Source organism: Natrix helvetica (assembly GCF_964273705.1).
Source record: "Natrix helvetica genome assembly, chromosome: 1".
Lineage (NCBI taxonomy): Eukaryota > Metazoa > Chordata > Lepidosauria > Squamata > Natricidae > Natrix > Natrix helvetica.
The window spans coordinates 88,870,767-89,115,892 of NC_138548.1; the positions used below are offsets into that span (position 1 = coordinate 88,870,767).

Sequence of the window (245,126 nt, forward strand, 5' to 3'; positions counted from 1 at the left end):
TTCCTTCAATTGCTTCATTCTCCAGACGGCTTTAGCGAGGCGCGAGGCGCAGAAACGCGAGGCGCCCTCCGAGCTAGCTCCCCGGTGCCTTGGGCGCGCGAGAGACCTCCCGCCGGCCGCCGCCGCTGCAGGAGCTCCCCGCGATGCCGCCCCTCCGGCAGGACCCCTCTGTGGGGTGTCCTGTGCCCCCCAAGGAGTGGGGAAGCCCACCGGAGAGCCGGAGCGGGCAAAGAGCTGCCCGTCGCCGCTGCCGCCGGAACCGGAACTCCACACTGTGATAGATTCTTAACAGCTGATGTGGCAACACATTTGTCAGGATGCTTTACCTTGCAATCCTAAATTAAGAAGACCCATCAACAAGACCTAATGACCACACAAAGCCCTTATAAACAGAAAAACAGATACTGACATCCGCTAAACTCCGTTGAAGATGTTACCTAATCTGGTAACGAAACATTTGGAAACCAACTCACAAGCTTGGAAAATGAACCTTTACCCTCATCCTATACCCAAGCTACAGATATTCACCATTATTGTAGTATGGGTCTCCAAAAATGCATTATCAGAAATTGAAAAATCTAAACCTGGTTATTTCTGACAGAACTCTGTTTACTTTTTATCATCATGTATGCACTGCAACCCTATCTCTTTCTCTTATCCATACACCTGTGGTCCTCAAAAGGTGATGCATCGAGGAAAAGAATGAAGACTTTGCTTCATCCATTTTGGACTGTAATAAAAAAGCAAATACTGTATATGATTATAAACTATATTGAATATTAAGAGAGAATTGAGGCAGATATTTTATGAGAATTTTATTGTAGAATGAGCATTATAAAAGTGTTCCATTAATTTTTGTTTCAAAAGTCTGCTGTTGAGATCCTGAAGCAACAAAAGAAACATTTAGTCTAAGAACAAATAAATTTGCACTTAACATAATCCATCAGGTATTGTAACAATTCTTAAGGGTGCCATATGAATGCAGATTTTATGTTAAAACATTCATATGTAATGTATATTTATTTTAAATTGCTTTAATTATTAATATTTATTTAATAAGGATTTAATTTATTTATAGTACTAATGTCAGTATTACCAATAAAAGAAAGAAAACATATTTTCTTTCAAAGAATAAATCTGAGATTTGTTACAAGAATACAAATCAGGCAAAAATAAACACAAAATTGTTACATTATTTCAGACATGCTATTTCATAATTATTTATCATCACAGATTCAGCATGTTATCTATATTGTTTTTCTTAAAGGGTCTTCAAATTGAAATGCTTTTGTATTTGCAGCTAACAGCTTAGAACTTAAAACCATTGTATATAAAGTTTTCATAGCATAGGTAAGTTTCACATTTAAACATAATTCTCCCTCAAGTACTTTATAATAGTTTTATAATGTACTATGTGGAGATTTGCTGTTAAACAGATTTACATTCACTTATAGTTCTTAAAAACTGTTTTTTTAATTTTTAATACCCATTTGAAAAGGATTTGTCATACTACCAATAAAAGATATCAATCCCATGAATGTGCGTTCTTTTGCTAAAGAAATGAAAGAGCAATGCAAAGAATAAAACATGTTAATAAGCAAAATTAGATACAAAGTTATTATTCTTGTACATTTCAGACATATCAAAGATATCCTCAGGATAGTTTCCAAATTAATAATCTATATAGTTAATTCAATTTGTTGTTAAAATAGAATTATACTTGGTTATATATTTCTGTTAATAGCAGAGGAGGCAGGAGGCAAAGCTTTTCATATCTCATTTTCCAGTTGGACGGATTTCAAATGAAGATTTCCAATACGATCACATGCCATTCACAGTTGAGATTTCTCCTTTCCAGTGAATGAAGTTTGTGTATAAGTATGAATTTGATCCTAGAAACGACAATTAAAAATAGAAATAACTTCTGTTAATATACAATTCACAACTAAGTTTAGTTCTACGCATGCTTCTTTTAAGTACATTTTAGAGAAATGAATAATGAAATACTAACATATTCCTTTCTTTATTGCTCATTGGTACTTTCTTTGCTAACTACCTGTACTATCACACAGCCATAGGGATTGTGACAGCTACTGATTTTTATGTGAATTATGTTTTGCATTTTTTTTACCATTTTCTGATAAAAACTGAAAAAAATGCCCATTGAATAAGCTGAATTCAGACTTATGACTACGTGATTCATTAAACAAACCATAACTCGTTTAATAACCATCATAAAAAGTCATAAAATCAAATCCTGTCATGTGGAGACTCAACATATGATCACAATGATTTTTGACCAAATTTCTGAGCTCCATTGTAGTCATAAGTAGAAGACTCCTTGTAGTAACATATTTGTTGTTTGTTTTCAACTTTGTTCTTCAAGATCCTCTCACTCCTCCTTTGAGGCAGCCATTTATGCCATCTATGCTTTGATCCATTTTCAATTGCTTAATCTTATCCACTTAATCTTAATCTATTTACTTTCAACATTAATCTAAATTGATAATGTTTCCTTACCTTTCTTTGCCCTTTAGCATTATGTTTATCCAGATAGGCTTGAATGCCTGCACCATAATCAGGATGAACATCCATAAAGTTTTTTACCTGGATTGAAAAAGGAAGCTTAGGTTATTTGTCTCTTTTTCTTATATCTGTTCTTATAAGGACAAGTCAATTGCTTTTGGCACAGACTGCTGAAATTTCAGCACATCTGGACTAGAGTTATTTCAACTAATAGCAGAAGTACCATTTTTCAATTTATCACATATAACTGGTCAATTAATCAGGCTATAACTGACAAAAAAGCTAAATATTATTTTTACACGAAAACATTTACCTTTCCATGTTACATTTAACCAAGTACATGCTAAACATAATTAAATCTAACTTTAAAGGGCTATATATCATAAAGAGTTTACTTTTCTACCCAAAGTGAGATATATTCAACACTGAACTTGAACTGGACTGCAAACTAAACACTTTGTATTTTCAGAAGTTTTCAAATGTAAAATATTGAAAAGGCTGCAAAAAATAATTGTGAAAAGAATTAGAAACAGAAACTTAATTATGCTCAATTATGCACCTTAAGAAAACCTCAGAATTGCAATCCAAAGCAATTACTGCTAAAGCTAATTAATTCCAACTAAAAAAGTGAAAGTTCACTGATCAAGGATCTTTACACAGTTTGATATCGCCAAGCATAAGCTCACTACCACAAATCTTTCTAGGAAAAGAAACTGACAAATCAGAGTCAGTCTCTGTGCTATACATTGTTTGACTGCCCTATCACATAAGACGACTTAAGTAGAAAAAGCATGCTGAATTGCATAGAAATCAATATGGATTTTTCAGCAACATGCTTTAAATTGTGAGCAGCTTAATCAGCGTCTCCAAGCTGTGGGCCAAGGTGTACTACTGGACCGTGGCCTCTTGGCCACTAGGACACATGAGTGGCTGGTCAGTGTGTGCTCATGAGCATGCACACACCCCTCACTCACAATAGCATTGCCGCAAGCGTTGTGCAGGTGCCAATGTTGCCATGAATATCACATGGGCATCATGTGAGGACTCGCAGCCACGTTTGCGCATGTTCATACGCACGTAAAGGTACCTGCCCTTCCCCCTCTCCAAGTATCCAACCCAGAAACATTGGGGAACTCTGCTCCAGAACACATATCCATTATAGTAAAAGAAACATTCAAAAGAAAACAAACACAGCAACCATCTATGTTTTAAGAAATATGATATTGCAGAGAATGCATACATACATAATCCATAACTCTAACCTTAGAAAAGATTTGTAGAAGTATATTTATATAAAAATAAGTTATGTGTAGTTACCCAATACATTTAAATGTATGTATATATTCTGACTGATAACACACACAAATACATATGAAGACATACATTTATATTTATTCATATTTATGATATTTATAGATATTATTACAAAGAGAAGGCATAAGACAAGGAACAATGCAGAAGCATGTTAGTTCCTGAATGTGATAGATTATTAGAACATTGTGGTCAGAGAAAAATAATATGGATTAATTTCTTTATTTTGAACCACTCAAATAATGCTTTGACTTTGAACCACTTCATACCTCTGTAAGAACCTGAAACTATAGTTGAAAGCCTTTGTTTAGCTAATGAATTTTATATTTCCATCTCTTTCAAAACATTGTGATTGGAATAACATATAATAATCTGAAGATAAAGATGACTTTGACCTGAGTGTGGAGTTGTTAACTACTGAATATACTAATATGCCATGCTGTTTATAGAAAGGTTCTTTGTAAGAACTACCAAAATATATTCTTTAAAAATCCTTATGTGTAAGATTTTGATCCAACAATTAGAATATTGACCATTTACTCATTTATCAATCACATTTGTATAGCTGTCCATCTCACATAACAATTCTAGGAGGCCAACATAATAAAATAGTATAAGTACATGAGGAAAAAAACAATTACAATGTTTTTTTGTAATGGTTCTACAACCAGATTAAATTAAAAAGATGAAAAATAAAAAGTAAAAAAGCAAGCAAGAGCATGCATTCCGATTAAATATTATACAATCATCTAAAAGGCTCTCATTCTATGCCTAGGTCAGTTGACAAAAACATGTTTTAAGGGCTCCCCATCAATCCAGTAGTTTTGGGACCAACCTTACTTTGGAAAGATTAATATTCCATAGAGCAAGACCCATCAATCCCATTTTAAATTATAATTACTCTGGACTATATAATTCTGTTCTGTTTAACTTTTATGGCAAGATGGAGCACAGCTCTAACCAAATCACACGATAGAGGTTTTCTGTTAGGTCTTCCACTATATAATTGATATTTTTCATATAATTTTATCATCACATTGTAAAGAAGTACCTTCCATTCTTAATTTATGTTGCTTTAAACAGATATATATTCTCATATCATATATATCATACAACTGAGGATAATTATGCAGTTTTTTTTTATCATTTAATGTTATCACAGCAAATAGAGCTTACTTAAAGCCCATGCTGTATATTAACTTATATGGTAGGGTTGTAGAGCAATTCAGATTCAAAAGGCAGCATATGATTTGGAGGGCATGTAGGTCTGCACAAAACACCTTGAAACCAAAAGTCTTTATCCAGAATTGTATGCCATCAGATGTGTAAGACCAAGAAAAGTCACAGCTGCTTTATAACAGATGATATATATGTACCTCTGCATGCGCCAAAGCCCATGTTGACCCTTAAACCAGAATCTCTGTACAGCTTAAGATGTATCATGTTATTACTTACAGCTTTCTTCTGGATGAAAATCTGAGCATCCTTAAGATGGTTGGCAATGTTCTCACAAAGCCTCATGCGCTCTTCCTCATTCAGTACTTTGACAAAGAAGTCCCGTACCTTTCAATAAATAGTGAAAGCAATCGTTATACATATACCTTCTGCAGACCTAATAGAAATCTTCTACAATTCCAATTTCATGAACAGTATCAATCTCAGTTATTAAATAAATGAGAATAAACTGGTGGCTATTTATGATTATCATGGAATTGTCTCTGAAGTTTAGAATGTGAAAAGTTCTGCCTTCTTTATAGGATTGTTATTTCATCTCACATTCATGTGACTGTGATTTGTGTACAGTTTGCTGGTTTCTGGTGAAAAACACCCATTTGAAAAAAAATGCGAGTTCATTCAACAACTGTAGAATCATTTACTGTCCATTGATTTGCTTGATGCCACAGAAATGTTATAAAAACAGGCCCACTGATGAAAGTGCTTCAATTTACAATGATAATCCCAGTCCCAATTATGTTGATAAATCAAGGATTATCTCTAAATATTTTTTTTTTATAAAAGAGAGGGGAGATATTGAAAGATCAGCAGTATAGAGAATTGGCACCTTATAATAATTTTGACTAAACCAGGAAAATAATGCGCTGACTCCAAGAGACTGAATAATCTCACTTTTATACCTGGCTCCACTTGTGGAGAAAATCGAGTAACAAAAGTTGAGAGCAAACAGGAAATCAAAGCTTAATTACCTTAGGACAGAATTATATCAAGCAAGTGCTCTCAAACCTTTGTTTTAAATTAGGTATTTGGAAGACATACAAGGAGAATGTTGATAATAAATTTACCTTGCTTAAAAAGAGAGAGAAAAAGAATTTACAGAGACATTTCATTTCTAAAATAAAATAACAGGGCATTTTTAATTTATTTACTTGAGAGACGTTATCCTCAACTGAGCTATTAAAGCGTTGTACATCGCCTGAGGTAGTTGAACGGCTCTCCTTCAAAGCGGGTTGTTCCTCAGGGCCAGTAAAGCTATTTGGGTAATAGTTTGGGGCACCACCTAAGGGGAAAAAATTTACAATATATTAGGAGACAGACAGAAGCAGCAAAGAATGCAAGAGTGTCAGCTGTGAAAGTGCATCACTATGTCTCATAGCCAAAAATTTGTTTTACCGTGTTTCCCTGAAAATACGACAGGGTCTTATTTTCTTTTTACTTACAAAATATGGCCTTGGGCTTATTATAGGGGAAGGCTTATTGTTTTGGCTTGCCTGGTGGCTGCTCCCTTGCGAACTGGTTCCTGAAGAGCCAGGCACAGCCTCAAGGGAGTGGGCAGAGCGCCACGTGGCTTGGCGCCTTAGGGATACCCCCTAGGTTAGTGAATGGTCTCTGCCTGGCTGGAGAGGGGGTTTGCCGGGCGGTTGCTCATGAGTGTGGTCACCTCATGGCTGCTTTGCCCCTGAGGCTGTGCTGGCTCTTCGGGAGCCAGTTCGCATGGGAGCAGCCGCCCGGCAACTCCCCCCCTCCGGCGAGGCAGAACACCACTCCCCAACCTAGCGGTATCCCGAAAGCACCAATGTGAGCGACTTTCTCTCCCCCTGCCTCCTGAGGCTTGGCGCCTTCAGGATACCGCTATGTCGGTGAGCGGTGCTCTGCCTGGCCAAAGGGGGGTGGTTGTCCAGGGGCTTTATTTTCAGGGGTGGGCTTATATTTTTGCCCACGCGAAAAATGTGGCAAGGCTTTAGTTTCAGGACAGGTCGTATTTTCGGGAAACACGGTAGCAAGCTAATGGCATTTCTACAATGCCTGAATTTCTTCATATTAAGTCTATTCATAGCTGGTTCCAATTCCCAAAACAAACAACTGTTTAGGGACTGTTATTATTGTTAATAATGTTAAGAAAAAAAGCTTGAAAGCAAAATTACTTTGTGAGTTTGGCTGCTAGGCATATTTAATGAGTCTTCGCACACCATCCAGATCTAAACATTTGTACACATCCATATTAAAAATAAGGAAGAAATTAATATAAAATAAAAATGAAGAAATAGTTGATTAAATTGTAGTGTCAATGTAAATGAAAGAAAAAGCACCTGCAAGGTTAGTTTAAATTGCAGCCACAGCCTAGCTCCCAAATGTTATTTTCAGATTTACCCTGGTTATCATTTATGCACATAAACCCATCTCTCTGGTAGTGGGCCACTGTAGCTCGATATGGACAATTTACAGGAATTTGCAGGTAGTTCGGTCCCAGGCGGTGTCGGTGGGTATCCGGATATGAGAAAAGACGACCCTGGAAAAATATATTACGGGGTAAAAGTGAGGAAGCAGACAGCTTTTCCCTAGGTTTTATTCATACTGCTTTTCAGTGCTTTCTGCACTGCCTATGTCATCACTGCATTTGTTTAAAGAGAGAGACTATTGCTTATCCTATCCTACATGAGGGAGAACATGGTCCAGAAGCAAACCTTGAGAATCAGATCAAAGGCATCTCTTCAAAATAGCAGAAAGAGACAACACAATAACAAGGATGTTTTTGATTCTTTCATCAATACCCCTCCAACTCTTTTTTTAAGTACTTTATAACCTGACAAGCCCAGAGACCCTGAGACTGAAGCAGTGAAAGAGTCACCTCTGGTCACTTAAGTCCAGCTTTCATAGGATACTTTCAATGGTTTCACATATTAATCATATACATACATGCATATATACATACATTGAAACAGTGTAATTAAACCCCCCAAAAAATCTTATGAACCCTGGCAGCGCAGTGGTTAGAATGCAGTATTGCAAGCGAACTACACCCCGTCTGAAGTTCAATCCTGACAGGCTCAAGTCTTCCATCCTTCCAAAGACAGTAAAAGAAGGACCCAGTCTGTTGGGGGCAATAGGCTGACTCTGTAAACCACTCAGTGTGTGTTCTAAAGCACTATGGGGGCAGTATATAAGTGTGATTGCTAGTGCTATCTACACTTTTCATTAATTAAATATACCTAGAATGAGAGTCTTCTGATCAAGCTACTTCCTTGTGTCAACCTCTGCCAGAGCTTAAGATGCAAATAACGAATGGTATTCTTTTTACCAATTGTTTTAATATTCAGAGGTGGGAACAAAAAACCCCAACACACCAAAAAATTGAAAAGCGTGGGACAAAGAAAAAATTCTAATACCAAACAGATTGAGGTTAACATGTTTTCATTATTGCAAAAGTTATCTGATTGAGAGGCTGGGTTGCCTAGTCCCACAATGCAATGAATAGGGGAGGAAAATCTATTCTGGTTACCTGTAACATTTTATCAGGGCTAGGTTCAATTCCTGGAGGCATGTTGCTTGGGTCAAAGGCCAATTGTTCCACTTCAGCAAAATAATTGACCGGATTTCGGTTTAAGACAATTTTTCCCACAGGAATGAGAGGATAATCTTTGTGAGGCCAAACCTGGAAAATTTAACAGGGATATTTTATTTTACTACATTCAGCTAGGGCTTGCAAGATACACTGTACGCTGGAGAAAAGGTCACAAAAATATACTCACCTTTGTTACATCAAAAGGATTAAATGGAAACTTCTCAGCTTGTTCAAATGTCATAACTTGAATATAGAAAGTCCAAGAGGGGAAGTTTCCATTAGCAATTGCATTGTAAAGATCACGCAGGCCATAATCTGGGTCTTCAGAAGCCAGTCTTTCTGCGTCTTTGACAGGCATGTTTTTAATTCCTTGATCAGTCTAAAATATTAAAAAGCAATCAAAATGTGAATTAGTAACTTGTTATCTAGAATTATTAATGTAGAAACAGTTAATCTTATTCTTAACCCTAACCCAGTAATCTGCATTAAAAAAAGACCAGTTTAAAAATCTACTGTAAGAGAATGTTTTTATAAAGCTGCTATACTAGAAACAAAGCTAGGTCCAAAGATATATCGTGAAATTGCATGTAGAAAAGACATTTTTATGGAGGGAAGGAGTAAAATTTTCCATATACAAAGGTAGCCATAAGCCTGTTGCTAAAAATAATATAGAAACCGATATGAATGCAAGTGGCTTTGCCTAGCAATTAAAAGCATGGCCAATACAGATTGAAAGAAGAAAGATACATGGAATCATAAGGCACAGTCAGGGATAGACTTTTCATAGCTCAACATTGAGCAGGAAATGGTAACAATAGACCGTAATTACCTTTGCATGAAATTTGCAGTATACTGCATTTCCGTAAGCATTGACTAGCTTAAAAGTATGTGACCCATAGCCATTCATGTGACGGTGCCCATCTGGAATGCCACGATCACTGAACAGGAATGATACCTACATGAGACAAAACAATGTACCAAGCCATCTTTAATGAGAGCAAAGCGCATGCGAAGTGAACCAGTACCAGTTTGCATAGGAATCCACTCCTCTACTGTTCCTTTGGTAAATTATTGTAGGAAAAAGAGCAGCACAATAAATAAGTAATACAGCACAATTTCTTTGAACGTCTCTGAACTGAGTTAAACTTAAAACTCAGGAATTAATCAAAGAAAAGTGTTATTAATATTTCCCCAATTTTATTTTCCAGCCCAGAAATAAATGAATTGGAATTGGCTGTGTGAAGCTTACGTTGCGAGCATTGGTAACAAATTGTCATAATTAAACATTTTTTCAGTATAACCATAACCACCTAATGGTAACACAGACTTTGCAAAACTTACCAGGGGGAAATTTAGCAGTTTCTTTTACATTTAAGCAAACTTTGAAAACAATCTAATTTTTTGAAAGGCTCTTTCAAAATAAGTCTTAAGCTGGTCTAGCACGATTTTGAAAAAAAAATCCTTTTAGCTGCTCTTTTGTATGTTCTGGCATTTTTTATTGCTTTTGTTTTTTGAAAATACAAGGTATCAACAGATAAAAAAAATATCTGTTCTGCCCATTTGATTTATGGCTTTTATACATACTGTACAAACATTTCTAGCTCCGTATTTTACTGGCAAAGACAACATGAATTTCAAACAATTCTAGGCATTTCCCTATTTTTCTTCCCTTCCCTTCATGTTTGCAAGAGCGGATCTTGAACAAGAAAGGGGGTAAAGGAACTTTAACTATTTTGGCTTTTATATAAAAAAATATCTGAGAAAATAAAGATGCCATAGAAACTCAACCCAATTTTCTTCTTTCTTGACAAGTTTTTTCTATAATAAGATATGTAATTTTATGTAGCAGCCTAACAATAATCAAGTTTTTAATTTATATCTTTGATCTTTGCCATCTCTTCTGAACTAAAGATGAAGGACACAGGGTCTAAAAGAAACAGACTAAAAGTAACTAAAAGGAGGTAAAATCTTACCTGGTGCAAAGATTCAGGGCGAAGACTCCAGAAGTCCCATACCATGTCTGCATCTTTCAGATGTGTCTGTGGATTCCTCTTTTGACTATGGACAAAAGATGGAAACTAAGAGTACAAAAACAAAGGATTAAAATGTTATACATTTGCATTAGAGTTAAATCTTCCTGCACGGGTTCTGAGCTTGCTTTAAAAATATGCATTTATGAATCAAAAACAATGTTTGAATTTATTGTGCTAACTACTAAATTATCAAGATGAAAATAAAATGAACAAAACCTACTGAATTTTATTAAGAGTGTAATAATGAACACTGGCACATTGCTTCTGCTTCCTTACTTCTACTTTCAGATACTCATTTTACTAGAACTCTTGTAAATATATAATTGAAAATGAACATCGAAATTCAGATGCTTGGCAACTGACCCATATTTTTGTTCGTTGCAGTGTCCCCTGGTCATATTTGCGAATTTCTGGCAAGCAAGGTCAGTGGGGAAGCCAGATTTACTTAACACCGTGTTACTAACTAAATTATTGCAGTGATTCACTTAACAACTATGGCAAGAGTGGCCGCAAAATGGGTCAAAACTCACTTAACTGTTTCATTTAGCAACATAGATTTTGAGCTCAATTGTGGTTGTTGGTCCAGGTCTACCACTATTGCCATGCATTTCCCCCCACTTTAACTTGCCTATTCAAGATAGCCAAATTAGAACCTTTGCATCCCTTTCCCTTGCAACATGTGGAACTTCCTATCACCATTATTACTACAAATCTACAAAGTAATTTTGAGACAGAAAATATCCAAACCTTATAAATTTCATTCTAAAATAAAGATTTCTTTCCCACCTCAAACTGGAAACAAATCAAACTAGCTTAGTCTCACCAATGACCACAACAAATCTTTTTATAAGATTTATGCCCACTGTAATAGAAAACTATAGGTGTTTACAATATGCCATCAAACAGCTATATGTGTCCAGAAGGAACTATAATGGCAGATTCCAAAACAATGGCCACATTTAATATGCTCCAACGCCTTTGACAGAAACCTGATTAAGAGCAATCTGTTCCAATTTACCAGAATTGCATCTCTAATGAAGAAGATGGGAGTGTTGTTTCCTACAAGATCCCAATTTCCATCTTCACCGTAGAATTTCATTGCAAAGCCTCGGGGATCACGCACTGTGTCAGCTGAGCCTGCTTCTCCAGCTAAATAAAAAATAAAAGAACGAAAATTCCCATGATTAAATCCTATGCACCTAGTCTAATGCCTTGGCCAACTTTGTCTTATGTATTTACTTACTTTGGAATCCATAATCTGTATGGTTGACATTTAAAAGATAAATACAGAAACAGAATTGCACAGCAGTAATTTAAATTTCAGGGGGTAGCAGGTGGTTTGGATGAGATGACTTAGAGAAATAGAAAAACTAATGACAATTATCTTTTAAATTTAAATAATGTGCTGAATTATTTTTGGTGCCAATTGTGGTCATAAGTCAAGGGCTACCCATATGTCATTACTCTTTTTCAAATGCACGCAGCGATAAACATGCCTATGTTTCTGCTATTCATAAAACATGTTCAAGAATACCCAGCTATTAATCCTAATATTCTACTAAAAATTCGGAAAATATAAGGAATCAACATTTCATATTAAAGGTGTAACACATTTATTAAATGACTTACTGTCCAGTGTCAATTAAAAACAGCACATAAAAATCCATTGAAATAGATTAAAATATTGAATTGATATAAAACCCTTTTAGGTATAAAATAAATAAATAAGATCCTTACCAACAGTTGAAAATCGAATAGCCATTGGAGTTCTTTTGCCTATGTGCTCAAATACCTTTGCTTTGCAGAATTTGGTGATATCATGAGTCACTTCAAAAAAGCCAAATGCTCCTGAAAAAATTAAAAGGGGTTAGTTTATTACAATTTTAAAAAGATTGTTCCAAAGTTCATAAATTTGCAAAGAATAGTTATGGTAGGTGAAGCAGAAGATAATGTTTTCATTATTATCAGGCGTTTATACATTTTATGCTATTTTTAAAAAAAATGCTGATAGTTACTATAAATATAACGGCTCTTTTTAATAAAAATTTGATTCAACACAGGATTCTGCTAACAAAAAGGAGGGCATCAACTTTGAACAGCGAATGGACAACATATAAATTGAATCAATCGATCAACTTTCATTGATTTTTTCCTTCAGACCGACCGACCAACTGACCTTTATTGTAATTTTTTACTGTGGGCACACTGGCACACATTAAAAATGGAATTATGTAGCCTGGTCTCAAAAGTGTACTCATACATAACACACACGCACCTATACCCATTCACATACATACATATATCACTGTCCATCTTGAATACATAACAGAAAGAGGAAGCTTGAGGGTTCAAAGGTTGATACTATACGGAAAGAAACTGTGACAGAATCTGGATGTTCTGCTTCAGATACCAATAAGTTGTGAAGAGGATGTGTAGTCTCCCAGATAATACTGCGGACCTTGGTCAAGGATCTCTTATATGCTATGTCCTGGATAGACGGAAGTGAAGTGCCAATCATCTTTCTCTGCTATCCTCACCAGTTTCTACACTGCCTTCTTGTTCGAAGCAGTAATGCTTCCAAACCAGACTGTAACGCAATATGACAGGATGCTCTCAATCATTCCTCTACAGAAAGTGGTAAGGACAGAGGAAGGAAGTTGAACTTTTCTCATGCGACATACAAAATGCAGGCACTGTGCCCTGTGCCCACTTCGCCAGTGTCTCGCTGTTGAATGACCAAGCCAGCCTACTTGTTAGCTGCACACCCAGAAACTTGATGTGCTAACCACCTTCACAGGTGAATCATTAATACTCAGAAGTGTGTGACTGTGCCTACCTTTTCTAAACTCGACAACTATCTTTTTAGTTTTTCCAACATTTAAAATAAGACTATTTTTATTCTCTATATCCAATATGGACTGATAATCATATAGTAGTTTAACATTACCACTCTGCTTTCTTGTCCCTATTCTTAAAAAGTCATTCAATCCGGGTGGCTCATGTTTTACCAAAACTCCAACACCTCTGAGAGCTGAAATAACCAGTCAAGCAAGGTTCACACTTATATCAAGCAGATCAATTATTTGATTCTGGGCCATTACACACAAATTGACTTTTCAGATTGAGTAATGGTATTTTCTGAATATTTCTACATGTAGCTTATCATTCTTTATTAGAATTGTACATAGAAAAGGTGCATTAAATGTAAGAAAAGAAGCTAAATTAAACATTAAAACATGATAGTGAAACCATGACTAGATCAATAAGAAGCTCTGAATGGTAAAAGTGTTTCTGGAGTAATAAATGCAAGTAATTTTTCTCTAGAGAATACTTATTTCTGGATGTTCATTTAAAAATTCTGAGAAAAATGTTATAATTAGAAGTTGACAAGTAAATTATATTTATAAGTACTTGGTAAACATAACACAAGCAAGGATTAATAATACAATACAATAGTAGAGTTGGAAGGGACCTTGGAGGTCTTCTAGTCCAACCCCCTGCCTAGGCAGGAAACCCTATACCGTTCCAGACAAATGACTATCCAACATCTTCTTAAAGACTTCCAGTGTTGGGGCATTCACAACTTCTGGAGGCAAGCTGTTCCACTGATTAATTGTTCTAACTGTCAGGAAGTTTCTCCTCAGTTCTAAGTTGCTTCTCTCCTTGAATAGTTTCCACCCATTGCTTCTTGTTCTGTCCTCAGGTGCCTTGGAGAATAGCTTGACTCCCTCTTCTTTGTGGCAAGCCCTGAGATATTGGAACACTGCTATCATGTCTCCCCTAGTCCTTCTTTCTCTTAAGCTAGACATACCTAGTTCCTGCAACCGTTCTTCATATGTTTTAGTCTCCAGTCCCCTAATCATCTTTGTTGCTCTTCTCTGCACTCTTTCTAGAGTCTCCACATCTTTTTTACATCGTGGCGACCAGAACTGAATGCAGTATTCCAAGTGTGGTCTTACCAAGGCATTATAAAGTGGTATTAACACTTCACGTGATCTTGATTCTATCTCTCTGTTGATGCAGCCTAGAACTGTGTTGGCTTTTTTGGCAGCTGCTGCACACTTTGAGTAGACTATATTTAGAAAAGAATGCACTATTATAGAAGACTGAAAAAATATTTAAAAAACTCTTTCTCAAATCTAAAAAGAATGTTAATCTGATTCTAATATTTCCTGGTAATTTCTGTTTACAAATCTAAGAGGCATGCAAAAGAATAATTAAGCACAATTTTAAACCTTCAGTTTTATAAAGAAAAAAGTGTTATTTACTTGTATCAATTAGTTAAATAATTTCAGCAATAAAATTATTTAGTAATTAAAAACAAGACAAAACATAACTTCAAATGTCCCACAAGTGGATAGATTACAGATAATTCAAGCTCCTAATAAAGAAAATCAGTAGCAGAAATTCATGTTGCTATTAATGACTATCTATCATTGGCTACCCCAGAATATTGTATCGGCATCACAGAATAAAAAAAGAATCCTGAATGGAATGATTAATACATACAAAATGCAGTTTTAATATTGTCAATCACAAAAATGTACCTACATTCTATAAGGCAGGGGTCCCTAACTTCCGGGCTGCGGCCTGTTTGAAATAGGGTCACGTGAGTGATGGGCAAGCATGCATGCGCAAATCTCCACTTGCATGAGCGGTAGCCCCTTATACTCACACACAAAACTCACTCGCATGAACGGGGGGCACTGAAGTGGAGGACGCTTGTGTTCGTGCACAAATAGAGCTTCATGCAAAAGTTCTCTCCATTCACGCATGAGCTCAAGCACCCTCCATTCACGCAAGTGGAGCTTCATGCATAAGCGTAAGTGCCTGCTCTCACAAAACTGGAGCTTCATGTATAGAGCAAGTAGAGGGCATATGTGCCGACTGTTCACACCAATGGAGCTTTGCGCATGTGTTGGGAACCGCTGCTGTAAGAGACACTGTAACATTACCCCATTAACAAGGCTAAAAAAAAGACACAATGCAAATTCAAAGACTAACCGGCTCCTTTGGCATGGACAACTCTCTCAGGAATCCTTTCTCGGTCAAAGTGTGCCATCTCATCCGTGAAAACCACATCCTGAACCAGGAGTGGGCCTCTTGGACCAACGGTCAGGACATTCAGCTTGTCTCCCACTGGGATTCCGGCTCCTGTGGTTAAGGAATCAGCTCCCTAGGTTCAAAACAAGAATCACAGTTATAGCAACAAAAGCATTCACAACTTTTTAAAGGTAACTTGAAAACAATCCGAGATTACTTTGACAGTCATCTGATGAAATTTGCTTCCTAAAGCTACAGGAAAATGTTTATCTTAGATTTTATTATTTCATAATATGAATAAACAGATTAGCTATGCATCCAATAAAACCCCAAATAACACCACACCAAAGGAAGAAAAGTGCGACATTTAAAAATATTCTCCTGGTTACATAAATTTCCAGATTGAAATATTAAAAAGTAAGGCAAATTGTTATTAGGGCTAGCTCTGAAAGGAAGACAAGACCATATTTATTTATTTGTTTAATAAATGTACAGGCCATCTATCTTAAATACATGACTCAGGGTGGCTTACAATTAAAACAGAAGAAAAAACAATACAAACAACCAGAATTAAAAATAGTAAAAAAAAAATAACCCAAATCAGCGGACAACATTCATACAATGGCTCACTCAAGCCATTTAGCAGACAAGCCATTTCAGGGTTCAGCCTCAATAGCAAACCCAGGATTAGTGCTTTGAAACAGCCTGAAAAGTGTAATTCCAAGAGGAGATGATGCTCTCAAAGACAGGTACAACAGCAAAAAGAATCTATTCTTTAAATGAAGATATGATGACACCAGAGTGGTGGGTCCTGTCCCCCTGTCTCCCACCCCCCAATAGTTTCTCTGAGTCAGCAAATGAATATAACCACAATTCTTAGAATGTCAACTCTTTTCAAAGATGTTTTATAATAAAGGACTTCATTTCAAGGGTATTATATTTCTATGTCACAAGATTTAGGAAACTACATTTCCTACATATACAACCTTTGTAATGTTTGGTGTTGTGGCCCAGCAGGAGCCATTGGAGCTGCAACCAGACTCCAACAGTGAGGGGCCTTCTGAGTCGGCTCTGGAAGATGTGGAGGACCCTGGACAGGGTTCCGACTCTGAGCAGGGATCAGAGAGGCTGGTAGGCCACCAGGAGGCGCCTGAGACGTGGAGCAGTGGTAAAAGCCAAAGGGAGTGCACTCCTGACGTCATGCCTTGGAGCAGTGGGAAGGAGACAAGGGAGTTGGTTTTGGACGCTCGGCAACAGAGGGCTGATAGATGTAGAGAACAACTACGCAGATATAGAAGATAAATTGGACCCAGGTGGTTGTAATTAGGCTCCTCTCAAGATAGTATTTAAAGAGGGACTTTCCTGGAGGCTGGTTGCAGAGTTCAACTTATCTACTAACACTGGACAAGCGTTATCGTGCCTGTATCTTATCTTGGAAGTCTGGATTGCTGCCAAGATCTAGTCAGTGTGTTAATTTACTGTGAATAAATTGTCTAGCAGTATTCCTGTCTTGGAGTGCTTTGGGGTACAAAGAGGGGGGTCAGAACAGTTTGGTATCTGTTTTCAGAGAGTAACAGTACTTCAGATCCAACAGTGGAATCTTGCTCTATCATTGGCAGCCCCATAGTGGAACCGCATAGATTCTTGCTTGCATAGGTGCTTGGAGGCTCAGGAATATATGTGCTAATATAAACTTAAGGAAGTTTAAAGGACATGGCAATAAGGCAATGTTAAGAGGGTTGCATCTTGTTGCCATCTCTGTAATGTTTCCTGAAGTCAAGTACTTTCTTGAGTAACTTTTCCTGCTTTGGAGGAAAAGTATTGCACATGTACATTCAAAAGACCTCTGAATTAGCTAGAACACAATTGATAGAGCACCACGTGACTTGAGACATGCAAGCAAAATAATAATAATATTCAGTACATGTATGCAAAAAAAATATTCAGTAGGATCAGAATGGAATTTTCCTAATCTTTTCACATGCTTTGAAAAAAAGTCTTTGCAATTTTTAAAGATGTTTGTGAAACATTCAAATAGCTGAAAGTTTATTTATAGGACCAGAGAGTGGTTTAACATTATCACTTCTGTTACATGCAATAACATGATAAATGAAGGTATGTCAAGCAATAGGTATACAGAGAATCACTACGGGTTGCGTGGATTATATGCACTGTATATATCCAGTGGCATGTTTCAGGATGTTTCATCAGTAGCTCTCATAAAACAAGAAATATTCCCACACTTCCAAACTCTTGACAAATTTTATGATTCTGCTATATTGGCAAATAAGCCATTAAATTATCTTCTCAGATGGTCACATAAATTATATTTTTGAATGTGCTCCTTTTATTTCACTTGATTGAAGACACAATTTCAACCTACGCTTCACCCTTGCCTTAAAGAAACATAATTTGGGAATTGCAAACGGGATTTCTGAACTTGGTTTCATATCTTGGAAAATTCACACACCCTTCATAATTCATGATTGACTAGGGTTACATTTAGCAAGTGCTGATTATCTAGGTAATCAAATCATCCAGTTGTTAAACGGGATAGTCCAATGCATCCCACTCAAAAATGAAGATAAGAAAGATAAGAAAGGGATTATGTAGAATGAAATTCCATAGGAATTACTAACAAACTGGAACCTACTTTTTCACCCGAGTAAATTAATTTAAACTTTTATCCTCTTTAGAAACAACATGGATAAAGCATTCTGGGTAAATTTTAAAGAAGAAACTACAGTAATATTTGTTAATGTAATTTTTTAATGGAGGGCACAGAGAGAGAAAAAGTTGAAGTGATAAATATTTTTCTTTAGTAACAGCAATCTTAGGATTTGTTGGCGTCAATAAAATAACTGCACAAAAAGATTTCCGGATTCCATTAACAAGTTATTCAATGTTACTATTTCAGTTGGAGATTAAAAAAAATTGTGGAAGGAATACATAGCAAAGCAAAGATGATGTTCGAACAAGTTTATGCTACTGTTCTTTTGCTCCTTGTCCATTGACAAAAATCAATCAGGAGATAACTTACCAATTTCATCATCCTGTAATACCTTTCAAATGTTGCGGTCCAGGTAATAGAGTACACTGTGCTATTCAATAACATGTGTGAATTGTTTTGAAGCATCCACACTGCTTTCTAGACCCAACGGAAAGTGATGGATCTGACTACTAAAGCTCAACTGTTTGCATCCTAATTGTCCTAAGGCACTGATAATTCTTTAATGAGACTCATGTGAGTAATACAGGTTTATCCTCCTTATATAATTGGGGATTTTTTTTTCTCTCTAAGGATTTTGAACTGTAGGAAGGAGAAAAGCAGTGCAAACCAATGTATTAACATCGCCTTGTGTTGTGTCATTAAATTCACACTTTGTTTAGATGTCATCATGGAACAGTGTAATCTTTTTCTGGGGCAGCTTGTTCTTATTCTCAGCATTTGTACAGTTCAGTAACAAATGTTTTTAAACTTTTCTCAGGATTATTTGACTAGCATTTACTGTGGGAAAGTTGATCAGAATTTGGTCACAATTTACCGAGAAATATTATGTTGTGGTTATATAAAAAAGTAGTATTTCTCAGATTTCTTGACTTCTTTTGTATTTTCCCAAATACATAGTTTTCTGCAGTCACTTTTCTTCCATTTTACAATATTAGGATAACACTGGCTCTTTCTTCAAACTTCAGGCACTTCTACTCTCAAAGATTACAGTCAGTGGCACTGAGATGACAACCTGCAACTTTAGCAATTTACTATCTATTCACCAAAACTCCTGAGCACAGACTGCTAGAAGCAAGGGAAAAAGAGAAGTTCAATGTAAGCAGAATTCTTGTTACAGATAACCATGTGAAAAAGCTGCTGAAATCTTGAAATCAGATTACACTAAGTCCCTCAACATCTATTTTGGCAGAAAAATAAATGTTTCTCTGAGATTTAAAATTGAGCAAAATCATGGGAATCTATCCATAATCTTTATAAGAACAACTCTTAAAAATAGTTTTGTAATAAAAGTTTCTAACCAAGATTGTAGATTTACTGCACTCAAGAGTTCTGAGGAAAAGACGTTTTCCAATATAGTTCACTTCTGTGAAACATTCAAAACATCGAGAGCTTGATTATAGGACCAAGTGAGAAAATTCTCCAATGCCCAAGAAGGTGGATGATATATTTCATACTGTAGCGATGTGGCAAATTAAGGTGTGTCAAGCAAAATGTGCAAGAGAATCACTATGTATTAATGTATATTCTAGTTGCATGCTTCAGGGAAGTTTCATCACAAGACCTCAAAACAAAAAATATTCCCACACACTTCCAAAACTCTTGATAAATTGTCTTTTATTTAATTCTGTGCTGCATGCATGGATAAGAAAACCATTAAATCCAAGCCTTCAGGGCCACATGCAATGCCAGAAATCTTTAATTAATAATCCTATTATTAAATTGTAATTTAAACTGTAAAAAATTGGTGAAAATAACTATAGCATATAAATTGCTGGAGAGTCCTAAAATTAACCACTTGATTGTAGTAGTAGTTAGTAGTAATTTGATTTGTTATGTGCTTATAAGAAAAGGCAGTACGCTTATAGAATAAAACAACAAATCTAACTAAGTCAGTTTTGTCCACACCTTATTTACTAACTTTGCAATAATGCATTTGTGCAATGCATTTAACCAAGTCTAGGTTTCAGAACAGGAATATTCCCACACTGCTTGATAAATGTTTTATATTTCATTTTTCTACTGCAAGGATCTGCAATGAAATCATCATCCTAGAAGGACACACAATTGTTAACTTAACAGTAACCACAAAAACAAAAAGGCAGTAAAATAATAACATTATTCTTCATCTTGGATATGTTGTAGATATTAGCAATGGGTTTCTTAATTGTTTGGTTTACTTATGCAAAAGTTGAAAAAAGTATTTAGAGAGGAAACTATGGATAAAGAATGTGTGTGTGTTCGTTTATTAAGCCAGGATTTGATTTAGGGAACATGGCCAATGTAATTCACAAGTTGCAAAAAGTTTGGGATGGTATACAGATGAATTATATTTTTTAATTATATCAACCCACATTTTTGTACCAGTATTCTAGTAAGTTTTTAAAAGCTCTGTGCTGTGGGCAATAAGCCACATCTGCGCACATCAAGTTCTTATTTTACCATATTTGTAACTTCTTTAGCTATTTAGTTACAATTTCTTCCATATGCAATGGAATCTCATAACTAAATTAAACAGGGGTGGCTACTACTGGGTGCAGGAGTACACAATTGGTTGGTTGGCTAATCCAGGAATGGTGTGCTTATGTCTTTCATAATGCAATACAGAACAAGCCCAGCTAGGCCAAGTTGGCAGGCTTTGGAGGGAAGGCACAGTATAGAGTGCAAATTCTTGGGATCTTGTGCTCCATAACTGGGCTTGAGAGAAAAAGTGGCAGGAATGAGAGCCATCTTCTCTACCATTAACGTTGCTTATGGGAAGCCAGCAGAAAAGGCTGCAAATGGTGACATAACTGCCAGATGCTGCAACCATCATAAGTGTAAGCTGGTTTCCCCATGTCCCGATCACAATCATGTGACTGCAGGAATGTTGGGATGGCCAGGACTTTGAGGATTGATCATAAATGCCATTTGTGCAACACCACTGAGTGGTTTTTAACTAAAAAACATGTTTATATTTGAAGACAAACTGGTACCATTAAGTCTCTGTATCTCTTCTTTATCTCCTCTAATAGGCAGAACTGTTCCCATACGCCAAGTTTACCATTGTTTTTTTCTGGGTATTTCAATATATTTCTACCTAATTAGCAAATTCTGGACAATTAATCTATTTCAGATTCCCACTGTCGTCACATTAGACTTATGAGACATGCGTTCTGTGATGGTCATGCCTGACCTGTGAATTGTTTTAACCTTCTTTTGTAAGCCACCTAGAGTTACTCTAGTGATTGAGGTGGCATACAATGTCATTATTGTTCAGTATTTAATTAAGTCTATAATTTAAATAGAAAATGAGAAGTAGTAATTGATCTGTTTTAAAATATTTTACATCAAGTACAATATTGTTGGTAAAATAAATTTTAATGTGTTTCATTTTAGAACGTATAAATTAGAAAATCTGAGTTTTAAAATAAAAAAAGATTGAAAATAATAAAATAACATGCATCCTGATTAAGGTAACCTTCAAAAATTTGAATAGGGGACAGTAATTATTCAGCTGCAGCAGCATATCTATGGCAGGCTTTCTTCATCTATATCACCCTCTTATGAATGCTTAGCAACTGGTTCATATTTATGCTGCGTTCCAAGTTGATGTGATCACCTTCTGTGACCTTCTGACAAGCAAAATCAAAGGGGAAGCAAGATTTACTTAACCAGGTTGCTAAATTATCAACTTCAATGATACACTTAATAACTGTGGCAAGAAAGGTCATAAAAAGGGGCAAAACTCACTTAACAAATGTCTCACTTAACAACAGAAATTTTGGGCTACCTGCACTCTAACTGCTAGGATTTTCCCTGGTGTTTCAAAAGGATTTGTGGAAGATTTTTTTGGATAAGACAGATTTCAAAAAAACTGAGACAAATTGCTGAGTTTCCTCTTTTAGTAGAAGCAAGCAGGTGAAGAGTGCTAGTTACAATAATGCATTTCATCTCAACATGTAAATTCAGTTTCAAAATGAACTTATTTAATAAGTTCTACGGGCTAAAGCAATTACTGTTACTTTTACTAGATGGAAGCAACACTTGAAATAAATTTGAATCTTTCCTGAATAATACTGTAGGACTTTCTAGGCTGTATCTAATTATTTTTATCTGATTTAGAAGGATAACTTTGACAGTCTGGCTATCCTCTGAAATTCTACTTTTTAAACATACTCCAGATCTACTTTGCAGGTTGCAGGCTAGGAAGGGAGCGAAGGAGAGAACAGCAAAGGAAACTTAGACATACTGAAGATCAATCATGTAATGCTACACACAGCCATCTTTCATACAGTTAAGTTAGAATTATAAAAAATATTAAATAATGTTTAAGCTGAAGAATCATGTGCTTGCTATCCAGGTTGAAACTGTTAATTATGTATCAAGGTTCCTTTGAAAGATGCTGAAGGGAATATAACTTTCAATTTAGTAAACAAATGCATTCAAATGATTAGGCAAAGATAAAGGTTCCCCTCGCACATATGTGCTAGTCGTTCCTGACTCTAGGGGGAGGTGCTTATCTCTGTTTCAAAGCCTAAGAGCCAGCACTGTCCGAAGACGTCTCTGTGGTCATGTGGCCGGCATGACTAAACACTGAAGGTGCACAGAATGCTGTTACTTTCCCACCAAAGGTGGTTCCTATTTTTCTACTTGCAATTTTACATGCTTTCAAACTGCTAGATTGGCAGTTCAAATGATTAAATCAACCTTAATGCTTTTCATTCTATTACATAAATTTCATTCTATTATTAGAATCAAAATAGCCTAAAATAAACAATTAGTATCTCATTATTTAATAAGTTATTTTCTGCTTAATAAAAGGGGGAAAAATAAAACAGAACAATAAAAACAGTTAACAGATACAGTTGGTTATCATCTTGAGTATTCCCTAGCTATATTTATGATTGCAATTTATTGCATTAAAACAATAATTATAATATAATTATAATTACTAATTGCATTCATATTTTTAGCAATTCTCAAAAATATGATGCGAAGGACCACAAATAAACTGATATTCTAATAATTCAAAATTTAAAAATATATTTCAAGTCAGAATGAAACATATTAATTTGATATTTCCAATCAATTTAGAAAGTGAAGGGTAAAGTATAAGATAGATCCAGACAGTGCCATAAATCATATTATTAACCATAATTGTGGAATAAGATGAGTTCAGATAACACACTACACAATAAATCTTGAATTATAATCTGAGATGGCTGGTTCACAATGCTAAATTACAAACCAGCTCTATTATGTCTTAGCTCAAAACGTGAACCCATCCATATCTGTTTTGAAAGCTGACAAAGGTGAGTAATGAAAGAGAAACTGTGAGTAGGAGAATAGCAAGCATTCAAGCCTGTGTAGATCTTTTCTGATAACTGAAATAATGATCTGATTTGAATTACTAACTAGTCTTAGTAAACTGTCAACAGTTCTGCAAAAGTATACCAGTTCTTTAAATTCTTTCAATCCAACAGATACCAGTGGTCAAGTTAAGTATAAATTTATCTCAGTTGAAGATAATCTTCAAAAAGCTTTAGTGTGGATGGATTTTACCAGGAGCTTCTCCTTTTAAGGTGGTACATATTGCATATCATATTTGACAGAATATGATAGATGCTGAAAAAGTATTTTCCTTCCTTTTACTGTCACAAAATAGAGTAAGTCATTAAGCCAGGACAGCATGAGTACCACTGATAATGTAACTACTGTTATCAGGGTAAAATCCAGTTCTTCAAATATAGACATTAGCTATTTTAGATTAATTTCCAAGTAAAGTACAAAGTGCCACTTTTTTCCAGAGTTCTCCCAACACTCCACAATCTTTAACTACTTGATATTTTTAGCTGAATTAAGTACCCAAATAACAAACTGCTTAGCTATGGTACAAAAAATAGGCATGCAAATAAAACAAACAAAATGTTAAAAAGTTATGTTTATGCAGTTACTCACCAAGCACATTAAAGTATATTCAAGTAACCAAAAATATCTTTACATTCTCAAATCATGTCACAACTTTTGAGCACCCCTAATGTTTGGAAATTTAAATTTCCAATAATTTCAAATAAAGTTCAAAAATTTGACGCGCCCTAATGTAGAATAACGCAATCAGGTCACATTTTGGACATATTACATCCATTATACCTAGGAGAAATTATTTCTGAAACTATTCCTTATAGCCAATCTACTCTCCTTCCGGAGACCGAAGTACACCTCCTGCAGTTTCCTCTTCCCAGCTATTAACCGCACATCTCCAATCCGGTTTTTTTTCCGGCTATCCGTTCATGCATAAAAAGCACAAGAAAGTTTCCCTACTCCAGTAACAATATACTGTATTACATTACGCTATTCCAGATTTATGTCCTCGGCCCCTTCCCCGGATGCGCTGCCCCACAGATTTCCCCGGGCGCGCCAGAAACATAGACTCTGCAGGGAACTGGGAGAAAGAGGGGGGGGGAGTGTCGGTACCTGCGAGCCCCGCTGCTCTTGCCAGCGCTTCAGCTGCTCTTTAGCGTAATCTCGATTGCCGGCCATTTTGGGAGACTCGGAGACCCCGACCCTTAAAGAGAGACGGGACGCTGTAGGCTGGGGAAGCGCTTATGTCAAAGATCTTTATTGCGAAAAAAGAGAGCGACTCTCTAATATTGCAATGTTCCAATCACTACGGCTGCCACCCAGCTGCAACCGCCTAATAAACCCAGCTGGTGAAAGTTCAACGCCCCCGCCCCTACGGTCCCGCCCCTTCCTTTCTTCATTGGTTAAGGGTCCCCCATCATAAAGCTCTTTCTCTGATGCTTATTGGGTGGAAGAGTGAGTCGGATAACAAGATATTCTTTTCTGCTTGCAAAATAACACTGGGAGAATGGCCAGTTGGCCAGCTTGTGGCCTGAGAAACAGTCGGAAGGGACGGAAAAGGAAGGGCTGCAAAGAGAGCAATGTGATGAGGCCACGGAATTATTATTTAAATTTAGAAGCTAAAATGAGCATGGTAGCGTCCCTGAACTTGATGCTTGCCTGTTTTGCTGAAACTACAGTTTTCAGTATTTGCACCCAACATACAGTATTTGTTCCCCATCTTGGTGGAATGCAATCTTCACTGCCCAGAGTACTGAAATGTATCCATCCATCCTCTATCATCTCTCCACCATCTATCTTCCTTTATTTTCCATTTCTTTTCCACCCTTCCCACCCAAACCCCATTGAGAGGAATGGTAAGAAGAAGTTATGATTTTCTGATCCAAATATGCTTGCAAAAGAAGTTTCCTTCAGTCTGCTTCTGGGATATTCTATCCCTCTCTTTCAGCAATGTAGGGATGACCTCATCTTTGCTGTGCTGTCCACAGAAGGTAAGCTATAGAAGCACAATTATTGACAACTCACTCTCTACAAATATATACTCTGCCACTTGTTCCATGAACTAGGTGTAAGATGTGAAGAATGGAAGGTGTTATATAGCATTGTAGGAAGTTATCACCCAGCCCTCTCCCAGAAAAATGAAATATCCTAGGAAATATTGAAAAGGCAGAATATTATATTTCCCTGGATGTGAAAAGGAAGAAATACTTTTAAATTGAGAATAGCTCCCTGTAGCTTCCTGCCTCCACCCACTTTGTCAATGGGCCATTAAGAAGGCCAAGCCAGTCCCTTTACATAATAAAGAGTTCTCCCCTTCATCTCCAGGGGGATGGGAATGAAGGCATGATAATATTGGCACTTTACTCAACTGACCATCTGAGAACTCTGAGAATTCAACCAAACCTGGACTCAGCCTAGAGAGTTGCCCCTGCATGGGCCCATGTGAGTCTGACAACAGATCAGAATACATTTCTTACACAGGAACAGGAAACAGAGAGGTGGGAGTGAACAGGTTATAAAATGCCTAGCAAGCCCCTCCATCGGGCCTTCTCTTCTTCTCCACCAACATTGAAGCATGTGATCACCTTTTCTGTTCAGGACTCAGGCCATGTGGTCCTGTCCACCATTAAAACCATCTTTCCAAGCAGCCTCCATGTCTCCAGTGTCTTTTTCCCCACTTGGAGCCGAAACCAGAAGGACATTTCTTTCATCAGCATTATTAGGAAACTAAGCAAGGAATTCCATTCCTCCTCCCAAAGCTCCTATATCTTTCCAGGAGAAGGAGGAGGAGGAGGAGGTTGTGCTACAGATTTCAGTGCTTTCTGGATCCTCTTCAGGATACACCAAGCCCTAGAAACCATATCCCTGGTTTTGGGGAAGAGTATCAGGCAAAGCAGGCTTGACTACTGTAGGAATTTGTAGAAGAAGCAATAATGGCAGGACCATTAAATGCATGGCCTTCCGCTGATAGTATGCAGTCAGTTCCCGAGGAGGAGGCAGCTGAAAGTAAGATAGCACAGGCTGATCTATCTAGGTATTACTAAATCTCCCACAGACTAAAAGGAGAGCATGGCTCCATACCCAGACAGAGCAGGCCAAGAGATTGCTGTATTCCTACTCCTACACTGGGGTGCCAACACAGGCCAACTCTTTAATAGGTGATAGTATTATTCATATACTAATAGCAATTTGCAGTTAGAACACTGGTCTCTTTGCCTGGGAAAAAGTCATTTATTTCCAGCACAAGATCTGCAATAGCTGTAAGCCAGCTACTACCTTACTGTTTTGCAGTAAGCAAATTGATTTTTGTTCTGGGCTGCCATCATTTTAATTCTGTCTTAAATCTGTAAACTCCCCAGAATGTCAGCTCAACTCAAATGACTTTTTTCTTTTCATTATTTGATTTGGATTCCACTTTATCTTATTGTTTATAAACAACTCAAGGTGGTAAATATACCTAATATTATTATAATTCAGAACTGTGCAGAAAATTATATTCCCTGTGACACTCTATGAGTCCCTTCTGGGAGAGGGGGCGGTCTAGAAGCACATAAAAATAAATAAATAAATAAATAAATATGGCACTCTATTTTCCCCACAACCACCCTGTGAGGTGGGTTGGGCTGAGCAAGTAGAGTCATCCAACCAGCTTTCAGGCCTAAGATAGGACTAGAAATCATTGTCTGCTAGTTCCTAAGCCACTACCTTACCCACTAGTTCAAACTGGCTTTACTTTGATTTTTTTTAGAAAAATACACAAATAGAAAATAGAAAACAAATTTAAAATCCAAAAACATAAAGCACAAATGTGTAAACATTTCTTATCTAAAATCAGAACAATGTCAAAGAAATTGCAGTTGTCATTCTTTATATTACTTTAAATGATTAAAATCATGATTAAGGTTTAAGCAAGGATAAATATCAAACCATGGCAAACACAGTACAATTCACCACATAAAATTATAAAATAGATTGAGTCAAAACTGAGAATCAGTTCTTTAAAAAAGATCACATGAAACTGAAATATGAACATTTTACATAAATGAATCAGTGTTGGATGGGTGGGGTAGAATTGGGTGGGGTAGCAATGAAGGCCTTGGAAGAGAGATTCAGATGTCCTAAACATGTTTTACCAACACAATTCAGAACTGTGCAGAAAATTATATTCCCTGTGACGCTCTATGGCAATGAAAGCTGAATTCTGAAGAAGCAGGATAGAAATAGCACTGATGCTCTTAAATTCTGCGTGTTGGAAAAGATTCCTTGGATTGCCTTGGGCAGCCAGTAAACAGACCATACAAGAAACCAATCCAGAGGTTTAGCTCAAAGCACAATTGACTGGACTGCCCTTATCATATTTTGAATAAATTATGCAAAGACCCAGCTCCCTTGAGCAGTCTATAATGCTGGAAAAGCTGGAAGGAAAGACAAGATAATGAACAGGAGTTAGGGGAATGGATTGAATTACAGTAGTTACGATACATCCTTGGAAGACCTGAAGGGCCAGTTTGCACAAAGATAATCTCAGAGAAGATCCATTTATGAGATTGGTAACAGTTGACACAGATTTGATGGCACGCAATCAACCAATCAAATATTAGTGCACATCTATCATTTCCTTTTGTCTCACGCTGAAATGTTTTCTGTTGCAAATATTTCATAAAAAACGTCCTGTAGTCCGCATCAGAGATTTACATACCACTGCATCCCTATTTGAAGATGCCAGAGATTGACCAGGAATGTTTTTCATACAAAGCAAATGCACTACTATTGAGGCAAAGTTTTTTTTAATCTAGTTATACAACCATCTCTTTCATAAGATTATAATTATAAACAGACTCACTATGCTAATAGAAAATGTAGATATACTTGTACCTGACACTTACATTGACCTTTAATAAGCTTGCTTATATCTACCATTTCTTGGGTTGAATGAAAAGGTACAACTTTTACTTTTCATTTATTATTTTAATAGCATTGAGAGCCCATTACATTTGCTATTATGCTTGCAAATCTCATAAACTGAGATTGAGTTAGAGAAGTCTTGTTACACCAAGTCTCTAAATATACTCACCCAAAGAGAGAACGGGAGGTGAGATTGGTTAGTATTTTGATGTGTCACTATCAGTAAGATAGACTGGGAAATCTTGAAAGCAATTACAAATTTTTACTGAATTGTTATCAAGGAAACTACAGGGATTATATCCATGGAGTCATCAGAACGTGCGCTTCACTCAAGTCCTGGATTTACTGTTTGTAGAATTATATTAGATAAAATAACTAGGAGTTCATGTATTTCAGCGCAAAGTGCTTAATTCTTAAATAAAAATAAAAATGGTGGTAAATAAGAAATCTTGAAAGAGAGTCTTTTTCTGGAATATCTAGTATTTCAGGAAGAAATCTCTATGATTATTATCCTAAAATAAAGTTCAATCATTAATAAACTTCTGCAACTTTTCTGTTTAGTTGCTTATTTTCCTGATGCTAGGATTGAGTCATAAAAGTCTTTGTTCCTCCCTATTTTGAGTTGATCAGACTACATCCACAATATGCTATGATAACATGAGAATGCTCTAGTTTGGGTGTGCCAATTCACAATGAGAAAGCAAACCTACAACTATACTCCACACGTGTCTTCTCAAATTGCCTGAAGTCAGGGTGAAGTAACAAAGTTTACTGCAAGTCATTCTAGGTGAATCCATGCCAACTCTCTTGCTATCTGTCACAAATATCTGTTTTTCAATAACAGGTTGCCTCTGATTACAGCAGTTTCATTTTATGGCATGTCTCGTGCTAGGCGTGTGGTTTGTTTTTTTTACTTCTGCCTCATTATCTTTTAAACCCAAAACACATTCACAACTGACTCAGAATGCAGTCTGTATGAAGGAGATTTTAAAAAACACTATCCTCAAGACTTGATAGTAAATAGTACTAGCACAGAGGGCTTCTCAATACATTCAGTTTCCTTAATTGACCTCGCAGTCACAAAGTGGAATGGTTGTTTCGTATTCAACGTTCATCACCATCTTCATCATTCAGGCATACATTTTTCTCATGAATGAAGGCAAGTGTGTGTGTCCCGGGATAATGTTGCAGGATCCAATATGGATAGGTCACCGGGACAAGAGGTTTTGTCTTCCGAATTTTCAGACTAGTGCTGGAGCCTCTAGCAGAGTGTGTGCTTTTCTGTGTGTGATATTTATTTTAAGTCAGGGGTGTCCAAACTTGGCAACTTTAAGACTTGTGGACTTCAACTCCCAGAATTCCCCAGCCAGCCATGCTGGCTGGGGAATTCTGGGAGTTGAAGTCCACAAGTCTTAAAGTTGCCAAGTTTGGACACCCCTGTTCTAAGTGGTTTTTTAGATGTTGATTGGGGTATGTTGATGGCTGGCTTTTAAATCATTAGCTGTCATTTGCTTGTGCTGCCCAGCCTCACCTTCTAAGAACTTGATAGGCTGGTGGTAAATCAGAACTCCTGTTGACTGAGGAGGGGCCTGTTTCCCAGGCTTCGATCACTTCCCTGTTTATGCGCCTGCTCGTCCAACAATCTTAGTAGCTAAAAAGTTGAATATGTGTCCTTGTTCACTGCAGTGTGAGGCTACCAATGAGTTTGGATCTCCTTATCTGACCATTTGCTTGTGTTTTTACAATCTGATGGTTAGCTTCCTCTCCTTATGTGCTATAAAGTCCCAAGGGGATTCGGTAGATGACATTAAAAGTATCTCCCACATCCAAGTGGTCTTTGTAATGCATAATTTGGCCTCATATGATAGCCTCTGGGCGGTGTGTAATGCTCACTTGCAATTCTCGGAAGCTGTGTTCTACAACTTCTTAAATGTTTTTGATGCATGGCATACAAGACCTCTGTCTTGTACCTTGTTTCTTCCTTTTTCTCTCAACTGTGTAGCACTGACATCTTATGACGAACGATTGTGGGTATCCATTCTGCTTGAATTGTTCATGTAGGTACCTGCTCTCCAGCTATTTGACTTGCTGGATACTATAGTGGGTTCTCACATGCCATATAGTGTTCTGATGCAACTTTTTTGTGGTCTTGCAATAAACGGTGGTTTCTAGGCTTCCACTCTTGTCTATTAACAAGTATATCTAAAAATGGCAATTGCCTAGCTGCTTCTTCCTCCATTGTGAACTGTATGTCAGGGAAGATAGAGTTCAGAATGGTATGGAAGTTTTTAAGTGCATTTCTCTTGATGATGACAGATATGTCATTCACGTAGTGGCACCAGAATTTAAGGGTATAGTTCTGAAATGCAGTGTTCTACTTCATGCAGGACTGTTTCTGCAATGGCTCCTGATATTGGGGATTCCATGGATATCCCTTTTATTTGTTCATGCATTTTGCTTTTAAATGTGAAGAAGGCGCGTTGACAGTATTGAAGTAGCTTCATGTGTCCTGGTTAGGTTGTTCTGATCTGTGTTGTACTCTTTTTCTAGTTTTCTATCTATTACATCATATGCCAAGTGGATGGATGTAAATAGGGACACTACATCAAAGGAGATCATGATCTCACCAGGAGCAACATTTAAACATTGTAGTTTTGTCAGAAATTGTGTGGGTGATGTGACTGTGCTGTTTGAGAATTGGGTCAGAAAGTTTAAGCATTGTGACAGCCATTAGGCAGGTTTTACGTAGGGGCTTCTCGTAGCACTACAATAGGTCTGAGGGGGGGACTCCAATTTTGTGTATCTTGGGGAATAGATAGAATCTCGCTGGGGCCGCATCTGTTCCTCTCATTTTTCACCACTCCTTTTCTGTTATGCAGTTGTTTTGTTTGAATTGGCTGAGATAAGCATTCAGTTGGCTGACATTTTTCTCATCTGCATTCCCAATCCACATAATCAAAATTGTCTGTACTTGCTTCTAAGCTTAACAAAGTTTTGGATTTCACTTTAATAAATTTTTTACCTATAATAATCCTATAGGGAAAAAAAAAGACTTCCTCTGCAGGTAGAATGTGATGAGTAACAGAAGAAAGCAAATTAGAGAAAAATATTTCACCTATTTATTCAGCATCTTCAAACTTTTTCAGTTACATGAGTATACATGTCATACACGTGACAGAAATTATGAAAGACTGCCTTTTTATGCTTGTGAAAGTTTGTAAGTGTGAAAAAGCACTTAGAATAAGCAAGCTTACTGTAAAGCAAACTGCAAATAAATGAAATACATGGTCTGTAAAATCTATTAATATTCCTTCAGCAATCTCTAAACAAGCACATGAGCTTATTAACTCATTGATTTCTGAAGTCTAGTCAGAATAAACCAGGGATGAGCATCCCCTTTGTGCCAAGAGACACATTTGGAATTTTCACAGCAGTTGTCTGTGCTTTCACAAAATGGCTGTCATAGTTGGCATGACAATTTATTTCTTTTAATTAAGGCAATCTAAAATAAAATAGTCAGACAGGGCAATTTTAGAGACATAGACGCAATCATATTCATACTGATTCAGCACAATTCTGCCAATCTCTAAACTACATATGCAGGCCGGCTTAATAAGTGATACGTCAGTAGTATGGGTTCAGGAGATGATAATTCCAAGGGAACAACTCAACCTAAAAATGAGGAAGAAGGAAAAGGATAAACATAAAATGTTGGTATTTGTAATCACTAAAAATGAGGTGCGGTAGTGCAGTATACATCTGGGACAGTACTTTTTTGAGACCATTATGTTTGAGATGAAAAATTTGCAAATTTTGAAAAGTTAAAAATAAACTTTTTGAAAACTTTCAGATTCTGAGATGCCAGGTTCCAAACAAGAAAGATGCACTGGGGTTTTTCTAAGCAATTTCCTGTATTGTTCCTTGCCTATGAACAGAAATCTTATCAAATTAAACTATTTACTCCGTTAAACATATACTCTGTGTCAGGGTTCCAAGTAACACCCCCAACAAAATAAGACTCGGAGGTTTGAGTTTCCTCAAAGTTCCATTTTATTAGCGATATATTGGCACATCTGGAAAAACCCGAATCTGAATGTCTTCAGGTTTTCTCCACCCAAAGGAACGTTCAAGTCCCTGCCCAGCACCTACATGCCCATCGCCAGATCCAATCAGGCACTGTCTGAAATTGAAGATACCTCCCAGTCACATGGCAGCTGTAGGGCAAGGTGGCCTTGACTTTCTGAGAAAGAATGTTATTTTGACTATGTATCACCCACACTCTATAATCCCACTCCCATTTTCCCACAATAGAAAATGTGGCAGGCCTCAAGTCCCAAAGGTAAAAGACAGCTTCCAGGTCTGACACTCTGAGAATTTCTAGGAAGGGCTGTTTTGACTTCCTTCCTCCCAGATAATCTAAACTTCGCTTACTTTTTCTCCTTTGGATTACACCCTCTCCCTCCTGGGAATCCAGACAACATTCCACCACAAAAGGGATTTGGAATAAAAGTTTGAAATTAATTGTAAATGTCCTTCCTGTGAGAAACTGGTTGTCTGAGTTCTTTGTGAGAATAAATATGATAGGATAGGACTTTGCAATGTGGGCAATAGAGGGAAATTTTAAAAAACCCAAAGATTACAAATAAAGAGAAGAATATTTAAACTCCACATGTTAACAAGGAATGGAGAAAAATACTGTAACAATAGATGTTCTGAAGAACATTTTTGAGCAATAGACTCAGAAATTAAGAATGTCTGATACAATAGATAGATAGTGTGTTTATGATGTCACAGAAGAAGAATAAGCTATACCGGATAAGATTGAAATTGAATTGCATGTGGATTTAAATACGACAAGTTACAAGAAGGATATGGAACATGATATATATTGGTTACACCAGTGGTTCCCAAAGTGGGTGGTACCGCCCCTCTGGGGGGCGGTGGGATGACTTAGGGGGGGCACTAAGAGGCAATGGGGGTGGCAGGGGGGCGCTAAGTGGCAAGGGGGGCGGCAGAGGGGCGCTAAGAGGCAAGGGACTAGATCACTAGATGAACTATAAGGTCCCTTCGAAGTCTGTCATGAGTTGTAGGGTAGGAGGCAGGCAGCTGCCCGAGGCCACAGCTCTTATCACCAAGAAGTGGACAATGCCCCCCAAGCCCTGTCCCTCCCTTTCCCACCCGCTCGCCTGAAGCGGCGGGTGCCGGGCTGGATGGCCAGCTGCGGCCCTTCCCCACGCAGTTCTGTCCCGCAGATGCTGCCCGTGTCAGCCATCCTGCTTCCTCGCCCGATTTGTCTTTCTCTTCATTCACTCCATAATAAGCAGAGGATTGGAACATGCAGCTAATGCAGAGGGTCACGAAGCCCCCCGCCCCTTCCGTCTCCTAGGCGACAAGTGCCACCCGCCAATCCTGCCTGCTGAAATTTCCCGATCTAAGGGGGAGAGGACTCAGGTGAGGAAGCAACGGGAGGCCAGGGAGACGCTGCTGCTTCCTGCAGACTCGGACTTAGCCAGGGGACGATGGGGGCCTAGATGGGTGACTGCTCCGAGCATCCGGGGCAGACTCGCTGCTGGGGCAGCGATCTCCTGTGTCTCTCTAGCATTTCACAGGGAAATGCTGGTTCTAGGCACCTGGAGGAATGCCGGGTGTACCCGCCCAAACACATACTCCCCGGGGACTGGAGAAAAACGCTAGGGATGTATTTCTGAAACCCATCTAATGCCCCTACCCCTCTCCTCCAAGCTCACTGGGAGGCAGCCAGCACTTACGGTCACAACCGAGGATAAAATTTTTGTTGTTGAGTGAAAAATTTGTTAAGTGAATTTTACAACCTTTTGTGCCACAGTTACAGTGAATCTCTGCAGTTGTTAAGTGAGTCACATGGTTGTTAAACGAATCTGGCTTCCCCATTGTCTTCGCTTGTCAGAAGTCACAAAAATGGATCACATGACCCTCGAAACCTTCGTAAAATGAGCCAGTTGACAAGCATCCCAATTTTGATCACGTGACCCCAGGGATGGTGCAATGGTTTTAAGTGTGAAAAACGGTCATAAGTCACATTTTTCAATTGTAATTTTGAACATTTACTAAATCAAGATGCTGAGCTTGTCGATCGAAAGGTTGGCAGTCTGGCGGTTCGAATCCCTAGCGCCGTGTAATGGAGTGAGCTCCTGTTACTTGTCCCAGCTTTTGCCAACCTAGCAGCTCGAAAGCACATAAACAATCCAAGTAGAAAAATAGGGACCACCTTTGGTGGGAAGGTAACAGGGTTCCATGCACTTTGGAAGATTTTGGAAGAAGTGCAAAGAAGAGCAACTAAGATGTTTAAAGGCCTGAAGACTAAAAATAGGAAAAACAGTTGCAAGAATTGGGAATGGCCAGTCTAGAGAAAAGTATTGGGGGGGGGGGACACCTGATAGCAGTCTTCCATTATTTGAGGGGCTGCCACAGAGAAGAGGGAGTCAACCTGTTCTCCAAAGCAGAATAAGAAACAATGGGTGGAAACTAATCAAGGAGAGAAGCAACCTAGAACTAAGGAGAAACTTCCTAATGGTGAGGACAATTAATCAGTGGAACAGAAGTTGCCTCCAGAGGTTGTGGGTGCTCCATCACTGGAGGCTTTCAAGAAGAGACCAGACAGCCTGAAATTGTCTGAAATTGTATAGAATTGCTCCTGGTTGAGCGGGGTTGGACTAGAAGGTCCTCCAAGGTCTCTTCCAGCTCTATTCTGATTGAGTAATTGAGGTCTCTGGCTGCTGCTATGCTGCTCCTTCCCTTCCTAGAATCTTGATCGTTTGCTGCTTCATACAGAAGTTCATTGGCTATCAAAAGGCAACTGTGTGAGACGCTTTTACAATCTTTTGACACGGTTGTGGAGTTTTTTGAAGACAAGAATGCTTTGCTCAGTGGTGAACTCAAAGAGATCAGGCATGGCATTGCTTATTTATCAGAACTATTTGCAAAGTTCAATGAAGTGAAATTGCAGTTGCAAGGAAATGAGGTCAATCTTATTAAGGCCAAATCTGTCATCTCTACGTTTATTTCAAAGTTAACTCTATTCAAGCGCAATATAAGCTGTTGCAAGCTATAACAATTTCCGAGCTTGTCTGAGCTAGAAGAGAAAGGTAGGATACAAAATGATGATCTTCAAGTTTTTTGTGACCATTTGGACATGCTGCATAAAGATATGTCTGAGCGATATCAGGATCTTCTTTTGATGGAAATTCCAGATTGGGTGATAAATCCATTTTCAGATACTGAGGAAGATGGGATAGTGGAGGAACATCTCATAGAGCTGCAAAATGATATTGAGCTGAAGCCAAAGTTTAAGAAATCATACTAAGAGTTTTGGTTACAGAAAGAAAATTCTGATCGCTATCCTGCACTATGGAGAGTGGTTAAGAAGCTCCTTGTTGCATTTCCAACATCATATTTGGTGGAATGTGGCTTCAGGGTGGTCATCCAACTTCTGTCCAAGCAAAGAAATCGACTCCAGATTACTGAACGTGGAGATTTAAGACTCCTGCTAAGTGTCTTAAAACCAGACATTGGGAAACTGGTATCACTTCATCAAGCCCATCCATCATATTAAGAATTTACTGAACAGTGAAGTAGTTACTAAATTTTACTGAGTTTACTAAGTTACTAGTTACTAAGGTTCTTGATAAATGACTATCAGACTTTGAAAACCTGGTATCACTGGATCATGTTCAACAATTTTGTTGAATTAACATTAACTAAAAAGGTTTTTAAATTGGATTTTGAATAAATGTGCAATTAATTGTTACAGCTTTGAATTTTACTGTTACTATCTTCCTTCCATCATGCAAACCGCCCAGTCATATGACCCTCCCCAGCCACGCCCATCAAGCCATGCCCACAGAACCGGTAGTAAAAAAATCTGAATTCCACCACTGGGTGGGGGACACTGAGGATCAGTTTGTAGCACCAAGGGGGCGGTGGACTGAAAAAAATTGGGAACTACTGGGTTACACAAATAAAACCAGTTGATGTCTTCATATTTAAAGGAGTCATACAAGTATCAAACTAGAAGAGTGATTTGGATAAGTTTTTCTATGTACAAAAGAGATTTATTAAAGTCTTGAAGAATTCTCTGAAAAGGGACAAAAATAACAGAAATACAAGTTTTGGATATTATTTGAAAGGATTAAAAACCAAGATTGTTAAAAATAAAAAGAAGGAATATTGTCAGCCCTCTGGGTAAACAGGAAATTAGTTGAACTAATTCTACTTTATTGCAAGGCTACATTAACAGAATTTTGCAAGTGTGAAAGTACAAACTTCCTGCTACTGGTTTCAACAGTCAGGTCAATTAGGAGGGTTTTTTCCCTTTTTTGTCTCTCTGACTTTTAAGCCTTCAGGGACTTCTGCCTTGATTGTTTCCTAGACAGTATCTCTTCCTCTCTGTCATCCACACTTTCCTTTACAAATATCGAGTTTGTTTATTTCATCGTGGTTAAAATAAATATGTAGTAATTTCTGAACTTTTGCTAATAAAAAACAAATTATGAGGTTTTTGGATTGTATTTTTAGTTAACAGGTGAGATATGGAATTAAGAGTTAATTTGTTATATTTTAAGAGTTGGTGATAAATTACTAAAATTGTTTATACTTATGATGTGGGAAAATTACTTTTTTGATAAACTTTTCTTTTTATTTCTTTTCTACACTTTTTATTCTTACTTTTTTGTACTTTGTATTAGTTTTTATATCTTCTAATTGTAATTTTCAATAAAATTACAAAAAAATGAAGCTCTGAGAGGAATGCACTAACATGAAAATAAGAACTTAGCACAGTGTATGTGTCCAACTGCTTTCTTTTAAACCATTACAGGTTTAAGACTGGTATTATAGTCAGTCTATTATGAATGAAATGACATGGAAATACAAGCTACAAAAATATTGGAAATCATGGCTTCAAATACATAAAACCACATTAATTCTTCCAGGAGTTATCAGCATATGGAAAATGCCACCTTGAATGAATTGTAGACTGAAGCCAATAGTACATTATGGGGGAAGGCCAAACCTTGCTACACTATGAATGACATACTCTCTCTTGCATTATCTACTTAATATACACAAAATTATTTCCCACTTATGACTTTAGCAGATGCTCAAATAATTAGATCTACCTAATGCTTTCTGATTTAGAAGTCAAGCCAATTGAGCTAGCCTTTGCAGCAGGAGGAGAAAAAGAAAATATGTTTCAGTTGAAAACTTCACTGCTTGTTTGAAAGTCAGTGACAATCAGGGACGTGCGGTCATTGGAGGCAGGGGAGGCAGAGCCTCACCTCTCATCATGAAATAATAATATATAATAATAATATCCACAAGGGAGTTTCATATATATAAGAGGAAGAGGAGGGTGGAGGAGGAGCGCGCGCGGGGCGGTGCCAGCTGGGCAACCGGCGGAGGCAGGAGGGTTCTTGGAAGCGCCAATAACCTTCCTGCCTCCACTGTACTTTGCGCGCTCCTCACGACTGCAATAGGCATCCAGAAGTGGCAGGGGCTTGATGACGTCGCCGCAGCTGCCATGCGCAGACGGACGGAGGTAGCGAGAGTGGCGCCGAGGCAGTCTGGCGGACGAGCAACCGAGGATCAGGCTGCCTGATCCTCCATCGCTCGCTCGCTCGCTCTTTCGCCCACCCGGACCCCTCAGCGCCACTCTGGTTACCTCCGTCCGGCCGCGCCCAGCAGTGACGTCAGCGACGTCATCAAGACAAAGTGGCTTAGAGGCAAAGTGCTTTTCAGTGCTTTCTGTGCGTCTGGCGTTTAGGTAGATAGCCGGATGTCCTAAATGGCAGACGCACAGAAAAGCAGCTGCTGTTGGGGATCGCGGAACGCGAGCCGGCGAAGCGCGCTCAGGAAGGCGGGGAATGGGATCACAATCCCATTCCCCGCCTTCCTGAGCGCACTCCACCGGCGAAGCACTCCGCGATCCTTTTCTGTGCGTCTGCCGTTTAGGTAGATAGCCGGATGTCCTAAACGCCAGACACACAGAAAAGCAGCTGCTGTTGGGGATCACGGAACGCGAGCTGGCGAAGCGCGCTCAGGAAGGCGGGGAAGGGGATCATGTGTGCTTGAGGCTGAGGCAGCCTCAGGCTCCAGCACACGTGGTCCCATTCCCTGCCTTCCTGATGACATCACCAGCCTCACCAGCCGTAAACCTCACCGCACGTCACTGGTGACAATCTACATTATCTGGGGAACATGAGAATGGTGGACCCTTTTTTGTTTTGGTATATAGAAAGAAATAATGAGGAATGCTATAAAAATAAGTAAGGGAAACAAAACTACACACAAACACATATTCCAGAGCAGAGAGCAAGCATCCAATCAATTCAACATTAAAAAACCTGACTGGCACTTTTTTTCTGTATCCCATGCTTAATAACTCCAACCTTCTTAAAATCCAAACTTTTGGTATATAATTCAAAATAACATTCACAATATTAAACCATATTATTTTTCTCAAACTAGGTTAACAAACTTACAGGTTTACAGGTAGCCTATAACTTACAGGTTACAAACTAGACCAGATCATAGGAACAAGTGGCACTACATCTAAAAGCTAATCATCTTCCACCTGGGAGTCGATTTGGCCTAAGTTCCTATTTGTAACAAACCAGAAATAGTAATTCATTTTTAAAGAACTTATTGGATACTATATTTTCACAAGGACACTATTACATTCAAACATTAGCCTATAGTGCTAAGAGGAAGACAGGGGAAATGGTATCTTCTGTATAATTTGCTACTAAATATTTGTAAATGTAGAATATAATGTGCCTTTCTTGTGTATTAAATGCCATCTGCTGGACAAATTAAATTATTCGCTGAATTCAGCAATATTTGCAAGAAATAAATACATTATAACAGATACTTAAGAGCTGATTTGGGAACCTATTTGTCAGAATGTTTCACTTTGCATTCCTGAACTAAGGTTGAACTCAATGGCTAAAGAGCTTCTTCTCAATCTAGACCACCTTTGAAAATGAGTTACCTAACTTCTAACATTATTTTACAATTTTATCTGAACATTCATGTTGTTTGAATAGGTCATTTGACATTGGATTCATTATTTTATTAGCAATAACGTAAAACAGCTCATTTTCACCACTGGAATTAGGTTTTGTAGACTAAATATTTTTTAACAGCTGTAAAAGTAGTTTGACCAATGGGATAGGACCGGGATGGCACACCTATGGCATGCGTGCCACAGGTGGCACCAGAGCCATTTGTCAGGGCATGTGAGGCATTGCCCTGTCAGCTGGCCAGCACGCATACACATGCTGGCAGATGAGTTCAGCTTTTTTAAAAGCCATTTTTCACCCTTCCCAGGCTCCAGAGGCTTTATATGAGCCTGGGGAGGGCAAAAACAGCGCCCCACCCCCCAGAGGCTTCAGGAGCTTCCCTGAAGCCAGTACAAAAAACTGGTCCTATGGGCAAACCGTAACTTGAGGAACGGACTTCTGGTTGGCTCATAGGGCCATTTTTAGTCCACCAGAGCCTTCAGGGACCTTCAGGAGGCTTCCCTGAAGGCTCCAGAGGACAAAAAAACGTCCCAATGGACAAACCGGAGTCACTTCTGGTTTGCTCGTAAGGCTGTTTTTAGTCCTCCGGAGCCTTCAGGGAAGCCTCCAGAAGGTCCCTGAAGCATCCCCCCGAAGGCCCTCCGGAGGCTTCAGGAGCTTCCCTTAAGCCTTCGGAGGACAAAAAAACGGCCCTATGGGCAAACCGGAAGTTCAGGAACGGACTTCTGGTTCGCTCTTAGGGTCGTTTTTTGTCCTCCAGGACATTCAGGGAAGCCTCCAGAAGGCCCCTGAATGCTCCGGAGGGCTTAAACCAGCCTTGTGGGCAAACCGGAAGTCCGTTCCTGAACTTCTGGTTTGCCCATAGGGCCGTTTTTTTGCGCTCCGAAGGCTTCAGGGAAGCTCCTGAAGCCTCCGGAGGGCCTCCAGGGGGCAGGGGAGGCTGTTTTCACTCTCCCAGGCTCCTATAAAGCCTCTGGGGAGGGCGAAAAAAGCATGCAAAAATGGGGGGAAGCGACTGCCATGCGTGCATGTGTGCTGGGGGGGTGTCGTGCATTGCATTATGGGTATGGCACACCTGCGCACGATCCCTTGCGCTCCCCCGCTTATGGCACGCGAGCCAAAAAAGGTTCGCCATTGCTGGGTTAGGACGAACATATATTTACTTTATGGTAAACATAATTTGAGTTAAATCCCTTTTTTAAAGTATGTCAACACTTGATAATGAAAATGTTGATTTTATGAGAAGTAACATAATAATCAGGAGAAAATATCCATTTGAACCTCTCTTTACATAAATCATTCTTGCCTGTGATCCATATAAAAGTATGATTGGCTATTAACAATGAAAAGAAGTATAGCTTTCTATAGAAAATATGGAATTCATGTATAATTAATAGAAATAAACATGTGTTAGAGCTAAACTTTCTATTTTGCTCATATTCCTAAGACTTGTTTCAGCATTTTATCCTGTAGATATCACAAAGTATTCTCTTTAAGATATGTCATTTATTTTTTAAATAATTTTTGGTCATAGTCTATCCATAGAGGCAGAGGACACTGATGGTATTGTAAGTTCTAGTTTCTGTCCCTATTCTTCAAAAAACCTCTTGGAATATTTCAAATTTTATGCCATTTTTTGTCATTTTGCCCCAATGCTGGCCCAAAACAAAAGACAAATTTGTCTCCCCCGCCCCTCTTTTTCTCTCTCTTTATGCCTGGAATCTTTAATGGCCTCTAATGTGCAGTCATAATCATAAAGTCTTCAATTTAAGTTAGACTATCAGTTTGGTTCCCAGAAGGTGCTATTTATTGATATAAATATTTCCAAAAACTTACAGCAAAAGTCTTAATGAGCAAAATTGATCTCATCCCTTAATTTGTTTACGAATTTTTTCTATTAAAATCTTATTTAACTTTTGTCACTAATTCTTTAAGTTCTTAAACTTATACGGCTAGTTAAATTTTCTTTGTATCCAGAATGAAAGTAAAGTCTCAGGCAGCTTCGAAAACTTGCCATTTTGAAGATCTCTGTTAGCTGAAGATAGTTAAAAAGATAATTTCTTAAAGGGACTAGAAAGTCACATTAGCGAATACAGCATCTTTATGAAAAACTGCTATCCAGCAGTCTCCTCATGAGAAGCAGTCATCCAAAGTACAAGTAGGTGATCTTCCATTCTTCTCTTATCTGTAGAGGTTCCATGTGATTGCTCTGTTTAACAGTCCTTGAGACTCAGCAGTGGTGATGTCCAGTGGCAGGTTGCCTTTTTTTAGTACCAGTGTGTATGCGCGTGACGTCCAGGCATGTGGGTGGAGCCTCCTGCCGCTACCACCACCTTTGGTGATGTCTCTGCCCATTCAGAGATCTACTAGTTTGCTATTCCTCACCCAGAAATCTCAAGGTATTTAAACACTTTTATCTTTTTCAATTGCCAAATGTGGATCCTTGTGTCCTTAGCAAATTCCAATATTTTTGTCTTTTCCTAATATATTGTTAATTTATCATCCATGCAATGTGTGGCAATTGATCTTAGTGCATGTTTTAAGTTACCGTATTTTTTGGAGTATAAGACGCACCTTTTTCCTCAAAAAAGAGGCTGAAAATCTGGGTGCGTCTTATATACTGAATACAGAATTTTTTGCCTCCCGAAGCCCCGCTCCCTTCACCAAAATGGCCATGCGTAGTTTTTGGAGGCTTTCAGAGAGCTTCTAGGGTCTGGGGAGGGCAGAAATGAGCAAAAACTGTTTTTTGCCCACATCCCCCCCCCCCCCGCCCTCAGCAGCACTCTATGAGCCTCCATAAGGCTATGCATGTAATTTTTTTGACACAAAACGGGCCTTTTTTGCTCATTTTTATCCCCCCCCCAGGAGAACTCTGCATGCCCCCCTAAGGCTATTCATGCCTTTAAAAAAATGGGCCCATTTTTGCGAAAAACAGGCCATTTTTGGGAGGTTTGCAGAGTGCAAAAACTTTTTTCTTTCTTTTCAGAAAGAACCTACCTACCTACCCTCTCTCACTACCTATCTACCTACCTACTCTCTCTCTCTCCCTACTCTGTCTCTCCCTACTCTGTCTCTCCCTACCTATCTACTGTATTTCTCTCTCTCTCTCTCCCCCTCTATCTACCTACGTACCTACCTACTTTCTATCTCTCTCTCTACTTATCTACTGTATTTCTCTCTCTCTATCCCTCTACCTACCAATCTACCTACACACACACACACTCTCTCTCTACCCATCTATTGTATTTCTCTCTGTGTATCTCTCTCTATCCCTCTACCTACCAACCTACCTACTCTCTCTCTCTCTACCTATCTACTGTATTTCTCTCTCTGTATCTCTTTCTATTTCTATTTCTCTCTCTCTCCCTTTATCTACCTACCTAACTACTCTCACTCTCTCCCTACCTACCGTGTTTCCCCCAAAATAAGATAGGGTCTTATTTTCTTTTGACTCCCCCCAAATGTTGCTCGGGCCTTATTATCGGGGGGGGTATTGGTTTGGAGTGGCTGGATGGCTGCTTTCATGAGCAGCCGCCCAGCAACCCCCCTTTCCAGCTGGACAGAACACCACTCACCGACCCAGTAATATCCCAAAGGCGCTAAGCCATGTGGTGCTCTGCCCGGCTGGAAAGGGAGGTTGCGCAAGTGCCTGTTCCGCCCCAGCTCGCATGCCTCCCAGCCTCACCATACCCTGGCCCAGCTCTCTCTGCAGGGCCAGGACACCGCCGCGCTGCCACCACCGAGCTCCAAGCATAACCGGCTTCCAAACTCCAGAGATCCGCTGCCGCTCTGGGACTACGCTCTATGGTTGTGGGCTGGCTGCTGGAAGACTCTCTGTCCCACCACGACAAGGCTTTAGTTTCAGGACAGGTCATATTTTCAGGGAAACACGGTACCTACTGTATTTCTCTCTCTTTCTCTCCCTCTCTATTCCTCTATCTACCTACCTACTTTTTAAAAAAATTGCCTCTTCAAAACCTTGGTGCGTCTTATACTCGGTAATTGGAGTCTTGAATAGAAGGATTGTATCATTCACAAAGTGTAGAATTGGAAAATGTCTATGCGCTAGCCTTGGAAAAAAATCAAGAGTGTTCTGACAGGCCACCAGGGAATTTAAGCTTTATATATATTGAATAATGATGGGGACAGAATGCAGCCCTTTTCGACTCTTCAAAAAGGGAATTATGAGAATTTTGTGAGATGACTTTGTGTATTATGAAGTAAACCAAATCTTTACAGGGGTTTTCCTACAATTTATATACCGGCAGTAATAACTGTTTACGTATTGTGGATTTAATTAGTTTGTTTCATAGTTTAGATATTGAGTCAAATGCATTTTTAAATTCAATAAAAGCTGACTATAGTGCTGAGTTAGGTTTATCTGTACTTTATACAGAAGTTCTAAAATTACGAAGGCAATTAGGACCAGAATTCCCATCACTAAGCAATACGTTTGTAAAGCACAGCATCACATGACAGCATTGGTGAGAACAGAGGGCAAGATTGGGATTTCTGGGTTATTGCAAATAATTTTAGGAATCATTCCCTTGTGCTTTTCTTTGCTTGAGTTGGTTAATCAGGTGTTTGATTCCTGTGCATGATGCTGGGAGCCACGATGGAAGCATATCAGCTTTCAATTTGAATTGATAGGAGCAAGGCTCCCTTTGTCCATATAAAGAATGAAAGTATACGGTGTTGTGTACTGGCGAGCCCGGCCAGCAGAGGGCGTTCAGAGAAGCGCCTCTGATTGGTCTAGGCGCGCCTGCCGGCTGGCTGGACAAATACCCAAATCCTATTGGTTCACCGTCTGACAGCTGCATGTATAAATAGCTGTCAGACGGCTTCTGTTGTGCTTGTTCCTGTCAGTTCTGTTTGAGTTAATAAACGTGTTCCTTGCACTCAGCTGTCTCCGTCTCCTCAGTACAAGCTTCAACACTGGCGACGAGGACGGGCGACACGGATCCTCAGGTCGTGCCTCCAATGGCCACTAACTCGGTTTTCTCGCCTTTTCGGCCAGAGGCTGAGGCATGGGACGCGTTTTTGGAACGCTTCGAATGCTTCCTCATCGCCCATTACCTCACAAGCCTTTCCCTCGAACGCAAACGGGGAATCTTCCTCAAGTATTGCGGCCCAGAAATGTTCGCCACTGCGAGGGCTCTTTCTTCACCGATACCTCAACCCCAAACATCGTCTGGAATGATAAATGATGAGCTAGTAAGGTGACTTGTTAGCTGTAATATTATAAGGTGCCAAAATTGTGAGGTGGTCCAGCCTGAACTGCAGCTCTCAAGTGTTGCCAGAGCGTCTGGGTTGCTTCCCTTTTTGTTCTTATGGAGTAACTGTTTGCATTGCCTTTTCTGTGGAAATAAATCATTAGTAGCATACAGCAAAACGGGCTTCTTATCAGTTGTTGAAAAGTGTTATCAAAGCTTTCTTAGCTCTGAGGCAATCTGAGTCAAAGCAATTTTATGAACAGAAAACCTGATTTCTATGTTTTAGGGAGAAACTGACGTAAGGTCTGGTTGTAATGACTGTGTTGAGTTGGAATAATCGTTTGAAATGGGCTCACCTGCTGTTAGTAATAATTTTGTCTTGAATTCACAGAGCTTGGACAGGTCAGTTTTTGCCTGAAGCAAACAATCCTGCAGAAGCTTGGATGTCTGGTCATAAAGGCCTTTATAGTTACAGTCTGAAGCCCATGGCATTCTCCATGCAGTTTCATAATACCACTGTTATATATCACTGGCAGCTCTCTCCCATCACTAATGCAATGATGTAAACAACCATTACATCTTCAAAGGGACCCCTTCAAAGTCAGACTCCCCACAATTCATAAATAGCCTCCCCATCCTTTTCTCTCCCACTATTATCAAGTGAAATGAAGAATCTCTGACTTCCAGACTCACAGGAAGGATTCCAAGACTGATGACCAAAGATGCTAATAATATCGAGGCTTTACTCCACTTATTTGTATTTTGATTCAGGTCACCTACTAGGACAGTCAAGATAGTTTGCATCTTATGTCCAGATTTCCAACCAATTGAATATGATCTAAAAAATGAACTTTCTCTACAACTGAATTCAGTTGGATGACATTCTTCCTCAAAAGAGGTGGTTTAAAGTTGGGCACAATAGCACTTACTTATATACCGCTTTACAGTGCTTTACCACCCTCTCTAAGCGGTTTACAGAGTCAGCAAATTGCTCCCAAACAATTTGGGTCCTCATTTTACCCACCTTGGAAGGATGGAAGGCTGAGTCAACCTTGAGCTGGTGAGATTTGAACTGCCAAGATGAAGGCAGCCAGGCAGCCAGCAGAAGTAGCTTGCAGTACTGCACTCTAACCACTGCACCACCGTGGCTCATAGTTATCAATAATTACTGGTTTCAGGGAAAATCTCTTCAGGACGGGGACACCACCACTTCTTCAAAGCACTAGGCCTACCTGCTTTACAAAGACAGGCATCAATAATCCCCAAAATCTAGCCCTTATATTTTTTTGACTTCCCAGTTGATGCTTGGGTTCCAGTGGCCAAACCTCTCAGAGATATTACCCTATTCACTTCCCTGAAGTCCATAAGTTGGAAGGAATTAATTCTAGCAAACATCACAAGATGCCAGCCCAGTCACCTTCTCTGAGCCAATACATGTAGAGTCAGAGCAAATTTGAGCTATTTTATTTGCAAAATTTTGTCCCAAGATCTCAACCTGTCCCTTGGTAAAATCTTCCTATTTCCCCCATCTCAATAGGAGGTGTGTCACTATAACAGTAGAGACATCATGTGACAATAAGCCTGTTTTGATGCCCTTACTGCCATGATATAAGCATCAACGTGAGGGTTACCCCTTTCTAATCCAATTTACTTCTAATATTTTTCAGTGGCTTTTAGGAATCTCCTTTGTTACTTCATCTCCAGGAGTTCCTCAGGTTTTCAGTTAACCAAGGAGCACTCCCACCTCTAGAAGTAGCATATATCTTAATTGATCCTTCTGTCCTGCACAGTCCTTTGGTAGCAAGGAGTTTCAGGGGAAGAATGTGGCATGGCAAGATTTTTGGCTCCCAATACTAGACCACTTATCAATGCTTGGAACTGAATATTAGATCTGAAGTAGATCCCTGCATGTATCAGGTCAAAGAATATTGTAAAGTCATAAACCACTAAATTCTTCTATAGCTATCTTTTAAGGCATGAGGGTTGCAATCCCTCAGCACTTAAAGCCAGCACTACCCACCCCAGGATAAATTTCACAAGCTGAGGTCGAGATTTGCTATACAGCAAGGTGGACACTATACCTGCAAGATTCGCAGATTGTCCTGTTGACCCAATGACCCAAGCAGACATTCACAGTCCATCATCTTTAGAATACTTCCATCTTCTATGATAGTAGCATTGTCCTCTGAACTTCTAGACGAAACTGGCTCTTTTTAACCCAACTTTCTTCTCTCTTTCCCCTTTCTCCTCCCCACCCCCCAGAAGCTGGGATTTTCCATGGCTGGGTATCCCACTGGCTTGATACCCAATGCGAGCATAAATGCTCTGTGAAATTGGCCACCATAACCATCCTATTTAGGAACTCCAAGACCGAGCCCAGGGTGGTCCATGACTGAGAAAAGTGTCTCTAGCAACATGAAAGGCTCCACCTTGCTGCATCAGCCTCTGATCTTGGTCTGTTCAACAAACCATTGTAATAGGCGAAGCAGAGACACCATGGAATGTTAGAAGCTTGGGGAAATCTCACTTCTAATCCATGTGCACTATGACATCCATCATTCTGCTCTTAAATTCTTCAAATGGGGCAGCTTTGGAAGCAGACATGGAGAGCAGGAAAAACAACAAAGGCAAGCTTCAGTTAATTCTGTCCTCCATTCCTTCAAACCATTTCTTCTACCTCACTGAGTGCCACCTTTATTTTCAATCAAAATGGCGGTAGACAGGAATCCTCCTCCTCCAGCACTCACTATAATATTTTAATTGCCCGGGGTAATTATTTTCTGTTTTGATTACTGAAGATAGCCTGTTTGTCATCAGCAAAGCCCTGCTGCCATATTTTTCCTCTAGTGAAGAAGCTACTGTGATGGAATTTCCCTATTGATTGACAGCATTTATATTTGGAATCTTATTTTGAGTCTTCTAGTGACAGTCAGAAAGAAAATGACAAAGCAACAGGATTAAGGCATTGCAGTCACAGTCCTGAACTGATGCATTCCATTACCCTGTATGTTTTTAAACAAGCAAATGAGAAATGACCAGAAAATAGATTAGATCGTATAGCACTTGTTGATCTCATCGTAGAACTTTAAATAATGGATGGACAACATAAGATTTTACATTAGCTTGCCTTTCTATACGTGCAAGAATTACATTAAATGGTGCCTATTAGAAGGAGAAACTGCTTGCGGAATGGTTTTCCATCTGTAACTCTGTAAATCTGTTTTGAGTAGTTGGGAAGCATACAACTTTAATGATAAAATGTTTTTCTGAGGAAGAAAGGGGTAGCCTACCATTCATATTAGCAAGTCTCACCCCAGAAAGCATCCTTTCTTACAAAATTCTCATCTCTAAAGGTGAAAGTATTTGTAGAAGATTCTACATGAAGTTCTCAGTAGTTAGATTCAAAGCTGAGAACAATCCAGGAATAAAACCTTTTCAAAAAATTTCTTAACCAAACTAGAGCTATACTACTTGACTTCCACAAATCTGGACAACTACTAGAAGGCAGCAAATGGGATATTTTCTGCATCTTTTCGAGAGATTTTTGCAGACCAGTTACAGAAGCCCTCATACACCAACTAGCATAGGTATTCCTTGTTCAATGACCACGATTGAGCAACTCTGTTGCTTAGCAACAGAGTTATTAAGTGAGACATTACATGACCACAACAGGTTTACAATTTCACTTGTATCATGGTCATTAAGCCACTCATCCACAGCCATTAAAGAAGACAACACCTGACTGCAGCTTATGATTTTACTGTTGATTTCTCCATTGACCTTGCTTGTCAGAAGTTGGCTAAAAATCAAGTAAATTGCGATAACATGACCAAGGGATGCTGCAACTATTTGGTCTGAACTGTCCAAATCTCAATCATGTGACCAAGGGGATGCTACAACAATTGTAAGTACAAGGACCAGGCATAAAGTTATCTTTCCAGCAACCTCTTATCTTTAAACAGTTATTAAACAGGGCAGTCATTAAGGGAAGGCTACATTTTCATTATATACTGAAGATTCTTTAGCATCTTCAAACATGGGTAAAAGACTTCTTTATCTGAACAAGACTTGACCATTTCACTGACTGATTGACTTTGAGAAACCAAATGTAAATGTGAGCAAGTTGCCAAGCATTCACCCAGGGAAGGCAGCAAAGTACTTTATGGATGTGGACATCATGATTGCAATCTGTCATTAAACATCCAGTCATTAAGTTGAGGCCTACCTGTACAATAGATTAAAATATATATATGCAGTGTTGAGTTCACAGATCCAGGAAAGCCAAGTTTTTAAAGTATAGTTTGTTGCATTGTCATCAGTGGTCCTGCTTATTTACAAGATCTGAATATCTATCCAGCGGTTCAAAGATTCCAGTCTTACCACAAGATGGCACTGTTACATAAATAATGATTGCGGCAAGTTATTTAAAAAAAAGTGCCTACAGAGAGGTCCAGTGCTTTCTTTTTAAATAGCCTACATACAGAAAGAATCAAAGAAACCAGATATTTTTATTTCATATCTAGTTCACCATTCAAGGTCAAAAATGTACATACTCCCATATAAAGGCCTTTGTCAGGTTTCAGCGTGCCATCTTAACTAAACAGACTTAAAGGGAGGGGAGGGGTCACCATCAAGACCTTGTTGACTTCTAGTAGCTGCCCAGACTAGTTCAGCAACTGGCCCTAGGTCCCACAGCTGACTTTGTGCCTGATGTGGGACTAGAACTCTCCTGCAGCACCTAGCCAATTTTGGCTGAACTCTGAACTTAAGCAATAAAAAGATCTGGGAGAGTACCAAAAGTCCCAGTAATGGGAGTAAGAGTAGAAATTGAAACACCTATGTGGAAAAAGTAAAGGCAATCCTCATCTGTACTACTGTTAAAGACAGACAAGCCTCTGTAGTAACTAAATAAGCCTGCAGTTTGACTAGTGCTGCAGATATACTTAAATAAGCCTGCATATGCCTAGACACACCCACGTAATGATTTCAACTTGAAGAAGACTTAACCTGCAAGCCTTCACTTGTAAAAGTTTATGCAATCTGATGGGGGACAAAAGCATTTTGAATGAGGTTTCTTTTTTGCACTGTAGATTGTAAATTCAATACAATCCTGTTAAGTCCTCAAAAGAATTATTTAAATCTCATAAAATAACAAAGTGTTCCTAAGTAGGGCTTTACTGCTAACTCTTGAATAATAAGAATAATAATCTTATTATTCTATTACAAGTGGGAAATGAAATTTTAAATGACCAGTCCATGGTAAAAAAATCTTTAAAACTCAGGACTCAGTGTAGGCGGAATTCATTGGGTGGTTTCATTTTGTCCTGCAGTTTTGCATATTGAATCTTGTTTAAAAATAAGCCATAGTTTAGCATGTATGAACCTGTACAGTAATTAATTCCCCCTTTTTTGGTTAAACATTAAATAGGTGTGTCTAGACATACACATATCTATTTAAATATATCTACAGCACAAGTCAGACCAACTGCAGCTTTATTTGCTAGAACTGGAAATCTTGGTTTCTGCGGGTCAACTTCACAAAAGGCTATAAAAGTTTCCCACTAACATAACTTTTTCAAAGACAGTTTCTAACCTATCTCTTTATTTTTGCAGTTTCACAACCAGAAAAGAAACCTTTGCAGAATTTTGTTAAATGTAACTTCCTTAGCCTCCTCAAATCTTCTATTTGAGATTAGTTTATTTATTTCTTCTCAATGTTGTTTCTTCAAAAGAAAAGAGGACAAGCTATAAATTATCTGCCTTAATTTAAATTGGCATAATTTCAGAGTACTGTTATTACACTGTAATTAATTCCTTTTTCCAAATTAAAAGTCAAAAGAATGTCTGCAGAGGAGTCTAACGGAGTCCATAAGCACTATTATGTTTATTGGGTCTTTCTACACTCAGAAAACTTGGAAGAAAAGAAAATGTACAAAGCTAGCTCTACAATCAGCACACAATACAAAACAGACTGGGATAACTGACTTAATGCTACATTTTCCCACCTACATCTGGAAAACTGAACTATTGCTCTCTTCAGTCTCTCCCATTGCCAGATCTTTTGTTGTTTGGAAAATAAATAATAATCATGTTTTCCTATTTATCACATCATCACAGTCATTTTGAAATGAAACGAGTGTCAAATAAAGTTAATAATAAATTTCTAGGCCCTTCATTAAAATATGTGAACAGAAAATGATGATTCCATAAGAAAAACCTTACTTGAAAGCACTTTGCCTGGTGTCACTTCAGAACAAAATTGCAAGAACACCATGTCTAAGCTTCTGGGAAAAATAGTTCGATAATATCTGGCAGACCATAAATTCCCATGCCTTATTTTATGGCCAATAACGTAAGATATTGTAACATTTGTAAAAACTCCTTTCCTTTCTTTGTCCCTTTATAATGTACTCTTTCCAAACTATGAGGGTATTACAAGATTGTTGAAGGCTTAAACATTTGTAGGATCCTCTGTAATGCAATTATAAAATCTATATTGATCGGCAGGTATCATTTTGTTTTATTTTCTTACCAATCTCATTTACACACGGGGAAAGGAATAGCAAAGCTCTCAACAGTTTTCACCTTCATTATGTGAGAATATACGCAGAGGAATATATTCTTTGCAGAGGAGGCAGACAGACAAGTGTTGTGAAATCGTTTTGAAAAATGCATTAATAATTTCCATTCAAAATATGCATTTTAAGCAGTACAGACTTTATAATGGGAGATATTCCAAAAACACAATGTAAGATTTGTTGGACCCTTATAAAACACACACAGGGGAACCCCTTTTTGGGGTGTGTGTGTTGCTGCTTAGTAAATCCCCATTAAAAGTTTGCACAAGCCAGTAGATGCCATCTGCAGCCCCTTCCTGGGAAGCAAGTCCTGGGAAGCTGGCGGGAAAGTTAGACGTGCATCTGCAAAAGGCCAGAGATCACACTTAGGAAATCTCAAGCCTCCCTCGGTGTGGTTACCTTTTCTTCTCTGGATCGGCTCATGGTGCCCACGCGGCTTTGTTTCCACCAAAATCCCTCGCAATGGCTCCTGTCTTCTGTCACCTCTGCTCGCCCAGCTTGCCCCTCCCTCTCGCGACTTCTGACTTGTTTTTCAGGCCCGCCCTGCCCCGCCCCGCCCCCTTCCTGGTTCCGCCCACCCAGCCCGCCCTGAAGAATACGTACGGTTTGGAGGTTGCCCACAGCTCGCATTTCAGCGGATGGCCCCGCCCCCCGGGTTCTCCAAGAGCTCCTGATTGGCGGGCATGCCGTCGGGTCATTTGCATGTCGCCTCCGGATCGGTGAGCCAGAGGAGAGCAGCGAAGAGAGAAGTTCGCGCAAAGCTTCTGCAAAGTGTCTCTCGGGGGGCGCGGAGGGGGGAAGAAACACCGGCAGGCAGCAGCCGTTCTGGGTCGCTTTGGGTTTCCTTTCCTCTCTCTCCCCTTCTGGTTGAGTCCAGAATTGATTCTGGATCGTTGCTGGGGGAAAAGGCTTGTTCGCATCCCGCCGCCGCTCCAATTAGGCGGTAGGTAAGCATTGCCTCCTCAGAGCTCAGCCGGATCCTCCGCATCTTCTGCAGCTGGCCCAAGATTTTCCACCCCGTCTCCTTCCAAGGCGGAGAAGAAATGATCTCACTCGGCCCGTGGAATGGACACAGCTGGAACGCGTGAAAACCTGAAGGCACCGCGGGACTCGCATCCCGGAGCCTAAGCCCCGCGAGCGTCCTCGGTCGCCTTTGCGAGCCGCGCGGGACTCGGCAGCGGCGGCGGCGGTGCCTCGGAGGAGGCGAGTTTTCCCTTATGGCTGGGCTATACAGCTCGCCTTTGAAGACCCTGGAAGATCTAACCTTGGACTCCGGGTATGGGGCTGGGGACTCCTGCAGGTCCCTCAGCCTCTCGTCCTGCAAGTCCAACAGCCAAGCCTTGGCCTCGTCTCAACCCCGGGGCAACTGGTGGTACTACTCGGGCTCCATGAACAGCCGCAACAACAGCTGGGACACCGTCAACACCGTCCTGCCGGAGGATCCCGAAGTCGCCGATATCTTCGCCAAATGCGCCAAGCTGCCCGACCTGGAGGAATTCCCTTGGAGCGAGGAAGACGTGGAGACGATCCTGCGAAAGGGGAAGGCGGCGACCCAGGGGCGAGTCTTCAGCCCAGAAGCCGCGAGGAGGCTGTCGATGCTCCTCCGGAGGCCGCTGATCCGGATCTCCCGGGAGGCGCAACGCCTGAGCGTGATGCACGCCAAGTGCACCCGCTTCGAGATCCAGAGCGCCATCAAGCTGATCCAGAGTTGGTCCCTGGCGGAGAGTTGCGTCCTGGCCACCGTCAAGGCTCTTTCGCTGTACAGCATGAGCGCCGGGGACGGCTTGAGGAAAGGCAAATCGGCCCGCTGTGGCCTCACCTTCTCCGTCGGGCGCTTCTTTAGGTGGATGGTAGACACTCGGATCTCGGTTCGGATCCACGAGTACGCGGCCATCGCTCTGGCCTCTTGCATGGAGAACCTGGTGGAGGAGATCAAGGGCCGGGTCCTGGCCAGCCAAAACCCAGACGGAGACGAGGCGGGAAGCGAGGTCTCCTCCGAGGTCCTGGAGGCGGTGATCAACAACGACGCGGAGCTTTGGGGCGTCCTGCAGCCTTACGAGCATCTCATCTGCGGGAAGAACGCCAACGGTAAGGAGCGGTAGTCGGACAAGAACGGGGGGAGGGGGGGATAGGAATTTGCTGCAGATTTAGCATACCACTTGGGGAAGTTTCTTGGTGGTATATGTTTCAGAGGAACTGCACTTCTTGATGGGGATGCTAAAATAGTGTGCAAAAGATGCAAATGGGGGAGGGGGAAACAAAATAATATTGTTCTAAGTGATCTGCTTTGTGTTGAACTTAAAAAAAATAACAAACTACCAACAGAAGAGAAGATTGGTACTTCAAAGTTGAACGGTGAAGTTCAGTACTGATGATGTTACCTAGTTGGGTAATGAAATGTCTGCAAGACGTTCAGAGAGCCTCAAAGACCCCCCCCCCCCAGTGATGATTTCAAAGGTTTAAAAAAGTACCAGTTACAGTGAAATTGCAATATCCTACACAAATGCACTTAAAAGTTTAGTAGCACTTTCTTTAGAAGTTTGGGAAGTAATTCTGATGAATTTAGACAGAACTGCAGTCTATTAAACCATTCAAACTGTGGTGACATCCAAACTGTACTATGTAGAGTATTTAAGTCTTTGAAGACTTAAATATTCTACATGTAGACTCCATGTGCTTTGCATTTGCTGAGCAGAATCCCAAAAACGGAATGAGATGTGCTAATTAATGGAGAGTGAAAATAAAATAAGACCAGGTCAACTAAGGAAAGTAAATACTATGTAGCATCAGTCAGTTCAAACAGTGCATGTAATTAATTAATGTTGCTAATTACACAGGTAGTCCTTCACGTATGACCACAATTGGGAATAGAACCTCTGTTGCTAAGTGAGGCAGTTGTTAAGTGAGCTGCCACCTATTTTTATTATCTTTCTTGCCAAGGTTGTTAAATGAATCGTTGTTGTTGTTAAGTGAATTACATGGTTATTAAGTGAATTGAATTTTCTTGTTGGAAGACGGGTGGGAAGGTCACAAATGCCCATCTCATGACCACAGAATGCTGCAACCATCGTAACTACGTGCCTATGGCCAAGCACCTTAACGTTGATCGCATAACTATAGTGACACTGTGATAATCATAGGTTTGAGGATCAGCTATTTGCCAATTCTTTTCAGTGCTGTTGCAATTGTGAGCGGTCACTAAACAAATGGTTGTAAGTTGAGGACTACCAGTACATCATAGGTTATTATTGAAATAATGAGGATGATATTACGGAAGCTTCTTTTAACAGTAAGTTGCAAAGTGGGGGGGGGGGGAGGGAGGTTTGAATTCTTCACACTTCATATTAATCCTTCTTCCTTTTTCAGCCAAGATGGGTCAGGCATTTTTCACCACATGCCAAAAAAGAGCTTTGTTCAAGGTTACTCGTGGGAAAGTCCTGTTGAACAAATAATGGGACTTAAGCTGGTCAGGGCTAATTCATTCTTTTGATTTGGGAAGATTTGCTTTCTTTAGAAACACAAGATTTTCTGAACAAGTTTCCTTTTCAGTTCCATGTACAGAACCCAGAGGACAGGCAGCTGTGTCTTACTTCATTACAGCAATTGGACAGCATCTTCTATTATCTTTGAAAGCTAGTTTAAAGGTTCTGATACAATGGCGTCCTCTTTAATCTCTCATCACTTCCTGGCTCTGAAGATTCTCATAGCCCAATTCTTTACAGAGGGATCTATCGGAAACAACAACATTTTTCCTTTATTTTTAAACTGAATACTCAACCTACAATCCAAAGTGGTTTAGGACAGGTATAGGTTGTCATCTCATGTACATTCTCTATGTACTAAATCTTAAACAGAAGTAATCTTAGCTGGATAAAAGCCTAAATATATAGTTATGGAGATGGAGATTCCTCTCATCCCTGCTCAGAATATAATAGCAATTTTCTGAGTGTCTTTTCCTCATATTTATTTCTTTATGTCATTGCATGTATTAGATCTGCCCACTCTACAAGATTCTGATTGGCTGTATATTGGCTAATGCGGCTGGTAGATAAGGTGTAGCTGGCTGAACTTTATGGGCCTCACCATATCATGTCTCTGACTCACAGGCAATCTTTCAACTCACCCATCCCTATGTTACATTCTGTCTAAGTTCCTGGGAGTATAAGGAAGAAATGTTCCTGGAAAAATGTGAAAATCAAACAGTACTGTCTGGTTTCACCTTGATATCACTAGTGCTGTACTGCATCAGTTTCACTAAGAGTGCTAATACGTTATACCAATTACAGTTGTTTTGTTTTGATTACACAAGTTGATAAGTAACTTTAAAGCAGGAAATGACTAAAGGGCTTCCATTTAAAGGCTGTGTTGTCATCAGCATATGGCAGCATATATTGGCTGTGAGAAAAATCCCAGCCGGTTGACAATTCCCATTCACAAAATAATAGTGCTACAGACTGAATTTAGCCCAGTCAGCTTCTGCCCTTCACTACCAAAAGAATGGCAGATTCCTCCTGGATCAGACAAGTGTCTATTAGTCTTACAGTGATAATCAAATGCCTATAGCAGGGGTGTCCAAACTTGGGAACTTTAAGACTTGTGGACTTCAACTCCCAGAATTCCCCAGCCAGCCATGCTGGCTGGGGAATTCTGGGAGTTGAAGTCCACAAGTCTTAAAGTTCCCAAGTTTGGACACCCCTGGCCTATGGAAAGCACAAATACACAAATCTTTCTGTTTTCCTTCTGCCTTTCCATCTTTACTTCGAACAAGTTTGCATCCCTTTTTAAAAATTCTTGTTTAGCTAGGAAATCTCCTTTTTGCTCTAACAGCTTTCTTGATGCCATTTTAGCCACGCTGGATATAATTTGACTTTATTTTACCTGCAGTACACATTCTAGTTGAGTTTCTGTTATTCTGGTTTTGAATATCCACTAACTATTATTGAAAGATTCCATCTTTTGACTTTCCCCATCAACTTTAGTAATTTGTTTCACTTCTAAGCTGTATGTTTTGAAGTTAGAAGTGACAGTCCTAGATTTGACAATCTGCCTCTGATAAATTAAGCTTGACAGCAAAGCTATTACCAAGTGATTTAAATGCTCCCTATACAGAGGGAATTGCAATGGAAAGCAAAGCTCAAAAGGCAGCTGAGAGAAGGGAAAAGACTGGATTAGGAAAGAAAAGATGGGTTGTGGTTATTCTCTCACCGGGGCTGTGTAAGGAAAGAGAATTCCAAAAGCAACCCTTGCCGGTCTTTTGCAAGTTGCAACAGTTTAAGAGAAGTTAATTTTTCTTTCTGACTATTCAAAAGCAAAAGCAGATGTCAGGAATTATGCAAAAGTAAGCTTCCCCATTAAAAAAAAATGTTTTTAAAAGTTACTTTTTGTCTTATTTCTAGCGAAACAGCTTTATTTTATGAGGTTGCACATTTTTATCATTGATTTCTTTAATGCAGGAAGATGTATTAAAATAAGAGGTGGGTTGATTTTTGTCTAATCCTAGCCACAATCGAATCATTAGTTTTATTGGGGGTTGTACAAATTCATTTTAAGTGGTCACTGATCACAACAGTTGAGAACTCTCACTTTAATCTGCTTCCATTACATTCCAATCTGGATGGAATGCAGCATTTTCACCCTCATTCTCTACAAATGTTTGGTCCTGAATTGGAAACTCCGCAACTCTTAGGTTTTTCTTCCTGAGGTCAGCTTATGCTAGCTAAAAGTCTGTAGAGATTCTCAAATCATCCAGGTCATGGTTGTTCCAAAAGTGCTTTTTCAGGAGGTAACTGGACTTCCTTGTTGTTTTTTCTTTTGAAGATATTTCACTTCTCATCCAAGAAGCTTTTTCAGCTCTGACACTATTCCCCACTATCCTGTCAGAGCTGAAGAAGCTTCTTGGATGAGAAGAGAAACTCTTCAAAGGAAAACAAAACAAAACAAGAAAATCCAGTTGCCTCCTGAAAAAGCCCCTTTGGGATTTATGCTGGCTACTTTTCAAAATTAAACTCTACTATCTATTGGAAATGTATCATCTTTAATATTTTTATTACCCAAACAAACTTTTATATCACCCCTTTCTTTTTACAGTCCACTTTATTAGGAATACAGTCAGTAAATAAACAGAAGTATTATTATCCCATTGCTACAAGGTGCTGTAGGTACATAGCTCAAAATATCTAGAATGTCTGTCTAATCAAGATGCTGATTTAGAAAATAGCCAGAGAAAAAGATTTCTTTTTAAATGAGCAAAGTGAATGGACAGAGGCTTGTATTATATGAAAATGTAAGGAGATATGAAAAGAAATATTTATAAGGATTCAAAATGTGAGCTAACTGTGTTACAATCATGAATTGGATACAAAGCTTTGATTTGCCCTGCAAAGGTTGGGTTTCATTTCACAGTGGTATATGCTTTTTTAGATCATTCTATCAAATATATTTATTTATATATAAATCCCGACTTCCTGTGCCCGCATGTGCATTCAATTTAGTTTTAGGAATGTATTTATTGTGTTAACAAGGAACATGGAATGCAAGACATGGAGTCCATGGAGTGCACTTGATTAGTTGCACTTTGCAAAATGAAACTGAGCAAGTGTTACTTTAATTGGAAGAAATGAAGCTTGATTTTCAGTATAAATTAATTTATTCTTTCGGCGATAAGGTAGCAACAATACTGGATGGTTAAGTAGATTCAATTTCTCATAGCAAGAATAAGATTTTTTTTTTCAAAAAATACATATTCTGCACTTTCAATTTGAAGATTAAAGACTCAGATGTTTCTTAGATGCTCAGTCATTTCATCCAAGCCAGATATTATCATCTGCTACCTATATCCGCTAGTGTGTGATAGTGATTCGTGCTGATAGTTTATCTTAGAAGAAGAGGTCTCTGAAACCTGGTTCAGAGTGACTGGTTCTAAGAAAATTTGTAGAAGTTACCTGTTGCTCCTTTTATTAGTTCCAGATCTTCTGAAGAGAAATATTTTGGATCTTGGGTGACAACATTAGCCAGAAAGATACTCTATCCCAGTGAAAGCTTAACTTTTTCTTGTCGCATGTGCGTGCCTACACCCATAATGCGATGCATATGTGACACACCCATCCGTGCACCCCGCCCCCTGCGCATGTGCATGTGACCTCCCTGCAGCCTCCTGAGACCAAAAACGGGCTGTGTGTGTGTGCCATACACCCCCGTGGCCCATTTTCGGACTAGCAATCCTCCCTGAACACTCCTGGAACCAAAAACGGGACACCGGGGGCACGCTGCACACTTCCCCCCGTATACTCACTCGCCCCAGCCCTATTTTTTTAATGGAGGCACCTTTCAATAAAAGTTACTATAGATTGGGGGGGAGGGGATAGATTGTTGTTTGTAAAAGGAAGCAGTGGCTTTTGCATGGTTTCTCAAGATTTTCAAAATGTAAATTATGTGTAAGTGGAAAAATACTGAGTTATTATTTTAGAAAATATAACTTGCTTTTGGATGTTGTAGAGATATCTATTCTTTAGGTGAAAAAAGGAGAGTGCTGACTCGTCATTTTTCTAAGTTGTATACTTTGCACTAATTGTCACTGCTTAGAATCCCTGGGGAAATCTTCAATAATTAATACAAGCCTTCTGCTTCTCTAAAGTCTCTCCAGTAAATATCGTAAAATAAATCCTGGCTGTTAATGTAGCTTTACTCCTTACTTTAAAGGCTAAAAACAGGCCTAAAAGTTGCCAGAAGAGCAACTGCATTTATTACCTTTGGTGAGGATTACATTGATATCCTAAAGTTGCTTTAGCCATGATTCAATTTAGGTATGACTTCACAAGGTAGGTGGTCATCTCTCATATCAGCCATTCTTTCCTACCTCCCAGAGTGAGAAATAATAATGTTGATTTATCTTGCCCAAAGTTGCCAGAAAATCGTGATGTGAAGCACTTAAAACGTTCAATAGCATTTAATGGTATCTAGCTTTAGGTGAACTTCCTAAAATAAAATTTGAGAATCTAAAATCTGGATCAATGAGGTTTTTTTTTTAGGATAATAAATTTTGATGTTAAGATGCATGCTCAGAAGATTGGAACCAAACACTTACGTCTTTATCAATTGTCCTTAAGCTAAACAAATGCCTGAATGGTTTGAGGAATTAATGGAATCAGTAAAGATAATACAGTCCAAACATGAGTCCGTAACAGAAATACTTACACACTCTTTGCTGTATTGCGAATACTTTAAAAACTCCAGTTGTGCTTTATTCCTAAGTATGGCATGAATACAGATGTGTGTGTTGAGTTTTGGGTAATACAGAAATCATTTGCAACTTTTTGGGAACATTTTTTAATCTCTCAATCTAGTTTATAGCCCTGGCTGGGACCTCCTAGTGATGATTTCTCATTGCCTTTCTTACTATTCTCAAGATCAGTGAAGCATTGCTGGAAGAAGCATAAGAAGCATATTTTTATAGAAGTATATAATAATTAATTAATGGATTAGGCAAACAAGTGATAAGTAAAGAGAATTCATGATCATCGCCTTTAGTAGATTACCTCTGGTTGTTTGAATGCAGAAATACTACTGCAAAAAGAATTTGTTTCCATATGTTCTATATAATGCAAGTTCTGGTTACATAATTATTTCAAGAGTGCTGCATAAAGAGATGCTGCATTCCAGACTGTGGAATGTTGGATTTGACATTCTACCTAACAGCTACTTGTTGAGTGTATAAGATGCTGAATATTTATGAATAGTTTACATCTTACAAGAGAGGCCCTATTTCTGTAAAGACCACAGGAGATGTCACGTATTGTTTAAATTAATCATTTCCATATTCTTTTTGTTGAAAAAAATGGTTGACTGTATTTAAACTCTTTATAAAAGAAGCTGTGAACAATTGGTAAAAGTGTACATGTTAATTTCATAATTCTAATTTATTAGAAAAAAGATGCCCTATAGAGGACATTGAAATCTTTTTGGGGAAGCTTGGAATGTTTTGAATGGAGACGTAGGCAAAAAATTCAGTGCTCAATATTGGATGAATAAATCAATCTACAAAATATGCTAGAGTTTTGAAAACCTGATTTGGCACAGTAACTAAGGCAAACAATGTTCAATGTTCACTAACTTTTGTGTTTATGAGAATCTGTTAAGTATGATTGTACCATTACATATTACAAAGCTTTGAAAGAAAATGTTACATGGAGAAGTTTGTAGGTCTGGGTCGACATCACAGAAACAAAGACAGCATTATTTACCCATTAAATGTATGATGGTTCCTAACTGAGTCCCTATAACTTGGTCTCTTAAGCAGCTGATGAATTGGTACCATCTGATAAATAATACAATAACTTTATTACACTAAAATATCAGTTTTATCAGTTGCAGAGGTGGGTAGTTTTAAAGGGTTATAATACATCAACGTGTTTTGTACTTTCTGTATGTATTTTGATATGAGGGATATAGATGCTTTAAAAAAAAACTACTGGAAGGGACTTGAAAACGGCAGTTATTTTAACTAGAAAATAATGGCTACACTGGAATCAAGCTCTAGCATCAGTACCTGTTTGATTTTATTGATGCTGACATTTTTAAGAAGTAACATCTATATAAAAAAAGATGAAAACTGGATAATGCATGAGAATAAGTAAGTATTTAGTGGGTGTGGCCAAGAGAGTGGTGATAGCAGCCACATCAGCACGATCAGTTCTTCCCTTTTTCTCTCTATGTGTGTGCTGCACATTATTTATTTATTTAATCTCTAGCATATTTTACATGGATTAGCAATATATTCTTAATATATTCTTAAAGACTTCCAGTCTTTAAGAAGATGTTGGATAACCATTTGTCTGAAACGGTATAGGGTTTCCTGTCTAGGCAAGGGGTTGGACCAGAAGACCTCCAAGGTCCCTTCCAACTCTGCTATTGTATTACTTCTATATATTAACATTTCACCCAGATTAGTAAACACAGTAAAATATAAATATTAAAAAGATTTAGGTTCAAATACCAATGTCTAGGCCACATAACCATTGAAGTGCAGCATTGTTTATATTTAAAGAAAAAATTGAATGTTCATCACAGAGCTTTGATCACACCAAAGCTGGGTGTGGTCACATCTTAATTTTTGTTTTAACCATAAACTGTCAATACTCCTGAAAGTATTCTGAATTGTAGATTGGAAGAAGGTAACTGGAGTTTTAATGTTTATTTAAAATCCCATCTATTCATTGTAGTGATTTAATAAAAGCATCTGAGCTATGAATGTGGCATATATTCACCAAACATCATGCTTCAGGGAGGATTCAAGGTTTATTTGATTATGTGCCCACTTGTATTTATTTTCCTTCTCTCCTTCATTAGCAATGACTATATTACAGCTTTGTTATATTCTTAGTGTATGGTTTATGACTTCAATGACAACTCGGAAAAGCTGTGTGTTTCATTATCATTAAAATCTATGTTCTAATTCTTTGGTGAGATGCACGTCCTGAACAGCAGAATTACCTTGTAATGGGGTGTTCTGTATTCCAAAGACAGTACCACTCTAAACAGTTGAACTGGAGTAGCCAAAGTGTTTGGAGAGTAGCTCATTAATTTTAATAAGCTATTATCTTCATTGCTGTGTTTTGTGGAATGACGTCTGCATAAGAAAATAGCTGCAAATCTGATAAAGGAAACCGGCAGGCTGCAAGAACATTGACCATCTACCATTCCATTTGACTGAATATCAACATTACAGTATTATAAAACAACTCAAAAAGTTGAACCAGAAGATTCAGTTGTGCATAGTGGCTGGCAATAAAATGAATCATGCTTCTAGTTCTTTTGTTTGTGGGAGTGTCTACATATATGATTCAAACTAATACGCCTGGAGGATTCCTCCCCCGTGAAATTGAGGACTTTCCCGATTAATTATTTACCATAAATGCCATAGGCAACCGTCATAAACACAACTGACTAGATTCCCACACAAGCTAATATTTCAGTGGCAACTATGGTGTCAGCATAACTTTACATAGCCAGTCTGCCAAAACTGATTACAATTTCAGTTGCTCCTTTGCTGAGGTATGGTAGAAAAATACCAAGAGAACATAATGAAAACATAATGCTTTTTTTAAAAAAGTCCATTTTCACATTTACTGGACTGTCTTCAAATTTAAAACAAATCTAATGTGAGAAGCATAAATTGTATTCACATTTATATAAATGGTTTAAATCCTTGTCTCTAGCTGTTATAACAAAATTAACTGTTTTTACAAGACAACAGAATCTAGCAAGATATCCAGTGCATCACTTGGAATTGTGTTTGCATTCTAATCACTGACGTCAAACCAGGCTTACTTTCTCTGATGCAATGAGGAGTTTTCACCAATAGTCCATCACTGTAGTCTTTTTTAATACACACACTTGGCAAAATGCTAGAAAATATGCAGTAGTTATTCATTTACTTGCAACAATTGTTTACATTTCCAATAACTATATAGCAGCCTGCCATTGACAATGTTTTTTTTTGCTTATACACAGATTTTCATATATAATATTCAAAAGGACATTCTCCATTCTTGAAGAATGGCAGATAACTCAGTATATGGATCAGTTTGTCCTTAAATGCCTATGGCTCTATGCTATCAGCAATAAAAACTATACAGTATGTCTTTCTAATTCCAATTTAACTGAAATGGAATTGAAAATCAAGCAACAATTCCTTCAAACTGTCTTCCATGCATTTGATTTTCCACAGTTAATCTTTTGAGCAATGACCTAGTCTGTATGTATGTGTGCCAGTGTGAGTGTGTATGCATGTGTATTAAATATTAAATGTGGATCAGAAGTGAAGAGATAATCATATTCTCTATGTTCTTGTTGTACGTCATATAGCATTCAAATAGAAATACTATTATAAATAGTATTAAATTAAGTTTAACTAAACTGTAAACTAACCAATATATAGCTAATACATCAAGGAAAAGAAGATAACATAGTTCAGTAGACTTTTAATTTAATTTCTGGCACAAAAAGTGAAATAAGCATTGATAGACATGGAATTAATCTCCAAATTGGATTTTTTCACCATTTGTTACTTGGACTAGGTACATAATAGCTTGACTTTGAATGCTATTATAGTGACACCAAGATCCAGGCTCATATTCTCCTTCTACTGCTTTCCCCACTACAGTATGGCAAGATAGTACTACAATGACTTATTTGTAAATTAGATCTGCCTGATTATACAAGGAAAAAATAGTTTTCTATGAGGATATAGAATGTTTCTGAACTTTGAATGTCTGGCCTGGCAGATGAGAACAGAAATGTGTCAGGGATTCTTCCCATCCCCCACTCCCCACCAAATTTGTCTATTTGTACTTTTCCCTGTGGACCTTCACATCCCTAAATTGTACCTCAGAATGGATAATTTAAAGTGGGGCATTTTCATTCAAATGGTGTATTCTTAAAAGAATGGAGGATGGAGGAACAAGCAAATCGAGGGCACACTGATGATAATCTGCCTGTGTGAAGTTTGGCACAGAAGCTAAGAGGTCTTTTTGTCTAGATTTAAACACTGAACTGAGAACTGAGTGATTCCTTGGAAAGAGAACCTTTTCTAAAATAAAACAGGCATAAGAATTAAACACTTTTCAAGTAAAACAGACGTAGGATTTGAAGTATACAGCTAAGAAATGTGTTACACTATTTCCATAATTTCATTTTTTTTAATACTGGTAGGAGGAAAGATGTGAATCCACACTGAGGAATAGATTTAGACTTTTGCTACAGATTGTTTTCCCTTTCAAAAATATACCCTCTAAATCTATTATACCAGGAGGCAGTCTAATATATGGCCTACTAGCGTTTTTCCTTCCCTAGTCACAGCCACTTTTGGAGATGGTTTTCATAAAAAAAGAAAAAAAAGAAAATATTAAGGAAAAGGAGTTGCACCCTCCCCTTCTTCCTTCTCCTGTGCGATAAATATAGTCCGGATTGGTGGTCTTTGCAATTATTACTTTTTTAATGCTAACTGTATAGCCTTGTGTTATCTTGAAATGTAGGATTGGCCCAAAAATTTTTGCTGTTTGAAATGAAGGCTAACGGGGACATTTTGGGTGCATCCTATCCCCTGTTTATAAGGTAATCTAAATCTTCTGGAATCTAAAATCCTTTTACTTAATAGTACAGGTGAAACTTGAAAAATTAGAATATCGTGCAAAAGTTCATTTATTTCAGTAATGCAACCTAAAAGGTGAAACTAATATATGAGATAGACTCATTACATGCAAAGCAAGATAGTTCAAGCCGTGATTTGTCATAATTGTGATGATTATGGCTTACAGCTCATGAAAACCCCAAATCCACAAACTCAGAAAATTAGAATATTGTGAAAGGTGCAATATTCTAGGCTCTAAGTGTCCCACTCTAATCAGCTAATTAAGCCATAACACCTGCAAAGGGTTCCTGAGACTTTAAATGGTCTCTCAGTCTGGTTCAGTAGGAATCACAATCATGGGAAAGATTGCTGACCTGACAGTTGTGCAGAAAACCATCATTGACACTCTCCATAAGGAGGGAAAGCCTCAAAAGGTAATTGCAAAAGAAGTTGGATGTTCCCAAAGTGCTGTATCAAAGCACATTAATAGAAAGTTATGTGGAAGGGAAAAGTGTGGAAGAAAAAGGTGCACAAGCAACAGGGATGACCGCAGCCTGGAGAGGATTGTCAGTAAAAGGCCATTCAAAAGTGTTGGGGACTTTCACAACGAGTGGACTGAGGCTGGAGTTAGTGCATCAAGAGCCACCACACACAGACGGATCCTGGACATGGGCTTCAAATGTCGTGTTCCTCTTGTCAAGCCGCTCTTGAACAACAAACAATGTCAGAAGCGTCTTACTTGGGCTAAAGAAAAACAGACCTGGTCTTTTGCTCAGTGGTCCAAAGTCCTCTTTTCTGATGAGAGCAACTTTTGCATATCATTTGGAAACCAAGGACCCAGAGTATGGAGGAAGAATGGAGAGGCACACACTACAAGATGCTTGAAGTCCAGTGTGAAGTTTCCACAGTCTGTGTTGATTTGGGGAGCCATGTCATCTGCTGGTGTTGGTCCAGTGTGCTTCAAGTCCAGGGTCAACGAAGCCATCTACCAGGAGATTTTGGAGCATCTATGGGGGATGCTGACTTCATTTTCCAGCAGGACTTGGCACCTGCTCACACTGCCAAAAGCACCAAAACCTGGTTCAATGACCGTGGGATTACTGTGCTTGATTGGCCAGCAAACTCGCCTGACCTGAACCCCATAGAGAATCTATAGGGCATTGCCAAGAGAAAGATGAGAGACATGAGACCGAACAATGCAGAAGAGCTGAAGGCCTCTATTGAAACATCCTGGTCTTCCATAACACCTCAGCAGTGCCACAGGTTGATGGCTTCCATGCCACGCCGCATTGAGGTAATAATTGCTGCAAAAGGGCCCAAACCAAGTACTGAGTACATATGCATGCTTATACTTTTCAGAGGTCATATTGTTCTGTGAACAATCCTTGTTTTATTGATTGCATGTAATATTCTAATTTTTTGAGATTGTGGATTTGGGGTTTTCATGAGTTGTAAGCCATAATCATCACAATTATCACACATCACAGCTTGAACTATCTTGCTTTGCATGTAATGAGTCTATCTCATATATTAGTTTCACCTTTTAAGTTGCATTACTGAAATAAATGAACTTTTGCATGATATTCTAATTTTTTGAGTTTCACCTGTATGTTTGTGGTTGACTGACATCACTTTAATATTAAGTTCATACAGTTTTCTGAAATCAGTACTGTATGAAAATACCATGAGCCTCTACCATTATGGAGTGGAAGCTAAATAAACCCAATTCACCCATACAGCCACACATGTAAGAGGAAACAGAAGAAAGTGTAACTGGGTATATTTCCTCAAGGATGTTTCTTATTAGCGTCCATTGGCAAAAAAAAGGAAAGAAAAATAAAATGATATTGAAAGAGTTAACATGCCAGAACAATGCCTGTATCTATGCTGGAACTCTTTGCTGAACTCAAAATCCTGTTTTTAAGTTTTATGCCTAATAATTAAGAAAACTGCCCTGTTCTCCCAGTAGACAGGTAGGAATATTTTCTTCTTAGGAAATATATACATGACTAAGTACTTTTGACAGTCAGCATTATGGAATGACTTAAACCTGGAATAACTCACTGGGCTCCATAACTCACTGGGATTTCCTATACAAGAGTTGGGTTTATACTATCTGCTTCCAACATTGAACTTAATATTCTGGATGCAAAATAAACAACTAATGCTTATAGGCCCAATGTCTATTTTTATTTCATTAATAAAACATGAAAACATTCTGATCCATTACAATATGAGGTTTCTGATAATCCCATTTTAATTCAACTACTTCTTTTATTTGCCTGATTAAAAATAAGTTTGTATAAATTTGTGTATCAGTACTGCTTGACCAAATTGTAGAATTTCAGCAGTGTATTCAGTAATAAGGATCCACGAGAATTTTGTTTGAAATATATTTTCCATATAAAAATTAAATTTTAGGTATGATGAAAAGAACATTGAGGGAAGCAGAACTGATTGTGTAGCTCTTAAATTCTGGATTTGATTTCCCCGTGCGTTCAACCAAGTTCCTGGCCAATTCTTTATCTATAACAGTTATATGGCAGGCTGGTAGAAATACTTAAGGGAATAGAGGCATTTACTGAATTTGATCAAAAGAAAGTTTTTTAAAAAATTTATCAGAATTGACAAATTTCTTCACATAAACTTCTTAAGAATTTGAAAAATCAAATCTAGAAGAAAGATTTGATGGCATTTTCTTCTATCCTTACCCATACAATATTTTGAAAGGACTGGTATCATCAGTAGTATCCCCAGTGCTAAGTAATGTATATTGCAAAATTAGTAGGGTGTGCCTCTGTTTACCCTTGCATCATAAGAAATCCTAGATTATAGTAAAGTCAGAACTGTGTGAATTCTGGTACGTCACATTGCACTGTAATCCTGTAATCCACTAATGATAGGGTGGTTGGCCTGCTGGTGTTGCTCAAAATTGTGAAGTACTCTATTTATGTGCTTTTAAAAAAAACATTAGCCCATAATTTGTCTTGCATAGATTTGCCTATCCAGATTTAAAACCAAGGATAAAACAGAGAAGTGGTTCCTCTATAAAGAAGGTTAGAAAGTCATGTTATTTTGGCATCTATACAAATGCCATTATACTTGCTTCCTAGTAAGGCATATGTTAACAATAATTCTATTAGCATGCATACAAAGCCATTATTTCAGTACTGTATCAGATTCAGAGAAGCCAATTCACTGGTGAGTTAATGTTCAGTGAGTTTAGCAACATCTGATTCACATGGTTAATTCAAATATATTAGATGTGCAGATGGTTTAATTAGATACCCAGGAGCAGCCAATATCATAACGGACAGTGCTCAGCCCTGAGGTCTTAAATTCAAATTATAACAAGGGCCACAGGAGGTTTTGTTCATTAGTCTGAGGGTTGCAACCCTGAAACCTTTATATATATTGATACAACATTAAGTCAAAAGAGAGGAGAATTGTGATATGCAACTTTATTGCAAAATAAAAGTACATGCAGTCCTTACAACAGTTCATTTATTGACCATTCAAAGTTACAATGGCACTTAAAAATGTGACATGCCCATTTTTCACTTATGACTGTTGCAGTACCCCCATGGTTACATGATCACAATTTGGATGCTTGGCAACTGATTCATATTTATGATGGTTGCAGTGTCCCAGGGTCATGTAATTCCCCTTTTCTAACCTTCTGAGGAACAAAGTCAATGGGGAAGCCAAATTCATTTAACCATGTTACTGATTTAACCACTGCAATGTTTCACTTAACAAGGGTGGCAAGAAAGGTTGTAAAATGGAGCAAAACTCACAACAGCTGTCTTGCTTAGCAACAGAAATGTTGGGCTCAATTGTGGTCGTAAGTCAAGGACTACCTGTATTTTCTTGGCTTTCTACTTTGGCCACAACAAAGCATTTGGGTTAGTATTGCCATTGGAGTTGGGCAAGAAATGGAGCACCCTTATGTGGAGAGCGGCTAAGAGGACCAAAAGGTTTTTGCTCTGTACAAGAGATCTTGAGAACAACACTGCAATGCAAAAGGGTTGAAATCCCAGGCAGAGGCACCTTCCCCCTCCCCCTTTCTCTGCAATAGGTTTGCAGAACAGTCCCACCTCCCCCAATACTTGACCTCTTCTCCACCTGAAGGATGCAGAGAGAGGGACAAAGGAGCAAGGTCATCGCCACTGACATCTTCTCGCTACAGCTTTGGCAGGTCAAGGGGCTACTGCATCTCTAGCCAGCCCCCACATTTAAAAAAATAGGATAGAAGACAAAAACAAAGAGCACAATAATTATTTTTACTTGAATGATGGCTGTATTGTGGCCTCTGACATCACTTTGTGGCACTTCCAGGGCATCTTTTGATTGCATGGCTGAAATTCAGCAGCCAGGTTTTCTTTCTGATTTCCGGAGATACATTTTGCTGTCTTTGGTTACTTAAAGCTTGTATAAAGAATTGATTTTGATGATCATTGCGTTTTTATTTGAGCCTTAATGAAAATATTGGCAATTACCAACGTTGGTGCACTATTATCACTGTTATGCAAAATATAGTGCTGTATTATATTAAGTAAATTAAAAGGAGCCTGTTTAAAAATTTTGACATTGTCCCCACTCCTCTTCCCTGTGGTTGGATCGTGATCCTTTAGAATCCCCTACTTTTTAAGCACATGCATATACAGTAATTTAAATACCTGTTGTTTTTACTTAGTGGTGCTTATCTGAAGTTATTATTGCAATGCATGATTTATAACTCCAGTAAAAGACCTTTTCAGATAATTAATTCCAGCAAGTGACATGCCGGGGCTACCCAGAGTGCTAACTTACATCCTCCCTTTCAGAGTCGTGTCTTTCAACTTTTCTTCATTGCTCAAAAGGTCAAAGCCGCCTTAAGGCAAACAACCTCTTCTGAATTAAGATAGATTGACTTTCTTAGCAGAAAGCTAACACTTGAGGCGCAGCCAAGTCTCCGCAATGGGCTTGTTGTGGAAGAAGATGCTAAACTGGCAATTTTAGGGAATTGGGCTGGCACCATCTACAAAGCAGAAGCAATTTCCCTCAGTTGCTATGGGTAGCAGACTCAGAAAATCATGGCAGGATGGAAAAAGAACTCAAATATACTGAAATAGTAGAAGAGCTCCAGTTAAAGAAGTTGAGAGAACAGCCTTACCAATGCTACTAATCAAGCAATGCCAAAGGAAACTGACTTGTTCCAGGTCTCTTCATATTTACATTTCTATTTTCAAAATCTGAATATGTTTCTCAGTGAAAGTAGTTACACAATGTTTACTGTGTGTGATGTTTGCACTGATCTTCCTTTACTGAGGCACAATTCCTTTGTTGCTACATAATTTCAGATCTTTGTCATTAAGAACATTTGGATGCTTGGAAAAATGAATGAAGAAACCAGTCTATTATCTTTTAGGATTTTTTTTGCTTTTAGTGCCATTTTAGATCCATGCACATCCAGGGACTAGTTTTCTCTTTGCTCACAACACACAATGCCGTATAGTATGAAAAGATAGAAAGAAGGTTGGGCAGTCTTGGTGTAAGCTAAAAGCTTTCCAGCCAGTGAAGAGGGACAAGGGAGTTGCTGCAAGTGCATAATAGGTGTTTCCAAAAACCTAATGATAGGAAATGAAAATCCAAATCAGGAGGAATGGAGTTTCTGTTGTTTTTACAATGCACAGAAAGTTTTGAGGCTATATAGCAACCTGGACTATCTCGATCATAACTGGGATATGGTGGGTATTGTTTTTTGTTTTTTTAATTTTCTGTGCTGTGTTTTTACTGCTTGTAAGGCCATCTAGAGTCGCAATCAGTGAATAGGCATCCATATAAATTTCCATAAATAAATAAGTAAAATGTATATGCCGCCCACCTCACTATCCATCCGTGCAGCTCACAATACAATAAAAACATAAACATAAAAACATTCATGAGAATTAGATAAAGCTAAACGCGCAAACAGTACTGAGATGGTATCTTCTCTATTGCTCTACCATTTCCAGCATAATGCCCCACTGAGGCCCCACGCCAACAGTGCAAAGGTTTTAAGTCCTTCTGGAAGGCCAAAATGGTGGGGGCAGCTCTCACACTTCTAGAAGCAAAATTTCCAAACAGCCGTGGCAGAAAAGACTCATTTAGACCCCATCAGCGAAATTCCTTGACTGACAGGGTCTGCAACATATCCTTTCCACCAGAGCGAGTGGGTCTTAGTATCTGAATCATACTGAACATGCTCTGTTAAATTGGTACTTGTGCCAAAATAGTGACATTCATTGGCTTGGCAACAACCCAGCCCTGAAATGGAGGCTGGGCCTGATGAAGGATGGCAATGGTAAGCTGGGCTTTTGCAGCATCATAGGGGACATGAAAGGAATTATGGAGATGTTAGCTTAATACAGTACTCGAGGTTTCCATCTGAGTTTTGCCCTTTAATACTGAAACTTTGATCCTGGATCAAAGGATCCAGTAAAATGCAACTTTCAGTTTTGCTTGTTCATTTTCACCTAATACTTGGGGCTGGGGTTTTTTTTTCTTTCAGCCCTAGGAAGTGGTCCATGGCAAGCCACTTCCGAAAAGATTGCCAAGAAAAATGCAGGGTTGGCCATGGAGTTACCAGGAGTCAAGACTCATTCAAAGGCAGAATGGATTGGGGTTCCTTCTGAATTGCAGTAAATAAGATTGTTCCCCCTGCCGTCAAGTTAGAAACAGTAATGCTTAAGGCAGGAAACTGAGCTTTTCTTTTTCCTAAAAAAAATTTGAATTCATTGTTCTATAGTTATACAACGGCAACCTCCATGGACAAATATACTGGAGTTAATCCCGCTCCCCCCAAGCAGAACAGCTGTCAGTACTCAGCATTTGGAAGGGTATAATCAATGTAAATGTCCTTGTTTTTTTGTTTTTTGTTTTTTTTGCAGAGTAGTTGTGGAGAAAAAGGGACAGGATAGAGCTTGTCTTTGCTGCTTTAAAGATAGAAGTCTGGAAATATATCACGTGTTAGTGTGACTTCATGATTTATGAGACTTGAACAAGACATCATTAAACTTGTTTTAAAAATTTCATAGTTCCTTGATTTTTTCTTCTTCTTCTGGACATAGGAGAACTAAAGTTTCCAATTAATTTGCTGACTTCCTACAGGGATATTGAGAACTCCTTCTTTCACAGTGCTTCCTGATTTTAGTTTAAAATCTGTTGGCATGTAGTCTGTAAATCCAGAAATGTTGGGAGTTGTCAGGGTAAAAGCTAAAGAACAGGGGCTCCTTGGATTCAAAGATTGTGGAGTTTTGTGCAAGCAATTGCAAAGTCACTAGGCTTAGCCAAAACTGTAATTAATAATTCTCTTATAGGGGGCCTAATGACACGCTAGAGATGGAATTTTAGGGAGGGGAGGGCTTTTATTTTCACCAGCAAGATTGCTCTCCTATTATTTATTTTGAGAGTAATTTAAAGGAATAGGACTTGTTTCTGTATAAGCATAAATAGAAGGGGCTGTCTGCTAAAACCAAAATGATATTATCAGATAGTCCCAGTGGTGGGCTGCTGAATGGTCACGCAGGTTTGGGCAAACCCTTAGCTTTGATCGCTGGCTGGGCCCACCCACCTGCCCTTGTGCTAAGCTATTCATTTATAACTAACTTTCTGGCTGGTTCCCTCTGCCCAGCTGAGTTTTGTGCCATCCCTGCTTTATTCACCAGAACTGCCTGAGTTGATTACTTGCTTCTTTAAAGCTCCATTTCATCCCCAAAAGAATGTGTACACTCACAACCAGCAAACCGCTTGTGAATGTAAGTGCAGCCCACCTCTGGATAGTCCTCATTTGAACAATAATTTGGACCAGTAACTCAGTGATTGTGTTTATAATTTTACACAGAACAATGCATACCAAATGACTCTAATGGCAAACAGATGATTAAGAGAGAGGAGACATTGCAAAGACAAATGTGGGCATTTGTCACAAAGTCACTTTCTCAGCACAGTCATAACTGCAGATGGTTGCTGTTTGAGGTAGTCGCTAAGCAAGGACTACTGGTAAACCGATATAATTGTTTAGTGACACTTCTAGAGATGAGACTTGAGAGAAATATTCCAAAACACATCTTTAAAAAATAAAATTAATGATCATTTTTAAAATTACTATTTACATTTACATTTAATCATAGACCTTTCTCTTGTAAACAAACTAAACTCCTGGACTAATCCGAACATCTCTGCCTTTGTAAATTCTTGCAACAACAACAAAAGGTTTGTGCCAAAATACAATGTTTTAACAACTGTTTTGTTACTTTGATAAACCTGAAAAACCTTTGGGTGCAATTTGCCACAGATCCTGCCCTCTCTAAAGTATGCCTTTAATAAAGAACAAAATAGAAGAACTATTTTCTTTATACATAATTCTGTGCAATATTTCTTTAGGATTACCGCAGACAGAACTGCAGTTGATTTCTTAAAATATTATTATTTCCCTTGAAGCAAGGGAAACAGTTTTATTCACTGCTTGATAAAACTATTATTGTTTTAGATCCAAAATTGTAACTATAAACATTTCTGTGTGATGCTGCTCTCAATATAATTAGAAAGCATTCCAGATCCAAGACCATATCTGTATGACGGACACCTCTGGCTGAATAAAACTGGTGATTCAGAGGATCTGTCCAGTTCAAGAAATTACATGCCATTTGGCGTGAACATGAGAAGCAAGATTGGGCCAAATCACATTTGCTTGGTGAGCTCATATTTGTCCCGTGGCAGGAAACATGCCTCATATTTTCCATTTTAAATGCAATGTATCTCTGGCAATTATTTGTGTGTAAGCACAAATATAAACATATTGGGGGTAATACTATAACTACATTGCTGAACAAAAATGTGCTGGGAAATTTGAATTTATTCAGCCACTACCTAACAAGTGAAACTTTTGGAGTGGGCAGTTGGCTCTGTTTAAATTAAACTGTGGGATATTTTTTGTTGTCCTTTTGATGTACTTTTCATAAATAACAGTGAATTACTTAGATGCTTCTTTTACAGAAAACAGGAAGGTCCTTCATTTAATAGCCCACATATTCACTCACTAATATAGAAATATAATGCAGCTCTTACTTGAGTCATTGCCAGAAAGTTTAAGTCGCTTTGGGAAGATGGGCAGCATATAAGTTTGGTAAACAAATAAATATTTAATTGGTCCCAGTTATTTATACAATTCAACCAGAATTAAATGATCAGGATAATGCATTTGTTTGTCTTTACATTAGAAATATTATTTAGTTGTGCTCTGCAAAAGAGCAGCTTATCAGATCCAACAGTGAAATTCAAGAACAAGCACAAAGTATCACACGTCATTGCAACTGACTATCACAGGATCTGATGCTTCAGATTAACAGATCAGACTGAAGAAAGAAACACATATTATAACCCTATCTGTGCCTATTCAAAAGTCATTTCCATTGAATTCCACGATCAGACTCAGAAGAAAAGAGAATAAATTTACAGGAGTGCATCAGATCCATTAGTGTATATATTTAGAAAGGTGGGATAAAAATCTAATAAATAAAGTCTGAATCTATTCAGTGGGATTCACTGAGGAAGGTAGGAATAAATCACTCGGGATGCTCCCCAGGAGTAAAATGGATAAGCAGCTACATAAATTTCAATAAATAGCATAGAATTGCATTTCATTTTTTAAAAAAGATAGTCACAGGGTGAATCAAATGGAACAATTCTGCAATGGCATCCAGGACAGATTTTGGACAATTTCCCAAATTAGCTTCCTTAAATGAACTTGCTAATTATTCCCTTTAACATGAATGAGAATATATCAGTTTGCTCTGGACAGAACACGATGACTTCAAATCCCTTGTCATTTGTTGACCTAGAAAGAACTTAAGGCAGCTGCTCTATTTGCTAAAAAATTCCACTCAGGGGAAAGAAGAATATAGGTAGCTTTCAACTTACTACTGCAATTGAGGCCAAAATTTTCGTTGCCAAGCAAGACAGTTATTAAGTGAGTTTTGCCCCATTTTAGGACCTTTCTTGCCACAGTTGTTAAGTGAAATCACTGCAGCTGTTAAGTTAGTGTCACAGTTGTTAAGTGAATCTGGCTTCTCCATTAAGTGAAGATCGTAAAAGATAGTCACATCACCTGGACCACTGCAATTGTCATAAACATGAGCCAATTGCCAACTGGCTGAATTTTGATCACATGGTTATGGGGATATGGCAATGGTTATAAGTTGAAAAATGGTCCCAAGTCCCTTTTTTAAAAGCTCCATTGTAACTTCAAACGGTCACTAAACAAATGGTTATAAGGACTACCTATGGAAGATGCTTTTTTAAGCAAATGGACATTTCTGAATCTGTTCTGAGGGGAATCTGAGGGGAATCTTTAGAAATCTAGTCAGTTTAGGCTAGGTTTTCTTTTTCTGTTTTTAGCATGTATTATTTTCTACTGTATGATTTATTATATCTACTATTATTATATTTATTATTTGTTGTAAGGTAGCTATATGGTCTACCGGTGCGCAATTGTAAGACTGGTTTAATTTATAAGTTCTGTTTAACGTTGTGATCTCTTGAGAGTCTTCTACAATTGCAACAGAATATGCATTACAGAAAGAGAAAGAGAAAACAACAGAGAGAAACACACACACACACAAACACACACAGAGAGAAATCTGGTCAATTCTTACATTATTAATATATCATCTTTTCCAGGAAATTTATTGTCAAGCTTTTAAAGCACAGAAAAATATATAAATAAAAGAGGTGTAAGGGGTGACAAAAATGAAAGGGAGTTGCACAAACTAGTTCTTCTCTTCCCTGCTTTTTCTGCAAGCCTCAGTATGAAACTATTTGGTAGCTTATTGTTAATATGATCCATATTACACAGAAAGGAATCCAGCCACCCTAGTTTTATTGAGTCAAATGCTTCCAGAGGAATTCCAGTACATTAATGAAGCAAGCATATTTTTCACAGGAATTAAAAAGAGTGCCATAGTGGCACTCACTCCAATGAACGCTAATAAAATTATTTGTAAGGACTGAATAAATTTACATAGTAAGCAAGGCTATGCTTTCTTCTTAAAAAGCTAGCAAGGCACAAAAGTTTGAGAAGTGTCATTTCAAATACCATATGGTTATGCTTTCAGAATGTGGGATTAAAATTGAATTGTGGAATGGTGCCTTAATTCAGGTTCTAAAGAATGATGGTAATACCACATTTTTAAGCAGGTGCCGCTCTGCTACTCTGAAATATATGCAACAGAGGTGGGTTCCTACTGGTTCGGCCTGGTTTGGCTGAACCAATAGTGATATGCCAGCCTGGGTTACAGAACCGGCAGTGACCCAGGTTGGCCATGCCTCTGAACTGGTTCCCTGGTTGCTGTAGTCGCCGCCACCATCTTGTTCAATTTTTATTGAACTGTGCATGTGCATACAGCACACATCCAATGCGTGCACAGACAGCACACACACAAACAAACCGGCAGTAGTGCCAGCTAGAACCCACCCCTGATATGCATGGAGGGGCTGAACAGGTATAACACAGAATGATGATTTAAATGTATTTTCATTCTGCTTTGCATTTAAGCATTATTTCCTAAACAACAATGAAATGCAATCAGTAACGAAATATAAATATTATATCCTCACCACCATCACTAACCACCCAAGCTCTCCATGGCTTTCTGAAGTAGCTTGAAATTCAGCTGAGTAATCACTTTCCTGTCAAACAGAAAACTCATGCCTTATTAGGTTCCCTCAATCAACACAGATCTCTCAACTACAGATATGCTTTATTTTGAATGGAAGTGACTCTCCAAGTATAGGCAAAAACATTTGTGAGAAGTAAGATCAATGCCTGAGATAAGCCTAGAATTCCCACAATTTGCCTGCTTCCTACCCAGGTGTTCATAGGTAGCTTGCTGAATGCACAAAAGACAATCTACCACAGGAAACTCATACAGTCTATCTCTGAAATCTGTACATTGCTTAGTTGCCATGGCAGAAAACTGCGCTTTTGATCTCACATACCTTTCCTAATTCTCCCAGCTGAATTCCTGTACATTGAATGAGTTGTTCCTTGCAAGATTTCTATGCATGCCTTCATTTAAGGCGGTGTCAGTTTTTCCCTAGCTGGGCAGGCATACACTAAAACATGTCAGGCTTTGCTTGTTTTGGCTACTGAAAAGTCCCTGGCTTACAAGCTGGTCTTGGCTTCGCAATTATTTTTGCCCTCTATAAAACTTACTTGGCTATATGTAACACAGGAATAGGAATCCTTTGTATTAAACCCATAGATGCGAAACTCCCAACTTCCTCAGTCCATTTACACATAACACTGTGCAAGTGATAGAAAACATGATTCCTTGCTGCTATTTGATTTACTTTCAGTTGACTCAGCTGAAAAGAAATGTAATACTCATTTCCATGTTGGGATCGATTAATTAAGAATACATGAAAGTCTGAAAGACTGTTGTCATTAGATTCAAAGATGACCTAGAATAGAGCTGCAAGTTAAAAATAGTAGCTTTTTTTTAAAAAAATGCCCTTGACATCAGGATAGAGAAGCTACTTCATGCCCAATTGTTCAACTTAAAAGGCTCTTTAAAAGTGATGCCTTTGGATGAGATATCATAAGCACAATAGAAGAAGATGACTTTGCCCTGAAATGTCCACATAATGTCTTTTGAGACAAAATCTTGATTTATATTTAGATTTTTGAATCCAGTGATGGCATTGATTAACCAAGAGAACATTCAATGCTGGTATTTTTCTTAAAAGAAATGAAGACTCATACAAATAACACCATGTTGATGAATTCAGACTGGATGAACTATGAATGGCATTACACATAGCTGCTAAATGAAAACCCAGTAGAAGTCATGGACTTCAGTAGATGAAGCAACACTAAGGGTTTTATATCCTGCTTGTGGAAACAGAAGATGCTGAACTGGATGAATTCTTTATATTCTATGGGTCCTTGTTATATTACATTCTTAAGATCAGCACTTTCAAACATATTTATGTGTTTGTCTGTTTCTGCCTTCAAGTTAGCACAAATGATGTCTTACACTGCAACAGTTTTTGAAATAAGGTGCCTAAAATCTGCTAATTTTAAGAATGTGTAGAAAAAATCTAGGACAGATTACTCCAGTGGAATTGATCAGTTTTACTTGCTAAATTATGATTGTTGCAGCATCCCCACAGACCCATGATTGTAATTTCTGACATTTCCTACCAGCTTCCCAACAAACAAAGTCAATGGGGAAGAGGGCAGGAAGTCAGAAATCTTGATCATGGGATCATGAGAACTATATTTCTCTTGCTAGACACTTTTCTTCTTTAATTTTCAAATCAAAGTGATAGCAACACCATTCAGGAAAATTTAATGTTCATTCTGAACATATCAATCAAAATGTATGAATAACCAAGAGATCTGCCTGGTATATAGTTTGCAGGACCCAGAAAACATTCTGAGATGTTTCAAAATACACAGGCACACAAATAGTATCCCCCCTTTGTGTAGTTAAAGTCAGCACATATTTTGTGAGGCTCATTCATTTACTTTGGAAGTTGATTCCATCTGCACAACTACTTTGATGCTGGAGAAAATAGGTTTTAGATGGTATATAAAGCTATCAAGAACGATAAAATGAAAAACACAAGGCACTGGTCTCATGAGCTTCCAAGCAGGAACATCTGTATTCAATTTTCAAGGCTTATAGAGCTCTTTATTATCTGTGCCATTTTTTCATTATCATAGTTATCATCATCATTACTATGGTACCAGTAGTAGTAGTGTCCCTTAATAATCTCATTTGCAATCCAATGTTAGGCATCTTTTTTACAGAAGTTGCGCTATTCAAAATTTCTTGGTAATTAGTGCCTTAGTTACTTTAGATAAGTATACTCTGCTTTAACTATCTTATTGGATAAAGGAGGCTTCAAGTGTAATAATACTTAATTTACTTCAAAATGCAGTAAGTTAAGATTTTTTCATTTAGCTGCTTTCCTAGTAAGGAAGTAAGATCCTTGACAACTGCCTCCAAAACTTGTTTTGTTTGCATCACGGATTGTAATTCTCCATGGTTTTCTGCTTTAAAATGATAGTATTAAACTCTGCTGTTTTGTTAATTCAGTGTAACATTTAAGGAAACTGTTTATATAGATGCCTTAAGAGAAACGGCATTAACCCTGTTTAGGAATTCATTATAGGGCAAACAATCCAATAAGCTGCTTAAGTGCAACTGAAAGAACAAAACATAGGTGAAATCCTGGATTTGTCTAAGCACAAATATCTACTGCACAACTTTAAAAGCTGGTAATGGTAACTTTATGCACATGGGATTAGGCATTAATTCCCCTTCCTTCTTAGCTAAAATAATTGTAAGACTAAACTGGGTATATTTATATAGCGAAATTCAGGAACCTGGTCTTGATGGCTTTAATCATAGCCCATACTATGTGGTAAATTAGGAGTTCTTTTCTATGTCTCTGTTTTGATTTAAACATTAGACTATGCTAGTAATTGAGGTTTTGAAAGACATTTGTCATTAGCTTAGTAACATTAACACGTGGATGTCCCACGGGAGACACATTCATGTGCTCCAGCTAATATTTCAAACCCAATTAAAGGCACATCACGCAGTACACAATTTCCATTGGAAAGCACCTTTGTGCAGGAATTAACATGCAATCTATATGGAATTCATCTGATTTACTGGCCCCTGCACATATATTTTATTCACTGCTAGAATTCACAATGTAATCATTGGAATTTATAGCCAACAGCAACGTAAGAGAACAGGCACACAGAGCCAACTCCATAGATACAATTACTTTTTCTGCTTCCTTGAAGAGTTTTTGTAAATTTATGTAAATTTCCTTATCTGCAGAATGATTTTAAGTCTACATCTACATCTACATTTAAGTCTACATCTATTCAGGAAGCAAATCCAGCATCATTAAAACATAACCAAACTGAATACAACTAAAATGCATCAGTCCATCCCACAATAATTCATAATCTACCCCAGTGGTAGTATAAACATAAAACCTATTTTTGATTTTGTGTCAATAACTGTTATGATTACCCTTGAATTCTGAAGAAATGAACAAAAGGACACCCGCCAAATGGAGGACATATAACATGTCAATGTTTGGGGAGAACATTCACTTGGGAAACAATGTGCCCTCCTTGTGTTCAGTAAAAATTATTCCAAAAGAAGTATATAGGATTGGAGCTTTAATTACAAATCAGATTTAGCTGCAGTATAGGGTTCATAATGATTTTCTTCAAGAAGTCATCTCTGTGTAACCAAAATTCATATTTCAAAGGAGCCCAGTAATATCAGTGGAAAACATATATGTGCCATATGTTTGGTGAAGAAGGGAACAGCAAGTAAATATCTGCCTTTCTTGGTGGCCAATTATGCATGCCAGTTCCATAGGGTGGAAATGAAGGTGTCTGCCTCATGGACTATGACAACTCATCTTTAAATGATATGGACTGAGCATTTTTGCTGATCTAACTGGCTTAAAATGGACAAATGAAGGGAAATGGTTTCTAAACATAACTGAGGAATGAAGCTTTGATTTCACCATCTTTCTCTAAAAACTGATTTTGTTGGAGTACCAACTGGAAAAAAGGGAAGAGTCAAGAAACGAAGTTGTTAATAATGTTGTAGACATTATTTTTCTGGGCCGTGATATAAATATATGTGTTAAGCACAAGACTTTGTATTGATGAAAATCTTATTGCTGAAACTCAAAATGGTCTAATTATTCTAAAACCTATCTTTTCTAATTTCAAAGTATAGGAGCAGTATTTTGTTTGTGTGGCTTTATTTTAGTGTAATAAAATCAGCAGCCCAATTGTCTTTGAGCATAAAACCTGCCCTGAATTCAATTTCTTCTTCTTTTTTTGGTAATTATTATTATTATTGCTTTTTTTATAATGAAAGAAAATTAGACCTTGGAAGGAAAAAAAAACCTGCTGGGCACAATCCCTTGTTTATTTTTATTTTTAAATTTCTGTTTGCGTGCCTTCTCAATGGAGGTAGCTTTAGTCACAATATTTATATCTACAGTCAAACACAAATAATTTACCTAACATATTCCTGACTTATGAAGCCACTCAATTCAGCCCTACTTAAACTTTTGAAAGACGGGGTGCAACTCTCATGGATTACTTTTCGCACGTAAGTGAGGCTTTCATGGTATTTGATTACAAGTCACCATGAGAGTCATTACCTCAGCCATTTTCGTTCGGTTCACCACGGATCCATTCCAGCCACAATTTCTGTGTAACCCTTCCTGTGACAAACAGTTGATCAACACAGCAAAGCCATTTCTTTCTGACGGTAAACCAAGGTGGCTTCCTGTATTGGAAATGATCTCTCCCTCGGTAATGATAGCATATCTCCTTTGGTTTGGGTGGCATTCTCAGATTTCTCTGACTAATACATAGCAAAACATTACCACTCCACCCTTTTCTGTTTTCTTTCCTGTTATATATAATGCAATTAAATTGTTTTATTGTTTTAAAGGATCACTAAAGCTTTCTCAACATACCATCAGAGTGAAAATATATATATGAGCAGATGCATATTGTTTGTTGAATTTTAAAGCAATTCAGCATTAGATTTTAAGCCCAGTCCAGTGCAAGGTATAGCATCTATCCAAGTCCCTGAATGATTTGAGACTTCAGCTGTTAAAGAGCAGTGTAAATATTAATGCAACATCCCTGCAGAGAAACTAGTGTACTCTATGTGAAACAATTAGGCAAAGATAACTTATAATTCTGTATTCAACTAGAAATGAGGGGGAAAGCTGTGTTAGTCTATATGACAATAAGATGTAAAGTCTGGTAGTACTTTTAAAGGTAACAGATACACAGGGAGTATTGGGGCATACGTTTTTGTGACCAGCAGCTCAATTAATCAGGTGCATAGAACGGCTTTTTATTAGAGGACCTTAATACAGAGAATTAAAAGAGGTGGGTTGGAGAAGGGAGAAGAAAATACAAGTAGATAGTTTATGGGTTTATACAATAGGATTAGGGGTGTCAAATTGGTGACCCAAGGGCCGGATACATCACGCACAGGCCATGCACAAGCCAGCTCCACAAAGGGGAAAAAACATTGCCAAACATCATATGAAGGCAACGTGATGCTGTGAGTTTGATACCCGTGCAGTAGGTGAGATTGAGAAGAAAATCTCATAAATGAGGATTACCTTCTTGGTTAATGGGCAAAGAACCCATTGTCTCTGTATGGCCTTTTGCAATGCATTGGGATTGTCTAATGAACTATTGTTCAGTTATCTCTCTGTGCAAAGGAATAAATGAACACGGACAGGCCTCGGAAACCCAAACAGTGACAAGACAAGCGTTTCAACTTCCCAAGACCTTCCATTCCTAACCTCAAAGAAGCAATTGTGGAATATAAACTTTGCCACCACAAAGCAACCACGATCCAAGGAGACAATCAAGCTACAATAAGTTAGGATTTTCCAATCCATTCATACATTTTTATAATTTGGAAAACTACACTCAATCCTTGCTCACGCATGTAAAATGTGTCTCCCAGTCTCTGCTATCTTTGAGATAGCAGGCCTTGGAGGTGAGACCATAGTTATATATATAGACCAGGGACGTGCGGTCAGGGGAGGCAGGGGAGGCAGAGCCTCACCACTGTCAATCATGAAAAGGAAAAAAAATGTAAACGGGGAAAAGGCGAGTGCCGAAGTGAGGTTAGCTAGCTCACCGTGAATGACTGCCTCTTTAAAAAAGCCTCTAAAGCTCTGAGCTCTGCCGCTGACTAAAACGCTTCCTTTCGCCCGTGGAAGAGCTCATGCAGGCGAAAGGAAGCGTTTTTAGTCCGTGGGATGCGTGCAAGAGGAGGAGAGAATGCCTGAATATTCTCTCCTCTCGCACGCACCCCGCGGAATAAAACGCTTCCTTTCACCCGCATGAGCTCTTCCATGGGCGAAAGGAAGTGTTTTTAGTCCGTGGGGTGCGTGCAAGAGGAGGAGAGAATGCCTGAATATTCTCTCCTCTCGCACGCACCCCGCGGAATAAAACGCTTCCTTTCGCCCGCATGAGCTCTTCCATGGGCGAAAGGAAGTGTTTTTAGTCCGTGGGGTGCGTGCAAGAGGAGGAGAGAATGCCTGAATATTCTCTCCTCTCGCACGCACCCCGCGGAATAAAACGCTTCCTTTCGCCCGCATGAGCTCTTCCATGGGCGAAAGGAAGCGTTTTTAGTCCGTGGGGTGCATGCAAGAGGAGGAGAGAATGCCTGAATATTCTCTCCTCTCGCACGCACCCCGCGGAATAAAACGCTTCCTTTCGCCCGCATGAGCTCTTCCATGGGCGAAAGGAAGCGTTTTTAGTCCGTGGGATGCGTGCAAGAGGAGGAGAGAATGCCTGAATATTCTCTCCTCTCGCACGCACCCCGCGGAATAAAACGCTTCTTTCGCCCGCATGAGCTCTTCCATGGGCGAAAGGAAGCGTTTTTAGTCCGTGGGGTGCGTGCAAGAGGAGGAGAGAATGCCTGAATATTCTCTCCTCTCGCACGCACCCCGCGGAATAAAACGCTTCCTTTCGCCCGCATGAGCTCTTCCATGGGCGAAAGGAAGCGTTTTTAGTCCGTGGGGTGCGTGCAAGAGGAGGAGAGAATGCCTGAATATTCTCTCCTCTCGCACGCACCCCGCGGAATAAAACGCTTCCTTTCGCCCGCATGAGCTCTTCCATGGGCGAAAGGAAGCGTTTTTAGTCCGTGGGGTGCGTGCAAGAGGAGGAGAGAATGCCTGAATATTCTCTCCTCTCGCACGCACCCCGCGGAATAAAACGCTTCCTTTCGCCCGCATGAGCTCTTCCATGGGCGAAAGGAAGCGTTTTTAGTCCGTGGGGTGCGTGCAAGAGGAGGAGAGAATGCCTGAATATTCTCTCCTCTCGCACGCACCCCGTGGAATAAAACGCTTCCTTTCGCCCGCATGAGCTCTTCCATGGGCGAAAGGAAGCGTTTTTAGTCCGTGGGATGCGTGCAAGAGGAGGAGAGAATGCCTGAATATTCTCTCCTCTCGCACGCACCCCGCGGAAAAAAACGCTTCCTTTCGCCCGCATGAGCTCTTCCATGGAGGCAGCGTGAGCGGGTGGGGGAAGCAACGAAAGAGGCAGCGTGATCGGGTGGGGGAAGCAACGAAAGAGGCAGCGAGAGCGGGCACGGGAAAGCAAGGAAAGAGGCAGCGTGAGCAAGTGGGGGAAGCAACGAAAGAGGCAGCGTGATCGGGTGGGGGAAGCAACGAAAGAGGCAGCAAGAGGCAGCGAGAGCGGGCACGGGAAAGCAAGGAAAGAGGCAGCGTGAGCGGGTGGGGGAAGCAACGAAAGAGGCAGCGTGATCGGGTGGGGGAAGCAACGAAAGAGGCAGCGAGAGCGGGCACGGGAAAGCAAGGAAAGAGGCAGCGTGAGCAAGTGGGGGAAGCAACGAAAGAGGCAGCGAGAGGCAGCGAGAGCGGGCACGGGAAAGCAAGGAAAGAGGCAGCGTGAGTGGGTGGGGGAAGCAACGAAAGAGGCAGCGTGATCGGGTGGGGGAAGCAACGAAAGAGGCAGCGAGAGGCAGCGAGAGCGGGCAAGGGAAAGCAACGAAAGAGGCAGCGTGAGCGGGTGGGGGAAGCAACGAAAGAGGCAGCGTGATCGGGTGGGGGAAGCAACGAAAGAGGCAGCGAGAGCGGGCACGGGAAAGCAAGGAAAGAGGCAGCGTGAGCGGGTGGGGGAAGCAACAAAAGAGGCAGCGTGATCGGGTGGGGGAAGCAACGAAAGAGGCAGCGAGAGCGGGCACGGGAAAGCAAGGAAAGAGGCAGCGTGAGCAAGTGGGGGAAGCAACGAAAGAGGCAGCGAGAGGCAGCGAGAGCGGGCACGGGAAAGCAAGGAAAGAGGCAGCGTGAGCGGGTGGGGGAAGCAACGAAAGAGGCAGTGTGATCGGGTGGGGGAAGCAACGAAAGAGGCAGCGAGAGGCAGCGAGAATGGGCACGGGAAAGCAACGAAAGAGGCAGCGTGAGCAGGTGGGGGAAGCAACAAAAGAGGCAGCGAGAGGCAGCGAGAGCGGGCACGGGAAAGCAAGGAAAGAGGCAGCGTGAGCAAGTGGGGGAAGCAACGAAAGAGGCAGCGAGAGGCAGCGAGAGCGGGCACGGGAAAGCAAGGAAAGAGGCAGCGTGAGCGGGTGGGGGAAGCAACGAAAGAGGCAGCGTGATCGGGTGGGGGAAGCAACGAAAGAGGCAGCGAGAGGCAGCGAGAGCGGGCACGGGAAAGCAAGGAAAGAGGCAGCGTGAGCGGGTGGGGGAAGCAACGAAAGAGGCAGCGAGAGGCAGCGAGAGCGGGCACGGGAAAGCAAGGAAAGAGGCAGCGTGAGCGGGTGGGGGAAGCAACGAAAGAGGCAGCGTGATCGGGTGGGGGAAGCAACGAAAGAGGCAGCGAGAGCGGGCACAGGAAAGAAATGAAAGAGGCAGCGTGAGCGGGTGGGGGAAGCAACGAAAGAGGCAGCGAGAGTGGGCACGGGAAAGCAACGAAAGAGGCAGCGAGGGCGGGTGGGAAAGCAACGAAAGGGAGGGCGGGTGGGAAAGCAAGGAAAGAGGCAGCGAGAGCGGGCACGGGAAAGCAAGGAAAGAGGCAGCGAGAGCGGGCGGTGGCTGCAGGCGGCAAGGCTTGAGTGGGGTGAAAGCGCAGCCCCTTTCGTTGCTTTCCCATTCACCCCGCTCAAGACTTGCCCAAGAGAGCTGGGGATCGGGCTTTGGGTTGGTAGGAGACCTTGAAGGAGGGGGGGGAGGGACTGGGGCCGGTGGAGGAAGCAATGCTACAGTGCACTCTGCGGTCCCCTTAATGTTCACTCAGGAAGGCGGGGAATGGGACCACGTGAGCAGGAGGCTGAGGCTCCGCCTTCCTGATGACATCACCAGCCTCACCAGCCATAACCCTCACCGCACGTCACTGATATAGACAATGACCCTGAAAAAGATTCTCACAAGCAATGAGAAACAATAAAACAATGATATTAACATGGAGATTAGATTCTGCAAAAATCCCAGATATCTACTTTCCCCCCGCATTAACAAAGCGCATCACAGTCTCTAATAACTTCACACATAGTTTAGAGGTGCCTTTATATGCTCGTCCTCTGATGTGATATATAGCATCATCTATCAGGAACGCCCCCGGATTCTATGTAGGACAAATGGGACAAACTTTAAACAAAAGAATTAAGTTTGACATCAGGACTCAAAACAAGGACAAACTAATATCAGAGCACGTTAACTTCCCAGGACTCTCAATTACAGATTTCAAGGTAGCTGTTTTAGAACAATGAAATTATCCCAGCATTGTAGAGCAAGAGGCAGGATAACTCACGTATATCAGAGTTTCATGCTATCTCAGAAGGTCTTAACACAATGGTATTTTAACACATTACAATTGCTAATTGAAGAGATACTTGTAATCTGTCTTTGCACAAAACTACCCTATCTTCTCCTCTGACCACATCTCCTATTTAAATCCTATATCAGTTTAACCCCGGGGTCAGCAACCCACGGCTCTGGAGCCGCATGTGGCTCTTTCATCCCTCTGCTGTGGCTCCCTGTCATCCGTCCGCGTCACAATTTTGAAAGGAGATTCCAGTTTGGGGGGGAAGCACAGCACATCAGGAGGAGACTCTATGGCAAGGAGCATATTTTCTGGTCAGCTCCACAATTGATAGTGCTTTTGGTAAGGACTGGTAGAGGCAAAAGGACGGCACGCTAGGAGGAGACTCTATGGTGGGGGAACCGGCTCCAGAATTTAACTTCCGGGGGCTTCCGGTTAGGACCTTTGTGGCTCTTTGAGTGTTTAAGGTTGCTGGCCCCTGGTTTAACCACTCCGTGGATCTTTTGAAGTGAACTACAGCTCACAAAAGCTTATGACTTTAAATAAATTGAGATAGTCACAAAAGGTGCTGTCCAATTTGTCTGATTTTGGTTGCCATAGACAAACAAGACTGGCCTCCTACAATCTATACCTGTTGTGTAAACCCATTAACTTATCACTTTGTTCCCTTACTCCCTTTAATTATTTGTATTTAAAGTCTACTAGACAACTTGTTACCCATTGGGTCATCATTGCAGAAATATTCCTTACCTAAACAGAGAAACAGAATAACTAGAAGCAGACAAAAAAGTCACTGTTGAGTAGGAGCAACTTCCTATTGGCTTCCCCCTGTAGTATGCCTCATTGGAAGCTGTAGGGAGTGTTGAAATGAATTCCTTCCTTCCCTCCCTCCCTCCCTCCCTTCCTCCCTCCCTTTTAAAGTCTATCTATACAGTGAAGCCACAGTTGAAGTGAGTGATTGCTCACAAAAATGTATGCCTTAGCATACACGCGTGCCAGAGGTGACATACAGAGCTGCTGTCTTCCGGTGCGCACATGCATGCAAGCCAGCTGATCTTCATGCATGCATGTGCCAGAACCCAGAAGAGAGCAGCTGGCCAGTGCACATGTGTGCTGGACCAGCTGGCTGGCGCGCAAGCGCACAACGGAACCTGGAAGTGCAACTGGCTGCCGTGCGCATGCGCACCAACCAGCTACTCTTTTCCGGGTTGTGGTACTGTGGCGTGCACGCATTCATACATGCGTATGCACATCCCAGTTTCATCACTTGGTGCCAAAAACGTTAACCATCCCTGCCTTAGTAGTTGGTTGATCTTGAAGGTGCTACAATATTCGGGTCCTTATTCAGTTACAGTGTCTGAGCAATAATAATACTATAACTGTGTTAAAAGCCAGAGCACTTGAGACAAGCCGCTTTCAACCTGTCCAATTTGAAGAAACGTATGGTTAAACGTTTTCTTGTTTGGCTTTGTAGAAAACATTCTATTAGAGAGTGGTCTTTGCAATCCTTGCATCAGTGCAAAACCTGGGGTATTTCTTTACTGTCAGTAGGGTAGAGCTATCTCTTACCAGTGCCTAGGTTAAGTGCAGAGGAAAAAACTGAACTTCTTGACAATTATTTATTTTATGGAGATTCCTGAAATATTCTGGTTTGGAATGGTTTTAAAGGAACAGCTGTGATGCAGCTTCCAGAAGCACCAAAACCAAGACTGGCAATAGAGCAATTTTGTTTTCATCTGCTTTGGATTAGCAGAGATGATTCAGCTGGGCCACTCCAAACTATCAGTGAGAAAGCAATTCCTGCCCTTTGCAAATGCCCACTCGCTTTCTTCCTTCCTTGTCTGATTATTTATTAAATTGGTACTAATCTGCAAGTCTGGCAGCTGAAAAACATCCACTGAATTGGATGTGAGTTGCATCTCTATAGTTAATTCCAGCTGGACATATTTGCTTATGTGTGGCATGCAGTGGTGTATTCCTACCAATTTTGCTGAACCAGTAGTGGTTTGGCGGCTTGGGGCACTGGAACTGGCAGCAACCCAGGCCTGCCATGCCCCCAAATGGGTTCCCTGATGGCCGCCATCTTGTTTTTCAGTTCTGCGCATGCACAGAACAATTTTAATTGCACTGCGCATATGCATGCAGCATGTGTTAAGCAAACACACGCACACACAAGTGAACCGGCAATAGTACCTGTCAGAACCCACCCCTGGTGGCATGCTTAAATTTGGAATAACTGGGAGTAGCAAGCCATAAAATGATAATGTTAATCTCCAGAGTAATAAATCAATGACCCGAAAAGATCAACAAGAGGTTTTGGTGGCCCCAAAATAGTACTTCAGTTAATGAAATATTAATGGCATAGATAGTATGCTTGCCATATTTAGATGAATACATACATATAGATATAGGTAAAGGTTCCCCCGCATCTGTGTGCTAGTCCTTTCTCTGGCTCTAGGGGCAGTGCTCATCTTCATTTCGAAGCCGAAGAGCCAGTGCTGCCCGAAGACGTCTCTGGTCATGTGGCCGGTATGACTCAACTCCTAAGATGCACGGAACTCTGTTATCTTCCCACCAAAGGTGGTTCCTATTTTTCTACTTGCATTTTTTATGTGCTTTCAAACTGCTAGGTTGGCCGAAGCTGGGACAAGTAATGGGAGCTCACGCTGCGGTAGGAATTCGAATCGTTGAACTGCTGACCTTCTGATCAACAAGCTCAGCATCTTAGCCACTGACACACAGAGAGAGAGAGAAAGAGGAAGGGAGGGAGAGGAAGAGGGAGATATGGGCCTGGGTCTAGGCGCATGTATATGTTATATCTGTATATATATACATCGTCTTGAATCTGGCTCAATAGCCGCCTGGCTGTTAATGAAGACTTTTATGCCCGGAGCAATTTGTGAGTAGTAGAGCACACCTGAAAGTCTGCATTGCCACTTGGCACAGAGACAAAGGCAGGTCTTTTCAAGGTGGCACCTGTTCTATGGAATGATGTCAATCCTCCTGACATGCTTCAAGGTTGATTTTAAAAGGCCTTTTTATGTTTGTTTGTACAAGTGATTAATTCCACCTTTTAACTTTCGGTTTTTCATCCATGTCATTACCTTTATTCTGGTATATACAAGTAGTCCTCGTCTTGCCAAGGTTCATTTAGTGACCGTTCAAAGTTACAACAGCACTGAAAAAGTGACTTATAACCTTTTTTCACACTTCCGACCATTGCAGCCTCCTCATGATCACATGATCAAAATTCAGATGCTTGGCAACTGGTTCACATTTATGATGGTGGCAGTATCCTGGGGTCATGTGATTCGCTTTTGCGACCTTCTGACAAGCAAAGTCAATGGGGAATCCAGGTTCACTTAACAACCATTTTACTAACTTAATAAATGCAATGATTCACTGAATGACTGTGGCAAGAAAGGTCGTAAAATGGGCCAAACTCACTTAACAAATGTTTCGCTTAGCAGCTTCCATTTTGGGCTCAGTGGTGGTCGTAAGGACTACCTGTACTTTCCTATCTTTACTAAATAGCCGTGAGATTCCTTGTAATAACATGATAGATAGACAGGCAGGCAGGCAGACAGATAGACAGATCGAGATAAAAGACAGAAAAATATGTTCGAAAGCCCTTCTATAAAGTCAAAATGGCTTGCTGATCTGGACCCGGAAGAAAACAAGCACTCCTTGGCATTCTAAAAAACAATTTGGACCAGGATTCCTAACAACATCTCGAAGCATATATATTATTACATTTTTAAAAGAGGAAATACATTTGTTCTACTAACTTCAATCTGCATATCCCACTTTGAAGCATGGCTGCCTCTTTCATTCCAAGGGATCAATCATACAGGTTCTGCTACTAAACTCTGCCCTTAGTAGTGTCAGGGTAACTTTATCATTGACTAATTAAGCCCTCGGGGACTCTTTGGGCAGTCATGTATAGATTCTGAAGCTTAGCCGAATCATTTTATTGATGCTTTCTGTGCAGGAAGGGAATAGTATCTATTGTTTTTCTCTTTTAATTGTGTCAGCGTTTAGCTGAGTAGAGTTGTCACCAAGGTCAACAGATCAGGCTGCAGTTACAGAATGATACAGAACAGAGTCACGTGGCTAAGAACATCTCACTTTCCCGCAGTTTCCTGCAACAAAACATGAAATTATTGAAATCAAATGAAGCAAGGTCATTAAATGTCTTGATTTTAAACCAGAATGTTGATGCAAAGTGTCAAGTTTTGAATCTCATAAAATTTCTTTCGATTTTTGTTAACTATGATATTCTACCAACGGCTGATTAATTGATCCTCACCATTTCTCCTTGGAAGACAATGAAACAATACATTTTTAAGTAATGTGGAATAAGCTTCTTACATCAGACCAAAAACACCCTTGAAACCAAACCTCTAACACAGGTGTACGTTTGGTTTTAAAAGCCCCAAGTGTGCAGTGAAAGTGAAATACAGTAAAAGGGTGTAGAGGTTCTGCTGCTATTAACATTTTCCTTCTGCTCACATCAGGCAGTCTGTTGTATTTGTCATTTGCATTAAGCAATTTGCAACAAATTAATTTTTTAAAAGAAGATACTGGTAGACTTGATGGTATCAGAAAAGCTTAACAAACTATTTGTTAGTCATGCTGTTAAGTGCATCAAGCCATGTTGTCTCAAAATCCACGGTACAGGTAGACCTTGACTTACAATAGTTCATTTAGTGACCGTCCGAAATTGCAACGGCACTGAAAAGTGACTCATGACCATTTCTCACACTTATGACTTCCCAATGATCAGATGATTTACATTTAGATGCTTGGCGACTGACTCCTATTTTGACGGTTGGAAAGTTCAGGAGTCATTTTGCGACCTTCTAACAAGCAAAGTCAGTGGAGAACCCAGATTCATCTAACAGCCGTGTTACCCGTGGTGCTATTCAGGCAGTTCATACCTATTTGGGAGAACCGGTTGTTAACTTTCTAAGCAGTTCGGAGAACCGGTTGTTGCAAAAAAATTCATTTTGTGTTTTTTCCACTTTACAGGGATAATCCTGTAAGGAAGGTGGGAAAGAAACATTCTGGTGTTATTTGTAGCCTAAACTTTATTGCCCTACTTACAGAAACTGCCTTTCCGGTTAACCCCTACTACATTGTAGCAGCTAAGGCGAAGCGCCCATCAACGTGAGTGATGTTGAGTTGGCTGCGCCCACCCAGTCACATGACCAATGAGCCACGCCTACCCAGCTGGTCATTAGGGCACAGAACCGATGGTTAAATTATTTGAATCCCAAATGTGGCAAGAAAAGTTGTAAAATGGGACAAATGTGCTTAACAATTTTTTCACTTAACAATATAAATTTGGGCTCAATCGTGATTGTACGTTGAGGAGTACCTGTACAGCCAGATGCTTCAACTGATAGGATTAACTGAATCTAATACAATTATGCTTGTTGCCAGTTGATCTCATGTCATGATGGCGATCTCAATATAATGTTCAGACATTATGAAATGGTATGAACTTAAATGTGAATAAGAATGTACGCTTATGGTGGATTTGCAGAAAGACAGAAATGTGTTTTTAGGTTCAATATATCTTATTGTATATTGAATTGCTGCTATAACAGATCAGTTGTTAGTTGGCTTTCCTATTGTATACAGAGTACCTGTAACTTTAGTTATATTTCAGTTCTTTTTCTGTATATTGTTTGAGATGCTATCACTAGTCTTTTAATAATATGATTTATTCTGAATACTGATAGAAATTGACATTTTAATGCTTGACAGTTTGTGATATTACACAGATAAAAATAATATTTAAACTTGTATCAACAAACTAATTTAAAATTTATTTTAAATTAATTTACTAATTGTTCTAAAACAAATCCAACAGAGAAGTGCAATGCAACTTTTTATAGGATTGCACTAACTGTAGCAGCAAATTACATTAGACATTTTTTAACTGCAGACCTTAAAATATATATTTTAAAGGTTATTTTTTATTTGCAAAAGTGAGAGACATATATCTTCCAGTTATCTGTTAGATAAACTGAGTGTGCCATTATTTTCAGGCAAGCTGTGAAGAATTAAGGCAATATGTGAATATGTTAAATGGAAAACTATGGCATAACAGAATTATAGCTTTTGCACATGAGCCATATGATGCAATCTAACAAAATAGTTCTGAATATTTTCAATTCATACTTAGGCTAAGAAACTATGAAATGAAATAAAATGTTATAACTCATCGTGGGTGAACTTGAAAATGTTTGGCTGGTCTTGGTTAATACTTGGATAGAAAAGTACCAGAAAATTTACAGGATTGCAAGCTAGACTGGGAAGTAAAAAAAAAAACATCCAAAAATGATGGTAAACTACTTCCATGCTCTTAGATAACACTGTGATTTTGCTATTTTTTTTAAAATAGAGAATAATATTTATTTTTGGAGAGCAAAATGCCAAATGAGCCACAATAATAACACAAAAATGTTAGTATAAAAATATTCTAGCTAGCAGCCAAAATTCATGTATTCTTGTAATTAAGTTAAGCTTCTTAGTAAACAGCATCAAATGAACCAAGACAAGATCATAAGATTTTATGAAATTGTTGAACTGAGATACCTTTTACAAGTAAGAAATATGTGGATTTTTCTTTTTCGGGGGACATTACATAATGTTTTTAAATAATTCTGCATGTACATTTATTAGATTTGCCCAGCGATGTAATTAAAAAGTTATTGGTATAATACTTCAATTTCAAGTGAGCCATGGTATCATTGAACAGAAACCCATAAACTGATTTGTCCTGACTTTTAACATACAGAAAGAGTTCCAAGATAAACAATGGTAAGCAAAAGGTATAATACTCTATTATGAAAGAATATAAACATCAGAGAAATAAGAAGCTAACAAAAACATTTTTGAGAATGAGAATTTCCCTTGCTCATTTCTGAAAATATCTAGATACTGAAGATATCCACTGGTTAATCTCAGCTCAAGAGTGTTACATTTTTTAAAAAGGCAAAACTTTTGACATGATGAAAAGTAAAGATGACAAACTATTACCGGTATTCTATGCACTGCGTAGTATTTTTGATGGAATTTTTTTGTTACTTTCATGTTACTGATTGCAGGTGAAATTGAAGCTGATGTCAAAATATGTATTTGACTGGGATCAAAGTAACGTGATAGATAAAATCCAAAATCCATAGAGGCTAACTGAAATTGCACAAAATTCACTGCAGAGTTTTGAGTTTCAAGAAGTTGTGATTAAACAAAAGTTTCCAAGAAAGAAAGAAAAATTCCTGATGTTGGAGCCATGTCATTTTCTTAGCTTTAATTTTGAATTCTAGTTCCTCACTGATGTATAGGCATAAATGCTTCTCACAATATAACTTCTTCATATAATTTGTGAATAAACTTCATGGATTATTCTGCCAGGGGAAACAGCTAAGCAAGGTATGGAAGCATCTTCTGCTTTTTAGTTACCCAAAACGCTTGAAGCAGGCTTACTATTATTCTCCAAAGCACATAAAGGCAGGACAGGAAGCAATATATGGAAATTAATCAAGGAGAGAAGCAACCTAGAACTAAGAAGAAATTTCCTGACAGTTAGAACAATTAACCAGTGGAACAACTTGCCTCCAGAACTTATGAATTCTCCACACTGGAAGTTTTAAAGAAGAGATTGGACAACCATTTGTCTGAAATTGTATAGGGTTTCCTGCCTGAGCAGGGGATTGGACTAGGAAGACCTCTAAGGTCCTTCCAACTCAGCTATTCTATTTTATTCTATTCTATTCTATTCTATTCTATTCGTTACTCTCAAACAAGCTAGAAATTGGAAACCAAGAAAAAACCCATATATTTTAATGCTGGATTGTTAGGAGGAAATTTTCTGGTAAATTACCAAGTTTATTTCTGGTAAATGTTCTGTGACTGATCACCTCCACTATGATAAACATTTTGTGAAGACTGTAGCTTGTTGTGAGATCACTCTTGACAAATTCTCAGCATTCTAGGAGTGCCCTCTAATTCAGAAAGGTTTGCCTACTCCGGGTTAAAGAGATATTTACTGGCAGCAGAAGCAAAGCACATGTGATCAAGGTTTCTTGCAAAAGTTTATTCCCATGTTATGTGAACCAACTTTAAACATTTTAATCACAGTGATCTTATCCTCTTGTATCCATCTAATTTTTAAAAATGGATTTAAAAATGGATAAAAAGTCAAATCAAAACAAACAAAAGAAACTTGACAGAAGAAAAGCCATCCTGTATAGAAAGAGAATTAAAGACAACTTAGAGCAGGCTATGTATTTGCTAACTACTTAAATGGTTTATTGTAGCGTTCCTCCAAGGTCCCTTCCCCCCCTTCATTCTGGCATTCAATCCAGGAGTTTTTTTTTGACAGTCTATATTTACAGTTGTGGCTCCCAGCTGCCTCTTAGAATACTTTCATTTACATTCATAAGAATCAAGGCTATTTTTGCTTTTGAAATGGCTAACTTGCCTTATTGTGTCCCAGGTGGGATTATTGCCAGACTTTTCTTTTTAAGCAGCTCTGCCAAATGACAAAAATTGACACGCTAAGAAATCTTGGCTCAGAGATCAGATAGATTATTATTAAAATGTATTCTTTAAACAAAGCACTTCCGTACTTTGCACTTAATCAAGACTGAAACATTTGGGTTGTATGATATGTATAAATGTAATGGTCATAATGTCCATTTTATTTTGGGGGTAATTTGATAGTTTTGTTGGTCATTCAGAGTCAACATATGTTATAGTCAGTAAATATTAGAAAGAGCTGGAGTGAGTGGGTCAGATCAAAGGTATTACAACTGTAAGCACTATGTGAGCTTCAATAAGTGGAAAAACTGGGAAATCAAGTAAAAATCCTGATGGATGCTGTCAACTGAATTTAGCTTTAGAGATGTTATTCCCTTTTTGAAACAAAGAAATAGATGGTTAAATCCAGGTGATACAATTCTGTTAAAGAATATAACTAAGATAGATAAGAGCTCAAAATATTACCTACCATATGGCAGTGGTGATTCTCCACCATCACTTTATTATTTGGTGGCTAGGCTAGCCAGGTGGGCACAGCTAGCATCGCACAAAATTTGATAACAGATTTGTAAAACAAATGATAAACACACAAACTTAGTGTTTTCTTCTGTCTGGCTATTATGTGCAGAACAGTGGTGGGTTTCTACCGGATCGCACCGGATCGTGCGAACCGGTTGAAGAATGAACCTGGAAGTAATTTCCGGCCCCGCCCCCTTGGCGTTTTTTTTGCATCGGGGCTGACTCCCCGCCACCACTGCTGTTCCTTGTCTTCTGGCCCGTTTCCCAACTGGCCTTTCCTCGCTTGGAGGGCTTTGGAGGGAAGCTTCTGCAGAAGCCCGGGTGAGTGACAACAAGTTCCCGCCGTTACGAAGTCTCGGAGGCTGTAATTTTCTGAGCTGTGCGCGCGCGCCTGTTTTCCACGGCGTGGAGCAGCAGCGAGGCTCTGCGAGGCCGGCAATGACTCAGGATGCCATCCGGGAAGACGAGGAACGCGAGGGGGGACCGTTGACGGCCTCCGCAATCATCGCTCGCCTCGCAGAGCCTCGCTGCTGCTCCACGCCGTGGAAAACAGGCGCGCGCGCACAGCTCAGAAAATTACAGCCTCCGAGGCTCAGAACGCTTCAGAGGGAAGCTTCTGCATAAGCCCGGCCGAGTGACAACAAGTTCCCACCGTTACGAAGTCTCGGAGGCTGTAATTTTCTGAGCTGTGCGCGTGCGCCTGTTTTTCACGGCGTGGAGCAGCAGCGAGGCTCTGCGAGGCCGGCAATGACTCAGGATGCCATCCGGGAAGACGAGGAACGCGAGGGGGGACCGTTGACGGCCTCCGCAATCATCGCTCGCCTCGCAGAGCCTCGCTGCTGCTCCACGCCGTGGAAAACAGGCGCGCGCGCACAGCTCAGAAAATTACAGCCTCCGAGGCTCAGAACGCTTCGGAGGGAAGCTTCTGCATAAGCCCGGCCGAGTGACAACAAGTTCCCGCCGTTACGAAGTCTCGGAGGCTGTAATTTTCTGAGCTGTGCGCGCGCGCCTGTTTTCCACGGCGTGGAGCAGCAGCGAGGCTCTGCGAGGCCGGCAATGACTCAGGATGCCATCCGGGAAGACGAGGAACGCGAGGGGGGACCGTTGACGGCCTCCGCAATCATCGCTCGCCTCGCAGAGCCTCGCTGCTGCTCCACGCCGTGGAAAACAGGCGCGCGCGCACAGCTCAGAAAATTACAGCCTCCGAGGCTCAGAACGCTTCGGAGGGAAGCTTCTGCATAAGCCCGGCCGAGTGACAACAAGTTCCCGCCGTTACGAAGTCTCAGAGGCTGTAATTTTCTGAGCTGTGCGCGCGCGCCTGTTTTCCACGGCGTGGAGCAGCAGCGAGGCTCTGCGAGGTGAGCGATGATTGCGGAGGCCGTCAACGGTCCCCCCTCACGTTCCTCGTCTTCCCGGATGGCATTTGGAGTGATTGCCGGCCACACAAACCTCGCTGCTGCTCCACGCCGTGGAAAACAGGCGGGCGCGCACAGCTCAGAAAATTACAGCCTCCGAGGCTTCGTAACGGTGGGAACTTGTTGTCACTCGGCCGGGCTTATTCAGAAGCTTCCCTCCAAAGCCCTCCAAGCGAGGAAAGGCCAGTTGGAAAAGGGGCTTTGCTCCTGCTCCGGGCTGGAGGCTTCCCTCCGAAGTCTTAGGATGTTCTGAGGAGCCCCCCAAGGAAAAACGCCGCTGCCAGGTAGTTAAAAGTACCTCTCTGATTCTGTCAGACTCTGTCAGTCTCTCTCTGATTCCCTCTCTCACTCCCTCTCTGTTCCTCTCTCTCTCTGTCTGTCTGTCTCACTCACACACACACACACACTGTGGTCACCTTGTTGAGTGTTCCAATCACATTTGAAACACTCAACAACTGGCCTGCATTTATGGTATTTTGCAGCATTCTGCAGTCATAGGACCAAAATATATGGTTAAAAGCATATATTTTGGTCCTATGACTGCAGAATGCTGCAAAATACCATAAATGCAAGCCAGTTGTTGAGTGTTTCAAATGTGATTGGAACACTCAACAAGGTGACCACAGTGTGTGTGTGAGTGAGACAGACAGACAGAGAGAGAGAGGGAGTGAGGGAGGGAATCAGAGAGACTGACAGACACACACACACACACACACACACACAGAAACAGAGAGGGGGAGGGAGAGGAAGATAGAGAGACACACACAGAGTGAGTGATTAAGTGAATGAGTGAGAGACAGACACACCCACATACACAGAGTGACAGAGAGAGAGGAAGGGAGGGGAGAGAGACAGAGGGAGAGACAGAGACAGACAGACACACACACACACACACAGAGTGAGTGAGAGACAGACAGACACACACACACACAGAGTGACAGAGATGGGGGAAGGAGGAGAGAGAGACAGAGATACAGAGAGAGAGACAGATAGACACCCAGAGAAAATGACAGAGGGAGACAGAGAGGGAGAGAGGGAGAGAGAGAGAAAGAGCCAGAGAGAGAGAGAAAAAGAAAAAGAAAAAAAGAAAGTGGGAGAGAGAGATGAAAGAAAGAAAGAAAAAGAACTTATGACCACAATTGAGCCCAAAATTTTGGTTGCTAAGCAAGAGCATCGTTAAGTGAGTTTCACCACATTTTCCAAGTTAGCCATGCCCACCTGGTCACATGACTGCCAAGCCACTCCCACCAGGTCACATGGCCGGCAAGCCACTCCCACAAAGGAGGCCACACCCACAGAGTAGGTTCCAAAAAAATTTGAAACCCACCACTGGTGCAGAAGTAGTTCCTTTGAAAGTGTACAGTATAACAATGTTTGTTTGTTTAAGTTACATGGATAGCCATCTCACCTCTGTGTCAAGCCTATTTTTGCAGTGATATCTTCCGGATACTAAAAGGTGTAAGAGAAGACACAAGATAGGGATTCCATTTATTAGAAACAAGCATTTTTTAGGAACAGGTGGAAGCAGAAAAAGTAATTATGTGAGGTATGACTTCAAGATTGGCTTGGGTGGCTTGAATGAACACTGTAGGATGATGTTGGTAATCCCCCCCCCTTTTTTTTTTAGTACCTTGGAAATTAGTGGATATTAAAATAATTATTTTAAGAGACTTTTTAAAAACAAGATATACTCAAGTGTTGATACTGATTTCCAAGAACCTGTGAGTTTATCCTGAGTATTAACTATTGTGTAAATGCCATGGAAACATGCCATAAAAACCAACTAGAGTTCTACATGTCAATTTATTGGAAGTAAATTTAATTGAATTCCATATTATTAAACAAGTACAGATTTACACTGTACTTCAATTTGATAACCTTGATCATTCTTTACCTATTTTATAATAATACCTTAAAATAAAGTTGCTGGGTAAGAGGAAGAAACGAAGTCCCCCTGTCTCCCAACATTTCCAAGCAGAATCCCTGCTTTAGGAATTTCTGGGCCAAAGAAGGATCACAGGAAACTTTTCACTTTCCCATGATCCTTAGGGCAGATTGCTGGTTTCCAATATAAAATACAGCACATTTAGCACTATTGTTGAGAATAGTGGACAATCCACCTTCTTTTTTAATAGCAGGAAACCAAGTTTTCTGTTTGAATGAATATGGATGATCAGCTAGCTAGCTAGCTGGTAGAAAAATTGACAATTCACTGAGCCTTTGGGACTAAGGATGCTCCCAGTCCATAGGTCAAAGCTTGTCTACATATACCACTAAGATTTTTCTTTCTATTCATTTGTTATAGAAAAAGAAGATGAACTCACTGCCAGGAAAAAATTAAACACGATTTTTAATAAAGCGCTTTTTATTTATCTGAATACTACCTGCAGAGCGAGTTGTTTCCTGTCTTAAAAAGGCTTCCTTGGTGAATGGTTCCTTTGAATGCATCTCTCTTAATTAAATCAGTATTTGGAATAGAAGGACCATTCACTCCCCCCCCCCCCATTTCCTACTTCCTACCCTCATCTCTCAGCTATTTTGATAGTCCTCCAAATATTTGTCTTTAATCTTCATAGGATTTTGAAAGTTTCCACAGTAAACCACAATTTGTTTAGGCTTTAATTATTTTGTTTATAATGCAACCCAGTGCAACTTTTCTGAGGTATATAAAATTGCATTTTACCCCTTATTGGAAAGCAATTGGAATTGCTGTTTGCAAATCACTTATGTGCAAAAACAAATTTTCTTTCAAAGTATTACTTTTGCCTCTTTTTGGGGAGGGGGGGGGGGTTCCTTGTAAACTATGATGTATGCACATTTGATTCCTATTAAGTTTTATTTCAAAGCAGCCTGCACCTCTCTCTCCAGTGGGATGTCCTCGAATTCTGCATATTCACCACACGTACCCCAGCCACCTTTTTCTCCCAAGTATTCTTTCCAGTTCATTCACCTGAACACAGCTGGTGGGGGATTTTGGAAGAGAAACATGGACTAATCAAGCCAGAGGGTTGGATTGGGAAACCCTGTAAATAGTCTTGAAATCCTAGGAAATTACTTATTGTCAGTGTATACCAAAAATTAAAAAAAACACCCATCTGAATGTAGCCCTACTAAATGGGGGTTCTTAGGTAATAGTATTTTATATTAATTTAACTATTTTTAAAAAACTTACATGGTTGCCCACCTCAGCACGTGACTCTAGGCAGTTAACAATTTAAAACAAGATACAAATACAAATAAGTAAAAAGCCACAACAAGAAATAGGTTGCCATGCCAGTAAGGTTTTCTCAGAACTCCCCAAAACAAGCCTGGTTCCCAAAACATCCTAGTCCAAGATTGCGGGAGGTCTTTTTAATGTTCTACAGAAGGCCAACATGGTTGGGGCCTTCTGGATTTTAGAGGAATCTTTCCATAGGGTAATGCTGGGAAAGAGAAGGCATGTTTCTTGGGTCCCATTAGATTATACTGCTTCCTAGGAGGGACCTGAAATATGCCTTTTCAGTCAGATCTGATAGGATGAGCAGAAGTAGTTGGAAACAGGTGGTCTTGGTTGTATTAGGGTACCAGATGCTTCTTTGCTTCCCTCGTCCATCAATTTATCTGACAACATAGATTTATGTTATTTAATGTATGTCATGATTCCAGCAAATTTAATCCAGCCCCTTCACACCTATGATCATTATAGTCTGTGGGTCACATGGGTTGCTAGTCTCAAATAAGTTGCAGCTGCAGTGTTTAAATAATCTTGTAATTTTTCATAGCACACTCCATTGGTGGATATCAAAAAGCTGCACGCTTCTCATTTAGATTTTTAAACATCATTACAATTCTTTTAATATACACTAATCTGGGTGATAAAAGGAATATGTTACCTCATTTCAGCAAAGGAATATATAAACATGGTTATGTTTCTTTTCTGCCACTATATCTGTCTAGTTAGCATTAAATGTGTTATGTGGACAAGTTCACTGTGTGAGGTCAGCCAACATCTGAAAGCTGGTCCTTTTAAGTTAAAAACATTAAAGCATCTTCTTAGCATAGAAATAATATTATTGTTATTTCAATGGCCTAAAGTGCATACTTGTGTAATAAAGTTAAACTATTCCTTGTAAGACATGTGAGGTTTAAATCAGATTTTGAAGTTTGTTAATATGAAATTTATCTGGAGAGATTCTTTGGCAAAGAAAACTCCAGAAATATTGTCAAAAAACAAATCTTTGAACCAGATTCATTTTCAATGATTTTTATAATTAGGAATTTCTCTCACCCACGCAACCTTTAGAATGGAACATTGGCCTAATCTGCCTTGCAAATAGATAGATAAACTACATGGATAATTTTTAAGAAAAAAGTTTTAGGAAATCAGAGCAATTTTGAACTGCAGTTTTCACTTGCATTCTGAAATATATACCAGAACACTCAATGTGATCTGATACTACTTCTAATCAAAAATAAAAGTTGATATGTTTTGTCTGGGTTTATCCTTAGTAGTCACTACTGGATTTTTTGTTAATATTTTTTATTATTTTTATGTGAAATTGGCTATCCAGAATCATATTCCAGAGATGGACAGTCCTATAAATCAATTTAATGAATGAAATAATTAGACAAACTTCATTGAGCTTGATAAGATTTATTTGTAGTTGACTGTGCATAAGATTTTATTAACACAAAATTCCTCTAAACCCTTAATAGATCTGTACATTAATTTATCTAATGGCTTGCTAGAGTTTTGAAAACAAGGAAAAAAATTCCCTATTTTCCATTTTCCCTTGATTTTATAAAATTCAGCTATGGTAAAAAATCTCAAATATTCTGTCCATTGGATGGATATCAAACACTCTCATTTTTTCTGGATTATCATTTAAATTCTGTAATTACATTTCCCTTCAATTGTTGTATAACTTGTCTGGATATAGAAGTCTTTTGCTATAGAGATGCACCTTACATCTCACGAGAGGCATAGGAGAAATAAACTCAGAGGTAGCACTACATTTGTAGTTAGTTATGTTGCATCTGTATTGTTGTTTGGGGTTATGCTTAAATATTCTATAATGACAGAGTTCATTTAATGTACTCATGCCCCAGAATTGTTCCTGACTGGTTTAAATAAGCATGTCTGCTTGTTTAGCAAAACTTTATTAATGGTTAATTCTCTTTCCTGATTCCAAAAAACCTCACACACCTGGACTCCTAAATAAACAGATGGTAATCTATGATGTCACCTCTTTGTCATAACAATTAATGAGTCAGCTGGTTTCAGTGGGGCTAGTAGTTTACTCATTAGGCTTTGTGAATTATTTCCACCCAGATAAAGTCTTGCCATTGTGATGCCTGTATGCCCACGAAATGTTTAACTGTTCCCCAAACTGCTGAGCTTTGCACTGTATGACAATCAAACTTTCATAAGATTGCCATCCTTCACTACAATAGCTTGTGAGTAGTGCTTGATCAAGATATTGTGCTCTGGGGAGGGCGCTCACATCTGCCTTTGTGGAAACTCTTCCCACCCCAATATTCATCTCTGCTATGAAAGAACCAAATCAGAAGGCTCTCATATTACTTTTATGGATAGACAGCAGAGAAGAGGGATGAAAGCACTATAAAAGAAGATTGCTGTGGCAATTAAACCTCTACTTCAAAACTAGGCAGGTTGCCAATTTTTGCACTGGTCCACTTTAAATGTTTCAATGAATCACTTGACTCTGTCAATAGACAATGGAAGAATATTCAAAGAATGGGCAGTATTTAAATGTGGGTAAAGAGATTCAAGCTTGTCAGCCCTTCTGGTTAGGCTACATCAGAAAACAGGTCTCTAGAAATCTTGGATTGTGCATTAACGTACAATGCTGCAATATTCGAGCAGAATCTTGAAGATCTGCCAAAGTCCTCTCTACTGCAGCTTATACCTAACACAATCAAGGAGAAGTTGTTTTGCTTTTCTTTCTCACGCTTTCTACTTTCCCAAGACTCAAACATCTTTTTTCTAACACATCAGCATTCTCAATCTTACTCTGAGTCAAAGTGACATTCCACACAAAGCCTTCGTCCTCCTTGAATAGCAAAACTCTATTAACAATGCAAAACTTCCAGAGTGAGCATCATTCTAAATTGACTATTTTAAAGGGAGAAGCAAAAATTGCAATGAAATGTTATTGCTCCTTTCTTAATCAGAGGACCAGGTTGCCTGGTTTCAGGGTTTCAACCAGTCATTCTGCTCAACCGGGGCAAGTCATTTGTTCTTCCTGGTGTTTTGATTTCACAACTAACTTGCAATAGTCTGTGGGTATTAAGTCTACCTTTTTAGAAGAGTTTGTTGTGTGTGAGCATAAGAGGATTTCCCTCTGGTTTATGAAGTCTCTTCTTGGCAACTTCTTCATGAGTTTGCTTTTAACAAGATTACGACTAAAAGTGTTGCTGAATAAAATGTCATGCTTAACCTATATTCATTCCTTGATTTAGCTAGTTTTCCAGCAATAATTGTTTGTATGGAATCCATTTTAGATGTACTATTATGCAATATAAGGGACTTTAGGAGAAGGAAAGAATATTTTAGAGTATGATCTAATAGTTGTTTAAAAAACATTGCATTTTTTAAAAAAATTAAAAAAATAAGTTGGTGCATGGAGTTACTGAACTTTAGCAAAGAAGGTGGGGAGGGAGGGAAGGAAGGAAGGAAGGAGAGAGACCAAGCTTGATTCCAGGTGATTATATCAACAAAGACATGTAATCTTTTGGTCCATTGCTATTTTATTCACACTACTGCTACTTAATAGTGTTTCATAATTAAACTGTCTCTTAATTCTATTATTGCAAATTGGAATCTGTCTTATGAGGGTAAGACTCTGAAAGGCAAACTAAAAATAAAAAAATGCTTTTGTCTCTCAAGTTAAAGTTACCGTAATTCGAATTCCCATTCATTAAAATCATAAAGCTTGTTAAAAGAGATAAGTGTTAGGTGCTCTCCTAAATATTTGTTGGTCAAAAATTTTAAACTCCCCAATGTGAGTGGTCACACTAAAGTGCAATTTGCATGGAGATATCTACAGTAAAATAAAACCAATATAAATATTAGGAAGTTGCAAGGGGGTTATTCAAAAGTAAAATAATATGAATTAAAAGGCAATTAAGAAGCATTGGAAAATAGAAAGGTCTTCACCATGTTGACTCATAGGTAGAGAAACAGTGCTTGAAAGAGCATGAAAACCATTTCAAATTCTATTTTGCTCTTCAAGAGATGTTAAGATTCTCAGAGAGTCTTCTCACTTCTGTGCTATACTTGCTAGCTCAGAAAGCTAGAAACAAGAAGATTGCAGCATGTTCTCCTGATTACCTTTCCTTCCTCCATGTTTCAGTGAGCAATCTAACCTGTGGAAATGTTTATCCTGAGTTTCATGTTTTATTCTAAACAAACGGCAATGTTCAAAGTTCTCCAGATATCTCAGTTTACTGTATATTGACCTGAGGTGGTATTCAGCAGGTTCTGACCAGTTCTGGATAACCGGTAGCGGAAATTTTGAGTAGTCTGGAGAACCGGTAATTACCACCTCTGACTGGCCCCGCCCCCATCTATTCTCTGCTTCCTGAGTCCCAGCTGATCGGGAGGAAATGGGGATTTTGCAGTAACCTTCCCCTGCCATGTCCACCAAGCCATGCAATGTCCACCAAGCCATGCACACAGAACCGGTAGTAAAAAGTTTTGAATCTCACCACTGATTTTGACTTTGTTTGAAAAAAAAAGTGATGATTTTCCTTAAAATACCTTGGATGAGTGTAGGCAATTTTTTTTGGCAGAAGAAATTTATTGCCCTAAATCCAGCCAAGAGTAACAGGGGCTTCTTCCCAGAGGATTTAAGTGGTGGATGCCGTTGTAACATGAATCTTCTGTGCTCAGTTCTATTTTGTGAAAAGTCCAAATTCAATATGAATTAGAGCAATACATGAGCAAGACGTAGACCATCACTGTTCCTCCCACAACTATCAGTCTCCTTACCTTAACAGTATGACTCAGAAGAAAGATGTAAAACCAGTTTCTAAGCCAGTGAAGTAGTATCAGGAACGTAACACACTTACCTTTCTCAGTGAGATCAACAGGATGAGAAGTGCTTTATTTTGGCTGAACAGCCTGCCTTGCCTTTCTGCACAATGTAATTTAGGCCTATGTCATACATATTCCACCTAACTGAAAGTTAACTTCCTTGTCAGATAGTTATTAAAATTAAGTACTTAACTGACTGGGGGGGGGGAGGAAAAGACCAGTATATTAAGCATTATGTCCTATCACCAACCCTTAATCCAATAAGAGAGTCTACATAAAACATAGTTTTCATTTTATTTGCAAAAATGAACAAGACTTATTTCATGATAGAATGTTTATGAGGGGAAAAATACTGTTTTAATTCAAAATGTGCTGAATGAACTTTTTATTTGCTCCATTTTTTTCTCCTAATTCAGTTACCTACTGTTGTGAAAGTTCTTGAAATTGCATTAGCTAACCCAACATGCTTAATTGAAACATCAGGGCAGGAGACAAGCCCATTGTACAATCTCTTATCCATAAAAAAAAAGGAAGCTAAATTTGTAAGTCTTAACAAAACCAGTCTTGTTTAAACTAAATCCATCCCCCACAAACTAATTCATTCCATGTCATGCAGACTACTTCCTAGAGCAGTGATGGCGAATAATTTTGTAAAGGCGTGCCAAAATTGCGCACATGCATGCTATCGTACATGCGGATCAACAGATCATTTCCGAACTTCGGGTTGGGCCGTTGGGGCCATTTTTCACCCTCCCCAGCCTCCAGAGGCTTTCCTGAAGCCTGGGGAGGGCAAAAAATGTCCCCAATGGGCCAACTGGAACTTTGTTCCTGAACGTCCGGCTGGCCCGCCATTTTTCTCCCTCCCCAGCCTTCAGAGGCTTTCCTGAAGGCTGGGGAGGACAAAAACCATCTCCTCTGGGCCTCTGGAAAGGCAAAAAATCAGCTGGCCAGACCGTGCATGCGCGCCGGAGCTGACAGCTGGCATGCCACCAAATATGGCTCTGTGTGCCACCTGTGGCACAAGTGTCATAGGTTTACCATCACAGGAATAGGGTAAAAAGGCAATAATGTTAAAGATTATGGTGGCTATGACAATTGTCCTAACATTTTCGTCCAACCTAGTTTTAATCCCCAAAATGGCCAATCAGCTTTTGGAAGGCATCAGGTGTGGGGGAGGGTGGGGAGGGGCAGGGTTGTATTGGATTATTTGTTAGTATAATTCATTATGGCCAGAAGTAGACATGTTTTATGCTTTGAAAAACCATAATGACTGGAATGCATGTGTGGATTTGCTTAAAAGCAGGTTGGATAAAAAAACAATGATTTTTAAATAAATAAATATGATTTTTTAAAATTTAAATTGGATTTTTTTTATTTAAATCGATTTTTTGATTTTTATCAAATTTATTTTAATAAAATGCTTTTGGAGTAAAAACCTATTTAAAGAGAGTTTTCTATTTAAGATATACTAATAATTTAGTTTATCGGAGCTTAATTATGTATTGCATTCTGCAATATTGGGACTGTCAGTGAGTCAACAGCAGGTCAGCTGCGGGACAGAGATTACAGTTGCTCAGTTGCTCTGTAAAAATTATCATTTAAATGGAGTTGATTTAAATCAAGCCTTTTTACTAGAGATTTAAATCTTGATTTAAATCGACTTGATTTAAATCACATCCATCCTGCTTAAAAGCATTGATATATCTTGTTTGCCCCAAATTGGTGACTTCCAACTTATGATGTATATGTGCTGTATATGTGCTGCAGAAGAGAAGCAGGAAGGTAGTGTTTAGAAATTACTATTCCTAGTATGTCTCTCGGCACTGATGCAAGATGTGCAAAGGTAGGCTAAAAAGTAATGTACAGACAGGCAGCTTCAGGGGAAAGATTGGAAAACCCTGATTTGGGGTTTTAAATGCTTATTTATTCAAGCAAAGCCTCAGTGGGTGGCCATATCTGGCTGACCTTGTCAAAAGCTAAGCAGCTTCAGAAACTAAGCAGCACCTTGTAGCAGAGACTACAATGGAAGTGATTGAGAAATAAAAGTCATACCAGAGGAAGGCAATTGCAAAGTCATTTCCATCGTATTGTCCAGAAAAACTGCACAGATATGGTCATGAAGTCTCCAGAAGTTAAGCTTGACTTGAAAGAGACTTGACCTATTTTTTTCAAAATGTACCATATAGACTATGTGTACTTAACAAATTGATATTTCCTAGCAAAATAATTCTTTTTATAAGTTACAATGCCCACAGTCTTTTTCTTAACACTGCTAAGGGACAAATCAAATAAATAAAAAGAAACTAGAATTAATGTGATAAATTTAGGGTATGGGGAGCAAGGAGGAGGATCCGTAGTTTAGTAGCAGAATATAAGCTGTGCATGGAGAAGGTTTCCGATGCAACTCATGTGGCAGAAGGGTACGGCAGTGAGGTTTCTTAAACTATGTTTCAGGGAACATCAATTTTCTCCATGAAAGAGTAAGAAATAATTGCTTTTTTATATTTTCTCTTCCTGAATGGAATTTATGAACGAAAGACAAAGGAATAATCAAGATTATTATTTTTATCAACTGATATTATTATTAATCCTATAAAAATACTGTCATTCTAATTCAGGAGTATATTTTCCTTCAAATATGCTTTTGGGAGGGTGACTATGAAACAACACAAATACTGAAATATCTGTGCCCTCAGGATGCTGTTAACAGTAGCGTGAAACCAAATAGTCACTTATTTCTACATGTGAATTCAATATACTGGATAGCTTATCATCATGTTTGATGATCCTAGTTTGACTGGGAACACAGAAAATATCCAATAAAAAGGCAGGGACACCGCTTTACAATTGCCAAGAAAATGGTATGGATTTGTCCATGAGTTACAAGGTGATACATTAAACCAGGGGTGCCAAACTCTATTTCATTGAGGGCCGCATCAGGGTTGTGTTTGACCTCGGGGGGCTGGGGTGGGCGTGGCTAGGGTGGGCATGGCCAGCTCAATGTCACTCCTGTCGGGGGCACCTGTGGTGGGCCCAAGTGCTCTGCCAGCGAAAACAGGCTTCTAAGCTCTGTTTTCAGCGGCCACAGCCTCCTGCAACCCATTTTCACTGGCAGAGGGTTGCAGGAGGCTGTGGCAGCCAAAAACGGAGCTCAAGAGCCCCTTTTTGCTTGCAGAAGCACAGCAGACCAGTCCTTCACTGTTTCCAGGGAGGCCCCACAGGCCAGATCTAAGTATCCCGCGGGCCGCATCCAGCCCCCAGGCCTTGAGTTTGACACCCCTGCATTAAAGGATCATTTGTTTGAAAGCAGATAAGTTGTGCTATTTGCTCATCCCCAACACTCCTGAAATATCAGTGGGAATTCTAAAGAAGGCTGACATCTACTGACCTTATTTCTATGAATGGTGTTGAAACCATTCAGTTCTGTAGCAACATTTAGTAGTTCCATTCAAAATTGCTCCCTTACTAAATATTAACACAGAGATTTCATCTTCCTGGGCTAGGAAAATTGTCTATTATATTTTAATATATTATAATATTATATATTATATTATATTTTGGAACAGTCTTTTCCAATGTTATCCAGATTTTAAAAATAGTTTTTTTCTGAATTAAAAAAAATACATATTTTATCCCAATAACACATAGGCTTCTTACATGTCCACCATAGTTTGGTCACCCATTTGCTTTCACTATTAATGCCATAAATCAATTGAAAGCCATATGCAAACAGAAGGGGAGATGGTAGGTCCATTAAGTATAAATGAAAGCAAGGAAAGTCATGACTGACTCAACTAGGGATAATCACTTCTGTACAGTATGCTTGAATGGAAAGGCCAGCTGGGCTCCAGCTATTTTCCACATTGCTGGTTAAAGAAATAAACATGGTTCTGGCCATTCCCACTAGGGAGACACTGGAGCTTCCTTTAGTTATATTTAACAGTAGCAAAATATTATCCCTCAATATTACAGGACATGTTCTAACCCAAACCAAAATCAGGGGAAAGAGAAGAGACACCGTACAATGTGATGGTGCTTTAAGTTTATAGGATGTGTGTGGGAAGGTGAGAAGCTGGCAAGAAGAGGGGGAGAATGAGCCCCCCAGCATGTCAGTTAATGAGAAAAAAGCAATGTATGAATAGAAGTATTGTATTCAACTTATTTTTAAAAAAAGGAACCTCCTGAGAAAGCTTAGGTTGCAAAATAAATGAAATACCCTCTGATGGCATTAGATCTCACACAACTATAGAGGGATTACTTGTTCACACAGGGGTGTGCATGCACACACACACACACACACACACACACATTGCTAGATGTGTAAATAACAATCTTTAAAGTTTGGTGTTTGTAAAAGAAAGGTTAGGTTGCATTTCCTAATGCATGCCTTTAAGATTGATTTTTGTTAAATTTTCCTGTTAAGCATGGATGCTTAGTGTTACTGTGTATGATCCTGGACATTTTGAATCTTAAGCATGTGGATTATCTCACTCTTCTAACTTAAAAATACTAATTCTTGTTTATGAGAAGTGAATAAAAAAGTGGTTGAGTTGGAATTTGAGAGCAATGTGATTTTCCCCACTAATGACTTCCATGTTATGCAAGCGTCAATTCCAAATAATGCAATAAACAACACACCCATGCCCTTTCAGCATGCTAAAAAGGAAACAAAGACTCCAAATTCATTTTTTACAAGTCACTTCAATCATTTAAGGCTTTTGCTGTGGTTTACATTCAAAACCACTCCAAGATTCTGTTATAGTTCAGTTGTTAAGTCGTGTCTGACTCTTTGTGACCCCATGGAACATAGCACACCAGGCTCCCCTGTCTTTCCCGTCTCCGAGAGTTTGCCCAAATTCATCTCGGTTGCGTCGATGACACTATTTAACCATCTCATCCTCTGCTATCCTTTTCTCATTTTGCCTTCAGTCTTTCCCATCAGGAGCTTTTCCAATGAGTCCTCTCTTCTCATTTGATGCCTAAACTATTTTAACTTAAGCTTCAGTTTTCAAAGATAAATTAATCTATATATTGTTCCCTTCTCCAAAAAACCTGGGTATGATATGCCAAGAACCGTCACTTTTACTCTCTGAAATAACTTGGTGAATCACTTAATTTTAACTGCTGCAGGTTCCACCACTTAACATACCTTCGCTCCACTCTGCTTGTGGTCTGAAAAATGCTTTACTTGGGAAGTGTATATCCGTGTGTCGGATCTTTTATATTAGGAAAATACAAATGCACCTGGAATGTTCAGGGCAATGCGGTTTGCATCTGCTTCACAGTAAAATTCATTCATTTACTAGGTTTTATTAAACAATTATCTCTTTGTTTCCAGAGAATAAGTCATCTGTGTACCAAGTTTGGTTGAAATTACTCGAGGTGTTCCAGAGTTATGCTGGAACACACGCGCACACACACGTTTTTATGAATGAATGAATGAATGAATGAATGAATGAATGAATGATAGATAGATAGATAGATAGATAGATGATAGATAGATAGACAGACAGATAGATTATTCCTCAGAGAGATAAACTCATTTTATAATAATTTGCTAATCAGAGTTACTGAGTTTAAGATCCCTTAAATCCCGGGTTGCTCAAAAACTACCGCAAAGTGTATCAACTGCATGGGAAGTAATCAAATATATTTAATTCATTTAACCCCAAATGAATGGTCATTTAAAGGGGTTTCAGTGTAATCAAATTTAGTCATGTCTAGGTCCAGGTTGTTGTTGCTGCTGTTTCTCCTGGCCTTTTCTAGCTTTTGGAATGCTGCTGAAAGGTGATTGTAGCCCAGATCTGGAAACAATGTGCATCCACAATATAAGGGCTCTTTTTCTCTCTCTCTTGCAAAAGAGCATTCATACAGTCAGGAAAGCGGTGCCTTTTCTCATGTTATTGTGCTACATCTGTCAGCAACCAATATTGAGGGATGCGGGAGTTACCATTCAGGGATATTTGGTGGGCTAAAAGTCCTCAGTCCTGTATTGCAGGAATAGGAAAAAGTACACAAAGACAGTTCCGCCAGGTAGATCAGGGACTGCACTGTGACAGGGACATGACCATGTTAAAAATGCTTTTAAAAATTGGGGTGTGAGAAAAATCGAATTGCTATTAGGATGCGAAAGGAGAATATAAGCAGGAATGGGATAGGGACAGAGAGGACACCTTAAGTGATTGTATGCTTTGGGTCAAAGAAGAGAATAAACAAAGGGACAAGGAAGACAAAATGTGGCAGTGGATATTGAGACTGGTAAGAAAGCAGAGAGCGATGGTAGTAACAAGATGAGGCAGAGAACTTGGAAGGACAATGGCTGGGAACAGTGAAGGATGAGTTGATACTATCAACATTCAGTGACAGATTCTGGTGGTGACATCAGGCACACCATCTGACACCTGGCCCACAGATTGCAGATTGTGCACGAGGGGAGGGAAATGGTGGTGCACCAAATCAAACTATGTTATTCTGCCTTCTCCAGTACTGCCTTCAAGGGCAACAGATCCCAGAAAGCAGAAACTTCTCCCAAACTTAACTGGAGGGGCCAAATATTGAAACCAGGATTTGAATTTATCATCCTTCCTCCAGGAATTATCCGATTTGGGCAATCTGCCACGTGCCTTTTAAAAGTGATTCATGTGAATTAATTGAACCAATGCATTATTGTGATTTGTCACACAGTCAGCCAGATGCTTGGACTGCATTTGGCATTTTATCCCATCTATCGAATCCTTCTCAAGGACCTGGGATAGGCAGATGTTGTTTAATGGTATTGTTATTGTTAATATGACATTCTTGTGGATTTTATTAGCAAAATGTGAATTTCCGTGAATTTCTCAACTCTTGCTGCTGCAGAAACTTTGGAACCTGGCATAGTGTTGGCCTCAATAGGTGAGTATCTGCACAGTATTGGCATGCATTTAATTTCCAGTGGCCTTTTTGAGAGTAGACGTTCAGAGAAAAAGTATACCAGTTGTCAAAAAACACAGGAGGCAAGTTGAACACACTGGTCTGTTCAGTTTAATAACCCTATTCACATCCTTTGTTGTTGTTATGTTTCCATTTCTTAATATTCTCATGTACTTCAAAGCATACAGATTCTGCCTTGGTGGTTTCTGCTCAATTATTAGGCATTAGCCAGTAATTTTCTATTCTTTTCCCCCTCATTTTTGATATAATATTTGTGAACGTTGCCTTAATAGTGGTGGTGAAAAATCCAACTAATTCATCCTTCTTAATTTCTCTTAATCTAGAAACAAATTACTTGATAGTATCTATTGATTACCGGAACTAACTAAAATAATTTATGACAGTATAGGGACCAGCTCCTACAATTGGAATTCTTTGGATGTTCCAAAGATTTGTCATGACAGCAAGCATGCACTGTAACCGTTACCATGGCAATAGAATACAATCATATTTTTGAACTAAGAACTACCTATTTTACACTGTTCATTTCTTGGACCAAGGATTAAGTGCTTGGATTAGATCAAGCTCTTCCAGCAGAGGTCTTTCCCATCACCTGCTAGCTGACCATGAAATTAGAAATTCTAGAGATGGATTGAGCAAGGGAATTCTTACATGAGCACCCTATGACTTATCATTAATTGCTGGGTCTTCCTGGAAAGAGAAGCTTTTGTTCTGTTGCCACCGCAGATGGATGTCACCCTATCCTAACCCAAGGGGTTGTAATTTCATTTCATTTTCTCTGAAAATTGGCCATAGGCTCCACTTTTTGCAGCAAAATATATCAAAGTCGTGCCATCAAAAATGGAATTAGTGATAAAGAAAAACCCTAAGGAACTTGGATAAACAAAAGTAGAGCTTTGTGAAAAATTACCTTCATATTAAATGTTCAAAGATTGCTTGGCCTTTGAACCCAGAGAAAGTTAGCCAAATGGCACCAGTTAAGATTGTCTATATGTAGTATGTCCCCAAGGCTCTATTGCACTGGCTCTAAGATACAGTACTTCCTTCTTCTTGGGTTTCATTTTCCTTATAGTCATTGTTATGAATGCTGGTTTACAAGTGAGATTGTTGATGGGTGACTGAGCAAAAGACACCAACTGCAGCTCGATGTTCTCAGTGTAATCACTAATCCTTTGATCTTTTCTTTTGGCAAGAATTGGAGGACAAGCAACAATAAGGACCAGCAATAGCTGTAGGAGTTGGACTTTTTTTTACTAATGGGATCCTGCTAGGCAATGATGACTATGTCAACCCTTTGTGTTAGGGATGGCATGACTGCACAGGTAATGGGATGCAATTCATACCCAGTGATCTTCTTGAGAGTAGAAATCCAGAGAGAGGGGTACAGATCCTGTCATTACTGTTAGTGCGACATACACTTAAAAACCTGCCCATGCAGTAGAATCTGTATTCATCTAGTTGTCTGTAGGCTGTAATCATTCATCCGAAGCAAAGCTGATGATATTAGTATTAAAATGTTAACATTTCTAATGAAAATCAATATTTCATTAGAATCCAGGTTATTTAGAAATATTGTCTGTGTTTAAGTGTTGGGTCTGTGCTCTGTCACAAGGAATGTCTAGTTCAATTTAATCTGCAAGGATTCAAGTGGCAGATAAATGGCCTAAATGTTTTAAAAAACTGGATGGGAGGCCAGAAAAGTGTACCTCTCAGAAGATAGTATGATAGATAAGAGACTCTTTAGGACAGTGGTGGGGAATTATGACCCCTTTATGACAATACCTTTATGATCAATTCACCAGTAGGCACACTTATCCTTCCATTCTACTAGGTGTGACCAAGTATAATTTAAGCAACTGTCTGAAGGGCTACTTTAATGTGGATCCCTTCCCTGAAGCAAACAAAGGAATCAATGGTTTAAAAAGCCCCTTCCAAATCTGTGATTCTAGCAAAGATAGGATGCTATATTACAGGGCTGTCAAACTCCCAGCCTGCGGGCCGGATGCATCACATACTGGCCACACTCATGCCCAGTTTAGCATAGGGGGGGGAAAGTCCCGATATGTCATGTGACGATGCCGTGACAAGGTGAGTTTGACACCTGTGACATATGTTAAAGCAGAGGTGGGGAACCATGGCTCCTTTAAGACTTGCGGGCCAGCAGCATGGCTTACTCAGAAATTCTGGGAGTTGAAGTCCACAAATCATAAAAAGGCCATAGTTCCCCACCCCTGCTTTAAGATAAGGGACTCTGTTGTCAGGCACTCTTCAGATGTTTCAGATCTAATGCCATAATTCTTGGCCAGTTTAACTAAAAGATTCACTGCTTCACCCATCCAAAAGATATTTTGCAATACATTAACTAGCATCTGCTTCACCCTTTCTCACATACAGTAATGTGGCTGCTAAAATTCAACCCCTTCTGTTTGGTATTCAGACTGAATGATAAAGTTGTGCACAGTGTGGAGTTATTGATGAGAATGTTTTATATTAGATGTTAGAGTTTCCGAAATGAGGCTCTCTCTGCTGGAAATGTTCCAGCTGCATTGATATTTGACATTCTTTTCTCCCAGGATTTCAGGGAGAGTTGGTTGCAAAGAGCAGGAAACTGTGAATGAAGTGTTGTTTGGTTCTGATTTTCTCTTTTCCTGGATTTTCCTTCCTCCCACCCCGGTAAGGCAGATGTGAGCACATTTGTGTTTTAGCTGTGCTTAGACCAGCCCTCTTGTCACACATCATTTTATTTTCCTTTAGTCTCCTCTTGCCTTCACTATCTCAGCACAAATCAAAATGTGTTTCCTGTCTGTATATGCTTCCTGTGAGGGGAATACCTGCTTTAATTTCTACTCACTTTTTTGGAATACTCCCCAGTTTCTCTATAGACAGCCTTATTTATTCCAGGTGATAAAACTGTGTCTGATAAGAACATGCATTAATTTAAGACTAATGGTGTGGGCATTCAGTTTGATACCAGAGGTAAATTACCTTTATCGTGACTCCAAAAAGGCTACTGTCTATAAATATTATCTGTAAAAACAACAAGCAGGTTTAAAAGTTATATGTTCTGAACTTAACACCCTTCTCAACAGCCCCCAATAAGTTATAGATAACAGCTATGCCTGTGGGTGGTGAATTCTGACTGTTTTAGGCTCAACACCTTTGGAATAAACCAACAAAGGTGGTTACAACAACTGATTAAAATAATACAGTATTTTGGAATAATACTCTAGGAATATGGAATACTTAGTTATTCAACCAAGATATAAACGGACTGTTTTTGGATTTAGTGTTGTCTTCTGTCAGTATAATGCATGTAACTGTACATAAAGTTGTAAGCAAAGAAATTCCCACAGAGCAAGATTAAAATAAAATTTATACTTTGTTATGTTCCAGGCATAGAACACATTTTCTGCCCCACTGCCAAGTGCTGTGCTTCAGCAGTCTTTCTCTAACTACTACCACATGTTTGGGGGCAGGGAGCAACAGCAGCAAAGAAGGCTTCAAGGAGTACAGTAGCATTTTGCATTCAGTAAGTTAGCCTGGAGATAGAGAAAAGGGATTGAACTTTGAGGGAACACAGTGCATAAGTGGAAATCATGAGAACAATTGTAATAATGTACCTGTTAATTTTAATCCACGATGTGAAGTTAAGAGACTAAGAGAGAATCCTGGAGAAGATCTGCCTTCTGTTCCAAGACTGTAAAGTAGGCCAAACCATCCTTGGCTTTGATATCGTTGTTGGTTGGGATATATATTAAATGTAGTGCCATGTCCCTTTTTTCTTAATCTTTTCTTCATTCCAATTATCTTTTTTTTTAATTTGAAAGCATTTTCATTCTTCCAAGATCTGTTTTTCATCTGTGTGCTTGGAATAATGAGCACTGTAAAAAACATAACCAGAAATCCAGACAATTTACCAATGCTTCTTTGAAAATATATTTTTCAAAGTTTTGTAGATCATCAGCACAGTATGATAATAAACTATCCAGTGGTAGTACTCAGCTGGTTCGGACTGGTTCAGGCGAACCAGTAGTGGCGACCTTCAAATGTGCCCGCCCCAGCGCTATGCCCTTCTATTTAGCCATGTTTTCTAAGCCGCATGCATTCATGCATGCAAGCTGCGCGAGAGAACAAAGCACATGCGTGAAAGGCCATGCATGCATGGAAGGCATACGAGCAAGCGAAATGAATATGTATGCACGCGCGCTCACAGTTTTGGTGTGTGGCGAACCGGTGATAAAATTATGTGAAATCCACCTCTGAAACTATCCCTGAAGCTGTTATAAGAACCAGACAGAATCACATTGTGCATCTCATGCTTTACAGAGCTATCAAATAGCCATCCATGGGCTAGATATGAAATATTCATTTACATACGGTACTTGACTCTAGGCAAGTTGTAATTAACCCCTTTCAAATAAAATAGAGATCAGCAATCTTCCTGAGTTGGAGACACATTTGTAATCTGGAGAGTATGTAGTAGACATATTCATAGAATGACCACCATGGAGACTTACTTTTTCACAAGATGGCTACTATAGAGGCATGTCTAGGACCAAACATTAATTTACCAGAAGATTAACTGGCATCCCATAATGCTGTCTCCCATCAAAGTCAACCCGATTGGAGCCCTGAGGACTCCTGCAAATAAATATGATTCTAGAAGCTAATGCTTTGCTTTGTAGTGTGCAATGTCCTCATGTATTGTTTACTTGTTTGTTAAAAGAATATTTTTAAAAATCAGAGAAGACAGAGGTATATAGAGCGCCATGGGCTAGAGGTCTTCTCTCTCAGAAGCTTCTTTGTCTTCACAATCTGGGCCTGACTCTTGCAGTAACAACTTGCTCCCTCTATTGTAGTGGTTCTCAACCTGTGGGTCGGGACCCCTTTGCGGGTCGAACAACCCTTTCATAGGGGTCGCCTAAGACCATCGGAAAATATATATTTTTTAAAAAATATGGAAAACATAAAATAATTTTATGGTTGGGGGTTACCACAACATGAGGAACTGTATTAAATGGTCGTGGCATTAGGAAAGTTGAGACCCACTGCTCTATTGCATAGACAATGCCTTACCGGGCATTTTCCCTGTATGTAAACAAATTAAGACTCTTATATCTATGCTGCCTTTCGGGCCCTTAAAATGTGATAGAATAATTTCTAAAACGTCTGTTTCTGGCCAACTAACTCATAGATATGCCCTGTCCAGGAAAATATATGACTCTCACAGGAAACAAACAAAATCAAACTTTATTAGGTGAAATAAAATATAAAAGCCCCTTCTAACTTAAAATATTATAATTTGGACAATCAATATAAATAATAGATCTTCAGATCACAATACAGATAGTCCTCGACTTATGACCTTAATTGAGCCCAATTAAGCCCAATGTCTGTTGCTAAGCAGGACATTTGTTTAGTGAATTTTGATCCATTTTATGGCCTTTGTTGCCACAGTTGCTAAATATGAATCATATTTATGATCCTGTCCTATATTTCCTTCTTTCTGGCTCAGCTGATTTGCGCCGCACAGCTGAATTTCTTGCTTCCGGTGTTCTACTTCCTGGAGCTGCCTTCGAAGGTAAACAGCTGAGCTTCAAATTGCTGTATTTTGGACGCTGGGCGTTAGGCATGTGTGAAGCGCGTACTCACTGAACTTGTTGTTAAACCGATTGCAGCCCACCACTGATACTTCCCATTCTTAGCTATTAAACTGAGAAAAGTTCAGGCAAGTGCTATTACCAGTTGAGATGGTATATCAATTAGCAAATCCCTTTAATCTGCTTGACTAAAACTTAATTTAATGTATACAATTTAATTCAGCATCAGACTTAGTTTTGAGATGGAGACAGCTTTGGGCATTGTGATCGGCAACCTTTTTACAAAAAAGTACAGCAGGTGGAGTATATACATATTAGATCTGATAAGACACCAAAGGATCTCTCTGGCTCTCCTCTTTACTAGTTTTCCAGGCTAGCTGATATTGTCTGCTCATTTTCTTTAATTCTTTAATTTTAATTTTTTCATAAAATTAAAATCTTTTTATATGACTGATGCTTTGTTTTGGATGCCACAGCAAGAGAGAAACATTTGGCTCACTCTGTGTCTGCTATCTAGAGACAGACACTTCTATGAAGTATGGGGTATCCACGACAGGGATAAATTCTATAAAATGATCTGTGACATACAAATAAAATACTTCTATATGTATGCTTAGGTACTTTTAAAACTCATTACTTTATCTGAATGCATATTTCTGAATATAGGATTGGTCAAAAACTCTGTTGCTTCTGTTTTTTCTGACCGAAACTTCTTTCCATAAAGCTGACCAAGTGAAAAACACAGAAGAGCTTTTATCCAAATACTGACTCAAAAACATTGATATTCAATCAGTCTTGCTTTGCTTAGATTGTCATCTCTCCAACTAAGAGTGGATTTTACAAAGCACACTTAACAGCTTTCAAGTAAGTCTACTAGGATAATGAAATCCAGAACAAGGCAATCAATCCCCCAATTCTAAACACAAAAAGCACATTTTCAGAATCCATTTTGTTGAAAACAAATCTGAGATATCTTAGTGAACTGGATTAGTATAATTTCTTAACCTTCTTATTTTTTCCAAGTCAAGGACTTTGGCACGACACCATGGCATATAACTTGCTCTGCACAGAAGGTATTCTCAATTAGTGGCTTCTGGTTTTGCTGGTTTCAGCCAGCAGGTTTTGAGTGTTGGTTAAGCACAGTCTATCAATAGTGCCCTCTTCAGTGACTCTGCTTCCTCACTTGCCTTGCATTTGGACAGGAAACAAAAAGCAACTATTTGTAGTCCTCTTGGCAAGTTTGCTCACTTTCTCTGGCCAACATGAGAAATAGTTCAACTAACTGCCAAACTCCTCAGTAAAGTCTGGGAACTCTAGAGCATGATCATGTCAATCTTTGGTATCTTTATACATAAGAGGCTTCATACTATTGATTTTCAAGGATTATTACGTTAAAAAATAGTTATTACTTAATCAGATCTAGAATGAAAAAGAATTAGTGCACAGGGACGACACATTGTGCTATTGACTTACAAATTACAGCAGTGACTGAATTCTTAGTACATGTGTAACAGAGGTAGGTTGTTACCGGTTCGCACTGGTTTGGACAAACTGGTAGTGGTATTTTGGCCTTGGTCATAGAACCGGCAGCAACCCAGGCTGGCCACACCCCTGATCCGGCTCCCCGGTTGCCGCTGCCATTGGCAGCATGTTTTTTTTATTAATTTTTTCATGTTCTTTGCATGCACAGAACAATTTACAGTCAACTGTGCTTGCACATGCAGCGCACATCTGGCATGCATGGGCGAAGCGAACCGGCAGCAATGCTGGCAGCCACCCACCCCCGGTGTGTACTTAGAAAATACATTGAGTTGCTCTTTGATTTTAACTAAGTCATTTCTTTCAGTCATGACAAATGAATTGCAAATATTACAAGTTCATTCTCAACTTAAAGGCTGAAAAACTTAAAGTAATGCGTTGTACTCTGGATGCATTATCATTCATTCATTAAAAGTGCATCAATGATTTGTTCAGACTTTAGAAACCAATGCACTTAACTGCATTTCTGCATTCTATCTTCATGTAAAAGACTACCTGATATGCCAAAGTAGGCAACTGTTTTGCTTACTAACCTTTTTTAAAAAAATAACTAAGGCTGACAAGCCCTTCTGAGGCTGTATCCCATCTTCTCCAAACTCCTATTGTCCTCCAAACCCAATTGGAAGATGTCTAACCTTACAACATGCCTTCTTATTCTCCAGTCCTAGAAGGACTTAATGTTGAGGTAATCAGAGGAGAACAAATGAGGAATCCAGACCTATAGAAATGATCACTGGCTTAGTAGGTTTTTACAGGTTCAAAATTTCAATTACTGTATACCAATAAAAAATATTTAAGCAAAGTTTAATAACACTTTTTGATTATTGATCATTGTGCCTTCTGTAATGGGTGGATTACACATTATATAATCATGCTTATACAGCATTTATAATTGTTAATAAATATGTAGTCAGCCATACCAAGTATACAAGTCTCTTTAGACGGCAAATTTGGATAGAAATATTATCCCCTTCTGAAGAGATACATGTCATCTAAGTCATCTACTGTCCCATTGAAACTCACAGTGACATTTGATCTGGGGAGAGGGAAGCACACATTAATTCTCCATGCGCTAGTTGTGAAAGCTCATGCTGGCTAGTAATGCCAGGAGAGGCTCTTATTGAATTTCATCTGTTTTCAATGCAGAGCCATGTATCATTTATTAGCTAAAGAGCTCAGAAGGAACATGTTTGAGCTTTTACTCCAGTCATTTTCTTATCCCAAAGAAACCCTGAAATATAATAAGGTCTTTTTCTGCTAGTTACATCTTATTTCCTCCTTCCCGTGCTCCAGCACTACCTTAAGAGAATTATGATTTGGATGTATTCTTTTACATCAAAGGAGTCCACCTTCAGGGAAAATTTTTCTTCTCATTGGTGTCATTCTGGGAGTTGCATTCTTCAGTAGACAACAGCCAGTATACAGAGCCTTCTTCAGAGGAAAAACAGGTTAAAGGACAGAATTAATGAATACTTGAACAAAATAGGTGGATGGAACCAAGGCAAGAGAGGCATTTTATTCCTTTAAGTTTACCTTCCATTAATTAAATACATAATTTAATCACTCCCTGAGTATTTAATAATTTCCCCTTTCTCTCTCAAGAAAGACGAGTAGCAGTTTTTCAAAGGTTTTGAAAGCTGTAGTTAATCCTCTGGCAAGCCAGGTGTCTGCCTGAGGCTTCGTCTTCTGTGCTATTATTGGAGAGTAAGGCCCATTTAAAAAGTGAGATTTACTTAAATCTGATCAGTTCGTGCCAAAAGAAGAATATAAACTGCATTTCAAACCGTTTCTGTGTTTGGCTGGTTTCATTATCCCTTCGGAACCTGACAGAGAGGACATGAATTGATTTTCATTTGTAAGGATGGTGGGATTCTACAAAGTTGTGGATAGCTTTAACTTTTAAAATAAAGAAATGTTGTGTGGTTTTTATATGAAAGTTGTTAGGCAAAGAAGCTGTGCAGCCTCAGGCACTGTGATACCCAATGTGTATGATTGTCAAGATGTTTAGAGCATCATAGAAAAGATTGGTAGGTTTAGTTTCTTGCAGTATGACAGTGTCGCGAATCAACAACCTACACAGGGATACTTCCAGGGCTGAAATCCAAGACCAAATCCAGCAAAATGAATGGAAAAGGAAGAGATAATTAGAGTAGTGCTGGCTTGCAATATATTACACTCTTTAAAAGGAAACATTTTTTGTAGTGGCAACTGCTACAATAGTTCTGAGATCCAAATGTGGACTGGGCCATCTCCAAAGTACTCTTGGCCTTTGATATTAGTAGAGAAATCAATTCAAGGAAGTAAAACTAATTGGCTTGAACACCCCAAGTAATATTTATTTATAAGATTTATGTGGCTACTCAACTCACAAAAATGGGACAATTCAAATATATAATAGACCCCCATGAATCAGGTATTATAACCACAGTCAAACCAACACCATGCAGCATGAGTCAGTCTAACATCCTAGCTCTAGTGGCCAAGGCAGTATCCAAGTCTTCAAAGCCTTCCTAAAGGGCTAACGGGATTAGACTTGTCCAATCTCACAGGCCGAATCATTCCATAGAAGAGGAACCATAACAGAAAGGGCGTTATTGAAAGAGTTACATTGATATTAGGTTCCCCTCAGTGTTTTTACTTACTGATTGATTTCAGCAGGAAAAAAAATAGGGGAAGATTACATTGGGAGTGGATGCAGAGAGCAAACAGGGTGGCCATAGGTTATCATTGTCTCTTCCCTAAAGCTTCTTAGAGGCTTCAGTGTAATCCCAGACACTCTCAAACTGCATCACTAATTCAGAGCCCACAGCAAAGATTCAGTGGTAGTGAGTTTTCCACTTAATTTTATATACTGATTTCAGCTGATTAGCTAATATTTTGATACCGACTCTTAAGAGAGAAGAAGCTAACATGGGGCACAAAAAGAACTGTGGTGTAGTGGTTAGAATGCAGTATTGCAGGCTAATTCTGCCGACTGCCAGCAGTTTGATCCTGACCAGCTCAAGGTTGACTCAGCCTTCCATCTTTCAAAGGTCACTAAATGAGACCCAGATTTTTGGTGGCAATATGCTGGTTCTTTAAACTGCTTAGAGAAGGTTGTAAAGCAGTATGAAGTGATATGTAAGTCTAAGTGCTATTGCTATTACTATTGCTGAGCATACACAGCAAACTAGTTATAGCTTCATTGGTCCCAGAGCATAGTCAGTCTCAGTGATGTGCGGTGAGGTTTATGACTGGTGAGGCTGGTGACGTCATCAAACCGCGTGGTTGCTCCGATCGCATGGGCGCAGCCCAAACGGAGAAGTTTCTCTTCTCAAAAATGTCAGAAAGGGACAGACAGGCTGCCGCAGCTCCACTGAGAAGACATTTCTGAGAAGAGAAACTTTTCCTTTCTCCCCACCCCCCTTCTAGCACTGATGATGTTACCTAGGGATTTTTTGCATCGGGCGAGCCCGGGATCCTTGTAAGGGGAATGGGACCACGTGTGCAGGCGGCTCCTCAGCAGCGCAGAGCCTCAGATTAGCACAGCCGCGATCCCCTTCCCCTGCACATGTGGTCCCATTCCCCTCCTTCCTAAGCCAACATGAAGGGGACCGCGGCTGCACTGATCTGAGGCTGGCATTGAGAAGCCGCCTGCACACGTGGTCCCATTCCCTTTGCAAGGATCCTGGGCTCGCCCGATGCAAAAAATGGCGAGATAACATCATCAGTGCTAGAAGGGAATGGGCAGGGAGAAGGAGGAGAAAGGAGAGGTTTCTCTTCTCAGAAATGTCAGAAAGGGGCAGGCAGGCTGCCACAGCTCCACTGAGAAGACATTTCTGAGAAGAGAAACTTCTCCTTTCTCCTCCTTCCCCCCCTTCTACCATGGATGATGTTACCTAGGCATTTTTTGCATCGGGTGAGCCCGGGATCCTTGCAAGGGGAATGAGACCACGTGTGCAGGCGGCTCCTCAGCGCACAGCCTCAGATTAGCACAGCCGCAATCCCCTTCCCATGCACACGTGGTCCCATTCCCCTCCTTCCTGAGCCAACATGAAGGGGACCGCGGCTGCACTGATTGAGGCTGGAGCTGAGGAGCCTCCTGCACACGTGGTCCCATTCCCCTTACAAGGATCCCGGGCTCGCCCGATGCAAAAAATGGCAAGATCGGCACACTTGGGGCTGCTGCTGAGATGTCCAGGGAGGCTAAACCAAGCCGCGCGCCACTCCCAGCCACTTTCATGGCTTCCCGGAGTATTTTTTTTTATTTTCATGATGAGAGCGGTGAGGCTCCGCCTCCCCTGCCTCCCCTGACTGCACGTCACTGGTCAGTCTAAGTCAAGACATATGTATTTTTCATTGGATCAGGTTTTTTGCACTCATTCAATTTCTGAAGGGCCCGGAGCAAGACTATAAAATAAAATGATATAAAATTCTAAAGGTTGGGCCTTTGGGTGGGTTTGGATGTAGCAAAGCCTCAGAGATGAAAAACAGTAAATGTTAAATTAAAATGAGGACCCCTTGCAGCTTTAGATTTGTAGAACAAAATTGAAATCTGAAGCCAATATACTTCACCAAATCTCTCCTTTCTTCTCTCAGCCATCTTCTCTTGCATTATACAAATCTCTAAACTGCTGCTTATTGCTGATCCCTTTTGCATATCCCCACTGCCATCCCCCCACACCTTGCTAACATTAGGAACTAAAAGGTCAAAAAAAAATTGGCTTGCTTTTGAGCATTCATCATGCTCTGTTTTCTTAAGGAATCTCTCCCGGTACAGATATGCTATTATTAACCAGGACCTGCTGAGGCTACTAATAGAGGGCATTACAAAACTGGATTTTGTTCCTCTTTTCGACAAATCATAGATTTTTATATTCATGCAACCATACTTCCTTGTCTCTCATAGAGACTCTTTTTATTGGTCCTAAAGTAAGATTTATACTGTGACACTCTACAGGGGATATTTTAAGGGAAAAATAAATGTTGCAAAGCAAACTGGTCATGAGTGACAAAACCCATTATGTTAAGCTTTAGGCTTTTCTCTGTGTGTTCTATTATATTGCAGCAGATGAGATTTATTTCATTTTAAAGCTCCTCAGAGTTCAAAATAGGCATATTTTATAAGTGTCCTTGATATATAGTTCCCCTTGGAGAATGGACGGGAGTCCTAGAGAGGCATTCAGGGAGAAGAAGGATGCTGTGGATAATATATATGTCCAGATATTTTTTTTAAAGACTTCATTGAAGATGAATCAATTGAAATAAAAGGAAACATTTTCTTCTTTGCAAATGGATTTTGTAAATCGCTAGCCTCTGATGCTAGCTTCAAATATACTTCTCCCTATATATTTGTATATGGGTCATATCAGGTATTGCTAACCTGTTGTTGATTTCTATTTTTAAAAGCAATTCCCACCTTCTTGCTAAAACTGCAGATCATTTTTTATTATTTATTATTTATCCCACTTTCATTCTTTTTATACAAACCACTCAAGTCAGAGAATATATTCAACATTCCTTCGTCCCCTGTTTTTCCCACAACAGCTCTGTCAGTTGAGTTGGGCAGAGAGAGGGTGATTGGCCCAAGGTCACCCATCTGGCTTTCATGGTTCAGATGGGACTTGAAGAGGAGTCTCCCGCTTTCTAGCCTAAAGCCTTAATCACTAGACCAATCTGGTGGATCAATCTTCAGAAGTTAGAGTCAACACCATCAGTCTGTTCTACCATTTCAGCATTTTACTTCTTCCTACCTTATTTATGAATATGTTGGGACACGGTGACTTAGTGGCTAAGATGCTGAGCTTGTCGTTCAGAGGGTCGGCAGTTCAGCGGTTTGAATTCCTAGTGCTGCGTAATGGAGTGAGCTACTGTTACTTGTCCCAGCTTCTGCCAACCTAGCAGTTTGAAAGCATGTAAAAGTGCAAGTAGAAAAATAGGAATCACCTTTGGTGGAAAAGTAACAGTGTTCCGTGCAATTTCGGCGTTTAGTCATGCCGGCCACATGATCATGGAGACATTTTCGGACAGCGCTGGCTCTTCGGCTTTGAAACGGAGATGAACACCACCCCCTAGAGTCGGGAACGATTAGCACATATGTGCGAGGAGAACCTTTACCTTATTTATCCAAATATAGACTTACAGATAGAAGTCAGCTATGAGACAAAAAAGTAAAAAAGCATCTTGCTGATATTGCAATTACATTCTTACTCACATGGGCTGTGTGAAAAGAGGAGTATTTTGATTAATGTGCATTTTAAGTGAACCAAATACTCTAATATGGACAAGTAGTCCTTTACTTCCATGAGCTCCCATCTAGAAGTCCAGAAGCTCTCCACTGCGAAATTAGCGTTCTATTTTCAGTTCGTATTTGTCCATATCCCTTCCATATCAATCACTTGGTTTACACTCATGCAGCCAAGACAGTATACAACTATATTCAAACACTGAGGACACTGTCTGAGCAGGAACTTCTCCCTTCCTGAATATCTCATTCATAGCTTATGTCATTTGTATCCCGATCTCACACCCACAGGGTTCACTCACTACCCTTTTTGTTGTTTTGTTTCAGTTGTAATAAAAATGAGTGTCTTGGAGGTTGGTTGTGGAGAGCCTGCATGGTCAGAAATGACAACTGTTTCTGGCTCAGTTCCCTTTCCATCCTCCCTTTGCTTAAAGCGAACAGAGAATGGCATTGTCCCCTCTGGTTAGAGACCCAACTGCTACGTCTCCTTGCTTCTTCTCATAATGCAAACCATATTAAGCCGTTATCCTAAGCACACTTAACTGCTCTGAAATTGCATTAAGTCGCATTAGTAACAAAGGATACCCGTAAAAATCATGGGGCTTTTTTTTAGATTTCACAATAATCTGGTCTCCCTCTGAAGATCCCCTGTGCACATGATCTTTTTCTTGATAGAATTTCGGAAGCATCGTAATGATTGTAAATTAATTGAGAGTGCAATCCCATTATTTTATTTGTATGCCATTCAGACCTACCAGTTTAATAAAGACTAATAATAGCATATGATATAACATACATTTACCTGCAATAATAATTGCAGTGGTGCAGCTTATTAAACAATAGGGCTAACCTTCTTTGCTTGTAGATATTCCAAAGGAAAATTGAGTGTTCCTTGTTGTTTTCTCAGGAGAATCTGAACACAGGTTAGGGGGTTTCCTGTATACCTGATGTGTAACTGTAAGCAAATTTACCGATAAAGTAGGTGGCTCTGTAGGCCCAAATTCTGTAGCTGATTTGAAGTCTTGAGTGTACGTTATATATGGTGGCACACACGGATTTGAAAATTTAGCCCTATTTTTTAATGGAAAGAGAATCTCAGATGAATCCAACTTCTGTATGATACAAAATTTGGCTTTCAATGAGGACCTCATATTTATTAAGAATGAGTGGATTTTAATTTTAAGTGATAAGTCGATAAAATACCTGTGTTAAGATTTCATAATATTTTTCCCCCTTTGGGAATATAGTAGTTATTTAACATGTGTGTTTTGAAAATTGCATTAGGTGAGAACAAGGGCTGCTGGATTTATTCCTTATTTTAATTTCCAAGCATTTATCCACACCAGCATTGAATAAAAAACTAAACAGTGGGTTTTCAGAGATTCAAAATTTGCCTTGGTATTAGGCATTGGACCAAGTGTCTTAGCAGGTGAATGCCAAAGAGACGTAGTGCCAAAATGATGAAGAGAAGAGCTGTACGCGTGTCCTGCTCCCTTGCTGATATTATATGATGATGAAGACTTTCTATTTGTCCATGTAGGAGGCAAGATAAAACTGCCAGGCAAAATATTTTTTAGTTAGTTAGTGGAGGAAGTGACAGACTCCACCTTGCTTCAGATAACAAACGTGGTATACCAGTTTTGTTAGGGTGTATATTTCCATTTCCTTCTTCGGACATGGTTAAGATTTTTAAATTATTGCTATAGATGTGCAGCATGACACACGAAGCTGCTATTCCAGAGAGATTGGACCTGCAAATTCCAGATTTTTTAGTTTGCTTGGCTAGAATTGTGATTATACAGCAATACATTTGAATGTGGAAGGCTGTGTCAAGGTAGTAGGACTTTCTCAAATTGGTGTTTAAGAATAAAATAAAAACTTTGCAGAATGGTTTATGCATAAAAAGTGCCAAATACATATACATACTATTGACCATGCACTGAATTTTCTTCCCAAATATATCGATTGTGGCAACTGACAGGGAAAACTCAGGGCATATATAGTTCTTCTAGTTTCATCTAGCTTTAAAAGGCAGAACTTTCTTCCCATTCATTCATATAATCTACTATTATAGATGTCTTCTGCATTTGACTTTTAGAGAAGCAGAATAGAACAACAGAGATTTAGGATTTTGTGTGTTTGTTTTCTCAGCCATTCAGTTAACCTTCCTCCAGTCAGCAGAGGGTATTTCTTAATGGGAAAAGAAACATGTCATCAGCTTTGTTCAGGACCATTTACAAAGATATAAAATAACATTATTTCAACCTCCTCAATATTTTCCTGGAAGGATACACACATCTGATTCTCTAAGACCTCCCATTCACCATACAAAAGCCCAGAGCAGAAACATTATCTGTTTTTTCTAGTATAATACATGTAGAATTAGAAAAAAATAGATATTATATAATACATAAGGTTGTTTATAATGAAAAACCTTTTATAGAATGTTAATTAATTTATTTGATTAATGTTGGTCCAAAATAATTTTATGTGCATTGTGGAAGTATTGTGGTTGTGTATTCTAAGAACATATTTCTTTTAAGTATCTAAAAAGTATAAGACGAGCAAGCACTGCTTTCTAGATCAAATAAAGACAGTACAAACTGAACAGCAATTACAGAGGCATTAAATCAAGCGAAGTTTCTGGGATTTTAAGGAAAATAAAACATTGTCCATCTGTACCTTGCCAAAATGAGTCTGCTATGCTATACATTAGTTATTTATGAAAATTTATTCAAGTTGAATTAGTAGCTCATTTCTTTATTTTATCAAGCTATGAAAATACCAAAGGGATCCCAGATAACCTCATATAAAATAAACTATTTTTCTTCTGTGATTATCTCCAAAAATGATGACTTACCCTGCCTTGGTAAATGAATTGATCTGAACCTCAAACCTCAGATGGGATAAACACCCCAGAGGTTAATAATAAGTAAAGCTGATTTCCTAGAATCATCAATAGCTGTGGTACCTAACCTACCGTCTTAAAACTTCTAGTATGGGAGAAAGAAGAAAGAAATACTGGATTCCATTTTCATACTGCCATGAGATTAAATTTAAAAAGGAAGATAACTGGTTTCCTATAAAAGATTACACTAAGTACATCAGCAGGGTGACGACTGAACTGCTGTAGATAAGAAATGAATAAAAATAGTTTGCAAGAGAAAAAAAGGCAGAAATAAAATTTGCATTTCATGCAGACATCTCCATTTGTAAAATACCATCTATGACCATTTCTGTAAAAATAAGCAGAAATAGAAAAACCAAACAACGAGCAAACTATTAAGGTTGTAATTGTAGTGGATATCTTTCACTGCATTTCTCCATTATTGTACTAAGGAAAAAACAAACAAACGAGGTTTACATGATAAGGCACTGTGGATGATTGGGTAAAAAATGTGGAGTTTGTGGATTATGAGATGTAAACGCAGTGTGGCAATTAACAAAATATTTTGAACGCACCGTGACAAATTGCCTTCTCCAGCCTTATCAACTTTCAAAATAATCATTTTCTTCTGGGAGGAAACTCTTAGAGTCTCGGGTATCACCTCTCTTCCCCAACAGCCAACTCCCAAAAGACATCTACAATTCTTGACTCTTTCTTTCAGTGTTTTGTAAACGATTTTAGCCACATGGCTGCCGAACAGTATCTTGAAACAATACAGGTGTATCCTGCTCCATCTGGTGCTCCAAATTCCATGTTTTTATTATAGCCTTCCTTCAAGGAGCTCAGAGTAGCCCTTTAAAGCCACAGTAACCCTGTAAGTTAAGTCTCACTCAGAGAAAAAGAGAAACTAACTTGTCCTTGATATTTAACAAATTTGTGGATGAGAGGAATGTGAAGGAAGATGCAGCCAAACACAATATCTGACTATGATTTCTCATTATTCTTCCCATCAAACTACTAGGTGTTTTCCTGGTACACCTGGTCTCTCTATATATTTCCTTTCTAGTTGCCATGGTTTTATCTTCCATTTTTCTTAAGAATATTAAAGTTCAGGAAAACTATGACAGACTGTAACCTTTTTTTGGTAATTGTTGTGAAGATAATTATTCACTGTACAGTGGATGTGATAAAATCTCTTTCAATAAATCTACAGGGGGGAGGGGAGGTCATGTCCCCATATAATAATGAGCAAAAGAAGACGAAAGACCAGGCTGTGACTGCTGTGTGTTTTCCAATCCTTGTCCTATTTTGTATTTGCTTTTCAAAAGAGACCTTCAAAATTGTTTGAAGTTTCTTTTCTGTGTTGCCTTTTGTGCTGGCTGAATACAAGTTGAGCACGTTGGTTCTAAATACTCCTGTCTTCTTTCAGTGAACAGGAAATTCAGGCTTGTAATGCAAGTGCTGGGAAACTTTTCGCTTACTCTCTTGGGTGACAGGAATTGAGATGCACTTTGCTGAACCCCTGGACTTGTTGAATGAAATGGAGACATGTGTCAGGTTCCTGTTCTGGCTTGCTACTTTGGGGCATTGACTCCAATGTTCTAAATTGTTCGCTGTTTTGTACAGTGCGGGAACCTGTTTGGTGCTTTGGATGTCTTATAGGTTGCTGGGAAGGGCAATCACAAGCGGGGCCTTTCAACTGGCCATCATACACCTTGTGGTCATGTGAATTGGTTCAAGGAGGTTAATATCCTGTCTGCCAGAGGCAAGTTATAGAATTGTTTCTTATGGCATGAAGTAATTTTTAATACACATTCCCTTGCTTCTGTGAAGAAAATGGATGTTTGCCCAGTTTCTGTTGATGTATCAGATCCATCCCTTCCTAGAGTTGCTGGAGCCATCCCACTCTAGGGAAAGGATACTGTAATATCTCTATTCCCTTCCCATTCCAGGCGAAGTTACTGCAAAATCTCCATTCTCCCCTGATCAGCTGGGACTGGGGAGCAGAGAATAGATGGGGACAGGGCCAGTCAGAGGTGGTATTTACCGGTTCTCCGAACTATTCAAATTTTCCTCTACCCGTTCTCCAGAACTGGCCAGAAGCTGCTGAATACCATCTCTGCTGCAAAATCTAGCTATTGCATAGTATACTTTTTAAAAAGAAAATTTAAAAAACAGAAATATTATGTTGTTCTGCTGAGCTTTTAATTATTAATATCGCACACTGATTTTAGAGGTTTCCCTGTTTTATTGCAATGTATTTATTATAGTATATCAGACGTGTTAACACCTTTTTGGGGGGTTATTAAAAATGTCCTCTTTTATTTATTTTTTCGTGGTTCATCTAAATCACCACAAGTGCTCAATAGTGGGATGATTCAAAAGGCATTAAATAAACAAGTAAAGTTTGAAAGTGCTGATGTGTAACCAACATTGAGGGGGGAGGGGATAGGAGGGTAAAAAAAATGTATTGATAGTGTCAGGATGTAAAGAGGGAACTGCATTGGCCAGATAATTTTTAAGCCTGTTTTTTTAATCTAAGCTGAATTTATTAGATTCTTCCTGCACCAGTAATTTTTGCTTATTGTGTGTTTCATTTTGAAAGAACATTTTGTTCAAGAAGACAGAAACTTGAGATGGACAAGTTGTTTAACTAGGTCTCTCTAGATTGGTTGTCCTGTATCCTTTTCTGCCAGTGAGCATCCCCCACCCGTTTTGACTTTCCAGGAATAGAATATGTCATATGACTTCATCCAGTCTGTCTAATTATTAAAGTATTGAAGTTGAGAGAGATGGAGGGAGGAATAGTTTTCTTCAAACCATCAAAAGTAATTACTGTATCAGTTTTAGCACTCCACGTGTTTGTATGTATGCATGTGTGTGTGTGTGTGTGTGTGTGTGTGTATTTGTGCTGATAAATAAATAAATAAATATAAAAAGGCAACATTAAAAATAAAAATATGGTTTTCTGCCTGGATGGTCCTCTGTAATGAGCCGAAGGACAGGAAGGGGGAGCCGAAGGACAGGAAGGGGGAGTAGTGAGCTCCCTCCCATATTTGGGCATACCAGGGGTTGTAACACACACACACACACACACACACATACATACATACACACACACACACACACATATATATATAACATACATACGTAATATATATATATTGTAAGTCACTTTTTTCAATGCCATTGTAACTTCAAACAGTCAATAAATGAAGTGTTGTAAGTCAAGGACTACCTGTACAAACACACACACACACACACACACACCTGAGGCTATTCCTCACTTGCTCATTTCAGGTAGTAGCATCTAGCTGATTTCAAAAAGGTGAAGCAGGTTCTGGTTTGCTTTGTACTTGGGTGGGAGACTATCACAAAATGTCATGGCTGTAGGCTAGATCAGAAAGTTTTTAAAAAAAGAAAACCATCCTGGTGGAAGGCAATATTAAACTACTTTTAATATTTTTGCCAACAAAACTCTATGGGAAGGAATCAAGCTCTGCCTTTTGGAAAATTCAGCTCGAGGATAATCTTTCTTATTATTTGCTTCAACCAGAGAGATCTACTTCCATTGTTTTTAGTATTAAATTATATATATTGAATTAACTTGGGTAGCTGAATATATCTTCCAAGTTTATTCATTATTCATCATGATGGCCAGCGGTCCTATGTATATTTTTTTCCTTCTTATTATTAGTACACCCTGCATAACTATTAAGCATGAGATTTTGTATAGGCAGAACTGTTGCTCTTATGAGCCAAACCTAGAGCTTTGTTTGTGCTCTTATCATTAGGATATCTTTAAACAATACATCAAAAGTAAACATAGCAATACAGAAAAAGTTATTATGACACGCACATATTCATTACAGTTAGCATAAACTGTACTGCATAAGATTTTTGCATCAAAGATGGCAATTTATTACCATAAACAATGAGAGAAAAATGCATCTATATTTTGTTTATCGTCATTCTGGAAAGACAGAAAATCTAACATATTGGCATCTCAGTTATTACTTAGCTTCTATGAAGACAAAGAGGAAGTTGTTGTTTTAGGCACATGACACCAAAACAATGTATTATTTGAGGGAGTTGATGCAGAAAATTGGTTTGAAATTGTCAGATGACTCACGAGTATAAACTTAAGTGACATGACTGAGCATATGACCTTGTTTGAAGGGGCCATGTCTCCTGACCAGACTCCTATTAGGGTCTGCCAAGCCAAACTCCCACAAGCATCCTGCTGGTTCTCTCTCCCTCTCCAAGAACAAAGTAACACTTTCACTTCCCTGTTAGAATTCAGCAACTTTGTGATAGAACTTTATAACCTCAAACTCTACTGATAGCTTCTATGAGAAGTTGGAGAAATAAACCTTTGATCACTACAGATTGAACTAGACATACATTTTTATTTGTATATAACTGCTGTATTGCTCATTCATATACAGTAATTGTGGTGGTTGATTTCACTGGCAGCATCCTAGTCTGTGGAGGTCCTTTCTAAAAGAACCTCTATTAAAAAAAATAGAAAAAGAACTGGCAATCTGATAGAGCTGTAATTAGGTTAAGGCTTCTGGCTGTGATTTTCATGGTCCAATTTGCACTTTAGTTAATTAAAAATATCTACAACATGGGTGTGTCTTGCTAAATATATATTGCAGAATCCTGTTTGTATTCTAGGTCATAGATTCTCAGAGCCTTTGTTGCTGTTATTAACTGTAAAACATTATACGCTAATAATTTTTCGCTTTTAAAGCACAACGTCATTAACATGTCATCTTGATTCTGCGCTTTTCAAAGAACTATGTCAGTTCAATCAGAATATTGCTAAGAAAATAGCTTTCTCTCTCATGTCTTTAAAATGATTTTGCAAAAAAAAAAAATCAATAATAGCCATGACCATTGACATTCTTCTAAAAACAAAACTCAAAGTGACATTGTTGTGATCTGAATTGTGCATTCAGAGAATTATATATCAGTTGTGTGAACTACTATATAATCTAAAATAGAACTAAAAGAAGTGTGGCCCTTCCGTGGTGGAGTATAAGTCATGCTTTCTGTGCTTCTGTAAATAGCCAAAGGCAAGCGGGCTAGTTCAAAACAATCTTCTGTTTGGAATGGTATAAACAGAAGAAATTGTAACATCAATTAACTGGAGGGCTCTGAACCCACTGCCCATCCTATGACTACAGGATCATCATTGAAAGTTGTAAAACAATCCTGCTTTTCAGACATAATTTCAGTATGTATAGTGTGATGTGGAGTGGTGTAGTGTAGTATGTGTAATATGAATTCATGTGAATATGATTGCTTGAAGAAAAATGACATCACAGATAAAGTTATCCGCTATGGCTAGTAGAACAATAATGGAATGGGGAAAGACTTCACCGTGAAATGAGAAGGACACGGTGCAGAGAAGTAAACCATGGGAAGCAATATTTTATAAGAGATCTGTAACACAGAAGAAGGGAAAAGCAAAATGTAGAATAAATAAAAGGCCCAGCTAAACCAATATCCTGGACAGTATGGGATACCAAGCTTTCACAGAACCTTTAAACATCTTGGTACGCAACTCTGAATACTAAAAAGCATTTACTTAAAAACCTGAATCCTTAGGCCTCTTCCTCTAATACTGGAGCAACCACTGATCTTGCTGGTTTTTATCCTGGATTTCCTCGCTTAAGAACGTAGATCCTATTTATCGGTGAAATCAAATGGGTTTTTTTTTTAAACAAAACCAAGACTTTCAAGTTTTGAAGGGCATTTGAACTCCCTCCCATTCTTTTCATTGCATCCTCTATTGATGTAATCGTTTCTTCATTTGTGTTTGTTGTTATTGTTCATTGAAATCAATGGACTGGCAAATGGGTCTGGGCAGAGAACCCCAACATACTGAAATAGCTGAATTCTGTTTTCATTGACTGGTTGCTAATAATTTTAACAGAGCTCTGCTCCAAATGTAGGAATGTATGCAGTCTGAAACAATTGTCTTCTCTTTAAAAGACCCTGAGGTAGTAAAAAGATCATTATTGTCTTTTTCTTCTATGTTTTTTTTCAAAAAAAATCCTATTATATTTACATATGCCTTTCATATACAATCTTTATTAAACAAAATCATGTTAGTAATCTTTAAAGCAGATGTGTGTTTCCCCCCTGCTGTAGTCGGAGTACAGAGATTTAACATGTAAAGGCATGTCTAAACCTTCATAATGAGTCTGACAGTAAAGTTTAAGCCAGGGAGTTCCTGGCTCAGAATTCACACTCTTAACCATTACATTATACCAATTCAGTTTTGGCTGACCAGTTGGAACTTCTTATTATCATGAAGTTAGAAGGATTATTCAGAATTACTCAGGCATTATGAAGAAAGTATTTTGCTTCACTTCAAATAACCCGGCCTACTGAACAGTTCCAAGTGTTTATCGGAGAACATGGAAATGAAGAAGCAGATGGCTTCTTTTTCCAGTACACAAACTCACATGGAGCCACATCATTATTCAGATGATAATAAACAGTGAAAACAAGACTGTCAGGAGATAACATGAATTTTATTTCCAACACATTTTTTTATTTGTTCAACTGATTAATCAAACGGTACTCCACAAAAATTACACCAGAACGAAGATGTTGGTCTCTAGAATACTATAACTTTATCTCTCTGAAAACCTAACGATTTAATATTTAGATTTTTAAAAAATAAGATGTGAACCCTAGCTTTTATTAATATTTTAAAGTATTTAAGTTTCTGTATATCTGGATGGATGGATGACAGATTTTTCAAGGAGAATTTTAGCCCTGAAGTTGCTATTTGAAACTTTTAAGAAGTAAAATTATTAGTTATTAACCTATCTATTTGATAATTGTAGAAATGACACAAAGTGGCAGGATTTCTAAGACTGATTTCAGCCCTATTCAGTTTTTTGTACTAATTATGGTTTGTGGAATTAATACTGGTTTGGGTTATTTTTTTTAGCTTTGATTGCTAAAGAATTGCATGCAACTCTCCTTGCGGAGAGGGAGCGGCTAACAAATTAAAAATTTGAATTTGAATTTGATAGTGCTTTTAATAAGTAATCCAAAGAAACTGTTTTTTGCTTGTTAGTGTAAAATTGCAGTCTCCTTTCCATTCAATGTCTATTTAGCATTGCCCTTTGCTTTTATCTGCCAAGCAGGAGAAGATGAAGGATGAATTGTTCCCCATTGGCATACTATGTCCAGTATTGCCCACATAAGGCCATGATTTAGACTACAAAAGGAAGCAGACACCCTATGCTGAATATTTTTCCTGAATTGTTGACTCATTCACAAAAACTTTAACAATTGCTTAATATCCTTGTATTGCTCTCTGTCATACTCTTACAACAGATTATGATGGCATTCATGGCATTGAGGGAGTTACATAACTTTGGGAGGAACATTGCAACATCTTAACACTTTTTTTTGTAATAATTTTTTATTGTTTTTGTCTTTTTATCACATATTACAATCTTTATATCAACAGTTTGTACAATATTACATCATCGTATCTGTGTATGTTTTCCTCTCTTTACCATATATTACAATCCTTATGTCATCTTATCTATACATTTTTATGATATTTAACATATTTACCTATTTTTATATACAGTTCTATGTTTATTTATGTATATTGTTTTCGGCTTAATTGTTTTTCTTATTATCCAACCATTCATACCACTTATTCCAAATTTCGTAGTATTCCGATGCAACATCTTAACTCTTAATTTAGTAACTAAGTAGCAGTCTTACAAATAATCTGTGCTGTCGTTAGAATGCAGTATTGCAGGCTACTTCTGCTGACTGCCAGCTGCCAGCTGCCTGCAATGTGGCAGTTCAAATCTCACCAGGCTCAAGTTTATCTCAGCCTTCCATCCTTCTGAGGTGGATAAAATGAGGACCCAGACTGTTGGGTACAATATGCTGACTCTGTAAACCGCTTAGAGATGGCTGTAACGCACTGTGAAGCGGTATATAAGTCTAGGTGCTATTGCTATTGCTATAATCTATACATTAAGAGGAAGTTGCAAGTATAGTTTTACATTCATGAAATGTAAAGACAGAAGGGTCCATTACATACACCTATAAAGCGTTGGGATAATCAAAGTCACATCAGAAGAGAGCCTGTATTGCTATCACTCAACAGACAGCAGATAATCATTTCCTGATTGGTCATTTACTATTGGATAGTTAAATAAAGAAATAAAGACAGATGAAGCAAGGAGCAGTCACCAAAATAGTGGTGAATATCTGTAGCTCGGGTGTAGGATGAGGGTGAAAGTTCATTCTCTGAGCTTGTGGGTTGGTTTCCGAATGTTTCATTACCAGGCTAGGTAACATCTTCAGTGGAGTTTAGGGGATGTCAGTGTCCTTCTATTTATAAGGGATACACTTGAAGCCCTTATAAACATCCCCTAAACTCCACTGAAGATGTTACCTAGCCCATTAACTAAATATTCGGAAACCAACCCACAAGCTCAGAGAATGAACCTTCACCCTCAGACATCAAAATGTTACAGTGAAAATGTCTGCAAAATTTTGTGAAAGACACAGCAATATCACCCTCAAAATATTTGGACATTTCCTGATAAGTAACTATTGCTTGCTTGACATTATGTAGAAAGGACCAAATAAATTAGCACTGCTTTAAGGCTAAAAGGTATACCTCAATACATGCCATTGAGCTAATGTAGATGTTAATATTCTGCTCTATTTAATAAAGAAGCCTTTATTTGCAGAGAATATTGGGTTCATTGAAGGGCTGTTTTCTAAGAAACAGATGTGTCTTCACTCTAGGATCCAAGCCAGTGAAATTTTTTTATGAGTAGACATATATAGAGAGAAAGTTGCAAATCATGGAGCAGCAAACTAAAAGGTGATATAAAATAAAAATAGTAAAGAACATAAAGTTCACTCTTTTATGGTTTACATAATCAAGAGACCCTGGCAAGACAGCCATTTATAATACTTAGGTTATTTTTTTCTCCCAGGAAAGTCTGTATTTTGTCAGTACAGTCGCTCTGAAACTTATAGACAGAAAACATCTGATTGCATTCTGGAACCTTTGTCATTCTTTTGTATCTTCGTTTTCATTTCTTTGATATTATTCAAAATGTAATTTACTAAAAAGTTGCAATCAATATAATTATCACTTGATTTTCAGAAATTTAAAGAACTTACACAAAGGAATCAAAATCAAGATATCATTTATCAAAGATCAATGATCTAGAAATTTTTCCAAATTTCTACACTAAAGCTGTATTACATAAATCAACTTGAGCTCTCTATATAGTAGATGTGGAGTATCTATCTAATTTAGTACAATTAAATATGATATTTAGTTGAATTACAGTTCCAATACCCTTTGCTGTGCTGATATGACTTCTGGAAAGTTATACCAATAACATCAAGAAGAACAAGGTTATTCAGTCAGGAAAGCTATATGTTTCTATTTTTAAAAAAAACATAGTTTTGATTGCTGCATGACAATTCTACCAAATTTATTATTATGTTACTTGTTATTATACTAGATAGTAAAATTAAGTTCATACCATTATTTGCTAATTGCTAGTTCTACTGCTTTTAGTGTTAATGTTTAAGGAAATGCTTAGACTTTTAGATTTTTATAAGGTTTGATTAACTATGATTGAGATTTGTAAATCAGAGTCCATAAATCTACCAGAATTTAAATATTAGCTTGAGAGAATTCCCATGGAGGAAGGAATGAGCTCCAGGAAGTGGGTTTGATGAGCAGGTGGGGTTTCTGCCTCAGGACACAGTACTGAATTAGTATTTCAGCATTTCAGAATCGGCTAATAGGACAATGCGCTTTTGGTGTGATGTGAAAGGCACATGAATGGAAGCTCTGACCATTTGTGGTCTCTTAAAATATTTTGGCACGCTTTGTATAAGGGGTTCATTCTTGATGGCTTGGCCAAATTCCACAATGGAGTTAAATTTTCAGTTGGATTAGAATGTTTTATTTGCTACAAAAAATTCCTGCACACTGCTAAATATCGCTACCCAGAGCTGACTTGTAAATATCAGTATATAATGATCATCCTCACTTTTCACCTGGAATATTGAATACATATTTTCAAGATGAGTATAATCAACAGGCTTAGAGGCCATTGAGAGAAACAGTTGGAAGGTGAAGCCATCACACGGAGGAGTATCAACTGTCCTTCAAGTAATAATCCTAAAGATTAAATTGGAATGCCAATATATGCGCTACATTCATAGAGGCTGAAGGAGGAGTGACTACTTAGGATGAGTGATAAGCTTTAAAAAGCAGCAGACTAGACTTGTCCTATAAAATATGTTGGACTTAAACTTCCACTATCATAAAAGAGTACGACTCTAAACTGTGGATTATGATGATGAGAATACAACACAGATCAAATTGTACTGGGCATATTCACTTGTAGACTATTAATGGAATTGCCCCCCTCCAAAAAAAAGATTTCCTCTGTCTGGTGATGACCAACTCTAGGGGGCAGTACTCATCTTGGTTTCCTAGCTGAGGGACCCAGCATTGTCCAAAGATCCCATAGATGCTTTTTCAAGAGGCAACTGGACTTTCTGGTTTTTCTTTTAAGATGTTTTACTTCTCATCCAAGAAGCTTCTTCAGTTCTGACTGGATAGTGGAGAATGGAAGGATTTATACCCCTGGCAGACAGCTAGTCATTTGCATTCTTTTAGAGAGTCATTAAGGGCACTTGGAGGTTTGCCTGTGACCTCACGGTTATCTGAGTAGTGCAAATGGGTATGGAGCCTTCTTGGAACTGCTGAAAGGACTGTGTTGTGGAGCTGTGCTTTCTGCAAGATGTTTTCTGCCCTGTGTCCCTTCACTGTTGAGCACAGTTGCAGTGTTGGGGATAAGTCTGTGTTGTCTACATTTCAGGCTGAAGCGCAGATGGTTCCTGTAGTCTGCAATTTTTCTGGAAATCCGTTCATATTCCCACACCATTCAAAGGGTGTTCATCCCAAAGTGCATAGCTAAATGTCTATGGAGATTCTCAGGCATAGCTTCTTGGATAAGAAGCGAAACGTCTTCAAAGGAAAACAAGAAAGTCCAGTTGCCTATTGAAAAAGCACCTTTGGGACAACCATTACCTGGATGACTGAGAATCTCCATAGACATTGTCCGAAGATGCTTCTGTGATCATGCGGCTGGCATGACAATAACAACATAGAACATTGTTATCTTCCCACCTGTTGGGATATATTTATCTACTTGAATTTGCATGCTTTCAGTCTGCTAGGTTAGCAGGAGCTGGAGCAAGAATGGGAGTTCACCCAGTCACTTGATGCTTGGGACAGATTTGCATAATCCATTACATAGAGCAATGGTTCTCATCCTTCGCAGATTTAAGATGTGTTCTGGGGAATTCTGGGAGTTGAATTCCACATCTTAAAGCTGCGAAGATTGAGAAACACTGACATAGAGAGAAAGTTTGGATTATGCAGACTTAATTAACGAGGAATTTATTAAGACCTGTATTTTCTTGCTGATATCAATCTGTAGAGTAGATGACTTCTGCAAAACAGTTACAGATGGTGTAAAAATGTTGAACAATTATTACCCAAGACAAACCTCAGAGCCCTCTGCATTTATACTGATTATATTTCGTTGGCTGTCATTTAAAATGTCAGGCACAATTCAAAGTGCTGTTTCTGACCTACAAAGCTGCTTCTTAGGACAAAGGCTGGCAAACATGCTCAGGTACTGCATGTCTAATGTCTTTACTTAGTGCTCTGACTTCCATCTCCTCAACTACAGGGATTAACAATTTCTTTAGGCTGCTTAATACAATTGGAACACTAAAGAGTAGTGCACATTTTCCCATAAAATGGCTGCTGTGTGTAAGTGAGCAACAGAGTTACTTGTTCATAAAATGACTCCAAGACTTAGCCATTTCCCCAAAGGCCAACTACTCCACATTCCCTCTAACCCTTGGGTCTTTTCAATCATCCAACATTGCATTTTTTTCCCCTTTTTGCTTTTTCTGAACAGGCAATTACACTTCTTGATTAAGTACTTTTCTTGGATTTTTTTCTCCTGGTTTTAATTTTCTAAGTCTGTTTATAAGGCTTATTGGGGTCCAGAAAGTGCTTGTAAGTCTTGTGCGTGAACAGTAGTATTCAGTCCATGGTCTACAGACCACAGATTGTCCACAGGCTTGCTGTATTTATTCTTATGATTCTTAATGAATGTATTTTATTTTTCTTTATGTACAATGAGAGCATATGCACCAAAGACAAATTCCTTGTCTGTCCAATCACACCTGGCCAATAAAGAACTCTATTCTATTCTATTCTATTCCCAGTTAGCTGGACAGAGATAGTTCATCTTCACAATACCTGCCAAGCCTTAAGGGATTGAAAGCTAAAATATAAGATGAATGGTTGCAGGAACTCAGTATGTCTAGTCTAAGAATGAGAAGTCCTGATAGCAGTCTTTCAATATTTAAGGGGCCGTCTCAGAGAAGGAGGTTTACATATCTCCAAAGCATAAACCTAAACCTAACCCAAGGACAAGAAGTAATTTATGGAAACTTATACCAAGGAGAAATCCAACCTAGAACTAAAGAGACATTTCCTGACAATGAGAATAATGAATCAGTGGAACGGCTTGCTTCCAAAAGTTATGAGTGTTCCATCACTGGAGCTTTTTAAAGAAGAGATTGGGGAGCCATTTGTCCAGAATGGTAGAGGGTCTCCTGTCTGAGCAGGGGGTTGGATTAGAAGACTTCCAAGATCCCTTCCAATTCTGGTATTCTGTTTTCTGGGAGATAGTGATAACTTTCAGGAATAACCAGTAGGGTTTCCATCATGCCTATGTATTAACTTCAAGAAAGAAATTTTTATCAGTAAGGAAAGAAAACAATTAAATGCACTCTCTGCATCTCTTCTGAATCTCTACTTATCAGTTCACACATGCAGAAACACTTTACAAAACTGAAAATTAAATGCAAATATTCATTAATGTTTGCCCCTTAAATTGAAACTGCTGATCCCAAAGATACCAAGTAGTTTCTTTTCTCTGAACTATATTTCAAGCTCTTTATTTGAAATAACCCAGTATAGTACTGTTAAAAGAGAAGAATGTTACGAAAAAGGGGAACCCATTTTTTTCTTCCTGCTGAACTGATTTTGGCTAGGAAAATGGAAACTGGGAACATGTTGGCTGTTTTAAAAAGTATCACATTGTAGGCATTTTTTTTTAAAAAAAAGCTAAATCATTTCATTTTTAAAATGGGTTATTGGAATTCCACTCTGTGCACACGTCTTTTAAGTGTGCTGGAGAAAGAGTTTCATGAACAGGTTTCTTATATTAAGATAGAATAAACACACTTAATTCTCAACTGCTATTTCAAAGGCTTTGGGAATTGCCAGAAAGTATTTTTGCTCAATGCAGTCTTGATGGTGGTATTACAGAGATGTACAATATGCTGTATACAGATGTTGCTTTGTTAATTGTCAATTTAAATGATGCCTTTATAGTCAGAATCAGTGGACCTTAGAGGAGATGTGAGAGATAACAGAGCACTGCTGGCATTAGTCTGGATATGAAATGTGTAGTAAAAATAACCACAATCTAACACAATTTACAGCCCTCGGGAACATTTCATTCTGTGCTGTATTTTAGCCAACAAATTCCTTTACAGCACAATTTAGCATAATTTATGAATCCACTTCTGGTTGGCACTAGTACTTTTTTTTAATTTGATAATGCTGCTAAGGAAAGAATTTTCAATGGCTTTTTTCTTGAAAAAGAACAAACGCCAGATATCCAAACAAATCAGGTGGTGAAAAAACCTGACCTAAGAGATCCACTAACTGATGTTAATATAATTTCTGTTACTTGGGGCACCAACACACAATTGTAGCCACAATCTAGACTTTTATTTTGTCCCTATTTGGTGTTATGAACTTCAGTTTTAGTCAATAAATAAATCAGCACATTTTTATTTACCTGGTTTCAATTGAAACTTATCCATGTTGGCAACTAGCAGTAGATTGTCACCAATGCTCTTATCTGATTGCAGACAATAGCCAGAAATGTGAATTGTTATGCGTGTAACTTTGTACAGTTGTAACTTTGATCTTTGGGATATTTTTGCAGGATGTGATTTGATAACCTAATAGGGAGCCATTGCAGCTCCTCTGCATGTTGACAGAATGAAAAAGACAAATTATCTGCAAAATCTATGTTCCATCTAATACTTCTGACTTTCTGTGTGAGGGGTAAATGGTCCAGTTAGAAGCTGTGTCATCTAAACTTTGGGCAAATTATGAAGAATGGATATGCAGAGCACATATAGGTACCTAATAGGAATGAAAACTCAATTAGATGTTCAGAGTTCATTTCTCACTTCTGTCTTATCTTCGGTGTGCTCTGAAGCTCTACCACATGAATTGTAAAGCATACTTTAAAACAATTTCTATTGAATTCAGCTGAGCCAGCACTAAACTCAACAATCTGACAAAGATGGTACTGTTAGACCAATTAGATTAAAATCCCTCATATCTGTTGTGTAAATCTGAGATGTTCATGACTTGGACTCTGCCATATTTTAAACAGATTCTGAAGCCCTGTCTTTTTTTTTTTAATCTCCAGGGATTAGGGTGGGATTTGGGCCTCCTTTGTGAGGGATTTTATGGGTTTATAATGGATGTTTGCTCCACCTGAATGATTTTTTCCCCTTGTGTTTGATACCCTTGTTTTTAGTAATGTACACCACCCAGAGTTGTTGATGAATTGGGCAGCCTTTTAAATGTATGATAATTACATATAGAGTTATGCATATTGGATACATATGTACTTATAGGATTCTACCCCTGTCCCCAATTGTTTCTACCCATTCTATGGGTAGGCATCAAATAGGCAGTATTGTCTGGTGGGACCAGAACAAGAGCCTTTTCTGTTGTGGCCCCCACTCTTTGGAACATCATTCCCCCTGAGATTAAATTGTTCCCCTTCCTGTTGGCCTTTGGTAAAGCCTGCAAAACTTGGTTTTGTGCTTGAGCTTGGGGCTGTAGGTATGGATTAGAGCCTGCTCTTGGTTGCATGGATGTTAGATTAGGTCATGTCCAGCTGCTGTGTATTTTTATTTTTGTTTTATATTATGTATTTTGTGTTTTTCTTTGCTTTATTCTAAGATAGAGTTACATGAAAGTGAGATGGGTGGCTATATAAATCAAATAAATAAATACCACGTAATGGCAGAAATCAAATGAAAGGTGCAAAGGGTATCTTAGTTCTATTAGTTGAAGAAACTCAGAAGCATGAAACAAAGCCAGTCCATTAAGTCTCTGTAAAGGAATTGTTTTGTGGTATAAGCCCTAGCAACCTCAGAATCCCCCTTTTTAATTGTAATAGAAGTACAGTGAAAGCTTAAACATTGCAATAACTGTGCAAAGCGCTGAAAGAAGAGCTTTGTGCAGTGTGTTGGCCAAGCAAAGCTCTCTTCACTGAACTATTGAAGCCTAATCTACTGGCAGTTGCAGAGGTCTTGTGGGTACACGCACACAAATGCAAAGGTAATTCAGGAAAGCTCTTGCAGATGTCCCAGGCATCTTGATGGATACAACTGCCTCTCTGCTTAGAAAAGGGAAGTTTCACATGCTAATTTGCTTCACCGTGTCTCTCTTCAGATGCTCTGCACAGCCCTAATAAACATTAACCAATGATTTTTATGGTTATCATGAGACACAGAGTTACAAATGTTAAGGTTCTGGAAGCTCTCTAGTTATATATTTCTCCCTCCCATCATTCTTAAGTGATGGGGAATTGAACAAGATAGAGAGGAACTGATCTACTTATTTGACTGTGTCGTGTTTGATTTTGATAATTATATATCACTTGGAAGCTAATTAGTTGGGCCATTAGATTTACTTCCCATTAATGAGCATTGTGGTTTGCTGCAGAGAATGTGGTAGATGAGCATGGGTATCACATTGGCTAAGGGTTGCTAAGCTTCGGAGATAATGCTCTGCATGTTGAGACTGGCCATTGTCTGCATGTATTACGGAAGTCATATAGAACTGCATTGCATTTTCAGTACAGATATCTTTATTTTGTACTGGTGTTTCCTAATAGGCTCCTTTTCTCTGGCTTTTTAAGGTGTGCTTTCTCTGCCTGCCTACTTCAGCCCTTACAACGATGGATCGATATGCAGCAATGGAAGAGCTGATGCTTATGCCCAACTAGAACTTCGGACTCTAGAACAATCTCTCCTGGCAACTTGCGTTGGAAGCATCTCTGAATTGAGTAAGCGACATAAGCACTGATACACAGCATATGGGACCTTTCGCTAGGATGATTAGGAGGAAATATTTTGCATTTTACCTTTGTTTTGCATGTGCTGACACTGGAAAATACATTTCAGGATGTTTTTCAGGAAAATAAGATCCTCTTGTTGGATATTTCAGAGTTTCATACAGGGATTAGCTTCTGCCCCCATCAGATTATTAAAACGGTCATCATTTATTACGGGTTATAAATAAAGGCAGTACTTTATACACGAAACATCTTCTTACTCCAAGGGATTTAGAATCTAGAATTCTGTATGTGGAAAGCAACAGAAGAAAAGGAAAGGTAAGAATGCCTTCAAGTAAAGCTGATCTCCTAGAATCTGCAGCTATACAGAAATTTACTATTCACTTCCTCTGTATTACTGTTTCAACATCACATGGTGGATAACAGCCCTAAAATTTCAAGGTGCCCCCAAGTTCTAATCAGGGCCAACTCTGCCTAATTTCTGAAGTTCTGACCAGGTGCTGTCAACTGGTAAAGAAGCAATTCGGTAAGAAGAAGATGGGGGACAAGACAGATGAGGAGAAGTATGTATTTCAAGGTCATGTTTTTCCGTTTGGTTATCGTAGGTAGGTTTGATCAGGAATGTTTCAGAGATTTAATGGGAAACGCACGCTTTATGAGATATAACAAAGAAGGGCCTTATCAAGATATTAGAGAGAACATGCCAAGTTGAGAGAAAGGGTTTATCCCAGGGGAAGAAGAAGACATAAAAGAGTAAAAGCTATCAAGGATTTTGAAGCCAAAGATAAAAATCACAGCATATACGTAGTCTAGCAATGGATAGGAATCTATTTATTTCACAGAATTGGAGATACTTAAACACATAATGATTGATATCAACTGTATGCTTAAATTGTATACATGTGTGAGTGCTTGCCACCTATTTTGGAACCAGTATAGTACTACAATTGTTTTGATAAGTAACAAACTGATTGAAATGGACGTCTGAAAGTAGCAACTGTTTATGCTGCATTTGCTTTGCCAGCCATAGATTACGTCCCACTTAATGTTTGAAGGACCAGCTTGTTTTCCACTCCTGCTGAAAATTCCAGAGAGGAACTTGTGGGCCCCAGTATTTGGCTAACATGCCACATCAATCCTAAAGCCCATGAATTTGGAAAACAGATGAATCATACTCAAATGCCAAAAGGGCAACTTTCCAGCCCAATTAGTAATAGTGAAATAAATAAATAAAAAAAACTTCTAATGTGTGTTCTGTGTTGCTTTAAAAAAAACACAGACATAACAGAATTGTATGTATATAAAATAAGCTATAAAAGTCTATTTATATTTTGATTAATGTAAACTATGTTTTAGGGTGTACTGTATACTACTTAAAGGATGCTTTGTAGACTTATTTTTCCTCTGGTCTTAGCATATCTCCTCTTGTTTATTATCATCATCTGAATGGGACTATCAGAAATCAATCCATGCCTTACAGGCCTCACCATTTTTTTAATGACCTGCATTAATTTGAGGTTTTATCTAAAAGAAAAAAGTTCAACACATATGTACAGTATATTCTGTAATGCAGGAATGTTCTTATGGCATCAATCCATGATTAGACACAGCTTCCTTTCCCCACTTTGTAATTTGGCAAGTTCTCTGATTGCCTTCAATGAAATCTCATATAATCTCTTGCCTGAAAATTTGAATCCAAATGTACGTCTTTTGTAGAAGATTTTACAAATTTGCACAGAAAAAAAATCAATTTCTTCTTATACAGAATACGCATCTTTTTGTACCTATAAATACACATTAACAGAAGACTCAGAAAATTGTAATTCACATTTTAAGATATAATACTTAGTCAAACAATTTTCTTTTAAAAATCTATAATCTTTTCCTATCCTAAACATGTAAATTTTCAAGCTTAAGTAAGTTCAGTGAAATCAGTGCATTTTACTCCTAGTAAGGGATATATTTCAGTGAATACTAAACTTCCTGTTATTTAGATATAAGGCCCACATCTCCTTTTTGCAATGGTAAAAAATAAACATTCACATTTATATGACTTTTTAGGAATCTTGAAGTCCTTAAACTTAGCAGTCCCCATCTCTTTTAATTCTGAATATAGAAGCTTCTTGAGTTATCATACTTAGCTCTATAAACTTAATTGTGCATACCAGTTATCAAAGAAATGCATGCTGTGACGCAGCCTTAGCAGAAGCAAGAAACAGACTTCTTGTCACACAAAACCCTTCTTTATTTACCTCTTGTGAATTAATTGTATTCACCCACCAAAAAGTCCAGAAAATAGTCTTTCAAAGAGTTAAATAACTGCAGTAACAGACTTTATCAGTTCCTTGTGATAATTGCACGGCCTCAGCTCACAGTCAAAAGGCTGCAAGCAGTCTTTGTGGCACTAAACGCAATGAGCAAAATCTTCAGAAATATGAACTGTTGTCTACTACGACAACCACTCCCCTTTCCTTCTATTTATTTCCCAGCCATGGAGGGGCCATTCAGCATCCACATGTGCTTTGCTTCCCAAGTCGACTCCTTGTCCTCCGTTGTTCCCCTCTCCTAACTGCTCTGTGCATAGTGCATCTGGAACAGGCCCAGCTGTTCTTCCTCCTCACTCATATCAGCTTCCAAAGGCAGCTGCCTCTCCGGTGGCTGGGAACTGTCGGACAGCCCTGGATCTATCTCTGCGTCCAATGCAGAGCATTCATCAGAGCCTTCCCCAGACTCCAGAACTGGCCCATGTTCCACCCCAACCTCCTCATCGTCTGAGTCTGCCATGAGTTCCATTGGCAGCTGGCGGGCCACAATATTACAAATGGACCAATATTAACTATGATACACTGAGCATATTATATGTTCAGATCATATAGTATCTTTTCAATTGCTTTAATAAACTATGGACAGTAGCTCAAATTCATGTTGTCCAAATAAACCAGAAAAAGAAAATACAATTTACTGATGACTTCTCTTTCTCGCTTGTTCTAGAAAAAAGTAGCCAAATTGTCTGTTGAGATGGTATGGGATAAAATTCATTATCATAACATTAGCATTTACAGAAACCAGGATTCAGGAAACCATTGAATATGTGTGTAACACAGTATGTATACTGCAAAAAAAATCACTTTGTAAGTTGGGATATTGGGCCAATCATTGGCATTAAAAAGCAGGCTTTCCAGATTCTAATAAGAAGTTGAAATTAATGTAAATGGCATAGGTCAGGGGTGTCCAAACTTGGGAACTTTAAGACTTGTGGACTTCAACTCCCAGAATTCCCCAGCCAGCTATGAAGTCCACAAGTCTTAAAGTTCCCAAGTTTGGACACCCCTGGCATAGGTATAGGTTTTAAAACATGGTTTGCATTCAAAAGGGTCTTAGAATGAACTGAAACAGAATGTCCTTTCACCTCTCACCTTTTAGTGAAGAAGGGTGAAGGGCCTTGAAGAGGTGAAACGTCATCATGCTTTTTGAAAATACAACTGTTTTGGTTTCTACCTCTACTCCCTTTCCAGGTGATTTGGTGTCGCGAGCAATGCACCACATGCAGTGTTTGACTACCCTTCGTCCTGGCATGAGCCCTGTTAGGCAAACCAGGCAACAGCAACCACCCATCACCTGGTCCCCCGATGCCCTCCATACCCTTTACTACTTTCTACGCTGCCCTCAGATGGAATCCATGGAAAACCCCAACCTGGATCCACCAAGGATGGCCTTGAGTAATGAACGGTAAGTCTTTTCCTCTCCGTGCTCCAAAATGACTTTTCAAGTTAACAGAGCTTCACTTTGTAGAGCATTTTAAGACTAGTTTGCTTGGTGAATTCCACAGGATCAGCCTTCTCCAGTCATTTCTGTAGCACAGCCAAGACATTTTCTTAATTTGGCTAATAAGTTGGAACTGGAACTAGAGTGTTACAGAGGGAAGGCTGGAAAGAACAGAAGTTTTATTTTCTAGTGTTCCAGGGTTGTTGTTTTTTTTAATGTTTGTTTCTCTGTTCCAGACATGTTCAACTTTAATTCCCATAGTTCCTAGAAAAATTTTAAGGCACATAAATAACATATATTTTTACAAGAAAACTTTGTAGATCATAAAAAAAATAAGGTTATTTTCGCAGATTCAGTGCTTGTGATCATTTTAATAACTGCTCATGGACCGCTTCTAATTTCTAATTTTCCCCTCTTGCTGTTGAGAGTTGTTGATCTAAGCAGATTTCAATATTAGATTTTAAGCTTCCCTGAAAAACTCATTTTCTGGTTGGACATGAGACAGAAAGAGGAGAATGCCTGGTTTGTTTTTTCAAACTGTGTCTCTGGAATATTCCAAAATCAATATACATGCTGCAAAAATTATTGGTTGTTTTTAACAAACTTAATATGGGGAATCCTTAAAGCAATGCTTAAAATATATACACATAGACATTGAAACAACAGATCAAGGGTAATATAATTGTGGGTGTCTTAATAAAGCACTGTTTCAAAGCATTTATTCTACTAACCCTGATCAGAGCAGGCGCATGTGGGAATGCATCAAATATATCCACTATTCTACTTCCAAGAAATGGATCAATAATATTCCTTTTTTCTTCTTCTGGTGTTCTTGGCTCCTGATGCACACCAGAGAATTTCACGTGCAGATCCATTTCTCATCTACAAGTGCAGCCCTTTCTGCATGCATTATAATTTTTAAGCTCAAATACACGCATGGGTAAATGCAAGCTGGAAGGTAACAGATTCAGAACGATGTGGCTGTTGCTGAATAAAAATCTAACCAGCCTTTGAAAATGTTTTTTTTAAAAAACCCTGTGCTTTTTCACAATAAATCCAGCGCTCTCCATTTAATGTGGCCAGTGGGATATATACTGCAAGGGATACTGTATACACAGATTTCTGTTTGTTTATTTCCAGCAAGAGGAAAAAGTAAATTGAGGTTATTTCTGAGTATGCCAGACCCGCAGCATGCTGCATAAAGGCACTGATTCACATACTCTTTCTTGGCAAGGCTGTAAGAGCCAGCCTCTTTTTTCTTTTAACTGTTAGTGCTAATTCAGCTGCAAATTCTGCATTACTCCATTGTGCCTCATTGAGCTTATGAAGTATGCTTTTGAAGGCATTGCAAAGCTAAGGCAGGGGGGGGAAAATCTCAGTTTTAAAACAAAGGAAATCAGCTGCGCTATGATTATTTTTGAGATGCCTGTGAAATCTATTAATGCTTAATACAGTCATTTTAAACAGCAAGTAAGAAGATGCACATTTTTTGCCATTCCTGTCAGTATTTTAACTGGTGAGCATTAGAACAAGCTTCCCCAATCTGCCACCCTCAAGGGTATTGAATTTCAGATCCTGAAGCCTTTCAGGAGCCCAAGACTGCTTTTGATTAATTTTGTGAGAACTTGCTTGCTTGTTGTTCTTTCAGTTGGTTATTCATCAAATTCTCTGACCTAGCCACTTGCGGGATCGTATCCTGCCCCATACATCCCTGCGACCAATTCGCTCGCACAGAGAGGGACTTCTCCAGGTGCCGTCCACCAGACAGTGTCGGGGGGCGGCGCCTAGGAGCAGAGCCTTCTCTGTGGCGGGCCCAGCCCTGTGGAATGACCTCCCCCCGGATATTAGGACTACCTCTGACCTCCGCTCCTTCCGTGTAAAGCTCAAGACCCACCTTTTCCAAGTAGCTGGCCTGGTTCAACCATAGTTTGATCATATCGCTCCTGACGGGTTTTTAATCTTGTAATTTTAATTAGGGGATTTTAAATTGCAATCTTAATTCTATTTCCATTTATCTGTCTACCTCCTCCACGTATAGGTCTATGTTTATGTGTATGTATTGTCTATATTTGTATTTTATGTGTTTTTATTGTACGCCGCCCCGAGTCCTTCTGGAGAGGGTGCGGCTAATCAAATAAAATTTTATTATTTTATTATTATTATTTTATTCAACCTTTTTTTTTAGTATTTCAGTTAGTGGCACTACTAAATTTGAGGAGAGCAGGCAGAAAAGGTCTTAGTTCTCTTTTTTTGAGCTTTCGTTTATTTTAGTCTCATTTTCGCCTTATTCCAGATCCTCCTTTCTGTCTATAAAACGATTTCTATGAACACCTTACCTCCCATCCTTTCCTCTTCCTCGCTACACACACTCATACATCCTTTGGGACCCAAATGTGCAGTGTAGTTTGAGAAAATAAATATATATGATTAAGTGTATGAAGCGCAGTCTGTATTATGTTATTTCATTATTACCACATTGATTCACAGGACTTTCCTTAAATATATTTTATATTAGAAATGGACATTCTATGCAGACTAAGCCATGACTTCTGAATTCAAATGTAATACTGAATGTCAAGTGATGGTTTGGATGAATGACTAGGCTGACGTCATCCAATAAGCAAAGTAAAGAATCTACTTTTTGTTTAATGCACTATGAAAACCTAGCCACCTAATAACTTTCTATGAAATATTCTCTCTTAGCCTGCCTTACTTCGCAGGGTTACTGTGAGGATAAAGCTGGAATGATGGAAAGACCACATAAAGTGGGGAAAAGGCAACATTTTTTTAACATCACAATCATGCTAGACATTGGTTAATCCCAAGTCTTGTATTTGTTGCATTCATACCTCACCTTTTTTTCTAGAAGGTCTTATAATCATGTTTAGTTTCAAAATTATATTATGAGATACTGTATATACAGAAAGAGACCATAGTCATCCAAGAACCTGCCAAAAGGAGGGTAGATTTGAATTTTGAACTTCCGGCCCTGAATTTCAAACTCTACTGATGAATCATATCTACTCACTTCTCCTTACTCCCCCCTAACATTGATTTTCTCATGAACCATAATGGTTTGAGAAACATACATCTGAAATCATGCAAAGACCTCTGCTTTTAATTGCTGAGATGGACCTTTTATTCATTGGATTATTTTGTTAAGCAACTCAAATAAGATATATGGGTCTTCATTCCTTCCAACTGTCCTTTGAGCTCATTTAGCATAAATGCTAATACTAGTCACTGAGCTTCATGGCTGGATTGATATTTGAACCTTTGCATTCCCAGTTTCCCATGTCACTGGAACATATATGGAAAAGTTTTTGAATATAGGCATGTGTTAATTTAAGTGCACATACCAAGAAGTCTGTCTACTACTGTGGCTTGGACTCATCTGAAATGGTATTTTGCAACCTGCTGGAATGCTGCACCTGTGTGCTAAAATGTGATGCAGCTCTTTACACATTGAACAAATCCTTTCTGCCTAAGGGTAATAATATCTATAAGATCCCATCATCAAAGCAAATATGTTAGCAGAATCCATATGTATGTGTGCTTCAGTGCCTCTTTGATTTCACAGGGATCCATTACATAGCGATATATTTTAATGTACAAAAAGTAAACAGGTGTGGTTACACCATTGAGTAATTTTGTAACTTTTCCATCACTCATTTTAGCATTATTCCATTCTATACAAAGAGAACCTGAATTCATTCTAGGAAGTACCAGAAAAGGAAATCCTGTTGTTTTTTGGAATCAATATTGGCAGAGGTTTATGAGCTGTCCAGTTTGCCAGTATCTCACTTACTGTCTGTTGTAGTGTAATCCTTTATGGGGTTCTATCAACAGCAAAGAAATAAGATAAACAATTGTAACTGTAGAGTTGTCCAACTTGATACCCATTAGATTGGGTGACTGATTGATCAGGATTATAAGCATTTAGATTATAAGCATTTTGTGTTAGAGCTAAGAGGAACCATGCCATCCTTCTAGAAATATACTGCAAAAGTCAGAAAATGCCAACTTAATGGAAACAGAGCGTAGGATGGAAAAGGGGAGGAGAGCATCTAATTTGAACAAAAGAGATCTTGTTCTAGTTTTCAGGCATAGTATTTGTAAGGATTTGTGGCAATCAGTGTATGGGTGAGAAAGCTGCAAAGCATTTGGGTTAGCTACTGGATCATTGCACCAAATACATAGTGCAGATTAATTTATCTTTTTCTTTCCTAGCTACTGCATTTTTTAATATGATGTGAGAGTTTCTTGTTTGAAAGAGAAGACTTCCTCTTATTCTTATATCTTTGGTAAAGCATAACTTTAAAAAAATCTGAGAACTTCAGTGTGTTGTGGTCATCCAATAGGACACGGATCTTCCAGGCTCCTTATCCTACCTGAACATTTATATTTTAAAATAGTTTTAAGTATAAAAATTGGCAAAGCGCTGGTCCCTAACTTCTTACTCACAAACAAAAATTCTGTAAGCTTAAAAGTTTAAAGAACATCTGCAATCCAGTTTAGAAATTTGTCTATGTGCCCATCAAAAAAAAAAAAAAAAACCTAAAGAAAAGCAGGACCAGTAGCAGTATCATAAACAGTTACAAATTGTAACACTTTGATGGTTAGTATTTCATATGGGAAGGCATGCCTGGGCACAGCTCTCCAGCAGGCATTTTGCAAAAGACCCAGGAAATGCCCATCAGCCTAAGCAAGTACTAAAGAAGCATTTAAAGATACCGTTTAGGTATTAATGATTTGTTTTTAAAGAATTAGGACTTAACAGAGCCAAAGGGAGAGTAATACCAGTTTATATTCCAGGATATTAAGTGGCTGGAACCAATCGTACCAGCTCTGCCGTTACATTGGACTATTTCAGGGACGTGGAGAGGGGGGATCTGCTGCTTGAGTTAACAGTCTATCCTCCATATTAATCTACCCAGGCCTCGTGCTAGAGAAGATACTCCAGCTTCCCAGACCACGATACCATAGTCTTTTGAGATTGAAGGATGCCAGTGAAGTGGCTTTGAGATAAAAGCTTTAAACTAAATGCAGTAAAGCTATTGTAAAAGTGCCTTTTTTGTACTTTTCCTAAATGGCATCCTATTACTCTGTTTTCTCAAAAATAAGACCTGCCCGGGTAATAAGCCAAATCAGGTTTTTGAGCGCATGTGTTAAAATAATCCCTTCCCGGCAAAATAATCCCTTCCCGAAAATATTGCAACACAGTAGCAGCCATGAGGTGACCACGCTCACTGCTTCCTGCACCTCAAAAATAATAAGATCTCCCCAAAAATAAGGTCAACCACTTATTTCGGGGGGTCAAAAGAAAATAAGACCCTCTCTTATTTTCGGGGAAACACGGTAGTAAACCATTGTTTTACTTTAGATATGTACATTAAGTTGTACTCAGTGCTCTAAGAAGCTACTGAGGTCTTCTAATATATCCTTCCAAAGAAATGAACAAAACTGGGGAGAATAAGAAATCCTTTGACTTTACATAATCTCATTGGTTTGATTAGCATTTTTTTTCTTTAGAGAGATGTAGAATCTGTGCAGATTTTTAACATGATTGTTCTGTGACAGAGATGCTTATTTTTTATTTTTAGAAGGAATCATTAGTGACTAATAATGTTTATTAAAAGGCATGAGCTTTTGTGAATGACTATTCACTTCCTTAGATCATTGAAGTAACTAAACAAATCTAGGATTTCAATGGTGATTTATTTATTTTTATTATTCATTATAAAATGTATTATGTAATTATTTATTATTAAATACAATGTCAAATCAGGCATGTCTATGAATTTGATTAATACAGTTAACAGGTCAGTATCCCTCGTTTATTATTACTCTCTAGCACACGGGGGTCAAACTCACATGATGAGTTTATTATTACTCTCTAGCACACGGGTGCCATCACGTGATGTTTCACAGTGTTTTTTTCCCTTTGCGGAGCTGGGGTAGGCATGGCCTGCGCGTGACGTATCCGGCTCAGGAGCTGCCAGTTTGACACCCTGCTCTAGCATAAGGGTCTCAAACAAACATCCTGCAAGTCCATGCAACCTGCTGAGCTTTGTCTGTTCTGAGGCCCGTGCTAACTTGCCTGCGAGGTACTGCTATCTCAGTTTCTTGATCCATCTCTATTATGTGCATATGGCCAGGCACGTAGGACAGTTTGTGATCATACATCCCACTTTACCATTTGTTCCAGATTTTCGAGCCCCACACTCCTTTTTCCATAGTCTCAATGTCCAAGGATCCAGTTTCTCTTTCAAGGTTCTGCCTTGTGCAGGGCCAGCCTTACGTCTCACCTGCAGTGCCGGCTTGTATGGGGACAATCCAGAATTGCAGTACTGCAGAAGTTGGCACTGTAGGGGAGAAAGAAAGCTTGTACACCGAGTGGAGAAGCCAAGTCAGGTGCCAAAAGGAAGAAGTGAAGCCGCACCAGCCGTGGTTTGGGGAAGAAGACATGGCCTTGGAAAGAAGATAACAGTGAGGAATGAGTGCCCAGCACTGCCTTTGCAGTTTCTCCACAATGCCAGTTTACACATTTTCTGCTCATTTGAACCATCTAATTTAGTGGTCCCCAACCTTTCTGGCACCAGGGATCAATTTTGTGGAAGTTAATTTTTCCACAGACCTGGGGGGTGGAGGGGGTGGTTTCACATACAATCTAGATCCCATGCATGCCAAATAAAGTTTTGCTTGCTCGCCTGCTGGTTGTGCGACCTGGTTCCTAACAGGCCATGGACCGATACCGGTCCACCGTCCAGAGTTTGGGGATCTCTGATCTAATTTATCCACAGACCAATGAGATGAAAGGCCTGGGCTAGAAAAGCCAGAAGTGACTGGATTGAAATCCAGAGCACTTCTGAGAGTGATGTGCCAGTAAAATGAATAAATGGTAACACTGTGTAACATAGAATAGTTTGAAGTATGTGTTTTTTCCCCACTCATTTCCCACTGCCCTTGCTTTCCTTTTCATTTTTCAGTTCATTTTTAACATTTGTTGCACTTATGTCCATGGGAGTGACTACCTCAAAGTCATCTAGGTTGTTCCATAACGAAAGACAAATTTAAATTTGGTTTTCCCAATGGGAAGTGAACCAGGCCGCTTCTTAAATAAATAGCAGGCTAAGAAATTATGTTAGATAAACCTCATGTTCTGACCCAGCTCCTCAAATACGACAAACCCTCTGACATGAACTCAAAATATTCTTTTATTAGGAATGCCGACAGCCCTGGCAAAAAGTTTTTCTTTGAGGCTAACAAGTCTGTCCATCTGGTAGATGAATAGTTGTCGGCCACATCTATTCATCTCCTCCCCTACCTTTTATCCCCAGAGCTAGGGTGGGGCCTCGTTAGCAGCAATGGCTCTTCCTTCCCCAGGATCGGCCCACAGTTTCCACTGTCCTCCTCTTCCCTGCCTTTTGCGCAGCTGGGCATCAGGCACCTGACCCAGCTGTTCCTCCTTTTCTTCAGCATTAGAGTCAAACATAGTTACTTAAACTGTGTTGAAAGTAGGACTACTTTACCAATTATCATTCCTGCAGAGTGCAGACCATTGGCAAAGATGTGATAAAACAAGGGATACTTTTTAGTCATCACTGCCTACCCCAGCCCATTATGGTTAAAATAATTTTCCATTAGAGATAATTACAGGATAAAGGAATCTGTGGTTTCCAAAAGAATGATGTGGTCTGTTCTTATATAATTAAGTGATACTAAACATAAGCATATGGCATTGAGCCTGCCCCTGATAATGCTCTAATGGTGGAAAGTGGTTGTTTCACTTCCATTTATATTGTCCTTATGGCATAACAAAGTCAATGATAATAATATGTGTATATGTGTGTGTGTGTGTGTGTGTGTATGTATGTATATATATATTTGTTTTCGTAGATTTTCACAGGTGTAGGTATGCTGGTTTTGTTGTATTCGGCTCTTTTCCCATGTAAGATTGAGATTGTCTTGGCAACGTTTCAGCGAGATCTCAGTTGCCATCTTCAGGCTGTTGTCTTTGGCTTAAAATGTGAACGGAGCTGCCATCTTTATGTATGTGTGTGTATGTTGTATTTGTGCTGATAAATAAATAAAGGGAGACTAGTATAGATCTATTTCAAGCTATTTAGCTCTCATCAACTAGCCATACCCTTACTGGGATTTGAACCTGGGCTGTATTACATATCAGCTGAGCCAGGGAAATAGGTATGTATTTGTGTTACACCCCCTGGTATGCCCAACCAGGGGTTGGAACACAAATACATATCTATTTCCCTGGCTCAACTGATAAGGAGGAGAGCCTGTGGCTTAGTGGCTAATACATCTGCCTAATATGTAATACAGCCCAGGTTCAAATCCCAGTAAGGGTATGGCTAGCTGATGAGAGCTAAATAGCTTGAAATAGATCTATACTAGTCTCCCTTTATTTATTTATCAGCACAAATACAACACAAACATAGCAAAGGCAACATTAAAAATAAAAATATGGTTTTCTGCCTGGATGGTCTTCTGTAATGAGCCGAAGGACAGAAAGGGGGAGTAGTGAGCTCCCTCCCATATTTGGGCATACCAGGGGGTGTAACACAAATGCATGCATACATACATACATACATACATACATACATACATACATACATACATACATACGTTTATATATATATATGGGCTGGGTCTTGGGCCTGAAGATGGCGAGTGAGGCCTCGCTGAAATGTTGCCAAGACAATCTCAATCTTACACGGGAAAACACCCGAATACATCTCATTAGGTCAATACAGATCTCTTCCCAAACAATTCCAAATTGGGGATGAGACCAATTTATGCTAATATTTTGTGCAGTACTGTGACATCTGGCTCATTTGCAAAGCAATCAACACACTTTCCACCTTATTCTCTGAATGATCTTTGTTTTCTCAGCATTTCTCATAGAATATTTTATGGTTCCCCCACCACCAATAATATGAAATTTCTTTTACTAGTGTAAATAGTCTAAAGCTAAGGAATCTGATTCATATATTGCCTTCTATCTTCTCTAGGGATCTCAGTTGGGAGAAATTTGTGGTTCACTAAAAATGAGCTCTAACCTTTAAAAGACAAAGTTTCTCAGTCTTGATATTAACATTATTATTCAAGAACCATCTATTAACTACCCTGTTTCCCTGAAAATAAGACCTCCCCAGATAGTAAGCCCAATCGGGCTTTTGAGCGCATGCGCTAAAATAAGCCCTCCCTGAAAGTATTGCAACACAGCAGCAGCCATTAGGTGACCACGCTCACTGCCACCTGCACCTCAAAAATAATAATAAGACCTCCCCAAAAATAAGGCTAAAATTAGTTTTTCCTAGGTTCTGCTAGGTTCCCCAGAACATATGTATGTGTATGTTTTGAAGTAATTTATGTCACCACTCAAACACAATAAATCCAGGTGGCTAACAATACACTCGCAAGGAAAACAGGTAAGCAATTTCAAATTAAAATCCAAACTAAAATAAGTAACCAGAAAAAATATCATTCATACCTCCCTTAGGATGGGAATGCCAGTCAACCAGCCCCAAGCCTAAAGAAGAAGGCAAGTGTTAGATCGGGTAAAGGAAAGGCACACTCAGGCTTAGGCAGCAACAGCTCTTTATTAACTCTGCAACAACTATGTATAATCCAGCAAAGGTTCAGTCTGACAGCAGCCCTTTTATAGGGAGCTGTCAGACCCTTCGACCAATCAGGTTGAATCTCTGTTCCCGCCGGAACAGAGGACTTTGGTGTAAACCATTGTAACTGATTCTGGTATCTAACATCAAGTATTCCTGTCTTTCTGAAGGATAACAGAGAATTAGAAAAATATAACAGGAATCCTATCTTCTTCTGAATAGTATTCCACATTGGACAAACAGTTCTCTTCTTCATTCAGGAACGTCTGTATTCTGAAAAAAGTCATTATTCATTTACATAGCAAATGTTAGTCTTTTAATTGTGCTCTATCACATCCTTATTCTTTCATTAAGGAACTGTTTCCTGAGTACCCCAATACCAGTGGTGGGATCTGGCCGGCTTTACTGCTAGTTCGCTCGTGTGCATGCTTCGCTTGTGTGCGCATGCGCAGTTCAATTAAAATTGTTCTGTGCATGCGCAGAACTCAAAAACAAGATGGCGACGACCGGGGAACCGGCTCAGGGGTGTGGCAGGCCTGGGTCGCTGCTGGTTCCAGCGACACAGGTTGCCATACCACTACCAGTTTGACCGAACCAGTAGGAACCCACCTCTGCCCAATACACTTTTTGTCTTTATTGTTGCATGTTGTTCTGGAGGAATCTCCTTAATTCCACCCATCTCATTCCTCACTACTGCTTTCCTGCTTCCTCTCCCCATGTAGTTGGTACTATATCTTCTTCTTCCTCCTCCTTCTAATCATTTGCTAGATCACTGTTGGAAAAATGCCCCTCTCCCTTTTCCCCTTTTTGAATACATTCATAGCCTGCTGTAGTTCTTCAGAAATAAAGTATTTGCTGTGTATTGTAAATATTAGACTTTTTCGCTTGCAGAGTTCCAAGTGAAATGATCTCTGGGGCCCTTCACAGACAACAGCTAATTATCCTCTACAAACACTCAAATGCACATACAGTCACACATCCTAATTTAGCATTCCACTAAGAAAACACTGGCATCCACTTCAAATGGGAATTGAATTGTATACAAAGCCTGCATGCCCAGCAACAACAGATTGTGCAGAAATGCGACTTCAATCAAATACTGTAGTTCAAAAAATTGATTTAACTCAATTCCAATAGTAGCCAGCCATTTTCTCTTAAAGTTCTTCTTTTTCAGCCCTGTCTATGACTTATTAGAAATTCATTTTGTTACCTAAATACATTATTGGCCAAATTAGGTTGTTGATAAATCTGCAGCTCAATTGTATGTAAATTCCCTACAAATTAATCATGCTAAATTAGTAACACACACTGAAATTTTTCATAACCAGTTCTCCTATCAGTTACTGGTGCTTAGCTTTCTTGTTCCTTCTTGAAGTTATGCATGTTTACTTGTGAAGGAAAGTTTCAGCTGTAGAAGAAGAGTTTCTCTCCAGCATTTTCTTTAAAAACAGCGATTGGGAAGAATTTCTCAAAGCAACTATGATGTGATATAACACAACTCATGACACAATATGATATAATGTGACATATGACAAAATGCAACGAATGCCTCAGAGTAGGCAGAACAGGCTTCATAATGGATTTTGGGGGAAGCATCTCTATCCCACAATGTCAGCAATTTTCTTGACTACAGTAACAGGTTTTGCGTACTAGAAGGGAGTTTGGTTGGTTGGTTGGTTAAATTTGTATGCTGCACTTCTCTCTACCGAGCAACTCTGGGTGGCTTACAATACCTCAGATAATACAATAAAACAGTTACAGTTACAGGATTAAGACATCAGACATTAAAAGTTAAAACATTAAAATTAATATTAAAATGGATAAAAAGAACCAGTGTGTAATACGGTATCATTAATCTTTCCCCAAACAACAAAAAGTTCTTTGTTTGCCTTATGGTCTCTATTGCTTTAAAGGGGATGCCATAATCTGGGGAGGGGGGAATAAAACCCCCCTATACCAAACCAAAATTTACTGCAGCTTAGAAAGCTACGCTGTGCGTCCCATTATTTATGCATATCCCTCATTGCAAAGGCTTAGCTTCATTTTCGTTAACCGATAAAAAGTGAGTGGAAGCCAACGTTAATCTTCAATCTCTCTCTAATCTTTTACAGTCTGACTCCTTTTACTTTATCTGCATCTTAACATTTCGTCTTTTTCCCGAACAAACCAAATAGAAAAGCTTTTAAAATTAAAATAAACACTTTGTGGGAGAAAAGTGTTTGGCAGGAGAGTTCTGAAACTAGAAATTGCACACATTTCTTATGAGAGGTTTTTATCCTGTGTTGCGTTCTTTAGATTTAATTTTAGATAACGTGCGCTAATGGAATGGGTGGCAATGCTAGGACATTTGTCATTTAATTTGTCATTTAATTTTTTAGCAGGAGGAAATACGTCAAGGAGTGGTGGATTATAAAAATATCAAGGGCACAATATAAGCAAACCTGAATCCAGATTGGTGTATAAAGGACGATTCTTTGTATGCTTATTCAGAAGTGAGATTCCCTGTTTTCATAGGGATTCGTGTCCAATTCCAGGAAAATGTGGACACAAAATGCATATTTAGTTTCTGATTCACAGCGTTCACATAAGGTTCCCCTATGTCCAACTTATGCCATTTTCTGCATGTCATACCACTTCCTAAATGTCAGTGGAAAGAATATCTGCTATTTAAAAAATACCAATGTATGATTTAATGCCGGCCTAAGGGAGCTCAAACTCATCCTTCCTTTTCCCTCTCCTTTTCTAACATTGGTCAAAGGTGGTTAGAAGTTTCCATTTAGATTTATCCTGATTTAACGTGTCCTTTGAATTTTAACCAATAGCTCAACTTATCTATTGCTAGCTGAAGTCATCGCGAATTGTAACTGTTGACTTATTTCAACTGAGATTCTCCACCATTTAATGCTTGGAATTTATATTGGTATGCAGGTGAGATGAAAAAAAAAATGGCAGCAAAAGTTTCCAAACTCTTTCTTCACTCTGGAAGAGGAAGATTTACGAGCAATTGCGGGATTCACTGCAGCTCATTCTTATGATGCCAAACCATAATAATCCAAAATAATGTCCAAATGCAGCCTCCTGTTTTAAATCTAGAAGCATATGAATCCAGCTAAGCTGGATGTTTATGATTTTATTTTGGGGGAAATATGAGAAAGCTATTAATAGGATGAGTATATCCCATTCTGCAAAAATCATTATTGGCGGAAGTAACTGCTAGAACAATAAGACCAGAGGTGGGTTGCCAATTTTTTTGCTACTGATTAGGGTGCGTGCACACGCGAGTGCGTGGCACTTCCGTGCATGCGCAGATGTGTTCGAGCAAGTGGATGGAGCCTCCCACCACCACTACTACCAGTTCGCCCAATCTGGGCCAAACTGGGAGGAACCCACCTCTGAAGACCTTTGTGTAGGATGACTTTTCACATTGTTATGACTCTATAGGTTGTTCAGTTAAACATAATATACACTTGTAAATGCTTCAGGTACAGTAGTTAAAGCTAAAGTTCATGTTACTTTCATGAAGGGGGAAGTACTTGCGTCATATGTATATATGATGTGTTTTACATATATTGATGCAAGAAGAAAGGGGGAGACGCAGAACAGCCATCAGCCTTGATGCAGCAAGCATTTGCTAATATGTGTCCTGATGAAGGATGAATAGGACACTTCCCTGTCTCTCAGGAACGGAATTGCCCCAAACCAATTCAAAGATATTTAATTTTCTGAATCAAGTCCAGCATCTTTATAGAATGGCAATGTCATTTTCTTGAATACAATGAACAAACATCAACCCAACAGATTATCTTTCTATTTACCTTCCTCTCTTTTAGTTTAAGAATTAAACAGAGGAGTTGTAGATTTACTGACAAGGCAAAGACTATGAAGACTTGGAAGTAATACTGTTAATATGTACTTATACACCCTCATTTTTTTTGCATTTTGTCACTGGCATCTCTAGTTAAACTGGTTTTCAGGTTTCTGTAGTGCTTCCAACAGTTCTTCAAGCCCCAACTAGTTTTAAATTAACATTTTAGCAATGTGACTGTGTATATCTAGTTGTTCAGATTTATATATGCATCTACCTTTTATTATACTGAAATCACTGTTGTAAAGCCAGCAGTTGGCCAGTTTATTTGCTGTTGACTGCTGCAGCCCAACAATCATTTTCCTTAGGAAGACCAGAAGGGAGATATTGAAACATGCCTAAACAATGACCCATTTGTGCATTATATTTTATATCTGATATAATTTCAGGAGACTCTAGTCCAGTATGTGCTCTTGTTGCACTGTGCGGATGCAAAATTACTTTCTAGAGCAGTGTTTTTCAACCTTGGCAACTTGAAGATGTCTGGACTTCAACTCCCAGAATTCCCCAGCCAGCGAATGCTGGCTGGGGAATTCTTGGAGTTGAAGTCCAGACATCTTCAAGTTGCCAAGGTTGAAAAACACTGTTCTAGAGTATGTCACCTTGAGCATTGTATTCCCCCCTCTATTTCCCCCGTCTATTTCAATCATATTTAGAGCCATCTCTGCTCTGTATGTATAATCTTTATTGTCATTGTACTTAAATACAACAAAATTGGTTATTTTATTTTTCTTGAGTCACCAACTATCTTTGTGTTTACGTTTCATACAGGCATGGAGACCTATATGTAATCAGGTCTTCCAGCATATCCCATGCATTTCACATCAGAGGGGGTATGCTGCCGGTTTGCACTGGTTTGGGCGAACCAGTAGTGGCGGTGGTGCAAGGCTCCACCCACACCCTGATGAGGTTCTACACATGCCCAGATGTGCATTCACTCCCACTACTGAACCGGTAGTGAAGAAAATAGAATACCTTCTCTGTTTCAGATGGATATGGGCATTGGGAAATGGTCTTCCAATTTCTCCCCTATGGTTCTCGTCATTTGTCGCAGACAGGTGCTGCCAATTGTAGATCTGCTGAGCATGGCCTTCAGATAAGGGCTGGGTTCACGTATCTTGCTAAGCAAATTGTACTCTGAGACTACTTCTTAAAGAATCATTTATGGTTCTTTGAAATCACCACAAGAATCATTTTTGATTAAAGGGTGGGAGATCTGTTTTTAAATCAATTGGTTTGCTACTGTGAGGTTGTTATAAGTCATGTAGCACATTAATAGTACTGTTTTGTGGGTTGTTGCTTCTGCTCCTCCTCCTTTTTCACTGTGGATAGAACTTGATTCCTACTTCCGTATTAGATACATAAATCCAATTTCCTTGGCAACAAAATGAAAGGGGTTAGCCATTATCTTCTTCCCGAATGGTGTGTGCAGGTGTATCTGCCATTATAACCTATTTCTAATTTAGATTCTATATTTTCATTATTATGCAAAGTCATCTTGATGTTGCTGCCTAGATGGATGGCGGAAAAATAAATGGAACTAAATAGACATATACTGTTTTTGTTGTAATGGCGGCAGCAATTCTTTGTACAAAATGACTGGTGAAGCTGTGCTCGAAAAGCATGAGTCAAAAAGATTAACTTGATTAGTTGAGTGTCTAACCGGCAGAAGCCACACTGTGTTTTCAAAAGGCAGATTTGAACAAAACATGCCTTTCTTGTGGCAAAATAAACATAAATGGTAGGCTCCTGATGAGCAGAAAGTTGAAAGGCTGAAAGGCTTAAAAAGAGAGCTCCAGTCATAGATGTTATTATTCATCATTATTTTTAATGTGATTTGTCTTTCATGCTATCAGCTTATTTTCTTAATAGCCCACTCATTTTTATATATACTGTCACAAATGGGTTTTTATGGATGTTCAGAGAAATATTAAAGGTAATGAAGAGTCTCAACACTGAACATTGTTTACTACAGTTCAGTGAAAAATGAGTCAAAGGGTTTCTTTTTTATATAGTTGACTTGCCTTTGGCTAGCTACTAACAATGGCCGTAGCAATACTTTAAACAGATTACGTGAACTCCCAGCTTGTAGCACATTCTCTTGTTATCTCAGTTGTCTATGAAGTGGATATCCGATTTTCTGCCTTCTACAATTGGAGCACCATCCAGATGCGTGAACTTCAGCTTGCAGAATGTTCAGCAGTGATCATGCAAAGTAAAATTCTGGAAGTTAAAGTTTACACATTTGGATGGTTATCCAGTTGCAGAAATCTGATACATGAGACATCATGTGCAAAATTGTTTTGCATCTGGAAAAATATATTTTATTGTTGTGAAATATATTTGATTGTTGCGAAGTGTATGAAATGGCCATGGAGACAAAATCATGGGGAAGTGGGCAAGAACTTTAAACATGCCCACATGAGACTTCTCTGATCTGTTTCCCAGAGAACAGTTGGTCCTCAACTTATGACTGGTCACGTAGTCATCCTTCAAAGTAACAATGGACCGTCATATGGTTACTTATGACCCAGATTCTAAATTCTCACAACCATCATCCACACATTGGTTACATTGTGGACTCTCAGCAGTCAGCCCACATTTACGGCCATTTTCAGCATCCTTTGGTCATGTGATCATGTTTTAGAACATTTTTAAACCAAAAACTATGTGTCGTTCCTGTTTCTGGCAAAAAAAACACCTATTCCAGACAATGAATTTGCGCAACAACCATTGTGCTTACTAATGATGCCCCAAAAAAGGTTGCAGAATTGGGTGTAGTCACATGGTGACCCACTTAACAACTGGCATGATTTAGGACTATAATTCAAGGCTTAATTACAATTGTAAATCAAGGATTATGTTCATATACTTCTCCCAGCCAGAAACACGGTGAATGTAAGACTAACAAAAGAAAGCAGAATTGTTATGTTCTTTCTTGCCAATGTTACTTATCCTGCTTCAATGGCAAGTTTAGAAGATGTCCTAGAGGCCATGTTCCAGTTTTTATGGCACTTTGGCATGTCATTCATTGTATGCGAAAAGAAATATAAAGTAGGTCACCCATTAATTACTTTATATCCTAGCCAACGTGTCCCGTGTAACCATGTTTATTAAAGAGGACATGATTACTGCAATAACTAATATACGTAAGTAAAATTATTGTGAAATAAGAAAGTTTGGATTTTGAAGAAGTTGTATGATACACGATGAATATTCCTAGATAAAATGGACCTTAACATGAAGTTGTGATGGATGTCTTATTGTTTTTTCAGGCCATTCATGCTTTTGCCCCCTCTGATGGAATGGATGCGAGTAGCTATAACCTATGCTGAGCACCGACGCAGTTTAACTGTACACAGTGATGATATCCGACAGACAGCTCGGCTGCTATTACCTGGATTGGACTGTGAGCCTCGACAATTGAAGTAGGCGGTGTACTTTTAATATTCCATCTACATTTAATCGCAATATATTCTAATTAAGGCTGCTGTTTTTTAATATATTTTATATGTACATGCCAGAAGACTGATTTGTTTGTAAGGGGCTCTGTATCAGTATTATTTCTGAAGGGACATGAGCTGTTGATTTATAAACTTTAGCATTTTTCTTGGCAATCAAAACTACCAAACCAAAAAAATTATCATCTAAAATGGGACAAGCTCCCCCTTGGAGTTATTGTGAATAACCATGCCTGGCCCCAAACATAAATCACAATTTGTTCAAGAAAATTGAAGGATAGTACTTTTAAAGATGACATGATCAGGCACATAGAAAGAACCTTAAAGTACCATATTTTTCAGACTATAAGACGCACCAATATATAAGATGTACCAAGATTTCGAAGAGGTAAGTAAGAAAAAAAAAGTGTTTGTCTTCCCCAACTCCCAGGAGCACTCTGCAGACTTTAGCAGGGCTGGGGTAAGGCAAAAACATCCCCATTTTTCACCATAATGGGAGGTGTTTTTCCCTTCCCCCAGCCCTGCTGAGGCCTGCAGAGTGCTCCTGTGTGGCGGGGAAGACAAAAACACCCTCGTTTTGGTGAGAAACGGCCTGTTTTTTGCCCATTTTTCACAAAAATGGGATGCAGGGACAGGCCTTCGGGAGGCCAAAAATGGCTGTATTCAGTGTATAAGAAGCACCAACATTTCCACGCTCTTTTGGGGGGGGGAGGTGAATCTTTTACTCTGAAAAATACGGTAGCTTCTGTGAGGTAAAATTAGGCCGCAATAGCCTTTTGAGGTTTTTTCGGAGTGTAAAGAAATGTACACAGGAATATCCTTGAAAGAATAGTGGACTTGGATTTTGAAGAGGCTTTAACCAAATATTAAGAAATTCTTGATCAAACAGAGCAGTCATAAATAAGAAAAGATTGGTAATGATTAAATAACAGAAATCAGAGAATGGGATTAAGTGAACAGTTCTTGCAATGGATGGACATAACCACTATCATCCTGAAGAGTCTGCATCAGGACCAATATTTTTATTCTTTCCAATCCAACAGAATATTGGAAGGAAATTATATAAAAGAGTTTAGTACCATCTGCCCTCTGGCTATCTGTCTGCCAATAGGAAAGCTCTCCCAAATCAGAACAGAACAGGGCAAATTATCTATGACAGAAGCATGCAAAACAATTATTGTGCATGTTTTTTTAATAGGCTGGACCTGATTGGAACTGCAGAGAAAAGAAATCCAGGGGGGGGGAATATCCCCAGTGCATTACTATACGTTAGGAGAAGCAGCTGGAAACAGTAACTCAGAAATGCTGCTGTTCTACTTTAAACCCCCACTTTTCTGTTCACATGACCCAGTGCAGAATGTGTGCAGCCTTCTCAGTACTTCTCAGGGCACACACGCACACAAAGCAGAAACAAATGTACATAGCATATTAGTCTGTTACAAGGAGAAAGTAAATATGCCTTCTGTGGCCAAGCGGTTTGTAAGCAATTCATGAAGCCATGCTCTGTATGCTTTCTTTGAGTTATTTACTTTACTTAGCTCACTTTCAGCCAACGTACCTCACCAGGGGGTTACATATTAAACAGAATGGTGAGAATGTCTGGAGAAATTTACGGATGATTAAAACTATAAAATCCATTTCCACAAATTGAATCAGCGGCTACTGATTTTTAAAACTGTTTGGCCAAATTCACGAACAGTAAAACTTTAACAGAACAACAGAATAGCAGTGTTGGAAGGGACCTTGGAAGCCTCCTACTCCAAACCCTTGTTCAAACAGGGCCCCCTATACCATTCTAGACAAGTAGTTGTCCACTCTTCTTATAGTTGTCCAGTGATGGAGCAACCACAACTTCTGAAGGCAATCCGTTTGACTGGTTAATTGATCTCACCTTTAGGAAAATTATCCTTATTTTTAGGTTGCTTCTCTCCTTGATTATTTTCCATCCATTGTTTCTTGTTTTGCCTTCTGGTGCTTTGGAAAATAGTTTGACCCCATCTTCTTTGTGGCAGCTCCTCAAATATTGGAACACTGCTATCATGTCACCCCCTGGTTCTTCTTTTCGCGATTGGCGAAAATCCCTGCTACCGTTCTTTATATGTTTCAGCCTCCTGTCCCCTAATCATATTTGTTGCTCTTTCCTAGTGCAATGTTATTAATATAATAATAATAATAATAATAATAATAATAATAATAATAATAATAATAATAATAATAATAATAATAATAATAATAATAATAATAATAATAATAATAATAATAATAATAATAATAATGTCATCAGGGCACTTGGGACCATATCCAAGAATTTTACAAGATACATCAACAAATTGCAGCTTCCTGCAAGACACCAGAAGAGCTGCAAAAAACTGCACTACTCGGAACAGCTTATATTTTAAGAAGGTACTAGGTTGATATCTAGGATGCTGACAGCAAACCGTATCAACCGTTAGCACAGTCAATGGTATTTGTAATGCATTTTTGAATTTTCAGTTGGCTGAGTTTCATGTTTAATGAATAAAGCAAATAATAATAATAATAATAATAATAATAATAATAATAATAATAATAATAATAATAATAATAATAATAATAATAATAATAATAATAAAAGCATCGACGAGAAGGAACATGAAAAAATCGCGAAATACCAGGACTTAAAAATTGAAATTCAACAATTATGGCACAAACCAGCAGTGGTAATTCCAGTGGTAATCGGCACGCTGGGTGCTATTCCAAAAGCACTGGAATTACATTTAAAACAGTTAAAACTTGACAAAATCACCATCAGTCAAATGCAAAGGGCTGCACTGCTTGGATCTGCACGTATATTATGAAAATACGTTACGACGTCCTAGTCCCCTGGGTGGGGCCTGACTAGTAATCAATGCCAAATCTGGCAAAACAACTGGCCGCTGTGATACAATCGTTTCTTAATAATTATAATAGTAATAGTGATAATAATAATAATGGCAGTAAAACCAGAAGAAGGCTACAAGTACTTGGGGATTTTAGAGGCCTCTGACTTAATGCATAATAAAGTCAAGGAATCAACTTCAGCCAAGTACATTCGAAGAATTCGCAAGATATTAAAGTCCAAACAGAGCAGAGGAAAAATCATAAAAGCAATAAATACCTGGGCTGTACCTGTGATTCGATATTCAGGAATAATTGACTGGACCCAGATGGAGTTGGACAATATGGACAGAAAAACAAGGAAGCTTATGACAATGTATCATGCTTTGCACCCTAAAAGTGATGTTTATTTATTATTTATTTCTTAGATTTTTAGACCGCCCCTCTCCCAAAAAGGGACTCGGGGCAGTGTACAGTCAATACAAATAAAACCAGTCATAATAATAAAATACATTTAAAATACATTTGGAGGGGGAGATAGGCTGTACTAAGAAATAAATATATTCACCCTAAAAACATCACTATTAAAACCCCAAACCCAATTAAAATGAATAAATCCCCGGGAGGTAAAACTAAGAAAGTGCCAGGCCAGCTGATTGAAATAGGTGAGTCTTTAACTTTTGTCGGAAGGAACGGAGGTCGGTGGTAGTTCGAATGTCCGGGGGGAGGTCATTCCAGAGGGTTGGGCCCATCACAGAGAAGGATCTACTCCTAGGTGTCGCCCGCTGGCATTGTCTAGCAGACGGCACCAGAAGGAGCCCCTCCCTGTGTGAGCAGATAGGTCGCAGGGATAATCGCATGTTGACCGATTATATCTACCAAGAGCAAAGGGTGATCGAGGACTCCTACAAGTAAAGCAGACTGGAAGAAGAAAGAAACAGCTTGAATGACTACATCCAGAAAAGTGAAGAACCAATGATTAAGGAAGTAAATAAAGGAGGCATTTTGAAGACAACCAAGTCGAAAGCTGAATACAAGAAAGAAGTAATTGAGAAGCGAGCTGAACATTGGAAAAGCAAAGCTATGCATGGCCAATACTTGGAAAGTAGTGAAGGCAAAGCTGACCAAAAGCGAACTTGGAACTGGTTAAGATCAGGAGTACTGAAAAAAGAAACAGAAGGCTTTATTTTGGCAGCTCAAGAACAAAACTTAGTCACAAATTTCATGAAAGCAAAAATTCAGCATGTTACCACCAACAGCAAATGCACCTCTGTAATGAGAAAGATGAGATAGTTAATCATTTGATCAGTGCAGCAAAATTTCACAAACTGACTACCAATAACACCATGACCGAGTTGATAAAATCATTCACTGGAAACTGTGCCAGAACTTTGAATTTGAGTACAACAAAAACCCCTGGGATTATCAGGTTGAGAAGGTTCTAGAGAATGAGAAAGGCAATATCTTGTGGGACTTCAGAATCCAGACTGACAGACAATTGGCCCACAACACACCTGCTATAACAATAGTTGAAAACAAAAAAGTTTGGTTCATTAACATTGCAATACCAGGTGGTGCGCGAATTGAAGATAAGCAGCAAGAAAAAATCACAAAGTACCGGGATTTGCATATTGAAGTTGAGTGACTGTGGAAAAAGAAATGGTGTGTTGTCCCAATTGTAATTGGAGTCCTTGGAGCAATACCTAAAGGGCTACCTTGCTATTTGGAAATTCTAAATTTATCGGATTTGAACATTCTGATTCCACAAAAAACCACCCTACTTGGAACAACTTATATCCTCCGACGTTACCTTAACAGTTCCTAGGTCCTTGGTTAGGACTCGAGCTGTTGAGCTACCAACCAGCCCCAAAGGCTGTGAATCTCACCAAATATTAACCACATAATAATAAATGTTATCACCAATCATCATAATATTCAAGACTAATGACTCACAAGTAATCGTGCACAAGTTTGTCGCCTCAACTTACCTGCAGCAGTGAGAATTGCTCGGTGCACAGCATGGACAGAAAAAGGCTTAATTTTCCTTATCCCTCAAAAAAAAAAGCTTTAATTAATTTCTGTTCTTCCTTTCCCCAAAAAACCTTAAAATTAAAATTAGTTTGATTAATATCTGTAGAGTTATTACAGATCCATGATTATTCATGATTGCTAGGATACTTGGATACTAGCATCTCAATGGCTGTTAGGTTGACCACTGTAGTTGACCACTGTGAAAACAAAAATCTGGATTAGTTGGTCCTTCTATGTAATTCAGCACAGCTCTTCATAAGGTGTTCTGCTGTTCTTTGAAGAACCTTCAATATTATGGCAGGGAGTGTTCTAGTACAGACTGTATAAACCAGTAGTTCTCAACTTCCCAATGTTGTGACCTTTAATACAGTTCCTCATGTTGTGGTGACCACCAACCATAAAATTGGTTTCTCAGTTCCTAAGACCATCGAAAATAGTGTTTATCTGATGATCTTAGGCGACCCCTGTGAAAGGGTCGTTAGACCCCAAAAGGGGTCCCGACCCACAGGTTGAGAACCACTGGTATAAACTAATATCAAATAGTCAGTTACTTTCTGCTTCCTTCCACAGTTCAGTTACTATATATTCTACCGGTTTTACAATCATTGTTTGCTGTTTTGGTGTCATATGTTTATCATATTAATCTTTAAATACCACTTGAAAATCTCAATACTTATACCTCTTCAGAATCTAAATATTTATAGGCAATTATTTTGGCGATGAGGCTATATTTATGAATACTCACTTTGGAGTATTGCTGTATATACTGTAAGTATATTTTAGGCATGAAAGAGTTCAGTTAAAATCATTAACTCTTTAATAATTCTGTATGGCTACTAAAAAGTCATTTAAGCACTCTTAAGGTTCTCTGAAAAACAATGAAAAGTAGTTATTATAAGAAGAAAAATGCATTGAAGAGTCAGTTGCAGTCAGGTGGCATCAGTATCAAACATATTCATAAATTGAATTTTTAAGATTGCTAAATTAAATGCATTGAACAGAATATTAGCATTTTTCTTTAACTGCTCAGAAATAGGCTAACAGGGCAAAATTTCTTTCTTCCAAGTCTTTCAGTCTAGCATTTCCAAAAGTGCTGAATCTAAGTAAATGCTTTTTAAGAAACAAATGGATTTCTGTCAAAAGTTTAGAATAAACAAAAGTCACACATCGGAATTTCCCAATCTGCTATCTTGGCAGCATCATTCCATATTGTTTTCCTGACCTTAACTGCTTTATCTGATGCAGTCAAAAACAAAATTAGTCATATGCAACACCAACAATTAAAACATAAGTACTCCATATATTTAGAGAGAGAAAAGCTTTGATAATTTCATCAAGGTCTCTCAGTTAAAAAAAGAAAGACCAAAGAACCTCAATTTGCACATACAGAAGAAACTGTCAAAAGATTCTGCTAACTATCCATATAAAAGACCTATTGGGAGACAACCACACAACAAGACTAAAGTTAATTCACCAATATGGAAGGCAACTGTATGACATTAAAATGTGCTGACTGCACTTGCAACCCTTATTCTGCCTGGGCACTGAAACAATACCCATTGTCTTCCTGCTGGACCCAAGTAAAAATTGCACATATCCAGCCCTGCAGATCAACTCCTACTAATTGATCTGTAATTTCAGCCTGACACAAAGATAGAAGAACTTGTGTCTCAAGAGCCCTTCCCCAAGCTCGCATGCATACATACTTCTCTTGCTATCTCACCCAGCCTGGCAGCTGCACAGCTACTTGCCAAATCTGGCAAATAAAATGGGAGGGATTGGTGTCTGGCACAGTTGGACCTTCCTGTTGCCAAAAGACTTAAAAACAATGGCTAGGGACCAAAGGGATGGATATGGTCACAGTGGTTTCAAATGGGCAACAAGAACAATAGGACCCTATTGTTCTACCTTCTGGACTATGTGCTATAGCATCCACATGATATCCCTTCTGGAGATGCTTTAGAACATCCATCTGATGATCCCTTCTCTTTGTGGCTCCCTCCGTTTGGAACATCATTCCCATGGAAATTAGACTGGCCCCACTTTGACACTCTTTTCAAGGCTTTGGAAACCTGGTTTTGCCAACAGGCCTGGAGAACCCAGAGTGGGAAGGAGTCCATCAAGTGGCTTGTTAGATTGATGTTTTTTGTTGTCTGGGAATTAGGATTAAGGTGTTTGTATATTGGGCTTTTATTTGTGGTAAACTACCAGTCTCTGAGAGTGAGTGGCCAGCCATATAAATTCTCTAATTAAATGATTAAGTCCTTGCATAGTGGGATGAGTTGAAGACAAGATCATATGTTAACAAAACGGTTAACAAAGCATTTGTCTTAGGTATGATCTACACATGGTCAAGTGAGATGAACATGAATGATAGGATTGTAATTTTTCAGTCTACAAGAAGAATTATGCCTCTTCTGAATGTTTCCTGTAAATGATCAACAACAATGGGAGTTAAAACCATTGCCTATTTGTAGGAAATTTTAGTTAGAAACATCATTTAGAAACATGATCTCCTTATGTGAAGTCTGAAATAATACAATCCTTTATGCCACCTCAGATTTCTGCCATATCAAATGTAAAACAGTCCTCAGATTAATAGTGAGGAAGACAAATACTGTAGCAGGAATAATATGCCACAAACATAATTCTATCTGTGAATGCAAGATCACAACATGCTGAGATATAGGGCCCTAGCTGTAATATTAATGACAATATTAATAAACTGTGGTTGTTCTGTTTGGTTGTAATACTTCCACAGGCCAGAATGCTGCTTTAGTTCCTTCCGGCGAATGGATGCAAAGGCTGCTACTGAAAAATTCCAGCAGGATCTGGGGTTTCGAATGTTGAACTGTGGAAGGACTGATCTGATTAACCAAGCTATAGAAGCCTTAGGACCCGAAGGAGTTAATACAATGGATGATCAGGTATATAAAAATCAGTTCTGTAACATTCATGACATAGATGAGCAAATCCAATGTCCAGGTTATAACTATCATAGACATAGAAAGACATAGCAAAAGAGCTGCGGTGGTGCAGTGGTTAGGATATAGTACTGCAGGCTACTTCTGCTGACTGCTGGCTGCCTGGAATTTGGCAGTTCAAATTTCAGCAGGCTCAAGGTTGACTCAGCTTTCCATCCTTCTGAAGTTGGTAAAATGAGGACCCAGATTGTTGGGGGACAATATGCTGACTCTAAACCGCTTAGAATAAAAGCACTGTGAAGCGGTATATAAATCTAAATGCTATTGCTAATACTATTGCTATCATGTAAAGAGTATTGGGGTATTGGGGAAAGTGTATTTCCCCAAACCAGCATGTAAACGTTTTACTACAGGTTGACTCGGGGCTACTCTGATATTCTGCATCATTCAGCACTAGGAGCATTTAACTGATTCTAGTTATTTTAACAAAACTGGGTGCATGTGTGGTTTTCCTCCTTTTCCTTAAAGCATCATCCCATTATGGGAGACTTCAAGTCAATAGAAAGCAGTAACTAAATTTGTAAGGGGAAATAGAAGAATTTCAGAAGCCTCCTTAATCTAACTGATATCATGAAGGCATTGTAAAGATTTATAGACAAAGTACATTTGCAAAGCAAATATAGTAGCTGTAAACCAATGTCATTTCAGTGTTTTAGCATGTCTTCTGGAACTCACTTCTGGCCAGCTCTGAGGGCAATTCATAATCCAATGTGTTATGTTGACATAGCAATTTTCCATTATTAACTGTTTATGCTTTCATGTGTTGTGTGAATGCATTCATTTTATGTCTCACAGATTAAAAAAAGAGAAGGAAAAGAATCATGTGCAACATTTAAGCATTTCTGCAGGAGAAGCAATATAAATCCTTACACTGAAATTAATGCAATGTCTACTCTTCTTCCAATGTTTATAAGAACAAAAAAATATTTATGCCGAAGTATATCATACATGGATAACATAGATGTATTATAAAGTGTGAGGAAACAGATGTTCATATGTAGAATATATAGAACCTAACGTTTTGTTTCTGAGCTTTGCTTTTGGAAATAAAATAACTGGCTGTGTACCTTGTTCTTAAAGGGTTTGACTCCACTCATGTATGCCTGTTCTGCTGGAGATGAAGCCATGGTGCAAATGCTGATTGATGCGGGAGCAAATCTGGATATACCGGTAAGTGAAAAGCAGCTGCAGAAAGGTAAATGGGTATGGATTCTTATTTAATAATTGCAAAACGAAATATTGTATTTTGGGTGTTTTTATCAACCTAGTCAACCCAAATATAGGACGGAGCATACTGTTTCTGCTTGTACCTTTCAGTCCCAGACCAGGAGCCTCTTCACAGGCAATCGCTTTCGCAACAAACTATTTTTTGTGTGCATGTTGAATTTATATTTACCGACAAAGAAATAAAGGGAGACTAATATAGATCTATTTTGAGCTAGTTAGCTATTTATTGGCTAGCTGACGAGAGCTAAATAGCTCAGAATAGATCTATACTAATCTCCCTTTATTTCTTTGTCGGTAGATACAAATTCAACATTGTATTTTGAGGTTCATATAATTGCTGAATAGGTTTGGAGAGAAATTTCTTTCTTTTTAGAAATGATGGTGATAGTGGTTTATGGATTCTAAAGTAACAATACTTGCCGTAGATGAGATTATGAATCACAATGCAAAAGAATGCAAAAATTGAAAGAATAAATTATTTTCCCTCTGCAAGCACAAACTCTAAAGAAAACTAGCAGGTGCATTTTAAATCAACAAGCCAGTCTAAAGAATTAAACACACTGATTGGCGTTGGCAGAATTTTCGGCATTTTGTCAGCCTATAGATTCCAAGGATTGCAATTTACCAGGGTAGTGCTATTCTCAAATGCATTTTAGGAGCTTAACAACAAGAAGAATTGCAACCAATAAATATTTCTCCCTTTTTCCCAGGTTCCTGGAAGTTCATCTCGATACCCATCAGTTCATCCTGATAGTCGACACTGGACTGCGCTCACTTTCTCTGTATTACATGGCCATATCTCAGTCGTCCAGGTCAGCAAAAGACAAGTTGTTAAAGTTTCACACGCAACCTGAAAAGAATATGATCTGAGATCCATAACACATCACTAAAAAGATGAAAAACCATTTTGCCTGGGATTTTGTAGATTGCATGAACATGCCTGGGAGGCACTACTATGCATTTGATGCTAAATATGCCTCCATTTCAAAGCACATGAAACTAGCTAGCAATGAGAGGCAGCTTGGTCTAGTGGTTAAGACAATTAGCTAGAAACCAGGAGACTGAGATCACCTTAGCCATCAAAGCCAGCTGGGCATTTTGGAGCCCCCCCCCTCTCTCTCTCTCCCTCTCCCTCTCCCTCTCCCTCTCCCTCTCTCTCTCTCTCTCTCTCTCTCTCTCTCTCACACACACACACACACACACACACACACACACACACGTGTTATCATTGTGGGAAAAATAAGAAGAGGAAGGTATGTTTGATATGTTTCTCACCTTGAGATATTTATGAAAATAAATAATCAGGTGTATATAAATAAATAAACAAAATGCCTTTCTCGGACTTTGTCCCAGGGAAACTGGCAACAATTCATAAATGCAAATTTAGGAGAGCAGTAGCCCCACCAATTATTTCAGAAACAAAGCATTGCTTTCATACTCATTAATTTTTGGATAGTTTCACTGGGATAGACAATGCTTTACAAGCTTGAAGATACATAATGTGCCAAGGCACCTGATTGGGCCCATTTATTGACATGCATTTGTATAAGCACTGAAAGATGTAGAACTGTTCTGCACACACACACAAAACATACAATCTTCAGACACTTATTTCACATAGACACAGACAACTGCGTGCAAAATCTACACAGCATCTCACTGTTGTGGATGAACAGGCAGGTATAAAGATAAACCAACCTTCCCGCCTTAAATCAATCTTAGGTAGGAAGAAGGAAGGAGATAGGAAGCTGTCTTTACTTCCTGGTAAAAGAAATCAGAAGCTGCTTAGCTTGAAAAAGCGGGAAAGAGTGTGCAGGGTTCTGGAGACCTTGTAAAAATGTTGTGGGTACAGACACACAGGCTGTCAATGGACATCCTCACTGCAAGCACTTCTCTGAAACCAAAGTAGAAAACGTATATAAGTAGTAGAGCAGCTTCTGCCTCATACAGTCCAAAAGACAAGGAACACAAAACAGAAGGGATTGGGATGGAGGAGGACAAAAGCAGGTGCAGGGTGCTTCTTTCTTTCAGTTTCATATCTTCTTATAATAGACTGATTGAAGTAGAATGCATCCAAATAGCTTTATGGAATGGTACTCAGCTGGTGAGATTTGAGAAGTCAGAGGCCATGAATCCAAAAATGGATACAATTATTTAGGAATAATTCTGAATTCAAAGCATATTTCCAAATGATTTTCCATATCTGCCACTTTTTTTTTAGAACTAGATGGAAATGTTATGTTTTCATGCATCTGACATACAGCTGTCTCTTTGAAAATTACCAGACCTTTTTTTAAAAAAAAAACAGACTGAGAAAACTTTTAGAGATGGCAAATTTAATTCCAAAAGCGCTGTATGTTAGAACTATCAGATCTGGGCTGCAAAATTCCAAATAATCACCAGTGAGTAGCAGAGGCTTACAAAATATTATTTGCTGCCATCTATTGACCACCTGGAATGTTGCACTCCACATCTAGTAACCTTACTGTGTAGGTCTTACAACAGGCAACCAAGGAAAGTAGATGCCATGATTAACAGTCTCCCCGCCTCCATTTCTTCTTCAAATTCCCTGTTGTTGCTTTACAGTTGCTGCTGGATGCAGGGGCCCATGTTGAAGGTTCTGCTGTCAACAGTGGAGAAGACAACTATGCTGAGACACCACTTCAACTGGCCTCAGCAGCAGGCAAGTTTCAGCAAGTGTTGCACTTTCATCCCTAATGAAGTTCAGAGGTTTCTCAACCTCAGCAACTTCAGCTCCCAGTATTGTCTGACTGCAGAATTCTGGGAATTGAAGTTTTCATGTCTTAAAGTTGTTGAGAAATATTGGTGTAGATACATAATCTGAAAACAATTGCCTCCAATATCTATTTGGGTTTTCAGTCTGACTATGAAGTGCCAAAAAACCCAAATTTGGAAGAAACAATATTTTCAGAGGTGCCAAATATTTTGTACTTAATACAGGCGTGCAGTTCCTGGCAACCTGTTTGCAGTGGGGCAGTGAGACTATGTAGGATTATGAAATGATGAATTGTACTTAGTGTATGTATACAAGGTAATATGTGGTCCTAGTGTATGCACATAGATTCACTTGGCATGGTTCTTGCTCCCTTTTGGGGGAATGGAAACTATAATAGAAAATAATGATGTGCATATAAATATCCACAAATGTTTGCACATTATTGTATGTGCACAGCAAGATTTGGTCACCACATCTTATCAAATATACAGGATCACTATTACAAATTGGAGGGAGGGAGGGAGAAAGGAAGGAAGGAAAGAATGATTAGCTGCTATCTTACAACTTTACCAAAAATAACCCCACCAATACAACTGTTTGCATTTCTAGGCAACTATGAGCTGGTCAGTTTGCTACTGAGCCGAGGAGCTGATCCCCTTCTGAGTATGCTGGAGGCCAATGGGATCTCCTCATCACTTCATGAAGACATGAATTGTTTCAGCCATGCTGCTGCTCATGGACATAGGTAAATCATAGGCATAGGTTGGTAAGTGTAGTCAGTTGTGCCCCATGGATGATAGGAAAAGAGATGTCACCTCTTTTTCCTTCTATGCTTTATGTCACCACCTAGAGCAAGAAATTTATTTGGGTTCTTTCACGGGACATTATCAAAGGACTCTGGATGGTTCAATAACATTGCAAAAGACACTGTGGATTATGGACTTTTGTTCAAGCTCAGAGAATAATGGTCTCTCCTTTACTTTTTCATTTGCTAGGTATCACATGATAGAAACAGTAGTTTTGCCAGGATATTTCTGTAGCCTAAAACAATTGTATTCATCAAGTTTCAGTATCATAGCATCACTGTATTTTTAATCATTTTCTAACTACCAGCCAACTATTCATATTTTTGCTACCATCAGGAGCAAAATTTATATTTCCAAATTAGTATCTTTTGTTATATATTTTTTTAATGGAGAACCATTGGCCGGGAAACTTCAAACAGTAATAGAAAACACCCAAATTACCAAAGGCTCCAGCATCTTGGGGTAGGGAAAAAACGGAAACGAGACTACCTGCAAGAGAGATTTAGAATTTTTAAAAAATTGTATACGTTTTGCAGTCCTTGACAAAATGTTTAACTCCTTGTGGATTTTTTGTGTAAAAAAGAAAAAAATGAAGTTGTGATCTATGTCTTTGATGGTTAGACAAGATATAGAAAAGAGAAAATCATGATATAATCTTAGTCAGAGAGGTTAGTATTGTACTTAAACATGCTGTAAAGATCAAAAGCCAACTTTTTAATATCTTTTTAATATATCTATCTACTTTTTTGTTTTTTATCTTCCTATTACTTTTTTATACTTTGTGTTTTTTTCCCTTTCCCTTTTACTTTCTCCTTTCTCATTCTACTTTAGTTTGTATTAGTTATGAGTGTTAAAAATCTCAGTATTAATACACACTGACACACACTCTGTATCCTTACATTCAATTCACAGAATGTAGCTGCTGGTGGCAATTTAAAACAAGCAAGATTGTTTTAAATTGCAAGGTATGGTTATAGTATAAATTTATATGTGGCCTAATGAATATTTCAGTAAACAAAGAAGAAAATAGTTAAAAGAAATAATGTTGCTAAATTCCACCTTTGCATTTCTCTTGCTTGTCTAGAAAGATCTCCTTGGCATTGTTAAAATTATTTTTGTGGGGAATAGGCATTTACTAACCAAATTACCAAAGTAAACAGTTATCTCATAGTTTCCAGATCTGTATAGTTACAGATCCTTTTGTTTTTTTTACTTTATAGAAATGTCCTACGCAAGCTGTTGACCCAACCACAGCAGTCGAAGGGAGATGTTCTCTCCCTGGAAGAGATTTTAGCAGAGGGTGTGGAAAGCGATACTTCCAGCCAAGGAAGTTCTAATGAGGGCCAAGTTAAGTTATGCAAAACCAGAATGAAAGCATTACAGGAGGCCATGTATTACAGTGCCGAGCATGGCTATGTCGATATCACAATGGAACTGAGAGTACTTGGTAAGATTTTGTTTTTAACTCTTCTTATCATTGTAAGACATGGAAACATTCCTTAAGTCTCTTGTACATGTCTGTGTGTGTGTGTGTGTGTGTGTCCATATATATATATGTGTGTGTGTGTGTGTGTGTGCGCGCGCACGCATGCGTATGTATATGTATATATATATATATGTATATGTATGTATATGTATATGTATATGTATATGTATATATGGACACACACAAGACCAGCACATATATATGCTGGTCTTGTTGTATTCGGGTCTTTTCTTACACGGGAATCTTACACGGGAAAAGACCCGAATACAACAAGACCAGCATACCTACACCCGTGAAAATCTACGAAAACTATATATCGTTGGATGACGAGTAAGATCTCGTCGAAACGTCATCAAGATACTCTCAATCTTACATGGGAAAAGACCCGAATACACCAAAACCTGCATATATATATATATACATATATTACCAAAGCCTTCTCTTTGCTGTCATCTAGTAGTATGATTGATTTATATATATATATATATATATATATATATATATATATATATATATATATATATATATATATATATATATATATATATATATATATATATATATATATACACACACATATATATATATACATATACACACACACCACACACACACACACCACACACACACACATGTATGTATGTATGTATGTATGTATTTGTGTTACAACCCCTGGTATGCCCAAATATGGGAGGGAGCTCACTACTCCCTCTTTCTGTCCTTCGGCTCATTACAGAAGACCATCCAGGCAGAAAACCATATTTTTATTTTTAATGTTGCCTTTTTATATTTGTGTTGTATTTGTCAGCTGATAAATAAATAAAGAGAGACTAGTATAGATCCATTTCAAGCTATTTACCTCTCATCAGCTAGCCATACCCTTACTGGGATTCGAACCAGGGCTGTATAACATTAGGCAGTTGTATTAGCCACTAAGCCGCAGGCTCTCCTCCTTATCAGCTGAGCCAGGGAAATAGGTATGTATTTGTGTTACAACCCCTGGTATGCCCAAATATGGGAGGGAGCTCACTACTCCCTCTTTCTGTCCTTCGGCTCATTACAGAAGACCATCCAGGCAGAAAACCATATTTTTATTTTTAATGTTGCCTTTTTATATTTGTGTTGTATTTGTCAGCTGATAAATAAATAAAGAGAGACTAGTATAGATCCATTTCAAGCTATTTACCTCTCATCAGCTAGCCATACCCTTACTGGGATTCGAACCAGGGCTGTATAACATTAGGCAGTTGTATTAGCCACTAAGCCGCAGGCTCTCCTCCTTATCAGCTGAGCCAGGGAAATAGGTATGTATTTGTGTTATAACCCCTGGTATGCCCAAATATGGGAGGGAGCTCACTACTCCCTCTTTCTGTCCTTCGGCTCATTACAGAAGACCATCCAGGCAGAAAACCATATTTTTATTTTTAATGTTGCCTTATGGTTTTCTGCCTGGATGGTCTTCTGTAATGAGCCGAAGGACAGAAAGAGGGAGTAGTGAGCTCCCTCCCATATTTGGGCATACCAGGGGTTGTAACACAAATACATACCTATTTCCCTGGCTCAGCTGATAAGGAGGAGAGCCTGTGGCTTAGTGGCTAATACAACTGCCTAATATGTTATACAGCCCTGGTTCGAATCCCAGTAAGGGTATGGCTAGCTGATGAGAGCTAAATAGCTTGAAATAGATCTATATTAGTCTCCCTTTATTTATTTATCAGCACAAATACAACACACAAACACACACACACATATCAATCATACTACTAGATGACAGCAAAGAGGAGGCTTCGGTAATCTCTTTGCTGTCACCTAGTGATTGTCTGGGTTTCTGTATATACTGTATATGTTTGCCATATACATTATATATACATTATACATTAAATATACATTATTGGTCAAATAACTGAACTACAGTAATAGGGGAATGCTTTGGTAATAAATAAACTTAAGCTTTGGCATTGATACCATTATCCTGAAATAAAGATATATTGTCCTGAAATAAAGCTTGACTATTAAGAAACAGCCACATGCGTTTCAGTCCTCTTAAGTGCTGGAAAATTGGTTCTTAAAACTTTGGAGAGTTTTAATCTTCCTCTTTAAGGAGGAGATCAGACCTCTTAAAAATGCATTAAATGAACATTAAAATGAAAAAGCCGTCTCATTATTAGGGCACATGATCTGCTCAAATGTTTTTTGCAGTTTAAATGAGATGTGGTCCAGTGCAAGATATTTTAAAATTAAGTTTGAAAACATTAGATTAAGAATATTGGACTAATCAGAAATTAAAATCAGATTTGTCATTTAAACAGCTATGTAAAAATGGGTCGTTTGGTTAACAAGCCATATACAGGTGAAACTCGAAAAATTAGAATATTGTGCAAAAGTTCATTTATTTTAATGCAACTTAAAAGGTGAAACTAATATATGAGATAAGACTCATTACATGCAAAGCAAGATAGTTCAAACCGTGATTTGTCATAATTGTGATGATTATGGCTTACAGCTCATGAAAACCCCAAATCCACCATCTCAGAAAATTAGGATATTACATGCAATCAACAAAACAAGGATTGTACATAGAACAATAATGGACCTCTGAAAAGTATAAGCATGCATATGTACTCAGTACTTGGTTTGGGCCCCTTTTGCAGCAATTACTGCCTCAATGCAGCATGGCATGGAAGCTATCATTGCTGTGGCATTGCTGAGGCGTTATGGAAGACCAACTTTTGCATCTCATTTGGAAACCAAGGACCCAGAGTATGGAGGAAGAATGGAGGGGCCAATCAAGCACAGTAATCCCACGGTCATTGAACCAGGTTTTGGTGCTTTTGGCAAAAGTTGCTCTCATCAGAAAAGAGGACTTTGGACCACTGAGCAACAAGACTTTGGACCACTGTGCTTCATTAAGACCAGGGTCAACGCAGCTGTCTACCAGGAGATTTTGGAGCACTTCATGCTTCCTTCTGCAGACGAGCTTTATGGGGATGCTGACTTCATTTTCCAGCTGCTCACACTGCCAAAAGCACCAAAACCTGATTCAATGACCGTGGGATTACTGTGCTTGATTGCCCAGCAAACTTGCCTGACCTGAACCCCATAGACAATCTATGGGGCATTGCCAAGAGAAAGAAGAGAGACATGAAACCGAACAATGCAGAAGAGCTGAGGGCCGCTATTGAAGCATCCTGGTCTTCCATAACACCTCAGCAGTGTCACGGGCTGATAGCTTCCATGCCATGCCACATTGAGGCAGTAATTGCTGCAAAAGAGGCCCAAACCAAGTACTGAGTACATATGCATGCTTATACTTTTCAGAGGTCCGATATTATTCTGTGTACAATCCTTGTTTTATTGATTGCATGTAATATTCTAATTTTCTGAGATGCTGGATTTGGGGTTTTCATGAGCTGTACGCCATAATCATCACAACTATGACAAATCACAGCTTGAACTACCTTGCTTTGCATGTAATGAGTCTTATCTCACATATTAGTTTCACCTTTTAAGCTGCATTACTGAAATAAAAACTTTTGCACAATATTCTAATTTTTCGAGTTTCATCTGTATGATTGGATTTCTTCTTTCTACTTTCAAACTTGGATAGAAGTTCTGCCCTGCTTTGCATTCTTTCCTTAGAACTGAAATTATGTTTAAGGAAGAAAAAAACCAGCATCTGAATTCTAATCTTTATTCTTGTATGAAAAAGAGCATTCTTGCAAATTTCTCATTTTAAAAGTAGGAGTTCTTTCTTCTCCTTTCATTTTTGCGGACAGGCTGAGGAAGCAAAAGAAACACTTCATTTTAGTTCTGACTAAAGAAGCAGGGTTTTTCTTCTTGATTCTCTGTTTCACCCCTATTATTTTGTAGTAACCTTATTTCCTGGTGTACCTGCTCTTGGGTTATGGTTAGAATTGGAGCTAGGGATAGGAATTCCAATTATATTCTGGTTGAATAATTCTCCAGGTAATCCAACATGGCTTTGCTTCAGTTAAGCCCTTAAAACATGTTGGTGATGAACTTCCATAAATGCGAGCCAGATATGCTTTTATGAAACCCAGTTCAGTCTCTTGGATTTGGAAAGGCTGAGAGACTTATTGATGATGATTTTTCATAAGAAAATACAAGCCCTACTAATATTTTTTCTCAGCATTCCGTGGTACCGTACAACTTATCAGCTAGGTTTGGGATATTCAGAAGCATGGACAGCAAAGAATTTAAACAGCAATTGCAGAAAGTGGGATTAAACCTACCGGTCTACTTTATTAGAAAATCATGTGTAGGCTTCCAAATTGATAAAAAGAAAAGAAGAAATAGAGCAGCTCACTACTTGATTGAACTAATGTTATTAGTTATAACCTTGAGTTATTCCTGCTAATTCTGTGCTATGATTAGAATAGTCTTGGAATTGCTCCGGTACCATGCCTTCAAATTCTTCCTACATAACTAGAATACACGGCATAGTTTTGTGCAACAATGGAGATGTCTATTCATTAGCAGATTTGTGGCAATGGAGATAATCATACAATCCATCCTGATCATTTGCATAGATAGTTTCACAGTGAAAGCAGTGTGGGACCTGTTATCATGCATCCATGATACCAAGTATATCATCCATGTACATAAAGATAAAACAAAAGCAGGTTCTTAATTCTCTTAAGTTATGTTATTTTTATAGTGCTCATTAAAAGATAATCACCTCTCATATATTTATTTGGAATATTATACCTCCCTGTGCTGCCCTGTGTCATACTCTATAAATAAATTTCTAGTGCTATTAGAACATTAAAACTAAACATTTGGTTTTATAGAGAGTACATATTTGCCTTTTAACAGTTGAATGTCCGTATTTATTAATAAAATTGTATTTCTCCTTTCTTTCGGAATGGTTCCAGGAATCCCATGGAAGCTGCATGTATGGATTGAGTCACTACGAACAACTTTTTATCAGTCTCGTTATTCAGTGGTACAGAATCTCCTACGGGAATTTGTCACCATTAAAGAAGAAGAATACAATGAAGAGTTAGTGAATGAAGGACTGAAATTAATGTTTGAAATTCTCAGAACCAGCAAAGTAAGCTATTCTAAAACTTTACACATCACTTCAGCTCCTTTGCCTCATTTCATAACATCATTCTTGATGCAGAAATCCAGAGATCTCAAACGCTTATGTCATTTTGGTGAACTTTGGCCTGGGCAAGACATGCAAATAATGCTATATAAAGAAAGACATCTACTGGCACTGGATTAGTAGGGTAGATCTCAAAGACACCAATTGTCAAGAGTCATCTACCATACTCCTATTGCTTGTTAGGTTGCCCTCACTTCCTAGTCATTCATTCATTCATTCATTTGCATCCATTCTGCAGCTGGATTTGTTGACTTTCTTCTTCTGAAGTTGCAAACACTCAGAGGTAGAAATCTATTAGGTATCCTCCTCCGCCTTCAGAGCTGCATATTTCTGACACTGAAATGATAGTTCAATCAGAAATGTGAAAGAAGTCAAAGGGCTGAACAGTCTCACAGTTTACAATCACGTGCTGGACAAAAATTAAGCCAGTTAGAATAAACTTACCATCTGGATTAAGCTTTCCTGAATGTGAATACAGCAATATCACTGAGTTCTTATAATAGAGAATATAACAAAAAGACAGCTGCAGATTTCACATGTTAATGGCCAACAAATTAGCATGTTTGTCTCATTAGTTATTCTTCTAGAAAATGGATGTGAAATCAGAGAACTAGTTTTAAAAGAAGGATTGGGTTTTGAAACTCAAGGCTCCCCTTTGCTTTGTACGTAAGTTCTTGGCGCAGTCCCTTGCTTTTAGCCTCACCTGTCTACTTGTTGAGAAAAAGCTGTTTTGGGAAAGGGTAAGATGGGTTTTCTTTTTGTCTTAGCCATTTTGATAAGATATTTACAATGAGGTCCAAAATTATAACCTAACCAAAAGGAGTTTAAGCTGTTGAAAAAACATAATTAGTTCTAGGTGTTTCACTCATCCCAGCTATATGTATTTATGCTTGTTTACTGGCAATGCAAACAGGGACCAGAAGAAAAAGCTCTCTTTTGTACTAGAAGCCCTAATTCTAATAATTTAAATCATCTGTCGTTGTCGCCATTAGCCACTCAGTCATGTCCAATCCTTGGCTTGGATCCACTCTGTGGATCAGTACTCTCCATACCTCTCTCTCTCACACCGCCTCCTTCAGATGTGCCATGGTCATCCCGGTGTCATCTCCCTAACCTCTGGTCACCTCATGAAACTGGGCCATGGAAACAAGTGAAGTCCCTTCCGTGGCATGCAGGCAGTACACAAAACCAAGCCACCTCGGTCCACAGAACCGGTCTCTGGTGCCTAAAAGGTTGGGGGCCACTGCTTTATAGGGTTCAGCCAATGGGTACTAGGGTGGCCTCTTCTCCTTTTTCCGCTGATCACTCCCAACATGATTGTCTTTTCAAGTGAATCAGCTCTCATGACAGGACCAAAGTATGACAACTTCTCTTTGGTGTATCTCTAATGAGTGGATATCTAATAAAGGTATTCATTCATAAATTCACCCCCACAGGTTAGTAATATTTTGAACTCTCCCTTTCTGTCATACAACTGAACACAAAATTTACAATTTAGTGTGTTCCTTTTATATAAATATATAAATCTCAATACCACCAATACCTTTACAAAATATATACATAGTTTTGATGATCAATCCTCCTCTGGTATTAGCAATTATTTCTTTCCAGAAATTGGAATGAGACAAAAATGGCAAACACTTCAGAAAATCGAGTTGAGTTAACTTTATATTTCTTAGGTACAAGAGATCCTCAGATCTCTTATAGGTGGAGGTATGTGGAAAGTAAAGGCCAAAGTGGTCAGTGGTGGAAGGAGCACTTTGGTCTGTGAATCCTAAACTGGGAGAGTGGCTCCAAGAGTTCCCAGGAGCAACATCAGAGCTTAGTCCAGAAGAGGAAAGTACCAGGATCAAACAGAGATGTGGAACCCTCAAACTCATGGGCCTTTGGTAAAAAAGATGCCACCTGTAGGTTGAGAAAGGGATTTTATTTATTTTAGATTATAGGTATAGGTGTCAGTGCAGATTCAGTTATTCTTCCCTCTGAGAATTGCATTCAGCAAATACTCTCTTGGCAAAGAGATGAATTCAAATATTTTATCTTTTGCTCTTTTCTACATAATAGAAACAGAATAATATGTTTCTTTAACTTGCCTATTCACAGAATGACTCAATCAGCCAGCATCTTGCAGCTATCTTTACTCACTGCTACGGAAGCAGCCCCATCCCCAGTATTCCTGAAATCAGAAAGACACTGCCAGCCCGCCTAGGTAACATAGTTAACCTTCAATCAGCAGTTATTGGGTGGATATTGGTTTCTTATCCTGATTTTCTACAATGAAACCCAATTAAACATCCTCTTTTTTTCCTCTTTTGTGCAGATCCTCACTTTCTAAATAACAAAGATATGTCTGATGTGACGTTTCAAGTGGAAGGAAAACTGTTCTACGCTCACAAAGTTCTCTTGGTTACTGCTTCAAATAAGTGAGTTTCTCCCTCAGCGAGTAGTACTTGGTACTGAATTATGCAAAGGATCTCCCACTTACAGCACATGGATGATATCTTATCCTGTACTGACAAATAACCTTTTTGAGAAGTTACTTGTAGATGTTAAAGAAGAGTCAAAACAGAGTAGAATTCTAAGAAACCCTCCGAAGTAGGATCCTTAAGTTAGGTTCTCCCCCTCCCCTAGCACTGAGTGGACAAGACCATAGAGGAAGGATGAGAACCATCCAAACATCATGTCTTTCCCTTTAAAACCTCAAAGCCACTCTAGAAGGATACTATAACTATGATAACAAAAGGCACTGAGAAATCAAGGAAAATTAGGATAAGTGACCACAACCATCCCAATCCTTCCAAAGGTCATCTGCAAGTGCAATTAACAGAGACTCTAGAAAGAGGGCAGAGAAGAGCAACGAAGATGATTAGGGGACTGGAAGCTAAAACATATGAAGAACGATTGCAGGAACTGGGTATGTCTAGTTTAATGAAAAGAAGGACTAGGGGAGACATGATAGCTGTGTTCCAATATCTCAGGGGTTGCCACAAAGAAGAGGGAGTCAAGTTATTCTCCAAAGCACCTGAGGGTAGAACAAGAAGCAATGGGTGGAAACTAATCAAAGAGAGAAGCAACCTAGAACTAAGGAGAAATTCCCTGCAGTTAGAGCAATGAATCAGTGGAACAATTTCCCTCCAGAAGTTGTGAATGCTCCAACACTGGAAGTTTTTAAGAAGATATTGGAAAGCCATTTGCTTGAAATGGGGCAGTGTTTCCTGCCTAAACAGGGGATTGAACTAGAAGACCTTCAAGGTCACTTCCAACTCTGTTATTCTGTTTTCTGTTTGTAATACCATCCTGTACTGCATACAACAATTATACCCCAATCCCAAAATAGCAGAGGCAGTAGGGGATTGTGCTTGGATCCAGATCAGACAAATGACAAGAGTGAGTCCACATCACTCATAAACCATTCAAGTGTGGCTGGAGAATAGATTTACAATATTTACAAATCCAGAATGAATAAAAAGGAACTTCTGCCACTGCTTCCAGGCAGAAACATGGAAGGTTAGAGGTCAAATGATAATTTTAAAGTTTGCATTTTTAAACTGGTAATAGTAATGATAATAATATACTATATTTGATTGACTTTAAGAGTTCTTTATTACCACTATTTACATTACTATATCAATATTGTCCATGGAGTTAGAAGCCAATACCAATCTGGCTCTAGACAAGAAGTGATAGAATACTCTGTAGTTTCTTTTGATATCTCTGAGATATTTGAAAGATCAACTTGTATAGTATATCTTTACTTTGACTAAGATCCACACTAAATGTTCTTCCTTTTATGGAAGTGCTCAGCTCCACCTACATATACTCAGTTATTACTGAAAGCACTCCAACAACTGAAATTTGGGAATATAAACAAAATATTGGCCAAGTCTAAGTGACCTCTCACTTGTCCCTCTTGACTTATTAAGTCTAATAGAAAGGGGACTTCATTTCTGTCCTGAGCTTTGCAGATTTCTCCCTAACAAAAAGATATACCATCTCCTTGAAATTTAAATTTCTCTAGTCACTCCTAAAGAAACTTACCCAGCACAGATGATATAATATTTTAAATCCGTTCCTGCAGTTTTCTGCACAATAGAGTAATTACTGATCAGGATTCTGTAGATTTTATTGTATTTGCAATTTGTATCTGGGTTTATGTTAGTACTTTGGTCAACAGCAAGGAGATGAACCTTGCTGAAAGAAATGGGAGGTATTATGTGATTGGTTACATTCTGTTAATCTCATTACCTTGGACTGTGCAGGATTAACCTATCTGATGCTGGTAGATGGTTGCAGTTATGCCATGGAATTTCCTTGGATTCTGTTAACCTATGTTTAATTCCTGTACCCCATTTCTAATAAACTAAGAGATAGCTACAGTATTTTAGCATAGGGACTGAAGTCAAATCAATATGCAGATGGCTCCTTGCCCTGCCTCTCCATTTAATTTCAGAAGATGTAGACAGGATGTTTGAATGAGATATACTGTAGCAGTTGGGGACTGCTGCAATATATCTCATTCAAATATCCTATCTACTGGTTTCATGGAAAACAGTTTTTCAATGGACTTGGGTGGGGGGATGGTTTCATTTCACACATTTACCCGCTACTCACTTCTAGCTTTGTGGCCCAGTTCCTAACAGGACACAGACTGGTACTGGTCTGAGGTGCAGGGGTTCGGGACTCCTAATATACTGAATGGGGTGAGGACCAATACATTGAGATTTGACTCTGATCAAAGATTTCAATCTGGTTTGAAGAGGGCTACTCTCTTATTAAATATCAGATTCATAGTGTAGGATTTGATCTACCATTATTGCTAGCGGCACAAATGACTTTGGTGTCTTTGTACTAAACTTAGACTGATGTAATAACTGTGATGTTATTTGAGCAGAGAAAATCTTTTTGTAGTTATTCCACCTCAGCTGGCCTAGCCTGCTTGGATTGCTGCCAATAACTGTAAGCATAAGTTGCACTATTATGAGTAATAATAATTTAGGCAAGGTTGCATCAATATTTGTTCTTTTGCATTTAGAATTTCACTCTTGGGATAGTGTACAAAACAGTTTTACAGCAACACAACATATATGTGGGGGAGGGGGATGAATTGCAATGTTGTTTTATTGTAATTAACTACAAATCCAGTTTATATCTGTCCAGTGCTGGGATAACAGATAATCATAATCCTTGGTTCATGTTTTTCAGCCTAGTTTCAAATTAAATCTGAACTGGATTTACTTTCCAATGCTTGAAGAAAGTCTGGTTTTCAATGTCAGATTTTAGAATAAGAATTCTCCAATAAATTCAGAGAGTACCTGTTAGGTTTGTTTTGTTTTTAGTTTGGTTTGGTTTGATTTGATTTTTTGTTTTGTTTTTGCAGAAAGCTTCTGCTAGGAAGGCTGATGATCCTGAAAATGCAAAGAATGGAGTTGGGTGGGGTGGTGGGAAGGCATTTATACTTTATCAGTTAAAACATAATCCAAGCAAATAAACTTTTAAAACCTCCTAAGAAATCACCTCTGCTTGTTTTCACAGATTTAAGACACTGATGACCAATAAAACAGGGCAGGACAGCCAAGGCAGTAAGATTGTGGAAATTAGTGACATGAGATATAATATCTTCAAGGTGGGTTGCAAAGAATAGTTCAGTCTATTCTTTCTGACACTGTCCGACACTGAAATGTGGAGCTGTGATTTTGAATGCCTTTATCTTCTGATATTTAGCACATTTGCACAATAAGAGAGCAATGATTAACTCTGACTAAAGATAGTGGTTTATGCTTATGTCCATGGGACGAGGCCAAATCAGCAGCAACAATAAAAATTCTGCCAATATGTTTTTTTTTTCATTAGATTAGGCCAGATCCACCCAAAGCTCATTTTCCCCCCATTATTAGTGTTCCTGAGATGCAAGCACATACTGAAGAATAGTCATTTTACTTAGCAAAAGTATATTCCATGGATAGTAACCAAAGCTTCCCAGGCATAATTTTCATGCTCTGTTAAACAAATTAAATATGAATAGCACAAAAACTTTCTTGGAAAAAAAACCCCCCAAATCCCAAAACTTGACTGTGGAATATTTTTACATAGATACATAACCTTGCATATAGAATGTTGTTAAAAGACAATGAATAAAGCTGAGTTTGACATGGAAAAAAATAGATCGGTAAAATCTTAATACATAGGATTAATACATTCATTTTTATAGAGAAGAGGTGTTAAACTCTCAGCCTGTGGGCCGGATGCTCACACCCGGTTTACCGAAGGCAAAAATAGTCACAATGTGTCACATGACACGTGATGATGTGAGCTTGACACCCCTGTTATAGAGCAAGCTGAAAATATGTAAAAGCCAGAAACCCAGAAAAGATAATATTTAGAACTGTCAAAATAATCAGTTGGCTTTCCTCAACTCACATTCATTTTTTTTTTCATTTGCATTATATGGGTTTTGTTATAAATCTATGGAGATTCTTAGTCATCTAACTCACGGTTGTCCCCAAGGTGCTTTTTTCACCAAAGTCCAGTTGCTGCCTCTTGAAAAAAAAAAAAGCACCTTTGTTTGCAGTTATGTTGCAATGAACTGGGTGAAGACAGAAGCGTTTAGGGTTCTGTTGACCAGGGTTTGCTAACTTTACACCAGTCTTTACAAGCCAGATCTGTCCATTATTAGGGTTGAACTTTTAAAAAAAAATAGTTTATAATATAAAATACAAAAATACAAAAGAAAATAGGGGAGGGAGCAAGGGAAAAGTGTAGGTAAAAATGGAAAAAGAAATAAAAAAACGTTGACTTCTGACTCCCTTTAATGCAGTAGAATAAGATAATAGCATCAAACCTCAACTTTTTACTTTTACGTAATAGTATAAACTAGCCATTTCTATAACAAAAACCTATCTAATCAGTAAAATTAAAGTTTCATTTTTCCCACCTCAAGCACAAAGTCCAGAAGTGGTTTCCAAGTAGAAACAATAGTATTTTTTTTTCTTTAATCAAAGCAGTCAATTTAGCCATCTCTGCTAACTCCGTCAACTTTTGCAGCCATTCCATCTATTGTGAGAATCAAAGGGTTCTTCCATTTTTGTGCATAAAGTCATCTTGTTGCTGTCAACATACATAACATCAAACATTATGGTGCTTAAGGGAGAGTTAATGCTGCATGCTGCATTTGCTTTCATTTCAGTAGTGGAAGGTTTCTGTATGTTCCTCTTAAGTGAAACTACAGACTTCCTAATGCTCTACCTTTCTTCTTATAGATGCTGATGCAGTATTTATATTATGGAGGAATGGAAGCCATGGAAATCCCCATAGCTGATATCCTAGAGGTGAGCATTTGCTTCTCATTGACTTTTGATCTATGGCTAATGTGTCTTCATTACAGAACCTGTGCTAATTTTAGAAACACTTGCCTGCACATTCAGTAAACGAATTCTAGAGTTAAAACTGTTCATCCAATCCATTTGCAAACCAAAACAGCACAAACATCATTTTGATTGATGGAAAAGTGATGAAAACATTCTAGGCTGATTTTCAGAAATGTAGATTGAATAAGCAACTTGGATTCAATGAGTGTCCAGAGAGATTCTCTGGGTAGAAAAGCAGGATATAAATTGATGTATGATGAATTATGCTCTTAATTTACTTCAACTTTCCCCAACTTACTAAAGTTTGAAATTGTTATCTCAAGCCATCCGTTACTGCGAGTGATGGAGCTGTTGATTTGTTTGGAGATAGCCTGCAGCGCTGAACTATGTGTGGGACAGCCAAAAAGAAGAAAATGGTGTGGTAGTCAAAAAAAAGAGAGAGAGGAACAATCTGAGCTCCCTCTGGCAGCTTTGAGATTAACAAGAGTATTATAAAACGTAAAGTGCAAAGCAGAGGGGATTAAAGATAAGCACCAAGGCTAAAGTAATGACAGATATTGGGAATAATCAAATAGAAATAACCTTGAGAAAAAAGATAAGGAAGTTAGTCTTCATCATGCTGAGGTAGCAACAAGGATGAGACCTCTGAGTCAGGCACGTAGATGTAAGGCCTTGGGACTTGTGGTTGAACAACACAGTTACAGCTTGAAGAGCTTAGTTAAACTGCAGAGTTTCACATGTACACAAAATGCAGCCATCACACCATTGCAATATCTTTGTAATATCTCTGGGGATTACTAGTTGGAATGGGAAATATTTCACGCTTGTAGGAAGATTGGAATTGTTTTACACAGTACCAAGAAAGGGATGGTTAGTGTAGATGGTGAAGGCACCAGACTAGAAACCAGGAGACTCTGAGTTCTAGTCTTGCCTTAGGCATGAAAGCTATCTGGGTGACTTTGGGCCAGTTATTCTCTCTGTCAGCCCAACCCACCGCACAGGATCGTTGTGGGGAAAATAGGAAGAGGAAGGAGTATTGTGTAGGTTTGCTTGAATTGTGTACAAAAATAATAAATGCAGGAAATAAATAAATAATGTTGATAATCTTTCAGACTGTTTTCAATAACTTACAGCACTGACTAGCCTTTGTCTTGAAAAATTAAGGACAATGAGTTATAATAGAACTATGCAGACACTTACATGAAAGATGCAATGGAAAGGTGAAAAAATATCCCAGAAGGCAACAGTGACAAATCACATCCACATTGTCACAAACATACAGATGTGCTCACACAAATGTGGGCATATCCAGGATTTGATGTTGATCTGAGGGAAACTATATGTTATCATATTGAAAACTTCCCATCCCAACGATCTTGGACAGAGGCATTATTAGGGTATATTATTCCTCAATTAAGCATTCTGAATTTTCTGGGAAAATGCAGTTTGGAGGTATTACTTAATCCCTCATGATTACTAGTGTATCTCTGACTCAGATGCCTTTAACAATTTGAATTGATAAATCAGGACAAAAACTATTGTGCAAAAGACAGCTTTTGAAATAGTCCCCAAAATTTATAGGATTGCAAAATTTATCTTCCCATGTATTCCTACGTGAACGTTGACATTCTTTTGAAAGGCCCCTCTCAAGAGATTGCAATAAATGAGACCGTGAGGCCTATTCTGTATTTTCTTCCATTCCCAGTAAATACTTTTAGTTCTAAAAATGCATTTATTATTTTTTAATACACACTGATATTTTTAATTTTTTAAGATGTGTTACATTTTAAGATATATATATATATATTTGCATGTCACCCAAAGGACTTCAGCTCAGGGATAACCTAGAGATATTGAATGTCAATGGAATGAGCAAAATGTTAAAATAATGCCTTCTCTTACATCCTGGCCAGTTGCTCTCAGCTGCAAGTTTATTCCAGTTGGACGGCCTCCAGCGCCACTGTGAGATACTGTGTGCTCAGACCATCAATACTGAAAGTTGTGTTCACATCTATAAATATGCCAAGGTAAAGATGATATTCTAGTCAACCTCCATGTATAAGAATGCCAGATCTTAGGAGAGGAATTGGGAAAACGGCCTTAAATGCATCAGAAGCTGGAAACCAGTAAAAGAGGTCTTATAGATAAGGCCAGACTTAAGAAAGATTCCCCTATTTATAGGGGGAAACCAAGTATTGCAAAATAATACAATTCCATTGGTGGCAGCTGAATATGAAGCTGAATATGAAGAGCCAAGCATCTCTTACTTGGGTTTACTTTAGTAATTTCTTTTCTTCATAAGACCCATCATACATGCCTCAAATTGGTTTGACTGCTAACACTATTCATTCTCTGGAACTTAGTCATCATTCTTCCATATTAATTGCAGTCTCCCATGACCAACACAATCACAATTGGTGCCGGCAACTTGTTAAGCAAAGCAGTTGCTAAGTTGAAACCCTGTCTCTGTTTATGAATTTGCCCCAAGAAGGTCATCAAGAATTGGTCATAAAGTTACTTTTTCATCCCTATTGTACCTGTCGCTAAACAAGGACTGCCTGTATTAGCCTGGCAGTTTCACTGACCAGTTGCTCATTCCCTTTTAAGGTTTCCTTAACTTTGGCTCAATGAGCAGCAGAAGAAAAGAGCGTTTGGGAGGGGAGGCATTTTAACCACTTCAAAATATCCCCGTGGAATAACCACACAGAAAATGGGTGGACACAAAATCGACAGTACTTTTTAACCAAAGGATGAAAATGCTCTCAGGCATTTGCTATCAGGATAAAGCTGTCTTTGGAGGGAGAAGGGAACAAGGGTGGGAGAGAGGGAGGGGGGGGAATAATTGACAGCTGCCTAATGTGTGTTTTATCACAGCATCCCTTTGTTTTTTATAGATCCATAATGCCCCAGAACTGGCCTCTTTTTGCGAAGGCTTTTTTCTCAAGCATATGAACTCCCTGGTGCAGCAGGAATCGTTCAGGCAGCTCATCTATGGCAGGAACAGTAGGGTTCAGGGCCTGGATCCCCTCCAGGATTTGCAGTCCACTTTGGCCAGAAGACTTCATTCCGTTTATGTAACTTCAAGAGTGTAATTGCTAAGATCCATGGCCCTGCTGTGAAGCAAAGCCCCTGCTCATTGAACTGCACTGAAACGGGATCTTGGCCCCAGCGTGGCTGCTTCATCCGGCTTCTGAAGACAGTGCCTCTTCCACCACCTCAGCAAACTTATCCAAACGCAAGAAAAATAACTCACATGCCACAATGGTTTTAGCTGAAAACGGATGAGCAGAATCTGAGGTGGGATGCTGCTATTCTGCTAGGGTACGCATCAGAAAGGAGAACTCAGGGGGAAATTCACTTCTAAGCGTCCAAAAGATCGCTTAGAAGAATGCACAAACCATAGTTGGCATTTAGCCAGAGGACAGACTGTTTTTAAAAAATGGCTATGAATGTAGAAATTCCAATTTCTCTCAACTTTGGCTACTCAAAACTGTGTAATATTGGGGTAGCTGATTCCACCAGAGTGCCATGCTGCAAACGGATCTGGCTTTTTGCTTTGTCCACTGAGACATGCAGGTTCAGTAGAGGCTAAAGCTAAAAAAAAAAAAAAAGCTAGATTTGAAGATACAATAATATGCTACCTAACAGATTCTAGGTTATTTTGGCCTCAGTTTTTAACTAGCTCTGGCTGTCCATTTTTGTATTTAAAGAAACATAACCTGGTGTCCCTAATATTTACAGCTACCCACGTCTTTGTGCAAATTATTATCGCCAAGACCATCACACTGTGGTATCTATGATACTGGTTGTTGCAGATAGAATTTCTCTCATTTCTGCAATATAGCTGTATATAAAGGGCTGGGGCTTGCTTTGTCAATGCTATTATAGCGAAAACTGCCTGAAATGCCTGATCTGGTGCTTATGATCTGGACCACCGTCTGCCTGGGAATTATGTGCATCACGCACAGAAATAGGACTGGGGAATTCCAGGTAAAGGGATCTCTGTATAGAAAGACTGTATATTTGTGCATATCGTTTTTAGAACTGGAAGTTGCAAGCAATAATCAAGCACTGTGCAGACTACACATGCAGCCTGAATTGTATGATTTCGAATGAGAGCCACATTTAAATACTGCTACTGCACCATTTGTTGCATGTGATAGCATTCTGACTCATTAAACTGGATTTCAGCTAGTGTAGGTAAATCAGGCCTGACTGGGTTCAAAGTTGAATATTAAATCATTGTAAATAACTGAACAAGGACTTTTGCACATGTTATCTCACCATTTGAGTCAGAAAGTCAGTATGACTGGCACAAATTATTTTCATATCCCTCCACATACACTTCAGTCTGCATTGAAATGTTAAGGGTTGACATGGGAATTAGCTGAAATAGGAACATGCTTCCCCTCTTTCCAATAATCGACATTTTGCTTTCATCTTTGGACTAGAAAATATTAATTTAGGCTATAGTTTTAATAAATGAGTATTAACAAGGATTATGGTTATCAGTTGGGGAAATATGCATAAATCAAAAATTGTTTGAAGGAAATTGTCAAACTAATCAAGGGGGAAAGAAGTCAAGTCAAATGGGAAGGGAGCTAGGTGCATGCCACAAGAGTTTTTGTGGTGTTCCAGGAAAGATCATGAAAGAGTAATGGAAATCATGCAAATATATAGACGTTTCAGAAGCAAGAGAGGCTTTCCCAGTACCTATTTGAGAGTTTAAGGTCCTCACCATAAAATCTTCATTTTTAACAGAGAGAAAAGCATTCATTACAAGATGAACCATGTTTAGAAAGACTTATTACATTTGGTTTAAGGCTATAAAGATTGGAGCAGTTCAGCAATAACACAAGCCATAATTGTGACTGAGCAGGGAGGTTGGGTAAACTAACAGGGGGGGGGGATTATTTTTCTCAGATATCTTGCTCCTTTATCGGTTACAACCTGTGCCTAAAGAGTTCGGTACATTTGCATAATGCATGTGAATCACATGGTACAAAGGCAATACCTAACTAAAATATTTATAAATGGGTCAAGAAAGAAGTGGGATAGGTGGAGAGGAATCAAAACATGAGAACTGTATGAATTACCTACACATTTCAACTCATACTTGCAGAATAGCGCTACAGATTAAAAAAAAAAGATAAGCTATAAATCTGTCATTTTTTTCAAATCTGGATCTGCAAAACAAACACAAGCACCTCACATTCTCCAGATCACAGAAAAGTGTAAGATTTGTCATTAAGTAGTTAGGAAATATCCCAAAGTTTGTCATTTTGGGAAATAATTTTTAAATAGCTGATTTAGCTACCTGTACAAAAATATGTTGTATTGTGACAATGTCTGCTATATTAACTGTACATTAATGTTGTCATTTATGTAAATGTCCCATATTTTATTAACAACATGACACTTGGTTAAACTTTGCAGATGGTGTAAAGCTTAATAATTTAACACAAAACAAAATGGGCTATATAAGTATGGTCTCTTCCCCTCAATTTCTGTGTTTGTTGGATTGCAATAAATATAGGCAAAATACTGGTTCTAAAAGAGGGCCAGTTTAGCGTAGTCGTTAAAGCATCAAGATAGAAACCAGAAACTCTGAGTTCTAGTCCTTGAGTATGAAGCCAGCTGAGTGACCTTGGGCCAATCACCCTGTCTCAGTGCTAGAAAGTAGGCAATGGCAAGCCACTTCCAAAAAAAAAAAAAAAAACTTGCCAAGAAAACTGCTGTCCTGGCAATCTCCAGGAGTCAGTGAAAGGGCTGCCTACACTTGCTTTTTAAAATGCTTTTGTGAAATTAGAAAATGTTCAGTTTGCTAGTCAGAGCAGTCTTCACCTGATGCTCTGAAATTGTATTGTGTATATTCCCAGCTCATGGTTTCAGTGCCAAATACTATTTTTTTTGTGCAGTATACCTGAAATAAAATAAAATAGGAGTCCCTAAGTTTATAGAGGTTCTACAAGGTTCAGTTTCAGTGCACTACTAAAAATGTCTGAACATTTACGACTTTTTAAAGGTATTCTTCACCTGAGAAACCTTATTTGATCATGGGTCAAATGTTCACGGATCAAATTTTTCTTTTTGCTTCGGACAGTGGAGATGATCTTAGTCAGGCGAACCACCAGCGGTCAACTTTGCACTTGCAGCGAACAGGGATTATTTACAAAAATTGCTATTAGACACTGACAGGAATAATAACCTTTCTATGCCAAGCCAAACAAGATTTCTCAGGTGCAGAATACCTTTAAAAAGTGTGCAGTTGTAAAGGTTCAGACCAGGGGTGGATTGCTGCTGGTTTCACTACTTTCACAACCTGTATGCCATTGCGCGTGCACTCTTTAATGTAAATTGTTCTTCGGCGTGCGCAGAACGATTTACAGTGAACTGTGCATGTGCCGTCACTAATATCCAAAATGCTGGCGGCCCAGCGGCAGCAAGGGAACCAATTCGGAGGCGTGGCAGGCCTGTGTCCCTGCCGGTTCTTCGACCCAGGCCTGTATTCATACTACTGGTTCGGCCACACTGGGCCAAACTGGGAGCAACCCATCTCTGGTTCAGACATTGTTTAGAACAGTACTGAAATTGAGCCTTGTAGAACCTCTACGGGCTTATGGGCTCCTGTTTTATTTCATTTTAGTCACAAAGTTTCCAAAACCTAAATTCTTAAGCAGTCATTTCACTCCGGGCCTTTCTAATGAAGTTACAGGACCACACAAATGCATCTCTCCCACCCCTGTAGCTTGACTGGGGGCTGCCAAGAGAGTTGCACCAGGGAAACAGCTGCTGCAGTTAAAAAATGCAGAGTTCAGACATGTGAATTACAAGTGGACACAAGCACATTGAGAAAATCTGTATTTAGTGTTTGTTGATTTATTTACTTGGGCAAACAACTCTCCCCATTTTCTGAAATCTATGCTGATCTCTGGCAATAAGAAACTTGACCACAAAGAAGACCTCTGTGACCAGGCATCCACCATCTCTTTGGGCTCGAGCCATTGTCCATCCCATTAACCGCCTTCTTAAAAAAAGGCAACAAAAAAGATTGCCACTAGCATCTGCTGAGAAGTCACTCCCCGGCCAAGCTGAATGCACCACTTACCCTCCTGGGGCCTAGGCTGTTACTACGGTTGGCAGCACTGGATGAACTTCCACTGCTGTGCACATCCCCTAGGCAACCCTTTCCTCCAGATCCTTACAAGCCTAGGACTTTCCTAGTGGAAGTGTTAGTAAATATCAGGCTGTGAATAGCATCAGGGTAGAATCTGTTTGGGACCTGTGGAAGGGAAAGATCCAGACAGATCGGCCTTGTTGCCATTAAAGATTCCTATTAAGCAACAGAGAAAAGGCTTTCCTATGTCACACCCAACTAGTAAAAGTTAACATAAAAGCTGCCGACATTTTTTGGAAGGTATAAAAAGCATGAAGTCTCCATTTGGTGGTTCCTAAATCAGGGGTCTCCAACTTTGACAACTTTAAACCTGGAGGACTTCCCCAGCCAGCAAAGCTTGGCTTAAAATTGCCAAGGTTGGAAACCCCTGTCCTGAAATGACCTAACAAGTAACTGTAGAGTAGTTCTCTTGGGCGTGTCCACTGCTTTAGTTTCCAGAGGGGTACTGGGCTGGTGCAACATAAACAAAATAATCTCTGCTGACCCCATTAAAGACTAGTGCACTGATTTGTGCAGGTTTCATTGGGTGAGATTCATTATCTTACTCATGTTCTATGCATTAGGGTAGAGGATAGTTGGGTGTGCACCAACCAATTGGGCAATTTAGCAGAAGTTAAGTTCCAGCTATAAAGCTGGTATGATAAGCATCCTTCTCCCTCAGTTTCCACTTCAAATACCTGAGCCTTGTATGACAGAGTGAAAGACTGAATAATAATATCATATTTTCAGAAGTTTTACCAGATGCATTCCTCCGGCTGCCGATCAGGCTCTCTCAACTATACAGCCTTCAACTTAAGGGCATCCATTCTGCAGTACACCCTTTCTGACAAAGACCTTTCCCAGCCAGCAAGATAGGTGCTGCCAGCTGTCAGAACCATTCGAGTACTTCTGAAACAGAGGCACAATCACACCTGACAACTAGGTCATACCATCACCTTCCCCCTACAGGGAACTGTGGCAGCCCTACATATCTTTGTCGTTGTCCTCCAAATCGTAGCATGCTCAGACCCACAAGGGGAACTGGCCAGTTCCTTGGTCTTTCCTTCAAAGATGCACTGGCTGCAGATAATGGCCTCACCTGGGCACGCGATCTTTAATATTCAAAAGCTAACCTTTTTGAAGAAACAGTCATTGCAGAAAAATGCCATGGGACAACTCGGGTCTTGAAAGGCTTCTTAGCATGCACATATAGGAAACCTTTTAGGATAGTGGTCTCCAATCTTTGCAGCTGGGAGGCCTGGCTGGGGGGGGGGAGAGAAAGAGGGGAACTGGACCAAGTGAGTGACAGGCTGGTGTGCATGCATACGCACTTGCACAAGTGGCGGGCTGGCACGCACAGAGGTCAATTTGCATGAGCAGCCTGCTGCTCCAAGCTAGCTCATGCAGCCCAATTCCGAATAGGAGACAGCCCAGTAGTGAGCCATAGCCCAGGGATTGGGTATCCCTGCTTTAGGACATCAGTGTTCCTTTTGCTGGCAGAGATAAATCTGTGCAGTGCCAGCAATAATTCGGGAGAAAGACAAGGGTTTTTTCAGGCACATTTTAAATATTATGCATGAAAATTCTACAGGTATCTATTTTACGCAGACACAATAAGGCGATAAAAAGACAATAGAATGAACTTCTAATGAAGTGCGCTTGAAAATGAAGCACTGCTGCAAACCAAATGTATGTCAAAAGGACATATGGGCAGCGATGTCACAACTTCGACCCTCATCTATTTGCAACCTGATGTTGAATGCAATTATTGAACTCACACTACTAAAAGAGACCCATTAAGTAGCCACTGCTCCACTGCTTATAGATTGATACCCATAATTTGGTAACAACATGTCACAATAGATTACCCTCTAGTCAACACTGATAAAATTGTTGGCTAAAACAAATACAATATTGTTTCTGCTTCTCTGCTCGCATGACAGGGGTCTCTGAACTTTGCCAGAATTTTGTTCTGAAAAGGTTTCGTCCTAAAGTCTTAATGTTTTATTCTCTTCTAGAGAAAGTATAGAACAAAATCAAAGAATAAATGAGGGTCTAACTACAGACTATTTTTCTAGCACTTGAAAGAATACAAGCTGGTTTCCCAATTTAGCTGGAGGCACATACCAATTATGGTCAATTTTGAAAAGGTTGTCTCTACTATGTGCTCAAACCCCTCATTGATGGGTTCCTCAGTGTTCCTTTTTTATTTCTAATGCACTGTTTTCCAACACTATTCTGAGATCAATTAATTCTGAGGCATCTTTGTAGGACTTCTTGATGTCAAGATGACAGTCTCCTTGAATAATAATTTGTTTCGTACACTATCTGTTCAAAAGGCAAAAGGGATACAGAGCCAAAGCACATAGAGCCAATTAAGCATATAGAGCTAATTAAGTTTGACGATAGACAATTTATGCTGTTATCAGGATTCTGAAAAGTGTTTTTCAATGAAAACAAAGTCTACACAATCCTTTTTTCTTTCCGTTCTTTGAAACGAGCTATTTTTCCTTGCACAAAGTAGTTGTTACAGTGTGTGCTTCAAACCTAGGCTTATTTCTCAAAATGTGAAAAAAAAGCTCATTAGGCAGCAATAAAAGAGTCAATATGTGGCAGAATAACTACTATGTGAAGACTAGGGAAGTTCAAATCCACCTGCAGCCATAGATACTCACCGGGTGACTTTGGGCCAGTCAGTGTCTTAGCCTATCTAAGTTACAGGATTTCCCTGTGACAGTTATCTTAAGCTCCTAGAGAAAAAAATGGATTACTAATATTAAAAATAAGCAGATTAGGTGGTCATATCTAAGCTGAAAACTACAAGTTACCAACTCATTTCAACTGATTACCTTCAGTATTTTACTCATTCACTCAAAGAATTAGGGGTGACATGATAGCAGTATTCCAGTATTTGAGGAGCTGCCACAAAAAAGAGGGGGGTCAAATTATTCTATAAGGGCAGGACAAGAAACAATCGTTGGAAACTAATCAGAGAGGCAGCATAGAATTAAGGAGAACAGTGAACACTTCCTAACAGTGAGGACAATTAACCAGTGGAACAGTTAGTCTTCAGAAATTGTGGATGTTCCATCACTGGAGGTTTTTAAGAAGAGACGGGACAGTCACTTGTCTGTAATGGTACAGGTTCTCCTGCTTGAGCAGGGGGCTGGACTAGAAGACCTCCAAGGTCACTGCCAGCTCTATTTAATCTTCCTCTGTTGTTCTTTGTAGCAGTCATGCAACATATAGAATTAAAGCATCCCCAGAGTTGGCAGTGGTGGAAGCAAAAGACAACCCTAAAGTCAAACAGAAATTACTTGGAAATCTTACAAATACAGGTAGTCCTTGACTTAACAACCGTTCGTTTAGTGACCGAAGTTACAATGGCACTGAAAAAAAGTGACTTGGGACCATTTATTAGACTTACAATCTTTGCAGCATCTCCGTGGCCATGAGATCAAAATTCAGATGCTTGGCAACTGACTCATATTTCTGACCGATGCAATGTCTTGGTGTCACGTGATTCTCTTGTGGGACCTTCTGACAGGCAAAGTCAATTGGGAAGCCAGATTCACTTAACAATTGTTAAGTGATTGACAACTGCAGTGATTGGCTTAACAACTGCGGCAAGAAAGGTCATAAAATGCAGCAAACGTCACTGAACTCTCATTTAGCGACATAAATATGGGGGGTCGATTGTGGCCGTAAGCTTTCTTCGCCTGCATACTGCTTCTAACCAATAATGATTATGAACCAGTAATAACTATTTTATACTAGCTGTTCTTAGGACTGCAAGTGTTTCATTCTTTTACATTTCCCTCCCATTAAATCAATCTTAACAGTGGACGTTTCCAACCTACCCTTTATACGCAGGATGTAACCCAGAGAGAGAGAGACGTCCTAATGATCTGAACAGGCAGTCAGTTACGCAGTCGCTAAAACAAGAACATCTGTGGACGTCTGTCCTTATGCTCTCTACAAACTAATGGATGCATTTGGAAGCAATTTAAAACTCTTGCTACCTTGGACTCAAATTGCATTAAGGCAGCCTGAGTCACTCGCTCCCAGCACAAGCTCCTTTACCTCCCGCTGCTGTACCACCACCACACAGATTCGATCCGACAGACGTGAATGAATGACGCCCCTTATAAAACAGGCTGAATTAGATCACTAAGGCCTCTCTATCTGTATCTGCGGTGACTGGCAGCTGCTCTGAAAATTCCACCCAGGCATCTCTCTCTCCTTCTCTGCCCTACTTGCTCCCTGGATGGAATCTTTCCAACCGGTAGGAATCTGAGCCGCATTCAAAGCTGCCTTCATCCCCTTCAACAACAAACTCACCAGGTGAAGCCTGACAAGACGGAGCCAAAACAAACCAACAAGAAACAAGAACGAGGGATCAGCATGTTCCATAAAACCCTGGACTTTGCCCAAAGACAACTTTATTTTTAAGTTGTTTGAGTAAAACCTTCCAAACAGCCCGTGAGTTTTGGATGATATTTAGTACCAAAAAAAAAAAAAAAAAAAAGGAGGCAAGAAAATAGAAACTTGGTCAGAGGACAGAAGAGAGCATCTGGAAGAAGGCATAGCTGGCTCTATGCAGAATGGTTGAAAAGTGCAACACCTTAACCCCCTCTGTTGGCACTCCTACAAACCCTACAATTACTTACCATATTTTTCGGATTATAAGACGCACCGGTGTATAAGACACACCAAGATTTCGAAGAGGTAAGTAAGAAAAAAAAAAGTTGTCATCTTCCCCGGCCCCTAGGAGCTCTCTGCAGACTTCAACAGGGCTGGGGAAAGGCAAAAATGCCATTTTTGGCAGAAAACGGGCTGGTTTTTTTGCAAAAATGAGGGTGGTTTTGCCTTCCCCCAGCCCTGCTGAAGCCTGCAGGGTGCCTCTGAGGGCTGGGGGAAGGCAAAAATGCCTCTTTTTGTGAAAAACGGCCCATTTTTCGCAAAAAAGTGGTGCGGGGGTGGGGCTTTGAGTTCCACAAGGAGCTGCAATATGATCTTTCAAGTCCCACTTTGTGCTGGAGTTCCAGCATAGTTGGAACTCCAATTCCAAGGCTGGGATGGGAACACTTGAAGGCTGCCATCATCCCTAGTCTTTTGACAAATCGTTCAATGTTGGCAAGGCAGATCTCAAACCCAAAACGATCAAGGCCACCCAAAAGCAGGTAAAATAAGTTGCAGAGTAAGCTTTAAATGCGTAAGGGAATAAGGCAATGTTCCTATCAGGCTAGCCAACAAAAACAGAGAGAGCGAGAGAGCTCATGATCCATAAGATGAATCTCCATAAGCTCAGTAAGGAAAAATCATATAAAGTAGGTTTAATATACGATGGTAATATCTGCTGGGAAAGGAGGCTGCAGAAAAGGGGAGAACAACATCCATGGAGAAGGAACAGAGCCATGGAAATCGAGTGCACCACTTAAATCACACACTATTAAATGTTGTCAATTTGAACTTTTGAAACTCCATCAAATGGCACTGAAATACTTTCCAGCTAACATCCAGAGTCCAGATGATGAAAAGACTATATTGGAGGTTTACATAGCACAACATTCTAAAGCAGCACTTGGGTTTGCACACTTACGCTCTCTCTGCAACACACAGTGCGGGAAAAGTCAAGTCTCAGGCAATCACCTAATCCTACTTGTTCTCTTATGGGTGGAAGATCTGAGCCCTGATGTAATCACAAAGTCAATTTAACTGGCAAGTCTCCACTCACCTGCCCATATCATAACCGCTTATGGTGTAAAAGAACTGATTCCAAGCATTAAAACAGGAGGGAAAACCTTTCAGACCAGTAACTTTGTCATCAATAAACAATAATGAGCGACAAGCATCTAAAGTACTTTCAGCAGTGTAAAATAACATGGAATGCTTTTTAATTCCACTCTGATTTTAACATTGAATACCAGCTTCTCTTCAAATCTCCAATAGTAACTCAAAGGGAAGATATTCATAGGCACGCATGCACCCATATAAAGAGAGAGAGAATGTGAGAGAGAGAGGAGGGGGGAGAGGGAGAGGGAGGGAGAGAGAGAGAGAACAAGAGAGAGGAGAACAAGAGGGAAAGAATGAGAGAGAGAGAGAACAAGAGGGAGAGGGAATAAGAGAGAAACCACCAGATTTTGTAAGGCAATATTGAAGTCACAATTTCTGGTAATCATCCCGTTTGCTGCTCTGCAGTCTCTTTTAATGGAACACAAATGCTGAGCTGGTAGCAATAAAAATATCTTCCAAATGGTGTTGCTTGAAGGCTGCTTTTATATTAAGCAACAACAATTTAAAAAAATCCTTGTGGCGTTTCCACTCCTAAAGTAAAGTTTCCTCATAGTTTCAACTCATTTGCTTGGCAAACATCAGGATTTCACAAAACAGAAAGTCCAAGTCCATAGGATGGAGGCTTTCCCTCCTTTTAATCATTTCTTCAACTTCAGCTTTGGATTTTTTTTCTTAAATTTCTTCTCCTGCCTTGGTTCTATGGTGACTTCTGATTTTCTCTTCTTGTCACTGAGGTAAAATATAATACACAGGTTATAAGATAAATACACTGGGGCCAAAGTATCGCTGAAGCTAACTTTAAAAAACAGGTGAAGATGCAGTGGTGGGATTCAAAACTCTTTACTACTGGCTTGGTGGGCGTGGCAGAGGAAGGATACTTTAAAATCCCCATTCCCTCCTGATCAGTTGGGACTTGGGAGGCAGAGAATAGATGGGGGTGGGGCCAGTCAGAGGTGGTATTTACCGGTTCCCCGAACTACTCCGCTACTGATTCTCCAGACCTGGTCAGAACCTGCTGAATACCACCTCTGTGAAGATGGTAGTTTAAATGTCCAAGATTCCCAGTCTAAAAAAAAAACCAAGAGCTTCTCTCTGCTGGTGAGGTAACTTCTGCATCCCTCCCACCAGCTAAGAGCTGGTCAACAGTAAGACTGTTTTGCTAATTTCTTACTTTCCTATAGTCGGAAAGAATACTACAGGTAGTCCTTGATTTATGACAACTGCACCAACACTGCTGTTGCTAAGCAATGCAGTTATGAAGTGAATCATGTTTTACAACTTTTTTTGCTGCGGACAGTAAATGAATCCGGCTTCCCATATTGAATATACTTGTTGGAAGCCCTCCAGGAAGGTTGTAAATTGTGATCCTATGACCCCAGGATGCAGCAACTGGCATAAATACACGCTGGTTGCCAAGTGCCTGAATTTATGTAATTGTGGGGATCCAACAATAGTTGTAAGCACAAGATCCAGGCATAAATCATGTTTTTCAACCATCATAATCTCACATAGTTCTTAAACGAATAGCCATAAGTCAAGGACTATTTGTAGTAGATAAGAACCGTGATGGTGCACTGGCTAGAATGCAGTACTGCAGGCTACTTCTGCTGATGGCTGGCTGCCAGCAGTTCAATTCTCACCAGCTCAAGGTTGACTCAGCCTTCCATCCTTCGAGATTGGTAAAATGAGGACCCAGATTGTTGGGGGCAATATGCTGACTCTGTAAACTGCTTAGAGGGCTGTAAAGCACTGTGAAGCGGTACATAAGTCTAAGTGCTATTGCTATAATAGGCCTCTGAGATGTGAGTGCCCCAACACTAACCTCTTCAGGCTGACCAGAGATGCATCCTGTCCTGCTTTACTCAGCACTTCATTCCATTCTTCATCGTCTCCTCGGATAATGTATCTAAGTGAAAAGAAAACCACTCTAAACATCAGGACAACCTGGTCAGAAAACAGTAACCTCTGCCATACTAGAATTCTGCCAAATCAGAATTCTGTACAAGCATCGTATCTGGCCCTCAAAAGCACAATCTGATTGACTCAGCTGGGAAAAAATGAGATTCCTAAGTGCAAAAACCGCACCTGCGCTTTAAAAGAGGGTGATTTATTCAGCTTTGGTTGAAATATTTATGTCTGTAAAAATGAAACCGGCCCATCCATCCTACACCAGTCCCCCAAATTAGGGAAAGGCAGTCATACTCAACACATAATCACTATTAAAGGAAGGGGGAGCAGAAGGTCAGGCATCAAAAGGAAAAGAAAAGAATGCATAAATCCAGGGAGTGCTCATTGTCCCTTACAATTAGTACCCAAGGGACCTTCTTTTTGTGTTATAAAGCAATAGTATGCATCTGATTTGGCCAAATCCCCCAAACACTTCAGAGAGATGCTCTGGCTCATTGAAGCCGAGCAAATGCATTTCAAAGCAAACCAAACTGAATTTTAACCTTCCTGAGACCTCAGGAGAAGTCTGGTGTTTTGGAAGCCCATATAAAGGTAGATTTTGTCTTTCTCTTTTCTGAGAGAGAAAAAAATATGGAGGGATTCCTTGTTTCACTACAGAACCATTTATTGGGGGGTGGGGGGTTGGAGGGAATTCTAACACCAATGCTTTGGCCAAATAGCTTAAATGATTTAATTTTCCTGGAGATAATTTGTTTATTTGTTACAGGGACAGGGGAAGGAAAAAGAATTAAAAAAATTACTGTGAAAGATCCAGATCTTTTAGCTTTCCAATCTCATTCTTATGTTTTTCCTGAAATTCTTTGGCTGCTTCTTCCTGCATTAGAAAATCCACGTTATAAACAACAGGCACTGTACATGGTTATTTAAAATGAATGCAGTACAACTCTCAAACCAAGGACAAAAGCTAATCAATGATCTATGTTAATTCTAAAGAGCCTGGTGCTTCTTAATGCATCTCACATGAGATGGTACACCTATTCATTCTAAGTGCGAAGTAAAATTCCCAAGAAAATGAGCTTTTAAACACATGGTAATATCATGCATTTACACACTTGGTCAGCTGAACATGTGTAACTATTGCAGAAATTATCCAAGTTATTGAAAACAGAACATCTGTCTTCAGAAGGGACATGCTGGGCACTTCTGAATGCTCAAAAGTCATATTTGAAAGTACCAGTTTTGTTTGCTCAACTTCCAGTATTTGTTGGCAAACGAATGAGTGAATGAATGAAATATGCATTTATATATTGTGATTCTATTAGACATAGCCAAAAAAAATCACAAGGAGATGGAACTGTAAATATTGAACACCAACAACTGAAAAGCTTATATAAAGATAATTACCAAATCTTCATTTAAAGACTTCAGGGTTGGCTCCATTATAACTTCTTTCATTACTGCCATTTGCTCTTCTACAGCCTTCTCCTGGACACTGTTGAACAACTAGGGAACAAAGAATGGTGGGACGGATCACCTTTTTGCCCGAAATATTTCTATGTATCCCCAAAACATCATTCCTGTTTATTTCCTAATTTCCCTGCATTGACTTTCTAACAATCACTACTGATATAAAAAGCATTATCACATACTACAAAACACACTGAAGGCATTTCCCTATAAAGAATCTGTAACAGAAGCCTAGAGTGTTGTGCTTCAGCAAATGATTCATCCTGTTAAATGCTGCCCCCAATGGGCATTTACCTGAACAACTTTACGGATGGTCCTGTTGAAGAGGCCCATTAACTGGCCACTAGGCAGCCCTATCTCTTTCTCCAACTGGTCCACGGATTTGTGCTGGAGACCAATTCCAAGAAGAAGAGCCTGACAAAAGAAAAAAGGTTTCCTTTGCTTTGATGCAGTGGAATGACAAGTTTCATCTTAGGCAAGTAGGGTATTACATTAATATCTCATCTAGCCAATTTCTGAATCAGCAAAACTTTTAGATAGGTTTTCCCCTATCATAACTCAGAAGGCCAACTGCAAAGGCCCATAAACACATGTGTTGCATACACAGCAGGTACAGTTTTCTCCACATCTCTGTCTTCCCCACAAGCCCTTTTTCCTAGTGTTCCACATTTGCTATTTCCTATTCATATCTAGCCAAGTCAGTTCTTCGTTTTCTCCTCGCTCTGTTTGAGCCCTGGAATTCATCTACTCATCCTTCTACTTCAAACACCAGACAAACCACGCACTGTGATAATCTGGATCTAAACTAAAGCAGTTCCAATACTTAATGATAGCTAACAAAACCACAGTATCTATATTCTGTATCTTACGTGTTTCTACCGTTTTCATCACAGCTATAGAGATTTCACTATTCCATGCCACTACAAATATATATAGAGAGGGATGACGTCCCCCATCTCATTGTACAGACAAAGCCCCAGCAAAGAGAGCTCTCCAAGGCCTGAGAAGGGGGCAATGTGGTGAAGGGATAACACCTGCTTTTTCATGGGATTGAGTATTTTCCTGCCTGTTGATCTTAAAGGCTGCACTGATGAGGGAAGAAGTGGAAATGGCGGTTTGAAGGTGGATGCATTCTGGTGACAGAGAGGAAGCTAAGGGCAAAAGAAACCGCTCCTCTATTCAATATTGTAAAACTCCCCCCCCCCTTTCATCAAGGCCTGGCCTTGAACCAGCTCACTTTTTAGAAAAGAACTGATCCATTCAGGACAGGTGGAATGAAAGGGAGTTAGTTATTGTGAAGGAGAAGCACTGCCTATACTTCCTCAGCTGAGGTTGGCAAACCAATCTTGTCCTTTGGGAAGAGAAAGAGTAAAAGGATATTAACTGCTACTGCTTGACATCTCATTTCCTGAGTTAATAGTTTGAGTGACCATTTCAAAAGAGGTTGTTTTTGTTTTCAGCCAGGATCCCCAAAGATCTGAAAGTAAGGCGTGAATAAATTTAATCAAACTCCCTACTCCTTTGGTGTGTCTAGCGTTTGCTTTTATGGCTCCAGCAACTACTAGTCATTTCCCCAACTCTCTGCCTAGAGGAATCACTACTCACAATAATTTACTGTCCAAGTGAATACTGTCAATAGTGAATACTGTCAATAGCTCAGAGGTTTCTCAGAGATTTAACTACTTGGTTTAGAGACCAGGCCTAAATAAAATCTGGAAGTGTTCATGATTCCAAATGATGTCTGGTTGTACCTATAATTCCAAAGCTAATCAGACTTCATCTTAAGATGTTTCTGATTATGAAACCATCAAACATCCACCACTGGATTCCAGAGAATATCAAGTGGCATGTGTAATAAAGATTTGGGGCTTACCGAAACACACATTTTAGAAACATTTATGTCATGGGCAAAAAGATGCTAGTGAAAAAATTGAAGCATCAATTGAAGACCCAATGGCAGGTCATCAAATGAAGTGAATTCAATTAATTCAACAGTAGTTAGTTAAGTAGTACGCACAGCCTGAGTAGCAGAAAGAGGCATATCTCCGAACTTGTTGAGAAAGTACATCCTAGAAATAGTTGGGATCATGTCCATGATCAAGTGATAGTCCACCATGTTTCTTGAGTACATCTCTAGTCTCTTCAGGTCATAAGGAATGAAGACCGCTTCTAGTTCTGTACGGCTGAGAGCTGAAAAAATTGGTGATAAATAGAAGAAAAAGTAAACTGTTAAGCAAAAATAGGATCTAAAGTCGTTTATCATCAGTAGCTCACTGTCTACACTAATTTTAATCAATCTGCATCTCTCTACATGCCTTAATCCCTGGCTCTCATAATCTCCAACCAGCCTCCTTTGGGTAGAATTGAGGCATTTGCACCTATTCGCTGAGCACAGAAGATTATTATGCCATCTAGAAATTATGGGAGATAAAGTGAAACACATCTAAAGAACATTAACCTGGACAAGGCTAATGTATATACATTTTTTTTCTTATTGAGTTGTGTGTCAGATTAGGGAGGGAGAACACAAGATAACGTATCATGCCCATTAGTGGTTTTCTAAGGAGTAGAAAGCCACTAATAGTTACTTGTAACTTGAAACAGATTTCAAAGAGTTACTCTAATGACATACAAATACTAGTGTGTTATGCCTAAGGAGAATACATTATTTTGAAAAATATTTGTATGCAATCAAATAGTCAAAATCAGTATTACTAAAGTGTATTGCCAAGTTTCATCCCTTTTAAAAGAGAAGGATAGAAGAGTACATTTAAAATTGAAGAACAAAGAAAAGGAAGAGCGGATCACAATTGAAAAAAAGAGTGGAGCTTAAATGTTTAGCCTATTAGAAACTGAATGAAGATCTATGAAAACTCTCCATTCAATGTCCATCTGTGAAGGTTCCAAGAGTTTTTCAAGGATTTTGTTTAAGTTGTTTTATGAATTGCCCTGTCAGGAGCTTGCATATACTTACCGGATTGTGACTGTTGCTTGACATTCCTGTTTTGTAATATATTCAAAGCTAATGACGGGGAGAAAGTGCTGAACTGGTAAGACAAGAGAGACAAGAATCTCCTCCTGAAATCTGTAGAGCAACGAGAAAAAACAAGGGGCTGTCATGTAACACAATATTTCTCAATCTTAAGACAATTCTATGATGTGTGAATGTCAACTCCCAGAATTCCACAGCCTGCAGTGTTGAGAAACATGGATGAGAGATCCTTGGTGCTCTCTGAGCTTGCCTTTTTCCTTGCAGATGTTTCATTTCCCAAACTAGGTAACATCATCAGTGCATCAGGACTTCCAAAGTAGTACCATGGAGATGGTGCCATTTCTTTCAAGGTTTCCCAAGCATGTAAGGGCTGATTAAATTAATCACCAAGTATCTTAATTAACTCACCTTTCCAGAAAGCAGTGAGCCAGACGTCCCCTGTGTTCTCTTCGTCTTCGTTCAGCATCTTCAGCATAATGCATGAGTGTTCCCCGGTCAGATCATTCTAGACACAAAGCCACTGGGGCTATTAGCACAGTATGTTTTCAACAAACAGCAACTATTTGTTTAAATTAAATTATTCTTCTATCAACAGAAATATAGTTAGCAGCGATGAGAGAATCATTGGCCCAAGTTAACCAAACATTTTGATTAAATGAACTAAAATCTATAATGGAATATAAGGTTTGGAAGGAACCTTAGAAATCATTCCATCCAACTCCACATAGTGTCCCTGGCAGATAAGTACCAGCCTCTGCCTTATATCCCCACCACCACTTAAAGCCCTAATTAATTAAATGAATCGCCATTTCTAAAATAGCAGATTTGCCCCCAAAAACAGAAGAATAATGTACTTCCTCTTGGCTACATCTTACCAGTCAGTAAATGGATGGTTAAAAAGAATTTAGAGTTCTTTGGCTAAGATTTATGGGGCTAAAGAATGATAAATAGCAAAATAAAGAACACTTGTATCAAATAATTAATAAATCCTCTATATTTCTATTCTTAAAATACCGTTGGATGATATTTCAAGGCAAAAAAAAAAAAAAACCTTGTAATTTGGTTTATAAAACCTTGAGAGCATGCTTCTGATAGCTATATAAGACTTTGAATTGGTACAAATGTGAGATTTTACTACAAATAAGCATAAATAATGCTTAATGATAACTGTATTCTGAGATTCTGAACTGTGAAATAAACAGGGGAGCTTTGGAAAATCTTGAACCTGATGGATCTACACACGCAGTAATCCTACCACTCAAGCGTATGATTATATCCATGTTTGTTCCTCTCATTAGCTTTTATTCCACCCTTCTAGTAAAGAAAAGTCACTCTGCCATTTTCTGACGAAGAAAAAACAAATTATTTGCCAACATAATTTTCCCTCCTCCCTGATATTCAAGAAATAATCATAGAAGTCCTGTTATAGTCTTGGACTATGAAACAAAACTTACTGGAGTTTGTCTCAAATAGACTGGTACGAATCCACCCCGTTTCCAAAATCTAGTAGAAAAAAAAACAATAAAAATTAATCCATGAACAAGAGAAAGTTCATTCAATCTTATGAAGTTCATTCATAAGCGAACTGTGGGACATGTCTATCCTGCTTTAAAAACTGAGCATTTTCAACTGATACTCCCTAATACCGTCTTTCTCAAGAAAGACATTCAGGAGCATAAATATTTTATTCTCTTTATTTCTCTTCTCTCAAGCAGAAATGCCATATGGGAAAGCTGCTCGTTAGGACAATGTCACTAAAATGGATGAGAAAAACTTTAAATAGTTTGTCAGCTGAAACAAAAATGATTGTTTTGATTGGAAAAATTTAACAAATAGAATTTCTGCAACAGAAAATCGATGTAATACCCTGTTTGCAACAGAAACTGCAGAACAGAACAGAAAATGCACACATTCCATAGAATCTGTAAGTAGCAAGTGTCCCAAAGAATAGTCCCCTTAGTTCAGGGGTGTCCAAACTTGGGAACTTTAAGACTTGTGGACTTCAACTCCCAGAATTCCCCAGCCAGCATGGCTGGCTGGGGAATTCTGAGAGTTGAAGTCCACAAGTCTTAAAGTTCCCAAGTTTGGACACCCCTGCCTTAGTTGAATCCAATATTGAGATCTGGCAAAATTATACTGGTACACAATAACAAAAACAAACCTTTCCCACTGTAATGCACATTTACAGCAAAATGCTTACTTGAGAAGCCTCGGTGTCAAGCCGTAAGAGACACCAAGGTACTCCAGATTCTCAGCTTGCCTCTCACTCAGCTTGAGAAGCAGAGGTGGCAAATCCTTCCGAGGCATCACAGCTTCTTCTAGTAAGCTGACAGCCTGAAACAATGGAGAGCATCTTAACAAAAGAGGAAGAAAATAATAGCTTGTTGGGGTCGTTGGTGCTCTTCGAGCAACAGCCAAGCTCAGAGAGCCCCCAAGGACCCCACACTTCCACCCTGTGCTACAAATATTCTCTTTTATCAGTAAATTATAGCTTGAAATTTGCTTATTTATTCAAGAACTCCAATGAAGTTTTGTGCCAACTTGATGCCACCAGTCATAAAGAAAACTTCATACCTCACTGCTCACAGTAGCGATTTCTTTTGGCTTCTGAATAACCTTTTCTTCCAAACAAGGAAATTTGCCTTCATAATACATCTGGAGCAAACGCAAAGCTCGGCTACCATAACCCATCTACCAAAATCAAGAAAGAATTAGAAGAAAGCACATTAGAGGAAGGTGTTTAAAAGGCTCTGACACGCAAATGTTCCCAGTTTACGTTATTGCACAGAATGATGTTTCATCAATTATCACTGAGATGTATTTTGGTGAAATTTGAAATAAATTTACCGCTTGGTAATCAGGATGGACTGCAATGCGTACAATTCTTCCACCCGAAAGGCTGCCAAAATCAGGATCTTGGAACTATCAATAAAAACAGGAGGAATAAATAAATGATTTTTAATGGGAAAGTATTCAATAGTAATAGTTTTTTTTAATTGATTAGTCTTACAACCATATCAATAAAAGAAAAGAAAAAGAAAATATATGATCTGATTCCAAGACAAAATAGATTTTGAAAAATATAGTTATAAGATATATATATACTGTATTTTTGGACTATAAAACACACTCTGCCCTGTCTGTGCGTCTTATAGGGCGAATATTGCGCTGGGGGGAGAGGGGGGTTGGTGCGGTGGCCATCAGCTGTTTTAGGTGGCAGGGAATGCTGCTGCAGCCGATTTGCTGCAGCCTACTTGCCGGTGATTGGTGGTGAACGGGCAGCAAACAGGTGGCAGTGAAGGTGAATGGGCAGTGGCAAACAGGCAGAAGTTAATGCAAACGGACTGTGGCGAAGGTGATCCCCGCCACCTAGAACAGCTGATCGGTGTTATTCTGGGAGGAAAATCCAATCACCAATCAGCTGCTCGGCAGTGAAGGCTCCAGTGTTCCCCTGCCGCTCAGCTCAGTTGACTGGTGGTGGGCGCAACGGAGCGGAGCCCTGACGAGCCATGTGTTGGGGCTGTGATAACGTACTGAGGCTGACCAGGCTGTTTGTTGCAAGGACACTAGCCAGATGAATACCGGATGGATGCTGGGAGGCAGAGGCAGATATTTTTTTCTTGTTTTCCTCCTCTAAAGTTAGTTGGGAGCATCTTATAGTCCAAAAAATACGGTAAGTGACAGTAATCTGATAAAATGCATCACCCTTATAGGAAACCCCAATTTGTTCAATGTATCGGGTTCTTAGCTCAACTGCCTTAATTATAAACTTAGCACTTCTGCTTACAATATACACATTAGGAGGAACCAAGACAAGCTATTTGATATTCAATACGTTTAAAAAAATCAATGTAGATTTAAGTACAAAATCTATTACCTGCTCTGAGATGTTCCATGGAATGAGATCTCCTGAGGCTTTTTTCCCTCTGGACAGGCTGTTCATAATAGATTGTCGTGATATCTCACCTTCCAAACATACCTGCAGGAATAAAGGGAAGGTAAGTTTCAGTTTTCCAGGAGTACATTATGTAGCTTTTTTTAAAACCAAAATTGTGTATCAGGTATAGATTACTTAAAAGAGTAACAGAATTACCAGAAGGTGTCGATTACTTAAAATAGTACAGAAAGTACTATTATTTTCTAATAGTAACTAGAAAGACTGGGTTAATCCAATCTCCTGATCTATTCTGTTCCCCCAAAACAATAATGTAAATGTGGTAGAAGTTGCTGGTAATAGTGTTTTGATTCTGACACGTTTTACAATCCCCAAAGTATTAATGAAAGTCTACCTTAACTGAGAAATCAGTAAGACATACTGTATGCTTTGGTTTTAGTAACTCCCAAATACTGTAAATAGAGACTCCCAATTCTTTGCTCACATGATGGATAACATGACAAATGTCTTCCCCGGAACCAATGAAGAAAAGATACAAATTCCCTAGGGAAAGATGCAGAGTCCTTACTTATTGATTTCTCCAGTTCTGCTTCTTCTTGTCTGATCAAATTCATTACCTGGGTTACTTGAAAATATCCTTCTTACCTGGACCACAGCAAGGACTTCTGGCAAGGAATTTTGAGTCGGTGGGACTGGCGGCAAAAGGCAAAAGAGATGATGGGCTGGAGCATCCGAAAGCATCTGGAGGTCATTAGGAGAATTCTGGAAGGTTGCAACCATGTTAGAGAATTAGATCTCAGTCGTTCAAGCATGCTTCGTTAATTCAGGCTAGCAGTTATTTCTAGTAATGATACTTTCTTTATTCAAAGCCCCATGACTTTGAAACACTCTATTATTCCCAATACATTCCCATACGCCGAAAGCTGACAAAAAGTATCCTGGGTCAGAATGCTTTATGTTTCTGTATGACCCAATGTGGCCTCCAGATTTAACATTATCTTTATTAGGCATCCTTTTTTTTTAAATTTTAGCAAACTTTATTTCCTAGAATCATATACAGGTTGTCCTTAATGTATGACCACAATTGGGATTGGAATCTCCGTTGCTAAATGAAGCGACCACTTGTTAAACAAATCTAGCTTGTCCCATTTACTCTGCTTCTCAGAAGCTCCCTGGGAAGGTCGCAAATGGCAATCACATGACCACAGCATGCTGCAGCCATCATAAATACATGTTGGTTGCCAAACGCTCAAATTCTGATCATTTGGCTTTTGGGACACTGTAATGGTTATAAGTGCAAGGACTGGCTAAGGCAATGATGGCTAACCTTTTTGGTTGTCGCGTGCTGAAATGTAATGCATGCATGACACGCATACACCGCACCCGCTCCACTATGCATGTGCATGTGACCCCTGGTGCCCCCTTCACCCCCGCATATGCGCCTGTGATCCCTGCACATGCAAACATGAAACCCCTCCCAGCCCCATGCAGGGCACGGGTCTCCTGCATGCGCCCTACCCCCACGGATGTGTGGCAGAGACCAGAAAAGCATCTGGCTGGCAGGAGGTACGTGCACGCATGCGCGATGGAACTGAGCTGGGGCAACGGCTTGTGTGCCCACAGAGAGGACTCTGCGTGCCACAGGTTCACCATCCCAGGACTAAAGATTGGACTGGTTTCAGTCCAATCTTAGGCAGGAGCAGAGAACAGAGTGACCCCACCATTTTTCTGCTAAGTCCAAGCTGAAAATAATACATGATCACCAACCTTGTAGTGAGAAGCCACATACAGGGCCATTAATCTCTGAAGAAAAGTTTCTGACGCTCTGTGATAACAGAACAGAGTGTCTCTGTTCACATAGTATCTGAGTGTCATCCATGAGTTAAGGGACAAATTCCTGATTTGTCTTTGAAAGCTAGAAGGAAGCCAACATTTTCTTCGATGCTGACAGACTGCCATTATCCAAATACATTTACTAATGTCCAACACACTTCATAGGCAGTGAAAAGCAGAGGAAGTAAATAGCTATAGTTATCAATTGTATTTCTAAGTCTGTGTAAATTTTTAAGATCTGCAAATGTTGGTAAAAAGGTAGGAGGTACTAAGAGGTTTGTTACCAAAAAATAAATGAGATAAGAATGCATTTACTTTGTTGCATGGAAATGAGGGTTGATTATCTCTGGGGAAACCTAAGAGTTGACTGCAATGGCAATGGGACATCTAAGTAGTGTATGTGATAAAACAAAAGGCAGAGTCAAGAATGAATAAGTGTTGAACAAATGTGAGCTGAATAGAAACGTGAGGGATCAGCACAAAAAAAAACACACACCACATTTTTAAAAAGAAGTGAGAAATTTAAACAACAAAAGGTAACTAATGAATTTACATATGTGGAACCAAGAACAAAAAGGTAGGGTTACAGTGAATGGTATTGGCCTAAATTAGTTATAGCTACTGTTTCTTTCCTTTTTCTTACTTCATGTTATTCATTTCTGTTGCTTACTACTTCTTGTTCCCTTTCTATCCTTCATAGAATGTTTTCCCTAAAAGAGAACAATGTGATGGGAATATAGATATGACTACAATAGCTGCACTTAGTCTGAAAATTAGCACAAGGATACAAATCACAGGTTTCAGGCAATGGACAACCAGATATAATTCTCGTGATGTTGAGACAATCCAAGCATAGCAAATCATTCAGCCACTTTTCAACTGGATCTCCTGGAGCATATCTAATGGACTCCTGAAGCGAAACTTCATGCAGTGTACGGGCTGGGGAGAGATGATATACAAAAAGTCACATACAAAAGGATCTAAAAATCTCTTTTGTCAAGGTGGTCAAAAAACAAGAGCTGTAACTGGTGCAGGTAGTTCTCGACTTACAATAGTTCATTGAGTTGACCATTCAACGTTACAATGTCACTGAAAAAATCGACCTATGAACCTTTTCCACACTTACGACAGTTACAATATCCCCATGGTCATGTGAATGAAATTTGGATGCTTGACAACTGACTCATATATATGACGTCCCAGGGTCATATCATCTGCCTTTTGCGTCCAAGTCAATGGGAAAGTCAGATTTCACTTAACAATCATATTGCTAGCTTAACATCTGCAGTGAATCACTTAACAACTCTGGCAAGAAAGATTGTGAAATAGGGCAAAATTCACTCAACAATAGTGGGCACGTATATTGAGTTAAGCCATTGTTTTTAAAGAGGTAATTTAACTGATTCACAATTGATTGGTTTGATACAACATGATAACCATAAACCCTATGGGTCACAAACCGCAACGCCTGGACATGCACAATCTGACAAGCCAAATGTCTAACTCATCTACATTACGTTAGTAATGTGTGGAAGCCAAACCTCAATATCTGATGGATTTGAAGAAACAAGAGACCTATCATCTAACAGAGATCAAACAAACCCATCAAAGAAAGAAGACCCACCGCTCAGCATCTGTTCAATCGCCTTGAAGGTTATCTAAGATCAAAGACAGCTCATGGAAAAGTGAGTTTTCTGTGATTCTCCTCAATTACTTTATCCTGTATATTCTTTTTTTAAAAAAAATATACAGCTCAGTTAAGCAACACAGCCATGATCTTATGTACTGCAGGTTTCTAGTTTCAGAGAAATACCTGAGGACAGTTTAGCTGTAGTGGTTATTTTGTTCTCTGCAGTTACGCTGGCTTGGGCCTGTGCACTCTCCTGTCGTAACTGCTGGATCAGTTTCAAAGACAAGGAACGGCCGGTGCCCTCATATCTACTCAAAACAAGAGACAGAACAGTCAGATGGGAACAGACAAAAGAACAAGCACAGCAGCTGTTTAACTTACGATATAAGCAGATTAATCCAAATCCTGTCCTAAAGATGTAATATCTCTAGAAATGTTGAAGTCATAGGGACAAAATGCCAGGTTTGTTATTTTTCTGTTTTTAAGACTGAGAAAGGACGGAAATTATTTTAAAACATTGGAATGCACGCAACCTTTCAGTCAAATGCCAGTTTATCTTACAACATAGTAAAAAATAAAATGTATCGTTCATAACTTAAATACAATAATAAATTAAATCAGTTAAGAACGTCTAAAAAGTTCCTTGGCTACAATGCCAACTGGTCAATTCTTTGCTTTTGTTTTTTTTTTTCTCTTCTACTCCTGTCAAACATCTAGTAACATTTCACTCCTGTTTTAACATTCCCAATTCTGAAATAAATCAGCGTGTTGAAATAGCACTTCTAAGCCTTTCTTTTAACTCAAACATTTAGTATTTTTTTCTTAACACTAAAATAAGTTATATAAGTGGTGTGTGTGTGTGTGTGTGTGTGTGTGTGTGTGTGTTCGAACAATAGTAAGGAATAATGTGAAAATAACCCTGCCAAATAGATAAAACAAGTCCTTATTACTAATGGGACAGACATTCATGAATGCTTATTTGTTGATTCTATTATCCAATGGCAACTGCATGTGCCTGACTCAGCCACAACTGACTGCCATCAGAGACAGGTGTTTTATATCACGGTAATAATTCCAGTACAAAATATTTAGAGGAAGGAGCTCACTAACTTAACAGATGAAGCAGAGTATTTTCATCTGAGATTCAAAAAAAAAAAACAAAAAACAAAAAAAAACACCCAACCACAAAAAGTGTATTCTTCATAATTTTCAGGAATAGTGGATCAACAGCCTTTGGACATCACTTTAGCCAGTACAGCTTACCCATTGATTGTAGAGGCCATGAAAACCAGATAAGGGCCCAACAGGTTCTTCACCAAAGGAAGGGGAATGGCAGCAGCTTCATCAATTACCACAAGTTCAGCCTGCCCCAGTTTCACAGCATCAGCAGGATGGATATACTGGGGGGGAAAGGGAGATGGAAAGGGTGGAAATCCTAAACTGCCTTTCTGAGGGTGTCTCAGAAACAAAAATAAAATCAGCTCTTTTAGAGCCCTTTAAATTTCTCATTTTGCTTAGTTCCCTTTATCCAAAGCAGGGGTGTCAAACTCGTGTTGTCATGGCCACGTCACGTGACGTATCGGAACTTCTCCCTCCCCCCTTTGCTAACCAGCCATGGCCAGCGCGTGATACATCCGTCCTGCAGGCCACGAGTTTGACAGCACTGATCTAAAGTAATAAATGAGCTATACCTGAAAATCACATGGAATAGCTAACAATACTATGCAGCCAAAGGTGGTATTCAGCCGGTTCTGACAGGTTCTGGAGAACCGGTAGCAGAAATTTTGAGTAGTTTGGAGAACCGGCAAATAGGCTGGCCCCGCCCCCGCTGCCTCACAACTGATCTTCTTTTGTTGCCCTGAACAGGAGAACAGAGCTGGAAAGCAGGTTCGTGGAGCGGGGAGGGAATGGGGATTTTGCAGTATCCTTCCCCTGCTACATCCACAAAGCCACATCCACAAAGTCACGCCCATAGAACCGGTAGTAAAAAAATTTGAATCCCACCATTGTATGCAGCCCATGTTCACATGTAGTAGAAAACCAGATTTAAAACAAATTAATAGAAGCATTTTCATTCAGACTTCTGAACCCTTATTCATAAAGTAGTTTACAATCCTGATTTGTTCAGAAGCCCTTCGTGCATTATTAGAAACTGCTTAAGTGCTGGATTCTGGCTTCTACCAAAGTAGAAGAGCAACATTAAAGAAAACACCCCAAATGCCCAGTTCTCCATTGGTAAAATACCTGTATTGTCTGTCTATGTTCTCGAAACACATTGACTCTCACAACCGCTTTGCTGAATTCAGGATTGAGAGACTGAATGATCTCATAATCCAAATGCTCCTGAAAACAGAAATAATGGGGCAATGTGAAAAATGAATTAAATATTGTCCTTCCTAATAATTGACATATCTTATTATTATAGTTGGTCGCACAGCCAGCCAGATGTTTAGACTGGATTTGGCATTTTTATCTACCTACTAGCTAATAACCTGGCATTGCCCTGGTATTTATTCATAGGGAGAAAATGTCTGGATCAAACATAATTTCTAATGTTGGATTTTCCCCCTTACCAGAGGGAGCCCCCCTGTGGAGTACTATGAAGCCATTACCACGGCAACTCCACTGTGCTGTACAGTAGAAGCCATTTCGCGGCAGTACAGTAGAGTCATTTTAAGGCACAACAGGCTGCATCGTAACAGAACACACACCCCGAGGGGTGTTAGAGGTGTCTTACTCCTACAGTATTTTTTTCCAGAGAGTAAGTCATCTGTAGGATGTAAGCGGTTTGGAGTAAAGAGCGAAGTGCTGTGGAACAGAATTTCACATTTTGGGAAATTTACAAATCACAAGCAGCCTATTCATGATGATTGAGTTGGGGGTCTGCAACCTAGTACATCTGGAGGCTGCTAGGCTTAAGAAGATCAGAAGATCCATGACATATGCATGCCAAGATAGGGAGAACAGGCCAGTTGGTATAGTGGTTTACAGGCACTGGGCGACTGTAAACTCTAGTCCCACCTTATGCACAAAGCAATCTGGGTGTCTGGGTCTCAGAGCCAGGACCCAAGATTCAGGCAGATGAGATCCACTGAATGCTGCACCTACCAATTCAACATCACTGAATTCAATACGAATACCCGTTCAGGTCCCTCCTCAACCAACACTAATCCTTCTTTTGCTAATATAGGAGCCAAGAAGATGGGCAAACTTTGCTGGCCTGGGAATCCTATAAAGTAAGTGCCTTGTGAGAAAGTGGAAAGATTGCTCGTTATAATGCTCCAAAGGTGCTTTTTCAAGAGGCAATTGGACTTTCTGTTTTTTTTCTTCTTTGAAGATGTTTCACTTCTCATCCAAGAAGTTTCTTCAGCTCATTATGCCTTATCATTGCAACTGCTGAGCAGGGAAAGCATCAGCTGTGCACGTTCAGTGGGGAGAATATTATATCTGTGCAGGAATTGCCTTCCATTGCTAGAAGCAAATATGGCATCTGGCTTTGTGATTAGCAAATTCTTCTTGACTTCTCCTTCATTTTAACCTCTGCATGTTCCTGACCAAGTTTTCTGAGTCATCCCTTGGTATGTTTTAAGCTATTGGGTGGTATTGGATTACTGACTGTCTACTCAAATTACACTTTCTCCTCAGCCTCTAGTAAACTGTCTGTGCACAAATACGCTAATTCTCTTGCTTCGCCAACTCCTCTTCTCTTGCCTCCCTCTGCTTATCTGCTCCCATCTCTCCAAACAAATCTCCCTGACATTTTCACCAGTCAAGTTTTCTTTCTTCCTACAAGTTTTTTAAAAAAATATGTTACTCGTAAATGCAGTCTTTGTATTCTCACCCAGAAACTTGACACGCCTCACACCCAGCTCCCACAACCAGCCCAAATTTTGCTTGCCTACTGCATGAACATTTTCTCCTTTTGCTAAAACCAGGATGTGAAACTGGATGATTGACCTTGGGCTAGTCATTCTCTCTCAACCCTCGGAAGAATAAGGTAACGGGCAAGCCAATTCTGACAAAACTTACGAAGAAAACTGCAGGGACTACAGTCCAGGCAGTTACCAAAAATCAAAAACTGATTCGAAGGCACACTCACCCAAAAAAAACAAAAAAACAAAAAAAAAAGCAAAACAAAGACAGGGTAAGAGAAAACCTGGCAGAAACATATTGCAGGGAAAACTTTTGCCAAACTGAGATACTCTAATGCAGTGATTGGCTAACCTTTTTCCCCATCACGTGCCAAAAGCAGGGGGAGCGCAGAGGGATTGTGTGTGGGTGTGCCCATATCCATAATTCTATGCGCACGACTCCGTGTGCATGTGCGGGTGATCCCCGCCCTTCTCTCGCTTTTGGTCCACAATGGACTCATCTTTTGCCCTCCCCAGGCTTCAGAGGCTTTCTAGGAGCCTGGGGAGGGTGAAAACGGCCTCCCCTCTCCCTGGAGGCCCTCCAAAGGCTTCAGAAGGCTTCCCTGAATCCTCCGGAGGGAGAAAAACAGCCCAACATGCAAACCGTAAGTCTGTCCCCAAACTTCCGGTTTGCGCATTGAGTTGTTTTTCACCTTCAGGAAAGCCTCCGGAGAGCGAAAAACAGCTGAAAATAAAGGCTGAAGTCAGCTGGCCAGCGCGCACATGCGCACTGGAGCTGACAGGGCAACACGTCGCGTGCCCTAACAAATGGCTCCATGTGCCACCTGTGACATGTGTGTCCTAGATTCTCCATCACAGCTCTAATGCAAAACTCTATCCCTTTTATTATCACCACGAAAGAAGAGAATATCTGTAGCTCAGGCTTGAACTGTGGAGTCTTTGGCGCTCTCTGAACTTGGTTGTTTGTTTGCACATATCTTGTTACTGTATAAAGACACATCTGCAAGCCAACAACCAAGCTCAGAGAGCACCAAGGACGCCACAGTATTGCTTCATCTTACCTGGTATTGTAGAGCATCAAAGCCTTTAAATACGAATTCAAACAGGGTGTGAAGATTATCTGGACTTGGAGATGTGACGAAAATGTTGGAATAGCTGTAAAGAAAGAAAAGATAAGAGCAGATGCTACAACTTTTTTCCCTCTATTAAAATGTCAGAAGCTATTTTTTAGGGCATCACCTTTGAAACACCAAATCAATTAAAAATATGACTTATGATTCAATGCCCCAATTGTTAAGAGACAATAGAATAGTGATGATGACTCTCTTTGGCATCGAACATGCGCTTTGTGTGCGCGCTCGTCAGCCACACTACCCAGAAGATGAGCTGCAAAGGGTACGTGCGCGCACATGTGCGCCCCAGGAAATGAACTTCCAGTTTCCAGTGTGTGCATGTGTACCTGCCACCTAGTCTTCTGGTTACTGGCGCGCATGTGCATGCGATGATCAGCTGGCCGGCGCATGCCCATGCTGGAAAACATTCTGGTTTCCAGCACTGCCGCATGCACGAAGGCCAGGTGATCGTCATGCACCTATGCACGCCAGGAACTCGGAAGAGGAACGGTGCCGCCTTGCATGCCAGGTGAAATGGCTCCACGTGCCACTTTGGGCAGACATGCCATAGGCTCTCCATCACGGCAATAGAACAATGCTTCAAGTTTTTAAAAGGATATATAGTGGGTCTCCTAAAGAAAGTCAGCCCTGACTTTTCTTTGGAAGGACAGATACTGAAGCTGAAGCTCAAATACTTTGGACACCAAATGAGAAAAGAAGACTCATAGGAATCCTCTTTCCTCCTTCCCCCTGGTGGTCAGGAAAGATAGAAGGCAAAAGGAGAGGAGGGGAGAGGATGAGATGGTTAGACAGTGGGCATGAGTTCGATCAGACTCAGGGAGTCAGTGGAGGACCGTGGGGAAAGGGGGGACACTGGAGTGCTATGGTCCATGGGATCATGAATAGTCATACACAACTTAGTGACTGAATAACATTTCAATCTGTCAATTATTGTAACAATAATTCTCTTATATTTATGGCTATTGCTTTTCATGTTTTGGAAGGGTGTTAGCTTGTGCAGGTCAGAGGCTGGATTTCAAGGAAGAAAAAAATAAAATTTTAACATTAACAGTTAACATTGTAAACTGACCAGAATTTTTGGAGTGGTATTTGAATGAACAAATGACTGAGTGAATGAAAATATAAATGGTGCAGAAGCAGATCTAGACTTCGGCAAACTGTCAATGACACAGTAAATCTGTCTAATAACATCATTTAAGATTGTATATGTGATGGACCACTTTGTCAAAAAATGATAAGGTACACAATGTAATCCCTCTGGAATGACCTCCCCCCCGATATTAGAACCATTACTGACCTCCGCTCCTTCCGACAGAAACTGAAGACACACCTGTTCCGACTGGCTGGTTTGGCATAATTTTAACGTCTACCTCCTGGCATACACATTCTTACTGGTTTTTAGAGGGATAGTGTTTTAAATTTAACCTGATATTTTAAACTTTTGTATTGATTTATTTATTAGCTGTACAGTTTGAGCATATTTTATCCTCCTCTTATACATGTATTTATATAGTTATTTCTATGTTTTAATCTGTTGTATTTTAATACGGACTGTACACCGCCCCGAGTCCCTTTCGGGAGAGGGGGCGGTATATAAACGCTAATAATAAATAAATAAATAAATAAATAAGCTACTATTTGCAGTAAACTAGCCCATAGATTGCATTCTCCACCTCAGTGAAAACTAGTTTATAATATTAAAATTCACTAGTATTCCAGGCTGACAGGAACAAAATAAAATAAAAAATCCTCACTATACCAATTTGCTGAATGGAAGCACTGTCCAATAAAAATTCTGATTCAGATACCAAAAAGAAGCAAACAGACACCATTAAAGGAAAAGTTTGAATTAAGTTACTGACCCTACAAGTACCGCCATGTTGTTTTCTTGACACAAAAACTGAAGAGTTTGCTAGTGCCTCCTTCTGAGAGATGTTATGCTAGCTTCCCCGTCTCCCTGGAATTTCCTGGGGTGGGTGGTGGCTGGGTGGGAGGGTCCCACTAAATATTAACTAGGTCTGATACTACTTAACTATGCCAAGATCAGTCAAGGTTGGTTAGATGCTGCTCCCTGCTGGAGACTGAAGGAACAGTATCACTGCATTATTGGGGTTCTTTTTCCACTTGACCAAAGGGAATGATATACAGCAGGGGTCTTCAACCTTGGCAACTTTAAGCCTGGCAGACTTCAACTCCCAGGATTACCCAGCCAGCTGGGTAATTCTGGGAGTTGAAGTCCGCCAGGCTTAAAGTTGTTAAGGTTGGAGACCTCTGATATACAGCATATCTAAAATAATTTCTGCTTTGAACTTTATAATTATATATCATGAACAGGCAAGTCCCCTCTCAGCAGTTACTCTGTGACCATACCCACAACATGCTTTTAATTTTCCAAACGTACTCACCAGCTCAAAAAAAGTTTCCTTACACACAAAATCCCTCTTGGAATATCTAGAAAAAACTTACCCAAAAGCCACCGCTCCCGCTATTGCCAATCCCAAAGCAGCTGATTTCCCACGCCCTCTAGCAGCTGTTAAAGCCACAGTGCTTCTCAAGGTCTTCTCAGAAATGGCTTCGATGAATTTGAGGACTCCTTTGGCCTGTCAGGGAGGAAAGAAGCCATAAAGACAGGAGATATGGATGGAGAACAGACATAAAGCGGGAAAAGAGAAACTATTACGGTAATAGGAATTATACCACAATAATTTAATCCCAACTTATTTCGGCTTTTCTCAACAGTTTGGGTTTTGCAAAACTAAAGGGGGACATTATCATATCTGCATTATATCATATATTTTATAATACAGATAAGAAGAGATGGTTTGGTATAGTAGTTGAGGGGCTGGCCAGGAGATTGTGAATTTGGGCCTTCCCTCGTCATCAAAACTGGATAGATGACCAATCCACCTCACAAACATATTCAGAATATTCGCTGCTTTGAATTGACCAAAATGTATTTTAAAGGTGGGATAAAAATCTAATAGTAATAAAATACTAATGTGAATGTAAGTTTACCTGATCCAACGTTTTGCAAACGTCAACCAAAGTGCCAACCGGTTGTGTGTCCTGTAAGCTCTCCTTTAGTTCCTTCAGTTCCACCTCACAAGGACTTTGCCTCTCTTCCTAAAAGAGGAAAACAGCTGTCTGAGTCCAAATGAGCTATCTTTAAGGGGAAAATGAGAATAATATATGGAAATCCCAGTTAACTTAAACATGAGCTAAGTCAAAAGGGAAAAGTAGCCTTATTGCAAATCCTTCCAAGAATTTTGAAATTTTGGGATGTTATTCCAAAAGAGGATGACAACATTCATCAAACTATACTGTGACCGTGGTTTCTTGATGGTGGGTTTGTTTGCCAACCTGCAGAGCAGGATGCAGCAATAGCAATATCACTTAGACTTGTGCCATATTTCACATGACAGCACTTCCCAGCGTTTTACAGCCCTCTCTAAGCGGTTTACAGAGTAAGCCCATCTGACCCCAACAATCTGGGTCTTCATTTTACCAACCTTGGAAAAATGGAAGACTGAGTCAACCTTGAGCCGTTGAGCACCGAACTGACAAACTGCTGGCAGCTGGTGATCAGCAAAAGTAACCTGCAGTACTAACCACTGCACCACCACAGCTCTTTGTAAGGATGATTAGATGCTAACCAACTGGTTGTAATGCTCACAAAACTATTCCTAAAAAGAGAACAGTTCTATAGGAACTACAGGGATAAAAATCTGTGAAGACTCCCAACCATCCAGGTAAAATACTTTTCAAAAGGCAACTGGACTTTCGGGGGGGGGGGGGGAGGTATTGTGTTTCCCTTGAAAATGTTTCACCTCTCATCCAAGAAGCTTCTTCTCTTCTGAAGAAGTTTCTTGGATGAGAAATGAAACATTTTCAAAGAAAGAAGTGAAGAAAATCCATTTGCCTTTTGAAAAGCATTTTTGGTACAGGAAAAAATGATAAGGTGACAGAGAGAGAGTTAAATAAAAGCACTAACAAAGGAGGCTGAAAAATAGGAATACTTTTACAAAAAGACAAGAAATACATCAGTTTCCACAAAAATTTGAAAAGCAGAGTTAAACTGAATGTTTAATCAGATTTTTAGAATGAGTTATCTTTTGTCGTCACAAAATAGTAATAGTTTTCTTCCAAATTAAGTTATGGTGGGGATACTCATAGGCATTTTTAATTTTATTTGCTGTACTTTTTCTTACATTTTTTTCCAGATACCTCTTGGAATTCAAAGTCTAAGCCCTGTATTTGGAACAAGGAACAGCAGAAAAGGCTAACAGGGACATCTCTATTCCTTTTAATATCCATTTCTACTGCATATTAAATATCCCAATGAAATACAAATAATTACAGATTTCATATGAGAGACTGAAGCACTGATCATTATCAGGTAAATAAACGCACCTGTGACCGAGGTGGCAGAGCTGAAATGTTTGCAGCATGACTCGAGATGGGGAGGATATTCAGCTGATCATCAACAACTACACAGGTTTTACAAGAGGCCAGAGAGAGAATGAATCTGCAGGAAACAAGTGAGAAAATAATATTACAACAGAAGCTGGCTTTTCCTCAATGCACAGAACACTTCTCCTCTAGCAGCCCCTCTGAACATCAACCTGAGGGCAAAGTGGCTCAAGAGATACCATATTTTTCAGAGTATAAGATGCACTGGAGTATAAGACGCACCAAGGTTTTGAAGAGGCAAATTAAAAAAAAAAAGTTTTTGAACTCTGCAAACCTCCCCAAAATGGCCCGTTGTTTTGTTTTTGTTTTTTCCAAAAAATGGGTATGGATAGCCCTTAGGAGGCTTGTAGAGTGTTCCTGGGGGGAGGGCAAAAACGGGCCCATTGTTTGTCGAGAAAAAGGGCATTAGGAAGCTTATAGAGTGCTCCTGGGAGCGGGGGGGAGGGGGAATTGACAAAAAACGGTCTGTTTTTTGCTCATTCCTGCCCTCCCCATCCCCCAGCTCTCTAAAAGCCTCCTACAAACTATGCACGGCCATTTTGGTGAAGGGGCAGGGTTTTGGGAGCAAAAAAAATGCTGTATTCAGTGTATAAAACGCACCCAGATTTTCAGCCTCTTTTTTGAGGGAAAAAGGTGCGTCTTACACTCTGAAAAATACGGTATATGTTTCAATAGAAGACATTTAACTGCCAAGAAAGCCTGTAGAGATAAGGAATTCCTTTCAACATGAACACTTCATTCATGTTCTTTGACACTTGGATGGTGGCAGAGATTGGTTGTAACTTGTAGACCCCATATGGATTGGTGCCGGAACACTTACAGAAACACTTACAGAAATGTCTTCTATAAGTGGCCTGTTTTTTTACATTGTGAAAGAAACTGATAATGGATCCCCATTTTCACAAGGCAAATGACCCAAGACTCACAAGCCTTGCTTTTCCATAAAGCCCTTGTGCTAAGGAATTGCCTCCCACTGGAAATTCGGGTTTTTTTCTCCCAGTGGATGGGATTATTTATTTTGTTGCTTTTTATTAGCACAATGCTAATTTCATTCTGCGAATGTTTTATTGCAAGATTCTATTCCGAACACCAAGTCTCTTAACTGCAAGAGAAACCAGCCCAATCGATCGATCAGTTAAATGGAATTTAATACACACATTCTGAATGTTACCACTAGAGGGCAGCAAACATTTTGAAGTGAAACCACTTCTTGTATGAGAAAAATGTTCAGTTCAAACAACACATAAAACAAGTAGATTAAGTTTCCTAAATTGCACATTTACTAACGTGTATAAGTGTGCTCAACTTACCTTTCATTAAATCTGCCAATCACATCCTGATGTGCTTCTGTTCTATAGCGGGAATGAACATCCTGGAAAAAGAAGAGAATCCTTATGTGAAACCTGGATAGCCATGTACTATCCATACAATTTGACACAGCGGAGTTGTCAAATACTGCGTAGCATCTGGTTGCCTGCACTACCTTCCAAGGTCCACATCTCTCTAACAACTATATTCCTAACATTTTAAGTTTAGCCCTGTCCAAGACTTTGGGGAAAACAATAAATGAAGTAAAGAATTGATTTTATTTAATTTATATGCCTTGTTTACAAGAACACGTATGTACTCCATTCTGTCTTGCCCTTGGGGGTGGGGGCAGAAGGAAGAAGCAACCTGGCCTCCCAAATATCCTATGGGAAGGGGAAAGACCTCCATCCCTTCAAAGAAGCCTTGCCTTGAAACAGCTCACTTCTCTGAGGGAGAAGTGAGCTGTTTCCTCAAACAGGACTGCCAAGGATTTAGGGAAAGGGCCACCCAAACCTCCTCAGCTGAGACTTGCATTCTGTGGAGGGAAAGAATAAACACCAATAACTGCAACTATCAAGATAATGTATCTCTTTAGCTGGACATTATAATCCAGTGTTTCTCAACCATGGTAACTTTCTGATGTGTGGATTTTAATTCCCAGAATCCCCTAGCAAGCGAGATGAGCCCTACGGTTCACCGCCAACCAACTCTCTATTGGGAAAGTTTCCCTCTGCCGTGAAATAAGCATCAATGCTTATTGTAACAGGGAAATTCTATAAATAGAATAGAATAGAATTCTTTATTGGCCAAGTGTGATTGGACACACAAGGAAGTTGTCTTTGGTGCATATGCTCTCAGTGTCCATAAAAACACAAGATACACTCGTCAGGAATAATAAGGTACAACACTTAATGATTGTCATAGGGTACAAATAAGCAATCAAATCATACTAGGAAACAATCAATATAAATCGTAAGGATACAAGCAACGAAGTTACAGTCATACTGTTATAAGTTGGAGGAGATGGGTAATAGGAAGGATCAGAAGATTAATAGTAATAGTAATGCAGACTTGGTAAATAGTTTGACACTGTGGAGGGAATTATTTGTTTAGCCAAGTGATGGTGTTCGGGGAAAAAGAACAGAAGTTGGGAAATAAAGCTTTTAATAAAAACAAATTAAGGTCTGGCAGTTCTTTCATTTCCCTTTCTATGAGCTACATTAATATAGTTTAACAGAACGAGACGCCAGTTTATAAATAAAAAATGTACCATGGTCATTGTATAAAGTTGCTTCAGGGAATTCATTGTTCTCAGAAGGATTGCGATGATCCCTCCCCCCTCCACAGTTTCAATCGTTCGAGCAAGGAGATTTGGAGTCAAGGCTTCAAAGTCCTGAAGAAGACAATTGGAGGAAATTTACATACTGTTTCCAGGTGTGTTCAGATTCTATCAGCACTGTCTCCACTGCAACCATGATAAGGCTTTTACCCATCAGTTTTGTAACTAGCAATCTATTCTAGAACAGAATTAAACAGAAACTCAAGCCCTTTTGAGTTTATGTGGACAATTCCTGTATAACCAAGCACCCTTTTTTTGTGTGTTTCCTTATTATCTTTACAAACCATCATTTTTTTCTCTCTGAAAAATATACAGTTGCTCCTTCACTTTCTTTGCTCTTTGCTCAGCATGACTGAATACAATGTAAACACCCCAATGAATTACCGTACTCTGTTTTGCCTACCATCTTCACAACATTCCAGGATCTTAGAAGCCACTTCAAATTAAGTATGGGCATTGAGCAACTTCCTTACGACCAAGGACCAGGCTCTCTTTAAGTCTGACCTTCAACTGTTACAGGATGGAACTTGGGATAAACAAGGTTGTTAAATGTAATATACTTATTTCGCTTTCTAAACCAAAACCAGTCCTCATCAAACTAGAACAAACTGGCATTTTTTCAGGGTTACAGGAATTTTTTTAAAGAGTGAAGCGGAGACCTCAAGCTTTTAAGAGTTTGCACATCTTAATCTACTTTATTCACCCCATATGACCTAAATATTATGGCTTCGTCATTCAGTGGGTACTTAGGGAGCTAGAAAAAGGATCAGTAGCTGTAGGCAGGATCAGAAGCACATGTGCTTCTCAAATTCAGACAAATATAACAATGTTTTACCTAGAAAAACTATCCTGTTATCTAAATATCTTACCAAAGCCTCCAATTAATCCATTTATGCTGCATTTCACAGATATTTCAAATTGCTCTTAATTGAACTTTTTTTTTTTCAAATACTGACACCTGATATTGGATTATATTTTGGCTATTTTAAATAAAGTGATGCAAGAAACAGGTAAGCAGGCCAAATGATTTGTAGCAAGGATCTTCTTACCTGGAGTACACACATGCCAAAAGTATTCCCAAGAATTTTATGTGTCTCGTTGTAGTAACAATACCGAATGTTTGTGGCTGCTATGAACAATTCAAAGGGGTCATCTTGCTTTAGATCTAACATTCCAGATTTAATTTTCTTCTGCAACTGTCTCATTCTTTTTTTACGGTGACTGAAAGTGAGAAAAGGCATCTTAGAATGATTAGATTTAAACGAGCATAACCCTATGTATATTTACTTAGGAGTAAGTTCCACTGTGTAAGATAGGGCTTAATTTAATGAAAGATGCAGAAAATTGCAGCATTAAGGAGTCTAAAATTATCTCAACTTAGTTTTAATCTCATGATGCATGACAGATGACAATATTACTGTGATTCAGGATAGAGGCAGAATAAACAGGCACTTACAAGAGCATTGTTTAAAAATGAATGAGTGGGTTATGTTTTCTGATTAAGAGTTACAAACAAAACAAATTCATGTAGGCCATATTATCCAAAGTGCACATTAGGTAATTTACTTAGGTCCAACAAAAACTAAACAAGGGATGAAAATTAACATTAAAAATGTATGAGAAAAAGCGTCTTAAATTAATGCATCCTGCAAGGACTTGAAATTATTTTTAACTGCAAGCTCAGCAATAACACTATCAAATTATGTTTTATTCACATACTTATTCTCAATAGAAGGAAAAGAAGACCTTTGAAGGCCTGTGACATAGTGGAAGTATTGGGTCACTCATTACATTTGACAAATGCATCAAAATGGCATATATCAAATTTTGCTATCTGAAAAAACACTCAAGATACATGAATACAGGTAGCCTTCAGCTTAGCAACCGTCCAAGGTTATGGAAAACCTCCCCAAAACTACCGATAACCCAGTTTCAAAGTTCTGACAGTTCCCCCCCCCCCACATCCATGTGGCCACATGATTACATTTTGGGCACTTGGCAACCAACCTACATTTCTGACTATCTGCAGTATCCCTCAGTCACACAACCACAATTTGTTTATTTATTAAATTTATATGTCGCTCATCTCTCTATTCAGACCATCCTGATTTACTATTTTGTTTTTAAATAGTAATCACTGTTTACTTCTGGTTTTCAGGAAAAAGTACCCATTGGGTACAATGGGCTTGCTTAACAGCCACAGCATTCAATAATACAATAGTAGAGTTGGAAGGGACCTTGGAGGTCTTCTAGTCCAACCCCCTGCCTAGGCAGGAAACCCTATACCGTTTCAGACAAATAGCGATCCAACATCTTCTTAAAGACTTCCAGTGTTGGGGCATTCACAACTTCTGGAGGCAAGCTGTTCCACTGATTAATTCATTCATTTAACAATCATTGTGTTTGCTTAAGCATTTGCTTAATGATCAGTGTTCCTTTAATGACCATGGCATTCATTTTATGACCACAGCATTCCCTTAACAACCACTGCAAAAAAGGTTATAAATCTGGGTACAACTCAATGGCCAGCACAACTTACAAAGGCAAATTTTTAAATTACAGAGGTAAGTCAGGGTCTACCTTTATCAAAATAAATCAATAAACCTGTAAAACTGCATACTGAAAAGGTATATATAAGGGCCTTATACAGACGCTGCAGTCAAGAGCAAGATAATTTAAGCGAGCAGTAATGCTACTATGAAGCAAATTAAGCATGAGAATGTAATAGCCTTGATGCAACTGTGAGCATGAAGAAACACTGCATCTTTTATACTGATGTGCGCATAATTGGACAGACTGACTGTAGAGCTCAAAGTACCGATGGTTAGAAATGAGGGGAAAAGGTCGGGACAGAAAAACGAAGACAAGTTCAGAATTGGAAAATATGGTATTAAGATTGTGTGATAGGTAGGAATCGGATATGTATTCGTATGGTTAGTAATCAGATAAAAGAAGGGATTAATAAATAGGTAATCTAATTGACTACGTAACGGATATAAAATGTAATTGTTGTAAGATCCAAAAACTATATGGAAATGTTTATGCCAGAAATGTTGCACTATGTCCAATGTTTTTAATGTTTATCTAATAAAAAACTTTTTTTAAAAAAAAGAAACACTGCATCTTTCCAGAGATGTATAAATTAAAACTATCACGTTAAAAAAGGAAAGGAAATATAAACAATTTTACCTGCTAAAGCCCAGCTCTTTCTTGTAACACCACAGCACTGTGGGTCTGGCCTTTACAGCTGCTTTGGACAACATATGATGAAGTATGACCACCTGCCAGGTAACAAAACCAAGAATGATGCTCATTGCTTCTGCAGGAATATACGTACAGCATTTGTGAACTGAATCAGAAAACCCCAAAGATTTGAATTAACTTTTCATTTGGCAATTAACCTCCATGTGGCAGGCAGCCATGCAGTCTCAGGATAAGGCACATTTGGTTTAAAGAACTGTGATCGGTTCATGCCTTCATTTATTCTGAAGCACCTTTTTATCTTCTGTACCACCCAATTATTCACAAGCCAGCTTCAATAACAAAACTTTGAGAAAATCAGGGTTCATTTAACCATGATGCAGCATGCCTTCTCTCAGCCCAAGCTACTCCGTGTGGTGGCTGCCTCAGGATGAACAGTAAGTTATCCCTGCATACAGTGCTTTGAATTCTCAGAGGAAATTCAGGATATACATGTAATTTAAAATAATACAACTCAAAATAATTTCTGCCACTAAAACATTGTCAACAAGTGAATTAGCAGAATGCAGACAGATTTCAATACTCGCAAGGCTTTTTATACATTATATAAACAGAGATGCAACTCACTGCACATATTTCCTCTACATGAACAAATCCATAAAATGATGATGTGTGGAAAACAGTCCTAGGAAATAATCCCTGCATTTAAATGTAGCCTGATGACCAGGATTGGAAGGGCAGCTGGCAGGAGGGGAGACTGTGTCCTTTTTACTCAGCCCAGCAATCAAAAAAGGCCACAACAGAAGGCTTTGCACCAAACATATCGCAGAAATGCTGCTATTAGGAGTCAATGTCAAAATGCAGCCTCCCTATACCTTTTGTGTCAGTTTGCAGAAAAGGTGGTAGGGGAAACAACAATGGCTAGCAATGTTTGCAAGCTTAATTCCACACCTTGTTATATGATGAAAAGCAAGGACAACTCCATGTGCCATATATGCCCATCAAGTTTCATACCCTATCCCCGTGATGGCGAACCAATGACCAACGGACTTCCGGTTTGCATGTTCAGGAGAAGGCTCCTAAAGGGAGAAAAACGGCCCTACAGGCAACCCAGATGTCCATTCCCGAACTTCTGGTTTGGGTGTTGGGCCATTTTTCGCTCTCCGGAGGCTTCAGGAGGCTTCTGACGGCCCAACATGCAACCGGAAGTTCGTTCCCGAACTTCCGGTTTGCATGTTGGGTTGTTTTTCGCCCTCCGGAGGTTTCAGGGAAGCCTCCGAAGGGCTAAAAAAAGCCAAAAATGAAGGCCGAAATCAGCTGGCCAGCACACGCATGCACACTGGAGCTGACAGGACAACACCTCGTGTGCCCTAAGAAATGGAAGTCAGAAAATGGGCCATTTCTGGCCTCCGGAGCCTCTGGGAGGGGCAGGGTAGGCCATTTTCACTCTCCCCAGGATTCTAGAAAGCCTCTGGAGCTTGGGGAGGGCAAAACCGGGTCGACAATGCCATTGTGTACCAAAAGCGGGGAAAGGCGGGGGGTTGTGCACCTGCACGGGGAGGGCGCATAGAATTATGGATGTGGTCACGCACGTGCATGACCCCCCCCCCGCGCTCCCCTGCTTTTGGCACGCAATGGCAAAAAGTTAGCCATCACTGCCCTATCCCGATAGGAATAAGGATTCCCAACAACTGAAAAAAAAAATACTTATAAATGGGGCAGGGAGTCATTTTACATTCACTGAAAACAGAAGGTGCTACTGAAAACTGGGAAATAGATGAATAGGAGAAATAGAAAAGATTTTTGCTTGTGAATGTCAACTTTTTAAATAATATCTAAACAGGTATTAGGTACCATCTTTCTCCTTCACCCCTTTCCTGCCTTGTCATCTCTTTTTGTCACCTCTTCACACAGCGACTTCTTTTCCTTCCCAGCCATCAGCTACTCTCTTTCTTCCTTCTCTCCATAAAATGAGAGGAAAGTATTTATGGGTTTGTCACTGCATTAAATGTTTGCTAGTCGAACTGAACTGAATAATTACTGATGAATTACTGTGCAGGTCATAAGCCTTTATCAGCAAGTGATGTATTGCGCATACTCATCACACATTCCAGAGACTTTTTTCCTTTTGATCTTTGTCCGTCTGCCAGGAAGCTGGGAGACAAACTGTTTCTGCCAAAATGTAACAATTAGATAGATTTGTTTTATTTTCTATTTTATTATTTTTGTATTAAAAGTTTGTTTTTTAATTAGAATATGTTTCCGGGATTTTATTTTATTTTTCGCTTATTGAAGATATGCTGTTTGGAAAAGCCGCGGTCTAAGCTTCATTTAGTTCAGGGTGAAATATTTTCCCGACAGGGTTTCTATATGTCAAATAGCAGTGCTTGTAGGTGCTGATGAGAATAGATTAATTGCATAAATGAGATAATTGTTTTGAGAAAGTAGTAATTCATTTCTTTCTTTCACAAAAATGCATCCACATGTGCACACATGACCACAAACATATATTAGAGGGATCTCCAAAACTGATTTCAGCTGCTAATATGTAGAAGAAAGCAATGAACCTGGTCTTTTTAAAGGATTTATTTTTCTGTGTTCCTACGTCATTTTCTGACTTCTTTCTTGCTGGGGGAGGTTAGTCTTTGATTCAGGCTCATCTTCCTTTGATATAAACACAATTTACATCAAGTCTACAGCTATACATCACCTGATCTTTGCCACGGTCCCCTACTATAACAAAAAGGGTCCTCTGTCGCTCAGCCACTCCATTCTCTATTTGGATCCGAATACGATTATCCACTTTCTTGCGCTGCATTTTCAGTGGCAGATCCTATGAAATTTGTAGAAGTTATAACAAATTAGTCTGCATACTACCTCAGTTGAGGAAATGCTTCTCATTCAAAGGGTTCGTTTTTCAATGTTGCTGTGCACATTTCTACTCATCCAAGCAATTCAAAGGCATTCTAGTGGAGCTTCTTTTTGGACTCATTTAAGGCAACGATAATGTCCTCCCTGCGTATATTTCCACCCAAGTAAGTCCTCATTTGTAATGGAGTTTTTTCCTAGGAAATGTATTTAGGAAAAAAATCCTAGGAAACGTATTGCATGATCAAAAAAATGTTTGGGAACAAAAAGAGCATGAGACCCTAGAAACAGGGCTTTAGGGATTTAACAGATAATTTAATAGATTTCAGGGGTTCTGTGAACTTGGATGGTTAAAAAAATTATGATCTTATTTTTACTAATCTTTAATTGAAATGTATGTAGCTTTCCATTCATTCATGAAAGGTGACAACATAGTAATTATGTCCTCTAGACTGCAAAAATGTTTAACTTCAACAAATCTATCCATTGTCTAAAGTATCTTTTTCTCCAAAAGCGTATAATTGAAAATAGTCAGCATACTTTGTATTTAAAAAAATTGTTTGTACCTAAATATTCATACATAACATTAATATTTTGACAACTGTATTTGAAGATAATTTGTTTCTTTTTTAATATAATCTACAATTATATACTTTATGAATACATTTATTCTGAAAAAGGACTAGTTTTTTCACCAAATTCTCAGAGGTCCATGGTACAAAAGTAGCCATGTCCTAGAAATTATAGACATGTACCTTTATTATACAGCATTTATATAACTAGTCTAATCAAAATTACTCTGGTAGTAATTTAGCAAAAGCAAAATCTGTACAATTAATCCAGAAATAATTATTAAAAATTATAGTGCAGGATACCAGGCTGGTATCCTGCACTGCTATTTGTAAAAGAGCAAGAATCACCTGTATTTATCAAGTTACATGTAAAATAATTTTAGCTGCATTTCCCCTCTTCTCTTATCTTATGTTAATTTGTGTTGCTGATTATTTTTTTACTCTTTCCCTTATGTTACTTCTCCCCAAAGGGAATTAAGAATTAATCTACTGATATTATACTGAATTAAACACATTTACTATGTTACGTGGTATTTATTTACAGGTAGGTAAATCCACCCAATTTTTAACATGCCAACTTTTGATGCTGTGCCACTGTTGCATCTATCTTTCCTTAAAACAAAATCCCATTGATTTTAATGGGATATATAACTCAAGCTCATGAGATTCAATCATTCATGTCATGACAGAGAAAGCACCTTTAGTAAGCCTAAATGTTTGTATCATAGCACATCAATTCATTTCATTACGACTCTAACTTTCCGAAATTAAAATCAAGCTATCTATATGACAGTAATTAGTAATCTGACTGTAGTAAACCCCAAACATCAAATCTCCAAGTTATATGTCTTAAACTCAGACTGTCATGTCTATGACTATTACATATGTTACTACGCAAAGCAATGTAGAAATCGGTCGTAGTGAAAATAGTCGATCTTATTTTCGAATATAAATATTATAACTGCTGGCTAAAGAAGTCATATATATATAACACCCTGGACACTGAAGTGGGAAAAATACAGTAATCTCTCTCAATTTATCTGAATATTCTCAGATCCAGCCGCAAACCCAATTCCCCTTTTTCTTACCGTTCCCAACTCTGCTTTTCTCACTCCAGTCTACGCGCGAAGGGAATCCGGTCGGTTATGGAAACTCTCGGAGCAGCTTCCCACGTGCAAAACCATGTGGGGCTGCGCAACACGCTGGAAAGATTCTGCAGGATGGCCCGCTCAAGAGAAAAAGCAGGGCTAGCTATGGGCGAAGCTTGCGGCGGGAGAGCAGGAGGGCGTCGGAACCAAAGTAGAGCTTGGTCTGCCTTTGGATCCGGGCTGCAGAAAACAAACGAGGATCTCTCCACGCCTGGGGAAAGCTTTTCCGCCCGGACGCTGCCTTCCGCCAGATGCTTAGGCGCCGGAAAGGGAGGAGCTTTGCTAAACTGCAGCCTGCTGGGGCGGTGCTAGGCTGGAGTTGTGAAATTACAATGTAGGGAAATGTGAACAGGGCGTAGGTGTGTCTGTACAGATTCTCAGCCATCCAGGTCAGGGATGTCCTAAAGGTGCTTTTTCAGGAGGCAACTGGACTTTGGGGTTTTTTTTTCTTTTGAAGACGTTTCGCTTTCTTGGATGAGAAGCGAAACGTCTTCAAAAGAAAAAAACAAAGTTCAGTTGCCTCCTGAAAAAAGCACCTTTGGGTCAAAGCCCTATTGATGCTAACGGTAACAAACACTTGCTTTTCTTTGGCAGGTTCTTCGTGGTTGTCTACTACTCAAAGGCCGAGCGGCTCCGACCTCGCGTCGCTTATTTCAAGGTGAATCCCAAGGGCTGGACCCGAGCTGGACTATTGATTCTAAGCGAGGCTTCTTTGCAGAGACGCGAGTTTCAGGTTGTGGCGGTCTCTTGTGCACGGATTTCATTTGCATAAAGCAGCTTTTTGCTGTACCCCGGCAGTTCATCTTGCTCTACACAGTATGATTTGAGGGTGACGATTCCCTCTATATTGTACGCATGTTTCAGCCACTTCCCATATATGATATTTTAATTAAGATCTAAGGATGCCCTAAACATACAAATCTTGGTGCCCCTCTGTACATACTGTACAAATCTTGTTTTTTTTTTCTTTCTCAACTTTGTGGTGCCCCCTTCGGGCTTGGTGTCCTCAGCACGTGTTTAGTCTGCTTAATGGTTAATACACCACTGGAATGAACTTCCAAAGCACATGAAGGCAAGACAAGCAATGGATGAAAACTAACCAAGGAGAGAAGCAACTAGAACAAAGGATAAATTTCCTGACAAAACAACTAATCAGTGGATCAACTTGCCTCCAGAAGTTGTGAATGCTCCAACACTGGAAGTTTTTAAGAGATTGGACAATTTCCCTGCCTGAGCAGGGGGTTGGACTAGAAGACCTCCATGTCCCTGTTATTTTGTTAAGCTTCTATGCCCCTCAAAAACATTTGAGGGGACTTTGTAAATTACACAAAGCATGTGACTAATTTTTAAGAGAGAAAAACGGACAATGATTGATTCAGGCTTCAGCAATGGGCTACAGGTAGTAAGATGACATGTAATAAGAGGAGCCCTGGGCAATACTGAAATAGAAATTTCTCATAAAGATAATAAATTGACACAACCACTGGCATTACAAGAAATCACAAGAGGCACTGCAACCTAGGAAAACAACAAAGGTCCCTGATCCACATGAAATTCCAATTTAATAGTCTTCCAATTGAGATTGGAGTTGAGATTGGATAACGGGATTATTGAACCTATATTGCTGGAGGAATATCAGTAATTTAATATTTCTACGTTTCCTTTGTTTATAACTTAGTCATGCAAGTGTAGTGGACAGTATATAAGTTTGATAAACTTAACTACAATATTCACCTGGCAGTATATACAGTAGAAATACGTTAATTTAGCAATAGTCAGGATTTCTAGTCAAGGATCTTCCAAGGTACCTGCAATTTAGAGATACTTAAGAGATGTAGCACTTGAATGAAAACCATTTTTTAAGAAATTAAAAAAACAAAATTAAAATTATATACCTGAATTGTGGAATGAAGAACTGGAATATGCAGTTTTGGAGAATCAATGGGTCCAGATGTCAAAAATATGAAATATACTTACTATTTAAACAAATTCATTAGAAATATTTCATTTTTTTTAAAAAAAAAGGCTAGACATCATTTTTTTTTTGTTGTATGAAATAATTTTCATTTTTGTGCAGTCATATCTGGTCTTGTCCACCTTGCTTGGATTCAGTTATTACATAAATCTATACAACTTTGGGAAGAAAAAATGCAAGTATCTTAATGCGATATCCAATTGTTTTTCTAAAACGTAAAACCTGTCATCTAAAGATGTTTTGGCTCTATCAAACCTATGGCATGGCAAAGGTGATGCTATGTAACCGGGGGTGTCAGACTACGACATTACATATTCTCTTGATTATAAGGGGCTAGGTTCAGAATATTTTTGCAGTCTTTTTTCTTAAAATGACATTCTAGATTTAATTATAAGCTTAAGCACTAAGTTGTTTTCAATTATATGGATTTTTTTTTAGTTTTCTACTCTGTATAATCATAATCACTTTGTTTTTTTTTAATGTAATCTTTTTTTAAAAATTGAGAAATATTACATTTTGCAACTGAAATGAACCAAGGGAAGTCTCAAGTAGAGGATGAAGGAAGGCCTTGTTTAACAGAAATACACTACAAGAACTTGAATGTTCTTGTCAGATTAAAACATGAAGCTGCAGTGTATGCAGTTGATAAAAGTAAATGCTATTTGCATTAATGGGAGTACTGAATCCATATACAGGAAGAAAACGTTCTATTCTACCTGCCCTGATCAGATCCTATTTGGAATACTGTTCTCAATGAGGGCACCAGTTACAAGGACGATTAAAATCTGGAGCAAGTTCAGAGCATGACTACAAAGATGGAAAGCATGGAAGCCAGTGGCTAAAATTGATAAAGGTTTAACTTTCAGAACAGCACCTGAGGATAGGAAGCAGACTTCAAATATCTGAATTGTCAGAGCAGCTTTCTTCAAAAGCAAAAATAAGATTGTACCCAGAGATTTGAAAGTGTGGCCACCTGCCAGAAAATGAACAAAGGTAAACAGCAGTGATTGTTTCAACCAAGTAGTAGACAAAGTAACAGGAAAAAACAATGTTTTGTAATGGGCTACGTCTGTTTTATTACAAAACCTGTTTTAATAACAACTTAATAGGCAATAGTCCTTCGGATTCTAAGGATATTTAAATATTTGTAGCATTGGTGAAAATTTAGGGGTGCAAGGAGAACATTTATAGGCTACAAGCTCCAGTGCTTAATCTGGGATCCTTTTTAACTAGATTTCCAAGGCCATTAATTGCCATTGTATCAAAGAAGAATCAACACTTTAAAACTTTTTTTATTGTAGAATGTTTAACTGGGTGAGCACTTGATCAGAACTCAGATCTTTTCCCTAACTCAACATTTTATTGGTTGTCTCCCCATACAGCCGAATGCCTCCTTATACCTTATCCCAGCATAGAGGTCTGCAATACCTTCTTTGGCTTTTCATGGAGACAGACATGTCAGCAAAGTAGGTATTTGAAAAAAATACCAATCAAATATGTTAGTTGCTCTATATACTTTGGACAGTGAACAATTAACAATTAACAGAACAATAAATTGTTTTATATGAGGTTCTCTTAGCATGTATCATTTTGATGTGGATTATAAAATCCATGCTGATTGCCTTTGAAATATTTTATCTACTTAATGAGAAATGAGATGGTAAAATTTATCATAATAAGATCTGTAAGACAACCAAAAATAAATACATGATCTGAAAGTTGCATGTTTGCATTATGCACTGAAAAAGTTAAGTGATGGAGCTGGCATTGTTAGTTGATGCTGCTGCCTTTACGGCAACTGTTTATTATATCAGTCATGTTTCAAGGCCAACAATTAACATCAAAACACATTAACACAGTAATTATCAATGTTACAAGTGTGTGATACGTGGATAAGATTCTCACATTTGAGGAGGCATAGAGAGATCAATCCATAAATGAGCAAGCAAATCATAGTTTCCAATATTTTGCCAAAATTTAGCAACAATGGCCTGATTTTTCAATAGTCAGGTTATCTCGATATGAGAGAGTAAATTTTACTCTAAGGTACTAATTAAGGCATTGCTATAAGTGTTAACGTATTTGAACACAGTGAATCCAAAGCGTCTTCCTCATTTACACCTTAGGGTGTAAATTGACAACTTCTTTCAGGGAGACAACATGGCTTCTCTTCAGATAGAAATACCCTGAAAGAATTAAAAAAATGTGTATCTACTTTTAAGCCATCTGGAGAAAATCTGATGCCGATCCAAAACTGTAGAAGCAGTTAATCCACACCCTGTATCAACCTCTTTCACCTGCAAAATCATTGTGGGCCATCAGGCTAAATTTACTTCAATCTTCTGAGTTCACTGCATTAGCTGCATTTTGTAATATTAAAGACAGTAGCTATTGCTTGATAAAAATCCCTTAAGACAGTTATAAAGATAGTTAAAACCATTCCTTTTCAGGTGCAGTTTAAAATCTTCACATTGTGCAATTCTATCTCAGCATCACATTTTTAAAAGGTACCCATTTATATTTATTTAAAAGCATACTCACAGTCCAGATTTCTGCAGTTAGAATATACACACAATTGCAACCCAAATTAATTATGTTAAGCAGGTAGAAATCTGCATGTTTGATTTTATACATGTACATCATATTTTAAGCCAGCCACAATTCATTCTGTTACCTTGGACGATAAATTACACATGCTAAGCAGAATGTATTTGGACAACATCCTAATGTAAAATTCTAGTGCTGGTGATGTCCATATAAAAATAAAACATAACAATCTTAATGTTACTCAAATTTGGGGGAAAAGATCACATTTCACCATAAAAGATAGAAAAAATGTCATATTTCACTGGAATAATAAAAGGCAATTGTTTTCCAGTTAGATCTGCAATCAAAAGAATAGAACTGTATAGGCACTAATTCCAGTTTTGGACAGAAATATCTACCTCAATCACCAATTTCAAATTTGCAAGTTTTTAAAACTCACAATATTTGCATAGGTCTGTATTATGAATTTGGTTTTGAACACATTTTCACATAATTAAACAGGCTTTCATATTTTAAATGTAGTTAATACATGAGTTTAACAGTTCTAAACCAGGTATGTGAAAATTGCAAAAGCAATGTTTAAAACAAGGAAAATAGTTATAGTTATTGAACTATAAATTATGTAAGAAAAACAAATGCAAACCAACAATTGAATTATCGGGAGCAGTTTTATAAAAATTCAGCTGTCAGTCATCAGTGTATCTGAAGGCTATTTGCCACCATTAATCCTTCAGTAGAACAATCAGTATCAGCAGTATTTTTTAAAATGCACTCAGATGCAATCATTGGGCATCAACTCAGTTTACAGTTTGAAATGAAAAAACTCATATATTTGATGTAATTTCACATCAAGCCAAATTTGTTCTATTCATACTTGATGTATATATTGAAGATTTAACATGTTTTAAATTCATTTTTCTAACAACCTAATATTCAAAATAATACATTAGCTTCAATGCCAATAATGGTATGCTCGATTTAACACTGTTCAGACACACTAAAAGCCCACAATTTCAAGATGTGCTGTTTGGCTTACTTATAAAAAGACTAAAAGGATAATAAACTGATAATACTGAACACAGAAATTTGAATGATTATATAAAGTAGTGAAAAAGTAATACAAAAACACTGTCACCCAATTCAAAATTTATGTTTCAATAGGTTTTGCTCCGCTGATTGTCGTCTGGTCATGTTAGGTTACATGCATTACTAGATGAGACTTCATGTTTACATATGAATTTAGTCTCTGCTGATCTCTTGTGAAATTTTGTACAAACTGGAAACTTCTAATTTATATGAATGTTACCATTAGTGCAGGAGAAAATTAGAACTTGGCCCAATGGCAATGTTTTCAACCGGCCAGCCCAAATGGATTTAAAGCAACATCCTGCAATGTCCTTCATTTCCACTTGAGACTAGGTTGGAGAAAGCTGTTGAAGCAGCTTAGCTACATTCAAAACATACATTCAGTTGTTGTTTTTTTCTATACCAGTTTTATAACATGTAAATTATATTTGACAGCATCAGGACACCCAATGAAAATGTGAAAAAATGGGTAAGGGATGAGGAAGACGGTAAAGGTGGCACTACTGGTAAGAAAGCCAAAGAAAAGAGAAGAGTAGCAATGTGAAGCACAGTGGAGAGGCAGCTTTTTTTGCTACTTTTTTCCACTACCTCCCCTCTCTATAGGAGACAAGCAATGACAGGTAGGTGAATGAACAATACACACTAGTCACACACTTACAAACATAACCCCCCATAACCCCATTGCTGTACAGCGTAAGACCAGAAACTGCACTATTTGCCTTCTTGTAATAAAAGATTTTGAGAGCCAGTTTGATGTAGTGGTTAAGGCATCAAGTTAAAAACTGGAAGGTTAGTTTCTGTCCTGCTTTGGGCACATAGCCAACTGAGTGCCCTGGCCAGTTACTTTTTCTCAGCCCTAAGAAGGAAGCAATGACAAACCACTTCTGAAAAAGCTTACCAAGAAAGCTGCAAGGACTAATTTAGGCATTATCCATGAATGGAAGGCCCCCCCAAAAAAGATTCGGATTGTTACAAGCTATGCAACTCTGTAAATTCCTGGATGCATGAAACAAAATAAGGCTTCTTTGTCACCAATGAAAACAAGAGATAAAGCTCATTAAGCCTATCCCTGGCAAATCTTTTTCACTACCCATAAATAGCTTAACCTGTAGCTTTTCCACCTGAAACAGGGCAGTTTTCTTTAATATTTGGATTTTCTTCAAGCTGTAACAATGGAATGACTACTTCTATGTTTCAATTTGTCACCTAGGAATTGAGGAACATAAAGTAGACTACAGTTCAGTGGTGGGTTGTAGGCATACCGGAACCTGCCCGGTGCACCGGATACCACACGCTGCGTACAGGACCTGTGCGACGATCCGCTGAGCAGCTGGAGCGTTGCGGAGGCTCACAGAGAAGCTAAGATGTGTGCATGCTCCACGCATCCATGTAGACGCCGCTGGACCCGTTCCAACCATACCGGTTGGAACGGGATCCGGAACCCACCACTGCTACAGTTAGATTGAGAACAGAAACAAGCAGGGCTCGTGTTCATAATTTATTGACC

At 38.9% G+C, this 245,126-nt stretch overlaps 3 protein-coding genes across 4 annotated transcripts; 1 reads left to right on the forward strand and 2 right to left on the reverse strand.

Moving 5' to 3' along the window:
- Positions 1-802: 802 nt before the first annotated feature.
- Positions 803-52,054, reverse strand: LOC309402029 (catalase-like). 2 transcript variants are annotated; one of them, XM_081971514.1, is made up of 13 exons: positions 51,935-52,054; positions 15,673-15,844; positions 12,406-12,516; positions 11,687-11,817; positions 10,609-10,713; positions 9,465-9,590; positions 8,823-9,014; positions 8,573-8,725; positions 7,444-7,582; positions 6,222-6,352; positions 5,293-5,400; positions 2,521-2,607; positions 803-1,892 (listed from the first exon to the last, which is right to left on the reverse strand). In XM_081971514.1, the coding sequence occupies exons 1-13, from the start codon at positions 51,956-51,958 to the stop codon at positions 1,833-1,835; spliced, it is 1,539 nt and encodes a 512-aa protein (XP_081827640.1). In that variant the 5' UTR covers positions 51,959-52,054; the 3' UTR covers positions 803-1,832. The 2 variants fall into 2 exon arrangements, with proteins under 2 accessions (XP_081827640.1, XP_081827639.1); XM_081971513.1 differs by lacking the exon at positions 51,935-52,054 and adding an exon at positions 24,896-25,108.
- A 214-nt stretch (positions 52,055-52,268) lies between these two features.
- On the forward strand, positions 52,269-196,855 carry ABTB2 (ankyrin repeat and BTB domain containing 2). Its single transcript, XM_081945341.1, has 17 exons — positions 52,269-53,623; positions 143,914-144,060; positions 147,585-147,798; positions 164,616-164,768; positions 172,450-172,615; positions 173,753-173,842; positions 174,610-174,711; positions 176,486-176,582; positions 177,246-177,381; positions 178,663-178,889; positions 183,824-184,002; positions 186,163-186,268; positions 186,380-186,482; positions 189,592-189,682; positions 191,316-191,384; positions 193,337-193,450; positions 194,318-196,855. The coding sequence occupies exons 1-17, from the start codon at positions 52,753-52,755 to the stop codon at positions 194,513-194,515; spliced, it is 3,063 nt and encodes a 1,020-aa protein (XP_081801467.1). The 5' UTR covers positions 52,269-52,752; the 3' UTR covers positions 194,516-196,855.
- Positions 196,856-203,500: 6,645 nt separating this feature from the next.
- Positions 203,501-238,267, reverse strand: NAT10 (N-acetyltransferase 10). Its single transcript, XM_081945116.1, has 29 exons — positions 237,952-238,267; positions 236,134-236,256; positions 233,412-233,503; positions 231,272-231,443; positions 230,154-230,276; positions 228,886-228,947; positions 227,516-227,630; positions 226,121-226,228; positions 225,572-225,705; positions 223,034-223,127; positions 220,345-220,443; positions 219,364-219,500; positions 218,284-218,408; positions 217,259-217,409; positions 216,405-216,501; positions 215,283-215,399; positions 214,620-214,721; positions 213,590-213,664; positions 213,317-213,433; positions 212,943-213,076; positions 212,197-212,245; positions 211,151-211,247; positions 210,725-210,835; positions 209,768-209,940; positions 208,045-208,164; positions 207,688-207,786; positions 207,084-207,157; positions 206,198-206,281; positions 203,501-205,104 (listed from the first exon to the last, which is right to left on the reverse strand). The coding sequence occupies exons 2-29, from the start codon at positions 236,239-236,241 to the stop codon at positions 205,014-205,016; spliced, it is 3,060 nt and encodes a 1,019-aa protein (XP_081801242.1). The 5' UTR covers positions 236,242-236,256; positions 237,952-238,267; the 3' UTR covers positions 203,501-205,013.
- Between the last annotated feature and the right edge of the window lie 6,859 nt (positions 238,268-245,126).

Bases quoted from the DNA above. Each gene is read 5' to 3' on its own strand.
- LOC309402029 (XM_081971513.1), bottom strand. From the start codon at position 24,961: ATGGCCGGCAATCGAGATTACGCTAAAGAGCAGCTGAAGCGCTGGCAA. The intron at 10,714-11,686 runs GTAAATTGGAAC...TTGTACTCTTAG, and splicing joins TCATTAGAGATGCAATTCTG to TTTCCATCTTTTGTCCATAG. The intron at 9,015-9,464 runs GTAATTACGGTC...TTAATATTTTAG, and splicing joins ACTGCAAATTTCATGCAAAG to ACTGATCAAGGAATTAAAAA.
- ABTB2 (XM_081945341.1), top strand. From the start codon at position 52,753: ATGGCTGGGCTATACAGCTCGCCTTTGAAGACCCTGGAAGATCTAACC. The intron at 144,061-147,584 runs GTAAGCGACATA...CTCCCTTTCCAG, and splicing joins TGGAAGCATCTCTGAATTGA to GTGATTTGGTGTCGCGAGCA. The intron at 184,003-186,162 runs GTAAGCTATTCT...GCCTATTCACAG, and splicing joins AAATTCTCAGAACCAGCAAA to AATGACTCAATCAGCCAGCA.
- NAT10 (XM_081945116.1), bottom strand. From the start codon at position 236,241: ATGCAGCGCAAGAAAGTGGATAATCGTATTCGGATCCAAATAGAGAAT. The intron at 215,400-216,404 runs GTTGGTGATCAT...GCAACCTTCCAG, and splicing joins ATGTGGCTTCTCACTACAAG to AATTCTCCTAATGACCTCCA. The intron at 213,434-213,589 runs GTAAATTTATTT...TGATTTTGGTAG, and splicing joins TCCATCCTGATTACCAAGCG to ATGGGTTATGGTAGCCGAGC.